General features: G+C 44.2%; 3 protein-coding genes and 1 long non-coding RNA gene across 5 annotated transcripts; 2 read left to right on the top strand and 2 right to left on the bottom strand.

The window, feature by feature from the left end:
• The first annotated feature begins 60,269 nt into the window (after positions 1 to 60,269).
• DPYSL3 (dihydropyrimidinase like 3) lies at positions 60,270 to 163,807 on the top strand. 2 transcript variants are annotated; one of them, XM_036894628.2, is made up of 14 exons: positions 60,270 to 60,722; positions 132,810 to 132,898; positions 136,599 to 136,783; positions 139,189 to 139,353; positions 141,460 to 141,521; positions 142,385 to 142,465; positions 146,183 to 146,251; positions 149,128 to 149,248; positions 152,727 to 152,883; positions 153,548 to 153,689; positions 155,052 to 155,222; positions 156,422 to 156,601; positions 159,123 to 159,285; positions 160,596 to 163,807. In XM_036894628.2, the coding sequence occupies exons 1-14, from the start codon at positions 60,342 to 60,344 to the stop codon at positions 160,682 to 160,684; spliced, it is 2,055 nt and encodes a 684-aa protein (XP_036750523.2). In that variant the 5' UTR covers positions 60,270 to 60,341; the 3' UTR covers positions 160,685 to 163,807. The 2 variants fall into 2 exon arrangements, with proteins under 2 accessions (XP_036750523.2, XP_036750532.2); XM_036894637.2 differs by lacking the exon at positions 60,270 to 60,722 and adding an exon at positions 107,433 to 107,580.
• Positions 87,172 to 93,832, top strand: LOC130680448 (uncharacterized). The gene is made up of 3 exons (XR_008993480.1): positions 87,172 to 91,240; positions 92,118 to 92,224; positions 93,364 to 93,832. It is a non-coding gene; the product is annotated as an uncharacterized LOC130680448 (long non-coding RNA).
• A 2,472-nt stretch (positions 163,808 to 166,279) lies between the features above and the next one.
• Positions 166,280 to 274,374, bottom strand: STK32A (serine/threonine kinase 32A). Its single transcript, XM_036894647.2, has 13 exons — positions 274,259 to 274,374; positions 270,411 to 270,557; positions 242,055 to 242,110; positions 240,846 to 240,997; positions 220,268 to 220,441; positions 198,850 to 198,887; positions 192,247 to 192,336; positions 184,142 to 184,239; positions 179,023 to 179,139; positions 176,467 to 176,592; positions 174,726 to 174,854; positions 170,157 to 170,221; positions 166,280 to 169,751 (listed from the first exon to the last, which is right to left on the bottom strand). The coding sequence occupies exons 2-13, from the start codon at positions 270,460 to 270,462 to the stop codon at positions 169,640 to 169,642; spliced, it is 1,209 nt and encodes a 402-aa protein (XP_036750542.1). The 5' UTR covers positions 270,463 to 270,557; positions 274,259 to 274,374; the 3' UTR covers positions 166,280 to 169,639.
• Positions 274,375 to 282,089: 7,715 nt separating this feature from the next.
• LOC118916796 (sperm-associated acrosin inhibitor-like) lies at positions 282,090 to 285,345 on the bottom strand. Its single transcript, XM_036894050.2, has 4 exons — positions 285,279 to 285,345; positions 284,291 to 284,337; positions 283,163 to 283,278; positions 282,090 to 282,276 (listed from the first exon to the last, which is right to left on the bottom strand). Exons 1-4 carry the CDS (start codon positions 285,343 to 285,345, stop codon positions 282,231 to 282,233), a joined length of 276 nt encoding a protein of 91 aa, XP_036749945.2. The 3' UTR covers positions 282,090 to 282,230.
• Positions 285,346 to 288,358: the final 3,013 nt, after the last annotated feature.

The raw sequence follows: 288,358 nt of genomic DNA, 5'->3' as shown, positions 1-288,358 counted from the left end.
CCTGCACAGTTTTGACCTCCCTTCAGTGTCACAGTGACTCTGTACAACAGACCAGGCTGACGTCTCGCCTCCATTTTATACGAGGAGTGAGCGAGGCTGACAGAAGGCCAGCAGCTTGACTACAGTCACGGGGGGTAGGTGGAAGGGCCCTGGAGTTTTGCCTTTTCTATCACACACGAAGAGAAGCTTAGTATAACTTTAGGACACTCAAAATCCCTAAATAGTAAATGTAATTTAATACAGCTTGTAATACACTCAGGAAATTGAAGCAAAAAAGGAATTGAAATTTCCCTACTCCCCCAAAAAGAAAAATATTTCGAACCTACTAAGAGGTTAGTAGTATTTTTTAATCACGTTAGCAGGTTATCCCACCTTACTGAGCAGTACCCAGGGAATAGAACACAGGACAAATATGTTTTTATTCAGAGAGGGAGAATAGTAATAATGAGTAATATTCTATATATGTTATGGTACTGTGCTATTTATTTGTATGATCTACTGTTCATAAAAATCCATTGAGGTGGACATGATTATTATCCTAATTTTGCAAAAGAAGAAACTGAAGTTTGAAGAGATCAAACAGGTAGGCAGTAAAGTAACAAAGGATCTGGGATTTGAGCCCATGTTTGTCTAATGCAAAAACCTGCATTTTTAACCAGAGTGAGGCTCTGTTATGCTCTCTGGAGAATAGAGGGAGGCCAAAAGACAAACACAACTCAAGACTAATTAAAGGTACAACTGAAAAGAAGGGAAGTTGATCTCTGGGATCACCGTGTATTCTCTGCCTCTTTCTGCCACCTCCCTTCTCTCCAGGGTATCCAAGAACATTGGACTGTATTTCCTCATGTCCGTATCTAAAGTTAGTCTCTAAAAAGTGTCTGGATCTCACAGAAGAAAAAGGGCAAGTGACCTCACAGCTTTAAAAGTTGTCACTCGAACAAGCTTTAGTTCAAGCAATAGTTAACCCTTTGGAAACTTAAATTGCTTAGTTCTCAGGAACTAAGGATTTGGGATAGGAAAAAAACTGAGAAATATAGCAAACAGTCAATTTATTTTGTATAAGAGTGCCGAGACAACTAAATGGAGATGAAGTAGTCTTTTTAACAAATGCTGCTGGAACAACTGGATATCTACTTGTGAAAGAGTAAATTTGGACTCCTACCTCACACCATATAAAATACTAACTCAAAATGTATTATAGACCTAAATGTGAGAGCTAAAACTATAAAACTATTAGAAGAAAAGTATAAATCTTCATGCTTTTGGATTACACAATAGTTCTTAGATATGACAACAAAAGCACAGCCACAAAGAAAAAATAAACTGCAGATGACCAAATTTAGAAACTTTTGTGCTTCAAATGACAGTCTCAAGAAAATGATAAGATAACCCACAGAATATGAGAAAATTTGGATAATCATATATCTGACATAGGAAATGTACCTAAAATATATAAAGAAATCTTCAAACTCAATAAGAAACAAATGACCCTATTAAAAAGTGGACAAAGGATCTAAATAGTTCACTAAATGACCAATAAGGACCTGAAAAGATGCTCACCATCATTAGACATGAGGAAGATGCAAATCACAATGAGATGCCACTTCACATCCGGTAGAGTGACTCCAATCATAAAGAAAATCATAGCTGTTGGCAAGGATGTAGAGAAATTACAATCTTTCTACACCTGGTGGGAATGTAGATTGATGCAGCCATTTTGGAAAACAGTCTACAGTTCCTCAAATGGTCACACATACAGTTGCCATATGACCACACAAAAACTTGCGTGTGAATAATCATGGCATTATTAATGGACGTGGCTCCAGGGGTAAGGGGGTTCCCTGTCCCAGGCAAGTTCCTTATGAATCCAGTGAAACCAAAGGAGAACAAGGGGAAGGGCAGGTTGGGCTAAAGGGTTTTATTTCTCACAGCCCAGTCTCGCACTTGGCTACCCCTGGTGCACCCCAAGTCCTTCCTCGCCAGTCCCCACTAGCAAACCCACTTCCTCTCTTGCCATCACCCCATGCGCTCCCCCCACCTGCCCCTCTGGCAGGAACTCCATAGGTGTTGTCTCTGGTGACTGGCAGGCAACACACCAGTTAGGTACTAGGAATGAAGGGGAGGAGGGAATGCCTGTTTTCTCTCCACCTTTTGTCCCTGATCTACTGGAGGCTCTGCCATGGTACATCCATTGGTGTGCAAATGGACTAAGGCCAGGTGGGAAATTCTGGGAATTCTGGGTGAAAACTTCCATTCACCCCACAATGGAACAACGCAACTATCCATCAACTGATGAATGGATAAATAAAACATGGTATGACCAAACATTGGGGTATATTTGGCAATAAGGAAGTAATAATACATGTTACCACATGGGTAGACCTTGAAAACATTATGCTGAGTGAAAGAAGCCAGCCAAAAATGACCACATATTGCATGATTCCATTTACATAAAAGTCCACAATAGGCAAATCTGTTCAGATGGAAAATAGAGGTTTCCTAGGGTTGGGGTGGAGTGGAAGTTTAGAGGATAATGGCTAAGGAGTGAGGAGTTTCTTTGGGGGCAATAAAAGTATTGTGGTGATGGATACAGTACTCTGTGAATAAACTAAGAGCCCTTGAATCATATACTTTAAAAGTGCATGGTATGTGAATTATATCTCAATAAGGTTACTTAAATATGGCAATTCAGCTGGTGGGAATATAAATTAAGACTCTGGTGTCACTACATACTTATTTGAACAGTTAAAGTATAGTAACAATCCAACTACTGGCAAGGATGTAGAGAAATGGGAGCTGTCATCTACTGATGAGCCACTCTGGAAAATAGTTTGGTGCTTTCTTAGAAGAAAACTATGCACTTGCCATACACCCCAGCAACCACTCTCCTGGGCATTAGGCAGAGAAATAAAAACATATCCAAATCAATCCAGTGTGTCATTGTTCATAGCAGCTTTATTGGTAATTTCCAAAACCTGAAATAACCCAAATGTCCTTTCAAAAGGACAATTTGCTTAAACAAACCATGATACAATCAAACCGTAGAATATTATTCGGCAATAAAAGGTAACGAACTATTGATATATGCGACTTGGGTGGATCTCAAGGACATTATGCTGAGTAAAAAGGGCCAATTTTAAAAGGTCACTTACTGTATGATTCCACTTACATAATATTCTCAAAATGTCTAAATTATGGACATAGAGAATGAATTAATGGCTGCCAGGGTTAGGAATGGTAGAGGGAAGGGATGGTATGACAGTAAAGGGGTGGCTTCAGGAAAATCTCTGTGATGATGGAATAGTCCTATATCTTGGGTCAGAGAGTGGCTACAGTAACCTGCATGTGTCACAAAATGACATAGAACTATGCATACCTTGTACCATTGTCATTTCCCAGATTTTGATACTGTATTATAGTTAAATAAGATGTAATCATTGGAGGAAAAATGGGTGAAGCGTACACAGGAACCTCTCTATACTATTCTGTGACACTTTCTGTGCATCTCTATTCCCAAATAAGTTAAATACATGTATGTATGTATGTATGTATGCATATGTCAATATACATGAAGACATTGCCACTGGATGGGTCACGGGCAGGCCACCCCGAGAGGTGCCACTTCGGCAGGCAGATTTTTTTGAGCTGAAAACCATCAAGACCCAAAAGACTCAGGAAGACACTTTGAACCCCCCCACCCCCATCTCCGGGAGGGGAGCTCTCACCATAGACAGCTGTATCATACTGTAAAGTAGGGGTGACAGGCAGGACAGATGTGACAAAGTCTGTTAAAAGTTCTCCCTCTGCTCCATTGTGTCTGTGTAAGCATTTTGCTTACCAAAGTTCACTCTTCCATATTCCTGTGAACTGCCACCCTTTTCCTTTGACGCCTCAGCCCTCCACCCCCTCCCCCTGGGCTCAGGGTGACAGACACACTTCACTCCCCCTGACTGTCCTTGGAATCTTTGTCTATGGGTTCCCCATACACACGCAATTAAACTTTGGTTTTTTCTCATGTCAATTTGATTCTTAGACCAGCTGTAAGAACCTCCAGGGGTAAAAGAAATGTTTTCCTCCCCCACACCATAAATATAAATATTTATACATAATAATGCAACTGGTGGGCACTCAATAACTTATACCTAAGCTATTTATTTAGGGATATGAATAAATGTACAAGAAATTCAAGGAAATTCATTAAAATTAAGCCTTGCTCCTCACTCCTCTCAGACACACCCCCTGTTACCAGAGATGGGTCCTGTTGTGCTGAAGAATTCAAGAACTGATGCAGAAAAGTCACTGAGCATTAAGAGTTTATTCGGGAGATTTAGAGTGGGAACAATAGGAAGCCTTTTTTGTAGGAAGGGAGATGAATATTTACTGAGTGAGATGAGGTTTCAAAGGGAACAGGTGGGGTCCTCCTGGAGGTCAGGTTGCTCCACTTCCCTGGTGGAGAGAGGGGGGTCCCCTTGGGAACTGTCCTGGTGCAGGGAGGTGTGATTTTCACTATCCTAAGGACAGAGGGGTGCGGTGTTTACAGTGCTAATGGATTTGGGGGTCAGCTTCTGCTCCTGTTGGAACCAGCCAGTTTCAGCCAGTCTGTTATCTGTATTCTCACTCCACATCCCAAAAGAACAGCTTACCCAGAGCGCACAGAACATAAGCCAGCTTCTAGAAGAGCCCCCGGCCCCCCACTCCCTGCGTGTGTCCAGCTGTCTACCTACTTTGCACACCCAAAGTATAAACCAAGAGAAATGAATCACCCTCTGGAGAAGTTATAATACCTCTGATGCCTTATCTACTTTTGAGAATGTGTACAAAGAAATGATAAACATGAAACGTTCCCTAAATTTTGCCAGTTTCTAAATATTCGTAATAGTGGCATTTAAGGTCTAAAGACATGCACGGTGTGGCCCCGCTCCCCTAATCTGCAGGAAATGCTGGACAGCAGGAGCCGTGACCTCATTTCCGTCCAGAGCAAGTCCCCTGCCTTCAGGTCCTCGCCCACGTGAAATCCCCGCCTCGTGCACACCACCGGCAGCTGGTTCCCAGCCCTGGAGTAAATCCAACCCTGCGGCTCACGACATGCCAGCAGCCGCCAGAAGGGTCCTAATCTGTCAGGTCCCAGGCCCCTGGGGAAAAGGGTTTTGGCCAAGGTCATCGGAGGCTGACTCCACTTCTCAGCCTAAACCAGGCGGCCAGGGGAGGCTTCCCCGCGGAGCCGGGCTCAGCCTCCCCGCCTCCCGCACGGCCTCCTCCGCGTGGGCCTCTCTCTCACGGCCACGGCCCTCCCAGCAGGCGTGGGCAAAGCTCTGAGAGCCGGGCGGCCAGACACCAGCCCGGACGGGCTCCCCAAGAGGGCCTCGCCTCGCTGGCGCAGCCCTCCCAGTGCCTTTCGCCTCTGACTACAGGCGTCAAGCCTCCCCCCCAACTCTGGACCCACCCGAACTTTCTGCTTCGCTTCACATCCTATATATATTTTTTCATTTCCTACAGAGTCTAGTACAACTCACCTCACACTCCAATTACTATTGTTGACATTATTACTGACCCCGCCATTGCACAAAAACTCCCTGTGTTCCAGGCATGTGTGCACAGTATTTATTCATAGCCATAGCCGTAAAGAGTTAGGCACGATTCTTTTCCCAATTTTCCAAACAAATTAAGAGCAACACTGGCAACAACTGAGGTCTGTGTATTTCCCAGGTCCTTGCTTTTAATGTTGCCGCCATAAGGTCCCCCAGCCCAGCGGAAGGCCTCGTATGACCGGGGTCTGCGCTCTTGTTGGGCAGAAAGACGGACGTGAGCAGCGAAGGAAAGAGATGATAAGGCCCAAGGCAGAGCCGCCCGGACTGCCCGGGCCGGGGTCCCACGTGGAGACAGCAAGGCTGTGCCGAGTGGGGGCGCGATGATGTCCTGCGATTCGGGACCAGCCCAATCGAACAAAACCAAGAGCCACCCAAACCACAGCCGCCTGATAATCTCATTAAAATAAAATTGTGGGGGTTTTTTGCTCCCCGCACCCACAAGGTTTTCTGCCTGCCTTTTGGGAAAAGACTTGTGCATCCGTTGGAATGGGTGGGTAACTAGAGCTGTCAATCAAATGACCTCACCCTGTCACTCAAAGAAGCGGTAAATAGACCCGCCCCTCAGAGTTCAGGGCCTTTGTCCGCTGAGACTGGGTGCTACCGCCTTGGGGTGCAAGCAAATGCAGCTTCCGCTCTGCTTCCTTACCGTGTCTCTGCCTCGCCGTTCTTTGTTGCAGCGGGACGAGAACTGAGGACAATAAGCTCAACCTGTACCTTTGTGACCTTTAGAGTATGAGTCGCCTGGGCTCGGACCCAGCTCGGTGGCTTCTTGGTAAGTGGCACTTGCATGGCACAAAACCGTCTGAGCCTCATTTCCTTGTTTGTGAAAACTTGAGGATGAAAATAATGCCTGCCTCACCAGACTGTCAATGTGAAATAAGATGATGGACCGCAGGGAATGTCTGTCAAGTGTATCAAGGAATGAACCCTTAGCGACTGGCATGAATAGCGGAAAGAAGAGACACAGGAAGTGTCAAACGATGGCTGACAGGAGACCAGTGATACTTGGCTTTGGGGTGTGACCAGGGACAGTGGGGATAAGAAAGTCCCAGGGCTCTCTCCCGATTCTCTTGGCTGTGGCTGCCCCAGGGGTTCCGGGCTCCCGAGGGCACACCCAGGAGACCCAGCCCCTGGGCGCAATTCCCTTCGTTTGAGTCCACACACAACAGAGACATCTCCAAGGCACCCATTCAAAACCACTGTTGTTTTCAGAGGCACTGATCCCGAAAGAGTTACATGTGAAGAGCTCGCTCTCCATGGCTGGACAGACGGTAACTACACACAGGAAACAAAATCCACAGGAACGCTGAGTCGCATCCGTCTGGAGCCCAGTGCTCTGCACCATCAGCTCACCAGTCCTCAGACTTTGAGATTTTACTACTAGTACGACAGGGTGAGACCTCAGAAAGTATTTTACTAAATAAAGGAGAGTTTAAACCAAAAGAAGAGAAAGTACTTAGCTCCATTTTTTAAATGGTCTAAATTGGATTAACGCTCACCACACTGATCTTATTTTTCTTGCTTTGTTATATACTTATGGAAACCTTGTTACAGAACTAGCCCCAATCTAGGGAAAAGGTGTTTGGGAACGACTGCAGTATATTATTTGTTTCATGTAAACCCAGAAACAGAGTTATTATTCTCAGTATACAGAGGAAGAAGCTAAGAAGTACACAGGGTGAAGAGACTTTCCAAAGACCGTCTGTTGGCAGCGCAGGTGGGCTTGACCTAGGGGCTCAGAATTAGGAAGTCGCCGTGGAGCGGTGCCAGCCATCTATGAGGGGCTAAGTAATTCATAAAGGCTTAGTTGGAGCAAATTTCAGGCCACAGGTATGTGGCTACATAATACCTAAAAGAAAATTGAAATTCCCATCAGTTTTTGTCAGGGTTTCCTCCATAAAACAAATCATGTATCTACATAATTCCAAAAACATGGTTACTGATTTGTTATAAGAATACTGGTTTTTAAATCTGTATATTCTCTCAAATGGAGAGACAATAGCTTCACCATTCTCTGTTCCTCCTTTACCCACCTTCTTTGCCAACGTCTAACATACTCCACTCCATTCTCAGTTCTACCCTATGCCCTGACCTTTCACCCGCTCTCTATACTATAGTATAAAAGGAGTTGGAGTGTGTAAAGTTTTTATATATCTTGAGCAGTAAGTTGCTAATGAAAACACCTTGGAAACTCGGCTAAAGAAAAGTCAGTCAAAGTTTTCCACAAGTTCCAACGTCATGGTAAAGTATTTCCTTTGGGATAGGCTGCCTGGTTCTACCCACTAAGACTTCTCAGCTCCTGACCGTCCAGAATCGCTGCCCTTTAGGGCCACTGCGTCAGAGCAGTACCTCATGGCACGGCAACTGTTGCAAAGAACGTTTCTTGATGGACAAGACCCCCTCGTGCAAGCACGTGCGCTGACAGCACACATCTGGGCGAGCCAGTTTACAGCCAGCTCCATTCCTGGGGATGATGGGAGGGCAGAGCTCCTACCCGCAGGTGCTGTGGGCCTCTGTTCTTCGGACGTCAGCCTGCGCGCCCCTCGGCTTCCTCGCTCCAAACAACAACAGTAGCAGTCGAAGCAACAAACACTTCATATTCAAACGTATTTGGTTAAGACCACAGTATGTTATTTTCATATAGGCCTGCTTGGAGCCTTATCCCAATGTTCATTAGGAATTTCCAAATATGCTGAGTTTCTCAAATATATTTGACCAAAGAACTCTTTTTTTACAGGGCTCAGGAAACTAACTTAAAAAAAAAAAGTCTTGGACTATTATTCTGAATCTGTGGGAATGTGGTTTAGGAAATTGTTCAAGCATCAATGTGCTAAACCAGTGTAGCTTACTTTGAGATTTGTAAATTTTTAATCACTTTGTACTGTAAAGTGGAAAGATAAATTGCAGGTGCTTTTATTCTCCAAAATCCATGAATCCCTGGACTTGGGCCTAGAACTTTCTATAATTTTTCTCCTCTCCAGGACCCCAGGCTACCTCCCTCCATAAATCTGTCCTCAGCTATAATTATATAAGCAAGTTTGAATAAAAGCTCCAAATGTGCCCATAGCATGCCATATTCAAAATTTCTTTCAATCCTCCAGTCAGTGCTATGAAATAACTGTAACTGTTTTTCCTGTGTACTGATGAAGGATCTAAGTCTTGGGAGGTTAAGGCATTTTTCAAGATCCCTTGGATAATTCCTGGAACCGAGGCACCCTGTCTGCAGAGCCAGCATCTTTCAACACCTATTCCTTCTCTGCTGTGTAAGTCCCAGTGTCCACACTGACGTCCTCCCTGACACCCGATCATACCTGATCTTGTAAAAAACCTGTGCATGACTCTCTCCACATCTGTGACCCCGGTGCCTTAGCAGTGTGTTGGGTGTCTCCTCAGCACTTTTTTATTTGCATAGAGACAGAAAATAGATCAAGACATCTGCAAAGGGGCAAAGGGACAGACTGGATGTCCCATCCCAAACAAAGGCTGTGTCCATCCGTTCCTTTGTGAGCTGCTCCACACTTGAGTGATCCTCAGGGGACACAAAAGACTTGTGAAAGGGAAGAACAGTCCAACTGACTGATGAAAAGCCTTCTCTGTGTCCTCAGTCCTCCAAGTTGGACCCTAGTGAATACCATTTGTTTAAATAATGATCAGAGCATAATAGATATGATGAGGTTGCCAGGGGCGCATCCATTCAGCTCTGCGTGGCTAACGGGAAAATGGAGAAAGAAAGAAAAACCCACCCTGATGTGGCCCTGACACGCGTCACTGGGCTCAGGTTTCTCCAAACTGAGGTTTGAACTGGAATCCCCAGCTCTATCAGTTCTAAGGAATAAAGAAGCCGGCAGATAGACAGGACCTCCTCCCCATCTCCAAAGTAAAATGTAAAACAACCTAACAAGTGCACTGGAGAGGGCTGGCAGGTAGTCAAGAGTAATTATCAGAGCAGTAGACCTTGGTGATATTCCGCCACTGTCGCCTCCCCAAGTTGGAAGTGAGGCAGGTATTGGGGAGTGTGTTACTTTGGACTGGCAGACATACTACAGGGTGAGAAGACCTTTAGTGTCACTGGATTGAGGTTTGAAGCTGAGCCCTTTCTTGCTCAAGTCGATGTTGCTTCTCTGAGACTTGGTTTCCTTACTTGAAAAAGTGGAGAAAAATACAGCCAGTTTTATGAAAACTAAATCACTTACTATTCCTAAAGGCTGTGAGAATGGAAAAATTTGCTTATCATTGGAAGCAGAAGCCCTGCCATTAAAACCACGGATGATGTATTACTTTCTTCCCATCTCGGATCTCACCCAAGAGCCCTAACCTCTCCTCCCTGTGTTAGCCAGAGGCTAAATATTCTTAAATGAGGCACATAGTGCTTAAAATCCAGGATAGCAGATAATAAGTAAAGATGTTGGTGGAGGCCGTGTGTTTTGAACGATCCATGAGAATTACAGTCATCTCCAGGGAGGAAGAGGATGAGGTGCAACTCATCACACACCCAAATGCACGACTAGCTCTGGTGCGCCGGGAAGCCTGACGTTCTGACTTGCAGAGGCACAAATGCACTTCCCTGGCCTCCAGCAGAGAGGAGCCCAGCAGAGGGAACCGGAAACTGCGCATTACGGAATGACCACCGAATACAGTTCCTACAGAGGGAGACGCTTGAGGTCTCTGGGCAGGGATGCTGTTGTAGCCCAAATGGCAAAACCTGTGTTTGGTGGTGCTGCCAATTGCATTTCCTTTCATCCAGTTCTTGCTGGGACCAAGGGGAGGTACCAGACAATGTTAATAAACTTACTTGTTGATGGGAATCCCGCACACCTGGGAAACATTACTCTCTCCATAGCAAGGGCTAAATAAATGGAAGTCACTTTACAAATGTTAGACCTGACTGGGGAGCGTGAGACGGTTCTTTCCAAGATGGGAAGGACTTCAAGCCACGTATGGATTAGTATTAAGGTGCGTCCAGATTATCCTCATGATTCCTAAAATAGTATGTATTTTCTCTCAGTTTTGCCCAGATTTCCATTTTCTTTAAACTCGACCTCCTTAAGCTGATTCCTAGTTAACTTGTTATTCTCCAAAATATATCAAAACATCTTCATTGTCAGCTTCCCTCCATTGCCCCTAGAAAAATAATTTTCCTTCTGCCCTTCTGGGTTCTTAGATGAGACACCACCTCCTTCCCCTGCCTGTGATAAAAGACAATAGGAGAAAAACAAGGAAAAGTTTAGTAACGTGCATGCCTCCTGTGTATGTGGGAGAGGCCCCGGGACATGGACGCACTCCCTGGGATGGCTCAAGCCACTGCCTTAAATGACCGTCAGGAGTCAAAAGAAAGAAATGTGTGTGTGTGTGTGTGTGTGTGTGTGTGTGTGTGTGTGGTGGAGGGTTGGTGGGGGGAGACCAGTTCTGGGGTGTTCTGAGGCAAAGCAGAGTGAGCAAGGGTATGGTTGTTATGATCTAAGTCTGTGCTTTCTCCACTTACCTGTTTCTAGATGTTTGGTTATACTCCTCTCCCTGGTTCAAATATTTCCCTTATAAATGTACATTTCTCCCACCAAAGGGTAACTTCTACTTTCTCCTGTGTCTGCAGCCTTTCAGAAATAATCAGAGCAAAATTATATGGCAAAGAGGCATGTTTTGAGGTTATCTGTTTTGCTCTTTTCACTCTGACATTAAGCTCCTTTCTGTGTAAATGGACTGCATATCAAAAGTATACCCAAACTATTCCAAAAAGGATTTGAGCAATCTCATATGGATTTACATTAACACAAATTCCCCCCACCCCCACATACACACTTATTATGTAAAATCAGAAATCTGAGATAAAAATGACCAGGTCACAGCAAAGAAACCATCCATCCTCTGCCCCTGCCCACTGCCATGGGTCTGCAGAAAAGGATTTGCAACCCTCACTGAGAAGCCCGGGAGTGTGTTAGGCTCTGCGAGTAAGCAAGAAAACAGCAACACGGTTGTTTAGACACAGCAACCTAAAAATTTCAAGTGAACAGCATTTGCTCATGAAGTATGTGGACACATAATTCTCAGAAATTTTATCTTTGCTTGATTTGGCCAAATAATAAAACTATTTGAGTTCACTCTCTTACTTTGCCTAGCTATAAACTATCCCCAAACTGAGCCCACCCAGGGTGGTATTTCAAGAGAACAGTAATCCCCTAATTTTGATCTCCGTGTGAGGCCTTCAGAACATAATCAGTCGAGTCCAAAATCAAACAGCACTTAAGAATCAGCTCTTTCGGTTTTCATACAAAGGACTTCCTGGGACGCAGGCAGGCACCAGATTTACTCAGCCTGGCATCTGCTCCCCTTGGCGACCCTTCAAGTGGCTTCCTGTGCAGGTGAAGTGAGTTGTTTCTCCCGGGACAATCCTGGCTCCCTATGTTCCAAGGGAGGCCAAGGGTCTGTCCCGGACTTGGGGGAGCAGGGGCGTTGGTGGGGAGTGTAGGTATTATCAGGGATTACAAAGTGAGGTAGCCGAGAAGTTCCCCAACAGAAAAGAGAAACACACAAGTCCAATTCTATACTTGTCTGCTTTTGAACCCCAGTGAAAAAAATTTTTAATAACAATGATCATGTCAAGAATAACACAAAGTCTCCCCAGATTCCTGGAGAGGAGCCTTTTGTTGAGCAGTGAAATGCATGTGAAGATGCAAACTAGAGAAGCCAAGAACTTTGTGCAGAGAGGGGTGTGGAGGAGGCCGGAGGTTGGCGGGAAGAGAGGTTGAAGTCAGCAAGATGGGAGGCCATGGAAAAAGAGACGTGGCGGGGGAGAAAGAACGTGTCTGGCACCGAGACAGAAACTATTAGAAAAAGAACATAAATAGGAAAAGTGGCTTTTATGAAGTTTGAATATGTTGCAGGTTGACTCTGTTCTTCCCGGTCCTTGTCCCTGCCCCAACAAAGAATTGAGAGTCAGAGACACAGCAGCAAAGCAGAAAGTTTTATTTGAATGCACTCTAGGGAGGAGAGGACCAGTCAAGGCACACAAAGGACCCCAACTTTTAGGGGCGGGTCCATTTATCACGACCTAGGGGGCAGGTACTTCTTTGATTGACAGGTTGAGGTCATTTGATTGACAGCTCTAGTTTGTACACCCATTCCTCCCGATGCACAAGTCTTTTCCCAAAATGCACACAGAAAAGCCTGTGGGGCAGGGGAACAAAACCACAATTTTATTTTAACGAGATTATGATGGTGTGTGGTTTGGGTGGTTCTTAGTTTTGTTTAATTGTGCCTGTGTTGGGACCTGGTTGGGACCGTCTGGCCTGGTCCTGATAGGCCAGAAGTCATCTCCCCGCAAAGCCTTTGTCGTCTTCACGGGGGACCCCCTCCCTGGGCAGTTTGTTTTCCCGGAACCTTATCTTCCCTTTCCCCTGGTGCTCATGTCTATTTTTCTGCCTAAGAGAGATATATTTGAGATGTTAGTATATTTGTAAAATATGAATCTACCTTTGAACTATTGGCTGATGGGAGAATGGAGACTGTGCTAGGGGATCAGGTCACATCTCAGTTCAGATCCCCTTTTTTTAATACTTTGAGATAGCAAAATGAACAATTTAGCTCAGTTCAGTACCTAGGACCTCTTTAAACACAAGCAGTCATTTAATGGACTTTTTTTCCCACCTACCCACCCTTTTTTTACTATTTTGATAACAGACTTTTTCTTTTGGGCATTGGAAGGCAAAAATAAGGGATATGAGATAAGAGAGCTCTCTCCTCACGGCTCTATTCTGTGATGATCTGAGTCCGATTCAGCTGTACTAGTATAACTACGCACATACATAAAGCCATATTTTGTGCTAAGCATTTCCAGATTGTTGTAATCCCTTCTTTATACAAGAGAACAGGAGCTAAGAGGTTTGGAAACTTACTCCGTATCTGTGAGCAGGATTGGGAGTCATTTTTGACTCCTCGGGTGGAGTTCTCTCCACCCCTTGTGTGTTTCTCCAAGCGTGGGCCACAGACAGCGACATCAGCGTCACCAGGGAAAATGTTAGAAATGCAGAATCCCAAGTCCCACCCGAGTCCTCCTGTGCTGGAATCTGCATCTTAACAAGACTCTCAGGTGGTTAATGTGCCCATTTCACTTTGCAAAGCTGGCATTCCACCACACCACCTGCGCCAACTGGAGGGCATTCATTTCTAGCTATAACGTTACTCTGGATATAAAATAGCTGAAAAAACTTCTGCATTAAATTTGAAAAGCCTGTGTCGATAAGACACTATATGAGATTTAAAAATAAGCTACAGAGCAGTGTGTATAGAATGATTTAATTGTTTTATTCCTCCTCAAATTAGTCAACTTTAAAATAATTTATATATAAATAACAATTTATATAAATAAATAAAATATTTATAAATAAATTATATATACACATACATATATATAGACAGTATATTCACAGAGAGACTAAAGACTGGAAGGATTTAGATGAAAATGTCCTCTTTGGTGAAGGGATTATGTGAAATTGTTTTTTTTCTTTTTCTTTTTTTAGTTTTAAGAAATAAGTATTAAGTTTTAAAAGTTAGTTTTTTGGTAATCTTTGCTGAATTTGACCAGCGAAGGAGTAAGAGAGTAATGCACAGATAAACCATGAATTGGATGTGTGGGTAAAATTGCAGTATTTTCAGAATCTCTTGCTGGCTTTGGTGCATCTCCACAGCAATAGGTGAGTAGAGGTGGGTGGGGAGGGAGTGTGCACCAGGACTGGAGAGGTGTGCTGGGGTCCTTTTGCAGCTGGGTCATGAGGGACACCGGGGAGCAGAGGTAGATGACTGCTTGTAAGCAATGAATGGGTTTCTCCCACTTTTTCTCCCTTTGACTGACTTTGGCTTCATAGGTTACTTTCCCTGGGCTGGGAACACATTTCCCCCCAGAGTTACAGCATGAAAGGGCCCAAAAGAACGTCACTACTGAAGTGTTCTGGGGCACCAATCAAGCACACAGGGCTCACGAGGATTCCAAGGTATCAGCCACCCAACGCCCAGCCAGGAAGGGCTCCCAGAGGGCAGCCCTGTGCGGGTTCCCAAGAGCCTGCTCCCATCCCCCACGTTGTGAAAAAGCAGGCATCTTACTGGCCATAATTCGTCTACGCCAAGGGTCTGAAAGACTCCGGGCACTTTTTCAACAACAACAACAACAAATATTATAGACACAGAGAATATTTTATAAGCAGAGGCAAAAGCCACAAATAAACAGAGAAGAAACAGAGCACAAACCGCTCACATTGTTGAGCCATCGCACCAGAGCTCCAGCTGCAGTGGTAGCCTGTTTGCGGAGGGTGGAGGAAGGTACGGGGTACGGACACAGCACAGACGCTGGACAAAGCTCGGGCTGCTTGAGGAAACGCCTAGTTCTGCTTTTAACCAGCTGTTTAACCTTGGGTGAGTCACACGACTGCTCTGTTCCTCCCTTTCATCCCCCCGTGGGCTTCCCGATCCTCTCCTCTGAGGATTTAATGAGTGCTTTGAAAACTGTCAAGTGTACGAACGTAAGAGCTCTTCTGTTGTACTGGTCTGAGGAGAAAAGCACTCCCGTGTATCTTCTCTCTTCTTCCATCTCTGCTATAGCATCTTTCACGTCTGACGTCAGATGTATGAGTTTTCCACGCATCAAGCAATTCTGTGACACCAACTGCGTGTCCTACAGTTTAATCCAATTCTGACACTATCTACCTAGAAATAGCTTCCGATATCACATATGAAGGGCTCAATCCACCAAGACAGCCCTCCTCACTTCAGATGCCAACCCCAAGTCCCGCGTTGTCACTGGTACTTCTGATCCACCAGCTGTAAGTTGGAGGTTCCTACTACGCCCTGCTCAGGTTCCATTAATTTGCTAGACTGGCCCACAGGACCCAGGAAAGCATTTAATTACTAGCTAACTGGTTTATTATAGGGATATAACCCTGGAATTATTATACAACTACAATGGGATGTATTTTCGTCAGTCCGATGGAAGAGATGCCCTGGGCAAGGGGTGTGAGAAGGGGTGCGGAGTCTCTGTGTGCTCGCGCTGGCCCATCTCACAGTGCATCTGCTTGGTCACCAAACTCAGAAGCTCATGACATCTTGCTATTCAAGAGTTTTAATTTCTTCTATTCTTCCTCTTATTTACTTGGTCTTTATGGTGACCAGCCCCCTCCTGAACCTATGCGGAACCTCATCCTAAATAGTCCATTAGCATAAATTCAGGGGTGATTAAAAGGGTTAGTTATAAATAATGAAAGATACTCCTACCTCTTGGGAAATTACACGCATTTTAAGAGCTTTGTGCTAGGAACCTGGGACAAAGACCAAAATATATTTCTTATTTTACCACAGCTGGTGTAACTCCCAGGGGAAAATCCCAGGGCAAAATACCGCTAAAACCAAAATCAGTCAAAGGGAGAAATGAAGTTAAGACACCCTTTTATTTCTTACAAGCAGTCATGTCCGTCTCTCCCTTGACCCAGTCGCAGCAGAAGAGAGCTCCACCCCCCCCTCCGGTCCAGATAAACCCTGGCAGGCCCTACCTACTGATATGGAGATGAACTACTCTCCACCCCTTGGTGCTTCCACACAGTCACCCAATTAACATAACCAAAACACCTTTATCATTCTCAACCTTAGGAAATTCCAAGGGTTTAGGAGCTGTGAGCTAGAAACCATGGAGGAAGACTGAATACATATTTTTCTTATAAATCACAATAACACATCTGGGAAGGATTTTACAGAGATAGTTGCTCAAGGGTATTAAGGACCAGTAATTCTTACATCACTGTTAACCTTAAGGAACAAAGTGGCTAGTCTTTGGTCTTTCAGAATACCAGTGGCCTTTGCAGTTACTCCTCAAATCACACCACAGGTAACAACATAATCACCAGTGAGCTTCATGCCAGACAATGAAGCCCCAACTTCCTCATCCATGAAATTACTAATGCTTCCTCTGCATGATTGCTGGGAGGTTTGAGGGAAGCAATGCATGTAACAGACATCGCAATGGCATGCACATGGCCAAGATTAAACAATCCTAACCATTGTCGTCAGTATGGATATTGTGGTGGTTGGACAAGGGCCCATGTACTCACTACCACATTCTTAGCACCTACTACAGTGTCTGGAAAATGTAAGGTGCTTACAGTTTGTATGCACAGGAATGAATAAAAATATTTAAAAATCTAGGATGCCTGAGTTCTAGAATTCAGAATGATGAAAGCTCTCTTTTTTCATTGCTCAAAAAGTCCAGTTAGAGAACACAACCTTACTGTGACATTGAAAAAAGTGAAAAATTCATGTTTTCATCCTGAACAACAACAGGAAGAATGTGTCTCTCATTATGGAATACAAATAACGTGACCACCAGCTTCCAAACGCTGACTTCCTACAAGAAAGTGAAAAGTCAACCCAAATCTAAGTAAAAATGTGCAGCTTCTCCAGGACCCATGCTCAGGGCTCACAAACATTGCTCCAGGAGGGAGTAGTTCCATCCACCAGTGAAACTAGCTTCCCTATGCAAACCCCCTTTTATAGGCAGAATGCCTTTTCCATTTCCTTGGCGTTTTATTTCACTTTGTGGGCTGCTTGCAATACTCTGGCTTGAGGGAGCCAAAAGGGAGAGAGGGGAAAATGCAGGATGAGTCCCTCCAAATGTCAGGGAGGGCAGTGCCGGGCTGCTGGGCCTGAAACCCTGCCCCGGGAGGCACCCTGGTGTGGCCGGGGAGGATATGAGCTCAGCCTCATCTGGTTTCTTTTAATGCTTGAAGCAAAGGGCCTGAGTTATTGCATTCTTTCACGATGTCTTACACAAAATCAGATTATTAAATGCAGAGACAGTCGACTGTTCTCTGTCCTCCTGGCTAGCTTTTTAGCGTCACCATAGCAACATCAATAAACAGAGAAGTAAATTAACCTCTGAAGAAGTCTGCTAGCTTTACTGTCCAAATCGCTCTCACTTTCTCTGCGTAAACACACACACACACACACACACACAGTTGTTGTGATTGTTGTCTTCCTTGTTAGATCTATGCACTATTTGACTCAATGGTGGCAAGACCTGGAATACAGCTTAGTTCTTAGCACTCTTTTGTTCTAAAAAACCTTCCATTGCTCCCTATTGCCAACAGAATTAAATGTGATTCCTTTGTCTGGTGCTCAAAATTCTTGATCTCTTCCAAAGCCACATCTCCACCATTATTTGTCAATGGCCCCTAAAGCCATTCAAGAAGAAAAAAGGTCTAATTTCCTTAGAAGACTTGTTTTTTGCCTGACCCTGGCATTTCTGTCCATGCCCCCAGCTATCATCCCAGTACAACCAAAGAAACCTTCAAGCCCAGCACCGGCACTGGGTCCCAAACTTCCTCTCTGGTGTGTTTCTACTGCCACCAGCCTGGACCAAGCCATCCCTGAGTCCAGCCTAAGTGACACCTGCAAAAGCCTCAGAAATGGGCTTGGTGTCCACCCCTGTCCTGTCCTGCATGGCCTATTTTTGACACAGAGGTCAGATTGATCTTTTAAAATATATATATAGTTATTCACTCTCCTGCTTAAATCCCTTCCATGACTTTCCTGGCACACATAGTATATTGCAGTGCCTCCCAGGTCCTGTGTGACATGGCCAGGTCCTGTGTGACATGGCCTGTGCCTGTCCACCTGACTTCATCGCATACCCTTCCTCCATCCCTGGCTTCAGCTCTCCGGAATCACTGGCCTTATTTTCATTCCTTAAACGTGTCACACCCTCCCCTGCTTCTGGCCTTTGCATTTTCTTTCATTCTAGAACAGTTTCCTCTGATTATTATGGGTCTGCCACCTTCTTATCCTCATTCAGGTCTCAGCTTAAACATTTCCTCCTTTGAGAATTTCTTGACCACCTTATAACAGTCACCCCATCCCACCTCAACACTCTATCAAATTGTCCTATTTTGTGTCTTTGAGAGCCCTTAACACTATCTGATGTTATCTTGTTTATTTATTTGAAGAACTGATGAAACATTTCCCATCCAAGGATAAGCAAGGCATCTGCTCACCACAGGAGCCCTGGCACCCAGTAAAATGCATAGCCCCTAAAAGACTAGCAATAAGTACTTCTTGAATGGATAAATGAATAAACCTCATTTTTCAAGGCCCAGTTTATGTGTGGCCCTGTGATCCATTACTAGAAACTTCTTCTGCCTCCCATACACACTCCTCCACAGCACTGCTCACTGCCCTTCCTTCAGAGGAGTGATCTGTACAGCTGCTCTGTCTTCTCTCTTTAAATATAGCGTCTTAAGGACTGTCTGACTCATTTCCATAACTCCCCATGCATATCCTGATATATCAGAGGTGCTCAGTAAAAGAATGTAAGAGTTTTGCTTCTTACTCCAGAAATCACCCTGGCCCTGTTCTAAATGTTGAAGGAGACAGTATTTATTCCTTGGTTACTAATTGCAGCAGACACTTTTGGTGGCCCGTGTCACATGCTTCGGCCCACCTCTGATGTGTGAGCTTTGAGGACTTGTCTTTGCAGGCTGAAGCATAATAGCCAGGGCCTCTGGGAGGGAAGCATCCATAAGAGCCTTATTCCCCAAGTCTGTGGGCCACTCCCCCTCACAAGCACCCTTTGCAGTTTCCATAGAGTGGTCACCTTGGGTGGTGGCTCTCAACCGGTGGAGACAGAAACTAGGGGTAGTGGACTCATTCTCCTATTCATCAGGGCAGCCATTTGGGGAGACATTCTAGATAGTTCTAGAATGTCCTGGCAGGACTGAGCCTCTGTCACCTATGGCAGTGGCCTCCTTTACACTGGGTTTTTATCCTCCGCTGTCAATCTCCCCTTTTCCTCACTCCTGCTTCCTGGGATCACCTTCAAAATAAACTATCTGTGAATAAATTCTTGCCATAGGCTCTGCTTCAGAGGAACTCTAAATAAAACATTAACTTTTCCCATAAAAACTTCCTTTGCTTTCAACAAATGTTGTTGGAAAAACTGGATATCCATATGCAGAAGAATGAAGTTAGACACTTACCTTATACCATATACAAAAACGAATTCAAAATGGATCAAAGATCTAAACATAAGAGTTAAAACTATAGAACTCTTAGAAGAAAACACAGGAGGAAGTCTTCATGACATTGGACCTGGCAATGATTTCTTGGGTATGACACCAAATGCACAATGAAAAAAAAAAAAACAGATGAATTGGACTATGTCAAGTTTATCAAGTCCTTCTGTTCGTCAAAGGACTCTAACAGCAGAGTGAAAAGGCAGCCCATGGAATGGGAGAAAATATTTGCAATCATGAATCTGATAAGGTGTTAGTATCCAGAACTCCTACAGCTGAACAACAACAGAAAACAATGCAATTCAGAAATGGGCAGAGGACTTGAATTGCCACTTCTCCAGAGAAGGTATACACATGGCCAATAAGCCCATGAAAAGATAATCAACATCACTAACCTTTAGGGAAATGCAAATCAAGAACATAATGAGATACAACTTCACACTCATTGGGATGGCTATTACCAAAAACCAGAATATAACAAGTATTAATTAGGATGTGGAGTAATCAGAACCTTTGCATGCCAAATCATGTGTGGTTTGCAGAATTATGACAAAGTAAACATACCTGGGCACCCACTTCCCAGGGTAAGAACTAGCTCCCCTCCCAATCACCATCCCTGCCTCTCCAGGTTGTTATTATACAGAAATTCAACGCTGCATATTCAGAACTCTGTATATTCACTGTATATAAATGAACCATATAGTGTCTAATCTTTTGTGTCTGGCTTTTTTCTCCCAAAGTTATTTTTGTGAGATTTGTCCATGTTTTGATATGTAGCAGGAGTTGATTTTTCTTTATTATTGCTATGTAGTATCCCATGGTATGAATTTATTTATCCATTCTACTTTTGATGGACATTGTAGTCGTATCCAGTTCGAGGATATCAAGAATAATGCAGGGGTAAACATCCTTCTAGAGAAATTTTAGCGAGCAAACACATGCATTTCTACTGAGCATATTGTCTAGGGGTGAAATTGCTGGGCCATAAGCTTTGTGTATGTCCAATATAAACATATCCTGCTAAACAATTTCCACAGTGGTTGTGCCCATTTTATTCTTACTGGTAATGTATTAGAATTCTAGTTTGAACTGAAGAATGGCAGTCTTTGTAATTTTAGCCGTAATTTGGGCAGGAAATAACCTCATTTTAATAATGTTTCTTTAGGCAATAATTTTTGCTCTGTCAATTAATTTTATGTTCATTCATGATAGTTGTACATAAACTTCCCATGTCATAAATCACCTTGTAAAGCTAACCATTCTAAAACTGTAATCTTCACCAGTTCTTAATATTACTACATTATCTTCCACATATAATAGCAGGAGTAATAATAATAATAATAGATAAAATCTATTGAAAGCTTACTATATGCCACACACTATTCATCCCTCTTAATCATGTAATTAATTTATCTATCCCCATAGCACCACTGGGAGGCAGTTGCTAGCAAGGTCCTTTTTCACAGGGCCCATAACTGAGGCCCAGAGAAATAAATCAGCTTCCCCAAAGTCACACAGTTAGTAACTGGTGACACTTGGTTTAAGTCACGAGTAGCCCATCTTCAGAGCCAACAGTAAAGAACAGTTTGCACTGCCAAGTATTCACACGTAACAGAAAGCCTTGCGTCTTCTCATTACCCCCGGAAGTTCCTGGAGGCTTGCATTTTTTCCCCCCGTTTCATTGCTTTCTTATCCTGTGGCTTCTGAGGAGTTTTTGCTGTCACTCTTTTCTATTTGTCCTATTCTCCTATAGGCTAGGTGTGACCTGTGGCCTGTTTTCCTTAAAATATGCCAATATAAGGAAATGCATTGCCTTAATTGAAGAAAGTCATGTCACACTAAACTAATGATACAACATTGGCCGTAAGGTTTTCACGTCCCTCGAATCCCGTTGCAGCCGGGCCGCTGAGCGGCTGCCCAGCCGGGGTCTCTGCGGGCCCTGTCCCCAGGGCTGTTTGTTGTTCCATTTCATCTCTCCAAATTACGTGTTCAACCCCAATATGTGCATGCTAGAGCCTCTTCACTGATCTTGGGTTGCTCTAGATAACTTTACATTTTTTTCTTGTTTTGTTACGTAGAACTATTTAGTTCTTTCGATCTGAGTTCTTGGACTTTGAGTCATTCACTTGGAGCCTGTTTTCTCAACCAAAATGGACGATTGTGACGTTTTGCTGGCATTGTAGCCTTTTTTTTTTTTTTATTAACCTGATCAAATTCTTAGCCGTGGCCTCTTCATACCAGCCTCTTTTCCGAGGAAGAAAACTTGTATATGTTAGGTGAAAACAGCCACTGTTAACAAAAAACCACGAATGTCTTAAATATAAGAGAAGCTTATTTCTTGTCCATATAAAACCCAAGCATGGTATTGGATCGGTGAGTGACTTGCTTCCCCGGAGCCGCGCGGGTGTCTGGGTCCATTCCGTCCCATGGCTCTGCCGCCTTCAACGCACAGCTTCTCAGGTTTCTGTCCTTTTTTTGGCATCAGGTCAGGGGAAGAATAGCACGGATGATGTGAAGTGGGAGACTTTTATGAGGCGACCACATCTAACCACAAGGCAAGCCGGTAAGTGCAATCCGGCTGTCCGCCCAGGAGGAGGAGGACAAAGGGCGGGTGACTGGCGGGCGTCCCTGCTCCTGAGCAGGGTGGAATTCTAGTCTCTCCCCGTATGAATCGGGCCACCTCCCCCACCCATCCTACACCAAATGATCGAAATAAAAATAGTTTCCATCTTTATTAAACATGCAATATATCTGATTAAACATAGAACAGGGAATTTGCCTACGAAATAGGTTTTGTGTGACTTCAGATGCAATGGGACCAGGAAAGGAGGAGCAAGAGGCCAAGATTCATAGGGACCAAAAAGAGGGAAAAGGGAAAAAGAACGCTCGTCTACCTGCATCACTGGCCTCGGGGTGCTATTTTCCCTTAATCCTGTCTTCTGTTTATACGTCCTTCGTGTTTAAAGCATTCCACAAAGAATCCATGCTCTGCAATTGTTTCCTGTGGGAGATGAAGCAGGAAGGGCGTGAATTCACAGACGGGGGAAATGGGGATTCCAAAGAGGTTGGAGTCGTGCAGCAAGGAAGCTGGGCGAGAACGCGAGCTTCTTGTTCAGTTGAGGTAACTGCTGAACACCATGTCTGTGTGCATGCATGTGGGCAGAGGGGCAGGCTTATCCCCGATCCACCCACCTCCCCCTCTCCCCTCCGCTGCTTAACCCCAGCTCCGTGCTCTGGGCTCGAAAACGCTGGCTGGGTCGGCCCACTGAGAGGTTTAGGAGACAGAACTGACATTTCCCCCATTGTCTTCCAAAACTGTGTGTCTTTGGAGCACGCTAGAGAACTAGCAAATTTTGTTTTGATTAAATTAGTCTTTCTGTCTTCAAGTAATTGAAAAAGTTTCCCATCTTTTTCCTTCCCATTTTTACTCTCAGGCAGTGACTTCTCTAGTTTATGAACATATCTCCAGAGATTTATCAACAGACCTTCACTCTTCTTCAAATTATTAGAAGCAGGGGCAATAAGCAGAAGCAAGTAGGGAGGGACCTATTTTTTATTTTTTTGATTTTTGGGTCGTGAAATTTTCCCCTTACTTAATTTGTTGACTAATTATAAAGGGACAGATTGTAAACTACATGTTGGTAAGAACAAATATTACTGATGGATATTAATATAATATGGACAGGTATTTCTTTGCCATTATGCTCCTATCTGGGAATTATTTCCTCATACTGGTGGAAAAATGGAAGGATCTGTGAGTGGTATCTTTGTAACGAAGAGAGAATAGCCACCTTGGAATTAGGGATCACTCTGCTGACAAGTATTTATTTTTTATTTTTATTTCACAAGCAATTAGCTAAGAAGCTAAATATTGGTTAAAGAGGGAAAATTTTGAAGTACTTTGCTGAGTCTGATACCGAGCAAATTACTTAATCTCTTTGTGCCTCACTTTTCTTATCTGTAAAATGGGAATGATCGCCATCACCATCATCTCTCAAGGTATTTGGGTGACCGTATGAGTCACTGAATGTGAAATGTCTCGCCCAGAAGCCTGGCACATACTGTCTGTTCTCTGAGGGGTAAGGGATATCCTCTCTGACGGGTTCTAACTCACTGCGTACTCCCCAGCACCCATCTGCACACATAGAAACCGCACGGCAAATCTGCAACCAGGTGTATTAGCATTTGGTCAGAACGAATGCTCTCCTACCAAGGTTTCATCACTGGACATGGACACATTCACGTTCTACCTGTTCATAAGCTTTTTCATTTAATAAAAATTAAAATCAGATTAATAATCCTGTTCTGTAACTTGATTTTTTTCCCCCACTTCATGTTTCTTGGCCTCTATCGTAAGTCTAGTGTAAAGATCAACTTTTACATTTTTCCCTAAGATTTCACTGTAGGAATGCGTCATTTACTTGACCAGTCTTCTACTGATGGACATTGGCGTTCCTTTAAAATGTTTGCTTCTTTGGGCAAAATAATGAAAGTCTCAATTCGGATTATATATAGCTTTGAAATATTCAAGGAAATGTAATGAAGCAGGAGGCACAGATGTCAGTGTTTATAAGGTCATCCTTCGTCATTTTAAGGGTGTGGACACCCCCAAGACTCTCTGTGACTTGTTCGAGGTCACAGTGGAAGTGGTGAAATGAGACGCAAACCCAAGTGCCCTGCCTGTCGATACAGTAAGTGTGTGTGGCAGTGGTGGGGTATTGGTAAAGGTACTGGCTTGGAAGAAGTCAATTCTGATTTTAGAAACTAGGGGTCAGTCAGAGATAGAAGGGTCCACCCGGGAGCACACCGCTGGTGAGTGACAGGTGACAAAGATCCTCCCCTTGACCGAACTAGTCCGGCTCCTCTCCACTAGGTCCCAGGCTTGGTCTGTAAAGGCCTGAGCAAAACACTGACCTAGTTTCTAACAGCTCAAGGCCACCTCTCTAGGATGACCCCACTCCCCCTTAAAGCCTGAGAAAACTCAAGGCTGCTGAAAAACTTTAGTTCGTCCCAGCCAGAACCTGAAGGTAGGGCTCCCGTCTCCCAGTCTGTGGGGGGCGAGGAGGGGCCCAGCTTCCAGAAGTGCCGGCCAACAAGCCGGGTGGGTTTCCCATGAACCACCCCTGTTTCCTGCTTCCCGTCATTTTCCGCTTCCCTGGCCCTCCTGAGCCCCTGCGCACCCCTTCCTAATCCCTCATTCTCCTTTTAAACACCCAGTCACTCTGTAAGCAGCAGGGCTGCGTTCACTTCGCTCTGGACCCCTTTCCTATTGCAGTGGGATTCACGTCTGTCCTTACACTTTGACAAGCGTCTGCTCTGTCGGTCTCTGACCCAGAGCCGGGCAGCTCTAGAACCCAGACGGCCCTTGTTCGTCCTGAGCTCTTCAACGAATCCCAGGGCTTTCCCTGTTGGGTGCCGAAAGCGACGTGGAGCGCCACTGGAATGCTGGCTGAGCCCGGCGACTCGGCCAGGGGGATGCTCTGCTCCGTTTTCTCTCTTTTCCCCTCTGGAGAAGGAAAGCTTAGCCCTGTGTCAGATGGTTTCTATTCCTGTTGGCAGCGGGAAGAGAGAAGATCACATCACCAGCAGCTTTTAGTGTGCTTCTGTGGCACCTGTCTAAACATAGCCCCCGTGGTCTGCCAGGTTTCCTGGACTTCCCACGTCAGTTCACTCTTCTAGGTATCAGAGGCTCTTCACCAAATGTGGATATTTGTAGGCACTCATTAGGCCTTCTCAGAAGCATGGGTGTGTATCATATTAGTTTATAGATAACAAGATGAGAAGGAAATGGAGCAGAGGATAATAAGTTTTGTTGGAGAAAAGAAAGGAATTTGGGTTTGGGGTTATGAGAAGCAAGGTCATGGACAGCCAAGATCACTGACTAATTGTCCAAGTAAAGGGATTGTCAAATGGCAAAGGGGGTTCCCTTCTTTCTTTTTTGATACAACAACCTTACTGAGATATAATGCATATACCATATAAGCCACTCATTTAAAGCATACAATTCGATGGTTCTTAATATCTCATAGAATTGTGCATCCGTCACACAATCAGTTGGAGAAACTTTGCATCACCCCAAAAAGAAACCTTTTACTCATTAGCATTTGCTCCACATCTCCCCCAACCCTCTGCAGCCTTAGGCAACCACTGGTCTACTCTCGGTCTCTGTAGATTTGCAGCAAAGGAGGCTGAATTTCTTTGTTTGTTTCACCATTTTAACCATTTTTAGGTGTGTAGTTCAGCAGAAACATGACGTACATTCATGCTGTTGTGTAATCATTGTGACCATTCATCTCCAGAACTTTGTTCATCCTCCGGAGCCAATGCTCTGTGCTCATCAACCAGTAGACCCCTTAGGCCCCAGTCCCTCATAACACCGTTCCACTTTCTGTATCTGTGAATCGGACTACTCTAAGCACAGCACAGAGGGTGAATCTTGCTCACCTTTTGTTCTTTTGTGACTGGCTTGTTTCATTGAGCATAATGTTTTCAAGGTTCATCCATGCTGTAGCATGTATCAGAATTTCTCTCCTTTTTAAGGGTAAATAATATTCCATTGTACATACACACTACATTTTGTTTAGCCATTCATCCGTCCATAGACATTTGGGTTGCTTCCATCCTTTGACTATTGGGAAAAATGCTGCTATGAACATGGGAGTACAAATATCTATTCAAGACACCTTTTGGGATAAATGGCAGAATTTCCAGAATCTTCCACTTAGCCTTAGTCCATTTACATAGCGATGGATGTTTCAGAGCCTCCAGATGATCCAGGCAAGTGGAGAGAAAACAGCCATTCCCCTCCATTCCTGATTTGTAATTGGTCTGGCATTTGCCAGTCCCCACGGACCTGGCCGTGGCGTTCCTCCTGGAAGTGGCAGGTGGGGGAGGAGCCAGAGGGCACAGGCACACAGGAGCCTGGTTAGCAACTATAAGAAATAAAGGGCTTTCTCCCAACCTGCCCTTCCCTTGACTTAACTGGATTTCACTGTATTCCTAGGGAACTCGCCCCAGGCCAGGAACACCCTTCCCCCTGGAGCTACATACTTCTTTGAATTATTTCGGGTACATATCCAGAAGCAGCATTGCTGCATTGTAAGATAATTCTATGTTTAGTTTTTACAGAACTACTGTACTGTTTTCCACAGAGTTTGCACCATTCTACGTTCCTGCCATTTCCACAAACCTGTTTGTCTTACCATTTCCAATGGTCTGCACAGCAGTTTTCTTTTTTAAAAATATTTTATATTCAATGTTGAAATGCATTTGAATAAGATTCTTGCAAAAAAATTTGTAATTCATGAGCTTTCTGTAGAAAAGATTCAAGTTCAGTCATTCAGATAATTTGGTGATGGCATTTTGCTCCCAAAATATTTAATCATAATTTAATAATCAGAAGACACAGCAGCAACAAAAAAAAATCTTAACTTCATTGCTGTTTTTGCTTATAGTTATATATTGTGTCTTTGGTTTTTTAATCTGTGTTTCATCCACAAGTCTATAAGCTTCATTAGGGCAGGAATTAAATCTCTGTTGATTCATTTGTTATATATTCAGTACCTAAGAGATATATGAATAAATGAAGGACTAAATAATTTTATGACTTACCAATGTCTAATATTTTTAGGGGAGCAACAATAAATCTTATGTAGACCCCTAATGCCTCAAGTATATGAATGTGAAATTATGGTGCAGAATTGTCTTCAGGTATCTCTGTACAATCACAAGAGTTGTCACAGCAGAATAGGGACATGCTATTAACCCCCCAGATAAATAATTATATAGTTCTAGGTTCAGGGTAGAACTATTCGTGTATTCAGCTAGCAGGAAAGTTTCCACATGCTCCTAGCAGACCTCCAAACAGAAAAGAGCAAGTGAGAGCGGAAACGGGGCCACTGTGAAGCCATCGTCAGCCTCACAAGCCCACCCAGGTCTCTTATTTTGTATGGATTCTCCCTTCACATCTTTAGCAATTTGTTTAAACCTGTGACACTGCCAAGTAGAATAGTAAACATAGATCCTATTTATTGAGCAAGTACTCTATACTTGTGCTGTGCTAAGTGTCTCATGAACATTAGTTTATATAATCCTACGTAATATCACTTTGTAGCTGAACAGTTGAAGCTAGAAGAGATTAAAAAACCGAACACCAAACATCTGCTAAATTGATTTGAATAAAACGTATTGGTTCACTCATTGATTCAACAAATTATATGTATATGTTATATCTATGTGGCTGCCTTGTTAGATCTGACTCCTCTTTACACCTGAGCAGCTTTACTGTATCCCCAAGAAATAAGTGCCTTTTGTCTACTTAATGGAAAAATACACCACTGAACCCCCATGTCCATTTATTCTTTTTCCTGCATACCACTAGTTAAAAGTTTTTAACCTACTATTTAAAAAAATTATCAGTAGTATCTCTCTCTGAGAGACACTCAGTATCAGTCAGGGAGTGGTATGTTTACCTTGTACTATGTGCATCCTAATTGCACTCTTGTGAAGGTCTATGAAGGAGTTAGCATCATTTCCCCAGGAGAGGGCAGAAATGAAGGTCACCCTGACATGGCCTTGACCCTGAAGCTTGGTGGAGCAGAGATAGGACAATGGACAGGAGCATGTAAAAGAAATCAAACACGGTGGATTCTCAGGCATCCTTCTGTGGTTAATTCTATGGGAACAAAAAAGTGATTCAGGGAGAAACATATTGACTGTTTTCCATCTTATTATCTACATTCCATTCTCATCATCTGTCTAGTCCAGATGTTTCTTTTCCCATCTCAGATCGGACTAACTTTCCTATTCAGGGCACCATTTTCATCTGAAAATCTCTAAGGCCTTTTGCCCAGAATCAGGTTTCTTCCGAAGGAAAAAGCGAGACAATGTAAAATGAAGAGGTTGTATTGTCCAGGTCTGTGAGAAACTACTTACAGCCCTTGCCCAAACCATGGTTTCCTTCTTTGTGGGGTCATATGTTAACTTAATTAGAAAATACGATGTTTCTGTTATTTTGTATGTTGACTGGGAGAATTCACAGACATATGCAGAGCTGGCTTGGATTTGGGATACATACATTGTATCACAGGGTAAAATTAGCCCAGAGGGATGTTTCCTGGCTACTGAAGAGCATAGCAGAATGGAGACCTGGAGAGGGAGATTGACTTCTCTGGGAAATGTAACTCTAATCTCAGAGAGCAACTAGGTGACTTCTGAGAGTTGAAGATATGTAAGAAATTCACATTAGGTCCCAATAAACTTCTAAGTCCACACAAAGATATCAGTGGTTGTGTGTCGCTGTGCTCCTCCTTGTGGTTTATATAAATGTGTGCATTTTCTACTTGTTGGTGATGCTTCATTTTAAGAAGCTAGTAAACTGGACATTGTAAATTACTGAGAACGACTAGAAGTGATGATGTGCTTGTAGAAGATCAATATAAATGGTATGCAAAGTGACCTCACTGTAAACGTAGTCATTTCTATCTACACTATCCTATGTGAATTCATTCATTCACTTAATAAATCCAACAAACATTTATTGGGTCTCTACACATATATTTGGCACTGTTTAAGGCACTGGGTTATAGTAATACAAATATGGGCAAAATCTCTATCCTCCTGAGGAGACAGACATAAAATCTTTCTTATCCCATCATTGAAGCTTTTAATTCACATGTGCATATCACACCGCTTGAACTGACAACATTGCATATGTGTGGATGTTATAGTCAACTGCTGCAAGTTTCTGGGATCCTAATTATATACATGAAAGCTTGTGTTGCATGCAAATGACTGAAAACCTTCTTGAGAGAGGAATGAAAAAATATGTTACATCAAAAATATCTTTAACACAGTCTTTAGGAGAAAAAAAATTGGAGATTGAATGTGAGATAAAATTGTGGTATTCAAATATATTATGAGTTCTCAGTCTCAGATTTGAAAGAATCTGTCCATAAATCTCCCGGTCCCAAGTCAATACCCTTTCAAACCACTCATAACCTCAATGCACAGACTAAGTGTTATGCTTTCTTTGTGTTGGTGGAAAATATATGCTAAAAAGAGATAAGGGAGCTCTCAGATGTTAATTTTAGAAGAATGTCAACATCAACCAGTATTGTAATTCCAACAAACCCCAACAAAGAAATACTTGGGATTCCTTGTAAATGAAGAGAATCCAACAGTTCTTTTTGCTTCTTCTTAAGATTAACCAAGAAGCATCAACCAGCATTATCCCTTGGCTTTGATCACAACAAAACATTCCAGATATCTTATGCAAAACAAGAGTAGAGGTCTAAACTTCAGTTCCTCTCACATTCCTCAAATTATTATAAAAGACAAATAAACAGTGGTTATGTTGTTTTGGTCACCTATGAGATTTCTAATCAGGTGTGTAAATGTTTTCTCCAAAATTTAGCATTCTCCCTTCACTTAGGTCAGACACTACATCTCTCCCTACTCGCGGTAGTTCAAGTGCCTCTTCACCCACTTATAAATCAATGATAAGGCTAATATATTCAAGTTTTAACAACACCTTGGGTCAAAAACAGGGAATGGTATGGGTCAATGGACGTAGCATAGTTTTAAAAACAGGCCTAGGAGTCAAAGTTCCTAGATTAAAACCTGCCTATCTTAGTAGCTAAATGACCTTAAGCAAGCAACCCCAACCTCTTTAAGACTCATGACTTCATTCGTGCAATAAGAATAATAACACCTTCCTCCAAGGAGTATTGTGTGATTTCATGAATTAATGCATGTGAAGTGCTTAGAATGGCGCCTAGTACATCCTGTGTATTTAGTAAAGTGTTGGCTGTAATTATAATTGGCAACCTTTGTGTCCAGCTCCAGGAAATTCCTTGGAGATGATCATATGGACCCTTCAAGATAATGTGTTAGGACTGATAATTAATCTCTCTAGTTCATTTAAGTGAACATCTGGTCAAGTTTTCATTCCAAACAATATCAGTTGAAATGACTGGGCCAGGCGATGACTAAATAAGGCAAACATTCTCTAATTCAACAGCGTTGCTGACCAAAACTGTTCTTTCCCTCTGCTTAGAGCCAGAAACAATGTGAAGGCAGAGTGGTGATTCATTTGATTTTACAGACAAGGGAGTGTCTAAGCTAAAGACACGGGTTCCAGCTACAAATACGTGGATAAATATCTTTCAAAAACAGGCACAACGTGTTCATATTCTCCAGGAATTTAGCCACCAAAATTTGGTTATTTTGTGTGACAATTCCCTCCCACACAGAGAAAAGATAGGGCCACTATAACTGATTTGCAAATGGCAGTCTTCACCTAAGCTGCATGCTGTTCTGTGACATGTGACACCTTGTCCACAAAACCCCGGAGCCCCCTGTGGATCCTGAAAACAGCACAGACACTTTACTCCACAAGAAAAACGGAGATAAGATCATTGAGGCCGTCTTTTGCTCAACCACCGCACTTGAGACAGGAGATAACTTAAGAGTGAAGCAGAAAACTGACTTGTGTAAGATCAGGTGGCAAGTTTAGGACAAAACTGGGACTAGAATGGGATCACCTACATCCCCAGGCAGTACTTCCCACACACGCTATTTCCATGCTTCCCCAAACTCCACTGTGGACAATGGTGAAAAGAGGCACATTAACTTCCGGAGAGATATCAATTAGATTTCCTTCTTCTATTGTCTATTTGCAAATTGAAACCAAAGTTCTTTTCCATCCTGACCATCTGGACACCACATGTAGAATATTTGGCACGTTAAAAAATAAAATAAGTTGTGGGCATGCCAAAGAAAAGCTTTCAGTAAGTGATCCATGATCCATTGTACCTGGGGTGGTTCTAACTACATACCAGCCAAGACTCAGGATGGGCCACGTCCTGGGCTAAACGCTTCACGCCTACTTCATCCACGGCTCCCAAGAACCTTATGCTCTATGCAGTATCACCACACTTGGACGGATGAGAAAATTGAGACGGCAAGTTGAATCAGCTGCCTAGCCACACAGCTGTGGTGTATCGGAGTTACACGACTTGGTGATCTTACCCCGAAGCCTGTGCAAAAGCCTTCTGATTCGGGGCGATCACTGCCACCCCCAGACCTCTCACTCACCGCTCCATTTCTTCCTTTACAGCTCCCGTGACTGTGCTCCCGGTCTGTTGGTCTGATGCTGTTTTTTTCCAGTATTTTGTTTTATTTAACAGTTATATTTATACAACAGTTAGGTGCCAGGCATTGTTCTAAGCCATCTATGTATATATTGCATATGTTTATTTAATCTTTACCCCAATGCAATGAGTCTGGTTAAATTGCTCTCCTTATTTTACAGACAGACAAGCTTCAGCATTTGTATAACTTGCCCAAGGCCACGCAGCTAGTAAATGACAGACTTTACCATAAAGGTTGCATCAATTTGTTATACTTCTTTTCTTCTTCTTTTCTCTTTTTTTTCTTTAAGAGCATATTTTCAAAAGAAAACTTAAAGAAGCATTGTTCTCATGGAAGACTGGATCATCCCAGATTTCTCCTCATTTCCTATGCCGTGGTAATCTTTAAGGTATGCTAATGATCACAGTCTGAAAATCACTGCTTGGGAATGTGCTTAAATAATTTTGTCTTCCTCAGTTATTTCACATAATAGTTACCTGTTCTCAACCCAGAGGAGCTGTGTTACCACAAGCAGTAATTTGTGGGTGATGACGGTTGTTCAAAGGGATGATTATAAGGGCTACAGAGTAACATGGCGAGGGGCTGCGATGTAATACCAGGGGGGAAAGAGGAACACAAAATTGCATGCATTGTATGATTATCGCTCTATAAAAATCTACATCCTATACATCATCTTTGAGTGGCTATATTAGAGCAGTGGAATTTCAGGTGATTTTTTTCTTTTTAAAATGTCATCTGAAGCTATTCCATTATCTAAATTAAAAACAGCACGAATAAAATACCAAAACAAAGAAATATTTCTGAGAAAGCACATATTCCTTAACCTAATGGGAAGACTTAGCTGTAGGTGAGCTCTCCGGAGAGTGATTCTTCTCTGGATTATTTTGGGAAATCTGCTTCATAATAAACTTCCAGCAATTGGGAGAGTATTTTAAGGTCATTGCTCCTGAAAGTTAGTTAAGAGCCTGATAAAGAGAATTATGCCCATCCTCTTAGCCATTAAAAGGGCTATTTATGGTAAGTATGAAGTAGGAGCATGTTTATATTACATGGAAAGCAGTATATAATGCTGCATGTATACCAGACCACAGTTATTAATATATTTTTTAAAGGCAATACATAGGAATAATGCAGAAAAGAAATATTATAAAAGAATATTAAGATTTATTGGAGAGAAGGCATTTGGATTTTTCCTCTTTTACTTTTCTATATTTGTCAAATGTTTTATAGTAAACATAAATTATGTTATAATGGAAAGCTGTAAGCTTTAATTTTAAGAAGAATTAGGAACCTAAAGTAAAAAGCAAGAGAAGTCAGCATTATATTTGAAGATCCTAGAGTAGCAGAAATTGTTCAGGGTTCCATTTGCCACATCTTCCTCTGAAGGGGATGGGAGGATGGAGGGAATGGAAGATCATTCAATTCAAATGTGGCCCTCAGATTTCTCAAAGCCACATAGGTAGCTGATATTTCAATTCTTGAGGTCTTGGACAAAAGGAAAATTTCCAAAGAATATGCACCTTATGAAATTTTAAGACTGTAGCAAGTTCTCTTCTCAAAGAGGCCATTTGTTTTTATTTTTTAAATACAGTTCAACTTTGAAGACCTTATAAAAATTGGAAAAGAAACTATTATAGTCATTGCATTTTCCATTTGAGAGCAATAGAAACAGTTCTATTAAGGAACTACCTGCACTGCACCATCTCAGAAACTCCCAAACTTGGCTGGTTATCAAAATGACCTGGGAAGCTTTTAAACAACATTAGATGCCTGGGCTTGCAGAGGATTATGACTCAGGAGGGAGAGGGGCCCTCGCTGATCTGTTTAAGCCAAGACCTTTAACTAGGCCAAAAAATTACCATGCTAGGATGACCAGCTCTTCTGATTGTCCTGGGCCTGTTCTAATTTTAAAACTGAAAGTCCTCTATCCCAGGAAAAGCCTCCGTTTTCTGGGATGTAGGAATAGTTGGACAAACAGGGATAGCTGATCATCCTAAATCCTCTTTCCAGACTCCTAGTCAGAACATATTCTTGGATCACTTTTAGTCATGGCACAAACACAGAGAAATGAAAACCAGAAAGAATGGAGTGGAATCTGAAATGCACAGTCATCTCTTTGCAGAGCATCAAAACACCAAATTGGTCACATTTGAAAAACAAAAAAACCACTTAGATTTTCAATCTTCTAACTTTCTCTTTCCCAGGGAATGTTTTGTTTAAGAGAATATGATAGGGATTCTCAGCTGCTAGGAAATCATATTGTGGAGGCAAAACCTGGCCAAATGGTTATTTTTCAATCATTGTCCCAAACAAAGCTATACTCTTTTCCCAGTAAAAACAAAACACTGTTATTTTTACCTTTGTTAACTCTGTGTTAAGGAGAAAGAAATTATATGGAAGTTCTCAAAGACAGGATTTCAAAACAAGTCTTTGGCATTCATCCCCAGTGCAGAATCTTGGGTAAAGTTGGCTTGTAAAATTTTAATAGCTTTGGCTATGCTTTCAAGTGTCTTATTTACTTTAACATCAGGCTTCCTAACCAGGATTGCAGAGCAAGTAGTCTATTGCTTAATTGGCCTGTCATCCTAGCTGCGGCCGAGGAAATTCAAGGAATGGCACTGCTTTGGAGAAGCTGAGGCAGCTAGTGTGTAGTCAGCAGGTAGTATTGTGTGGAGGCTTAGCGCCTGGCTCTGGAGGCACACTGGTTGTGTGCAAATCCAAGTTTTCTCTCTCACTAGCTCTGTAACCATAGGCAAGATATTTTAACTTTGGGCCTCAGCCGCAAGCTGTGAAGTGGAGTAATAATACTGACTCCATAGAACTTTTGGGGGCTTGAATGAAATAAGAAAGGACCTACCACAGTGTGAGAAGTGAGGCATGTGCTTTAGGAAGCATTGGTAGCTGGTGTAATTCTTCCTCCTTGTCCATGTGCCAACCGCGTGGCATATATTAGCTCCTAAGAAGAGCTGCGTGTTCGATGTGAACCATAGGCCTTCACAGACAGCATCTCACCTACAGGAAGCAGCCCCAGCCCTTCCCCTTGCTAGACCCCCATCATCCTTCCCGTCTCCGTTCTTCAGGGAAGCCTTTGCCAATGACCTGGACCCTAGGCTGGTCGTGACTTCGCGAACTCTCCTTATTTGCCAGACTAGAATATAATAAGCACTTAACAATGATAATTATTGATTTATTTATTATTGAAATATAGTTCACATATAATATTAGTGTCAAGGGCACAACACAGCTATTTGACATTTATATACATTACAAAATGCTCACCATGGTCAGTGTAGTTGCCATTTGCCACCATGCAAAGTGATTACGGTATTGTTGACTATATCCCGTATGCTGTATTTTTCATCTTGGTGACGTATTTCTTTAATAACTGTAAGTTTGTACTTCTTAATCCCCTTTGCCTACGGTGTCTACCTCCGCTCCTCCCCCAGGCAGCTACCACTTTGTTCTCTGGATTTATGAGTCTGTTTTCAGGGTTTTGTTGTTATTACTTTGTTTTGCTTTTTAGGTCCCACATGTAAGTGAAATCATAGTATTTGTCTTTCTCTGTCTGGCTTGTTTCACTTGGCATAATACCCTCTAGGTTCATCCATGTTGTCAAAAATGGCAAAATTTCTTTTTTTCCTTTTTAATGGATGAGTAATATTCCATTGTGTATATGTACCACCTCTTTCTCCATTCATCTATTGATGGACACTTAGGTTGCTTCTATATTTTGGCTATTGTAAATAGTTTTGCTATAAATATAGGCATACCTAAGTCTTTTCAAACTAGTGTTTTTGTTTTCTTTGGGTGAGCACCCAGATTTGGAATTACTATATTGTGTGGTATTTCCATTTAGTTATTAAGGAACACCCATACTGTTTTCCACAGTGACTACACTAGTTTACTATCCCAACAGTGCATGAGGATACCCTTTTCTCTACATCTCACCAATACTGATTACTTCTTGTCTTTTTGATGTTAGCCATTCTGACTGGTATGTGGTGATAATTTGTGATTTTGACTTGCATTTCTCTGATAATTAGTGATGTTGAATATCTTTTCATGTGTCTCTTCTGTGGAGAAATGTCTATTCAGGCCCTCTGCCCATTTTTTAATTGGATAATTTGGGTATTTTTCATTTTGAGTTGTATGATTCTTTAAAATATATTTTGCATATTAACCCTTTATCAGATATATTATTTGCAGCATATTCTCCCATTTAGTAAGTTGTCTTTTCATTTTGTTGATGGTTGTTCCTTTGCTGTGCAGATGCTTTTTAGTTTGATATAATCCCACTTGTTTATTTTTGGTTTTGTTTCCCTTGCCCTGGAGACATATCCAGAAAACAAATTGCTAAGTATGATGTCTAAAAGTTTACTGCCTATGTTTTCTTTCAGGAGTTTTATCATTTCAGGTCTTACATTTAGATCTTACATCCATTTTGAGTTTATTTTTGTATATGGTATAGGAAAGTACTCCCATTTCATTCCTTTGCATGTAGCTGTCCGGTTTTCCCAAAACCATTTATTGAAGAGACTCTCTTTTCCCTATCAAATATTCTTGCCTCCTTTGTGATAGATTAGTTGACCATATAAGCATGAGTTTATTTCTGGGCTCTCTACTCTGTTCCATTGATCTATATGTCTATTTGTGTATCAGTACCATGCATACTGTTTAATTATTGTAGCTTTGCAGTATAGCTTGAAATTAGGAAGTATGATACCTCCAGCTTTGTTGTTTCTTAAGATTGCTTTGGCTATTCAGGGTCCTTTGTGGTTCCATACAAATTATAAGATTATTTGTTCTAGTTCTGTGAAAAATGCCATTGGTATATTCATAGGGATTGTATTGAATCTGTAGATTGCTTTCAGTAGTATGGATATTTAAAAACATTAATTCTTCTAATCAATGGGTTGTGTATAAATAGTATGTCACTGCAAATAGTGACAATTTTACTTCTTTACCAGTTTGGATTCCTTTTATTTCTGTTTTCTTGTCTTATTGCTGTGGCTAGGACTACCAATACCATGTTGAAAAAAAGTGGTGAGAGAACAAGCCCTTGTCTTGTTCCTACTCTTGGAAAAGCTTTCAGCTTTTCAATATTGAGTATGATGTTAACTGTGAGTTTGTCATATACAGCCTTTATTATGTTAAGACATGCATCCCCTATGCCCACCTGTTGAGAGTTTTTTTCAATGGATTTTGAATTATGTAACATAGTTTTTCTGCATCTATTGAGATTATCATATGTTTTTCATCCTTCCTTTTCTTAATGGAATGTATCATGTTGATTGACTCATGGAAGTTGAACCATATGTGCATTCCTTGAATAAATCCCATTTGAACATGGTGAATGATGCTTTTAATGTGTTTTTAAATTTGGTTTGTTAATGTTTTGCTGGGGATTTTTGCATCTATATTTATCAGGGAAATTTTCTGTAATTTTATATTTTTGTAGTGTCTCTGTCTGGTTTGGTATTAGAGTAAACTGGTCTTATAGAATGAGTTTGGAAGTATTTCCTTCTCTTCTAGTTTGTGGAATAGTTTGAGAAGGATAGGGATTGACACTTCTTAAAATGTTTGGCATAATTTTCCTGTGAAGCATCTGGTCCTGGACTTTGTTGGGCTGAAGTTTTTTGATTATTGGTTCAATTTTGTTACTAGTAAAAAGTCTGTTCAGATTTTCTATTTCATCCTGATTCAGCCTTAGAATATTGTATGTTTCTAGAAATGTATCCATTTCTTCCAGGTTGTTGGCATGTAATTTTTTGTAGTAATCCCTATAGTCCTTTGAATTTCTGTGGTGTCAGTCCTAACTTCTCTTTCATGTCTGCTTTTATTGATTTGAGTCCTCTCTTTTTTTTCATGATGAGTCTGGCTAATGGCTTATCAATTTTGTTTATATTGTCAAAGAATGTTGATCTTTTCTATTTTTTTTTGTCTGTTTCATTTATTTCCACTCTGATCTTTATTTTTCCTTCCTTCTACTAACTTTAGGTTTTGTTTATTCTTCCTTTTCTAGTTCCTTTAGGTATAAGATTAGATTGTTTATTTGAGATTTTTCTTGTTTCTTGAGGTAGCCTTGTATCTCTATAAGTTCCCTCTTAGAACAACCTCTGCTATGTCCCAGATTTTGAATCATTGTATTTGTTTTCATTTTTTGTTCCTCTTTGATTTCTTCATTAACCTATTGGTTGTTTAGTAGCATGTTGTTTAGCTCCATGTATTGGTGTTTCTTCCATTTTTTTTCCTTGTAATTGATTTCTAGTTTCATACTGTTGTGATCAGAAAAGGTGCTTGATATGACTTCAGTCTTCTTAAATTTATTGAGACTTGTTTTGTGGCCTAACATGTGATCTATCCTGGAGAATATTCCATGTGCACTTGAAAAAAATGTATATTCTGCTCTTTTTGTTGTGCATATATCTATTAAGTCCTTTTGGTCTAACGTATCATTTAAAACCATTGTTTCTTTATTGATTTTCTGTCTAGATGATCTATCAATTGATGTACATGCGGTGTAAAGTTTCCTATTATTATTGTGTTATCATTAATTTCTTCCTTCATGTCTGTTAGTATTTGCTTCATATGTTTAGGTGCTTCTCTGTTGGTGCATAGATATTGACAATTGTTTTATCCCTATGATGACTTCATTCCTTTATCATTATGTAATGCCTTTCTTTGTCTCATTATAGTCTTTGTTTTAAAGTCTATTTTGTCTGATAAGGTATTGCTACTCCAGTTTTTTGTTTTTGTTTTTGTTTTGTCTCCATTTGCATGGAATACTTTTTCCATCCCTTTACTTTCAGTCTGCATGGTGTCTTAAGGTCTGAAATAAGTCTCCTGTAGGCAATGTATGATGGGTCTTGCTTTCCCATCCATTCAATAACCCTATGCTTTGCTTGGAGTATTTAGTCCATTTATGTTTAAAGTAATTAATGACAGGTATGTATATATTCTCATTTTGTTAATTGTTTTCTGGTTGTTTTTCTTATTCTCTGTTCCTTTCTCCTTCTCTTGCTCTCTTCCCTTGTGGTGTGATGACTTTCTTTAGTGTTATACTTGGACTCCTTTCTCTTTATTTTTATTTATCTATCATAGGTTTCTGGCTTGTCGTTACTGTGAGGCACATAAAAAACATCCTAGGAGAAAAACAGTCTATGTTATGTTGATGGTCACTTAAGTCTGAACACATTCTAAAAAATAATGCATTTTTTATTATTTCCCCCTCCATATTTTATGTATATGATGTCATAATTTACATCTTTATTTTGTGTATCCTTTGGCTAATTTTTGTGTATATGATTGATGTTACTACATTTATCTTTTTTAGTAGTACTACTAGCTTTATAAGTGATAGATTTACTACTTTTACTGTGTGTTTGCTTTGACCAGTGAAAATTTTTTTTCATAATTTTCTTGCTTCCACTTATGGCCTTTTCTTTTCCACTTAAAAAAGTCCCTTTAACATTCATTGTAAGGCTAGTTTGGTGGTGAATAACTCTTCTAGCTTGTGTTTGTCTGGGAAACTCTTTATCTCTCATTCAATTCTGAATAACCCTGCTAGGTAGAGCATTCTTGGTTGTAAGTCTTCCTTGAAAGGAAAATTTGAGAACTTTAAATATATCATACCTCTCTCTTCTGGCCTGCAGTTTCTGATGAAAAATCAGCTGATAGCCTGTAAGATTTCCACAAATGCTAATTATTGATTAGCATAATTTTTATTTAGAAACTTAGGGTCATAAATCAAATAAATGGGGGAAAGAAATCTTCACAAAATAATGCTGCTCATAGCCAATGTATTCTCCCACTATTTTTTTCATGAGTAACGAGAATACAGTAGAATATATCATGCAGTATTTGCCAAATTTCAGTCCTTCTTATACTAACAGTGTGGTTTTTGCCATGTCTATTAAATATCCACACTATTTGCCCAGAATTTTCTTTACATTGGTTTACTTTTTATTTAGGCTGTCTTGAGGAAATATTAAATGACCCTTAATGAGAAACAAGTCTTTGGGAACCTCTAATCTATTTCATCTCTCTCCTTTTTCATATCAGGAAACTGAGGCCTGGAGAAGGAAAGGAACTTTCCTACAGTCTTTTGCCAAGAATATGTCAGTGGCAATAATTCAGCTCTCTAACTTTTTAGCTTGCACTCTTTGTGATATTCCACACAGCCCCAGTTGAATTTCATTCCAGAAGACCCATTTTAGTTTGGTTGGCACATTTGGAAGGGAAGGACAGAGTGATTGATACTTATTTTCAATAACTTACAGAGCTAACTACAGAACCACACTGGTGGTAGTGTTTCTAACAGAAAATAATGCCCTTGTCCAAAGGAGTAATTTGTTTCAGAAACCATGATGCACTAATGACCTTCTTGCCTATCTATCAAGATCCAATGATAATAGCTTCTAACTACTTTACCAACAAGTAAAGACAATAAAGTTAATTAGAACAAGTTTCAACCCTGCAGTTGTGGTATTATAATGGAAAAGCTGCTTCTCCTTTATTTAAGGTTAATTTACATTATCATACAATAAAGTATACAATTCAATGTTTTTAGTATATTCACAAGGTTGTTCAGCCATCACCACGATATAATTTTAAAACAGATTTTCCTCCCTAAAGAAATCAGTATCCATTACCAGATATTTCCTATCCCCCCTCCTTCCCACTTGCCAGTCCCCTCTACTCTAAGAAATACTAATTTACTTAACCTACTTTCTGTTTCTGTGGATTTGTCTTTACTGGACATTTCATATAAGTGGAATCATATAGTGTGTGGTCTTTTGTGACTGGCTTCTTTCACTTAGCCTAATGTTTTCAAGGTTAATCATGTTGTAGAGTGTATCAGCACTCCATTCCCTTTTGTAGGTGAATAATATTCCATTGTATGAATATAGAGTCACGAGTTGTTGGACATTTGAGTTGTTTCTGCTTTATGGCCATTATGAATATTTCTGTACAAATTTTTGTGTGGATGTAGGTTTTCAGTTCTTTGGGGCTTATATATCTAGAGTGGAGTTGCTGGGTCATACAATAATTCTGTGTAAAGCTACTGTTTTGACTCTTTCTAGTAACAGCCTTCCTTGCTTCCCTTCCATTTTGCTGTATAATTTCTCCCACTTCTTCCACAGTCTTCATGGAATCGTCAGTCAGCTAATCAGGACCTCCCCAGGTCCAGGCGTGAGCATGTGATACGAGTCCTGCCAATCAGATGCCCTCTTCCTGAATTTGAGTCTTTGTCAGGGGATCAGTGAGTCTGAATGGAGAAGCAGCTCATTCATCACTGTCCATTTCCATTCATTTTCTTCCATCTACATCTCAGAGCTGCCCTTACACGTCAACTTTTTCTTCAAGTGTTGAGTTACACCATATCCTTCCAATAAATTCTCTTACTTTGTTTTTTTCCTTAAGCACTCCAAAGGTAACTGTTGCTTGCATCCATCTTTCACTACATCTTGAACACTTTGGAAATATAAATGCATACCTATTTATTACTGAAAATTCTTCTTTCTGTTGCTGGTTATAATTTAGTCAACTCAGATCTTCCCCCCTGTGCTAGTCCATCATCCAAAAAGGGAAGGAAAAGCACCTTACATTATATGCTCTGATCCCCCAAATGGGGATTCAAACAAGTCTCTGAATTCGCCCTGTGTCCCAAAGACAAAGATGAAAATTCCAGAGCCACCAACAGTTTTCTTGCTTGATCAAGTTATAATCTGAGGCTTTCACAGAAGCGTGGTCCTTGTTCTTTCACATTCCTAAAATTGGTGCAGTTAAGACAAATTAAGACTTTGCCTGCTTTCATCCTGTATTGACCCACAGACCCACAGAAGTGTTCTTAAGCCTAGAGACTAGGTCCTGAGATCTCTTCTTTCCAACTGTGGAAGACAAAATGCACAGGACAATTAGACAGATAATTTTATTCAGGCTATTAAAATAAGGAAAATGTTCATTAATGAAGAGCATCTCATAGAAAAGGTTAAGGACCTCAGGTTTTACAGAGGGAAGTAGACACGGAAATCATGAGGCCAGGTGGAGGGTGGATCTTAACTGACTCATGTGAAAAGAGTGGTCCTTTGTGGTTAGCTCTTTCCTGGAACTGTGAAGCCTGGGGGATTCCTTTCTGGGAACAGAGTGCTTAGATAACGTTCAATGTTCATCTTTCCTTCCTTCCTTCTGTACCTTTATTCATTCAGGAAATATATATTGAGTATTTGTTTTTATGCTGGGACCAGGACTCTGGGCTTAAGAGAGGCTCTTGCTGTCAAGGTCCTTGTGGAAGGGGACGACCTAACAGATGTCTTAACCTGCATAGGTCTGAGGCAGCGTTTGGTTTTGAGGCCCACTCTTCCCCTCCTGCCTCTCTCTAGTTCTTATTCCCGTCTCCTCCCCACTTTGACCTCTGAGCCTTGGCTCAAGTGCCCCTCTGTCTGGGTAGCACTTACACATTTTCCTACTACTTCCCAAGTCAATCTAAATGCCTTTTCCTGCAAGGAGTTTTTCTAGATTTCAAATGAAGTACAAGAGATAGCTTTGAGAGGCTTTATGGTCCCTACTAAGCCCCATATATTCTTTAACATACCTATTCTTTAATAGAGATGGTCTACTTTTTCCGAATTTTATGTTGTGACTCCGGGTAGTAGAAATCCTAGGGCAAAATACCTCTAAAACCAAAATTAGTCCAAGGGAGAAATAAAGTTTAAAACCCGTTTATTGCTTACAAACTGTGGTCTGGGGCCATTTCTCTCTCCTGCTCCAGTAGAAACAAGCAAGACCTAACCTCTCAGGCTCAGATAAGCACTTGGTTGCCCAGGTAATTACCCACTGATATGGAGATGAACTTCTCTCCACCCCTGAAGAACGCCTGTTAATATAGAGATGCACTAAAGCCAGGTGAAATATTAGCCTCTAGTCCTATCTTACAACTGGATTACTTTCCCTAAATGCCTTATATAGAAATTCTAATAGTTCTCAGAGCTGAATGAATCTCTCCTTCCCTTATTTATATTCTTTAACAACCTGCCTTATTGAAATTTTCTATAAATGTCTGCACTGGTAGTTTGTAAGACATTTTTTATTCATATGTCTATCTCCTAAAATGCCTTTTACACCTATCAGGTATAACTCTTTGTGGGTTTGAGGAACAAAGGTAAATTGTGTCATAGAAAATTTGTGCTTCTGTAGAAAACTCTGCACTGTCCATAGCTCATCCTTCCAGTGTTATCTGACTCTGATTCTATGGAAGCTACAGTTTTGTAAGCTGTAAATAACTGAAAGCAATATAAAGTCTTATCTATGGACATGCAAGTTCTGTCCAATAGAGGGGCAGCTGACTTCAGTCCCCCATGCGGAAGAGTTCTTTTCACATTCGATATTCCTGATCTATGAATGTCTCTCTCTCTCTCTCTCTCTTTTTTTTTCTTTTTGGTGATTTTGACACATCTCTAGTTTCCTCATTAATGAGTCAATAAAATCTTTGCATATGTTCATATTTCTATCTATATGAGAGTCATGATTTTACCATTTTAAAAATTATATTTTAACAAGATTAAAGTGTATTAAATTGCTCAGGTCATCAAGGAGCATGAAGGACATTTGTAATAGTCATGAGTTCAGGGGAAATACAGCAGTTAGGAAAATAAGATTTGCAGTTAGACTCCCCGGGTGCAAGACCTACCTTTGTTTTTATCTCCTAAGCTCTGTGACTTTGGGCATGCTACTCGCCCTCTCTGTGCCTCAGCAGAGATAATAGTACTAATTTTGTAAGGCTGTTGTAAGGATTACATGAGCTTATCAAACAATGTGTGACACAGTAAGAGCTTGATAAATACCCACTGTTAATATTATTATTCAATAAGGAGACATGTATGTAAATTCTGGACCCCATTAAATTTTAGCAAGTTAGAGACAAGAAAACACAATTTCATCAATCACATTGTCTCAAGTATTCACAGCCACACTTCCATTTATGGGAGGAGTTGAGATGATAGAAAGAGGTAGAATCAAGTTCGCTTGAGATATTATTCCCCAGTCTAGTCCCACTTTACAAACAAAGCATTAAAATGTCAGCCCTGAGATTTCAGACCAAGGCCCCTTCATTGTGTAAGGCCCTTCCTGTTTCTCTCTGTCTTTCAGGCACCATCCCCCACCTCCTCACTCTCCCAGGATTTCTCTCAAATCTCCCCCCTGACTTGAAATAGGCAATGGGGCTGAAGCACAATAATCAAGGTCATTTCTGTCTCAGGAGACTCATTTTCAAGGCACCAATTTAGAATCCCATTCTAGCCAATTCCGGCTAACGTATTTTCTGAGGCATTTCTGGGTCCTTCGTGATCTTACGTTTTACCATCTCCCTTTTGGCTAGATGATAACCGAGGTCCTTCCTGGGCATCTCTGACTGGCTGCCTAAAACATAAAGATAAAAGAGAGGATAAAGAACCCAGAAGTGTAGAGGCAGGAAAAGGAAGGGTCAGAATGACCTGGGAAGCCGGAGTGGGACAAGCAGCCTTTGTCTGTGCACACATGGCGATTTGTGAACTGCCCTCAGGAGGAAGAAATTACATCTCAGGGAAACAAACCCAGAGCTTGGTTTGGCTGCTTTTTTTTTAGCTGTTTTTCTTTTGCTTACATCAGAACGGATTGTTAAAAAGATTTTGATGCATAGTTTTGCTTTGAACTGTCTGGTTTTCTACTATGCACCCATCTCCGCAGGTAAAAGATGAAAATCATATTTATTTTTTCCCATAGTGTCAAGTTTTCTTAATGAATTCATGGACCTGTGAAAGGTCAAGATAGGTAAACATTTGAAGCATATGTACCTGAATTCTTCCGGGGGCCTTAACTTCTGTTAGTTACTTAGAAGAGCTCAGGATTCGCCCATACTTAAGACTCACTGCTTTAGAGGGTTTTTAAAAAATGGAATGATTTTATAATTTCTCCCAGTCAGTAGGCAATAAGGATATGCAAGTGAAGAAGGGATTTCCACTCGGCCTTTGTTGCCTCCCTCCCCCAAGGCCAGCGCTTGGCGCCAGTGAGTGTAATTCAGGGAGTGGGGGGCTCACTGGAAGGAGCCCCCTGAGCATGTGATCACTGCAGTTTCACAGAATAAGAAGAGAGCACTTTTCAAAATTCTTATCTATCCAATGCCATAAAAAAATAAAGAGAAATGGGTTCGTCTTTCATTTGATAAGTAGGCCTTCAAGGTCAGCTGGTTAACTGATGTGGACCAAGTTCATTTAAGTGTTAGATCATGTTCTGATTATTTAGAATGTTTAGAGGGATTTGTTCTGTGATGAGGCTGGAAGGTCACCACATGAAGGCTATCAGTGACTCACTGAAAAGGTCAGGGGGCAAACTATGCCCTCCCCGCAGTACAGCATAAATGGTTGAATTCATTCTCCCAGATTTCAACCTGCTTCTGAAATGCCCTGAACTGGATAAAGCAGGGAAGAGAGAGAGGGAGGAATGTCCACTTCGGTTCCTCAGTAGATAGCACAGCCGTATTTTAAAATATCTAAATCATGTATTTAGCAAGCCTTAAAAAGAAAGAAAGGAGGTTGCTTTTGACCAAGAAATTCATGTTTAGGAACTGGTTGCCTTTGAACAGCTCAACAGAATCTCCTGGAGTGGGCCCTGACCATCATTTGTTCTAAAAGTTCTGCAAGTATTTCTAATGTGCAGCCAGGACTGAGGATCATTGGTTACAGTCAGAAAAAATATCTTGATTTTTAACACCATTTCCTTATAAATCACTTCAGACTCAAAGCCTGTTTCCTTATCTGTAAAGTGGGGACATGCAACAAATATTATATCAGGCTTCCATAAAAATGGAAAAAGAAAAAAAAGGGTACTCTCTTAAAATTATGCTAATCCTTTTCCATCCTATAATAGACACTCTCCCCCACAAAGAGTCATAAAAGTGACAAGTGTCTCATTACCATATTCAGATGTAGTGAATTTAAACTAACTGGGTATTTTAAGATGATTAATTCTGACCAACCATTTTTTTCTCTTTGCTGAGTGAATAATAACGATCAGTGTACAGTAAGCAGGTGATTCACATTCTACTCACACTCGGAGACTTCCTGGCTGGAAGCAGGGTGGAGGATCAAGCCCTCAGGCTGGCTGCCTGTTTATCCCTGGGATCATTTATTCTTCTTTACAAACAGACCCAGACACAGTGAGATGAATTCATGCCCAGCTGAGAAACTGTCCCTATCACCATGCATCTTCTGGGAAGGTTCCCCAGTCCCCGACATATGTCCTACGTCTCCTTTGTGTTGATGCAAACAACCATGTTTGAGTTCTTTCTCTGTGCCCATCAATTTGTGCTCATTATTTTACATGTAGTATTGCATTTAACCCTCACAACAGCTTTGTAAATGAAGTGTATTATCTCCATTTTACAGATGAGGAAATAGGCTTAGAGAGGTTAAAAACGTGCCTATGGGCACAAAGTTAATATTTAACACCTGGATTTGAATTCAAGTCTGTCTAGCTCTTAACCATTACACTAAATTCCTTCTTGACCCACCCAGATTTGTTCCAGCTCAAACCAGAGAGCAAATAAAGTATCTATCTCAGGAAACCTACACTTAGCATTTCTATTACAATAGCAGCTAACATTTGTTGGGGGGGCTTACCAGGCACCAGATGCTTCATATGCCTTCTTTCCTTTGAACCACCTCTTCTAGATTCTCCACATATATTTTTATTTTTAAACGAATGAAATATTTTACATATTCAAAATTATGTGTATGTATTTACATATATCATGTCTACTCCCTTTATTTCTCACATTCTTCACTCCTCTCCTTTTGCTCATAGGAAATTATTTGCAGTTCTAGGAAACAGACAGCCTACCTCTTGTGTCCAGCCTTTTGCCTATGGTCTGCGCTGAGCTCATTCAGCACCACTTCCCTTCTCCCTGCTCATTCTTTACATCTAACTCAGTTTTTCCCTTACCCTCCAAAGATGGCTTTTTGTGTCCCATCACTGATCTGATCCTTTTGGTAGCATTCAGGTTATATTTTCATTTGTAGCTTATTTGTCTTCCTCCCCCATGGTGTTAGGATCCCCTATGGTGCAGTGATGGGTGCATCAGCTGTGCCTAACAAAGTGCTCACATATGGCAGACCCATAGGAAAACTTTATTAATAAGGGAATTAATTCCAGTTTCTGAAATCCACACTAAACCATGCAGGCTACACCACACGTCACTTCCTTAAAGTGGAACCAAAAGCCGCTTTGTACAGGACAGTAGGCACATGTAGAACTGCCGTATGTGATCTATGACTTTCTGTTTCCTTTGTCAATGATCAGCTTTTCCTGGACCATTGTTGTTCTGGGAGGAGGGGGTTCCCCACCTGGCGCAAGTGCCTGATGAATTTGATGAGGCCCAATAAAGACAAGAGCAAGAAGTTGGGGCATCAAAAGGGGTTCATGCCATGCTTATTCTTTTTTTTTTTTTTTTTTGAGAGGGCATCTCTCATATTTATTGATCAAATGGTTGTTAACAACAATAAAATTCTGTATAGGGGACACAATGCACAATCATTAATCAACCCCAAGCCTATTTCTCAACAGTCTCCAATCTTCTGAAGCATAACGAACAAGTTCTTACATGGTGAACAAGGTCTTACAAAGTGAATAAGTTCTTATATGGTGAACAGTACAAGGGCAGTCATCACAGAAACTTTCGGTTTTGATCACACATCATGAACTATAAACAATAAGGTCAAATATGATTGTTTGATTTTTATACTTGATTTATATGTGAATCCCACATTTCTCCCTTATTATTATTATTATTATTATTTTTAATAAAATGCTGAAGTGTGGTAGGTAGATGCAAGATAAAGGTAGAATACATAATTTAGTGCTGTAAGAGGGCAAATGTAGATGATCAGGTGTGTGCCTATAGACTAAGTATTAATCCAAGCTGGACAAGGGCAATAAAACATCCACATATGCAGAAGATTTCTCTCAGAACAGGGGGGGTGAGGTTCTAAGCCTCACCTCTGTTGATCCCCATTTTCTCACCTGATGACCCCCCTGCGACTGTGCCTGTCTTAGGTTGTTCCTCCCTTGAGGAATCTTACCCGTCTCTGGCTAACCAGTCATCTTCCGGGGCCATACAGGGAAATGTAAAGTTGGTAAGTGAGAGAGAAGCAATATTCTTTGAAAAGGTTAGCTTTTTACTTCTTTACTTCTTACTTTTTTACCTGTGGCTTCTATGCCCAGCATTTGTCTTGAGGTATCCATGCCATGCTTATTCTCACAGTGCTCACACACAAGCAGCTGGCTCCAGTGCTGCCCCCAGCGTGGGCTCAGCCCTCTCCCACCACTGGGGCTCCCTGGCTTCCCTCTGCCAGCCACTGTTCTCCCTAGTGTTCCCTCCAGGGTTCTGCTCTCCACACTGTCTGCTCTCGCTCTCCTACTGTTCTCTCCCTGCTCCCACCATTACCCCGCCCCTAGCCCTGGGAGGAACTCTGTGGGCGGGTCTGTGGTGACTGGCAGATGCCCTACCAACTATGTACCAGGAACTGAGGAGACAAGGGGTGTTTCCTCTCCACGCCTCCCATGGGCCAGTGTTCCCCGTGTCTGACAATCATCTCTGTCCCCAGTAAACATCCCATAGATGTGCAAACAGGCTCTTACATGAATACAATGGACACTATTACAGCCTGGTGGGAATCCTGGTCAGAAATTTCCATTTTCTCCACAGCCATTCTGAAACTTTATCTTTTGACAGACATAGACACATTAGCTAAAATATCAGTTTTATGGAGCAATTGGGTTAATTGCTCACCACAGTCCTGATATTTTTGTCTTTTTTAACACATGGCATATAATTTCAATTCTTTGGAATTAATATCAAAACTTAAAGCAGAATGTTCTGGCTTAACAAACAATGAAGATTTTGAGCAGAATCTTTTTTTTGCTGGTAAATATAAGTATTCGTCCTCCAGAAGAAGTCAAAGCACGCTCTTCAAAGGAAGGAAAATATCTAGAACCAGGCAGAATATTCTAGTGTGTTAGGAAAAATCCCAATGTGTTTGATTTGCAATCATTATGAAGCAATTACCATTTAAAACAAGGAATCCTGAGAGTTCTGAGGATTTGCTCTTTGAAGAGTCCGTGAGGTCACAGTCTGCACTCAGGTGTTTGAACTGCTTTTGAGAGGACCTGTGGGATGTGGTGCTGAAAGAACAGTTCCTAAAGAAGCTTTTCTACCTATGCCAGCATAGACGGGGAAGTGAGACCTGGGAATCTTCTCCACATTAGGAGGTATCAGCAACACCGAATGGAAAAAGACTTTCAATAGAGTTGGTCTCAGAGACACCAGAGACTATTTCTGAGAATGTGCCCTGACTAAGAACCACTTGCAGCCCAAATATCTGGCAGGTGCATCTTAACATGCAGATTTCTTGACTATGTCAGACTCTTGATGTCTATTGTCAAACTTTCCTCTAAAAACACTGGACTTTATAAACATTCCCAGAAGCTGTGAGAAACTACACATTCACCAACCTGAACACACTACAGGTCAAGAGTTGGCCAACTTTTGCTGTAAAGGGCTAGATAACAAATATTTTCAGTTTTATGGACCATGCAGTCTCTGTTGTAATTATCACACTCTGCTGTTGCAGTCAGTGCAAAAGCAGCCAGAGGCAATAAGTAAGCAAATGAATATGACTGGCTTCCAATAAAACTTTATTTGCAGACATTGGAAATGGCATCATATAATTTTCATGGGTCATGAAGTCTTTTCTGATGTTTTTTTCCAACTATCTAACAATACAAGAGACATTCTCAGCTTGTGTGCCACAGAAAAATAGGCACTGGGTTGGATTTTGTCCCTGGGCTGTAATTTGCTGACCCCTAGGATAGATGTCCCTAGGTTTGCTGTAGTAGTGATTACAGAAATTACTTTTAAACGAGCCCTTAACTTTCACAGCATCTATAAAAGGTAAAACTCCTGACTCTTTCCTTGTGCACTTCCACTAGTCCCTTTTAAGGAGATATTGGAAGAGAAGCAACTTTCATTTCAACTCAGTGGAAAATACCCTGCAAAGTAGCTCCCGAAGAGGAACTGGGAGACTTTCCCATGTGCACATAAATTAAGGTCTCATGTCTCCAACTCTAGACTGCTTCTGAGTCACAAGAAGTCTGAGGCCACCTAGAGTCGAAGGGGGCTGCTGCTATAGCAGAAGTGGTTGACGAAGACTGCACAGCTGGGAGACTCATCTTAACTGTGACCACATGAGGCAAGGGTCTGCCACCGTCCTGGCCCTCAGCGTTAGGGAGGTCTTGCCCAACTAATAAGTCATCAAGATTTTGCCTAAGAATTTTCCCTTAAATTTCATATACATTTCCACATTATGTACATCTCTACAACTATTATCATTTGATTCTTACAGCAGTCTTGCTCCATCCTGGTAGCACTTTTGAAAAATAGGTTAAGTCTGTTAGGTTTATTGTCCTGTTGTGCAAGCTGGATAGACTCAAAGGACTGGAATGGCCCCCTGAGAGCCTTCCACTAGTAACTAGTGACTGTCTAAACTAGGATTCAGGACCCCCAATATACTCTTCTTGCTGCTCCATGAGGACTCAAAAAAAAAGAAAATCCCACCCAACAAAAAGACAATTTTTAAAAATTCAGTACATACTTTATTGCATATTACCAGGCACAGGGCCATAGTTTTGTGCATTTGTTCTGATGCCCTTGTTATTATATAGTAAACTTCTTTTATTAAAATATAATTTTGAGTCATATGATCATATCCATAGAGTCATCCTCAAATATTATAAATGTAAATATTTTGATACTTAGTAAACTCTCAAGCACTAAGTGCCAACCAGTGGAGGGAACTGTAAAGACGGATAAGAAATACCTGGGCTGGCCCACTTTCAACCGCTTTCCCCATGGAATAAGAGCATCAGTATGGAGTCCTCACCTATTAAAGATTCTGCCATACCTAAAATTCTAAGATGGCTACCAACAGTTTCATTACCCTGTTTGTACACATCTTCCAGTTACCAGTCAAACATTAATCTGGGTGCTACTCTGAAAGGATTTTACACATACAATTAAGGCCTTTAATAAATTTTCTTTAAATTAGGGAGTTTATCCTGGTGGGCCTTACCTAATCAGGGGAGACTTGAAAATATGTCAGAGGCTGAAAGCAACAGAGATTCTCTTGCTGATCTTGTAGCGAACAGCCATGGTGTGACTTGCCTATGAAGGGGGTTACATGGCAAGGACACGTGGGTGACCTCTAGGAGGGGGGAGCAAGAATATGGCTGTCAGTCTTATAACTGCAAAGAATTGAATTCGGCCATCAGCCAATGAGCTTGAAAGAGGACCCCAAGACTGAGATGGGTTCTCGGCGTTGTCTGAAACCTTGAGTTAAGTTTGGTGAGAACTGCATGGAGGAGGCAGCTAACATGTACCCAAAATCCTGACCCGTGGGAACTGAGGCATAATAAACTTCTGTTGTTCTAAGCTGCTAAATTTGTTACACAGCAATAGAAAACGAATACACTCTCATACAGGGAGAATTAAAGCATTTTTTCAGGTGCCTGCATATCCCATTCAGTCTTATGTTTCACACCCCTCCCCTCCCCTGAGCAGGACGGAAGTCTGCTCGTCCCGTCAGTCACAGCTCTAAGCCTTCTGCTCTGCTATGAATCCCTAGCTTTCCAATAGCTGTTCTCCACCTGCAACTCTTGACAAAAAGAGATCAGCTCTTATTTTAAACATACTGCAAACTTACTCAGAAACTCTCTTTCCATGGTGAAAATTTGCCCCTCGATTCTAACCCTTTATCCAAATACTCATCACACTACACATTCAGATTTAACTCTGACATTCTCTTTACCTCCCAAACCCCCTCAGCCAGGGATGGGAAATCCCTGCACTGATCGTGGGAAGTGTTATCACTGTGAGGAGAACTTGTATCTCAGGAGCATTCATGTCTTAACTAATAGAACAGAGATCTACAACATTGTTTCAGACAGCAATATGCCAGGAGGAATCTGGGCACACTGTGACATCCGGAATCAAACCCAGGATAGACAGATGAGGTGATTACTGCAAAGCAGGTGTGTGCTTACTTCCGAATCAGAGTTTCTCCCCTCTCATTCAGGACCCCACATTCAAGCTCTGTCCAGTCTTCCTGGTCTTGCCCATGACAGCCCTATAAGCGCCGTGCTCTCCGTGGTGCACTGTTCTGCCCATTTCTCAGTCTTCTGGGAGTGATGTCACCCCCCTTTCTCTGCCAAAACCCAATGACTTGCGGTTTGCGTTTCAGATCTCTATTCATCTGTGGCTCTCTTTTCCTCCAGTGATACTGGTTATAGTCTAAGCAGCATTCTGTTTGGATACTTGTCCTGTCGTCTGTATTGTAAATCCCCAACCTTGAATATTCTCTGGCACAAAACAAGTAATCAATAAATATGTAATGAATTGAACTGATTAAACAGACTCTCCCTTTTGTTGCTCTAGCAGAGTTCTACTCTCCCCTTAGCTGAGGGACAGCAGACTTGGCTCCGATTTTCTCTTTCTTCATTTCAATTATTTTAAGACAACAAACAGAACTGGTCTTTGGATTAAAGAAAAAGAGAATAAGTAAGGTTGATTCAAAAATTCACATTTCTTTTTAACAAGGACGAATTTCAAAGTGGTTTCTTAGACAATGTCTTCAAAGGTTAAAAAAAAGCAAACTTGATTTCTGCATCATCAGATGTACTGTAATTTGGGAAGAGTACTTAAAGATTTACAGAAATATTTGTATTTCTAATAAAATTGGATCTGTCTTCCCCACAGGGAGTTTTCATTTATGTCTTGTCCTGAATTAAAGACTTCTTACAAAGCCAACGTCAAAAGTTATACCCATGACAATAAATAATCCAGCTAATAGTATTACATTCTTATTTTATTTTGCTATAAGGGCACTAGCCAAGGTCTACGTCCACCAGACTTACCACAATACCATAGATGTTTTAGAAATCCTATCCATGTCTTCAGTCACTCAAGTTTTTTAGTTTTATTACATTAAAAATGAAATACTTCACCAGATAATCAATCTATATCTTTTGCATGGTGTATTTAACCTCAGTTTTTCTTTTGAAAACCCTCTTTACTTATGTATTCAATAAATATATGGTTTTGAGAATTTTAGATTAATCCACTTATTCCTAGAACTGATCTGTCAATCTTACTGCAAAAAACTGCAATATATATTTTTGTAGGTATAAATTTTATAGTGAAAAAATATTTTCTGACACACTAATGATTTTATAATATAGTATTTGAATATATAGTCATATTGAGTATTTTTGGTAAGAAATAAACATATTAGCAAGTTAACATTGTGCCTTAAATGTTGCAATTCCTAGTAACCAGCCAACATTAAGAATTATTAAATAAGTTGTTAGACATATAGTCAAAACCATGTAGATTTAATGTGGATTCTGCTTGAAAACATTTGTATCTAATTATTTTTAGTGTATGGCTATATTGTAAGTTTTGCATATATGTTTGATTATACCTTTGGTCTAGGACTTTTAGGAGACAAATGTCAGGGAGTTTTAAGATTGGAATAGAAGGTAATCTGACTTGGTTTCCCAAAATATATTTTTCACCTTAGTCATGCCTAAGACTGATTAATAATCATTAGCTACCTACTACCTACAATTTTATCTATGATTGAAAGACAAAAATTCCAGATAACCTTAATTCAACGTGTGTTAATTGTTTACCTATTGGGTCACAGAAATTGACTCTGAAGAAAATAAAATGATAACATGTAGATAACAACTTGGTAGGTAACACCTCACTGTTTAAATGGCACAGCTTTTTATGCCCATTTTGTTGATGAGGGAACAGGAGGAGAGTGTTAGTGTGATTCCCCCGTATTCACTCAGCCAGTGGTGGACCCACAGCTGTGGTCCAGATTTTGTGACTTCAGAGTCCAGGCCTTTTTGAAACTGATCACATGCCATATAAATACTCTGATATTTATTAATAAGAAATGGAAATTAGGGTATAGTATTAAGTTGATTGTCTATTTTTTCCTCATGTTTCCAATATAAATCACTATAAAAACTTGAAACATTGAAGGGAGCCTGTTTCCTCTCCATTCATCTTAATTATGAAAGATCTGGAGAAATAAGGCGTCCCTGGGGGCTGCCTAGACAAGGAGTTATTTATTAACAGAAAAAAGAATTCAGACAAATGCACAGGGATAAGAAGTCATTAGCAATGCATTTATGTTTTCTGCATCTATACATGATTATAAAATTCTCAATGAAAGAATTATTCACCATGTTTCTGTTTTTTCCTCCCGTATCTCTTAGTATCTGTCACTCATATTCTTGCCTGTTAGCTATTTATACTGGAGCCAGGATGTGCCCTAGTCTTGTGCAGCCAGCAAATTTCTGTGTGGAATGAAAGGACTTTCTGTTTTCCGAATGCCATTTTATTTGACTACCTTTTGTTGTGTGTTACTTAGTTTATGCTCAAGGGAATGCTAAAATAAAAGCTATTTTTTAAAATGGTAAGTTCAGATTTCATGGCCCACTACTTAGAGGCACACAAGCTATGATAATAGCAAAAATGTTCCCCAGAAGAGGAAAGTGGTTGGTTTTTGAGCTTGACTCTAACAGAACTAGTACTGGCTGATTCGCAAACCCAAGAGTTCTGAGATACACACCTCCTCTTACAACTTGAATTGAGCCCTTTCAACCCTTATACATGAGCCTGATTTACCTTTATTTAAGCAGGAGAAACATTAATGCTATTGTTCCAAGCCTTAGTTTTCTAGGAGTGAAGGGCTTCTGTGTTATCAACCATATTATGATCATTCTTGAAAGCAAGTAATGAAACTATGGCAGTAATGTATTGGGTGGAAAAAAAAAAAATCTAAGAATCCCAATTAAAGGATCAGGTTCCAACAGCTAGCCAGTCTCTAGGAGAATGTAAGATACAGGTTAGTGGTTCTGTTTCAGAGGAAGGCAGGGGAATAAAACGGGAAGGGCACACTTGAATTGTTATGTTTTATTGCTTAAAATTTGTGAACAAAATATGGTGAAAGTTAACATTTATCAATTCTAGAGAGTGAGTATATTGCAGTTTGTTAAATTACCCTCTGGTTTTCTGCAGTTTTGAAATTTTCATTGAAAAGGAAGGAAGGAAGGAAGGGAAGGAGAAATAAACAAAGAACTCATTGCTGTTGTTTTTATCTTTGGAAGGCAAAAGGTTGAAGAGAATTGTTCTTATTTTAAATTATCAGAATGAGACTGTTACAACAATAATGTAAAACTAATGAGATTGTCTGGAAAATGGACAAAGAACAGGAAAAGTAACTGGAAAAACAAAACAAGCACATTTTTCAAAGCCTTAGACACATTTTATGAACCATCGTGGCTGGTAAAGAGCTTGGACAGGTCATGACTTTGTTCATTTTTGTTTTTACGGTTACATCCTGTAACTGGATTTATTGTCTGGTCCTTACCCAGAGATTTCCAGTTAGGAGATTAAGCGGTGCCGGTGAACCCGCATCAAGGAAACTAGAGCATCAGTGCATCTGAAGCAAATATGTTTTCTCACACTGGTTAGCAACTACTTAACATTTGTCTCTTTCCCACTTAAGGTAAAAGAAAATCGTGATTGGAATTGGCTTTCGAACATTTAAGAATAGTAACATCTAAGAGAGATAGTTGGCGTATGAAATTGGGAAAGAAACCCCAACAACCCCCCCCTGGGAAGGTGATTACATCGTGTCTTATTAACTAATCCTTTGGTGAAAAGGATTTGCCTCAAGGACGCGGGATAAGCCCTCGTCGAAATGACCATTTGCTCAGCTGTCCAACCGCTGATGTGCTTTGCACGAGGTGACAACTTGATGCTGATGAACACTCTAATTTTTGTTTATCTTTATTTTCTACTTTAGATAATAGATCTTCATAATAGAATAGGGAGCTAACACCTTAGCTCAGTGGTTCTCCATTAGCAATTGTCGACATGCTCAATAAATTAATTTTTATCTAAAATAACATCCTGGACACACATTTAAAACTAACATTCTTTATCATTATTAAGGTAAAAGATTTTAGGAATTATAGAAATGCATGAAAGAAGAAACTAAAAATTACTCATAATCCTTCAACCTACCCTCTGTTAATGTTTTGATACATAGTCCTGTTGATCCCCACATATATGCACACAGTCATAAAACAGCAGGGAGGTTTGTGGTGTGTGCATGAGTAGGATTATTAAAAATATGTTATGACCTGGTCTTAACATTGTGCATAGTTTTGAAAAATGACCTGTTTTTAAGTTTCTGAGGGACACTTCGGTCACCAAACGTTGAGCTGAAATTCAGCAATGGTCTGTCATGAAAATTCTTAAGGTGTGATGCAGGTACATTGAAAATAGCAGTCATTTTTAACATCTATACCAAACATTGTTATAATGTCAATTTATTTCATAAAACCCTGAAAAGCTAAAATTATGGGACAAGGTCAAGCTCATTCTTACAAACTCTGTATGATATTGATATATATAAAAAACACACTGAGGAAATGGGGACTAATTTATTGAACAACTGTGTGTCCGGCAGAGTGCTAAATATTTTGAAAGATTGACTTCATATATGGCATCTGTAGAGAAAACAAGGTTTGCAATCTCTGTACCTATAAAGTAGTGTAGAGATAATGTAGGTTCCAATTCCTGAAATTTAAGGAAGGAAAAGACAGAGGGTGGGTTTTGATCAGAAATATTTAAATTCATTGCTGAGCAAAGGTAAATGTCATACTTGTCTATTTTCTCCTTACTTTGAGTATGGAGGCATAGCTTTAGTGAGCATTAAAATTTTTATCTTCTCTTGGGTAGATTTTTGCCTAATAAGAATGCAGTGTAATTTATTTTGCATGAAAGATATTCTTTGTGCAGCTGTATCAGGATTGTTCTTTTATACACTTCTTATTGTAGAGGAGTCTCTGCCTTCTGCTGATCGAAGGTAATAGAAGACACCTCCGGAATACATTTCCCTAAAGTTATAATCAGATATGCTATGGGCTTACATTACAAGTCATCTCAATGCAAAGTGGAAAGTCATTTACTGCAGTTACAGGAAATGCAAATTTGATCTGGTGTGTGACAAGTTGAAATGTATTTCACTGCCCATGTTAAAGAACTACCTTGCTGTTTGCACATTGTTTTGGATAACCTCTCCGTTGGGAAGTCTGACTTAAGGTGGCCATAGACATATTGCTGCGCTTTAATGTTTGCAACTGTCTTAAGTAATGTATCCTCTACATCCGTAGGGAGAGGCATGACAAAATTGTCCTGTGCTCGTGGGGCTAATACCTTTGTCAGGAGGACATTGGTGCGATGTTTCTTTATGTGATTTTTGTTTTAATTAAAGTTAACCTTTGCCCAAGAACAACTGGGCACTTAGAATGTGTTTTTTTTTTCTGTTAACAGCTTACTGCTGGTCTTCCCATTTATCATCTCTGGATCCTTACACAAAACTCTATGGTGGGGTGGTTTTTAAGAGCAGGTTCTGGAACTAGCTAGTTGAGGGTTTGCATTCTAGCTTGAAGGGCTAGCTGTGATATTTAGTGCAAGGAACTTAACTAGCCTAAGCCTTGATTTCTCTGCTGGTAAAATGAGGCTAATAATCACACCAAATTTATGGGGTTGTTATGAAGGTTAATGCAATGGACATGAAATTCTTAGCACAATGTCTTACTCAAGGAGTGAGGTCTTTATGAATCCTGTTGGGTGGATGAGGCGAAAACAAAGATATCAAGAAGTTAAGTAAGACACTTGGCCTCAGGCCACATAGAACTGGAGTCAGACCCACCGTCCCATTTCAGTCTTCTCCTAAAGCTGCTTTGCTGTCTTAATTAAAAACAAATGTGTATATGTAGCTGTTGATTTTTAAATGTGATATTTTGTCAACAAAAGTAATTATGGGGCATATACATTGCAGAAGGCCTTGTGTGAGGCAACAGGGTTATGACAACGGGGCTTATCTACATCCTGGCGTCCACACACGAGCACATATAAGCATGAATCTACATTTAGATTGTGTCCCTGTCCAAGGAAGCCTTAGACTCTTTGCACATATGTTACTTCCAGTTATGATTCTGTCATAACATGGCATTTACTTAGAGCCTCAGCTTCCTCATTAATAAGAAAGAAATAATAGTCCTTGACTTGTAGTATGACGATTAATCAAGATACCATGTGGAAAGTTCTTAACACCAAGCCTGGCACAGAATAAATTCCTATGGACATTAGCAAATATCTTTATTGTTCCTTTTGCAGATGGTGCTGGTGCCTGTGGTGTTTTTAGAGAGTCAGAGGGGGAGGACTTTGCAGTCCTTCCTGACCAGTCAGTCTAAAAGTTGGCTGTCTTATTTTCTGCCCAGCTCTTATGACTATATGACTTGACTTTTCTTATTTATCATCTGTTTCCCTCCACTAGTAGTATATTCCATAGAGGGGGGAACCCAGGACAGTGCTGGACACCTGGCAAGTGTCGCCATAAAAAGTTTATGAATAAAAAGTCTGTAAATAAATAAAAGTGTGTGAGCAAATTGATGAGTAGAGAAGAGGTTGAGAGCAATGGGGAAAAGACAGGAAATCACCTGTGTGAGCAGAGGGAGGGAATGGCCTATGTTACTGATTTCTCACATGGAATTCTGGGTCCATCACCACCCAGCATTTGGTAAAAATGAGCAGCTGGCTGGAGGAGGTGGGTGTAAGTAGTCACACTGATGTAGAGTGTGGGCGTTTCTCCTCACAGGTAAGTGTGACTCGTGTCAACATACTTTTCTTTGATCCAAGTTCAGGGCAACTGTCATCCCCCAAAACTTTCATGGCTGTCGCAGGCCTGCCACAGAAACCCCGTTTTTCAATATCTTGGTTAGCCTCCAGCATTGCAGTTTGAAGTTTCAGTTCATCAGATCCTATACAGAAGCCTGTAACCACTCTGTGGGCACCAAGAGGCCGCCCCGGGCTCCTGAGCAGTAACTGAGTTCCTATATGTGAAACAATGGCGACAGTGACTGGCGTTCAGCGGCAGCTCTACCAGCAATGTTCCCTGTGGTTGCTGATGTCATTACTATGGTCATTATCCATTTATTCAAACAGGATTTATGGACGGTCTGTTATGTGCTGTAGATGTTCTAGGCTCAAGATATTCAAAGGTGAACTGAACAGACCAGATCTCCGACTTTGTGGAGCTTCTGATGTAGTGGAGGCGTTCAGAAAATAAAGTCCAGTATGTTGAGCAGAATAGTGAATGACTGTCCCATCTTAGGGGTGGCTGTGGACTGCACTCTTTGGAGAGGACAGGCCACTCTGCACCCAACCCCCCACCTCGTTTAACACTGTCGCTCAAGTTTGTTGTGAAGATGCATCCGGATGGATGAATAAACAAATGAGCCAGTGAATTTCTGAGAGGGGCCCAGTTTCATCTGGGCATTGCAGGTTCTGGGCTTAGACTGTGTGTGCACATGCGACCAAGCTCTGCTATTTGTGGATGCTACGTGGCAAAGTATGGGTTAGAGTATATGTGGGTAGGTGCAGGGAAGAAGATGAGTGTGTGAGAGCCCGGATATACATAAGTAAAATCTGTGTGTCTGAGGTAGCATGGAAGGCAAAGTCTTTGCGCATTTTTGAGGTAAATCAGAATTTATGTGTGAGCCCAGGTGTAATGTTCTGACTGAGGTAAACCTGCCCTTGAGTCAGCCTGTGAGGTATCAGCCTGGGGTTGTCATAGGAGCACAGGGTAAAAGTTTCTTGCAAGGCAAAATCTAGGGATGTTTGCATGTCTGTGATCAGTAATGTAATCGTGAGGCAAATTACCAGCCAGTAAAAAGCAAAATCAAGGGGGCTGTAGATGAGCTAAGAACAGGTTTAAGTGTAGATTGTAGTCGATTATAGGCTCTTGTGATTGTCAGTGAAGAGGGTCCCTCTCTGTCTCTCACTGTCTGTCTCTGCAAACCAATTAGAAGTTCTTTATTTGAGGGTGCAGGTTTCCAAGGCAGATTCTAGAACGGGGAGCAATTATGAGACACTTTGAAGATGAATTATGGGTGAGCAAAGTTTAAGACTGTGATGGTGAGCCTGAGTGTGAGTGTGAGTGTGTGTGTGTGTGTTCGTGAATCAGCCCTTGGCTCTTAGGTCGGCGCACCTGAGCCAAGCAGGTTTCTGTGCTTGAGGGGGGCAGAGGGGCTTGTGTTTTGCGGGGCAAGCTCGGGAGTCGGCGCGGGCCCGGCAGGGTGTGTGTGCGCGTGTGCGCGCCCCGTGGGGCCGGGCGGGCGGGCAGAGCGCGTGTGCGCGCCCCGTGGGGCTGGCGGCTCTCCGACGGGCGCAGGGGGCGCGGCGGGCTCCGGGCGCGGGGGCGCGGCGGCGCGGAGGTCCGCCCCTCGGCTCGCGGGCCCGGCGGGACCCGGGCAACGCCTCCCCCGCGCAGGCTCCGGGCCGGCGCGCGCCGCGGCAGCCGCCTTCCGCGCCTCCGGAGCCATGGCCGCGGGCCGCAGGGGCTGGGACGGCGCCCGCGAGGACGACCTGCCCGTGTACCTGGCGCGGCCGGGCACCGCGGACCAGGTCCCGCGGCAGAAGTACGGCGGCATGTTCTGCAACGTGGAGGGCGCCTTCGAGAGCAAGACGCTGGACTTCGACGCCCTGAGCGTGGGGCAGCGGGGCGCCAGGACGCCCCGGAGCAGCCAGGGCGGCGGCCGCGGCCCGGCGAGCCGAGCCGGGGCGGACGCGGACCCCCCGCGCAGGGGCCGCGGCCGGGAGGAGGGCGGGGAGCCCGCGCCCGCGCCGCCCGCGCCCGCCGGTGTGGAGATCCGCAGCGCCGCGGGCAAGGAGGTGCTGCAGAACCTCGGCCCCAAGGACGAGGTAAGGGGGCCCGGCCCCTGTCCCCCGCCCTCGTTTCCTTCCCAGCCCGGGCAGCCGTGGCCCCGAAAACTTTCTCCCGCTCACTTTGCACGGGACAGAGGGCCGGGAAGGGGAAAGGGGCACCCTCCACAGAGGGCGGCACTACCTCCTGCCCGGACCCGGATTCGCGCGTGCCCCCAATTGCAGCGTCTTAGTGCGCGTGGGACCGGGGACGCGCGGGTCCCCCCGCTCCCTGCTGCACCCCCGGGCCCTGAGATCTAGGTGGGTGTGTCAGCCCAGCCAGCCAGCAAGGCTTAGTGATTCCCAGCCCTTCTCTGGTCCGATAAACCACCAGCACAGTTGTCTCGGCCCCCCACCCTGGCCCTAGATTAAATCTCAGCCCTGTCACCAGAGCGGCGGGCACACCGGTGCTGGGGAAGCGGAGACCTGTGCATAGCTTCCGGATGCAAGTACAGGACGGGCGTTCTGCCCTCTCACTCCTCAGACAGCACATCTGTCCCTGGAACTTCTGGGTGTGGAGCCACTAGACTAAACACCCAAATCTCCATGCCTCTTTTTTGCCTTAGATTTCACATTTGTGTTTGAAAAGTGTGTTTGTGTACGTAGCTTGGCACAAGACTGGGTACCAAAGGGATCCAGCCGTCTCTGGAAGAATATCATTGTTACTTTTGAAAACAGGCGAGAGTATAAAGGGTGCCCGTTAAACAAGCGCGAGCTGCAAATTTCTGGCTGTTTTTACATGTGCCAAAGCCAATTTCTTCTGTATGTGTATTTTTGAGAAACTCGTGTCACACCTAACTGACCGAAGGCATGGCATTGAAATCCAGCTTGACCTCTTTTATCGGTTTATTTCATAGAAAATCGTAATTGTAATTCAGAAAATTCGGGGCTTGGGCAGGGGTGGAGCATTCAAAGTTCAAACTGATGCTTTTGAGTTGGGGAACGACAGTAATGAGATACATCACCCTTGTTTAGATAATAGCTGAAAAATCCATCCGCATATATTATTCTGCACTAATACTTTTATGAATAATAACCTGAAATGGAAAGGCCTGCCCCAGAGCAATTACAGGTAATGCTTACCCAAGTTTAGATGTTTCTCCCAAATGCAGTGAGCCAGTGAAAGGCTAGCACATTTCTGGAAAGTACTGTTTAATTTTTGGAGGTTTAAAAAACCAACAGAGCTTAAACTGTTGACTGCCCCAGGAAAGTTTGTACTGTTTCAAGGTGCCAGAGGGGAAACAATGTCAGTGACCCTTGGAATCATTCATTTAGTTTGTGATTTTCCCATCATCCTTAGAATACAGGATTCCCGTAGGCCCTGCTCAAATACCCCTTTAGGAAAAACTTGTGATATTTTGGATGGGCTCTGACCGTCCAAACTGAAGAGTGGCCCTATAGGAAAGTTACTGCCTTTCTTCACATTGGAGTTGACCAGTATTGAAATGTTCCTTCCCTGACTCAAGGGTGGGAGAAGTGGTGGGAAAGGTCTGTAACAATTGCCGTGAGTCAGGGCTATTCCCTTTGCTGGAGCGCTCCTGATGTAAGCCAGAAAATATGCCTGGTTTGCGAGATTTAAGAATGGTAACTGGAGAAAGGGAAAATGTTCCTCGTTCAAAACTAGTGATTCTCTCCTTTTCCTTCCTTTTGCAAACCCTATACTTTTGGCTCCTAATTGAAAAATAATGATACAACCTAAGCATCAGCAGGATTGCTAGAGCTGCATGGTTATTTCTAAGCTCAGTCTTGCTGTCGGCTTCATCCAGGCCGTATTATTATCTCTCATTCGGTTGAATCACACTGTTGGAAGAGACAACAGAGGTATCTACTTTTGTACCTGATTATTGCCTTGAGGATAGGGATTTAGGTTTGGATGTATCTTTGTGGCTGAAATGCCTGGCACATTGGAAGTACTCCATGCATGTTTGATGCCTTAAACCTTAATTAAGCCATATTTTTTGCTACTTAGATTCACAATGGTCATCTGACCTCTGTTTAAATAATGCCATTTTCAGTGAGCTAGCTATTTCATGAAACATCTTTTGGACATCTTTACTTTAAAAAAATTAGATTAAGCCCAAATCTGCCCACTTGTAGTTTCTATAAACGATTCTTAGTTCTGACCTTTGGAAATGTAAGAATAAATATGTTTATTTATACTGAGCTATTTCAATGATTTTAAGCGTGTGGGCTCATGTATCTGTCAGAAAAGGCTGGGTAGTGCCACAGTAACAAGCAATCCCTAAATCTCAATGACTTAATCAAACAAGAACAGTTGATTTCATGCTCATGCTCTTTGTCTAGCATGGGGGGCAGCTGTGTATATCATTGCCCCTCGGGGGCCTGTATGGATGGAGGTTTACACATCCGTGGTGGGAAGAGCACGTGTCAAGTTGCTCACAGACTCTTGAACTCCCACACTGCCGTCAGGAACATGACACAGATGCACATACCACTGGCCAGAGCAAATTAGTAGTCCATGACCAACTGGAAAAAAATTGGGAAAGTGCAGCCTTACTGTCATCCGTAAGACAGAGGTTAGAAATATTTGGAAAAGAGCTTTGCTGTCTCTCCCAGATCTGGGGCTAGACTATTAGGGTGAAAACTTGTTTCAACCCTTACAACGTATGCCACTGTAAGTGTGTAACTTGGCCTCTGTGCCTCAGTTTTCTCATCTGCAAAATGCAGATGACAGTGACCACTTTGCTAGTACGTACTCAGTACATATTGATTACTATTACTCTTTGATTTTGACTGCCCTTGATATGCTTGAGGGCAAATAATCACATTCTCTCTATAGTTTTTCTTAGCCTTATCATTCCTAGCTTCCTCAGCCTTCCCTTGTATGGTAGCCTTTCATCATTCTGATTTCCTTTGCAGGTTATACTATATTTTGTAAATACTTTTCTAAAAATATAGTGTCTAAAAGTGAACACGATGCGCCAGGTGGGATATGGCCACGTCAGAGTGTATTACGGTAGTTCCTTTCCTTGATTTATACACAACCTATGCTTCTGCAGTGTAAGATCACCCCTAATAACTCAGTATCCATGTCCTGCTATTGTCTTTAGAGTAAATTCCCTTCCATTCAAGCTTTCAGAAACTTTTTCACATAAGCTGCTGTTAAGCCAGGACTTCGTCTCCATTATATGGTGTTGCACCTGAACTTAAAACCAAAAGAGAAAAGAAAGTACTTTAAATGATAGGATTTTATTTTTCTTCCCTCTAGGATACTCATTGCCACCTTAATTCGTCCTTCTGTTATATCATGGTAGTTTTGAACCTTCATTTTGTGATACAACATTCCTGTGCCTGGCTTTGGGTCATCTGCGGAGTTGCTGTTCAAGTGCTTTCTGTGCGCCTAACATAAATACATATGTTTTCCTTTTTTTTTTTGTTCTCACAGGAAATGATCTTACAGATAAGGCAATTGAAACCCATAGACTCAAAAGTGGCTAAGCCCCAAATCACATAAGAAGTGGGGAACCAGAATTCAGACTGGTTTTCCTGAGTCTGTCTTCTTCCCAGACTGGGAGGCTGCCTCTCTAACGTGACTCGGTGAGCCTGACAGGTCGTGTGCTGCGGGGCAAGGGCAGGTCCTCCCACCACGCCTCTGGAGACCTCGCTCCCTCTTGCTGCAGCCATTGTTCAGGTCAGGATGCGTAGAGATGGGCTGGCTGCTCGGCCCTTGAGGACGGCTGCTGCGAACCCTCATTCTTCCAAGTTGATTGTGAAGTTACCAAAAGATATATTTTTTTAATTGTCTTGATGAGCTCAAAATACGCTTTGTCCCTAGCATACCTACTTATTACCTCCCACCTTAAGGAAGTGAGTTAATGAATAAATACACAATGAAGGAATTAAATAACCTAAGTGTTTGACAGAATAAAAGTACAAAAATGTCTCTGAGTTGTATTTCAAATGTCCAGTTTCACATTTGAGGCACGACTCGGGGTTTATACTGTTGCTCAGGGGCCACCTGTGAGCACCTTGTTGAATGACGTAGTTAGGTTTTTCCGTCATGATCACTTATCCCGCCAAATGCTCCGTGATTGGCACACTCCATTTTTTATTAATAATCTTTGATAGTAGTGAATAGAAAAGCAATTCTAAGTAAAAAGTAAATCGTTTCCACCATTTCTCAAGGTACTTCCAGGATTTTTTAGCAGTGAAGAAATTACTAAGGGAGAATTATGATATATGGTCTGCCAGGAAGAAATGATCCTGCTAAGACTGTCATCCAGTGGAAACAAAGTAATGGCATTGTGATTCCACGGGTCTACTGGTGGCCCCCTTTCAGGAGCAGTGGGTCCTTTCTAGTTCCCTGCTTCCCACATGGGCTACTTTTGTGCAAAATGTTTCCTTTGTGAAGGCAGCAGGAGTTCTGGGTATAGGAGGAGAGAATTTGAAACAAGAGATGTTTGGCTCTTAATTTTTTACCATTTGTCATTTGCCTTTTTGGCCCTGGGTAGAAAATTTTCAAAACAATTTAGAGACACTGAAGTTCGCCTGCTTACCCTGCACAAGGGAAGACAGCTGGAAATAGAATTCTAGGTTTATAAAGGCCTTGCTAGTCAGAATCCAGATACTGTAGTGTAAATACATTTTACAAGGCTGCTCTGACAAACGAAAGTTTGCACTTAGGCCATGATAAAAGGCTCCTGCTTACCTGGCCCTCGGGCCACATTTGAATCTGGGAGGGTATTTACTTACCCAAACTTGGAAGTGTTTGAAACCTTTCAGAACTTTGGCTTAGTTTGACCGTAGGCATTTGAGGAACATTAAAACAAGTGCCTTCCAAGTAATGCTGTGATTGGCAGCGTTCCCTCAGTGTAATGGTCCCTGGAGACACGGTTCTGCCGGCGGGCTCTTGTAAGTAACGTCTAAGACAGCCAGAGAGGACTGTCTGTCTGTAATGCTTCTCTGTCCGTGATCTCTGTAGCTGATTCTCTGTATGATTAATGTCCACTGGGCATTATTCCTACAAACAATGTTCCTGTGAGACGGTGGATAGAGCTTGCGGGGGATTCAAAGTCTGGCTGAGGAGCCTGCGGTCTGCAGCTGGGAGCTCAGCCTTCCATTTTGGAGAGGAGGCAGGAAGGCCCATTTCGGCGTGTAAGCACTTTTTAAAAATTAAATTTCTGTGAAAATGTAATGGTAAAGCTTATCTATATAGTCTTAATATGGATTAATGTGGCATTCGAAAAACAGTTCTACACCATGAAAAAACAATGAGATGAGGCAGGAAAGACCAAGACCAAACCACCAGGTAAAAACCTTTGTAGCCTCAGCTTAGAAGCCCAGCCTTTAGCCAGCTGCACAACTTGGGCAGTTACCTCCCTTGTCTCTCAGCTCTGGCGTCCTGCTTTCCAGAATGAAGAGGCTGGACCGCTGGTCGCTACAGTAGTGGTCTGTACACTTTTTTGGTATGTACACTTCAGTGCAACACTCTTTTAAGCTTCTTTCTATGTGTACATGTATACATACATGTGCATATGTAAAAGTTACATACACAGATAATATATCCATGTCTAATGGCCATGACGCCGTACAAAAAAGAACAAGTAAAAAAGCAGAGATATCAAAGTAAATACACATATAAATCCAGATGTTTTTTTCTCATACCCTAAGTGGCTCATCTTACCCATCCAGTTGGAGAAGTGCTTATAAATCTGTAATCCTTAGACGAAAACCACAGCAGTCAGGGATTCTAATATCATAGTGGTCAGTGAGCTCACTGTCAGTCTGAGGTCTTCAGTGATATATGCTCTTTATGGGCCAGTTTTTGAGAGAAGAATTCAAAAGGCTACAGACCGTGTGCTAGTTAGTGCCGAGTATATTTTCTTTATAAATACACATGTGGGGAGGGCCAGTGGGGTGTGGATAACAAGGGTCCCCAAATCCCCAAAACAATATATTGAGGGGTTCCCAAATCTTCCTTTACCCACTAATTTTTTCTTTACTCACTTATTATTTTCACTTATTTATTTATTATTGTTTACTCATAACATTTATTAAGCACCAGCTATGCCCAGTGCACAATAAAAAACCAGTGTTGGAGAAACAAACATAAACAATAGGAAAGCAAAAGCTGTATTTTCTCATAGTATCCCAGAAAAAACGGCCATCAGCACAACTGTGTATTTTTTTCACATCCGAGTATGTAGGGGACACATGTATTTTTCATTCCAAAAATAAAAGTGGGAACACTCGGTATTATCTGTTTTCAAATGGTTTATTTTTTTTGCCACTTTTAAAAGCATTTAATGAATGTTATTTCTGAGCAGTTTTAGATTCATAGCAAAACTGGGTGGAAAAAACAGTGATTTCCTGTATTTCTTCTGTCCCCACACATGCACCGCCTCCCCTGTTATCAACATCCCCCACCAGAGTGGTGCATTTGTTACAATGGATGAAACTGTTTGGACATATTGTCACCCAAAGTCCATAGTTTAGGTTCATTCTTGGTGTTGTACATTGTGTTGATTTTGACAAATGTATAGTGACATGTATCTGCCATTAAAGTATCATACAGAGTATTTTCATTGTCCTGAAAAGTCCTGTGCTCCTCCTGTTCAGCCCTTCCTTCCCTCTAACTGCTAGTAACTCTGATCTTTGGGCTGTTTCCATAGTTTTGCCCTTCCCAGAATGTCATGTAGTTGGAATCATACAGTGTGTAGGCTTTTCAGATTGGCCCCTTTCCCTTAGCAACACGCATTTAACACTCTTCCCTGTCTTTTCGTGGCTTGACGCCTCAAATTTCTTCTTAGCACTGAGCCTGTTCCATTGTCTGGATGGACCACACTTTATCCCTTCACCTACTGAAGGCCATTTTGGTTACTTCCAAGTTTTGAAACTTACGACTAAACTTGCTATAAATATTTGTGTGCAGCTTTTTATGTGGACATACATTTTCAATTCATTTGAGTAAATACTGAGGAGTGTGATTGCTGGATCATATGGTAATGGTATATTTAGTTTTGTAAGAGATCTCCAAGCTGTCTTCCAAAGTGGCTGCACCGTTTGCATTCCCACCGGTGGTGAATGAGAATTCCTGTTGGCTGCACACCTATGTCAGCACTTGGTGTTGCCCGTGTTTTGGATTCTCACCCTCCTAACAGATGTATACTGGTACCTTGTTGCTGCTTTAGTTCGCAATTCCCTAATGACACCTGACATTGAACATCTTTTCACGTGCTTCTCATCTGCGTATCTTCTTTCACAGGTGTCTGTTCAGGTCTCTTGCCTGTCTTTTAATTTGGTGGTTCACTTTCTTATTGTTCAGTGTTAAGAGTTCTTTGTATATTTTGTATAATAATTATTTATCAGCTGTGTCTCTTGAAAATATATTCTTCCAGTATGTGGCTTGTCTTCTCATTCTCTTAACAATGTCTTCAGCAGAGGGGAAGGTGATTTTTAATGATGTCCGGCTCACCCATTATTCCTTTCATGGATTGTGTTTTTGGTGTTGTACCTAAAAAATCACTTCCATACCCATGGTCATCTAGGTTTTCCTCTGTGTTATTTTCTAGGAGTTTTATAGTTTTGCATTTTACATTTAGGTCTGCGGTCCATTTTGAATTAATTTTTGTGAAAGGTGTAGGCCTGTGTCTGCCTTCTTTTTTTCTTATTTTTGTCCAGTTGTTCCAGCACCATTTGTTTAAAAAGACCATGTTTGCTCCATTGTATTGCCTTTGCTCTTTTGTCAAAGATCAGCTGGCTATATTTATATGGGTCTATTCCTAAGCTGTCTATGCTGATCCATTAATCTGTCTCTTCTTCTGCCAGTAGCACTGGCAAATCGCTGTCTTGATGACTATCGCTTATAGTAAAGTCTTGAAGTTGGGTAGTGCCAGTTTCTTGGAGCTTTTCACCATTAAGTGTGATGTTAGCTGTAAATTTTTAATAGATGTTCTTTCTCAAAGTGTGGGAGTTGCCATCTATTACTAATTTAATGAAAATTTTTATCATGCCTGGGTGCTAAATTCTGTCAAATGCTTTTGCTTCATTTGTTGATCTAATCATGTGGGTTTTTTTTTTTAAGCCTGTTGATGTGATAGAGTAAATGAATTTTCCTGTGTTGAACCAGCCTTGCGTACCTTGGATAAATCCCACTTGGTCATGGTGTATAATTCTTTTTATACATTGTTGGATTTGATTTGCTAATATTTTGTTGAGAATATTTTGTACCCATGTTCATGAGAGTTATTAGTGTCTAGTTTTCTTGTAATGTCTACCTGGTTTTGGTATTAGGGTAATGTTGGCCTTGTAGAATGAATTAAGGTGTATTCTCTTTGCTTCTAAATTCTGGAAGAGATTATAGAGAATTGGTATAAATCTTCCTTAAATGTTAGAGCTCACCAATGATCTTTCTGGGCCTTGTGCAATTTTGGAAGGTTATTAATTTTTGATTAAATTTCAAATAAATATAAGCCTATTCAGATTGTCTATTTCTTTCTGTGTGAGTTTAGCAGATCATATTTTTCAATTGTATTTTCAAATTTCAGATTAAATCTTTCAAATTTAAATTGCATTTAAACTTAGCACATTTTATTTCGGTTATCATATTTGTGGATATAGAGTTTTCGTAATACTCCTTAACAATTCTTTTAACATCTGTGGGCCCTATTGTGTTGCCGCTCTTTCATTTCTCATGTCAGTTATTTGTATCATCTCTCTTTTGTTTTTAGTTGTCCTGGCTAGATGCTTGTCAGTTTTATTGATCTTTTCAAAGAACCAGTTTTTGGCTTAATTTTCTTTACTGATGTCTCGTTTTCAGTTTCATTGGCTTATGTTCTAATTTTTATTCTCTCTTTTCTTCTAATTTTTATTCTCTTTTATGTTCTAATTTTTATTCTCTCTTCTGCTTACTTTGGATCTAATTTGCCTTCTTTTCCTAGTTTCCTAAGGTGGAAACTTTGACTATTGATTCTCTTTTTTAATATATGCATTCACTGTTACAAATTTCCTTCCAAGTACTGCTTTAATTGCATCCCACACATTTTGCTACGCTGTATATTCATTTTTACTTAGCTCAAAATATTTTTAAATTTCTTTTGAGATTTCTTCTTTGACCCATGTGTTATTTAAAAGTATATTGTTGAATCTCCAAGTATTTTGAGATTTTCCAGTTATCTTTCTGTTACTGGTTTCTGGTTTAACTCTTTTGTGTCTGAGAGCACACCGTACAGGATTTCTCTTAAAATGTGTTAAAGGGTGTTTTATAGCCCAGAATGTGGTGTATCTTGGTGAATGTTTTGTGTGAGCTTGAGAAGAATGTGTATCATGCTGTTGTTGGCTGAAGCAGGCTGTAGGTGTGAGTCATACTCGTTGATGAATCCCACCGTGTCCTCACTGATTTTCTGCGTGCTGGATCTGTCCATTTCTGATAGAGGGGTGTTAAAATCTCCGAGTATAATAGTAGATTCATCTATTTTTTTTCCTTATCGTTTTTGCCACATATACTCTGATGCTCTGTTTCTAGGTACAGATATGTTAAGAATCATTATGTCTTCTTGGAGAATTGACCCCTTTATCATTACGTAATGCCCTTCTTTATGCCTGATAACTTGTCTGCTTTGAAGTCTGCTGTGTCTGAAATTAATAGAGCTACTCATGCTTTGATTAGTGTTAGCATGGAATGTTTTTCTCTATCCATGTACTTTTAATGTATGTGTGTCCTTACATTTAAAGTTTGTTTCATGTTGATGAGGTATAGCTGGGTTGTGTTTTTTTATCTACTCTGACAATTTCTGTATTTTAGTCATTGCATTTAGACCATCAACACTCAAACTTGTTACTGAGATAGCTGGATTATTGTTTATTGTATTTGTGTATTTATTGTATTTATTCCTACATGTTGTTCTTATTTTTGTCTTCCATTTTTTTCTGCCTTCTGTGGTTTTAATCGAGCTGTTTATATGACTCCATTTTCCTCCTTTCTTAGCATATTGCTTATACTTCTTTCTCCCCTTTCTAGTAGTTGCCCTAGAGTTTGCAGGATAGTTTACAACCAAGCCAAGTGCACTCATGTAACTCTATACCACTTCATAAGTAATGCAAGTACCATATAATAACAATATTCCCTATTCTTCCCTGCCATCCCTTGTATCATTGCTGTTACTCATTTCTTTTGTATATGTGCATGCATAAACATGTAGCATATGTTTTATATATACAACATATATATAATTGAATCCATTATTGTTATTATCATTTTGCACAAATGTTCCATGTTAAATCAATTAAGAATAAGAAAGATAAAAGGTTTTGTTCTGTTCCTTTATTCAGTTTTTCTTTCTTTGGTTTTCTTCCTTTTTTAAATGTAGATCTGTTTCTGACATATCTCATTTTCCTTGTTTCTGAATAGCTTCTCTTAACATTTTTGGCAAGGAAGGTCTACTGCCAACAAATTCCCTCAATTTCTGTTTGTCTGAGAAGTCTCTGTCAGAAATCTAAGACTGGTGGGTTTTTCTCTCAACACTCAGGTATTTCAATCCATTCTCTGCTTGTTTGCGTCGTTTCTAAGGATAGGTCAGAGGTCACATTTGTTTCTCTTTGCTTCTCTCAGGATTTTTTCTTTATCTCTGATGATCTGAAATTTCAATGTGAAACTCCTCAGTGTGGTTCTTTTTGCCTGTCACTGAGCTTCCTGGATCTGTGGTTTGCTGTCTGACATTCATTTGGGGGAAATTCTCGGTCATTACTGCTTTAAATATTGCTTCTGTTTCTTCTTCTCTTTCTGGTATCCCCATTATGTGCATGTTACACATTTTGTGGTTGGCCCACAGTTCATTGACATTGTGTTCTGCTTTTTTCCATCTTTTTTTTCTCTTTGGTCAGTTGTGGAAATTTCAGATTAGATCTTCAATTTCAGAGATTTTTTTTTTCCCCTCAGCCATGTGTCGTCTCCCAATAAGCTCATTATAAAGTATTCTTCGTTTCTGTTAGTGTTTTTGATTTGTAGCTTTGTTTTGTATTATTTGTTAGAATGTTCATCTCTCTGCTTATAATTTATATCATGTCTTCTTGCATGTTGTCTGCTTTTTCCCTGGAGGCAGATTAATCAGGTTTTGTTTTTCCTGAGTTCCTGGTCTGGTAATTCTGACATTCCTGCCTTAATCTCATTCTGGTTCTGATGTTTGTTCAACTCATCAAACTGTGTTTTTTTGCCTTTTGGGATGTAACTTTTTGTTGAAAGATGGACACAATTTACTGGGTAAAAGGAACTCTAATAAATAGCCCTTTGGCAATGTAGTAGCTTGGTGCGGATGGAGGCGGGGCACGGTAGTCCTCCTGCAGGTCTCAGCCTTTGGTAGCCCGCGCCCCTGGACCGTGACCCTCCCCAGAGGTTGTCACCCCTCAGATGGGGCAGGCTGCTGGAGGCGTCCGGAGCTGGGCATTTCCCTTCCCCTGCAGGGCAAGCTAGATGGAGCCGGAGTTCGCTGTTTTCCTTCTCTCCCGTGGACCAGAGTGGCTGTGCTGGGAATTCCATGCTCCCCGTTGGGTAGGTTGGGCCCTGGTAAAGCAGCTTGTCCTGAGCGCAGGCCTTGTGATAAAGAGCATACTGCTCTGGTGTATTTCAAAAATGGTTCCTTTTCCCCTCCCCCTGTCAGAGCAGGAGAGGATTTTTCTCTAATGTCCATGAACTGTAAGGACCCAGTAGCGCTCTTGGAAGTCAGAGTCACAAAACTGGGGAGGCCCTCTGATTACTGGGTCCGTGCAGAGTTCTTAACTTTCATAATATTCTGCATGGAGCCTCCAGCGATTCATCAGTGCTAGTTGAGGTTTCCCTGCCCGGGCACTGCTTCCTGCAGAAGAGCTCGCCCGTGGGTTGTGATTCTCTGCGTCCACCTGTCTGTCTCTCCAAGTCTGGGGCCAGCTGTCAGCTTCCCCTGCGACGTCACCTTTATGCTGGCTCTAGGAAGAGCTGTTCAGGCGTCGGTGTGCCCAGCTCCTCGCCCGCTGCAATGGAGTGGCAGCGTCTTTGCTCTCTACGTGCTGGGCCAGAAACCATAAACCATTTTTAAACGTAAGTGATTGTGGCGTCGTTACACAGCATCAAAGGTTTTCCGAAATATACTTTACCATGGCTATCTACTACTCTGTATTTAATTACTTTTTCCATTTACTTGCACATTTATATTTTTATTTTCAGTTTTGATTTCACTTTTACTTTCTCTTCTTCGGCTTTTGCAAATAAGGGGGCAATAGACCTCATTCTAACCAAGTCTTCGTGTAAATTCATTTCATGGTCACGTGCCAGTGGAAAACCCCTAGAAATGGTCGTGTATGGTGTGGTCGCCCTCACGCTGCGAAAGTCCTGAGCATAGGTTAGTTGTGTCCCGCGTGACATTTCAGAGGCAGGACTCCGGCGTAAGCCAGGGAAAACTTCTGTGCAAATCCTACCGGGAAACTGGGTGCAGCCTGGGCCTCATCGCTCACTAGCAGGTGAACAACGGGGATAAAGTGAAAGGTGTGGGAAGATTTTAAATCTTGGCTGGAGATAAAAACATAGAAGGAGGCATAAAAGGAGATCCACTGAAAGAATTTTTCTCTACCGAAGTAGTTCTCCTTGTACTCTCTTGGAATCTTACTTTTCCTTGGGCTTGGGGGCACAAAGAAGTTCCACTTGGGGAGTGCCTCTCCATGCAAGGCAGCCCTGCCCCTGCTCCTCACAGAAACTGCAAAACAGGCGTTTGGATCTATGTCGTCTGGAAGGGAAACCGGCACTCAGAGAACTGACCTGACCTTCTGCAACCATACAACTAGAAATAGAGAAAGTCTGGATTTAACTCCACAGACTGTCTGATTGATATTTATACAGCACTTTGTTGTTCTTTTATATGGTGGCAGCTAAGCATAGGTGTAGCTCGGGGTCCAGCACCTAGATCTGGTTTAGTTAAGAGAATTATCCAAAATAAAATGTGTACTAGTAGGATTTTCTGGACAGTGAAGGATCGGGCTTACAGAATCAACATAGGAAAGCCAGATGTGGTCAGGTCCAAAAGGTGAACACAGGAGCGAATGTGGAAAACATTAGAAGCACTGAGGCCCTAGAAAAGGGCCAGGAGATAGAGAAAGGGAAGGGAGAAATGGGGAAGACTCGGCCAGTTGTGGTGGTGCCCCAAGTGCCTATGATAATTTTTACTGGGTGCTGTGGCTAAATGGTGGGTTGGCCTGATTTAAAGGCACCTGGAGGTGGCTGAGGTGGGGCCCAAATCCAGGTGTTCAGAGACTTGGAGCCTACACACCACTATTCTAGATCATCTCTATTGAGGTCAGAACCATTTGGTTTATTTCCAAGAAGCTAGCCTGTATCCAAATAGACAAGATCAATGCTTATGTTGGGTTGGAAGTAGGCTAGGGAGGGGCTTTTTTCCTCTGACTAATATTCCCACATCCTGTCACTTAGAAATAAATAAATCAGTGAAATGGAAAATTGTGTGCTAAATGGATACTTAATGAGAAGGAAAAAAAATACAGTTAATGAAGGTTAATATCTCACACAATTGGTAGGGAGGGAAAACCTTTCTAGATGTGCAAGTTTTCTCTCATATGCTGAGAGAGGGTCGGGAAGCCAGCCAGTGGCAGCCATGGGGAACTTCTCAGTGAGATCCCAGGGTGGGGAGCAGGAAGTCGGAAATGAGTGTGGGAGGTTGGATATGAAGGCAGCTTCTGGCAAAGCATGCTGTCAGCTAAGAATTTGCAAATGAAGGGTGAGATGTCCCTCAATTGTCTACAATGGGAATCTATAAACTTTTTCTGTAAAGGTCAAGATAGCAAATATTTTAGACTTCGTGGGCTACTAAGGTGTCTGCCCCAACTTCTAAACTCTGTAGAGCAAAGCCATTTACATTTTTAAATCTATGTTTATAAACGCCATTTACAGTATCTAAATGAATGGATGTGGCTGTGTGCCAAAACATCTTTATTTACAGAAATCAGGTGGTGGGTTGGATTTGGCCAAGGGCAATTGTTTGCCAATTCCTGGTCGGCAGAGTGAGTCACAGCAAGTTTTCAACATTGAAAAGATTCAGACATTTGAAGTAGTTATGGTCAAGTATGCAAGATGATCTAAAAGACTCAGAAACACTTGTCCCCCCTTCTGAGATTGGTGGAAGAAATGAAAAATAAATACATATCTGACAATGAACAGGAGGACAATGCAAGATATTTTAGGGAATGCAAAGTCCCAAAGCGGAGGCAAGGTGTCTTGGAGAACAAAGGTAGGAGAAAGGGAGGTCGAGGAGGGTGACCTGAACATGGCGGTGGGAGAGAAATAAATAGAGGAAGCTCGGGTGTTAGGAAGGGGGAGACCAGGCTTAAAAATAACACTTTGCTGAGGGCTAGAAAGGAGAGGTGCGAAGGCAGCAGACACCTGGGGCCGCCAGGAGGAGAGGTGACGCTGGGACGGCAGTCCTCTTGGGGTCGTCACCGGAACATGGCAGCTTTAGGTGCTTGGGGAGAAGGCTAGGCCCCCTCTCCCCGGAGAGCCGTCAACAGAGTCACAGTGTGGAGTTTTGGGAGCTGAAATAATGGCTTGCCCAATAAAAGTGGGATTAAGAATTTTCAGAGAGAGGGTATACCTGGGGGTGTGTGCTGCCTTTTGGAAGATGTGTGCCCAGCGCCCAGGAAAGCTGACCCGGGGTTGGAGATGCCACCGTGGGGGCCCCACCCGAGGCTCCGGGAGGGTCAGTGGCGCCCCATGGCTCGCTGGTTCCTTGGCTCCGCCGCCCACCCACGGGGCCAGGATGAGCCTCTGGAGGCCCCGGCAGTCAGAGGCCTACCAGGTACCCGACTGGGTGTGTGGGTGTGCCCATGGGCACCTGAGGACCAGCCCCCACAGGGGCCCTGTGCCCCCCTTAGGCCCGGGAGGGCGAAGGTGGGGGCGGAGGCTCACGGGAAGGTCTCCCCGATACAAGGCGGACACCCCGAGCTGGGCTGTAGAATCCCAGAGCTCGGAGCCATTTCAAAGATCATGTGTCCCCTTCACCTTGTGAATAGGAACATAGGAAAACTGAGACCCCAGGAAAGGAATAAGGATGAAGAATAAAGATTACCAAGTTCTTTTTTTTTTTTTTTTTTATTGAAGGGTAGTTGACACACAGTATTACATTACATTAGTTTCAGGTGTACAACACAGTGATAAAACATTTATATACATGATAATTCTAGGTACCAGCTATCACCATACCAAGTTGTTACACTATTTTGACTATATTCCTTATGCTATACATTACATCCCGGTTACTTATTTATTTTACCATTGGAAGTGTGTATATATATATATATATTTTTTTTTTTTGTGAGGGCATCTCTCATATTTATTGATCAAATGGTTGTTAACAACAATAAAATTCTGTATAGGGGAGTCAATGCTCAATGCACAATCATTAATCCACCCCAAGCCTAATTTTCGTCAGTCTCCAATCTTCTGAGGCATAACAAACAAGTTCTTACATGGGGAACAAATTCTTACATAATGAATAAGTTACATGGTGAACAGTACAAGGGCAGTCATCACAGAAACCTTCGGTTTTGCTCATGCATTATGAACTATAAACAGTTCAAATATGAATACTCATTTGGTTTTTATACTTGATTTATATGTGGATACCACATTTCTCTCTTTATTATTATTATTTTTAATAAAATGCTGAAGTGGTAGGTAGATACAAGATAAAGGTAGAAAACATAGTTTAGTGTTGTAAGAGAGCAAATGTAGATGATCAGGTGTGTGCCTGTAGACTATGTGTTAATCCAAGCTAGACAAGGGCAATAAAACATCCACGTATGCAGAAGATTTCTCTCAGAACGGGAGGGTGAGGTTCTAAGCCTCACCTCTGTTGATCCCCAATTTCTCACCTGATGGCCCCCCTGCGACTGTACCTGTCTTAGGTTGTTCCTCCCTTGAGGAATCTTACCCGTCTCTGGCTAACCAGTCATCTTCCGGGGCCATACAGGGAAATGTGAAGTTGGTAAGTGAGAGAGAAGCCTTATTGTTTGAAAAGGTTAGCTTTTTATTTCTTTGCATATTTATGCCCTGTGGCTTCTATGCCCAACATTTGTCTTGAGGTATCTTTACCACTTGGAAGAATTATGATACTCGGTAAATTCGATATGAGGCACGAATTCTATTTAAGGGTTGTAGTTAGGAAGGAAGAAGAAAAGCTATAGAAGTAGCAGGCGGCAGAAAACATGGGAAGATTGATTATTTCTTTGACATATCTTCTTGTAGAGTAACTTCAGCATGTATAGGTTTTAAGCTACTACTTAAATTGCGCACACACATTAACATAATAGGAGTATAGTTACATAACCAAAGCATACCTGTAATTACCAGCCATCTCCAGTGAAACCAAGAAAACCAGTTAGGCACCTTAGGCATTTGTGAAAACTTATCTATGATATGGTGGATATTGTCCAACTGAACTTGAACAGTCTGAGAGAAATCAGACAAATTAAAACAGTCCATTCCTGGGGACTGTTCACATCCCATATGTTCTTTTAACAGTAAATAGTCTTTAGTTGTAAGAGTTTGGAGCGCTACAATTTGCACTTCTCCTAATTCTTGGTTGAGTTCCAACAGTATAGATCCAGTCAAATTTGTTGTTTTACTGTATGCACAGGCCAGCTTAGATATCTCCTTCATTCCCATGGCAAGTCCAGGAACTGGTGGGATGAGTGCATCTACAGCTGTAGCAGTGCGTGGATCTTTGTTGGGGTTTTTTGATGATCATCTTCTGGCATGAGTCTTCCAGAGAGTGCTGATGTTGCAAGTTCTTTTTCATATCGTATCTTAGTTCATTTTCTGGGTAGCCCAATTAGGCTTTGATCCTCTGTATAAACACAAACAGACCCTTTGCCTACAGTTTTATATGCCCTTTATACTCTTGTGTAGAACTCATTGGAGGTCACCACACAGGAACTGCTTTTTTTTTTTTTTTTAAATCATTAATCTACACTTACATGACGAATATTTTGTTTACTAGGCTCTCCCCTATACCAGGTCCCCCCTATATACCCCTTTACAGTCACTGTCCATCAGCGTAGCAAAATGTTGTAGAATCACTACTTGTCTTCTCTGTGTTGTACAGCCCCAAGTTCTTAATATATGCCAGGCACTGTTCTTTTTTTAACTGTAATGAAATACACATAACATAGAACTCACCATGTGAACCATTTTCAAGTATGACTCACTGGCACTAAGCACATCTCCAGTGCTGTGCAGTCATCACCACAGTCCTGTTCCAGAACTTTCCATTACCCCAGAAGGAAGCCCTGTCTTCATTAAGCAGTCACCCCCCATTCCCTCCTCCCTCCAGCCCCTGGCAAACACTGATCTCCTTTCTGTCTGTAGATCTGCCTGCCCTGGACAGTCCACGTAAATGCAGTCATACAGTATGTGGCCTTTCTTGTCTGGCTTCTTCCCTTTAGCACAATGTTTTCAGGTTTTACCTGTGTTGTAGCATGCATCGGTGTTTCATGCCTTTTTGTGGCTGGGGAATATTCCATAATATTCCGTTGTATCAAGACACCACCTTTTGTGTATCTTTTCACCAGCTGATGAACATCTGGGTTGTTTCTCCTTTGGGGGCAGTTGTAAATATTGTGCCAGGTACTTTTTAAACCGTTTTACATTATTAATTTAACACATTAGAAAATATTTAACAAATGCACAAAAACCCTTGGAAGGAGATACTGTAAGTACACCTGTTTTATGAATGAGAGGAGAGATTAGGTCACTTGCCCACGTCACACAGTCAGTATAATGGGGCTGGTGGGGGAGGACAGGGCTCAGACCCAAATTTCCAGTTGCCCGGCCCGGTGCTCCTGTCACTGTCCCAGCAGCTCAGCTCCCAAGGGCAGGATGGGCTGCTGGCCCCTGACCGCTCTGCCTTGGTGCCCACCACTCCCATGGGCTCAGTGTATTTGGTGTAAATTAGTTGATTTAAACTCCTCTGCTGAGTGATATGTAGGAAACAAAGGGAAGGACTAGAGATTATTTATAAGAAGTGGCTCTATGTATTGTACCAATAAATAGATGAAACCAGCAATTCGGTAACAGGATGTTGTAGATAGTTTACGGCATCTTCACATGCTGTCATACTGTACTACAGAGCCATTAAACATGATCCCATAGAAGTGTATGGTGTGAAACTGTGTTCCTGGTTGATTGAGTTCTTCAGCTCCCTGAAGGAAGGCATTCTTAATTCTTTCATACGAAAACTGAGGTTTAGAGAGGTTAACTAACAGCTTACAAAAACAAGAATTCTGGCTCTTAGCCACAATAAAAATTACATGGCAATTTAACAGGATCTTAGCCGTGGTATGTTTCTGAGCCATGAGGTCATGGTTAACCTGTGTTCTCTTCTACTCCTTCAACAATGTGACCTTGCACTGCTTTTGAAATTGAATGATTTTTTTCCCCTTCAAAGAAGAGAATCCTGTTCAAATTAACCTCAGAACATAGTTGACTTAAAGAAAATATGGGCCACAACAAAGGTACGGCAGGTGCTGGTGAGACACCCTAAGTGGAGGTGGGGTTTTGTGGTCACTCTCTTTACCGTCTCAGCTCTGGGGAGCTATTAATGGCTGCTGGCCAGCCCTCCTCCCCACATAAGCATTTCTGTTTCCCAGCTCCTTACAGAGTTCTTGGGGAGAAGAGAGAGCAGTTAGCACTTCAGGCCCAGTTATCTGCTGCTCTAAGCCTCGTCTTGTGCGATATGGCGGAAATCTGAAGCAGTCAGTACCGTGACTTACACACGTCCCTTCTTCAGCCCCTATCTAAAAGTTCACGGTGCTCTCATTTCTGAATATGGCCAGTGAGCACTGTAGTAAAATGGGCCTGATTTTTATCTTCTCTCCACAGAGGGTTTGAGAAATAACCCTCTTCTCATTGTTAATGCAAGAACAATAGTAGTGTGTTATTGTTTGTTACTGTTGATAGGAACATTAGGAAAATGAGCCATTGTCTCTAAGGACTTAGGTTGTTGATATTTAATTCCAAATTTCCCCTTTCAAGTTCCTGTCCCCTTATTCAATTAGCAACGCCGCGGCTCCACAATAGCTATAATATTGTCATAATTGCCATAGAAACCATCTGTAAAGCTTCACACACAAGATTACACCCTCCCTGCAGGCGGAGGTAGGAAGGCCAGATGGGCTATGAAGGGGGAAAGGCCCTCAGTGAGACATAAATCACTGGTGCCAGGCTGGGGGTGGGGAGACCCCGCAGGGGAGGGCTGGGGAAGGAAGCCACTTCAGGAGGAAGCCTGTTCGGTGCACTTTTGTTACAGGGTAAAATTCCCAAACGAAGTGGCCAGTGCTGCAGGCTCCCTTCCAGGGCCAGTGTCTGTGCCTGGGTCCTTAGTGGGTCCCTGATGTTAATGAGGTTGGATGCAGAGATTCGTCCTGTGCAGGCTGCTGACTTCATGGGTCATCGGCCACAGACAGACAGACAGACGGTCCCGGTCAGCAGCTTTGTGTATGACGATAGGGACAGAAAGTAACATGAAATGCCAGGCCGGACCCTTCACATGAAACACTCTTTGGCCCTTTCCCACATCCCTGAGGGGGGTTATTATTCCTATTTTACAGATGAAGGAACTGGACTATTCTCACTCCCTCTTCCTGAGATCTCTGCCTCATCGTGAGCGTTCTCTGGGACTTTTCCTGGGGCCCTCAAAGTGGGGTGAACCTCTGTGCTCCCTAATGCACTTCTATTTGATACTTAAGTCATTTTGTATTATAAGTTCTTAGGTACCTCTTTGCCCTTAGCCTGGGGGTCCTTTGAGGGCAATGCCCTTTGTACCTGACACACAGTAGGTGCTCAAAACATTTTTTAATGAATGGATGGATGAATAAGAAAGTTTCAAGGATTTATTTAAAGTCTGTTTTTCACTGTTGTACCCCTGGGAGTTAGCACATATAATAGACCCCAATAAATAGTTGGATGCAGTAGAGGATGAGCAAACATCCACTGCCCTGTCACACAGAGAGTTGGGGTCACACAAAGCTTTTCTGACCTCAGGTGCTGTGTTGCATTAGCTGGTGGAAGAGATCATTATCATGTCTGGCCGGGCAATTCAAAGTATATGGCGTCCTGACAGTGGCTTATTACTGTCTGCTTTTCAGACGGCCATCCTGTTATATAACAGCTCACACACTTACCAGAGGCTGTCCCCAGTCTGGTGGAAAGAACATTTGTCTGAAAGCCGGGAGGTCAAGGGTGAGACAGTGTTCTTTTATTCGCTATGGAAATTTGGCCAAATCCCTGCACCTTCGAAAACAAAATTTTTTAAACAAAATTTTAGTATGTTGAATCTGACTTTGTAGGGGCATACATTCCCTTTCCTAAAGAAAAACCAAAACTAATCTTATGCATAACCCCAGTAAAAGTGGAGCTTCTTGGAGAGAGGCCTTCCCCAACCTTCCCTCTATGTGCCCACGCCACGCCACCCTTGGCAGCCTCCGAGGAAGCCCAGCAGACAGTGAGGTCTCAGGCCAACACAGGAACTCACTAGAATAGATTATATTTAGGGCCTCCCTCTGGTTCTAAAGGTCAAGAACTCTAGAAATATGGGCACTGAACCCCACAAACCATGTAGCCAGTCCTGCTTATGTTATCTACCACCTATCCTTACAAACAGGCATTCCAATGGAGAGGGATGGGATTAGGATTTGGGGTGATGATTTCTGATTTTTGGGCCCAGACCACTACTTCTCCAAAGGGTGTTACTGTCTCACTTCTCTGAGCCAGTTTCCTCTTCAGTAAGTCGGGGAAAGTATTCTTTTGTGATTGGGTTTTACGAGGCTCACAGTGATAACTCCCGTTTGCTGTGTGATTACTAAGTACCTAGTACATTTTGTTGGGAGAGGCAGTCCGCCATGAGCTCTGAGTACCTCTGCATATTCCTGCTGGGTATTCCCAAAGTGCAAGGCCCTGATGGGAACATTTCTCATGGTTGTTTTCAGTGAGCAAGCTTGAGAGATGAGGTCACGTTCCCCCAGACAAACAGCCGTTTTCCTCCAGCTTACTGTAGAAGCACTGAAACCCCCAAAAACAGCACTCTCCAGTAACACAACCCACTTACGTGCAGGCGCCTGGATGGGCCCTTCCATCATCCCTGTGAGTCTTGAGGGAAATGAGCAGTCATAGGACGTCTGCACGAGAACCTGGCTGATGCCTTTGTCATGAGTAATGAAGTCTTTTGCTGCTGACCCAGAAATCTGTCTTCTGCCACTGTCCATGAATAGTAATAAGCTAACTTGTTAGGTTATAAGTACAATACAACCTCAGGCCCTGCACAGTTCTTGATGTGTTATATAGCGTTAATTAGATGATCACAACAGCTATATGAGGTAGGTAGCTCTTGTAACCAGATTTCATAGATTACAGAACTAAGTTTCAACAGGGTTCACTAACTTGCCAAAGGTCACACAGCTGTTATGTGGCAGAGTCAAGATAAAACTAATGTCTGCCTTACTCCAAAGGTTATACCCTTAACTATAATGCATTTCTTTCCTGAATCATATGAAGTAATAGTTACGGAATCCCTTCCAAACTCCAAAGCGTTTTTTGTACACATTATTAATAGAATATAATTATGATGTGAACACTATGAAATTGGTTCATTTCAACCCATGTGTATTAATGATCTGCTGAGATCCTAGCTCCCCACAGCAGATAAAGCTGCGTATCTAAGCTTTGAGGAAAGCCTGGGTGTAGTAACGGCCACGCTGCTTTCTGGCTGTGTGACCTTGGGTGAAATATTCTGCTCCTTTGTATCCGTCCAGGTTCGGTCCTAGAAACAGACTCTGTGCTGGGTACTAAAGAGGGAGGGATTTAATACCGAGAATTGGGTGTACACGTGTTGGAAGCTAAAAGAGAAAAAAAAACCCATGAGGCAAATGTGGAAATAGGAGCTGGAAGGGGCATAACCCACCCAAGGCTGAGCCAACACAGAGAGGAAGCTTCCAGAAAGGAGGTGCTCAGCGGAGCTGCCCCGCAGGCCGGGCACTCGGCCCAACTGAGGAGAGACCCCACCTGGGCTGCTCCCGGTGGAGGAGGTGGGCGGCAGCATGGAGTGGACGTGCCGACAGAAGCTAAAGGCTGCAGACGAGGGCAGTGGCAGGGCTGGTGCTGTGGGGACGGGAGCAGGAAGGACCTTCTCTTCCCCTTTCTCTGGCTTTCTCGCCTCCATTTTCCACCTTGTATTTGCGGAAATTGATGGGCAGCTATCTGGCGTGGGGCCCTGGGTCTTGCAGTTTGCAGAGCCCCAGCCAAGTAGAGACTCGAGAGTATGTGTCAAATGCAGAAGGATGGATTTGGGGCTGAGCAACAGGGGGCAAGTAGCAGGCCCAGTAGCTGCCCCTTGGCCCCTGATCCGCAGAACGGGGATAGCGTCTGTCTCATCACCTTCCTTCGGAGGAGGAGCAGACGAAATCCTCATTCAGTTACTTGAGATTGATTGCAGGCACCTCAGAAATGTAAACTCTTATTCTGCTCACGCTCCGCTTGCTTTCTGTATCATCTGCTACCTTTGCCTGTTTTCCAGTGGGACTTGGGGGTCAGGCTCACCTGGGGGTTACGCCGCCATCTGGGAAGTTGGCTGTGCCAAGCCCCCAGTGGGTAGCGGGCCTCAGTGCTCCGCACTAGCCCCCGTGAGTCAGCCTGGGAGCCCTCCCCCTGCGGATGGTTCCTTAGCTGTCAGACTGGTGTTGCTGGAATGCCCGTCCTAGATGGGATCCGCGGCCGCTCTGATGTGGGATTCTCAGTTTACTTTATTTGTCACCTGCTTCCTCTCTTTCCCCAAATAAAGCCCCCTTAGCTTTACACTCGTCTCTGTTTTCAGCCTCTCTTCAGACAAGATAAAATGTCCTTCCCTAAACCAGCAAGATTTGCCCCACCAACAGGAGGAGGTTTACGCTGCAGCCCTTTCCCAGAGCAAACAGCCCACCGGGGGCTCAGCGGCACAGCGTGGGCATCGAGGGTTTAGACTGTGGCACAGAGACAACCAGGGTTCAAACCCCTGCTCAACATTTTATTTGCTCTGACCTTGGGCAGGTAAACTTCTCTGAGCCTCAGTTTCCTCATCTATAAAATGAGCATGGTGATTGCATGCGTTTTGTAGGATTGTTGGAAAATACTCCATGTAAAGCTCTAAGCCCAGCATGCCTCGCATTCCATAAACCCGCCATGGGTAACTGTTACTTCTGCCTCTCCTCACTATTGTTTTTTCTTGTAGGAACTCCTGAAATACTCAGAGTTGACTTTATTAATTTATTCCACAAATGTTTATTGGTCATCTTTTAGGTGCCCGATACTGTGCAAATAATTAGTGAACCAAAAATGAGCAAAATGCAAACCTGACTTGGTGAAAATAGAATAGAGTTCCTGCCTTTAAGCTGCCAACACTTTGGGAAGCGCAGGGCAGAGAGTTTGGCTGTGCTCATGGGCACACTTACTCTGCAGTGTGACAGGTGTTACACGAGGGTTATGCGCAAAGACCACAGGGGCTGAGAGAGAGATGGGGGACAGGGCAGGCTCCCCATGGCCCCAGCGCCCGTTTGAGTTGGCCTGACAGCACTTGCATGTATAATATGATGGAAACGTATGCTGGTGTGTGTGTGTGTGATGGTGATGGAGGGGGCGGGGGGGTTGAGGGGAGCTTGTTAATAGGTAGAGGATCCATAAAGGAGAAAGCATGGCATGCTTAAGAACCTGAAATCCTGTAGGTAGTGAGGGCATATGTTGAGCAGAAGTCAGGGCCAAATCATGCAGAACCTTGTAGAATGTGTGCAGGGCCACAGACCCTGGGAGCCACCTTCGACTCTGTTGGCTGCTGCTTCTTTACAAATGTGCCATCTGCATCTCAGACCACACTTCTTATCCGTATTTGTCCAGACAATAAACAGTTGTCTCCTTTCTTATTAAGACAGCCCTGATTTTGTTGAGGGTGGCAGTGTGCCCAGCTGGAAGAACTCCACCCTGCAGGCTCCCTTATACACACACAGTTTTGCAGAGCTGAGTACCAGTCCTGGCGCTGACGTATACAGCCTGGGGATGGAATGAAAGTAAAAACGTCAGAGAGTGTATTAAGATCTGTGACCCTCTTCTGACAGAGCAATAAATACAAAAGGGGATGTTTAAAGCTTTGAAGATGTGTTTCCTTATACAGTGGATAACCCAGGATAAATCCTTCATTAAAAAAATTTTTTTTAATAAGAGCAGTAATTAAAAAGAGAGCTCAAAATGCTAGGACACAAGAGACATGAATTCTAGTCACAGCTCTAAAATGTCTAGTTGTGATTCTGAATGAGCCACTAACTATGAAATGATACGATTCCCTGGGAAAATGGAACCTCTACTGCAGTGCCTTTGGGAAGACCAGATGAAATTCGGTGATAATGACACTAGCTCATGTGTGTTGAGTGTTTCCTGTCTTCTGAATACTGTTTCAAGCATTTTGCCTGTATCATTTCACTTAAAACACAGAACGTTAGGATCATCTGTGAGCTGCTACCATTTTACAGATAAGCGAAATAAGTCAGGGATGTTAAATCACTTGCCCAAGGTCAGAAAGCTTCTATTAGGAGGAGACGGGGTTGGAATCCCTTCCGTCTGACCCCAGAGTTGAGATCACATTCTGACAACCAGACTCATCATGTGGCTGAGATTTTTAAAAACTGTATTACAGGGGGTTGTTATCATATCCACACGTGAGTTACATGGATTGCTGAGAATTAGAATAATTAACGTATGCTAAATACTAACGTTGTGTTGGGTGGTGTTTGCTATTTCTTTAAAGGTGTCAGGAGTCTTTCAACATCTGATAAGAGTTTCAGAATCAAAATTCCTTTGTAGGTAATCTTTCTTTCTGCCTGCTTGCCTTTAACGTCTCTTCTTTGTCTTTGAGTTCTACAATTTTAGTAAAGATGTAGGTGTTTTGTTTTTACTTCTTAGAACTCAACATACTTTTTGAATCTGAGGATTGATGTCTCTCAACAATTCCAGAAATCTCTTAGCCATTATCAGGGGGTGTTGCCTCTCTTCATCCACTCTCCTTTCCTATCTGTAATTCCTATTTATTTATGATGCACCGTCTCTCCAATCTCCAGACCCCTTAACTTCTCTGTTGTATTTTACATTCCTTTTCATTCCTTGCCATAATTAGAGTTATTTAATCATATTTACATCCAGCTCACAAATTCTCTCTTCAGATGTATTTAATCTGCTGTTCAACTGTCCATTAAGTGTTCAATTTCATTAGCTATTTTTTTATTCCAGAAGATATATTCCCTTCCCCCTTTTTAAAAAACAATCCATACTTTCTGTTTTGATAGTGTCTCATTCTGTTCTTGTACTTAAATCTTATTTGTATTGGGAATTGTGATAATGTAAATACACTGATTTTATTTTATCTGATTGTTTTATTCTAAGAAGTTTTGAGGGATCTTAGTCTACTTACGTCTACTCAGTCTTGTTTATGGTAGATAATTTTCTTCTGTGTTCTCTAACTTCTAATTGTAATCTTATATCAGGTAGTGCTTTATTGGTAAGGAATCTAATGAACCTGGGTCCAGGGTCTCTTTTGAGTGGTTTTGAGTGATATCCCAGTGGTATCTTTGCCATGACATTTTTAAGGTTAATATCTCTACTTTAGGAATTCATAGTGACTTAAAACAAAATCCAAACCTGTGTGAGCGTTCTTCCATCATTACAGATTCTGAAGGGACTCGTTCTGTGATACCCCATAAGGGCGGGGGCTGGGGCACACCAGATCCAAGGCCTCACTCGTTATTAGTAGGATTTTCCTAGTTTATTTCTTTTACAAAAGGACTGAAATTTATATGGGGATCTCTGCTCAATCCCTCCTGCTTTGGTATGGACCAGAGGGCCTCACTTCTTGTCCTTTCTGGGGTTTTAAAACCCAAACCTTTGGTTACCAAAATGGGCAAATTCCTATAAGGCAGCCAGAATGTCAGCTCTTCTGCTTAGACTTCACTGTGAATTCCTAAAGCCGAGATATTAACCTTAAAAAAATGTAACCTTGCCCATATTTTGTGTTGGAAGGGCTAGGTTATCTAATCTACCATACTGTTATATTCATCATTATGAACATCAATTATTTTATAGTCATGAAAAACTGTCCTCTGATTGGACCCTGGATAACATAAAAGTTTATGTGAACTCCCAATCTGTTTGTTTCTTTTGCCTAGGTAATTGAGGGACTAAATGGTATTAGGGCCTCATTTTCCACGCTACAATTATAGATTAATTCATATCCTTTATTTGACTTCATCTTTCAGAAATGGGGTTCGTGACCATTAGTGACCACATCAGTCCTGGCTTCTGCTCCCCGGCTCTGTGGGCTTGGTCAAGTAACATGACACCATCGCACTGCAGTTTTCACACTGTGAAAAGGGCCATAGTACTTAGTATCAATCTTGGTAGGTTGTTATGAGAAATAAACAAATGAATACTTGTAAAACCTTGAGAAAGGCTCCTGAGTACATAGCACTTAATGATTGAATTTCTTGTCGTTATTACTGTTATTATCTGTAGAAGCAGTATAATAGTCATACATTCATTTCTGAGGGTATGTTCATTGGTGCTGCTCCGTGTTCATGCTCTTAATCCAAATAAACTCCAGATTTTTTTCACTATGATTTCGCCCTCTAAAACCTGTAAGAGTGCTTCCAAGAATTTGCCTCGTCTTCCTCATTATGATAACACACTAAGACCATCTTTGATGTGAAATCACTTCTAGAGTTTCTAATTACTCTGGTCTTTCCACCTTTCCTAAGATAGCTGTTCCTTGTTTGTAAGTTTAGCTTGTATTTATAATTAGCTTTGAGCCTCTGCTTTTATCTGTCCACTCCAGGTATCCTTTCCATTCTCTTGAATAATTTTGCATTTGAGCAGTCAGTTTGCGGTCACACCTAGCAGTGATGTTCAAGTTGGGGCGATTCTAAGAATGGTCTCAAAAACTGTAAACATGCCAGCTTTCAGGTCTCTGCGTTTTCTTCAGAACACATCTTAGTTTTCCTTTTGACATGCCACCATTTTAACTTTTTATTATAGGTTCACAGGAAGTTGGAGAAAATTGTACATAGAGTTCTTTGAACACTTCCCTCAGTTTTTGCCAATGGCCACATCTTACATAACCACAGTGCGATATGAAAACCTGGGAGGTAACACTGATACAATGATGTTAAGTAGACGGACGGGCTTGCACAGGTTTCACTGATTTTTACATGCGTGTGTGTTTCTATGCAATTTTATCCCATGTGTATTCATATGAACATTATTACAAACAAAATACAGAATTTTCCCCTCACTATAAAGGAACTCCCTCATGCTACCATGTTATTGTCATACCTGCCCCACCCCTGTCCCCTGGTGACTCCTAGTCTGTTCTCCACCTGCTTAATTTTGTCATTTTGAGGATGCTATATAAATAGAATCACACTGCATGTCACTCTGTGAAATTATTTTTGTTCATTAAACACAATGCCCTTAAGATCGATCCTAGTTCTTCATTTATCAGAAGTCTGATGCTCTTTATTGCTGAGCAGAATCCCACCGGGGGAATGCACCAGATTTTATTCATCCATTCGCTATTGGAGGACGTTGGGGTTGTTTCCCCCATTCTACTCTGCACGATCCTGTGTAAGTTCTTGTGGGAATGTGTTTTCATTTCTCTGGGATAAATGCTCAGAAGTACAGTTGCTGGGTCAAATAGGTAGTGCATGTTTGGTCTTATAGGAAACTTACACTTATTTTCAAATTATTTTCTGGAGTGACTGTACCATTTTACATTCAACCGGCAACATATGAAAGAAGTGCCATTTTTAATAACAATAGTATTTGCTCCTTGAAGAAATCTATGAAAATCCAGATTTTGAAAAATATAGGGCTTTTCTGGCGATGAAAATGCCCCACACTTAGATCATGGTGATGGTCGTACGACTCTGGGAATGCGCTGAAACCCACCGAACTGGATGCTTTAAATGGCAGATTTCATGGTGTGTGAGTTATGGCTCAGTGAAGACAGTAAAAAAGAAGGCTATTATAGGAAGGGATCTCATTATATTACAAAAAATGTTATTCCTTCACCAAACTTCTAATATTTATGAAGAATTTACCATGTGGCAGGCATTACATGCAGTGCTTTCTATACGTCAAATCCTGACTCATCTACTAAGTCACATGATCTTTTAACCATTGTTAACTTCTGCATCCTTTTCTGTAAATGGGAATAGTAAACATTACCTCACTTGGTGAGGATTAAATGAAATAATGCTTATGAAATCATTTAGAATGCTGCCTGTACAGTGTCATTATCCTTATTATCAAATTCATGAAGACATTTTCCTCTCAGCAGCTCATATCTACTTGATAACAGTGTTATGAGAGACAGAGCTGTGCGTATTAATAAAAGATGACAGGTCTTGCAATTGTGTATATAGGAGGACAAGGAAAGCAACTGACATCTATCGATCACCCCGTATGCACCAGACACTATTTACTAGCCAGCATGTTGCATATTTGGTCCAAATATTGCTCCATGACAGGAATAGTAGAATCCTCATTTTATAGAAGAGGAAACAACTCAGAAAGGTTCAGAAAATTTCCGAGTTTCGTAAAGCAAGTATTTGATGTAGCCAGGATAGAAAACCAGGTCTGTGTCCCAAGTTCATGTTTTTCTGCCTGCACAGATGAAGGGAATTGATATAAATTAGACTTTTCCTCAGACGCTGCAATTAATTGAGGGCACTGCAGTTTTTCTCTCCTTTTTTATTCAGAGTCTATAATTTAGCATTTCTAAAGTTGTTGTATTTTAAATATTTTAAACGTATTTTAAAAAGAAATCTGGAGATCCTTATGGCAGTTCAAAAAAAGCCCCAATGATTTATTCAACCCGAATTTCTAACTGTTTAAAGCTTGAATCAAAGCTGCACTGCAAAATGCAGGACTGCTGGTGGGAGAGCCCTTTGCCAGCAGTGCTCAGGAAGACACCTAGAGGTTAGAAGGCAAAGCACCCCGTGCCGAACTCCATTAGAAAACAAAACAAAAATCAAAAACTAATTTCAGGCTAAGAAAATTGTTTGTAATATTATGGCATCAAAACCATTTCTCAAGTTTTTTCACCCATGGATTAGTCTTTGTGTTCTTTCCCTTTCTTCTTCAAACTCCTTTCTCTTTAGAAACTGCCAAGTGCTGTAATGGAAGCAAAGATGGGCCTCAAATGTCAGCCAGTTGATTGAGAAAAACAACAAAGAAAAGTTGTTTCCTTTGTAGTGAGCCTCAGAGAATACGCATCATTCCTCAGGTTTATGAAGGAACTTGGCTGCAGGTTCCCACTGGAAAGAAACACAAGGATTTGGAATTCTGCTCGGAAAGCTTAGGTCTTCCTGATTTTCTGGATCAGCAGAGACAGACTCATAATAGGCGCTTACATTGATGTGAGACAGGAGACCTGTGGGTAGGAACACACTAACTTACTCCCAGAGCTTTAAGTGGCCTGCTTCATGTGATGGCATGTTATGACTTATTATTTCACTTCATCTATTTTATTATGAGCGGGAGAAACAAGGGCTAGTTCCATATGATTAACAAAACAAAACAAAAGTCTTGGGTTAGTTTAAGAGATTCTCTGGACCATGAGAAATAACCTGAAAACTGGCTGAAAAACCTAACAAGAATGAAAAACGGCACGCTGCAAGTTCCAGGAGGAGGCTGCAGAGGTCAGCTTCGGATGCATTTCATTTCACATTGTCACTGGTGGCTTGGGAAGAGGCTGTAAACCTATTATGGTGATTATAGCTGCAGATGAGGGTAGCTAGGATGGAGTTACAGACACTAGTGTACATGGTACAGAGCCACTGAGAGAGATTAGAAAAACAGGCAGGAAATGAGCAAATGAGATCAGCCTGGAGAGGTAGAAACAAGCATCTGGAAAAATACATAATTTGAAAACCAGAGAGGTACTGAAAGGGAAGATCATACTTGGAAAGCAACAATGGTAAATAGACCTTTGAGTGGATGTATCAGTCCTGGACATGTTTGTAACACGATGGAAAAAATCATCTAAGGCTTGGTGTGCATTTAGCTTTTTGGAGTGCATTTTTTTCCTGAATGGACATTTCCATTATTTCATTTGATCGTCGGCCCAAAGAGGTTGGAAGCAAGTAATTTATTCTCCATGCAAGAGATGAGGAAATGTTAAGTGAATTGCTTAAGGTCAAACCATTTGTTAATCAAATAGACATGGCTAGAATGTGGGTCGCTTGACTCCTTACTCTTTTTCTTTCACAACACCACCTTGTCTTTAAGTCTTGGATCTCAGAATAGTAATTGTTTCTGATTCAGCATTTACCCATCTCTTTCTGACACTGTGCCCAATTTTACTTCACTGGAGACTGAGCTTAGTATTACTGAGGCTTTGAACCAGACCCAAAACTCGCTTCTGCCCCCAGGCATCTAGGAGGAAGCGAGGCGCTATATGGTGGGTCTTTGGATTAGGAGTCAGAACCCGGCACTGAAGGTGTCACTAACTGTGGGGTTTGGGGTAGGCAGACCATGTGCCCCCTCTAATCTCATGTACTTGAGCTGAAGGACTGAGTCTCATGGACTTGATCTCTTTGAAGATCAAAAAAAGAGTGAACTGGTGCTGCCAGACACAGAGCCTGTGGGGGAGGCGGGGGTGGGGTGGGGGGCTGTGTACACAGGCACATGGGGACCCCTGGGCTGAGAGCGTGAGGAAGCATGTGGCGAGCAGGCAGATTTCAGCTTTCAGGGATCACTTCTGCAAAATGTATCTCAGTCTCTTCTCTCATGCTCTTGTTAGAGAGTTCCTATTTTAAAGTTGTGATTTTTTTCCCTTATACTTGGTAATGACGTGAGTTTCTGTGCGCCTTCATTGGCCCCTTTTGTGTAGACAGCAGGTGAGAATCAGTATACTAGGCATCTTTTTGCATGTCTGCCGAGATCATGATGGCTTTTTTTTCTCTGAGTAATGCCTCTACATGCACACGGTGGGCTCCTTGCAGCCACGTTTGTGTCTTGTTTCTTCCATCCCTGCTCTGTAGGTGATTAGATTGTAGGGTAGCAGATGACACAAGCCGAGCTAAGGAGACACTCATCTTATTCTCCACGGTGATCAGAACAAAGGAATACGGGCTGGCCGAATGTTTGGAGAAAAATTATAGCTAATGTAAGTAGAATTGAGTGAATAATTAGGAGGCCTCAGAAGGTAAAAAAGACTGTGGCTGACATGTACAGATTCCAGCTTGTCTGGATGCTTACGCTTGAGTCTTTTAAATACCTTACTTTTTTAGAAAAATTGTTTCACTGAGATTGTCATCTTTAACTTCTTTAACAAGGTGTGTTCACTAAGAGTCAACCTCAATGTTATCCTGTTGGCAGGCAAATGAGTCCATACAAAACTCTGCTGCCCCGATCAGCCCCTTTGTCCTTCAGGATTCTGCTCGTAAGTAGGGCTTGCATCTGGTCTGAGTTTGTTTGTGAATGTGTATGAGCGTGCATGCGTGTGCGGGTGTTTGTGTGCTGGCATGTATTCATCCAAGGCGATCTAGCAAGAGCTTCTCCTGGAGGCCCTCATCTGTAGGCTGTGCTGGCACTTCGGACACAGTGAGGAATAAACAGAGCCCCACCCTCAAGCAGCCGGAGGAAAATGGCCGACAAAACAGATAATTACATCATGCTCCGCAAGCACAGTGCTGGGGGTTGGCAGAGGCGCCGGGAAGCACCACTGGGCACCGAGAGACGTCAGGAAAAGCTTTCTGGAGGGGAAAATGCCTGAGCAAAGTGAATGGAGCTTCCCAATCATTTCAGGCAAAAGGTATAACATAGGCAAGTGCTTTGCAGGCAAGAAACAACATAATGTTTGAGGCGAACTCCTTGCTCCTAGAGAGACGAAGAAAGATGAAGCCATAGAGACGAGCGGAGGCCAAGTGTGGGGGGTTTGGTACGTCATATTGGGGACCTTAGACTTCAGCCTGACGGGTACCAGGGATGAGTGGAGATCCCCTTACAGGAGGTGAGCCCCAGTGGTAAGTGCTCAGACTGGCTGAGGTTGACCCAGGCAGAGGGAACGCAAAGACTGAGCCCAGGTCTCTAGTCAAGACGCCCAGCTTGGGCAGGTGTCACCAGCTGAGCGGGTGGAGACTGAACACTGGAGAAAGTGCAGAAGGTTCTGGAACCTATTTGAGACCTGTGTTTCCTAGGAAGCACGTTGTAAGACAAAGATTTCACCCGCAGAAAGTTTCTGCGGGGATGCTCTTGAGATGAACACCAAGAAGGGACGGGATGGGGAGGAAGGAGGGACCATTGGGTACAAGGAGAACGCAGCCCCCCTAGAGACTCCAGCTGGGTCTGCGGGGGTTCTGAAGAGAGGACAGCCTCCAGCGGTCTCAGGTTGGAAATGAAGGCCAGGCCTCCACCCCATGTTGGTACCGGGAATTCACCCCCCTCCCTGCACCCCCCAGGCGTGTCCTCCCGGTGATGTGAGTCTCCTTGGCTGAAGCAGTGTCCAAAGGTGGCTGACAACTGAGAGTGTCTGCCGGTGGCACTGGGGACAGCTGGGCTCATAAGCCTTTTTTTCCCCAGCAGGGATCTGGACAGTACACTGCAGGGGACTCTGGGGCCGGCGGCCCACCCAGGTGGAGGCTTCCCACATGCAGCTGGATGTGTGAACCTGAAGCCGACGGGAGAGGACTGGCTGGAAAGAAGGGTTGGGAGGCATTATCTTAGCAGTGGAGTGAATGCATTAATTTTGGGGGGCCATGCACACTTTTGAGAATCTGAACAAAACTGGAGACTCATCTTCCCCAGAATAACTGTGCAGAAATATATACCCACAGAATTTGTTTGACTCTCTTTTGTGGATTCACGGGGCAACATCGTGCACTATTTTAATTAATGGGATTAATCCAGTTTCTTGGGGGCATTCACAGATTATCAGGTACTTGCCATTATTTCACCGAATCCTCATGCCACGTAAATTATCTCCATTCTACAGAGGTAGAAACTGAGCTTGAAAGAACTGTCCGGGGACGCCACAGTCAGCACACGGCAGAGCTGGAATTGAAGTAGTCTGTGCGCCTAGCAGAGGTGGGCTCCGTTTCCGAGCCCCAGGGTGGGCTCCTTGTGCTCCCCCCGGGGCACCAGCAGTGGAACAGTGGAGTTTAGCCATGTAGGGAGGAAAGCAAGTGGGTGGAGGACCAGCCAGGCAGGGTTATTGATAGCACCCTCCTGGAGCCCTTGGTGGGGCAGAGAACCCCGCCCTGATGGGGACGGAGGACCCTGCCTGCTCAGGCAGACCCCTGCAGGACACTGGGGTGCGTGGGGCAGGCCAAGGGACCCAGGCCGTGGTGGTAGCTTGAGGCTGCCTCAGTGGGCCGAGGACTTTGGGCAGGGGGGGAGCGGTGGCCAGTCTCCCATCTGTCCTTGGTGGTGGCTAACTGGCCGCCTCAGATACTCTTCTCTTGTATGGACGTCATCATGGAAAATAGCTTACCTTGTGTTTTCAGTTAATTTTTATTAGTTATTTTTTATTTTACTTGAAAAAAGAATGTCATGGGAGTGTCACTGATTCTGTCCATGCTTCCAGGAGTCTTTACCATCTTTTTATGCTAGTTAATGAGAAGTCAGTTTGCAAGATCATAAAAAATTCATTATCACAAAGCTAATGCAGCCTTCTGTGGCAAACATTTTAGGACTTAGGGAGTGTCTGATGCACTGGCACAGGGTCCCTAACATCATATCTGACTGGAATCTTTCACAGCAAGCTTTGGGTAAGCTGGTTTCCTATGAGAACCTTTCACAGTCCCATGGTTTTAAGTGAAGAGACTTTGGAGTCTATTAAAATAAACTTTCAGCATTACAAAAACTTAGACTTACAGAGAAATTCTATTTTATGGTGACAAAAGAGTAAATATAGATCCATCTTAAATTTTATGGTAAATACATACATTTCTAGTAGCCTTTCCCTTGAAGTTACCCTTACAAGCAATTTGTGGGCTTCCTGCTTGGAAAAAGAAACTGGCCCCAGATTTTAACTTTAATTTTAATTAAGGCTGAGTCAAAGGTATGTGGGTGTTTATAATAATTGTTTTCCATAGTGGTGTTAGCTTAAAACCCTTATTACAACAGAACCATTGTTCTGCTTGTATTTTGTTACACGTTATTTTCCTTCATACTGGGTAGAATCCCCATGAAATGTATAAACTAGGAAAGCATCAATAACAAAACATGTTAGTCTCTGTTTCCACCAACCCTTAGGGTTTTTGGAGGTCACTGTAAATTATTTGTGGCCATGAAATAGTGAAAACAGGACTTGGTTACTTGTTAAAATAGGCATTAATTAATTATTCATTCCTTTTGGGAACATGCTCAGTATACTGTACTATCCATCCAGAAAGTCCTTACAAATTTGGAGGCAAGATTCGGATCTGAATGCAGACTCGGTCGGGTTCTCCATTTTCCATCCACTCACTGTTACTGTTCTCAGAAACCTACTCTTTTGATCTCTTTGTGCTAAAATGAGATATACCCGCAATTCCTTTTCAGGGAAGCAACTCCTCTTTCTGTTTTGTAAGACATGCCTCTCATGTTCGAATCACTCAGCTATTCTATTGACCCATTTTACAGATGAGGCAAATCAAGCTTAGGTTTTTCAGACTGTTAATTCCAAAGCCAACTGATTTGCAATGAATTTGGAAAAATCGAACAGTTTTTCTCTATTTCTGTATTTGGTTTTTGTCTCTTATATTCACTGTCTTCAATGAAAAATGAATACCTGGCCTATCAAAACTAACCAAGCACTCTGCTCGGGGCCAGGTCAGCATTTGTCACAGGATATCTTGAGGTCAGAAATCTAGGGTTTCATTTGGGGTCAGTGTGTGGAAGTGACCGGTCCAGCACAGAAGTGCTCATTTGCTGACGTATCAGTGTGGGCCGGAGCAGCCTGCTGTTCGTTCCCGGCTCCTTCAGGAATTTGCCCAGAGAAACCTGTGGCTGGACCCTCAGGCGTGTGTCGCTGCCGTTTCTACTTCTCTAAGAAGACAGGGGGCAGGGGCTGATGAGGCCCTGTGGCCCTGGGGCATTCGCTGTGGCTGAGCACAGGAAACCAGAGGGAAAACAAAAGGCGTGCAGCCAGAGTTCCTTCCTGGAGACGGATGGGGAAACCTGGAAAATATAAACTGGGGTTGTAGCCTTGCTTTTGGGGGTTGGCTTGCTATTCTGAGCCTGCCTCCATCCAAGCGTGAGTCTCACGTCCTTCATCTGCAAGTGAGCTGTTGTGCTATACAGGGAGCGATCTGAATCCAGTCACACGTGTGTCCCTTCAGCCCAAGGGTGAGACTGTGTTTAAGCAGACTCACACGCCAGCGCGTGTTCTCCAACAGGCCTTTAGCAGAGGCCCAGGGGGTGGTAGTTCCGAGATTCAGGCTTGTGGTGTAGGGCCCGGTGGATATGGGGTGCAGCAAGGCTGGGGAGGGGACGTTCCCGGGAGGTGACCTGTTGCTCTCGATTCTGCATCTTGTTTACTATTAAATAGGCCCCTTGGTCTGAAGTGATGTCAGGGATCCCGTGCCAGTGCATCAGGCACTCCTTAAGTCCTAAAATAACATTAACTGAGGCCCTAGCGGCAGAAAAGGCAAAACCAGACCCAGAGCATGTGGGTGCCATGCTGCTCTCTGTCGCTGGCAGGGTGGACATTGGACAGCACTAGTGGCTGGATCGGCTCTGGTGACGGGGCCTTGGTTCCCTGTGTAGCCTCTATCCCTGTCACCATGTCTGCTCCATTCATGTGACCTTTATGCCAACATTGGGTGACTGGTGGTGTAGGTGGCTGATGTCAACTGGGAGTCATTTGTCTACCTCATTGTGGATAAAGGGAAGGTTCCTGTGGCCAGGGTTCTCACCTGGCCCTGGTCGGCTAGCTCACTACACACGTGTGGGCAGTATGCTGTTGTTGACTCTATATAAAGAGCTCCGCCCAGTGCTCTGGGCTGCTGCACGGCTGCAGGAGAGCAGAGGCTGGAGTGGTGGCAGTGCCGAGGACAGGGACTGGGACAGCCGTGCGGGCAGAGGGGCCCAGAGGCAGGGACCGGCTTGCTGCCTGCAGACTCACTCCGAGTGGACGGGATTCTAGTGACTGACCTGCCACCGTGGGAATAAAGTTGGGTTTAACCCTTTCACCCCAAGAACGTTCCATTGTCATTTCTTCAGTCACACTGACTCCACAGTGACCTTGCCCGGGGCACTCATTGTTCAGTTTCACCTGCGATGGACTCTCCTGGGGCATTAACGTGTCGTGCGTGTGTCTTCGTTCTTCCTGCCCGCTTCCACAGGTCCAGCATTTGCTTTACTCAAGGCCGCCTTTTCCTCGATCTTTCCCCTTTCCCCTTCCTGCCTAGGCACACTTCAGTACTGTCCAGGAGTCTCCATTAAACCTTGAGCCATTTTCCTTTACCAAGTGGGTGACAAGTTGCACTGTGGGGAGCTATGGCCATTTGGGAGAGGTGTCCTCGCTGTTGTCTTGTGACGCCACCTGTGAGCGGGGCTCTGCTGTGGCTCTTGTCTCTTCACCTGCTCTAAGCAGCCAGCCCCGCTGTAAGCCAGGTTCAGGTGTTTACCTCTTCCGTCAGCTGATCGTTTGGGCCGTGTGGATGTGCTGACACCAAGGCACTGAACAGCAGTAGTGGGTGACACGGCGACTGGACCACCTGCCCAGGTGGCTTACTTATGCCCTTCCATCCTTCCTAAGCCAGCCTGATCTTAGGACTCGCTGGGTCTGATAGCACCCAGCTAATGGTGGGCATTTCTGGCTGCATGGTTACTTCATGACCTTGATCGGCACTTTCATCTATCTCTACCAGGGCCCAGTAGCACGAGAGGATCTGCTTTTCAAATAGTGCATAATTCTCTTGCTCGGAGTCCTAGGAGTGTAAGTCGTGATATTGGGACTTGCATAGCCACCCCGTGGTGACGACCCTCTAACGGAAAGCACAGTGGCTCTCCGAAACCTTTTGTAAGCCTAAATGGGTAAAGCCAATAAGCAATTACCATTAATCTATATGGAAATATTTTTGAGTGTTCCCAGACCCCAGAAATAACCTCCCATAGGCTTTTCTGATACCTTAGCATATATCTAGCTAACAGATGCACGCAGTAAATTGAGATAAAGCACAGATGCTCCCCCAGTTTAAATCTATGGTGGCTTGAATCTGAGAGGCTGAGTGCAGTTCCCCGGGAAGAAGCTTGGTGGCGCCCTGCCTCTGTGATGGCTTGTGGCCAAACAAACCCTAAATGTTATTTCAGTTGCCGCCTTTTTTTGTAATAGCAGACATCCTCTTTGGATTTTTTAATTTAGTAAAAACAGGTACTAGTGGAGGTCTTTCATAAAAGCGAAGTGGTGTGATGTGAACTTCCAAAAAGTGTGCAGGGAACGCCTGAACCCCCAGTGCCACGGCTTTCATCAGGTCACGTGGCCGTTTGCACCACACCCCGGATCTCCTGTGGAGCTCGTGCCTGCTCCAGGTGCCATTCAAAGCTGGCAGCTTTTCACGTATACGGGCTGTAAAGGTCTTTCAAGGTCTGGAATATGTTGTCTGTAAAACCTGAGGTGGCCTTCCAGGCTTTGTGCTGCCTTCCTTGCATGTGGCGCTGCCTGATGCAGTCATTAAGCATTTCGACATGTCCTAGCCTAATGGACTCCTAAACTTTTGCCAAGATGTCAGGCCCCTGAATCTTTGTAGACTTCATCTCCAGTTCTCTCAGGTTCATGTGTCTTCCCAAAGCCTTCAGTGTGTTTGTCACTTCCTGCTCATCTCATGAGATTTTCATGATGTCATCCAAAGCTTGCACCAGGGGGGTGTTCTTCAATATGTCCAGTCTAGATCTTTTGATCATTATCTGTGTTATGGTGCAGGAGAGGGTGATTAACATACCTTTGGGTCATGACTCTTCATATACACTGTCTTCTGTTCCAGGTACATGTGAACTGCTTTGATCTCCCTTCCTGATAGGGATGGAAAACAACTCATTCGTGAGCTCAGTGGGTATGCATCCTGTGCTTCAGACATGGCCGTATGCCCGTATGCAAATATCATAGCAGCTTCCATTTGGGCTGCTGGTTGACTGAGTTATGCTCTGAGATTTGTCTGGCTTCTGTCAGACTAGTTAATTAAATGGCAATATCAGGGGAACTTCAGATTTTAAGTGTTTGGGTCTTAAAGATCTTTAAGATCTAATCTTTAGTGTTGCTAACCTCTGCCATCCCTTTAAGATGCAAACGTTTTTTAATTTACTGTCTTGGGGAAGGGGTGGGTGGGCCAATTTTAGAGCCTTCTGCTTGGCATCCATACTTGATTGCTCTTAACCCACAGGCTGAGAAGCCAAGTAGAACAGAGGTGGTGCTAATTGCCATACTTGTCTATTCCAGTCAGTCAGTGGAGATCTGTGAAAATGATTGCTAGGTGGATCTATAAACCCAGTGGGCCAAATGCAAGCCAGATCTAGACCAGAGCTGCTCATTCCCTGGCATCAGCGGGCCTCCACTCTAACTGTGATGCCGCTTCCAGTCTCTGGGTATGCTGTCAGCTGGGAACTCAGATCCATTTGTCCCTCACATGTTTAAGCAGCCCCCTTTCCCAGTTCACGGCGGCATTGGCATGTGTGGCCGCAGGACCCCCTGAGGAAGGACTAGAGGGATCACCACCATATATGCCGGGCGTGGTGTCTCCTTCCTCCTGCTGACCCAACCTCTCCTTCAGTTAATGTTTCGCAAGCCTGAGAACTAGGTCAGATCCAGCAGTTGGCACAGAATTATGATTTTTTAGAGGAGTGACTACCTTTAGCTCCCTGATCATCAATCTTTGATGCACTTTGATTACGACCCATTTTTGTTTCCTATTGCTGCTGCAGAAAATTACCTTATACTTAGAGGCTTAAGACGATACGGTTATTCTCATACAGTTCTGGAAATCGTAAGTCTACAATGGGTCTTATGGGGCGACATTCAAGGTATGAGAGAGCTGCAGTGCTTCTGGAAGCTCTGATGATCTGTTCCCTGCCTTCTCTAGCTTGTAGAGGCTGCCCTGTTCCTTGGCTCATGGCCTTGGCCTCCATGCTCACGTCCACACCCAACTCTGCCTCTCTGCCTCTCTCTTATAAGGACTTGGTGATTACACTGGGCGCACCTGGATAAGGTAGAGTAATTTCCTATGTCAAGAGCCTTAAGTCTATCACAAAGTCCCATTGTCATGGACGGTGACCTCTTCACAGGTTCTAGGTGTCAGACATGGGCATTTTGGGGAGATGTTATTCTGCCAGCCACAGTACCTTCCGGGCAGCCTCCATCCATCCTGGCCATAGGAACTTTAACCATCTCTTAACCATCCATAACTCTTCAGCCAGGCCCCCCGCTGTCCCCCCTGCCCTTGGCACTTGCTGTGATGATTGCACCCACAGTTAAAGTGCTGCCAGCTGCTTCTGTTGTTTCAGAGTCTTAAGTGAGCCTAACTCTGTGATTCGTTTCCTAATATCAAGCCTGCCTAAAAAGGGATTTGCTAACTATTTACTAAGTTTATGCACACATCAATGAATCAATAAAGAAGTAAAATTTCATCGTTTGTAAATTCATATAAGTTCTAAAGTCATTCCTCTCCACTCCTCAAAAAACATCCAATTCCAGCTCCCTGGTTTTCTTTCATGGGAATTTCAACCGACCGACATGGTACAGAAGTAGATTTAGTAGGTAAGGTAGCTAGTCCTCTGGGGTATTGAATATGCATAAGCTTATGCCCACAGCTGGCCCCAGATCTCGCAAATCAAAATGACAGGCAGTGGGCTGCCTTCTTCCCCAGTCCCGCACGCACACACAGCTGCAGGAACCTGGGACCGGCTGCTGAAAAGTAATGCACAACAACAATTTGGGGAAGACAGTCCTTAAAAAGTTTCTAAAGTTTAAATAAACCAATCAGACGGTAATATCTGTCTGACCTCCAGGGCAAAACCGTGAAGACTTTTTTCCATTGGTATGAATGTAACCTTACCTGTGTGTCTAGCATGTGTCAGGCCAGAATTGGAGATGAACACACAAGAAATAATTCACCCCTGCCTCCCAACCTTACCCCATAGCCACGCCAGGGTGGGCCTGCCCGTGGCGTTGAAATGAGCTGCCAGGGGCCCTCAGAGCCGTGCTCCACTGAAGGAATGAGTGAGAAGCTCCAACCACGGAGAAGTAGGCTTGCACCCCTTGCTCAGACTGGTATAAGTATGACTTTGGAATAATTCCGTGGGAATATTTGTGTGTGTGTGTGTCCATAATATGTTTTTTTTCTTTTCTGGCTTATGTGTATCAAGGGTAAATTGTTTGTCAGGCTATTTATGTGTATTTAATATGTAAACATCGAATAAATAACGGCAGGTGAATCACCACTTTTTCATTCTCTGACACTGGAGGTACACGACTAAGACTTCCTCCATTTGAACTGTAGGTAAAATTAATGGGCCCAAATAACTTAATGGGCAGCTCTGAGATTAAATATTTATTAACATTAGAATAGCCTATGTGTTTCACAAAAGCCTGATATGTGGCTTTTATGTCTTCAAAACTTCTGTATTTGTTTTGGAACTACTTTTTCCTCCCATCTTTCACATCGGGTCTGGGTGGGTGGAAATGTTTCCCCATATTAATATAGCAAAATAAAAATTTGTTTGTAAAAAGTAGAAAATATTGTCATTGTCAGAACTGTGTATAAATAGATAAGCACTTACTTTAGATATTTCAGAGATTAAAAGGAAGACAGAGAATAGTCTTGACTTTTCCCTTCTATTTGATTAATTGTTTACCCCATTGATTCTGCTTTATTCCAAGTATTATAAAAGAGCTGGAGACTACAGAGGTAAATGAGACATAGTCCCTGACATACACAAGTTAGCAAATAATAATCAGAACATTAACATTAATGGCAGGGATAGCTGCCACCTATTTAAGTTACTTTGTGCTAAAGGGTTTACATGAATTCTTCTTTACCCTTCCGTATGTTCACTGTCCTTCCCTGTACTGGTGCTTAATCCGCTTACATCCCATGCTACATCCGCAAATCTCTTGAATTTCTTTCTGCCTTCTCAGTACTTATCTAGCAAAACCCTGGTCAAGTTCCACACTGCACCCACTCCATGCCTGCACATGTGCAGCTGTACATGGCTGGGGGAGGTCCACAACCACGCCTACAGGTCTCTTTTAATTCACGGCCACTAACTGAAGGGGACCTTAGTTCTGCTAGGTAATCACAGCATATATCCCTAGTCTCTGTACTCTGTGAGACGATTTCATACCAACCCTTCTACCCTCTGTCTTCTTCTCCCAGACTTGGCTTAGCTCATGGCAGAGAAAACAGACATCATCAGAAGAGAACTTGCGTAAACGCTGCCCCTGAGCCTTACCCAGCTGCCTGGCTGGGGGCGGGTACCCCTTCTCCAGTTACTCGCAGGAAACAACCTTGCTCCCTGCGGAGGGCGAACCCCCACCTGCACACTAGATGTCGCCCACTCAGGAAGGATGGAGCGGGGGCCCCATTTCTCACGCAGCATCCCAAGTTCCCTCTCCTTACTGAGCAGCCCCGTGGGCATACAACCATGCTATTATTTCTCTACTGGACTCCACTTTCTAGACTAGTTGCTACTCCATTTCCCTGCCCCTTTACAATGAAATCCCTTGAAAGAGTTGTTTATATTAGAAGGCTCCAATTTCTACCTTGATTTTTCTCTTGAACATGCTCCAATCAGTTTTCGCCTCCATAACCTCATTAAGACTGCTCTGGCACACACACACACATAGTAGGTACTCGGTAAATAGGACTTGAGTGAATTTATATATGCCCCCCCAAAGCACTGTGACGTGGGTATTACATGTTCCTAAGGGGCTCTCGTCGAGGTCCTCGGTGGCTCTGGGTGTTTTCATGTACTGATTCCCGCTTCTGAGCTTCCGTGACCTTGTAGCCGCATTTAACAGCGTGAAAACTTCCTCCTCTTTGAAATGATCACGTTTCTTGACCTTCAGAGCACGCAGTCTCGTGGTGTCCCCTCTCCCTCATTGACGACCCTCACCCTTCTTTTCCTGGTTGCTTACGTCCCCAGGAGATGCTTGCTTCCCTCCCATCTCTCCTCTGCCTCAGTCACCTCACCCAGCACTGTCACTGTAAATAATACCTAGAAGCTGACAACTCCCAGATTTGTGCGTCTGGCTCAGAGCTTCCCTTGAATGTGCAGTGCTTGCTCAGCATTTCACTCTGATATTTAAAAGGAATGTATACAAATGTATTTTTGCCCTTCTCCCGATCCCGTTCTGCCCACAGTTTCCCGTATCTCAGGAAAATGTACATTCATCTTTTCAGTTGCTCAGGCCAACGAATTTAATGTAATTGTTGTTTCCTCCTCTTCTCATGTCCTGGTCAAATCCATCTTCAGGTGCTGTTGGCTTAACCTTGAAATATGTCCCATATCTGACCATTCCTCACCGCCCCCCTGCCCCCCGCACCATTTGGCTCACACTACCGTCATCTCGCCTGGCTTTCTGGGGCCCCGTATGAACAATTCTGGCCCAGCCTCCAGACACCAGAGTGGCTTTGACCTCCCCGCCCCGCTCTATTTATCCTCAGTGCACTTGCTGCCATTTTAAACATAATATTTTTGTTTTTTTTTTTTTTTTTTTACTCTTGACTTGTCCCTGTCCTAGATTCTGAGCTTAAAGAGGGCAGGGATTTTGTCTGTTTTATTCAAATATTTGTATCAGTAGTGCCTGGGCACCCATAATAGGTACTCAATCAGTATTAGGTGAATGAATTAATAAGTCATCACAAATACTAATACATCGCTAATAATAAGACCATCATTTTAGAGATTAGGAAGCTAAGGCTCAGAAAGTTGAAGTGATCTGATCATGGTCAAAAGTAGGAACTGGGTGAATTGGAATATAGACTGAGGTCCCTCTACGTCCAAGTCTGCTCCTTTAACAGTGCACCTTTCCGGGTTCTAGTCCACAGCATCCCCTCTGAATGCAATTTCACTTTTTTCCAAGACGTTCTTTACGCGAACACAAGGCTCTTGCTTGTTTCCTGTGCTGCGGTGCTCTCCTCTCAGACGACGGCTCTCTAAGCAGTGCTCAGTTCCCAGAACTATTCTGCTGAGCGATTCTCTGGCCTGTGTGTTGCCCTGAAATTTTGTGACTGTGCCATATTACTGAGGTGATTCCTTACCATCTTGACTTCACCTGCTCTGAAATCTAAAATCAGGAAACCCTAAGAAGCCTAAGAGCAGCAAAAATAGATATTCTTAAATCTAGATTCTAACCACATTTCCTTAGTTAAAGGAAAGTTCTTATTTTATCTATTTACTCTTTATTCAAACACAATTTAAAACATTCTTAGATACACTTACCTAATAATTACTGAGCAGTTTCTGTGGGTGAGGCCCTGTTTCATACACTCAGGATATAGAAGTAAACAATATGGGCACATTCCCTGCCCTCAAGGAACTTAAATTCTAATGATGGGGAGAAGGACAGTGTTTACTAATAAATTAATATGTCATGTGGTGAAAAGTTGCATGAAGATCATTAATGCACAGAAGGGGCCCTGTTAGTGCCAGGCAGTACTCTCGAATAAGGGGAGGAAGTTCCATGGGACCTGGGACATTTCCTAGCACCTAGGAAATGAACAGTGGGTGGTAACCCCGAAGTAAATACTGTGTGAATATTGTGAGAATGAGTGAGTGAGGGTAGAGAGCTCAGTTAGGGGGTCACTGCAGGACTGTAGGTGAGACACAGGAGGAAGCTTTGCACACTGAAAGAGCAGATCAGACTTGTCAAATGTCAAAAAGAATACAATGTGGTAATGAGTTTGATGTCCTTTATTCAAGGGGAAAGAAAGCACAGATTGGGGGAGCACAGTGCCTCCTCCCAAGCCGGGCCACACTACTCCTAAGGGGTTTTAGGCAAGAGCGAGTTTTACAGAGAGTTGGGAGAGGCAACAGAAAACAGGGAATGACTGGCTGGGAGGCCTGGCATCTCCTTATGGGACTCGCAGGGCCTTTCTTCTAGGGTAAGGTAAGCCAGCTAAGCTGACTTGGAGAGTGATGACCGGTATGTTAGGCTTCCTGGACAGGTGTTCCTCATACGTGGGCTGACTTAGGTCAGCCAGGCACTGAGGCAGCCTCCTTTTTGTGGGTCCCATTGTATGACTTTATCAATATGGATTGATAAAAGACAGAACCACTAGCAGTTCTTGACAGATTGGATATGGAATGCAAATTGGATGGACTGAAGAAGAGAAGACAAGGATGATGCCAAGTCTTGGGCCTGAACAACTAGAATAAAATAGCTTTGACTGAGGTATGAAAGTCTACCCATGTGGTAAGTTTGGTGGCCAAAAGTTTCTTTGGGACCACAAAATAAGTGTCTCTTTATCCTTTTCCCTCTCTCATAGTTTCCTGAGATACCTAAAGCCAAGCACTGCTATGTGTCCAAGGAAAACCCATTCAGAGTCATTCTACTGTGGAAAACACCCCTGCTGGTTCCCCTCCCCACTCTCTTGGCTAGACACAGAGGCATCTTGTGTTGATGGCTGCCTTTCTTATTCCTGGAATAAAAAAGCCAAGGAAAGCTTTTTCCTTCAAACTCATCTGAGACACTTTATTTTGACTTAAGAAAGAAAAAAGATGATTGAAAGGGACAAAAGAGAGAAAAATAGTGTTTGTTGTACATTTCTGTTTATGGCAACAGCTTGAACCGATTAACTGGTTATGCAGTTACAAACATGGTTTATCACCAGTCTGATCCCAAGAAACACATCACAAGTCCTAAGCTCCGTGACCTCTTGCATGCAAACCTGACCTCAGAGTTAACCAAGTCTTGTCATTTGAAACACACACACACACACACACACACACACACACACACACACAAAATCATCAAGTGATCAAAATATGATATAAATCTATTTAGTAGAGAATGTTCTGGATGATAACGACAGTAACAGAGGAGATAACCTGGATGCAAGGAAGGCAAAGAAACCCATGAAATAAAAAAAATAAGAAGGTGCTAGTATTTCTTTGGGATTTAAATATCTCATTGCATTTCTTAAGAATTTACAAGATCCTGTCCAGCAAGGTTGGGGCAAAATCTAAAAATCTATGGGAAAGAGAGCTCTGCAGGGTTTCATGGTGTGTAGTTAATTCTCTTTTTTACCCAGTTCTAAATATAATCCTGTTCATTTGCATGCCAATCCCCAGAATGCTTTGTAGTTTCACAACTCTTGGCTAGTGGTCTCCGCATAAGAACAAAGAAAAACGGTCAGGGCGTGCCTTTGGCTTCAGTCTCCCCCCAACCGCAACCCCAACCGTGCTTTGCAAAAGAGGACGGAGCGGTGACCTTTGGCTGGCATTCATCCTCCCAGCCAAATATCACAGAAATAAAGTGGAGCCCGCCGTGAACTCGCCTGCATTCAGTCCAGTTACCCGTGAATAACCGGAAGCTGGGGTTAACTCACTGGGAGGCAGGTTTTCAGGGGGTCCTAGCGTGTGTGCCCTTTGATTATGTGACCACGCTGGTTCATTTCAGGTTTGTGGGAACCGAGGCTGGAGTTTTCCGTACCCTCTTTCTGCAGATGCTTTTATATAGCTTCTCTATTGCAAAGTAAGCCTTCAATTTAATGAAAAGATGTCCACAAGTGTGGTCAGTGTCCGCCCTTACGTAAGTGGGAACTCAAGATCCCTAACGGTCATGCTTAGTGACCGGAATCCCTGTTTAGTGGGGCCTGAGGGTCGACAGCTGAGGAGTGGGGATGGTGGGAGACTCGTCTCGAGAGGTTTTATGTTTGCATGCCAGGCCGTTTTTGTTATTCGGATGGCGTGTTGGGATAATTTGCCAGAAGACCTGAGCCCCCCACCCCACTCCCACCTGCACTCGGCCTCCTCCAGGTGGCCCCCCAGGCGTCCCCTGGCCCCTTGCTTTGGCGGGGAGCGTAAGGACAACACATCCCGGCGCCGAAAGGCCGTGTGCTTGCGCCTCGTAACACTCCGGCCTTCATCCGCCAGCCCTGCCCGAAGGGAAGCGCGGTCGCGCGGCCCGGTCCCGGCTGCGTCCCCCGCCATGCGCGGGGCCGTCCCCCCTGCTGCGCGAGCTGCCCGGCCTCCGCTCCCGGGGCGGCCGCCCGGCTCGCCCTCCGCCTCGGAGGCCGGGTGGTGTCCGAGGCCGTCTCGCGGTTGCCGTGGGCGCGGCCCTCCGAGCGCGGGCGGCCGCCTCGCGTTCCCCGGTCTCGGGCCGGGCGGCCGCCGGGCTGCGCGGAGCCCCACCGCGCCCGGCCTCCCGCGGGGCACGCCGACGGCGCACGGCAGGCGGGCGGCCGGGGCGAGGCCGGGAGGGAGGGAGGCGCGGGCGCGCCCCGGGGCTGCGGTGGCCCCGCCCCGAGCGGCCCCGCGCGCCCCCTGGCGGCCGCGGGCAGGGAACCCGCAGGGACCGGAGGGGGAGGGGCCGCGGCCGCCGTCCTGCCGCCCGGGTCCCCGCCGCGCCGCCAGGGGGAGACCCCGGGCTCGGTCGCCAGGGAGGCGGGGGCGCGGCGGCCGGGCCGGGGCCGGGAGCCCGGCTATTGTCTCGGGCGGGGTGGGCGGGGCGGGGCGGGGGGCGGCGGCCGGCGCGCGCGCTCCACCTGATCCGGGCGCCGTGCGCGCGGGCGGGAGCCGGGCCGGCGGGAGGCAGCCGCTGCAGCCGCCGCCGCCAGCATGTCCTACCAGGGCAAGAAGAACATCCCGCGCATCACGGTGAGTCGGCGCCCCGGGGCCCCCGGGACGGACGGGCACCGGGCTCTGTGCGGCGGCGGGCGGCGGTCGCCACGCGGACGGAGCGACCGGGGATGTGGGGAAAAGAAAACAAAGAGGACACCCGAACAGTGGCGCGGGGAACTTGGGATTATTTGTCCGCCCTCCCACCACCCTGTGGTTTCCAGATAACGCAGGGCTCGCGCTCTCCTGGACCCCGCGCACGGGGGGTGTCGGTGTGCGCCGCCCCCGCGAGGGGTGCTTTTTGTTTAAGGTTCCTTTTGGCGGGGCGGGGTATGGAGAGATGACACCTTCCCCCAGGGGTGCCTGGGGGCCCGACCGCGCCCCTCTCCTAGCGCCAGCCCAGTGCCTCTGTCCCCGCGCCGCGAAGGTGCTGGGGTGTCTGGACCATCTGTCCTCACCTAGTCCCCTTCTCGCCTCTTTTCACCCCGATTCATATTTGGTGCGTCATATTCGGAACTGGACATGGCTGTAGCGGGAATGACCAACTTTTTTTTTGCCCTTGATGCATTTTACAGTTTTCAGGTCTGTTTTCTCCCTTATCCCAAGAAAGGCTGTTTATAGAGCATATTTGAGTTTGCGGTCGCAGGCGCACGCTGTGTGCAGGTCGCGTCCAGCTGCCATTGTGTGCAAAACCCAGCCACCCGCCCGGAGGGTGTCAGATGCGCTTTGGCCATCGCCTAGGGCGGGGTGGAAGGGGAACGTGCCAGTGTCAGGTACGGAAGCCGCATCTTCGCCCGCGTCTAGCAAGGAGCTCTCGCTGCAAAATGCCGCGCCCTGGTCCGGTATTTCTCCGGGATGCGCTGGAATGATGCCCCCGGATGGAAGGGACAGTCTGGGATGGGCATTCAAAAAGAGCAAGGACAGAAAGCCACTGACACTGGTTTAGCACGAAGCAGTGCGGTTGTGCTTTGTAGTGAATGGGGGTGTGTGCGCGTGTGTGTAGTGGGGGAATGGGTGGCTACTCCATCTTTGCAAGGCGAACAAAGGAAGTGATCAGCTGGCCCCTGGGGGCTCGGCAGCCGCCCTAGGCTGAGCTGTACCTGATACTGTAGTGAATTTGCCGGATCCGCCAGGTGTTTCTGTGGGCCGGAGTCTCTGCACTTACCCGTTGTGCTTGGACCAAACACCCTGGTGGGCTTGCTTTTGCCATGCGGGACCTTACTCTCTGCAGGCAGGAGGTGCGGTTTACTGTGAAGTGGCTTATTTCTGTGGCAGCACCCTACCTTCTTTACGCATCTGAGCTTCACCCCACACAAGTACACTCCACCTCTGCCTGCTGCCCACCTGGTCCCAGGGAAGAAACTACCTAGGGAGAAGAGTTGGAATGGATAGGGCTTCTCGTGCCAGGTGCAGGTGTTGGGTTTAAACCCGTCCTCCTTTACCACTGCCTGACATCAACCGACCTCACGTTAATGAAGAAACGTGGGTTTTCTACAGTGCACAATGTTTTCTCAGTGCCAGTTGACTTTGCAAAGAGGTGTGGAAGAAAGTATCATTTAAAAAAAGAAGGCCGATAGCAACAAAAACTCAATTTTTATACTTATTTCCCTAACAGAGGGATGAATCCCAGGTCCCTAGCTATTAACACATGCAGCAGGTATGCAGCATTTATGCCGCTTGCTCTACATCTTGTACGCATTTGCCAATTCTCCTGTGTGGGATAAGCAGATTTTTTTTTCCCACCCTTGTTTGAAGACCGCAGTGGTTCTTCTTAAGGTTCGAGGGCCACGCCCGTTCTTCTAGGTAACGTTTAAGTCACCTTTTAGGATAGGACAGAAACAGAGATGTCGCTCTGATAACTTGCCTTAGGAGCCGCCCTGAATGTGGCTGTGCCCTACCGCCAGGGCCAGGCTTGCAGGGTCCCCTTTTGTTCCTGTTAGGATGGTCTCCCCTGGGGGGCAGCCTTCCTGCGTGTGGGGCGTGGTGCTGCATAGCAGCCTCTGCCTGGAAGCTGGGGCTGTCGTCTCCAGCGGCTGTGACGGGAATGGACCGTGGTGGTGAATTTCTCCAAGCTAGCTCGCCTTGCATTCATTGTTGAAAGGGGTCTCAGGTGGTGGGGAGAAGACGGGCACGGCAGGAGGCGGGTATTGTCTTTGGGGTCGGGGAATCCATTTGTAGATTTTTCTCATGCTTTGTATTTCTGTGAACAAGGTTCCTATTTTAGAATAGAATATTTTTGTATATTTGCCTGTCTGTAGATGTTTATGGTTACACATTACAAGGATGCAGGTACTCTTTCTAGATATAGTTAAAAACAGAAAAAATATGAACACAGATAGACATACACAGAAAATATTATTTAAAATCTTTAGTATAACAGATATTCCCTACTGTCAATTCTAACATTTTTTAAATGCTGAGATTATGGTATTCGTTTTCTATCTTCTCTGTATTCCTTTCTGTGAAGGCTGCCCCACCCAGCAGCTGAAATGTCGCTAATCTGAGAACCGATGGGGGCAGTCTTCTTGCCAGGCACCCTTTGCCTCCCCAGGCAACGCCCACTGCCACAATTTGGAGGCCACAGTAAGGTTTTGTTTGTTTTTCTTTCTACCTATTTTTTTCCTTCCCTCCTGAGACTAAAGCCTTCTTACTACCATGTGTTTATTGGTTTTCTGGAGGGAGGGTTTCTCTGTAGCTGGTAGAACTGGCTGGAGCTTCCCCTGTGAGGAGGTCAGGCCTCACATCTCGTTCCTTCTCAGGTCACTGTGTGCGTGACCTGTACGGTCTACCTCAACCCCAGCCCTGGTGTCTAAATGTCAAACACTGGCGGTTTGGGTGGTTCGGCAGGTCAGAGCCGGGACATTGTCTTGTCATTCACTTCTGTGTCCACTGTCTAGCGCACAGCTTAGCACATAGATGCCTGTGATCATCAGTTAAAAAACGAATTGGAAATTGTTCCTAATAAGAGTAACTCACACCTATTGAGTGTTTGTGTCGGTTGTTGTGCTGTGTGTCTTGCATGCATTGTCTCGTTTAATCCTAGAGTCAACTCAGTTCTTATCTGACTTCACAGCCTCAGCTTCCCTGGTACCATGTGAAGCAGAGATTTTGAAAGGTGGGGTTAAAGACCTCCAGAAGCCCCTCTAGGAGACACATCTTAGAGAACTGGCCTTGTGCAAATCCTAATTGGATTTCTGTAAACGGTATCTTGTAGGTAATGCATTTCCGCTGCATGAAGGTCGGCCTGTATGTGTGTGATGTTTGTGGGGAGACATGACCTCAGACAGGAGGACGACCAGGAGGGAGTGGTCTTAGGCTGGCAGTCAGGACGCCGTGATTTTCCTTGAAGGGCGTGATTGTGGGGGCCGTGGGAGTTGTTCGTTTCGGAGGGGAGGTGGAGGGGCCTCATGAACCAGAGGAACACCCAGACCTGGTCTGGGGGCCCCAAGCCAGGCCAGAACCTGGGGGGGGCACAAGTGCAGCGCCCCTGGATCTGTGCCTTCTTCTGTTTCAGGGTCACTTTGGGTCGGGAGGAAGTATTAGCAGACGGGGGCCTCGAGTTTGGGAGCCCAAAGGAGGAGAAGTCACCCAAAGCCAGCTCTGTCCCTGTAAGGCCCCGTGGTGGGAAGGCCCCAGTGAAACACAGAGGGGGAATGTCAGAGACCCAGGAACTCAGAGACCCAGGAACGGGGCGCGTCCTAGATACCTTATCATGGAAATCCCGGCCCAGGGGCCTGGGTGTTCATTTGCTGCTTTATATTTTGAGCAGGTGTGTGGTGATTCGCAGCCAGGTCATCCTTCTTTCTCAAACACTAACAAAAGCATCAGGTGTATAAAGAGCTCTGGCTAATAGTAGCTGTGACAGAGCCGGCTGAGCCCTTGGGCGAATTCTGGAGAAACAGATTTCCTCAGAGAATTCAAGTCTGCGTGGTAGAACTGTCAGTTTATAAATAAAAACTCCCCCCTGCTTATCTCACTGACTCTTGCAAGGCTCAAATGAGGTGAACAGGAAAGCGCTCAGTGAATCCCGCTGTGTTCATGATGGGGGACACTGATTCATTTATAAAATCCTAAGTTCTTTGGGATGTGGAAATTAATAAAGGACTGACACTTGACAACGGTCTGGGTTAGAAAGAGATGACTTAGGAAATGAGTTTTTTAATACAAGTTTTCAAAAACAAAGAAAAAGTGAAGCACGGTGTTACACAAAAACTTTTTTTCTTGCTTTAGTTATATTAGTGTTCCTCACAATTAGGCTTGTCTTTCATTTTTGACAGTCTGATAGAGGCCTTCGGATTTCGATATAGAGATTCTCCCTTAACCTAAATGAAAGATGTTTCCTTATTTAGTTGAACTGTATTGTTTTTTAGTCATGATCAGCTTCTAGCCTAGAGCGACACAGGTTATGAATACTCTTTCTAGCAATTTTCTCACCACTCCCTGTTAGTGGCATTTCTTCGGTCCTGTCTCTTCAGCTGGAAAAAATAAAGTTGAATTTGAGAAAGAACAAAAAAGCCCTTCATATCCTAAAGGCCCCTGTGTTCCTTACCTATTGACACATTTCATAGAACTGTTCATGTTTTCTTAATTACATTTACAAAATGAACAAAATGTTTACAACAGTAGGAATATCTCCTTAGGATGGGTATGTGCCTCTCCTTGATTAGATCCGTGCTCTTAACGGTAAAAGGACTGGAAATTTGAATGTGCCGTCGCCTCTCGAGGTGGGTGTTAGTCGGAGGCCGGAACCGCTCTCAGATCTGCTCCCATGTTCTGTAAGCGAACGGGGAACAAATGAGGAGAACCCAGGACAGCCCAGAGCAAGATTCCTCTATTTTCAGACGCTTCTGCAATGAAACCACTCTCTCAACAAGCTCAATATTTTTGTCTAGTTCACCATATGAAATACACCAAAAAAAATTGGTAGAATAAGTTGAGCTTCTTAACATGGCCTCTTCTTTTAGTCCTTGTATCTACGTGGAGTGCATTATATGAACTGCTTCTCTTAAGGCTTTTTAATTAGATTGTAGGGAGCTCAGGGGCTGGAAAGATGGGACCGAGCAAAGTGGAGCTGTTCTTAATAACTTCCATTTACTTTGGCGCCTTAGCACAAACTGCGTGGACCACTCACCTGACCCACAACGACTCCTCTAGCTACAGTGATTAGCCATCGTTTTGGCTTCTGGACAGAGGCTCAGAGAGGTTAAGCAACTTGACTAAAGTTACCCAGCTGGAAAAGGAAGCTCCCGAGATTGAGCCCTCCAAATGTGAGTTACATTCATAGGCAGGAAAGCAGTAATTCCATATCCACAGGTGACTGTCACTGCCCCATCACCCCCAGCTGCCCACCGCACCTATTAGTTCCCAAACGGTGGTCAGTGTTCATGGGGGGGACGGAGTGCGAACGGCGTGGCCAGACCTGTCCCGTCACCATTGGAAAATAACTGAATGCATGTCCTTCAAACGGGGATTCGGGGGTCGCTCTGCCAGCTGTCCGAGTTAGCTTCTGGCTTCGGCCCCGGAGCATGTACGAGTGTGGGGTGGAAGGACAGATGCTATTTTTCTGCGTTGCATAAGTGTAGATCTGGGTCCAAAGCCCCTTCTCGCTCTCTGTCCGTGTCCTCTTCTCAGACAGAGAAGAAGCCGGGCAGAGGAACACAGGACACACCCAGCACGCTCGCCAGCTGGGGAAGCTCCATCTGACATGGTCCAGGAGCCTCTCGGGGCATCCGGGATCAAAGGACACAGTTCTCCTGCCTTAGTCTGTCTCTCTCTCTTTTTATTTTCCCGTGGAAGTCCTGGACAATGAAATAGGAAGGATAAAATGAGATTCTATTTTTTAAAAAAGGAGTTCCTCTGACAGGTAGAGCCAAGGAGCCTCTGGCCTTATTACTCGGGATGGAAGACAAGCCTGGGGCGGCCTGCCCAGGCCTCTAATTTATGTATGACTTTGGGCAAATCCTTACTCCCCCTCTCAGATTCTGCATCTGTCAAATGAGGGCATTGGACTAGATGCTCCCCAAGGTCCCTGCCAGTGCTCGTGACCCTGAGAGCTTTTATTTATTGCCTGTTTTCTCCAGCCCTCCCCATCTTGTTCTGCACTCACAGAGAGGGGGTCCGAGCCCCTCCCACTGCCCACCAGGGAGGGGAGCCCAGTGAGGGATGGAGGAGAGCTGTAGTTGCCGGCGTACACTCGGTGCCACCAGGCAGCGTCTCTGTTGAATACAAGAGTCCTTGGTTGCTTTTTACACTTAAAATCTCAGCCTTTCTTCTCGTCCAGAGGGTGGACTTGGTTAATAGACTCTGTGCAGAAGACACGTGGGATGATGAGGACTGATGGGTCCCTGTCCTTAGCAGAGCCTTAGTACTGCTTCGAATGAGTGTTACTAAAGTGATACCATGATTCATTTGTGGGCACATAGGATCTCTCTTTTGGATAAGGGTGCCATTGATAGGGACACAAAAGGGACACTTGCCCCAAATCCAGACTGGCAAACAAACCAGCAAACCAGCGGAAAACAGCTCCCGGTCTGGAGCTGCTCACCAAGCTCCTTTCAGTTGCTCTTGCTCGTGTTATAAATGTGATGGCTGCCGTCCAATGGAAATACCCCGTCCTCAAAGGCCAGATAATGCCGCGGACACTCCATGAGGCAGGGGTGGTTTTTGTTGTGTTACCAGTGAACCTCCAGCGCTTAGTCTTTGGCTGGCACATATTAAGCCCCTTGTCAATATTTGTTGAATGAATAGATACATTTAACACTTACTTTGCAGGAATAATTTGAGGCGAGAAGACGACTGGAACAGGTTGCATACATTGGCACTTGTCCATCACCTGCCTTTCACCAACAACTTTCTAGAATATTAACATCTAAGAGATAAGGCCCGGCACTAAGTGACCAGCATAGGACCCCTGGGCCAAGAGCGACAGGACGGCCCTGGAGCAGGAGACGCAGAGTTAACTGCCAGCTGGGACCTGACGGGCAGACGTTCCAGGCAGTCCATCCATCATTTGCACTTTTTCTCCTCAGGCGTCCCTTCCTCTCCTTCATCCAAATTCTGCTTCCAGCCTGTTTCTCAGCCTGTTTCAAGGGCCTACCTGGGTACTTCTTGCTTGCAAACAGGCCCGTTATTTCTCTTACTGCAAATGATTTAAAAGAATTAGTAGAGACCCTTATGCCTTCTTTCAAATAGAGAAGATTGCCACCCTGACTTTGTGAACCAGGATCTAACATGCATCCTGACTGAGGCTTCTTTCTGCCTCTGCACGAAAGCACACGTTGCTAGAGTTACGAGCAGCAGTTAGATGGGCCAGACTGCGTTTGGGTGGCAAACTGCCTTTCAGAGAGCTTGGTTAGGGAGCAGCCCAGCTCCTGTCCCCTGTTCAGGTCAGCCGTCTAAAAGGAACGTGTGTGTTTTCTCCAAGATGTTCAGTCCCTCATCCCATTGCATCCGCCAGCTTTCTCTGGGCTTATATCTGGAGCTATTCCTGTTATTAGCTTTAATTCTGAAATTTATTCTTTGGTTTGAGGGGTGGGGACAGTTGTACTTAAAGCACATTTTACCACAGAGCTTATCTGTGGCTGTAAGCCATACAGTTACGGTCTCAGTGACCCATCTGTGATACGAACTACTAGGTCCTCTCAGAAGGAGCAGCTGTAAGGAAAAGTAAAGTGGAGCATTAAAGTATATTCATGAAACCTAAAACCTTAGGCCAACAAATATTGACAAGGGGCTTAATATGTGCCAGCCAAAGACTAAGCGCTGGAGGTTCACTGGTAACACAACAAAAACCACCCCTGCCTCATGGAGTGTCCGAAAGCACTCGAGATACTGGATGTATTATAATGTGTCTCATATAATCAGAGGTAATAAGAGCATTTTTCCATTTTTAATTGAATAAATATTTATTGATTATAGGGTCTGGGGCCTGGCACTGTGATGCTTATCACAGGAACATACAGGAAAACATCTAGGAAACATCCCGGAATGTACAGGAAAAAATGTGTTTAATAATAAGAATTAACATTTATTATATCTTGTAGTAAGTGCTTTTTAATCATCATCTCATGTAATCCTCAAAATAACTCAATCAGGTAATGGATTTCCAACTAGGTCTTCCCATTTTATAGATGATCAGGGAATTTGCCTTAAGACAACACAAGCCATAAGCGTGGTTGGAGCCAATTCAGACTTGCTCAGGAGTCCACGTTCTTAACCCCACAGGATGGTACGAACTAAAATTCTGCCTTTTGTTACCTTCTCCCACCTCCAGGGTCATGAGACATTAGTTTAAATGGGAGTTCACTTATTTCAAGTCCGAGTGTAAGTCCTTCTCTGCACCTGTTTCCTGGGAGGCAAGTTCAGGTTGTGAGAACTGCAAAGAGCGAGTCGGTCGGTGCCCTTTGTGTGGGGGGCTGGACTCAGAAGTGCTGCCCGGGTCCGGGAATTCTCCAGCCTTCTCATTACGGGCCACTTTGCCTCCAGTCATGACCAGAGCAGTGCTCCACACTATGGTATTTACACAGCAAGCTTGCCAGGGAAGTGACCACCACCCTTAGCCCCAGAGGCGATTTTAGGATATTTTGCATTGAATTAGCAGAAGTAGCAACAAGGGGTTCTACTTGGATTTGAAAGCCACCCTCTCGTTCCATACCCTATACTGCACACCCCTACTTCTTATTAAATCCCAAGCAAGACTCCACTGTGGCTCTGTGAAATTCAGAGATTATTTTAGTCAAGCCTTGCATCGTGGATGAGGAGACTGAGACCCAAGTGGGGCTGGATGAGTTAGAGCTGCTTCTGTGGTCTGGTTTACTCTAGGGCACTGAGATTTTAAAGTGGAGTAGCAGTTTTTTTCCCAGTTTCCAAAAAAATAATGCCCCATACAAATGATAGTTACAGAAAACCAAACGAACTAATTTTTAATTGTTTTTTTAATACAAATAAGCTACCATGAAATTACTCGGAGGTAGCCACTGTAACCTTGATGAGTACACCCGCCTAGAATTTTTTCTTAGGACTGTATGTGCCATTTATTAAAATGGTGCCACATACTGTTCATGCCGTTTCATGTCCTGCTTTTCATTTCTCAATATATTACGACCTGTTTCCATATTTCAAATGTTCTTCCATAATGTAATTCTAAATATCTATATATTATTATCCCAGTACTTGGGAGGCCTGGTTAAAGTAAGCCATTTTGTTTGAATTTTTTTGTTTGCTTCCGTGATCTCGGTCTTAACCGCAAAAGTGGAATGATGGATTCATTTCCGGTTGCTGCCCTGTAGTTGAGCTGTAGGATGAGAGGTTGAGTCACTGCCCAGAGGGGCTCAGCTCTTGATCGTCAGACTGTAGATGTGAATCCCAGGATCCTTAGTCATGTCATTCATCTTCACTGCAGTTGCTTGGGCGGTTGTACCGTTTTCCATGGAAAACTCTTCTTTCCCTCGGTGTTGCCTTCTCTCCAAAGAGTGCGGCTGTCTTCTCCCTGCCACCCTTACCCCCTTGTCTTGCTGAAGGTGCTGACATTTGCAAAGGTGCCCGGCATCTTAGGGCCTGAAGCTACACAGCTGGAGGGCAAACATGCCCGGTTCTCCCCCCAACAATGGCTTAACCTATAAGCTTGGAAGCTGGTTTTAATTTTACATTTTCCGTGTTTGTGTGTGTTTATTTTTAAAGCTTTAACCCCCCCTCCACCCCCCGTAATTCTATCGGGGAGACCTTTATTTGAAACCATACACTCTTTCCCTCAAAGCCAATTTGTGCCCCAAGTCTTGATGAGATTACTTTGTTTGGGGATATTGATAAATTCAGAGTGGGTTTCTGGTTTATCCAACTAAATTGGTCGAAATCACGGCCTTTCGGAGAGGGCTTTAAACAACTCAGAGAGTTTTAAAGCAATTGAATTTAAATCCTCTGTTTATAGAGTCTTCATCATAGGTTTGTTTTACAAAGAGGGTGTATTTTGTTTTGTTTTTATTTGTTACTTCATTGCAGGCTGTAGCTCAGACTTTGCTGTGAGGAATTAATGGGAAAAGCTTCCCTGTGTGTTCAGTTAAGGGCAGGAAGGGAAATGAGGGGTCCATGATTCCAACCCCTTCATTTTAATGATCAAGAAAATGTGGGTCAAAGAGAGAAAATAATTTGCTCAAGATCATATAGCAAAATAGTTATTTAAGAAAATGAGGCCTAGGATCACTTTTCCTTGCTTTAGTTCAGAGCTTTTCTCACACTTTTTTTTGTGCAAAATGGGAGTATAAGTCCAGGGAGAGGAAGTCCCAAGGCAAATTACCTCTAAAACCAAAATCAGTCAAAGGGAGTAATAAAGTTTAAAACCCGGTTATTGTTTACAAAACTGCAGTCCGGCCCATCTCTCTCTCCTGCCCCAGCAGCCGCAAAACCGGCCCTCCCCTCCCCTCTCGGGTACCGATGAGCCCTCCTGGTCCAGGTAATTGCCCACCGACATGGAGAAGACCTTCTCTCCACCCCTGAGGAATGATGCACATGCTCTAAAGCCACACTTCGTTCTGCCTCTGAACGCCTGTTGATACACAGATGTGCTAAAGCCAGGCGAGATATTCTGGAAATGTTACAATTTCACCCCGGGGAGTGTGAGGGTGTTTTATGGGCTCCATTTTGTCCCTTCGAAATTTAAGTCCTAACCCCCAGTATCTCAAAGTGTGACTGTATTTGGAGATAGGGTCTTAAAAGAGGCGATTAAATAAAATGAGGTCAGTAGGGTGGCCCTGATCCAGTGTGACTGGCTCTTGTGAGAAGAGATTAGGACACAGACACCTGTCCCCAGTGAAGCCATTTGAAGACACTGGGAGAAGACGGCCACCTGCCAGTTAAGCAGAGGCTTCAGGAGAGACCAACACTGCTGACCCCCTGGTCTCGGGTTTCTAGCCTCCAGAATTGTGAGAAGATAAATTTCTGTTATTTAAGATACCCAGTCTGTGGTCCTGTGTTATGGCAGACCTAGCGAACTAATACAGGGAAAGTTAAGAATAAAGACACTTAAAAATTCAAAACTTCGAATGTGGAAAGTATTCAATGAACAGAAAAGGGAAACCCAAATAATGAATATTTATAGGAAATTATGCCATGCCATAGCCAATACCTGCTGGCTTTCAGTCATAATTTTATATATGCCATCCCATCCCATCCTTATAATGTTCCTAGATTATAGTACTTGCCCCATTTGACAGATAAACTGAAGCTCAGCAAGTTGATTCATCACACAGTTAGTAATGAACTGGTGGAGCTGCCTCCAAATTCCTCTCCTTGTCTGACTTGAAAACCCTCACTGCATACACTGTACTTCTTCCCTGTAAGGAAGTTCATCCAAGCTGTTCGGTAAACACGGTCACCAGGTTGCTTGAAATTGGGAAGAGACAATGTTCTCCAAAGTCTCAGTACCTGGAATCCACTTGACTGGTCAGACAGGAGTTATTTGGCCCCTGATTTTAGAATAAAAACAGGCATCAAGGAAGTTTTGAAAGATAATCAAGGTATTTGAGTCTCACTACAAAGTCTTATACCTTACATATACTTTATATATATGAAGTGACTTATTACCTTCCCGTGTCAGAACGGACAGCTCGGCAGACCAATCCGATGAATTAACGCTTGTGGAGATGGACCCCGGGCCCTGAAGAAATTGGGCCCATCAAAGGGGAATCGGTCACCCTGACTGGGTCACATTTGTTAACGCAGAAAACCAGACCACGCATCTGTAACGTGAGTGGGTGTGGAAGTGGTCTGTGCCAGAGTTTTACAATGACATATTTAACAGTATTTTCCACAGTAAGACCCGATAAATATGCATTCAACCAAAAAAGTCAGATTCACTTGAGCTGCTGGTAAACCCAGGTGTTGTCATACGGGAAATAGGAGGTGTTTTAAATATTGCACATAGATGGCTCTCTCGAGCTGTGTCCTCCCTGTTTTAAAGTTATGTGCTCTGTAATGCTTTAGTGTTTAGGGTAAACTTGGACTTTATTAATAAGGAAACACAGTCAGGTTAAGAGGCGGGCGGGCTTTGCGTTCGGCGCGTGTACTGGCCTTGAGGCCCAGCCCAGCTCGCCGGCGTCTGCATCGTCTTGCTGCAGGAAACCCTGACGTGCTCTTGGTGCGCCCACTCTGCCTACCTACAGGGTCATCTCCATGCACAGCCGGCCGATCTTTAAAAAATGTAAATCAGATCAAGTCACTCTCCAGGTCAAACTTCCGTTGTACTCGGAATGGAACTCAGACCCGGGCTCTCAAGGTCCAGCGTGGCCCGGCCCTGACTGTGTCTCTGGACTCCAGTCCTGCTGCCGCCCCTCAGTGGCTCGGCCTCAGCCATCCTCCCGTCCTGCTTTCTCCTGGACCTGCCGTGCTCATCTCCAGCTCAGAGCGGCTGTAGAAGCCTCTCCCTTGGGGTGGGGAGCAGCCCTTCCTGGGAGCAGTTCTTCTCTCGGCTGGCTTCCTCAGATCATTCAGAGCCCTGTTCTGCTGACAGCTGCTCAGGCCTTCTTGGAAAATCTAATCAGGAGGAATCCTAGACTCTTTCAAGCCTCGCTGTCCCCTTACTGTCTTACTGAATTTCACTTACCACTGTCGAAATTACTCTACTTATTTAATGGCTTACTTACCCGTTGCCTTTGCAGTACAGTGGCAGGGAGTAAATTTCATTCACTCTTGTATCCCTAGTACTGTGAACGGGAGGCACGTACAAACATTACGTGAAGGAGTGAATGGATAAATAAGTGAACTAATGAAAAGGCACACCGCTCCTTTAAACTAACGTGGTTTCCCTGGGGTTCAGTGATCTGGGGAGAGCGGTGCCAAGGAAACCCTTATCAGAAGGCGACAAAACCATCTGCCCCATGGGGTGTAAACTATCTGTGGTTGCACCTCTGTGGTTCCCCACTGTATCTCACCTTCATCAGATGGAATAATGAATGAAGGATGAAAAGACCTGGATACAAGGGACAAAAGTGTCAATGTGCACATGAAAACCGCCTGTGTCTACCATGACTTGAAGAGACTTGCGAAGGGGTAACTTGTTCGCCATTTTTTGGACACAATTTAATACATGTCAAAATGTCCATCTTGCTTTGGTATGTGCAAAACAGCTGCAACTGCGAACTTCTAGTCGCCACGCTTTTTAAAACATGTTGGAGCAGAGACACAGACACCTAATAAAGACTGTTTTTGAACTACTACAAAAGATTGTTTTCCTACTGTTCTAGAATGTTTATAAATAGTGGTCCTCGGGAAGAGAAGTGTAAGTGCCCTGGCTTTGCAGGTGGGAATGGAGTCCGCTGGCCTTCAGGCATGGGGAATGTATTCCTGTAATGTCAGCGCGGTATTTGCAAATAGACAGCAGTGCTGAGTACGTTCCAGAAGGCGCCTGCTGTGCAAGGCCTTAATGGAAGGCAAAGACACCTTCTGTTAAAGGATTAACTGCCCATTAGTTCTGGTCATTTTTAAGTGAAACCTCAATTGTGTTTATTTCTTGGGTTCCTTTTACTCAGAGTCTGCCTGACCTCTTGAAATCCTTGTTCTCAGAGCATCTGCAATTTTCTTCATCAATATAACTTGGAGAAATTTGGGGCCCAAGAGTCGGAGATAGCCACTGTGTTAATAACCACCCACCTATCAAAAAGAAAGCAGAATTGTGGGTATGCAGGCTTCTGGGCAGATTGAAGGCTGAGGAAGAGAATCCGTCTGCACCACTGTCTGCTGCTTGTGTCAAAAAAAAAAGCCAGAGAGAAGAGTGAACTCCATCCCCTCAGCTCCCCATACTACTCAGGAAGTATGTTTGGGTGCTTGTAGGAGGGTAGTTAAGGCATGCATGTACATAAAAAAAAAGAATGAAAATTCAAGCTACGTTTGGGGATAGAGGAGAGAGTGGCCAGGCATCCAGGTGAAAGGCGTTGGCCTGAGATTTCAGTCCTAGCTTTTTAAAGAAACCTGCACTTACTGAGCACCTATTGTGCATCAGAATTTGGGCTCACTCCTCACCTTGGTCCCTGGGGGCAGGTACTGTTCCCCCCCCTTGTACACCCAGGACTGTGTCCCCAAGGCTGGCCCCCACTGCATACTGCCTCCGCTTCTGCGGCACCGACTCACCCCTTGGGCTCTTAGTCGCAGAGTGAATGATGAGGCCTCTGCTCTCCTGCCCAGACCCAGCCTCCCGTGTCTGGACTCCAAGGCAGAGCGAACCGAGGAACATGTCTGGTCTTTGACGTGGCCCCGTCCTTCCCGTGGCCACTGCAGGGGCCCTTCCTGCAGCAACGTGGTGGGAGCCGCCAGCATCGCTGCTGTAGGTTCTCTGAAACTCCCCGCCACGGAACAGTTTTAGGAAGCTGCATAGCCAGTGGCTGTGGGCCTGTAACCACAGTTCCCAGGCAGCCCCCACCTATTTTGAAAGTATAAGGTCAGACTTGGAGAGGAACCCCTGTGGCCTCCACAAATAGATGGGGAGCACCTGGCCGTCACTGGCAGGTGCCACTCACACTTTCCAAGGCTGGAGCCCACGTCCCTTCCCTGGGAGCTGCATATTGGCTGGTTTTCAGATTTAGTGAAAGAGTTTCTTGTTTCTGAGAAGCAGTAGGGTGGGAATTCACTAGGCCCCGCTGCCATTCTAAGGGCCCAGTCAAAGCCGACTACCAGGCAGAAATGATCAAAGAAGAGAACAGGGAAGTGGGCGCCATTCGTTGGACAGCAGCCCGGAGAGGCCAAGTGCCCTGCTCAGGGTCACAGAGCTGCGACCGGAATCCCGGGCTCCTGGCCCCCCTGCCAGGAGTCTTTCTGCTGGCCTTTGCTGCCCTCCAGTTGGTCTAGCCGTTTTCAGCATGGCATTAATTCACATCTGTTCATTAACACCTGACCATGCTCCTGAATTGCAGGCCCTCATTTCTAGCTCTCTGCTTCAGGACTTTGGGGGTGACCAGCACTTAAAGATTTTTATTCATGTGCTGGAACCTCAACTCGGCTACTCTTCTTTCTGTTCTCCATCTCTACTAACGGGCCCTCCTGGCCACCCTGCTTTGAAACCTCAGTCGACCTTGACACATCACTTTCCATTTCCCCTGCAGGTGCTAAATTGATCCCAGCTTTCCTCTGCAGTGGGCCATACATTTCTAACCCATATTCTTGCTGTCACCTGGGCCATAGCAGTCACCTTGTTTTTCTTCCTTTTTATAATTTCCTTATTAAATAACTTTTCAAAGTTATAAAATGGCATATGCGTTAATGCAGCTAGCGAAATAACTTAAAACATAAAAAGAAGAAAAAAAGAAAAAAAACTAAGTGCCCCCCGTGCTCCTTCCCTCTGCATTCCTTCCTCCTACCATGCCCAGTGTTAATAATTTGGTGTATATCCTTCCAGAATTTTCTCCTCACACAAAAGCATAATAAGCATATCTACGTATTGTACCTTTTGTTTGCAAGAATAGAATCATAATTTGCACATTAGTTTGCAACTTATTCTACATGTTTCTTCAGTTCAAGATAGGGATTTAACCTCTTTAAAACTTGGCTGCATGATCATACTGTGGCTATATGGCAATTTATTCAATCGTGTCCCATGGCTGGATACTGAGGAACTGGCCTGGATATTTTCAGCTTGCTTCTTCAGGTTCCCTCTCCCCCTTTCTCTGCCCTGCTGTGTGCCCTGGACCTGTCTGGTCTGCGCGAATAGGTCCTTTGACCTTGGGATCCTGATTGAATTCAGTTCTTGCAGCACCGCAGGAGACGGGAGGGAGAGTGAGCAATGAAGTCGGGCTATTTCTCCCCAGACCCCTTTCTGCTGCGTCGCTGTGGAGCGGCTGCATGCCCCTCCTGAAGGTCACAGACGTGGGAGGCAGCCCCTCCACACAGCTGCCCCTGACAGCCCCGGTGACCACTTCCTCCCCACGGCCACTTCACTTGCCTACAGCCTGCGCACACTTCGTTCAATCATCCTCTTGTTAAACTCTGTGAATCCAGTGGGAGTGTTCCATCTGTTCCCTGGCACAGGGACGACAAAGACTGTTTCTTTTCCGTTCTCTTTCTTTCTTTCCGCTTGCTGTTACCTTCTCACTCATTCCTTCCTTTATCTCAGCATGGCCGTTCTGTCAGTTTAATTTTTTTTTTCACTCTGAGATTATATTTCAGTCATTTTTCATAATCCTTCCAGAGCTCCCTGGGACCCACAGAATCAAGACCAAACTCCCTGGCCAGCATCTCTCACAGCCCCTGACTGTTCCGGGGTCCTAAGCATCAGGAGCCCCAGCCACCGAAATGCATCGCTTACATTGGTGCCGTGGCTTCTCCCAGTGGCTGCTTGTGTGGCATCGGACCATGAGCCCACCCATCCAGGTTCCCATGGGGATAATAACAGCATATAGTTCATAACATTTTATTGAGGCTTCATCGAACGAAATGTACGCAGAGCTTCTAAGAGTTTCTGGCACATAAGTTTTCAGTAAATACTGGTCATGAATGATCGTTCCTCCACTCTTACCACAATTGCCTTTGGCCCTGCCCGTGTGTCCAGGTGAGCCATTTTCCCCAAGACTCACCTCAGCAAGGCTTCTGTGGAGCTTCCTTGCCTTCTACCACCCAGAGGATTTTTCGCCTTTTCTCTCTTGGTGTCCTTTTAATTAATAGACTTCCTTTGTCGAGCACATTTAGGTTTATAGAATAATTGAGCAGAAAGTAGGCAGTTCCCATATCCTTTCTACCCCTCACCTCACCCCAGATTCCCGTCTCTGACGTATGGGTGTGGCACATTTGTTGTGAATGACAAACCAGTATTTAATATTATTAACAGAAGTCCAGTTTTACATTAAAATTCACTCTTGTGCAGTTCTACGGGTTTTGGCAAATGTGTAATGTCACATATCTACTGGTAAAGGACCTCATGGGATAGTGTCACTGTCCTCAAACTCCTCATCGCTCCATCTGTTCAGCTGTGCACACTCCCTGCTCACCACCCGCCTCTCCCAGCCACTGGCAGCCACTGATGATTTTACTCTTAAAATCACTTGCGCTCATAGCTTATTTTTCCTACCGTTTCTTCTTCGCCTCCCCGTACACCTGTGTCACTTCGCAGCCAGTAGTGACCCAGGTGCACGTCTCAGGAGTGAATTATTAAACCATGTATCCCAAGAATCAAGGCCTGGTTGAAATTTCAGGCTCTCCTCTCTGAAGAAGTAGGCATTTGACGTTTGCATGGGTTGTTGGGCCAATGGGACACGAGGTGCTGTTGAACAAACTTGCGGTCTGTGTATGCGAAGAGCTTTCACCCATAGTATGTAGAGTTGAGGTCTTAAGAAGGAACAATGCAAAGCAAACAGAAAACTCCCAAAAAGTAATAAACAGAACCAAACTGTAAATCCAGACCAAGGCCAGCCATGAAATGAGCTGTCTGAAAATGCTGACTTTTTTCGAGTCCATATTCTACTTTACCCTCTGGTCCTGAGCAAATTTCTTAGGCATTTTTTATATAATAGTCATAGCTACCTTATATTTGTATTGCAATTTGGATTCGCCTTTAATAGTACATCTATGTGATGAGAGCAATAAAATGAAGGTGGTAGCACACAGTCGTAGTGCTGTTTGTAGTGTCTGCCATGTATGGGTTCGTTTCCAAGTGTCCAGTCCCACGTGCTGACAGCTGATTCTCACATGGCCCTGTGAGGAAGGCGTTGTGACCTGCACTCTGTAGATGCATAACTGGGCCTTTCTAGAGAGCTGCACCTTCACTCAGCGGGGGACGCTGAGGTCCAGAGACGGTCGAGTCACTCGCCTGAAATCGCACAGTAAGTCGGTAGCAGAATGTCAATGCAGCTCTGGCCTCCAGACCCCCTTGATCGCGGTCAGAATTCTGGATAGCTCTGCATACCACTGTCCCATCTGCTTTCCTTCCCAGGGAGCAACCTTTCCATTTCCTCCCTCCTAAAAGCTCAGCTAAAGGTGTGCCACATTTCTTTTACCCAGATACAGCACGTCCTCATTTTCTGATAAGGCATGTTTGTTATTAGGCTAAACCCAGCCACCTGCCCTTCCCTCACTCCCCGACCCCCAACCTTCTGACCTGCTGATCCTTCACAGACCCCAGAAATCTCCTCTCTCGGCTGTGCTGCCCATTACCGGGCAGGTCCCTGTGACTCTGCAGGGCCCTATTCTTGCTGCCAACAAGTCCCTGTTGGCCCGTGCCCATCATGTTTCAAGAGGAGGGCTGGAGTGCCTGTGGTTACAGGTCATTTAGATGAATCCCCTGGGGAAGAGCATTGGATTACACTGAACCACATGGTGGGAAATTTTGTCTCGGTTCTAATTCTTTTTCTGACCTGACTGGGTCAAAGAGAACATCTCCGTGGAGTGCCAGTCCGCCTTGAACCCTTCCCTGACACTTGGTAATCTTCCTTTTTAACGAAGGAAGGAGATCTGAGCTCATTCTTCAGAAGCCTTTTGAAGGCAGCAGAAAGTAGCCACAATTGGGTGGTGGTTTTATTGTATTCATTCCTAGGTTTACTGTTTTGTTTTTGGTAAGTGATACTGGCATAGAATTTGTGGGAGTAAGACAGTGTGTACTTTTAAGGTGCATTTACTTAAGGATAATATAAAGTAAATAGCAGCCCAGTTCATACAGGATATGTCCAATATCATGAACGTAGTGCCAGGTCACTGAGGTCTGCACTTCCCAGGCCCAGCCGGCCTTCCTGCTTGAGAATGGATGGCTTGGTGGCTGCCCGCCCGGCTCTGGGCTGTCCGCCCTTCCCCGCCCCTCATCCCTGGCCTGGCCATCCACTTGTGCTTATCCGTGTCTGGAACCCTGTTGAAGATGGAGAGACCATTATCAGGGGCTAGGATTAAGATACCGTCCACCGAGCATTCCCCTGCTCCGTCCTGACCAGGGGCAGCCCACATAACTTGTCTGGCCCTTTGATAATTACACCTTTAAAATGTTAATGAGGTTCTGGGGAGGGAGGCATGCGCCGAGCTGGCTTTGATGTTCTAGTTGGGAGCTGCCACCCTGCCTTGGCTAATACTGCCCTGGGGCCGTTCCCTCTGCTTCCTGCTTTTCCTACTTGTATTCTGTGCCTCCGGGGCCAAACCAGACACAATAAAGACAGTGCAAACAGCGCCCCCACCTGTCAGGGTCCTGTTGTGGTTGTGTCTTGAGGGGGGCCTCAGGCCCATGTCCAGCCAGCACGCGTGGTTGTGAGGGTGTGTGGATGATGTGAGAAAGGAGGAAAGTTTTGGAGACTCGCCTGTAGCCGCTCAGAGACTTGGAAGAGCCCCGGCTGTGAAACTATGTCTGGTTTCATTAAGGGTCCAGAGCCAGTGAACCGCCTCGCTCTTCAAGATGCCTGTTTTCTCCCAGACCTTTCTCTTTCTGTCCCAGTGGCATGTTTATCACTGGGGGTCCTAGAAACAGAGCCATGCCTTGGGCAGGGAGAGTGGGTTTGGGGGCAGGTTCAAGACCTTGCTGCCCACTCTCCATTCCTGCTGGGAGGGAGCAAACAGACGGTCATCTTCTTGTGGACGCCCGTCTCCAGAGGGGGAATGGTCTGGAGGGGCCGTGGGGACCTGCCCCGTGGGGGCGGGTTTGAACGGAGACGTCTTGGCCCACCATGGCTGCTGGTGGCAGGAGCCAGAATGGGTGCTGAGGGGTCAGCCGGGCGCCGCTGGTCTCTGGAATTCCCTTGACGGCACGGTCTGTTATGTTTTGATGAACGACTTGTTAGTTCTGTTCTTGGGCATTTGTGAGAGGGGCCTTTTGCAGTGGCTGGTTACAGCTGTAAGGAATCCTAACCGTGATGGTGGCTCACATGCCTTCGGCATTTATACCGTGCCAAGTGGAACTCAGCCCTTTGCATGCGGTATCCCCGTAGTTGTAACCAGCAGCCGCAGAGAAAGGGGTCATAGGTTAACTAAAGCCCACAGCGGTGAAGTCGCTGGACCCGACACGAGTCATATTCGTGCTGGAGTTCAAACTCGTGCGTCTTACCCAGGGTTGCCTGTGCAACGGCAGAGCCAGGATGAGAAGCCTGCTCTCCCTGGGGCCTTGTCAGTGCCTTCCCTGAACACCACGTTGAGTCAGCTGGACCATCTTAGAAAGCCTTTCCTCTCTCTTCTTTAAAGGATGCTGCTTTGGAGAAGAAAAGCAGCATGAATTCATCCACATGGTCTCTCCATCCATTCTTAAGAGTGGGAGTGTTTTTAGGGAATCAGATCTAATTACCCAGATGGGGATTTATTTTAAATAACCACCTGTGCCTTCTGAACTTGTAAAGGGGTCTTGAGTGCCCACCGAAGGTCAGAGCCTGTGCCTTATGACTTGAACACAGGTAACAAAATATTTGATTTTGGAAGACTTCGTTTTTCATCTTAGACCCTCTTTTCTCTTCCTGGGATTATAGTTGTTAGTTCTGAGCTGCCGGAATATCTGCAGAGCACAGAACAGATGCGTCCTAAGTACTGTTCTCAGGCCGACTTCACTGACTGGGAAGAAATCAGCGACAGCTCTGGTCCCTCTGGGAGGCATATTCTCATCACCTCAGAGAGGCAGGTGGTGATTTTAGCCCTCAGGCTGAGGCCTGGGTGGGGAAAACTAAGGTGGGGCTGGCATCTCCAACATGCTTGAATTCAAAACTCTGTCCTTCAAGTCTTTGTTCTAGTTCAAATCACAAACTCACGGTCCAGCTTGACACCATCCCTGGTCACAGTGTACTTCTCCCCTCCTCTTCCTTCTTTCCCTTGTTTCTCACTTTTCCCTCCCTATTTCCCACAAACTCCTAATTTTTTATAGTTGATTTTTCTAACGCCTTGTTAAAGGAAAGAAAGATTGGATTTTATCAGGTCTCAAGGGCCTGGGCTACCCTGGATTGTAATTCGGTTTTGTTTATAAACCTGGTTAACACATTATAAATCAGATTAACACACAAGGGGTGGGTTTAATGTGCTGATTTTATAAGTAGAGGCTTAAAAGGGACCGTATTCCTTCCCTTAAAGGTTACCTACCGCAGAGAACTGGTCAGCAGTTACAGTGCTGAGACAGCCAGGTGCAGTAGCAAAGAAGAGAGCCTTTCAGAGCGAGCCACTCGCCCTAAGGTGTAAGGGTCCCCGGTACGGCGGCCCCAGGTGGAGTCCGTCCAGTGCCAGGAGGTAGAAGAGACCTGGCTTTGCTTCCAACTGCAACCGGTCAATTCTGCTGCTTGGAGAAAGTCACTGCCTCTCTCTATGTGTATCTCCACATGTGGAAAGGGAACAATAGCCTTTCTCCCTTATGCTTCTTAATTTAAGGCTTTAATAAAGTTAAAATACTATAAATAATATGAATGGAATCAATATGACTAAAATTTAGAAGCTCACTGTGTGCTGGTTAGTACACACATATACACACACACACAGACACACGCACACACACTTTTTCCCCTCATTTATCCTTGGCAGCCACCCTGTGAGGTGGCCAAGGCGTCGCCGTCCACTCTGACGGCTCGGAGAGGTTATTCCCAACTCAGGAGCACGCAGCTAGCCAAGTGGTCTGCCTGATGCCCCTACGAGAGCCCTGCTGGGCCCTTCCCGCCAGCTGGTATGCCTGGCACCCCTCCGGGATGTAATAAGGCATTCAGAGTCCTGGGCTTCAGACTCTGAACAGCTTCATTTGGGGTTCCAAATACACCCCAGGTTATCCCAGTTTGCTTTAGAAATACCACCGTTCTTCATGTATTCCATGACATGAGAATCACTGGTAGGCTCTGAGGCACAGCATTTTACCTCTTTGGGCGTCAGCTAATGGAGCCTGAGAGCCACAGCTGCTGGCGACAGAAGGTAGAGCCCGCAGAGCCCCAGCCAGAGTCCTTTCAACATTATCCAGGATGACTTTTAATCATAGACGTCAGATTTGTTTGTCTTGTTGGTTTTTGCCCGAACGTGTGTTCATCTAAAAGTGTGGTCCGTGAATTCACAGACAGTGTGTTCTGTGAACGGTGAGGCCTGGTTTCATGTGGCCTGGGAGTGGAGGCCCGGGACTTGCCTTTCAGAGTATTCTGTGTCGGGTGGCACTGTGCCTTCGCTGCCCTTTCTCGTGGATCCCACACACATAGCAAGAGTGAAAACTAATAAATCTAATTCTAAAAATAATTCTAATGAAATTATTTATTAAGAGTAATAAATAAGTCACCACTTGAATAAAAGTTAGGGGGGATAAGCTGAGCACCCCCCCCCCAAGGGGCAGCATTTGTTTGAGCTCTGGGTCGAGGTTTGGATGAAAACAGTATGAATACTATCGTCCATAGCGCGGTGTCTCGTTACTCCCATCCCTGAAACCTGCACCAGGCCTGTAACTTGTCTTGTGCTCTATTTGGATTCCTGATTGTTGAGTCAGAGGAGGTTTATTTAGTGGGCATTGGAAGAGTTTCCAGTGACTCCATCTCAAGGATGTTAATTTCCCTTGGATCCCCTCTCACTATCCCCCTGCTGTGCATGGGGCCTGAGCTAGCTTTTGCCCCTCTGCTGACATCTGACACGTGTTGAAGGAGGTGGTGATCAGGCCAGCGGCTCGGGGCTGCATGTCCGTCGGCAGGAGGATGGTCATATTTCATAGCTGGGCTCAGTTCAGCCAGTGACTGGCCCCTTCCCAAAAACCGGCTTGCTTCAGCTCTTTGCTAGAAAGATAAAAAACATCAGAAAGGCACGGAGCTACGAGAGGGGATTCTTATAGTCACCAAGATCATTATGATGTTCCTGCTGGAGATGCTTCCATCACCCTCATAGACACACAGAACTGTGCCTGGGCACGTGGAACGGGGTTCCTGCTGCTGGGCTGGTGATGGCTGTGTAAGAGCCGTTAATAGAGCTTATAGGATACAGATTTGCTGGCCTACAGTGGGTCCTAGGAGCCTGTATTTTTCTGTTGTGCACTGTAGTTTGGAAAGCACAGTCCTAGGACTGCATCAGATTATTTTGCAGTTGCTGTTAAAGCAGTGGATCACACAGCCTTCAATTACAAGAGAACTTTTGTTTTTCCAAATCCGATTTTGTGGCCAGACCACGTCCTGTTCTGACTCAGATGGTCTTCCCTTTGCTATGACGTATCTCTCCTACCCCACCCTTGAGGATGGGCTTCAGGAACTAAGGAGAAAATAGCAAAACACACATGGCTCGAAGACTAAAGGAGTCTTTGGTCCAGTCCAGAGATAGCCGAACAATAAACCAGCTATTGTAGAACAATATAATTGTTTGAACTAAATTGCAATGGGAGCAGGTGGAATTTGCTGGAAAGTCAGGTAATATGTCCTAAGGGAGAAACCTTCGACTGGAGGCTTATCAAAGGAGAAAGGATGGTCTCTGGATATCAGGTGAACATGTAAGAAGGCAGAGAGAACGCTTTGCCAAGCTTCGTGGCCAGAAAGCCTGACGTGGCAAGAATAACCTGTTTCTTTTTGCTCTTTATAAAGCAGTCAGTACAGGGAAGGGACGAGGGGAGGCATAGTGACCAGAGCCCGATCATGGGGGGCTTGAGGACCACGTGTAGTGGGAGCTCGTATTTGACCTCATCAGCACATCTTCCTTGCCACATACGTAGGGTTTTTACCCTAAATGCCTCATTGATCTGTATCTTTAAAAATCATCACCCCTGACATTAAGGCATGATGCAATTTCTTATTCTCGTGCAATACCCTGGAAGGAGGAGAAACTAGGTGGTAGTTTGCTGTATCCCACATGGAGCCCTGGCTTCATTTCTCCCTTTCCAGCCCTGTCCACGCTCTCTTTATTTCTGAGGCTGGAAGTCAGCCTGTGGGTGGGGCTTCCTTTCCCATACAATGGTTCTGCTGAAAGCCGGCGCCCCTCTCACTGGCTGCATCTCATGCCCCTGCCAGTCTTGATCCCTAAGCTCCCACCGCACTGATCTTTTTCAGGTTTTCAAAGAAACGAACCCTATCCCTACCTCAGGGCTTCTGCCCACACTGTTTCCTCTGCCTGCAGCCCCCCATCCCCACCCCTGTGTAAACTGATCTTCCCCAAAGGGCGTTTTCCACCCACCCCTATTAAAACAAGTCCCGTTCACAGATGTTTTGTGACACTTAATACAATTTTACCTTGTTTTGTTTTGTTGACTTTATTTCTTTATTGCCATACTCCCCTTTAAGTCCCATAAAAGCAATGATTCGGTGTGACTGACTCACAACTGCACCCTCTCCACCTGTTTGATCATAAATATTAAATAATTATTTGCTGAATGAATGGATGGATGAGTAATGGATGGATGGATGGATGGATGGATTGGTAAATGGATGGATAAAGTCGACACCTGTAAGTTGAATTCTTCACAAAATTCAGCCTACCATTCTTTTTTCGTGCTGCAGTTCCCTTCAACCAGACTCCAGAGAATTCTCTTCTCCCCCGTGAACCCGATGAAGCTGTTTCTGCCCTCACGCCATAGTCTCAGCTCCGTTCGTTCACTTGATGAAATCTGTGATGTCAGAAGCTGACACTGATATGCGCCCCCCTGACTTATACAGAAGATACATATTTATGTTTTTGTTGATGACCTTGGGGTGTGTGGGCGTCATTTCCAGCCACATCGTTCTCCCAACTTCATCTAAGTTTCAGAGTTTAAGAAGACTTTTCTCACAAGAAAAGCAATTGTTTTCATAATAAAGTTGTAAGGAAATAATTCCAAAAAAAATGTGAGAAATACTGAATCTAATGAAGCAAATGTGAATCCTGCATAATTTCTCTACCCTGAATTAAGTACTTATAAATATTTTGGCCTTTTTCAATCAAGTGGTTTTATACATTTAACAATTTTGTGTCCATGGTATGTAGAGGTGTCCTGAATTTTAAATAGAACATGATCCCATGTCATTAAAAAGACTTTTAAAGGCTGTTTCATTGTATGTTGGTCCTATGTTCTTTTTTTGAGAATCACTATTGAATGCCAACAGTGCTAGACCCTGAGGTATATGTTATCCCACTTTAAATATTTGGTGCTTACTGAACCAGAAATGATAATATAATGAGTGTCTTACCTGCAGTAGCTGTGTTTCTGAGTGGCTATGCCAGGTTACAGAAGCAAGAGGTGAAAGTGCAGACTAATTTGAATTAGGGGCAAATAAGAAAGACTGGATTGGATCTCCAATAAATAGGCCCAGTTCAAATATTGAATGCACTGAGCACACAAAGGTCTTAAGTGAGTGTGTCCCCGGACTGGGGAAACCTTGGCAGACCACTCTTCTGAAATCCTAGATGTGAGACTGACTCATGTTTCCCCTCTTTTCTAGAGTGACCGTCTTCTTATCAAGGGAGGCAGAATCGTCAACGATGATCAGTCCTTTTATGCTGATATTTACATGGAAGATGGCTTGATAAAGTATGTGCACAGAACCCTCCTCTTTATTGCTTTGTACTTTCTCTTCATCAGAGGCTCAGAGAGAAGCTTGCTTCTTTTTTTGTTTACTAGATCATTGGTTTGCTGTTTTATTTCTCCTCCTTAAAACTAGTCTTTATTTTGGCCCTTAAGTCCGGATGCACATAATCTCTTAAAAGTGGGAGCTAGTTCACTCGGATTACATGAATGAAATGAAACGTCTGGATTCAGTCAGTGAATGACGCAGAGGGCCCTTCACTCCAGCTGCACCGATGGGCACTCTGAGGGCCCCAGAGAACGTGTGACCACTTAGACATGCACAGATGGCAGTACCCTGAGAATACAGGGCCTTGTATAGCAGGTACCGAAGAAATACAGGTGAGGAGAAGCAATTTAGAAGTGCACAGAAAGAAGGAAGGAAGATTTGGGGTAGAGAGGACATTTAAAATGCCCTTTGACTTAGGTTAAGACTAAAATGGGCAGAGCACATACTTTTCAGGCAAGATTTCCAAAGAGATGCTTTAGGGATGTAGAATCATTTTACAAATGATTTGCCTGTAAGCATAGCCTAGCAGCCTTTGTGTACAGGTTCCTTACATAGTGACCTTTAAAAAAGAATCGACCTACACTTAGCCTTTCATCAATAATGTACACCTGCATGCAGATGAGGTGTTGTATGAGATCCGTGTGTCCAACCCGCCCTATTAGCCACCCCTGGCCTGTTCAGGTTTATTGTTATGTAATTCGACTTTATTGGATAGTTTAAAATTTTGGTTAGAGGTCTCTTACTTATCTTAGAGAACTTTGCTTAGATGTAACTTCTGTAGGCAGATACTCCTTACCAGTCCCCGAATCTAGGCTGGCTTCCCCTTCTCAAAACACTGTGTTTTGAGAGTTCTTGCTCTTGATCTTTTCTGAAATGTATGTCCTATCTGTGCTCTGCCCATTTTAGTCTTAACCTAAGTCAAAGGGCAGTTTAAATGTCTTCTCCACCCCAAATCTATCAGTCATAGCATTTCTGATACTGATAGGCCCCCTGAGAGCAGGGACGGTATCTTGTTCATCTCCATGTCCCCAGCTCTTAACCTGTACTGAGTACATAAAAGCTTTCATAAGAGCCATCTTTTATTGAGCATGTAGTGTGTGCTCAGGTACTTGTTCAGTGTTGTACACACCTTAATTCGTTTAATCTGCCAGCAGTCCTATTGCCTTGCCAATTTACACAAATCATTTTTCATATGAGAAGTAGGAAAAATGGAAATACTAAATAGGCTAACAAATATAAAACAATTTCTTCAAAATAGAAATCACAATTAGCTTAATTTTTTTCTCTTACTAAAAATTTGTATGTAGTCAGCTCTCTTTGGAGATGGTGAGTTCCTTCATTTAGAGACTTTTCAGACATTGGAAAAATTTAGTACCTAATCGTTCATCCTCATTTCAGAGCTCATGATATAAGCATCACTAATTGGTCACAGAACCTTTTTTGTAGTTGAGCCTGAACAGGCCCCGTGTCCACCTTCACACAGTGGTTCAGGCGTCTACTACCAGAAATGCTTAGGTAAAATGCGTCCTTTTTCACATCCCTGCTAGAGTAGACCGGAAGGCCACTTGCCAAAGGTTGTTATAGAAGGATTTGTTGTAGTTGGAGGTGGAGAGAATGGTGGACAAAGGTGATCTTCATTTGATCAAAGTTTATATAGCCCCCAAAACATCCTTAACTTGCAGAGCATAAAAACAGAAATGATTTCCTCCAGTTGTTACATAGTCTTTGCCTGCCTGTGATTATGGGAGGTCTGCTCTGTGTGAGCGGTTGTCTCAGGCACCTGCTGTGTCACATGCCGTGACCAATGTCACTGGGGCCCAAATCATCAGTGCTGTCTTGCCTCAGGGACCTTACAGTCTTCTAGGGGAAATGAGATGTTACCAGATCACGTCAACGTCAAGCATTAAATTAGTACAACAGATGAGATTCAGAGGAAGGCAAAGAGCTGTATGGGACTAGGAGGGTTATTACTTATAATAGTTGATATTTATGGAATTCTTACGTGTCTCGCAGTGTTCTGTGAGCTTAGCACATATTAGCATTTAATCTACACACCAAACCGTCTATTACATTTTATTGACGAAGGAATTGAGACACTGGGATTCGGCCGGAGTCGTAACACCAGTGACTAGCAGAGATCAGCCTGTGACTCCAGAGCCCACGTCCAGGGCGGAGCCACCCTCTTAGTTTTTAGACCTGGTCAGCAGGAGAGACTTAACCAAGGAGAAGAAACGGGAGCTGAGCCTCCAAGGGTTAACGTGACTTTGATCGGCTCAGTGGAGAGAAAGGGGGGAAGGCGTCTCTGTTTCAGACTTACTGTTACCCCAGTTGTCAAATGAGTGGAAACACACAGATGTGTACACACACGGGCCAGGCGACTCTTCGTGGCCCCGGTTCTCAGTCTCCCTTAGAGGAAACTCACTGAGGGAGGACAAGGGGACACAGCTGGCCGGTATCTGGACTAGAATGGAGTTATAGTCAGAGGCTACATTTTTTTCCACGGTGTGTTTTGAATCACGGTGGCTCTGGAGTGGCCCGGTGGTGCTGTGGTGAAGCCGATCTCGTGGAGATGTCAGGAATACTGCATTTCAGTTGTAGAACTTAGATTTTGGCCGGTCAGCGGTGGGCGTCTTCCTGCTCCAGAAAAATGTCTTTCTTGGCTGGCTGTGAACACAGGGGAAGGGATCCCTGCCCTGGCAGTGGGGTGCAAGTATCCCCGGGGCAGAGGTGTCTAGTGAGATTGTAGAGGCTTGGGCAGCATGAGTTCAGCCAGAATCAGCGGACCAATTAAGTCAAAGATGTGAAGTCACATACAAAAGCAACATCAGGTGGTCTGTGAGGACTGACTGTACCAGGAGCAGCTGCGCTCGTCACTGGCCTTGTGGAGTGGGCTTCTGAGGTACTCAGCGTCCGCCCCACCTGAGTCCCCATCTCTTCCTCCTTGGGATGCCCTGAAGCGTCCTGGGTGAAGGTGTGTCTGGTGAAGAATGTCACGGTCCCCTCCCTTGGCTTCAGGCTTCTGCTGAGCGGCTGACCACACGCGAGCGGCTCGCACTGGCCGTGCGTCTGCAGCTTCTACCTTTCACACCTGCTTCCTGCTGTGACTGACGGATACGTCCTCAGGGAAGGTGGGACTAGGGGTAGAGGCTGAGGTGCAGAATGACCCAGATGGACTCCTTTTGTTGGGAGCAGCGAGGAGCCCCCGTAGAGGATAGCCAAGTCTGCGCCCCTGTTCTCAGGTGGTCCGTCACCTCCGTCAACCTGGCCTCACAGTCCTTGATTTTACACTCTTGATTCTTTTCTGAATGTTATTCCTCACCCTCAACTATAATAAAGAACAAAAAGAAAGGAATAATAAAATCAGTGATTTTTTTTCAGAATTATTTATTATGTACCCTGTATTCTAGACACTATCAAACACTTGCAGATACAATATGAGGCCAGGACACATGGTACCACCAAACAGCATATTGGATTGTTCTGTGTCTAAAAAATTGTTTTCTGTGTGTGTACCTCTGATTCTAGATTGCTAAGCTTGTGAATCCCTGGGAAGACTACTTTGATGAATACAAGTTACAGTGTTTAAAATCCGTGCAATACTGTGTTTGTCTCAGAAGTCCCTCTTCTAAGTCGCCAGTTGTTTCACTGTCTCTCCAGGCAAATTGGAGACAATCTGATTGTCCCTGGAGGCGTGAAGACCGTGGAGGCCAATGGGAAGATGGTGATCCCTGGAGGCATCGATGTCCACACTCACTTCCAGATGCCGTACAAGGGGATGACCACAGTGGATGACTTCTTCCAAGGGACAAAGGCTGCCTTAGCAGGGGGCACCACCATGATCAGTGAGTCCCCTGCATCACGCCCTTCTGCTCCCAAGAAACAAGTGTCTCACTGACATGTGAACCACTGTGTTCTGTGGTGGGGACTCGTATGTTCCCCTTGGTTCAGTTTTTGCGCTTTCTGCCCCAGGGGACCTGAGAGAAGGAGAGGAGATCCCTGAGGCCCCTGACCATGAAAGCAGCCGTCCTGTCTCGTCTGCCTTAGAGCAGGGGCTGGGGGTGCAGTGGGTGGGGGACCCACAGTTAGCATCTCTGGGGCAGGCACTGGGAACCATGGACTTCAGAAGCTGTGGGATGTGGGCAGAGAGTTATTTCAGGACTTCCAACTGGGTTCTGAGGCAGGAGGAGTAGGAAGGGCAGGCCGAGCAGTGCAGATGGGGCCCAGGCATCCCGGAGAGAAGCGTACTGGTGACTTGTAGTTCTGGAGAAATTAGCAGCTTCAGTGGCATTTGGTGTTCCCTGGTCTGTGGTTTATTTTGACCAATGGATATCTTTTAAGATGAGGCAAGCTGTGGGGTGGTCTCTCGTGTTCTTTCTTTTCTGGTAACGATCACAATTCCAAAGAAACCTAGGGAGTCGCATGCCATTGGATTATCAGACAGATAGCATTCCAGGGCAGTCCTTCATGTTCCAAAGGAATCCCAATGGACTGCGTCCCATCCCTGCCTACACCCCACATTTGGTGAGCACGAAGCTCTGGGGGACGCTGCCAGTGTCCCACCAGGACACAGAACACCCTGAGCCCCAAGTCTTCCGTTGTCTTTTGCTCCCTTTTGATGGGAGCACCGGCAGGGCCCAACAGCCAGCTGGGTGGGATCCCAGGAAGGCCGCACCAGGACCGTCAGAGGGGCAATTCAGGGAGACCAAAGCTTTTCTCCAGCCGAGGGGAGGAAGCCAGCTGCCTGCTCAGGAAGGCCCTGGGGCGGGTCCAGGCCTCAGCGTAGCTGGCTCCGTGCACTCACTTTCCTAAGTGTGCCTGGGCTGCCTGTGATGGGAGGCTGAGGACGTGATCCATCTGAGCTTGGTGCTCTGCCATCCGGCAGGGTGTCGGGCCTGTTGGCATCCTAGAGGTGTGTGCTGGGCTGCACCTTCTGCATTAGGGAAGGGGCAGGGGGGAAAATCAGAGTTTCAGATCACAAGAGCAAAAAGCATCTCAAGAACCACAGAAGTGTTCGTGTCCTGGGGGTAATTTAAGAATCCTGGATAGGCAAAAAAGAAGACGACCCATAAATCCCATCACTCCTCCAGTTGGCTTTATTTTTTTCCTATTCAACAAAAATAGGATCATAATAGACCTACTGTGTTTTAGCCTATCATTTTCACTAAATAGTATATCTTGGGTGTTTTTCCATTCATTTATTTTATTCTCCCACAACATTTAGAATTGATGGTTAATCATCCATTTTATGAAGGCATCATGATTTAATGAATTTAACCAACTTCCTTATTGTTCAAGATTTGGATGGTTTCCAGTTTTTCACTTATAAAATATATGTAGTGTTCACAGTGGCAAGCATCTTTGCAACCCAAATTTTGTATACAGCTGTGTTGATCTTCTTAGAAATAATTGTTATGTGCAGGAATAATTATTGAGTTAAGATATGAAAAATGTCAAGGTTTTTGGTATGTACTTCAAAACGGTTGTTAAAGAAGTTATCCCAATTTTTACCTTCCCTCGACTGCCTCGGGGAACTATAAGAACATCACTTGCCTTCTCCTCACCAAATGTAGATTAGATGTTATTTGAAAGTTATCCACTGTTGCAGGTAGTGTGGCAAGAGACACGGACCTCAAAGCAACCACGGTCTGGACAAGCAGTTCATGTGGAAATAAGATCTGTGGGACTGCTGTCGTGGTCAGTTAGTGGGCACTGGCCCTTTCCTGTGCCAGTAGGCAAGAGTGTATCTCTGTCTTGTGCCCTGACATCAGTTTAGAACCTCTCTTGCTGCCCTTAGCGGGGAGTTGGACTTTTCTCATTAGCAGTCACTCCCTACTGTACTAGTAATAATGGCACATAGTAGGCACTCATTGATAGCTGGCATTTATTGAACACTTACTATATGCCAGGCATCAAGGGAAGCCCTTTGCAAGCTTAATTAATTTTCCCATTTAATCTTACAACAGACTTTTTCTAGGAAGGCATTGTGGCACCCTGTCCCCTATGCCACTTGGCATCATTTTAGGGATGAGAAAACTAAGGTTTAGAGAAGCTAGAAATTTCCCCAAGAGCCCAGAGCCAAGTGAGGTCACATCACCAGCCACCTTGAGCGCACCGGGGGACACTCCCTAAGGGTCGTTCTGTGCTCAGGAGACAGACTCTGTAGTCGTGGCCCAGCCAGCGGGAGCAGGCCCGCGCGGAGGGGAGCGGAGGCGTGGCAGGGGTCACCCACTCGGGGCCTCTTGTGCAGTTGACCACGTGGTGCCCGAGCCCGGGTCCAGCCTGACCGAGGCCTATGAGAAGTGGCGCGAGTGGGCCGATGGCAAGAGCTGCTGCGACTACGCTTTGCATGTGGACGTCACCCACTGGAGCGACAGCGTCAAGCAGGAGGTGCAGGGCCTCATCAAGGACAAAGGTGAGCCCCAGGGTGCCTCCGCCCGTCCCCTGCCTGTCCTTCCCGCACTGTCTGCTCCATGGAGCCGCTTCTGCTGGCTTAGCGCCTGGGGCCTTGGGCGTGAGTGCTGGGTGTAGGGCCACTGCTGTGTCCCAGGCACTCGGTCTGTCTTTGTGCCACCTCACCCCTTACCGGGTCCCCATGAGGCTCAGAGTCACACAGTGAGTGTGAGCTGTAGGTCTACCCGGAGTCCCTGGTGTTTACCTCCAGGCAGTACTGCCCACCTTACGGCAGAAGAATCTGAGGTCAGGGCGGTTAACATCTCACATAAGGTCACACAGCTAGTAAACAAGAGATTAGGAATTTTTCACCTTTATCACTTTTACTCCAAAGGACCATTACTGCTCTATAGCAGTGGCATCCTCAGAAAAAGGCTAAGACGTGTCTGGGAGCAAAGATGTGTTCACACCGAGGCTAGGAGCTTAGGGAGTGAAAACGCATCCGTGTGTGTATGTGTGCACACGTGTGCCCCCGCAGTGAGTGCTTGAGATAGGTTTCCATTATCTTAGGTTCTTCTGTTTTCTACTTCGTACGTTTTAATAATCAGGTATTTCACACTCACACCCACCCCCGATACCTGCACGCAGACTTGCGATGTGCATCCTAAGGTGGTCTGAGGACTTCGGGAACTGTAAGGAACGGCCTCAGCTGAGTGTCCAGGGCCAAAGGAAGCCGGCCAGTGATGCCATGAGGTGCAGAATATCGCTGTTAGAGGCATACTGCAGTCCTGATTATAATACTAGGGCTCGTGCCAAGGGTACAATACTAATCGCAGTATTAACGTAATACTGCGGTCGGTGAGCAGTCCGGCAGATGTCGGGGCGGCTGTGGGAGCGCGCCCGCGGATCGGAGGGGACAGGCCGGCCCCCTGAGGACGGGTTTTCCTTCCCATCCTCCCTCCCACCCCCCCAAAGCTCTGCCCAGGCTTTTCCTTCTGCAGAATGTACGATTACCCTCTCTCTTCTTCTGTCTGCTCGTACACTGGGCATCTCAGCTGGGGTAGAAGTTCGAAGCTTCAACACCCACTTCCCCTCCACAGTGTCTGGGCCGTTTCACGGTGACAGAGAGACTGGTGGGAAGGGTAGTGTTGGGAGAAACCGCCCTGAGCTGAGCCACCCTGGCTGGGGAAGCGCTCCGATCCCAGCCCGTCTGTGGCCCGGAACACTGTGGGCCCAGGTGGCCTGAATGGCTGGGGACCAGAATCGTCCTCCTTCCCTCAAAGTGACTGTTTTCCCGTCCCACCTGTTTCTGTAAATCACTGTATTAATAGTCTATTTGGGCTGCATAAAATTAAACACTCTTTCCTTACAACCCTTATGACTTAGGTATCTAAGCTTGGAACCTGACTTTTGCCGCTAGCCCGTTAGTGCCCCAGGGATGGGGCCTCCGTCTTAGTTCTCCTCTCAGATCTAACACCCGGTGCAGGCCTAGGTAGAGCACGCGTTTGTGAGAGGGTGAAATAAGCCAGTCCCCGGAGATCCCTTCGTAAAGACCAAGTAGTGTGAGGCCTGGTGCTAAAAGCTCCGTGTGTGTCACCTCAGTTAATATTTCCGACCACCTCATGAACCAGGGTGTTGGTATTTTTCCATTTTACAGACGAGGAAACCGGGGCTCCAGATGTTAGGTATTATAAGCTCTCTGTACTAGTTAGTGTGTGGTGCAAACTGCAGCGTGAACATGGGCAGCGTGCTACAGCGATTCCTGCTGAGATGCTGCCTTGAGCCCTGTCGGCGCACGCTGAGCCTCGGTGTTGGGGAACTGGTGGTGGCGGGGGGACAGGCCACGCTGAGCCTTGGTGCTGGGGAACTGGGGGGGTGGGGGGGGACAGGCCAGGAGGAGGCAGCGAAGACGAGACTGCTGCCGTGACATCCTGTGGGAATCGTTGCTTTTACGGGGTGAGGAGGGAATAGAAAGATGCTTTTGGAGAGTGGGAAGCATCTGTCTTCTGTTGGGCAGAAGCCCCCCGTGCACTTGGGCCGCACGGGCGGTGGAAGTGGGGGTGAAGGAGGGAGGCTGGTCGTGACAATGTCGTCTTCCCCCCATTTTCCTCCCTTCCCTCTCTCGCAGGGGTCAACTCCTTCATGGTGTACATGGCCTATAAGGATTTGTATCAAGTGTCCAACACAGAGGTAACCCACTGCTGTGAGGTTCGGGGTGTCTGGGTGGGTTTCCTCTGAACACGAGTCGCGTGGTCACCGAGGGGGACGCCGGGCCACAGGCCTCCTTAAAGCCCTCGCAGCCCAGCTCACTTCACTAAGGGAGACAGACGGCAGGGTGCCCGTGGTGAGACAGGCGGGGTGCTAGGGTTCCCACCGGCAGCGGCCTTCTCGGGAGGGCAGGAGCAGGGCATGCCTACCCTTCAGGGCATGCCGAGCGAACCCCCGGCCGCGTGAGCGTGGTGCACGTGTGCGTCCCTCGGTCGTGCAGGATTGAGGAGGCCCTTCTGCTCTTCGGGGTACCAGCCTGCCTCTGCCTCTCTCCCTGAGAAATTGGTGGGATGTGTTTGTTTTAGACAAATCTCAAGTTTTCAGAGGAAATACAGGAAATTAATTCTCATGCCTCCCGGTCAAGTGGCGAAGGGAGGGCCGTGCTGAAAGGTCATGAGGGCAGGGGTTTTAGCTTTTGGGGTCAGCCCCCGGCCAGGCTGTCCTGGCAGCAGAAGCACCCGTTGGGAAGGAGTCTAAATTAGGCTTATCTCAGCTCAGTGGGAAATAATCGGTAAAAATGTGTGCTGGGAGGGCAAGCCGAGGGGTCGGCCTCACTGCCGTACGCTGTTCCGGCCGCCTGTGTGGCAGGATAGGCTCCGTACACGGGCAGTTTACCCTGGAGTTCCTTTGGCCGGGCATGTGTCGGTCTGTATTTCTGCCCTGGGCACTTAGTTCCTCGGGTTTATCCCCTTGGCTGGGCCCTGGCCCTGGTGACCGGCCCCCGGGGGAGGCTGCTGAGAGCACCCGTGGCTTGTGGGGGGTGACAGGACTCATTTCTGTTTCAGCTCTACGAGATCTTCACCTGCCTAGGAGAGCTGGGGGCCCTTGCTCAAGTCCACGCTGAGAATGGGGACATCATCGCCCAGGTAGCAGGGGCAGCTCCAGGCGGTGCGCTTTCTCCGGGGCCTCGGGGCTGCATCCGTTTGTTTCTCCATTTCTTCAGTGTTGCTTAAGCTCTCAGTGTTTGACCCTCATAAATACTGCGCTAAAAACACGACCTGCCTTAGAGAACCTCGCAGTCTTGGAGGAAGAATAAAAGGGGAGATGTAGACAAGGGGGTTGGGGGGGAGTGGAAGATGCTGTAAAACAGGAGTGGACTGGCCATGCTGGAGAATCAGAAAAGGAAGACGTCCTGGAAGAGGAGGTTTTCAGATTGAAACATTAAGTGGGAGAGCATTGCTGATTGTCTTTTGGAAATGAGTCCAGGCTCTAACGGTTACCAAAGGGAACAGGGTGGGGAGGGAAGGAGAAGGGGATTAAGGGACATTATAATCAGCACGCGGAATATGGGCAGGTCACGGGGAAGGCAGCACAGCCCAGAGAAGACAAGTAGTGACTGTAGCATCTTCCTACGCTCGTGGGCAGTGACTGCAGTGGGGCGGGGCGGGGGACGTGATGATATGGGTGAATGTCGAAACCACGGTGTTGCTCATGTAGAACTTTCATAGGATTGTGTATCAATGATACCTTAATTAAAAAAAGGAAATGAGTTCCAAGCTACATGACCTTCTCTGTCCTAAAGAAAAACTCTAAGGCAAGTATTTCTCAGAAGCCAGAAATCCAGTCCAGCGCTGCAGAAGTCATAGCCAGAGATAGTAAAGAATTCAGGCCTTGTGGGAATCAGACACCCCCCCTGGTTCCTTAGAAATCATATTGAGAAACCTGTGGAAAGAGTGATGGAAGTCAGGGCCCCAAGGCCCAGATGGATGGTTCGTAAGGAAGCAGAAAGCCCTTCTCTCTCCATCTCCTGGCTTGCTTAATGGGCACTGTGCACAGCTGTGTCTCAGCCAGGGTTTTGTTTATCTCAGAAGCATTCAGGACAGGCCTCCACTAGGAGGAGGCAGCCAGAAAAGACTGAGAGCTCTCTGAGTTCATTTGATAACATTAACAGCAAGAAACCATTACTCATTCTTTCAAAGAGCATTTCCTGAGCTTTGTGTGCCAGGCACCAGGCCGTAGAGGGGAGCCGCAACAGGTGCATTCCACAGCATGCAGGCACCTGGACTGCGTGTTCGTCGTGCAAGTTGTCGAGGACGCAGTGCGTGCGGCTGGCAGGGGGCGGTGGGAACAGTGCTGGGCCGACCCTCTGCCCAGGCCCACTGGCTCCAATGGCAGATGCCATCTGGGAGCCCTCCCTGCGTGTGGCAGGCGCCGGTGGGTGTTCTAGTGTGTTCTCACCGAACCTTCACCCCACCTTTCAAAGGTGCCACCATCCTCTCTGTTCTGAAGATGAGAACATTGAGGCGCAGAAGGATTAGATCACTGGCCTAAAGGTCACAGCCAGTGGCTGTGCCTCCTACCCAGAGATGGTGCGTCCGGGGCCCCCTGGCTCCAGCCGCCCAGCCGCAGGTTCCCGAGGGGAGCAGGGCTCCAGCTGCTAGGATTCCAGACTCTGTGTGGAGGAAGGGAGCTAAGTGTGCCGTGTCCTCCCACCTATGACCAGAAAGGTTAATTAGGCCCCCGCCAGCCTTCTGCCGCGTCCCCCGCACAGCCAGAGATAACGAAGTCATTTTCCAAAGAGGGTCCGGTGCCTTGCTGCCATGGGAGGCTTCCCGGTGGCGGTCGAGCTGTGACTCCTGCCGTTGTTCCACGTTTCCCGTGCAGCAGCCACAGGCGCCAGCCCTCCGGCCAGTTGCCCTGGAAACCAAGCCCTCGGCTGCTTCATCCTGGGCCCCGCGAAGGTGAACGGAGTCTCATAGCTCCTCAGCACACTGGTGCCTCTGGTCGCCCCCACCTCCCCAACCTTGCCCTACCTTGGGAAGATGTGTTCTCAGTCAGGAAAAAAATAAGAGCATTTTTCCATTCGGATGAGCTTTTTGGGTGTATGTTTATTAAATTCAGCTTGAGCTACAAGATTTTATCACATTGTCTAAATGAAGGAAGCTGCCGTGCTCAGAGTTCTTGCTGCATGTTATGCAAACTGACCGAAGTGCATAAAGAAGTCTTGCCTGTGGGTACCAACAAGGGGCATTTTCAAAAGTCCAAGCTGGCAGGACAGTCAGCAGCACCTTGAGCATCTTGAGCGATTCATCCATCAAATATTTGCTGAGTGTCCACCGTGTGCGCAGGCCTTTGAGAAGGAAGGTGAAAACCGGGGTCCCTTTCCTCAGGGAGCAGATGGGTGTGATCACAGCAGCGGTCAGTGCCTCGGGGTGCCCACTGCCCCCCCCACTCGTGTGAAGTGGCATCTGTGGGTCTTTACATGCCATTCCTAACCTTCCAGCTGTAGGCACGCCAGGGCTTTTAGAACGACGTCCCAGGAGGAGCGTCTGTCCGAACGAGGCAGAAGGTGAGAGTCACGTAAGACAGGAGAGGCTTTAGTTGGACACCTCAACGCTTGTGTGACTTCAGGAGGCAGTTCAGAGGAGGGGAAATTCTATTCAGTCCCAATTTCAATAAACAGAAGAATAAGAATCAAAAGTGGAGGGAACGTCATCCTCTGATCTTTTTTCTAATCCTGAGAGCTGCAGACAGTGGCTGTTTTGCTTCTCAGGGCTGCTCGTAGAACAGGCATCTTCCTTCCTAGACCTCTTTTAAAATTTATATTGCTAATAACTAAAGAAGCAACAACGAAAAATTGTTCTTTCCCAGGGAGATGGAATCCCCTCCTTTCTCAACATCTCTGCTTCTGAGTGAACCAAGATTCTGTCCGGCCCTCTCCCTCATGTCCCGCGTCACCAGAGCAGAGGTTCTCAGGGACTGGCCTTAGCGCTTGGACAGTGCGGGCGAGCAAAACTCGGATGTGGTGGCTTAGGGTTTGTGCCAGTTCCAATTAGCCTGTGTGTGTGTTCCACTGCCCAGCCACCTGCTTCCTCCAGAAAGCTGGCCAGAAGTCTCCGAGGAATTCAGCCATCAGCCATGAGGGGCAGGCAGTTTTGCCACATGCACAACCTAATTAAGTAGAATTTAACCAAAAGACTGACTCGGGTAATGCCATTCAGAGGCATTATTTTGTCTGGTTAAATTCTGAATCCGTTTATGTAAGCCACAAGTTTAAAACATAAAAAAGCCTGAGGGGACTCACGAAAACGCAGATTTCTAGGATTTAACCTCCTAGATTCCAAGGTGGTAGGCCTGGGTAGGACCAGACATCTGCACTTCCACAAAAGTGACCAGGGATTCTGAGGTAGGTGGTGGGTGGACCAGATGTTGGGAAACAGCACGAGACTGTAGGCTTCATAAAGTCAGGGCCGCGTTGCTGTAATTCAGACACTTATCAGAGAGCCTCACATGAAGCAGATACTCAAAAGTTTTGTTGAATCAATGGGTTTTAAAATTTATGAATGAATAAACAAACAGAAATGAAGAATAAGTGAGATGGTGTGACTTCTGGTACATAATGTACGAAAAAATTGATAGCAGACCAACTTTTATCCTTTAGTAAAAAGCCATCCTTAAATGGATGACTTTTTCCTTTCAGTTAAGACTGTACTTTATTTTGCAATTTCAGATATAGAAGGAACAAATCCGTTCACCATACACATTTTATTCTTTTCTTCCCCTTAGAATACACACCAGCATACATTTCCCAAACTTCAGTCGAGCGCATCTGAAAACTATTCTCTATTCTTTTCTCATTCTAGGAGCAAGCCCGGATGTTGGAAATGGGGATAACGGGCCCAGAAGGCCACGTGCTGAGCAGACCCGAGGAGGTGGGTTGCAGGGAGTGGGGGCTGGAGGGGAGGGAGAGAGGCCCCCTTACAGCAGGCTTCCGTGACTGTGCCCCAGCGGCCTGGAGGACGGCCTGCTGCCTGTGGCATTCCGACTGTTTGTGTTGGCCTCCCTGAGGCACATGCGCGTGTATGAAAAACATCACCGATGTGGTGAGACTGGGTACCAGGCAGGAATGTTGGAGCATTTCTTCCAAAGGCCGCTTCTGACTGGCCCAGCTCAGGGGAACCTGAGAAAGTGAGCCAGCGGCGTCGAGGAAGTGCTTGCTTCTGCTCCCTAACCTCTGAAGAGGACACAAGGGCCAGTGTTCTCCCCCGTTACTCAGTAAGAGTGCTGAAGATCCAAGTCCTTCCCTGATCATTGAGTCTCTGAGGCATTTTCACATGCTCCCTTATTCCATGTCATGTTTTGAGTCCTGCAGAATACCAGCTGCGTGGATAAGAGGCTGAATGGGTTTTTCGTAAACATACTGTCTGTTGGGTTACGTAAGGTGCCTACGTCCAGGCATGGAGGTTCACCATGAGTACAGTGGATGGTGCATAGCGAGTAGCAACCGCTTAGCGGCTGAAGAGTAAAGGAGGGGTGACTGGCATGTCAGCACCTTGAGCCGGCCCAGGGCAGAGAGCTGGGAACTGGCTGCTCATCTGGCTGGGAGCCTGTTGGCTTTGGGAGACCACCTGGGTCTGGCACCTGGAGAAAATTCAAAGCCCTCCGTTACAAGACACTTTAGAGGCTTTTAGAGATTAAAATGTGACACGTATACGTGGAAAAGTATTCCTATCATAGAGGTTAGTGACCTTTCACAAACTGAATATACTCGTCAGTAGAGCCCAGCTGAAGAAACAGTGTGTTACCAGCACCCCAGAAACTGCTTTGTGTCTGATAATATTTTTGTTGCAATTTTGGTGATCAAGGCTACAGTCACAACGTTTCTGGGAAGTCTGTCTCAGTACCAGGTCCTTCCTATGGAAGCTTGGGTGTGTTCCCAGCGCTCTGCTAATTGCATTGTCTCAGGGGTCCTCAAGGGCCACTGCCCTGGGTGCTCTATATTCCTGTTAAGGAAAGAAGCCGAGGCTCAGAGAAACAAGGCCCAGACCAATTACATCTGAAGAACTGGAGAACTGTTGGCACGGTGTGAGCGGGCTGGAATGATCACTGTTTGTGAAACTCTTCCTAAAAGCCGGTAACTGTAGAGATGTGCTGGCCAGAGAGATTTCTTCAGCGGCAGCCAGGGGATTTCTGAGCAAAGTCTATTTTTGTTCTGTGGCTTGTTGTTCCAACCCCCCCGCCCCCAATCCTCCCTGTTCCCGTCTCCTTTTTAGTAAAAAGCCTCTCCGCTGCTGATCTGGACAACCCTGGAAGCCCTTTAGGGTGAGGTTGGAGGCTGATGTAACTTTCTAAAGATAGCCATGTTGTCAAGGTGTGAAAAACCTGCAGCGCTGTGAGCAGATGAGCTCAGAGGGGCCAGGACTGAGGGCGGGGAGCTGGAGGGTCGGCGTGGTGCGCGGAGGGAGGAGGGGGCGGAGGGGGGGCAGCCCCTCTCCAGTTCAGGGCACACGCAGATACCATCCGGAGTGCTGCTGTTTGGAGAGCTGAACCCGAGGCACCGCGACGGCCCTTCAGAAGCCTGGGTGCTTCAGGAAAGTGGTCAGGCGCCCCAGGGGCTTGTCCATGCGGAACAAAGTGCGACTTGGGGTGACGCCAGCTGGGCTCGCCAAGTTCTTAAGGGTCTGTTTGCTGAGCCGCAGCCACCGAGGGCGGGGACTGGTTCGTGTTATACAAACATCGGGCACCTGCAGCCTATTTTCGGTGGTAAAGTTTTGGGCTGCACAGGCTAACCAGAATGTCGTAGCCATCCAAAAAGGAACTGTTGCCGATTGAATGGAAAAATGCCAGTGTCTCTGCCTGGGGTGGAATCGGACCAAGTCAGGCTTTGGGTAGTAATGCAGGCTCTGCCCCGGTCAGGACCTCGACCAAGAGAAAGAGCAACAGCCAGCCTTCCGGGAAGTGTCGCCTCGCCCCGGGATTGGGCTGAGCGCCCCGGAAATGTAAGCGCTGTGACTCCTCACGGCAGCCTGGGGCTCGGGGGCCTGCTATCGTCCCCGCCTCACAGACAAGGCAGCCGGGCCTTTTCGATGATGCTTAACATACCCGAGGTCACCCAGCTTCCGGGTCGCAGAACCAGAGCTCAGACCCAGGCCATCTGAGAGAGCCGGACCGAGCTCTTAAGACCTTGCCTTGTTAATGAAATAAGGGAAAATGGATGGTTTCTTACTGAATAAATTAACTGGACTGGTTAGCTTATTTGGAAACCTGAATTCTCCATGAGGGCGGGATGCAGGAGACTGAAAAAAAAAAAAAAGTCTTTGTGCTGAGAAGCCTGGGGATTATTAGTAGAATTGCCTGCCGGGATGAACCCCTCGCTGACCGCTCCTGGCTGCGAGAAAGGGTCTGTGGCCCGATTGCCCTCACTGGTCATTTTGTGCGTGTCAGTGGTGGGATTGTGTTTTGCCAGAGATCCGCCCTGGGGAGATCGGGAGCCAGGCTTCCGTCACGTTTAGCTTTTGAGAGAATCACAGGGGGAGCGGAGGGGAGACTGATGGAGTGCTTGCTGTGTGGGGGGCACAGCTGCCCCCCGGCCCTCACGCCCCACCTCCGCTTCCCTGGGGAGAGGCCGCAGCACCGAGGAGCCTCGTAGGGTGACGCAGACGGGCAGCGTCACCTGAGGTTTGGATCTGGGGCGTCTTAGTCTGGACCCCCCAGGTTTTTAACACCTACATTCTCAGATTGTGGAGGCAGAGGTGTGGCACTCCGAGAGGCTTATGCTCCTCCTGCCCCCCGGGGCCTTTCTTCACAGCTGGAAGCTGAGGCTGTGTTCCGTGCCATCACCATCGCCAGCCAGACCAACTGCCCGCTGTACGTCACGAAGGTCATGAGCAAGAGTGCGGCCGACCTCATCTCACAAGCCAGGAAAAAAGGTGACCTGGGCTCCCAGGGCCTTGGGGCCCCTGCCCCGCCACGTGGCTCCTCCCCTCCCTGTCCGCCCTGGGTAAGCGGTGCCTGGTTTGCTGAAGGCCTTGCTCTCTGCAGAGCCCCTTGTCCGCATTGGTCCACTGGGTCTTCTCTTCCTCCTGGGAGGATGGCAGGATCCCGGGACTTGCCCCGCATGGCAGGTGAACAAATAGGCACAGGACGGGGAGGTGCTTGGGCACAGCGGGGACACAGTGTACGCGAGTCCTTGGGTGACGCCGTGCACCCTTCCTCCTGCCCGTGACCGTCTATGGTCAGTTCACGTATCTGAGCCGTGTAAAGGACGTAGTAGTCGAAATGATTTTGGGTACGGAAGTCAAAGATCCAACCAAACTTTCTTTAAAAAACAAAACGGAGTAAATTACTGGTTGAAGGTGTTTCAAGCATGGCTGGATCCAAGGGCTGAAATAATGACACTGGGGTTCTGTTACTCTTACTCCTTTCTTTGCCCTGCTTTCCTTTGGCTTTATTTTCAGTGTGAACAGAGGCAAACGTCGGTGTCAGAGATGCCTCTCGTCCTCGACGCGGTCAGGGGCCTGGGGCGGGAGAGCATGTGCCCCCCGGCAGCTCGAGCCGAGGCCCCGGGGGGGCTGTGATCGCTGGGCCTGGCCCGTGGGCTCACGCGTGACCGAGTGTCTGCTCCGGGGATGCCCCGCTTGACGGGCTGGGGTGGGGGGCGGAGTGCGCAGGGAGGCCCCACCGCCTGAGCTGCATAGGTCAGCACGAGGTATTTCAGAAAAGGGGTGGGGGCGCCTCCACCAGAGACCTTCATGACCTGGGGCTCTGCCCCCGCTGCTTTCTGACTGCTTCCGCCTTCTCTCCTCTGTTACTTTAACTCTGGCTTCTTTTGCTCGCCTTGTGCAAAGCCAAAGTTCATTCTCATTTCAAAGCTTTTCTGCTCCTCTGTTCTTGTCCTCAATGGCGCGCCAGCGGGTTCCGTGTGAACAGCGTGTGGTTGAGGAACGGGAGGCACAGGGCTGTGTGTGTGGGTGGGAGGGAGCGTTCACGGGGCGCCTGGTTCTGGGGGCGTACCTGCTGGGTGCCGACGGCCCTTCTGGCGGTGAGACACCCACGGCAAGTGGCTCGAACACCAGACTCAGAGCTGCTCTGTGAACCTCCACATGTAAGGGACCCCGGGGGCTAAAAAGAGCCCCCTGCCTGGTGGCTAAGTGTGCAGCTGCCTGGTGTTCTGGCAGAGGGGACCCTTTTCTTAGCGGGGAGGCTTCCCGATGGCCTGGACGGTCTTCCTAGCTGGCAGGTTCTGGGGCGCCTCCCGTCTTACTCCGCTCACAGGAAGCCTGCCGTTTTCTCTCCCAGCTTGTCTCAGCACGACAGGGTTCGGTTGCTCCACCGGCAGTGAGTCCCTGGGCAAGGACCAGGACAGCAGGCCGGTGTTCCTTGCCCGTTCTTGGAGAGGGACAAAAAAAAAGAGAGAGAGAGAGAGAAAACGAAGGGAAAGAGCAAAGTGCGTGGCCTCACCCACGTCGCCCATGGCACCTGTCATACGCCCCCTCCCTGCCCTCTGCTTCTGGTCGCAGCCGACTGGGCCCCGTTCTCAGGATGACCTGAGGGCCGCAGGGACGGGGCGTTTCTGTTATTTGCTGGGTCTTACTTTAAACGTCACGTACAAAGCTTCTCGCCCTTAGCCTCCTGGCTCGCGACTCTCTGGCAGGGAGAAGCGGGGCAGCTGTGTTGCAGGGTGGCATCGTGTCAGTGACGAACAACTGGCCACTGAGGTGGAAGCCACTAAACTCACGGACTGTCATTTGCAGGGAGAAAGTCAAGAGCATTCTGAGCAGGAGTGTGGTGGGGCCCACTTGTCCCTTCCGGCCAGAAGCCCCAGTGTATTTGATCACCAAGTGTTCTTTAGCAGCTCTTCAGGGCTGCTCAGAGACAGTGCGGGGAACCTACAGGTTCAGGAGGACCAGCTGAGTGTCTGGCACTGAGATAAATGCTTTGAATTGATTATTACGTAGAATTCTCAAAGATCTCTGGGAAATTGGCATTATCATCACCATTCACCAGATAAGGAAATCAAAGCATGACTTACACACGATCTCTTAGCCAGGAGAGCTAGTATTCAGCCCAGGTGTGGTGAAAATCTTTGCATATTCTACTCTTCCATCAAAAGATAGTCCAGAGGGGGAGCTCTTGCGCTTTGAAGGTCGTATTTCTTTTCGTACAGCCGACTGCTGGCCTTACTTTCATAGTTCCCTTTATTTGTGGTCCTATATATGCTTTAGGTCAGTAAATATTTTTGGAGAGGCCTTGGAATTCTCATCAGTCATGTGTGCATCCCGTTCATGCTCATCCCAAAGAGTGGGGTGTCCTATAGGAGTCACCACCGCGGCTTCCTTCTTTTGCCCACGGCAGACATCACAACTCAGTCATGACTCTTTTCTAGTGAGACCAGAAGCGTGTGTAGAATTCTTCCCAGCTCAGATTTCCAGGCAACCACAACCAACTGACTGGAGTCGAAGCAAAGCAAAACCTATTTATAAATCCTGGCCATAGAGCCTTCCTGAACTTTGACTTCGTGGGGAACTTGCATGTGGAAGACGGAAGGCCAAAGACAAGCCCAGGTTGCTGCAGGGCATCTTTAGCCCAAGATGCTGGCACAGGGAATTGTGAGGCCAACCAACCTTCTATGAGGCACTGTTTCCTTCTGTATCACAACCCCTTCTTTTTTGGGCAGCTCAGCTGAGATCAGTGTATTTCCTAATATCCTTCCTTCTCTCTGCTTGGTTTGGGCATGCAAGCCCCTAATTCCAGACACAGCATCTAAGAATCTAGCCTCATCTTTGATGCGCGCAGCTTACTGGGTGTCTTTGAGCAAGTCACGCCTTCCCTTAGGCCGAGGAGCGGTGGGCATGACGGGAAGCTCGCGAGAGCCCCTCATCCACGGGCATGGAGTTTACCTTGTGGGACCGAAGCACGTCCTTGTAATAGTAGGGTTCAAGTGGTTCCCAGGTGATGGGGGCCCATTTGGTGCTCTGGGCCCCTGCAGTGGGAAAGGTGTAGGAGGTGTAAAGAAATTATAGTTACTGAACTTCTGCATTCCAGGCACGTCTATATGCCAGAGCCTTCCATTTTCACAGAACTGAGAAGCAGACATTGTCTTATATCATCAATATCATCAATTCTGGGACAGATCTGTCCCATATTTTAGTAGTTCTGAAATGAGGCTGAATCCTATGATTAATATACATGTTTTTTGTTTAACCTCAAATGTTAATTTACTTCTGATTTGAGAATTAATGCTGCATCATATAACCAATGGCTCTTCGTAAACTAGGCGATACCAGATTGTTCTCATTGGGCAGATAGAAAAGCCGAAGCTTTAGAAAAGGTGGGAACATGAACTTGGGCCCAGAGCAGCACATTCATCATGCAGACGACCTGTTGATCATTTCTTACCCCTTGCAGGAAACGTGGTCTTCGGCGAGCCCATCACCGCCAGTCTCGGCACGGACGGGACCCATTACTGGAGCAGGAACTGGGCCAAGGCGGCCGCGTTTGTGACGTCCCCCCCGCTGAGCCCCGACCCGACCACTCCCGACTACATCAACTCCTTGCTGGCCAGGTGGGTGCGGGAACGGCAGGCAGCAGGCGCTGCGTGGACACATTGTGAAGGCCACTGGGACGAGGACTGGAGCGGCCTATCTGGGAGCTAGACTAGAGCCTGCACCAAGGGGAGAGCACGGAGAATCCCCCTGCAGTCCTCGGCACAGGCAGTAGGCTCTTCCCCATATTTTAAAAATTGCTACGTTAGTCGTATTAATGACAGTAATAGCAGTTAATAGATACTATGTGCCAAGCAGTATGGGGAGACTATAGGCATGATCTTGTCCCTCATGAGGGGGGACTGTCATCACCATTTTGCAGATGAGGCAACTCAGGGCCAGAGAAGCCTAATTCTGAGCAGCATGTAGCCAGAATCACAGGGACACTCGCTTGCTGCTGCCCCCATGGACGTGCAGGAACGGTTCCGTCCCTCACTCGGGTCCCTTTGCTTTGTTACCCAAGTGATGCTCTGATCCCGCCCGCTGGTGTTCCAGATGGGGTCACTGAGCCCCAGAGAGGGAAAGAACTCACATAAGCCCACACAGCTGGGTGGAGGCAGGGGCAGGACTCTAAATCAAGCTGTGGACACTGCAAATGCTTCTCACATGAGACACTCGATTCTGGGCCCCTGGGGTGTCTCTAGCCACCTCTCCGGTTCACTTAAAGCTTCTCTCCTTTGCCAGCGGGGACCTGCAGCTCTCCGGGAGTGCCCACTGCACCTTCAGCACTGCCCAGAAAGCCATCGGGAAGGACAACTTCACAGCCATTCCTGAGGGCACCAACGGGGTGGAGGAGCGGATGTCCGTCATCTGGGACAAGGCTGTGGTAAGGATCGAGGTCAAGGAAGGGCGGCCAGGGCCAGATCAGAGCCTCCTGCCGCTGTTCCTTCACGGATGAGGCCTCCTTCCTGCTGAGACGTCTCTGGAACCAGGTGGCCCAGGTGCTTGGGGAATGTAACTTCCAGAGCATGATGAATCCTGGGGTCTGGGATTCCCAGGAGGCCTCCTTATCCAGACTACTAGGGACTAGGAAGCAGACATGCAGATCCTTCATTGGATGGCATGGATGGTCTGTGCCTAAAATCATAGTGATTTAAAGTCCTTTTTGTTTGGGAAGTGTTATCACTTCCTTTGAAAGGGCTGGATATAAACCTTTGAAGTGATAAGCAAGAGATATATGCCTAAAACTAAAGTCATCTTGCTTATCAACGGTGCCCTGCACTGGTGCGTGTGGGCATTCAGGCTGCGCAAGTGATTGTCTATCTGTGTCTTCTGTCAGCATGGCCTGGTTTTATTTTCCTTCTTAATATCACAGAGGCTGGCAAAAGAAATAGCCACGCAAATGAGTTTCTCTCAAAGATTTTAGTACAATGAATAATTAACCCATTATAATAAGTTGATCACTTCCCCTGTTTTTTTAATATTAAAAACTTTTATTTAAAGCTTCTCAAGACCCTCATTTCAAAGCCAAATAGATACATATGAACCAGTGCCTCATTTATCTACAGTGTGTAATCCAGCAAGTTTCCTTTTCTTCTTGGCTTCCAGGAAGCTCAAAGGTGGATTTTAAACTCAATTCTTCTTTTCTTATCCAGCTTTTTCTTTTTGAGAAGACAAAAAGCATAAATATTTTTGTCTCTTTCACATACTTGGATTTTGCCTTTTTAAAAAACTTACATATTTACAAATGTACTATATATCTTGGCACTTATCTGGAATTGTTAAAAAATGATACATATATTTTAATTACTAACATGATACATTCTTAATAAAGAACACTTGGAAATGACAGAAAAGCCCACACCCAAAAGGAAATAAAAATCACTCCTAGTTTCACAGCCCAGGGTTAACCATTGTTACCATTTGGGTGAGGTTATTCCATATTTACACTGTGCCCATGCAAAAACACATATCTAAAAAAATGGACATATAACCACATTTGTTTTGTCCTATAATCCTTCTTGGAATTAGAAGGGGTAAATAAGTAAATGTATGTACAAATGCAGGAAAAACAATGCCTACTTGAAGAGAAGTAACTTCTGTTTTAAGCCATGTGTTTAACCATTTTGCCTGGGCAGCCATGGCAACCCAGCTGATTCTGTGGCTCGCTGGGTGGGGCTTTGTGGGTGTCCTGCTCTGAGCTCATGCCCTGCCTTGAATTTTATTTATTTTTTTGGTATCGTAATAGGCCACAGGGAAAATGGATGAAAACCAGTTTGTGGCTGTGACAAGCACTAATGCTGCCAAGATCTTCAACCTGTATCCCCGCAAGGGAAGAATATCTGTGGGTTCTGACAGCGACCTGGTGATCTGGGACCCGGACGCCGTGAAGATCATCTCTGCCAAGAGCCACCAGTCGGTGAGGCCGGAGCTGGTGGGCGGGGAGCGGGTCGGGAGAGCCGTGCATCCGTGGTGTGCCAGGGTAATCGCACTAGGGAGGACGTGTTGCAGTGACAAACCATCCCAGATTCTCGGTGACATAAAACCTCACCAGTTCGTTTCTCACTCCTGGTTTCTGAAATGGGTCAGCCGAGGGGCTGTGCCCAGCACTGTTGGCTGGGACGGAAACCGACAGGGGCGCTGCCTCCGCACTTCCAGGATTGCTGAGGCTGGGAATCAGGACCCGGGCGTTGGCGTACCAGTTCAGAAAGCTTTCTTACGTCACTTCCGCCCCCCCTGCTTTGGCCAAAGCCAGCCCTGTGGCCGCTCCCTACTCCAGGAGGGCAGGAAATGCAGTGGTACTGTGTGCCCAGAGGATAAAGGACAGGGAAAGAATGGTGAACAGCAACTGACCACTTCCTCATGGGGAGTTTCATGTGAAAAATAATTTGTGAGGCCCAGTGCCTAATGGAAAGGTGCTTAATACTTGCTAGTAAAAATAGTTAATATTTTTTAAGCACTTATGTTTCAGGCGCTATGTTTCAGTTCACTGAATCTCCGTAACAGTCTATGTGTAGGCGCTGTTGTTATCTCCACTTTATAGAAAAGGAATTGGAGGTGCAGGGAAATTAACTTAGTAGCAAGTAAATGGCGAAGCTGGAATTCAAACCCCCACAACGTGACTCCAAACCGACGTCCTTAGTCACTCTGCCACAATGGCTTATACTTGTTGAATAAAGGAAGGAGGTGGGAAGAAGTCCCAGTTTTGGCCGGGAATGGTCTTTGCTTAAACATCGTATTGTATCATTATTTATTTTCAAGCTAGTGGGGACCTACGGTCATGTAACCCACTTGCCCACCCACCTCATACGGGTCTGCCAAGCACAGTGTCTCCGATAGTTATCTTTGAACACTGCCAGTGACAAAATTTACTTCCATCTGAGAACTTTACTAAAGATGCTGCTCTTTGCTAGGAAATGCGCTCATAGCTAGCATGTGTCGCCCGGGCCGGTACGGTACCCGCTGAGAGCTGGCAGGGGCACTGTATGCATTTCCTGGCCTTACCTGGTGACTCAGTCCTGGTGAGGCGGAGGGCAGGATCCCGGGCAAGGGGCACCACGGTCCCCTCCCCCCTTCCTGCACCGTACCCATGGCTTTGCCCCTCCCCCTCGTCTCTAGGCTGCAGAGTATAACATCTTTGAAGGGATGGAGCTGCGTGGGGCCCCGCTGGTGGTCATCTGCCAGGGCAAGATCATGCTGGAAGACGGCAACCTGCACGTGACCCAGGGGGCCGGCCGCTTCATCCCCTGCAGCCCGTTCTCCGACCACGTCTACAAGCGCATTAAAGCCCGGGGGAAGGTGAGAAGCTGGCGGAGTCGGGGTGTGGGGAGGGGCAGGTGTCCCATCCAGGTCCAGCGACAGTAACCATGAGATCGGTGGGTCTGTGTGCCAGGCCCTCGCGAAGAAATTCAGACCAAAGGTCCCTTCCCAAGGGACAGTCACACAGGTATGTGTTATAAAAGGAGGCTTCGAAAAGTTTTCTGGCCAAAGAAAGCTTTTGAAAAATGATTTCCCCATTTTTATTGTGCCCCTATTTAAGATATTTTGAATTTTTGATAAATCAAGATAATGTCAATATATATATATATTTAAAAATGAATTACTCTTTAGGGCTTACAACAAGAACCAGCAGCCCACGCCCTCCCCTCCCCTCCCTGTCCCATCCTGCCCAGGGTCGCTCCCCAGGGGCAGGTGTTTGTAACTCTTCTAGCGAGTTCTATGGTTGCAGTAAGTAAGATCTTGTGTCCCTGATTTCATGGATGGATGAATAGGTGTAAGTGGGTGAATAGATAGACGTGTGGGTGACTGTGTATCTACACAGTATAAACGGCAGCTCCAGGTGACCTGAGGACAAGGCCCAGAGCTCTGTCTTCTCAGCTCCTCCTCCACGGCACACCAGCCTGCAGCCCACCTTCTTGGAAGGTTAGGTTTCCACAGAGCAGGGTTAGACCAGCCCCCGGGGTCATGGGATTTGAGCCCCGGTCTGACCTCGTCTGCAGGAAGAGAGAAAGTCAGCCATGCGCATGGGATGGAGGAGACGGTGAAGAAGGGGCGCCCACTGTAAGTCACTGGGCCCGCCCAGAGCGAACAGCCGTGCCCGTCTGTGTGCCTGGACGCAGCCCCGGGGCCCCCAGCCCCCCTGGAGGTCAAGGCAAAGGGGGCTTGGAGCAGTTTCCCTGGGAAACAGGCTCTGTGAGGGAGATGTGCCAGCACGAGCTTTGCTGGGGATTATTTTCAGGATCGCCCTGTGGCAAAAATCAGAGCAGCAGGGCAGGGCGGAGGGCGAAGTTGGGCAGCGACACAGTCAGAACAGGGGCCTCAGCAGAGCCTCTGCGGGGCTGCTCTGTGCAGGTGGTCTGAGCCTTACACTCCCTCCCTACTCCCCCAGCCCAGCCTGCCCACCAGGCAGTGGAGGCGGGCTGCCCCTGGGCGAGGAGGGGGCTGGGGACAGGCGTCGGGGCACACACCGCCGTGTCTGCCAGAGGAGGCCCACACCAGCTCACGGTCCAGGTGCCCCCTCCCCCTCCCAAGCCCCCAGGCTTCCCGGGAACTGGACATCCAGTCCCTGGATGTCAGCGGCACAGGGAGCCTCCCCGCCTTGGAAGGGAGGCAGCCGCCCAGCCCTGCTGTGGGAAGGAGCCGCTTTCTCCTGGGCTGACGTCCGCCTCCCGGAAGCCCGCCAGCCAGTATGGTTCTGCCCCGGCTCCTGCACAGAACGAGCCTCCCACACCTCTCCCAGAGTCTGTGTGTTTCCAAAAAGTCATCTGTCATTTAGTCTGAATATCCCTGTAGTCTTCCTTTATTTTAAGATACTGTTTTAAATCCCTTTCCCCCATTTTTATCTCTTTATTGGTGATCGTTTTAAAGCTAGGTATTATGGAGTAAAAGGCCCTACTCTAGTTTTGTCCTAATAGAGAAGGGATCTCAAAATTCGCCTCTGTCAGCTCTTTATTTCCCTGTATCTGAGCTTGATTCTGGACTCCAAGAATGCTGATGATGTACCGTTACTGGCAGAGGGTTTGGGGAGGTGCAGATGGGATTGTGAGCCTACCCGCATCATTCGCGTCTGCAGCTTTGATGAGCTCTGTCTCTGTGCCTGCGTCGGCGCCACGGGCAGAGGAGGAGGAGGGCTTGGTGGCGGGCTACGCTTCCTCCGAGTGCCACGAGCCATCCCGTCCCGCGGGTGCCCCTGCCAGCGTGTCCTCATTGCCTCACTGATAAGTGGTGGACGGAGGTCGTGCCCGGCCCTACCACTGCTGTGGGTGGTCTTGGGGTGTTTGTCTCCTAGGCTGTGGGCCCTTTAGGGAGGCTCCCCGTTTCATGTGCCCCTGAGACCCAGCACACGGCACCAGGCCTAGCACCGAGCATGCCCTTGCTGGTGGGTGTGCCTGGCCGGCTCCCCAGCCCAGGGCAAGCCCACAGCCGCAGCCTGAGGTCAGTGGGTCAGACGCAGGACGCCCATTCCCGGGCCGGCCGACTGAGCTGCACCGAGGGGCAGGAGGAGCCGCAGGCGCCCACCCTGCCCGCACTGAGGGTCTCGGCAGCTGCTGCCCTTGCGCCCCTCGGCTCCAGCCCCCCAGGCGGTTCCCCCTTCCCCCGCCGCTTTCTCTGCTGCGAACGCTGCCGTGCACACCACTCCCCTGCACGCCTCGTCCTCCCTCAGGCCCGGCCCCACACAGGCGCCCTGGGTCCTCCCGCTGAAGCTCACCCATTTAGGAGCTCCCCCTATACACACCTGGTCCATTAATATAATTGTGCCACTTGGAACAGACCCTTACTTGTTGGAGGAATGAATGGCGACGTGCTTTCTCTGCTGCAGATGGCGGACCTGCACGCGGTCCCGAGGGGCATGTATGACGGGCCAGTGTTTGACCTGACCACCACGCCCAAAGGGGGCACCCCCGCAGGCTCCACCCGGGGCTCCCCGACGCGGCCGAACCCCCCCGTGAGGAACCTCCATCAGTCAGGATTCAGCCTGTCGGGTGAGTCGGGCAGTTATTCCAGGGCCAGTCAGGCCAGCAGGTGGTCCTGGGAGCTGGTTACTGGCCAGCACTGCAGGTTTGCTGAATCTAAAAGGAGTTCCTGCTGAGTAGGCAAGATAAGGCTCTGTCAGGTTAAGGAGGAGGTTTAAACGACCCCTTCTGAGAGATGTCACCTGGTGGGGCGGGGCGGGCGCTTCCCATTAGGGGCTGTTAGCGATGATTATCCACGTTGGATGGCGAGGGCCGTGCGCTGGGTTGTGTTTACTGATTGTTTGCCCGAGTGGAAAGGCTGCTCAGGTGATGTTGATGCTCAGTTGCAATAGCTTCTTCTAACCTCAGATTTTTATTATATTCTCCCGTTCCTGGTCATACTAATGCTAATAGTAGCTACTGTCGCTCGAACATTTACCATAGGTTAGCCGTATCATCGATCTGTTCTTTAATAGATATTAATGGAAAACAAGTCTTCAGTTGCTCCATTGCAGGTCGTCTTAAAATGGGGGAAAAAAGCGTAGATTTGCATCTCTATAATGAACAGTTTAAACGTGAGAGGAGCAGATAACAAGGGTGCAGAGACACATAAAGAGAAAACAGCAGTGATTGGGGATAGAAAGGGAGTGAGGGACAGGAAACGGGAAAAAGGGGGTAGGAGGGACAGAGACGGGGAGGAAGACCACAGGAGGGGGCTGGAGGCTGGGGGTGACGACGCCAGAGGTCACATTGGGCCAGTCACACAGAGTTTTTGGCATTGTTTCTGCCATTTCCCATTGCTGACTGGCTGCTGTGATCCCGAAGCTCTTAGCGGCTCCTTTCTGAAGGGACATGAGTGAGTGCACACCTGTGATTCCTTCTGTGCTGAGGCTGCAGGGGCCCGACCATCACCACCTGGGGGTCGTGAGACCGGGGGCAGGTCACCTGACCCCTCACAGCCCTACTCACATACTGAGCTGTTGAGTGGGGTGTCTCCCAAAGGCTGGTGGTGAGGACTGAGTGAGACAATCTGAGAAGCACGTAAAACATTGTCACAGTGCATGTAAGCAGCGATTTTTCATGTCACTCCCGTTGTTCCTTTTATTGTCCCTATTGTGATGCTGAGGATCTGGTGGAGTGTAGGTAGGAACCTGGCTTTTCCTGTCGGGGGTGGTTTTCAGGAGGGTGGGTAAGAAAAGTTTGGAATACCTGGCAGACCAGAATGGAAGTTTCTTGGGAGATGAGGCCAGGAAGGCCCTTCATGTCTGACCTCCTTCAAGCTAACCCAGGTTCTCCCCGCTCCCCCTTTTTCTTCCTGGAAATTTCTTGCCGACTTGCAGGCACCCAGGTGGATGAGGGGGTCCGCTCGGCCAGCAAGCGCATCGTGGCGCCCCCCGGGGGCCGCTCCAACATCACATCCCTGAGCTAAGAAACCCCTTCCTAAAGGGGAGCAAGAAGAGATGTCTGAAGCCAAAACGGTACCCCAACATGTCAGAAGGAAGGAGGATCCAGTGGCGACCTAAAGAGTCGATAAGCCTGAAGCCTTATGTTTCTCTGATGTTACGCTCGCTTGCCTAGCTTTACGAATATCGCTTTGTTTTCTGTTTATGCCTAGCCTTGATTGGTTTGATGCCCTCCCTTCATCTACATGCATGCAGTCAGGCCCTGAAGGCACAGAGCCTGCTCTATAGTGTTGAGAGCGTGTGTAGTGCTGCATCTTATGACACGGGGACAAACCTGGGATGTCAGGAACATGAACAAAAGGGACGCAGATATTTGGGGTGCACGGGTGGTGGGAATCTGGAGCAAAGCAGAGGGCTCAGAGGGGCTGGGGTGGGGCGTGTGGAGGGAGGGGGGTGGGTGGGTGAGCATTAGGGGTCTCGTGTATTGTATTGATGACGCATGTTTATTTCCATGGAAGATGGCCGCTTGGGGCAGCTGTCACCTCCACACGGTCCCTTGGGGTCTGGAGCAGGCAGGCGGTCTTCAGGTTCCAGACGTTGTCATGTCCCCTCCTACATTTTATTCCTTCGAACATTTTATTAAAACATCAAAACCCAACCATAACTTCCACCTGCTTGATCGTGCTGGCATTTGGTTGGGCCTCTTTCTCAGTGTTGCTTCCAGATTCTTCTCTTTCCTGGGCTGGGCAGGAAGAGAGGAGAGAGGAAAGGGCACTTCTCTTCTCTTGCCCTACCTGCCTCTTTGGTGCTTTTACAAGGCAACAGCTGGGAGCACAGCACAGGCCCTGCGGGGAGGGGCAGCCGTGCTTACCTGACACCTGCCCCCAGCACGTGTTGGAGGTCGCCACTCAGCGCCCGTCCTTGTAAGGGGAGGGGAGTGGCATGCCTCTGGCATCCTGAGTTAGGACTGGAGCTGAGACAGACCCAATGGAAGGGCTGCCCTTGCCGGCGGTGAGTGTTTGATTCTCCATTATCTTGAGCTACAGGCACATCTACGATTGAATAGGATGTTTTGTTTTGAAAATTTATTTTCTTAGGTGTTCCCTACACTTTACTACTAACAGATAATCTCAGTTTATAAAGGAGCCAAGCAGGGATCTGGGAAAGCCAGTCTGGGGCCCTCATTCTGCTCTTCGGTCCTAAACCATCTGTTTCCCCTGCTGTTGGCATGTCCTTTTGGGGGAACTTTTTGTTTCTGTGCTGAAATCTCCCGGGGGGAGTGGGAGTGCCAGGCAGCCTTCCCATGCCACATAAAGGATGTTAGCATGGAGGGCTTGCACCTGTCTTGTCTGTCCGAACTGAACGTCCATTTCAGAACGAGTTCTGTGAGCTCCATGAGGATCTGTGGACCCCAGAGGCCCACAAAGAGGAAAAATATGTCCAACCTGGGCTCAGACTTCTGTGCTTGGGGGCTCCAGCTGGTAGAACCCATAACGCTGGGTCCTGGGTATATGTTAGAAAGAAAGAAGAAGCACATGTCAGACACCTTTCCGGTGCTTAGGAGAAGCCGTTATCTCTGGCTGCAGGTTTTTAGTAAGTTAAAGACCAGAGAAAATGGAACACGTGGCTGAGAGGAATTTGAAAATAGCCAAAGGAAGAGGGTTTCCCCTAGCAAGCTAATTTCTTTTTCTTACCAGGAAAACAATTATTTCTCATAATAAGGATCTTGCTATTTCAAGGGTTTTTCATGGTGCCTTTGTTTTAGGGGATATTTAAGTGAAGGGGGGCGTGTAGTTCTGGATTTGTGACTTGAGGACTTGGGGCCCTTATCAGACCCCAAGCGTGTATACCTCATTGGTTGGACTGGACCGTAGGATGTGTGTTGCAGTACCAGCCACAACCACCAGATGGAGGAAAAGATGCGTAAACAAACTTGTGGACGCCCCGCTGTTCCCTGGACCCCGAGTCTATCTTGGCCCCCCACGTGATCTCCCTATGCTGTGAAAATAAGTCTTTCATGGCCAAATTGGTCTTCTGCGCTATACTTGGGGCTTTCTAAGTGAAGCCTTCAACCAGAACTTCATATTCTGTGCATGCTTTCCACGCCCCTCAGTGCCTGCCGCAAGCAAGGGCAGGCAACAAGGTCTGAGAAAGACCCCCTTTCTTCACGTATTATTAGTAACTTTCCAAGCATAGAAATTTCTGAGACTGCCAAGAAAACTCCTGCTATTCTGTTGAGTTGGTACTCGTTAAAAATTAATATTCAAATGTGTCTTGTTCCACGGGACACACGGAATATTCCGATACGAAGGGTTTAGGAAGTGACCGTGCCGATGAGTCGTTGCCCTCGGGGTTCACTGGCATCTCACCCAGCTGTGGGAGGGCAGGCTGGACCTTCCGCCTCCCACCCAAGCTTTCTCTGGCCATCTCCCCTCTCGGCCTGGCCCCTCTCTAAGGATGCCCTGCCTGCCCCCGACCTTCTCACATTGTTCCTAAACCCAGATGGCAACCAACCAGGGTCCTCCCTGGGAAGGCCACCATCGTGGGTGATTGAGAAGGTGGCTATGGAATTGTTAAATCAGCCGCCCCAGTAGAGAAATTTCTGCCAAGTTTTCTAAAAGTGGCAGAGTAGTAGTCATCCCCAAAGTGGGTTTTCTTCCAAGTCCAGCCATCCTGTGTGGCCTTTGTCTTCATGTGGACACCCAGAGAATCATGCTCTGCTCCAAAGGCCTCCGTTCTAATCCTGCACTCCTGCTCACCCCGAGAAGCCCTTCCTAAATGGGTGGATGAGTCCCAACTCGTTCTTGCCACAAAGTTTCCAGGCCTCCCCCCCTGGAAAACTCCGGCTTGAGTCCCAGATGTTACCCACGGGCTGTCCCGGGCAGCCAGCATTCATTGTAAGTTCCCTCTTTGGAAAACGGTGTGTGGGTGTTCAGTTCCGTGTCTGGTGAATGTGGACAGACCGTAAACCTCCCTGTGACCTGTGGTAGCTGTGAGGCGGCTCTGGAATGTGAAGGGCTGCTTGGTTTGAACCGTGAAGAAAACTGTGTTTTGAGTTTAGCTGAGATTTAAAAAAAAAAAAAAAAAAAAATTCATCAAGTGACTGTTAATGTAAACCTGGTTATTAAAATAAATGCAAAATCACATTTGCCATCGTCCAGCCCTCTTCTGTGTGCGACGTGCCATTTCACCTAAGGTATTATAATTGCAAAATGAAACAAATGGTAAGAAAAGCAGACCTGGCAAAAATGGTTATCCTGAGAAAATTTGCAGAGTTTATGTCTTTCCAGTTGAGGCTGACTTGTGTTAGCCACAGAGTTTAATCACCATGATTGAAACATTGGAGAATGACTCAGTTTTTCCTATAGATCCTCAAACTTAGTATTTGTGCAGAAGGCACTGCCACTTGGGATAAACCTAGCTGAGTCCGGATGGTCCCGAAAGGTTTCTGTTTGTTCGGTCATCATCCCCTTAAAGCATTTTCTGCGGCTCCCTATAAGCCTAGGCTTTGAGAAACTCAAACTAAGCATTTTCCAAGATACATTCTTTAGCAAAAGTGATCCTAAGGAATCTAAAGGTGTTGGGAAGGATTATTTACTGTGTCTACTCTGTTGGGAGGTTTAAAGTGTGTATCAAGTCAAAGGCTATGAGATGAGAATTCCTGTCTTTCAAAATGTGTCCAATTCAAGGTTCTCAGACTTTTTTCACTACTGAACCCTTTATCTTATCTCATCTTTTAATGTTCTACCTACTCTGTTATACTAAACCCTTTCTGGGAAACACTCCTGGGTCCAATTCCAATTTAGGTAGGACATTTTTTACTGCAGTGGTAGACTAATGTAGGCCAAAAATTTTTTTTAGGTACGTTAAAAGTCTGGTGTAACTGAAAACTTGAGGGATGGATTGGATGGATTCGAGCACAGCTGGATCTAGAATGCTGTGACCTTCTAGCTCTTAGCCCTGCTCACCTTAGTGAGTGTCATTCTTAGGAAAGCTCTCCATGCGGGAGCGAATCTAGCCATCGGCTTCTCCAGGTTTTCATTTTACCTGCTTAGCAATTTCAGGGAAGGAGGGACTCCCTCAATAGGCCCAGCCAAAGAGACCGATCCTGACTGGTTTGGGCTGGCTCAGGTGTTCACACTGAACTGGTCACCGTGGCCAGGAGCCTCGGAGACTGATTGGCCACCTGGTGCCATGTCCAGCCCCTCAGCCACCCAAACCACGTGCACTCGGTAACTCAAAGAAAAACAATCTGTGATAGCAGAAGAGGGGGTGGGTGCTGGGCAGGCAAAAACAGCAGGTGACCGAGCGCCAGTTCTCCAGCCTGCGGGGCGTGAGTGTTTTGCTCAGCTAAGCGCCTGGGTGGTCACTGGGGCAGGTGGAGGAGGGTAATTCCTTGTGAATTGTTTTTGTGTGTGATGAACCCCTCTTGGTTGGTAGAACAGCGCTGTCAGTACAGGAGCGTGGAGTGATTGATACCTCTTAACACAGATGCTTAGAAAACATCAAAAGCTAATTTAAGCACGTAAAGAATTCTTTCAGTTTGAGGTTCACAGTCGGACCCACAGTCTCATCTTGTGTTTTGAACTCGGTATTGGTGAAACACCCCTCCTGCGCGTGACCAAGGCAGCTGTGCTCCGCCAGGGATTAGAGTGGGCGTGAAGGGCACGGCCAGTGCTTAAAATGAACCTAGGTCGCAGGGTTATAAATGAGACGAAACTTGTTTGATGTTGTGATACAGTGACTGACTCTCATGCCTCTGTGGGCTGGAGGTACGCAGGGCTGAGTCACGTTTGCCCAGGTGGGGAAGGAGAACACGGATCAGGAATAACAAGGTCCTTCTGGAACCAGGTCTGCCAGCATCAGGCCATCACAGAGGGGACACCAAACACGAGCAGGAGATGGACGAAGGGGCCAAAGCAGTCTGCAGACAGGAGATCACAGAGCTAAGGCGGGCACTCTGAAGAATCCAGAGTTCTAGATCCTTCCCTGTGTTCAGTTGGCTGCTGAGAACAAAACAGGACACTTAACATGATCTGGACAACAGGCACTTGGCATGCAGGACGTTAGAGCCCACAAGACTTAGCAAGGGACTATTTCAGGACAAACCCAGGGAACTGGCTGGCCTACCTGCTGCTAAGCTACTGTGGGTCTGAGAGGCGGTTGAAAGGTCCCTTTATTCTCTCCTAAGGCGGACGTTGCTGCAAGAGCTCAGAGCTGCCTGCTACCTTCCTGTTCCAGGTATGGGCCTTGGAGCACCTACCTGCTGCTCGGGTGTAGGGATGGGACTGGAGAAAGCTGCTGAGGGATAGGAAGGAAGAGGGCTGGACAAAGGTGCCTTGGCTGGCTGTGGGCTCAAGGTCCCAGTGAGAGGAAAATCTGCAGCTCGGGGCTGTGCTCCTTAAGGTGTGAATGAAATGCTTACAGGGTCAGTTGTTGGTTGTTATCCATGTGGGTCAATTAAACTGCTGCATTCCATGGCTCTAGAGCACCATCTCTAACACCAGCTTGTCTCTAAAGGGCTTGGTCACGGTGGGAAATGCAAACAAGAACAGTGACTTCGGGCAGCCACGACCTTGAGGCAAACAGTTCCACGAGGGGCCAGTGGCTTACAGTACACAGAAGACATTTTAATACACAGAGGCACATTTACTTTATATATATTACACTCAACAGAAGCACATGTCCCATCCAAGGGCTGCCTGCTCACAGCAGCACAGATAACAGAATTTTGAATTTTTAATGTCAGTGTTTAGTACCAGACACACCGAGCTTGTCAGAAAGGCAGTCACAGGCGGACAGTGGGAAACGGGGAGTGGTGTAGACCAAGCACAGGACGACTGGATGCTGAAGTGAAGTCACTCTCCTTTTCATTCAGCTTTCGAAGAATTAAAGCCTTAACATTGCCACACCAGCTAAAAGTAGAAAAAGGCTGGTCCCTGCTGGCTGTGTTAGCGTTCCTTCTCCCTAGTCACGTGTCCATCAGTCTGGAAGAGCTGTGATGGAATAGTCTAGGCATGTCTAGTTAGAACTTACCAGAAGATGCTTAACCACTAATTAAATCCCCCTAACCGACTGAGTGGGGCCGTGCACTGCACGCCCTGCCCTCCAGCGACTCCAGCCAGCAGCACAGCACTCCCTTCCTCCCCAAGAGGGCACCGGCTGCCCCAGGGTGGGGGCCCTCATGGCGGGTGAGAGCATTAGACCCGGGATGCTTCTGCTCCTTAAAACCTCAGGCTTATCAGATGCTCCACCCAGGTCAGCGAGGAAACTATTGGAAGAAACAGATCCTAGGAATGCCGGACGAAAGGATGCCCTAGCCACTCTGTTCTCTAAAATTCTTAGCCCTGAGCCTTGGTTGTCACAAATCTAGATGAGACGTGTTCCACTCAGTAGGACAGTCACTTTTAGCCCATCTTATGGAATAAAACTAAAGGATCTGATTTCAGCATCTCTGGTAAGGATTTAGGCATCCTTTTTAATTTTTGGACAACTTTTTAGTCCTGATGTGCGCTGGTGGGAGTTATGATCGGTTATAACCTGTAATCAGCTGTCCTGGACTGCTGGAGACGCCACGCTTTGTCTTTCCTAACTGGAAACCCATTGTGGGGTTTCCCTAGGCATGCTCACAAGCTGAGTGGATCGGAAATCCGTCTTCCTGCCCTGAGGCTGTGCCCTGCAGTCAGGCCATCGTGGCTCCTGAACACCACGGGGGTGCTTCGGGCACAGAAGCAGCTCGCTGGAGGTAAAAACCAGGGCTTCCGACTACAGAGGCTGTATTGGATTGTAATCCAGTCCCATCATAAACTGCATAGGCGCGAAGGGGCATGAATGATGAGCCCCCATCCCAGCGGACAGCCCACCGATCCACTGCCCTTTGCTAAGTGTTTCCCAAAGTCTCTCCTTCGGGATGACCCACACGGGGTCACAGCCAGAGGAGGAGCTGGGACTGGCGACGTCAGTGCAGAGCACTTCAGGGCTTGAGTCAAATGAAAGATGGGAGGTGGCCAGCAGGTGGCCCCTGACACCCCGGGGCTCCCGGCCGGCAGCAAGTGCTGCCCACCTTCTTGCTCTTTTCAGTCCATCCCCCCTCGTGAAGCCGAGTCAGGGCAAGTGCTTAAGAGTTTACAGTGTTGGGGAAAAAAACAGCACAGACAAATAATGTGTGGGAAATGCAGAAAAAGAAAACACAGAGCAAAAGAGCTGCTTTAATTCCTAACAAAATACAGCTGCTTTTAAAGGAGAGAGGCGCTACGTCACAGCTCTGCCAGAAATCCTGGGCCTATTAGCCCAGTGAGCAGAAAACCGAAGTGCCCAGTTAGAGCCCAGCGCTGGCGTTCTGCCCACGATCACTGCCCCAGCGGCACCTCGCTCCTGGAAGGTCTGGGGTGGCAGGCAGTTGCAGCTGTTGCCTCTGCCCACTTCCATGTGTCTGCTTTCCCAGATGGGTGCCAGTCTGGGCTTGCCTGCTGTCAGCTTACTGCGCCCTTGGAGAGGCCCACACTCTGCACAGTGAGGACAAGGTTTGGGGGATCTGAGTGGCCGAGAGGCTAAAGCAGCCCCCCATGAAGCCCCTTGGCTTCTCGACTCCCCATGCAGAGGCGCCCATGAATTGCCCGAGTCCCTCAGCCAAGATCCTTGTCTCAGGACGGTGCAGTTAGAGCACACGCACGTCTCACTTCGGTGAATTGTTTGAGGCAAATAAATAAATAGAATAGAAGGCAGAATAGTGAGACATCGATCACGTTTTAAATAACTAGGCAATAATGCTCGCCATTCTCGCAGCAAGTGTAGGTCAGCCTTGCTGCTGCTTTCGGCGGCCTCCTGGGCCTGAGGCCTCCCAGATGGGGGGGCAGCCCGTAGCTCTAAGTGCAGTTCTAGTTTAAAGGCTTAGGTACAATTTGTCCAACATTTTGGTTTATCTGATAGTAGCCAAAAATGAAACCAAAAGTAAAAACAAAAGACAAAATCAAAACGAACCCCAAACAGTGACCTGTTCATTGTGGAAGGTGGTTCACTCTCCTGGGCTTCACGAAGAAGAGATCCCCACCATATGTTACAGGTAATTCGAGAGACTTTTCAAGGGTAAATACTACTATCCTCCAAATTCACCTTCCGTTCTAAGACTGTAACTCCTGCGTAAGATACAACTTCACTGTACTACAAGGTGGACATGTTTTTGATGTGACAATATTCTTTCTTGTTCCTCTCTGGACATAGGTCTCTGATAGTCTTAAAAGGACAATCAGCTCTCAACATTCTTACTGAAAAAAGGTGCAAATAAATACTTAACAACTGGCTTGCTAGGAAGGGAAACAAGCATTTGTAGCATTTGCTGCGTTTGCCACTTGCCGTGGTGTAAATACTCCCATCATCACCAATCGCAATTTTGTGACCCGGGTGTTGGGACGGACAGGCAGCAGGCTCTTGCTAGCCGATACAGGCCGATAGGGTGTGCTGCCTCCAGCCCACCCCTGGGAAGCCTGCATAAACCTGGCTCCTTCTAATCTGTCCTCGTTCATTTCTTCCTGATTGAATTCCTTGTGCCTATTCAGTCAGGCTGGGAGATTCTGACCTCTGAAATTTCTGAGCTCTGAAGCGCCTCCCTCAATCACCCACCTACGTCCCTTTGTTCATTTGTCACAGTGTGATTAGAAGGAGTGGAAAATTAGATCTACATCCAAATATCCCTTTTAAAATAAAAATAAAACCTGTTTAGAATGACAGAATGGTAGCAGTAAAGAGGCAGAGTAGAGTCCTTCTAGTATAACCCTTTCGTTTTAGATGAATAAACCAAAGTAGAGAAAGTGGTTAAGTGACTTGCTCAAGATCACACAGTTAATTAGTGGGAAACTAGACCCCAAGGGCCTGGGACTCTCTTCGCTGTGTTATGCTGCCTCTTTCCAAAGGTGCTCATTCACGTTTTCTAAGGTGCGTGAGGTGTGAGGAGGCAGGGCCTGTCAGCAGTTCCGGCAGGGAAATCAGAAGTCCCGAGGACTCCCCAGGTTGGTATTCTGGCCATCCTCTTCATGTGGGTCTTTGGTTTGTTCCAAGGCTAGATTTGCTTGTCTTTTATTAAAGTCCCTCTTTACTCTTAAAAGGAAAAACAACAACAACAACAGAGGGTTTATTCATTGAAAAGAAAAAGAAAAGATTCAAGCTTCGGAGTGACAGCGTTAATCCCAACAATTTAATAAAGAGGCATGAACTAAGGGAAACTTAAAAACATCATTCATTTAAAATGTTTAAGCCCCATTTCCTCTGCCCTTCCCATTAACAAAATCTCGATGCTAAGCTAATTCACCTGTTGAAGTTTTTGGAAGCTCTTACAAGATAAAAATGGTTTCTGAATTTTTCCAGATGTTCTATTATGGGTGTAAATCATTTTTGTAATTAGAAAGAATAAAAAATGTTTCAAAATATATTAAGGCTCTGCAAATAAAGCCTGGCTGAAACACTATTATTTGTTGGGTTGCTGTTCTTCCAGGAGTTACTTACTTATCTCTGTTGAAAATTATGAATTCCTTCTGGATGGATTCAAGATGCTCTTGAAGAAGGCACATCTTCCAGGTGAACACGGAGAAAAAGACAGGGGTACAGTTAGCAGACCAGTGGGGACCCGCCAACAGCCAATAACCTGTTCTCTGTTCACTGAATGACCCAGATCATAAAAACTGCCATTGTATCTTCAAGGTGGATGCTATCTGAAAGTCTGTGGCAAGACTGAGACCCCGGCCAGAATAAGAAGGAAACAGGTAAGAAGCAGCAAGAGGTTGGTCACACGTCAGCCCTGCCCTCTACAACGAGCCAGCCAGGAAGGTAACGTTATGGTTTGTGAACATGAGGTCTGTCAGCCAACGTAGCCCACGGAGAAACCACAGCTTCGAGGAGGCTGGGGGCCAGGCTTCCCGGAGCTGGTGGCTGCTCGCCTCTCATCTCCTGGCCCTCCTGGAAGAGGCCTGGAGGCTCTACTTGGATTTGGTCAATAGTCCAGGGACGTGCCTCCACACTGAGTTCTAACAGACTGCCCCCCTCGGCAGCCGTGCTGGGGCTGATGAACTGCTTCTGTCGCAGTGAGCAGCGCCTGCTTTATTTGGGACTTTCTCACAGGTATGGCAAACATTTGCTTCGACACTGTACTGCTCCAACTTTCAAATCTGTTACTGACTTCTCCAACAGAATCAGAAGATTTTAACCCCCCAAAATTATAATCAGAGCCAGGACAGTGTCAGATCCAGATCAAATGTTTTAAAAATTTGCAACAAAATACTTCCAAAATTACTTCTCTGAGGAAAAAATATCAGTCATTCATTTTTTTTGAATCTAGGAACTAGCAAATACTAGGTCCTCAAGTACTGGAGAATTAATTTTTTCCTGAGTGAATGTTTAGATGAGAGGAGAGAAAACTATAAAAAGCAGAGGAAATTTCAGCGAAGCAGAGAGGGGAGCAAGCGTAGGGATGGAGGCTCTGGCAAACCTCATGCTTATTCTCACGCTGGGGTGTTTGTGACCCTGAGGGCTTCCAGGATCAGTCATGGGGGAGGTGACACTATGGGATAAACATAATCTGATAGGGATCCTGGGAGCAGAAGTTTTACCCCAGGATTTTAGGGAAAAAATGACTTATTACACAGCCTGCAACAGCAGTCTTAGAAACACATTTATTACAAGTGTTCCTTTTTCCCAGTTTTATTGAGCTCTGATTGACTCACAGCACTGTATGAGGTTAAGGTGCACAGCATGATGACTTGACTCCCCTGCACTGTAAAATGATCACCAGGCCACTTTAGTTAATGCCCATCATCTCATTTAGATGATGTATTTTTTCCTTATGATGAAAACTCTGAGGATTTACTCTCTCTTAACAGCTTTCAAACATACCACCGCAGTGTCAGCCATAGTCACCATGTCGCACGTCATCTCTCTGGCCCTTACTGATCTTTCAACTGGGGGTTTGTATCTTTTAATCCCCTTCATCCAATCCTCCCCTCCCCACCCCTTGCCTCTGGTGACCACAGATCTGGTATCTTTTCCTAAGAGTTTGTTTTTGGTGAAGGCTTTTGTTTGTTTTTAGATTCCACATATAAGTGAGATCATGCAGTATTTGTCTTTCTCTGACTTATTTCACTTAGCATGATGGTCTCATCAATACTGTCACAAATGGTAGGATTTCCTTCTTTTTTTAGGACTGAATAATATTCCACTGTGTATGTAAAGAAAAATAAAAACAAATTTATTGATATATTAACATTGTATATAAATAAATCCGTTGATTAAATATAATAATAAAATAGAAATAAATAGAAATTATAATGTATATAAAATAAATTGGTAAAAATAAATACATATATCTCACAACTTCTTCATCCATTCATCTGTTGATGAGCATTTAGGTTATATCCGTGTCTTGGCTACTGTAAATAATGCTGCTGAGAACATGGAGGTGCAGACATCTCTTTGACACAGTGTTTTCGTTTCTTTTGGCTATGGCCTCAGAAGTGGAATCACTGGACCATACGATAGTTCTGTTTTTGGTCTTTTGAGGAACTTTCATGCAATTTTCCAGAGCAGCTGCATCAATTTGCACTCCCACCAACACTGCACTTTTCTCTACATCCTCGCCTTGTTTCTCGTCTTCTTGATGATAGCTATTCTAATAGGCGTGAGATGATATCTCATTGTCATTTCGATTTGCGTTTCCCTGATCATTAGTGATGCTGGGCACCTTTTTGGGTACCTGTTGGCCATTCACATTCATATATCTTCTTTGGAAAAAAAATATCTATTCAGGTCCTTTGCCCATTTTTTAATTGGATTATATGTTTTTTTGCTATTCAAATGTACGAGTTCTTTATATATTTTGCATATTAATCCCTTATCAGATATATGATTTGCAATGTTTCCCGATTCCATACTTTTTTTTTTCATTTTGTTGATTATTTATTTTGCTATGCAGAGGCTTTTTAGTTTGCTGCTTGGTCTTTAGGTTTCATACCCAAAAAAATCATTACTAAAACCCACATCAAGGAGCTTTTGTTCTGTGGTTTCTTCTAGTTTTATGGTTTCTGGTCTTATATTTAAGTCTGTAATCCTTTCTGAGTTAACTTTTACATGTGGTTTATAATAGGTTCTATAGAAGTTTCATTCTTGTGCATGTGAATATATAATTTTCCCAGTACCATTTATTGAAGAGACTGCCTTTTCTCTATTGAATATTCTTGCTCCCTTATCAAATATTAGTTACTGTATATGCATGAGTTTATTTCTGGACTTTCAGTTCTCTTTCATTGGTCTATGTACCTGTTTTTATGCCAGTATCATACTATTTTGATTACTATCACTGTATAATATACCTTGAAATCAGGAAGAGTGATGCTTCTCATATTGTTCTTGTCCGTATTGATTTTGCGTTTTAGGGTTTTTGTGGTGTCCTATAAATTTTAGTATTGTTTTTTTCTATGTCTGTAAAAGAAATCCCATTTGAATTTTGATAGGGATTACACTGACTATGTAGATAGGTTGGGTAGCATGGACATTTTAGCAATGTTAATTCTTCCAATCCATGAACATGGGATTCCTTTCCGTGTATTTGTGTCTTCAATTTCTTTCATCAATGTCTTGTAGTTTTCAGTGCAGAGATCTTTCACCTCATTGGATAAATTTATTTCTAAGTATTTTATTGTTTTTGATGCTATTGTAAATGGGAACATTTTCCTTATTTATTTTTAAGATAATTCATTGTATAGAAATGCTACTGATTTTTGTATGTTAATTTTGTATTCTGCAACTTTACTGAATTTGTTGATTACATTAATCATTTTTTTGGCAGAGTCTTTAGGATTTTTTCTGTATCATTTCATCTCATAAAATCATATCATCTGCAAATAGAAACAAATATCCTTCCTCCTTTCCAGATGATGCCTCTTACATCTTTTCTTGCCTGATTGCTCCGACTAGGGCTTCGCTTCCCTCATATGTTGAATAGGAGTAGTGAGTTTCTGACTTTTCCTGTTCCCATCTTGTTCCTGACCTTTTAGCATCAAGTATGTTGGCTGTGGGCTTGTCATATATGGCCTTTATTATGTTGAGTTATGGTCCTTCTATACCTAATGTGATAAGTTTTTATCATGAATGTACAGATTTTGTCAAATGCTTTTTTGTGTCTATTGAGATCGTATGATCTTTCTCTTTCATTCAGTTGTGATGTAGCACATCTACTGATTTGCATACACTGAAACATCTTTGCATCCCAGGGATTAACCCTGTTGGGTCATGGTGAGTGATCCTTTTAGTTTGTTGCTGGATTTGGTTTGCTAATATTTTATTGAGAATTTTTGCATCTGTATTCATCAGGGACGTTGGCCTGTAGTTTTCTTTTCTTGTACTGTTCTTTACTGGCTTTGGTATCAGGGTAATGCTGGCCTCATAAATGAGTGTTCCCTCCTCTTAGATTTTTTTTTGGAAGAGCTTGAGAGAGATTGTTGTTAATTACTCTTTAACTGTTCGGTAAAATTCATCAGTGAAGCTATCTGGTCCTGGTGTTTTCTTTGCTGGGAGATTTTTAATTATTGATTCAATTGCCTTACTAATAATTGTTCTGTTCAGATTTTCTATTTCTTCTTGTATACATTTTGGGGCCTGGTAACAGAGGAGCCTGTATAAGCAAGCTCTACAGGGGCAAAGGAAGGAGTAATTCTGGAGAAACCAGTTGGTTATGACAGGAGGAACAGACCCTTAGGAGGAAGACAGTTGCAGTGAAAATCAGTAAGATGGGTTTGTGGCCCAGCTAAGCATTCCTCGGAGGACCCTTGAAAACACATAGGGTGGGAATTTGGCAAGAGGCTAGTTCTATGAACAAAGGGGATGTGCACTTTGACTAACTGACCTTTAAAGAATATAGTGCCTCTGGGGACCAGAGAGATGCAGAGCATCGAGAGCATGTCAGAGGCCTGTGTGCATTCTCAGAGCTGCACAGTCGGGCTGCTGAGGGCCCCCACCAGGAGCTCTCAGACAAACTGCAGCTGTCCCAGAGTCCCGTGCCCCTGAGTGTGGCTGGGACCTGCTCACCTGAGTGGAATCACATTTCCTCATCTCCTTCTCCTTCTTTGCCAGACGCTTCTTTTTCTTGTGAAGAGGTTTGGACTCCAAAATCATTTCTTCAAGTTCAAAGGTGGGGTCGCAGTTTAGCCTGCCTTTCTGCAAGGAAGACAGGTCGGCTCACTCCTCAGATCCCTGTCCCCTTCTCAGAACACACCAGACCGAATATGGAGAACATCGCTTGGTCCTAACTGAGCCGTCCAAGAATGATAAGCTTGGATTCCCACTTCCAAGGTTTAGATAATTTATGGTCAGCATTGTTTTTCATATTCTTTGATTTTATACTTTGTTTTTCTAAACTCCCAATGAGCCCTCACTGAGTTGGAAAGGAAATCAAACTATAATTATTTCTCTAAAGTTTAAACTTCGGGGTTATATTTCTCAAAGAGTGTTCTAACAATCACGTAGAGCAGAATTACCTGAGCTTGTTCAGATTCTCAGTTCCCCAACCAGAACTCCAGAATCAATGTTTCTGAACACGAGGCCCAGGAAACATCATTTTAAACAGGCTCCCAGATGATTCGAGTTCACAGTAAAGCTGGAGAACCATACACAGACCTTTCCTTGAGGCGGCACTGATGGCTGACTGAGGGGTGGGGTGCTGGCTGACTGCAGGGGTGGGGTGCTGGCTGACTGTAGTGTGGGGTGCTGGCTGACTGCAGGGGTGGGGTGCTGGCTGACTGTAGTGTGGGGTGCTGGCTGACTGAGGGGTGGGTGCGCCGAGGGGAGAGTGTGAACAGCAGGAGGTGATGCCTAGATCACCAGGGCATCGCGCAGCGACCTCCGTACAAGCCGCTTCTGCTGGGCCCTGCAAAGTGGCCGGGTAAGTCCTGGACCCCTCCCATCCTGCTTCTCCGTGGGGGAGCAGCTCCACACCCTGGAATCCCACCCCTGCCTTGTTGCTGCTTCTCTCACTGGGCACTTTCCCCCAACCCGCCCATCTGGGCATCTCCCTCTGCTGTTTGCACATAAAGGACCGCACTCCCCTAAGCCCACAGCAAGTGCCTTCCGTGGGCTTAAGAACAGAGAACTCTGAATTGTCTCTACAGCCCTCTTTAGGAGCTCATTGTCTGGCCAATCTGTCTACAAAAAGTACAGAATCAGGCTGTGGAAGAAAGAAGCTAAGGCCTCACTTGGGTCGCTTGGTGGAAGTTTCTGGACTCCGGATATTACTGGCAGTCTGCAGGAGGCCACTGAGGTCCGCAGGCCAGGGAGTCGTCCAGTGGGAAGTACTTCCCTTTGGCTATTAGTGCTTAGGATACAGCTCTCTGGCCTAGAACTACCAAAGGAGGAGGGTGAAAGGTAAAAATAAACACCTCACCGTGACTCCAACAGTTTTCAATGCTTTGACTCACAGAACTCCAAGGATACAAATTTCTACATCGTTGGAATTAGAGGAAACGTTGTTTTTCAATCCACAGAATCCTGGGAAGGACTCTTTGGAAGAGTAGGGCTTTCCAGTAAATGCGTGCCCCCCAAAAATGGTAACAGGCTAGGATTCCAGACACAGATAAGCCACGGTTAGAACCCGAGCTTGGCCACTCACTAGCCATGTGACCTTTGGTGGCCAATTCACCCTGTGTGTGTGCCTCCGTTTTCTTGTCTATCAAATAGGAATTTGGGCTGTCTTACAACACCAGTGTGCACACCTGGCACACGGAACAGTGTGCAACAACAACAGGTCATCATGGTTTTGTTAGGATCGACTCACATTAGGGATAAAACCCGGAACGAGCCTCTTCTGCAAAACTGCATCCCAGTTCATATCACTCATGTACGGGAAGTTCTGAACGTCAGACAAGCGAGAAAATCGTTGGTCTGGATTAGGTTCAAGTAGCTGCCAATGGAACACAAACATCAAGATCACGAGGAAGATCAAAGCAGGGAGCAAACAGGCATACAAATTCCCTCTAAAAGTTTTCAAGTGTAGGATTGGAGGACACAAGGCAGTGTGCCCCTCCCCTAACCCTGTAAACAAATAATGTAGATAATGCATACATAAATATTGTGGATACCACATGCTTAGAATGAATCGCAAATAGGTTTTTGCAATGTAGTGCATGAAAATAGCTTGTCTTACTGAGGCCCACACATCTTTGATTCCTGACTTCCCTACTTACTATGGGCAAGTTTCTTCTCCAAACCTGTTTACCCATCTGTAAAGAGGGATAAGAACCTATTTCAAAAGGCGGCTCCTAGAATTATGCAAGGCTATGCATATAAAATGCCTAAGAGAAGGTCTGCTCATATGAGGTGGTGAATTTTTAGAATTCATCTTTACAAATGGAATGTACTTCCCCATGTAAATTTTAGCTGTTTATACAACTAATCCAGATACACTGGGCATGACACAGAGATGGTGTAACTAAGGTTATGGGGTGCAGGTCTGGGATTTGCTGACTGGGATCCAAGGTTTCTGCTCCCTTCACCACTTCAGGGTCACTGTCACGCCCGTCCTGGGGCTCAGGTGGGAATGCCGGTGCCACCCGAGGTGCTCTGGGAGGCAGTGGGCCTGGACCGTCAGCTGTCACGGGGGGTGGGGGCGGAAGGGGGCTGTATGGAAACGGAGGCAAAGCTGATCATGGACAAGGACTCCCCACCTTCTTCATCGATGACATTACCGTGACAGCATCCCTATTCCAAATCAGAAACTTGGCCCCAAAGACAAGAGATGCAGGTGTGAATCCTTAGCCCTCAGAGCTCTTTTCCTTGACCAGCCACAACCTGTACAATTTTCTCTCTTCAGAAAAAGCCAAGCTCACAGCAGTTGCACCCTCTCAAAGTCCCCCAGTACCTTGTTTGCCCTGATGTCAAGGGCTGTTCCTTGGCGGACACCAGGCTACACGTTCTCTTTAACGTGATCACTCAATACATACTACTGAGCGCCTGCAAAGTTGTTCAGCCCTTCAGGCAAACACGGGCACCCTGAAGGTCTGGTGAAAGTCATGGACGTTGCTTATTCAATACCAGATTCTGCCCCCCGTCAGTCTCCTTGCAAGATGGTGAGCAAGCCCCACACAGTCCCTGCCCCGCCAGCTTAGGACACTGATCACTGACCCAGGAATCACACCCACATTTCAAACCATGAGCAATGCTGTGGAGGACAGAGAGTGCCACATAAACTTGCAACAGAGGGAGGCTCCCCAAGGATGTGGTATTTGGGCTCTGATCTACAGCTCTGCTTCTCAAATGACCTACGCAGGATGGGCGATTATTTCTGTTTGCTTGCTTTAATCTCCCATCCATTGAGACCGATATGTGGTCTTCCTGTCCATGGCCAGTATGCAGCTCCATACTGTGTGCAGCTTGCGATTTGAGCCTGACATCATCATATGGGCTTCCACCCTGTTCAATGAGATGAGGCCACTGACCAGGTGCTCATGGTCAGCACTAGTATCTAATTGCTATGTAAGTGTCTAAATGCTTCTCTCAATTTCTGTACTTGTCATGGACCTGCATAGTACAGAGCTAAAGGAGGGAGCTGGAAGAGCTAGGCAGTGCTCCAGACAGAGGGACTAACATATGCAAAGGCCCTGTGGTGAGAGAGACTATGTGAGGATGAGGAGGGAGACAGGAAAGAGGAGAGCAAATAAAGGACAAAGCAGCTTATGTGTGATCAAAAAGGGGACAACAGGCTACAATAAGGCTTGCGGGGTAATTAGAACCTTAATGCCATATGACTTATTTTACCTTTTATTTTAAGAACAATGAGATGAAAATGAACTTTGCTTTGAATGGATCCCTATGGGCTGGTGGGGAGAATGGAATGCAGTGTGTAAAAAGTATAGTGGGTAAACCAGCTATGAGGCAAGACTGGATGGCAGTAGGATTGCAGAGAGAGCAGAGAGATGGAGGCAAGTGACAGACTCCAGGGTTAATTAAGAGACCAAATCACAGAACCTGGTGATGGACTGAATCTGAACGAGTATGACTGACTGCGTATGATGAAATGACTTCTGGTTCCCGGCTTGCATAAGTGGATGGATGGGAAGGTCAGTCACTGAGACAGGGAACATTGGAGAAAGACCAGGATATACAGAGGGGAACTCCATTTTGGACACACTGAGTTTGAGACGGCTTCGGGACGTACAAGAACCCATGCATTGCCTTAACGGAGGCATTATTTGAAAGCTATCAGCTGCAATACCCCCTCTGGAAATGTATGTCACTATGACTGCCTCCAATAATGTATACTGACTTCTAACGTCAAGCCAGACAGCCTGCTTCTTTTTTATCATTTTCTTTTGTCATACATCCTTCTCCTTACCTTTTTAAGCAGTGACACCATTTCTTGTGACCAGGCAGAAGGGTAAGTCACAATAGCTGTCTCAAACATGTGCACAATTTCCTTGCTGGAAGTACTGGAGCGAATATGATATGGTCTCTTAGGGAAAGAAACAAAAGTCTTTATTTTCATGAGGTGAAAGAAAAAATTTGCGTTGCAAATGTTTCCAAGATAGATTGTCAATCAGTAGAATCTCAGTGTCATTTTACAATCCTTCCAGCTGATTGCTGTGTTGCCATATGCAAATGCGGTCCAGTCTGTTGCCAGATCTCCTACTTAAAAAAAAAAAAAAAGATACCAGAAATACATAGTTTCTTGTGAAATCTCAGAATTTTTAAAAGTTGCTAATTCCACTGGGCCAGAGGAAACATTCCAGTGGGCTAAATCCTCCTCTGAGATGTCATTTTGGTACTGTTCTGTAAGGTGTCCATTATGTAAGTATTTACATAAAATATTGGACAAGTGCTCAGTAAATGAAAGTTTTTAAAAATTGTTATTTAAGTGTTGATTATGAGGCGGTCCAGAGTTTTACCACCCCTTTCCTCACTTTTTATATCATAGTGAATTAAGTTCAGGATAGAAATTCACCTAGAAAACTTCAGTTCCAGTCCCCAGTGCTAGAAGTTCCTAGGTCTATGGAGTGGGGTGAAGACTTTTACACTGAGGCAAGACTTCCTTTACTTCTGAGATACCCAGGTCTTCTATATTTTAACTTTGGGGAAAGGAAATTGAACAAAACGCTGGCGTTGTTATGAGTTTCACAGCTGTCCACCAGAGGGTAGTCTTTACCTGCATCAATTTCTCTACTTCATAAAAACCTGCAAGGCTGGGACTTGGACTTGAATGTGAGCTGTGAGCCCGTGAAAGCCAGAGATTATACCATATCCCTACTTGTGTCCATGGCACCTAGCACCTAGTAGATGCAAGTCACATGTTTGTTGAATGAGCAAACTTTCCATGTTAGATTAACCAACAATAAGATAGTTAACATGGATATGCACATTTATCAAGTGCCTGGCCCTGTCCAGATACTCAAATACATGATTGTGGACTGATGAGCTGAATTGGGAGAAGGAGAGGAGTTTATTAAAAGGTGATGTAGCATAAGTGTTTGAGCTCAAGTGCTGAACTGAGTCATTCAGCTGGGGGTTCAGTTCCTCCGTCTGTGACAGCACCTACCTCATGAGATCGCTGGGAAAATTAAATGACATAATATATAGGAAGTTCTCAATATAGTGGCTAATACATGTTAGATACAATGCAGGAGAGATATTTTTATTATTATTGACGCAAGGGTAAAAAGGAGGGATATAAATGTGATGAGTGGACAGCAAGGTGAGTCACCCATCAAGGTGACGTGGAAAAGGCTTAACTCCGCGGATGTCAAGGTCAGTTTCCTAGGGCACCATGAAGAACGAGGAGTTGACCCCCCCCTGAAAATAAGATGGTCCAAATTTTTTTTTTTATGCAGAGTCTAAAAACACCTGCCACATATTTTCTCCCTCAGGACCAAATCAGGGACCTTAGCTAATTCATTTGGCTCAGTAATGATATAGTGGAAATAACCCCTGTAGCTCAGTATCAGAAGGTACCAAACACTCTGCTCACCACTATCAAAGTTTGCTGGCTGTTTACTAGCCAAAGAGCTGTGGTCACTACTCATGATTCATTTCATGTGCACCATTAAGAGTCTGGGTAGGTGTGGAAGACTTCAGCTTCCAGGGTTGTATGCACGTGTAAGTTTTTTTCTATTTTTCTTCTTCAATTCTGCTTCTAAACCTACTCTTTCTTAGACATATAAAAACACAAAATCATTTGATAAATGAATAAATTAACTGATGAATGCCATAAGCAACTGGTTTACGTGTGTTTTTATCATTATTTTAGAAGGCCATATGACCAAATTTAATATTTTTAAAAATCCTCATGACCTGTCAACTTAATTCAAAATAGTCAAATTGCCCTTATCTTATACAATAACTTATTTTTCCAGTTCTACATTTTAAAATTCAAGCTAATTCATCAACTACCCGAGTTATGTATGTATCATTTATCAAATATTTATTGAATGCCTACGACACTCCAGCATGTCTACTGGACACTGGGGATACAGTGAAGAACAGACAGCCAGGATTGTTACACTGATGCAGCCTGTAGTCTACTTAGGGAAACCACAGATAATTATATAGTGTACACACACACACATACACACTTAAATCAATGGAATGCATGCCATAAAGAAAAAAATCACAGTGTGCAAGGACAGGACATATCAAATTATAAGGCAGCATGTAAATTGAGAGTGAGAATGAAAAAAGGAGGAAGGTAGAACAGCTAAAACATCAGAGGAGAGAGAATGAGGTGCTGGAGTGACAGTCTTATTCTAGGAGTACAGAAGCAAAGAATTGCTGCTAAGGATGTACAATTAGCACAGAATCATACACGAACCTATCCTAAGCTAATACTTGGGAACAACACAAAACTAGAGAAGACGTGGACTTTGCCTTCACAGTGGCAATGGGTGCCGAGAGACACAGAGGTGGCAAAGCAGGTGAACAGCTAAGGGACCCATTCATCAAGACTGTGACCAAGCTCAGAAGCCACAGGGATGTTTTCAAGCACATTTCTCTTTGAGGCATATGCTTTTCTGTAAATAAGAATTTGTCAACGTGGAGGGAGTGACGGTTTAGTGCCCTCCCTCTGTGGTTTAGTTGTGTTGACTGTTGTAATTAAATGCTGGTGTTCCATTTCTTCAGATCAGCTATACTTTGAGACATAACTGCATACGGCCCACTGGCTCATTTTTCCTGGAATGTGTCAGAATTGGTCTGCAGTGACTTGTTCCTCCATCGATTCTGCAGGCATTTGTTATATTACTATTTAAAGTTAAATCCTATGGGAATTACTGAAATGTATAAAATACCTTGAACAAATTTATAGTCTAAGAATATAGAAGAGATAAACACATAAAAATTGATATACCTGGAAAAATTTACAAGGATAGTAGTTTTACAAAATAGATTTAATCCTAAAAAGCTAAATAGATTGAGGCGTTCTAATGTAGAACATTCTGTATTTTACCTCTTTAAGTGGAAAAAGGTCTCCACAAAAAGGTGAAGCACTAATTTTATTTTTGATAGAACAACAATAATGTATATACATGCGTGTGGGAAAATAGATTATCCTTATAAGAGCAGAAAAGCTTTGGAAGAGAAAACAGCAAACTGTTAATTCTAAAGGTGGATTGGAAGGTTAAAGGAGGATTTGATTTTTTAATTGGGACTTCATCTCAGAGGATATAGTTGATTTTTACCTTCATTTTTGTGCTTTTCTGTATTTTCAATAATTATAAATCCAGAAGAGTCATAAGAGAAATAAAGTAATAAATATTTGAAAGATATTCAAGTCACTTCAGCCAGAGACATCACAGCACATTTCCTCAGAGAAGGTGCCAGGTCGTCATGGGCCATAAAGAATAGGTAGGGTTTGAATAAGAAAAGACCTGGAGAAAGGCCTTCCCCAGGAAGGAAATTTGGGAGAGTCTCATAGTCCATCCTTCCTCAGAAATGATCGACATTCATTGGATGTAAAGATCCTGAAGAACTCTGCGATTAAGGCGCAGCCTTCACTTTACTCAAACTCAATTTAGCCCTTCCTAAACTGATCTGAAAAGTGATTTTTTAAGGACAGGGCTTGCTTTGGGAAATAGCTTTATGGCAAAGGAATGAGAGGTTAAAAAAGCTCAAGGGATGCTTTGGGAAAAGGAGGAGGTCCAGAGAGGCCAAAGTGAGTTCATGGCCAGCCAGGGCCATTCATACTGGGCAATATCCAAAAAGGTCACCTGCTCCTGAAGGGCAAAGAATGCCAAGCTCAGGGGTCTGAAGACTGTGTGTGTGTGTGTGTGTGTGTGTGTTAGACTGTGAAGCACTGGGAACAACAATTTTTTAAATATGAAAAGTCAGATATGTGCTTTAGGAAAATGAATCTGCACTCCTATGTTTATTGCAGCATTATTCACAATAGCCAAACAGGGAAACAACCTAAGTGTCTGACAGCAAATAAATGGATAAAGAAAGTGTGGTATGCATATAAATGGAATATTATTCAGCCATAACAAAGAACGAAGTCCTGCTCTTTGTCACAACAAGGCTGGACCGTGAAGGCATATGTTACATGGAAGAAGCCAAAGACAAACACTGCATGGCCTCGTTCACATGTGGAATCTAAAACACAAGCCAAACTGATAGAAACAGAATAGAAAAGAGGTTGTGCCAGAGGCTGGGGGTGAGGGAAGCAGGGGCTGTTGGTCAAAGGGCATAAACTTTCAGCTGTAAGACGACCAAGGTCTGAATAATGTGTAACCTGGTGACTATGGGTGACGATGCTGTGTTGTATAATTAAAATTTGTTAGACAACTTATATGTTCTTTAATATATATTTATATAAATACATAAGTTCAGCAACCTTATAGTAATTTTTGTTCCCCTTTCTGAAGGGAAAAAAAAGAAAGGAAAATAAAAGAAAAATTAGTCTGATAATGTTAATACAAGAGATCACAGGGAACTACCATAGAGGTAAAATAATATGAGGGCAAAATTCTTCCTTGGTATTTTCTTAGTTTAAGAAACATTTACTTCTACAGGAAACTACTCTAGTTCTCCACTAAACCCAGAATCCAGGAGCCAAATGACAGGAACCCAACAAGACAGGGCATGAATTGTGGTATTAATAATTCACACTCGCCACGGGCGAGCACGTCTGAGAGTCCTGGACTGTGACTGCACAATGATTTTCTTTAAACAAACAAATATATTTACACAAGATTTGTAGTGTGGTGCATTGATTTCTCCTCTCTGGATGATTATAATATCCATATTATTTAATTTTATCTGCATAATTTAATGTTAACTCACATGCTTGGCTGTGTATATAGGAGAGTGAATTAATGTGTGCAGAAACCCCAGGGGTGATTACCAGCATCACGGGGCATAGTTGCTTTCACCTCTCAAGGAGACTGCTTGGTTTTCAGCAAAAAAAAAATCCATTCTAAAAATGAAACTTGCTATAAGAGTAACCAGAAAGAAGTACAACTTTACTGTACCCGTCCTCTCAACAGCTCATATGCTGTCACTCCCAGGGACCACCAGTCAACAGCAAAGGAGTAGCCTGCTTCTCTTCTGGAGTTGAACATTTCAGGTGCTGAAAATATAGAAATGTTAGGTGAGTTTTACTCCCTGAGATATTAACAAATCTATCTGCCTAACATGTTCCTCCAAAGGCGAATTATCAGGGCAAGAATCATAAACACTTCTATGAAGCTTTATCATCCATCACCAGATTGCTCACAGCAGGCAAAAATCTCTAATTTTCTAACCTCTCTCAACAGCCTCATTCATCAACCAACACACAGTCAGGTACTGACCTCATGAACAATTGTTTTTCCTATTTAGATGGTGTGCTCATTCAAAACTGGATCCCACCAGCCTCAAGTGGGCAGGTGACCCTACAACCAAGAAGTCTGAGATCATGTTATATGTCGTCCTGGTTTGGAAAGTCTGTGTCAGAGGCCCTGAATTCATATCACTGCTGCAAGTAGCCTCGGATTCGGTGCCCTGCACACTGGACTGGCTCTCCGTCTGCATTGCCCATGAGAGGGAAGGGTGGCGTTTACAGCCTGTGTGGGGCTGAGGGAGTGGGAGTAGAGGGCCAGCATTCTGGGAGATAAAAGGGTCCACGTCAGCTGGGGAAACTTGCACGTTATGACATAGATATTTGAAAAGACTCCAGCAGAGGACAGAGCCAGTCAATTCTACCCCCAGTGGGGGCCCCCTAGTGATGCACCTGCTAAGCATTTTGATACACCAGGAAGCTCCCACATTCTCTTCCAAGAACACACCAGCCCCTGAGGGGCGGTGCAGGGAGTATGAAGCACAGAGCGGCGCCACTGCCTTCCTAGTACTGAGCCTGGCAGAGAGAATGAATGACCAGCGATGAGTCAGTTCCACAGGACCGGCTGCGGTCCCCAGCTCTGGGACTGTGTGCCTCCTGGGTTCAAAGCCTGCCCTTGCTGCACACCGAGACCTGGACCGAGTGCGTTCGCTGAGCTGGAGACTCCTCATCAGCAGAACCGGAATAATAAGAAGGCAATCTTTACAGAGGTGAGAAAGTAAATAACACATGCCAAAATCTCAGCATAGTGCCTGGCACTTGGAAAGTGCTCCAAAAAAATTAGGCACTCTCTAGACAGGTAAACACCCATAGTGATGAGAATTGTACCTGGTCAAAAGCTGTGCTCAGTTGACCCAAGTCTCTGGTAGTGAAGTGCTGGCTCTGGGCAAAAGAAATTGGTATAACGTGGGGTCTGCACTCACAGGTTTGCTCTGTTCAGCGCACTCAAGTTCTAAGTAAAATCCTGTGGCTAACATCCATTTAGAGGTAGAATGTTGATTTTCCAATTACGGGACTGGCCTGCCAGTGAGAGGCGTGCGGTAGCAGGACTGAGTAGGCTCACCGCCTGGTAAATTCCCCTTCGATGCTTCAGGGCATCCTTTCTGCAAGGTGCAGCTCCCCAGGAAGTTTGGGAGGCAATGGCCTTGACCCCTGGGTGCCACCGCACACTGGATGGACTTCATTTCCACTCTCCCTTATCCGTGTCTCACAGCCCAGGTGACAGGTGACAGACGTCTTACTAAGAGTAGCTGCAGAGAATTTTGAGGGATAAACAGACCATTGTGCCAAGAGAACACCTGAGAGAATGAACTTTATAAGAAAGCTGTGTACTCTGCCCTCCTGGACCATCCTCGGACTTTCTGTCGGTACTCTTTTTTCTCTTTTTTACTTTATTTTCTGGCATGAAAACATTTAGATATGTATTCATTCAAAAAGCACTAAGCTTTTTTTTTTCGGTAGAACATTAAAAAAAAATCATGGCAAACTGCAGAAAGATAACAGATGGGAATTCTTTGATCCCTCAGAGAACTGAGAGCCCAGAGCAGGGAAATACAGAGTTTCATCAACCCTTCTAGAAGATTCCACTGAGATGTGGAGAGAGGCCAAGTTTCCTTAAAAAAAAAACCCATCAATTAAGTTGTTTGGTTTTAAAGCATTTCGATACCTACATTCAGAGAAGTAAATAAACACAAAGGAAGAACTTACCAAGTAGTTATAAGCAAATGGCCATGTAACCATTACATGGGTGAGGCCACAGAATCTTGACCCTGCCACTATGTCCTGTCCTGCCGACAATCCTCAGAGTGACTGCTATCCTGGACTTATGTTAGGGATTTTCTTGCCTTTCTACATAGATTTACTATCTACTTATGCATTTCTACACAGTACTTGAGCTTTGCCTGTTTTAGCAATATGAATGTTATATGTACATATATGTTAAATCTTTCTCCTTGTTTTCTTTGGTGTCTTGCTTTTCTTGCTCAATGGTATTTAAGTTGCTGCACAGAGTTAGTTTGCTATATGAATATCTGTCATTCACCTACCTATCTTATTGTTGACCACATTTGGGTTATTTTAACTTGGGAGTATTATGAACACAGCTCCCAGGTATAGTCCTGAACTGTAAGAAGTAAGATGAAAGGCTCCTCTAAGTCCACACATCTGTAGGGTACCTTCCTTGGGGGGGGGGGGACACTGCTGGAGATGGGGTGTGTATCTTCACATACACTGGATAATGCAAACCATTCACCAAGGTGATAGCACCGATTAACGCTATAACCAGCCATGCACCAGAGTTGCTTTTGCTCAGTTTCCTTATCCACACTTGGTATTAACTGACCTTTTGATTTTTTGCCAATCTAGTGAGTGTGGAATAGTCTATTCCTTGTGAAAGAACATTCCTTGTGGTTTAAAGCAGCATTCTCCTAATTACTAATAAGCTTGAGCACATTTTAATGTGTTTATTAGCTCTTTGGATTTCCATCATGTGGTTTTCAGATTTTAGAACATCTGGAGAGTAGATTCTGGTCAGGACATAAAGAAAGGACCCCAGATCTAATCTACAAATTTAACACAATAGAAATAATTCATGGAATTCACAGAAATTATTCTAAATTTCATCTACACAAAAGAAGTGTGAGTAACAAAGTTTTTTCTTAAAAAGAATAGAAAGACCTTCATCCTAAGTATTAAATTACATTATAAAGCTACAGTAATAAAGACTTAAGTCTATAGGATAGAAATACTAGCACATAAAGATATTAGTTTATGATGAACATATTTCAAGTCAGCATGGAAAGGGTCTTATTTAATACATGGTCTCAAAACAATCATTTAATAATCTAGCAAAAAATAAGAACAGATCCCTTACCACGTATCTTCAGTCAAGCTGCTATATAACTGGAATGAGTAAAAAATGAAACTATAACAATAATAAAAATACCAGGTAACAATATCTAAGGTCTAACAATAAATAAGAAGGTCTTGTTAAGAATGCCACCAAAGGTAGAAACTATAAAGCAAAGACTGATGGCTTGTTGATGATAGAAAATCGTTTTTTATGTAATAATACCATAAAAACAACAGCAAACTAAAAGGTAGGAAATCATATTTATAACACATAAGATACATTATAAGTAAATATTCCTAATATATAAAGGGCAAGAATTCTTTATATAATCAACCAGAAATATCAGAATCAGATATAAGTATTAACGCCCTAATAGAAAATGGCAAAGAACATGAACAGGCAATTTACAAAAGTAGACAAAGAAATGAAATTCTAACGTCACAGTGAGGACCATTCTGAATGATCTTTTCGGGAAGACCAAAGATATTGATGTGCAGCCCTGGTGGGAATGCAAGGAAGTGAATGTCCTCAGGCATTTCCAGAGCACATGAGCAGAAATCCACACGGAGGTTCAGGGGAGAAATGCATTGGTATATATACACTACCTGTTGACCAGACATTTTTGAATGGGAATTTGTCATAAGAAAATAAGTGTCAGGACATATTGCTGCTAACAGGATTTTTATCACAGGTTTATTCATATTTCAAAATGAGAAACAGTCTAATGTTTCATAATAATGAATTGGCTAAAGAAATCTTGATGCAGCTTTCTAATTCCGTAGCATGTGGCCATTAGAAATGATAGTTATGTAGATGGACATGGAAAAATAATCAGAATGTCAGTTGTCAAGACACAGGCGCTGGAGTCGAGGAGGGGGTTCAGTTCTGGCTGCGGGGTGTTTGTCGGCTGGAAGCAGAGGAGTAGCGGAGCAGTGGTAGAAGGGGGGCTCTGATGTCAGACCCTGTGGACTGTATTCGAGCCCCACCTTAGGCAAAGGGCTTAACTTCTCAGTCTGCACAGATTACGTGGAATAACAGTAATACCCACCGCACAGAGTAGTTTTTAGTTTAAGTGACGTAATATATGCACTTAGAATAGTGAAGAGCTCAGTGAATGTCAGCCATTGTCCTTTCATTATCGTCGCCACACGTGTTCCAGGCTGGAGATATTTCCAGGCTTGGGCTTAACCTAATGCCATACCAGCCACTAGCTGTCTGATTATGACCATGTCACTACCTCCCTAGCCATGATCGTTTGTTTAATCAATGAAATCAGAATAATAGTAAAACCTATTTTATAGGGTTGCTTTGATAATCCAATGACATAATGTTAAAAACTTAGCAAAGTGCTTGGGACATAATAAATGCTCACTATAATGCCTATATTGTTGTGATTACATTATAAAGTGAATATTCAGGTCACAAAAATTCAGTATGATCCAACTTTGAAAAAAAATGTTCGTGTGTCTGTGTGTGTGTGTAGAAAAAGGTCTGGGGGGAAAACATAAATACAAGTAGTGGGATTAATTTCATTTCCCCTTTGCTTATCAGCATTACACACATTTATTTCCCTTTTGCTTATTAGCATTTTTTCACATTTATTTTGTTCTGTTTTAATTTGGAGGGGAATGCTTTAATGGGTGAACTTCGAAATAATCTGGACTGTGTTTCTTCGGACCTCACAACGGGGAGGAGGAAGGGCTGGCGGCAGAGGCTGGGGAGTGTGTGGGGGCCTTGGGGGGCGTCAGGACCCGCGGGGGCTCCACGCCTCATTCCCAGAACCGAGGGGCTGCGCGGCGCTGTGCAGAGCAGCAAGTCGGTGCATGTCACATATTCCTATGATCTTCATTCAATATTTCATCCTGGTTTTCTTTGTTTTTCAGGATTTTTTTTTTCCTCTCTGGTTAATTGCTAGTTAGTATCCCACAGGGGTGCCAAAAACGGGTGCTGGCAAGTGTCCCTTAGGCAGATTTTACCGAATTATTGAGAACATGAGTTTTAAAAAGAAAGAGCAGACTTCCACCCACGTCCCTCGTAGAAAGACTCCTATCCAAAAATCAAAGGCAAGAGGAACTTCTGGAAGGAGATAAGCAATGGCGGTCAGATATTCATTTTTTTTAAATTAAACAGGAAACATTTGTAAGTTTGGCTTGACTAAATTGACTTACAACCATTTTAAGAGACCACAAATAGTAATTTTTAAAAATGTCTCCCTTTATTTCTCTTTCAGAGAGAAGTTTGGTTTTCTAAAGGCAGACAGTGCTTGGTTTAAATCTAGGCTTTTTCAATTCATTAGCCATGTGATCTCGGGCAAATTACTTAGCCTCTTATTTTCTTCATTGTAAAACGATGATAATTACAGTCTGCCTCATAGGGTTGTTAAGAAGAAAATAAATGAGTAAATGAATGTGTAACATTTAACACATTGTCTGGTCCATAGAAAGCTTTCAATAAATATTAGTAATTGTTAATTATAAGGGTGACAGTGGAGAAGCAAAGAGAACCTTGACTCGATTCCAATTTCCTAGCTCTATGTTGTGAAAAGACTAGAAATGACAAATTTGAGTAAAATTAAATCACATAGACATTGTAGTTAAAAACCACTGGGGAGAGAAAAGAAGGGTGGCCTCCCTTTACTCCTCTCACCATGGAAACAGCCCTAGAAAACCCAGATGCGCATTTTCTGATTTGGCTCCAAGAAAATAGCCCTTATTATGGAAACCCAAGAGACCCACAGAATAAACTCCTCAGACCAGGTCTGGGCAGTCGTTGTCAGCATCTGAGTATGATGGGTTCTAGGCAGAAAAGAGGCTGAATTCCATGTGTCCATTATTTTAGAAGTGATAAGAGATTTATTCCTTCACTGGTAATCAGAAGCCAGGAAATTTGCAATTGTTCAGTTATCATATAAAATAAGACTCATTTTTTTCCCATAGAAAATGTCTTTTTCGTGGAGAGTGAGGTGGCCCTGCACGTAGGGGTTTTCTTTCCCTCTCCTGAGCTACGTGAGGAAGAGAATGAAGTATTAATAGAAAGTGGCTTTGCTGTCGCCCTTGATTTCAAGTTCAAGCAACTTGCCTGTGAATCACTGATCATATTCAGCCAGTGCGATTCATTCTAACCCACCAGTTTGACCAGTGACATCATCCGCTTTAAGCACCTCAACTAATTCGGGTGGAAGTGTGAATAACATTATTCTATCATTTGCCAATAGCTGTGTGGGGGATACCCTCCCATTGTTGCTGGATGGTGGGGGAGTAATGACAGCTCAGTCTGTTGCCTAATAAATTTTAATCCCTTTTGCTTATTAAAACATTACCTTAGATACTTTAAAATTTAGTCCTATGAATTTAAAAAATCAGCCTCATATCTTAGTCGAAGCTCCCCCACACCCCCCGGCTGGATTCAGCCACCTCGGCATGGAGACGGGCGGCCTGCCTGGCCCCCCACAGACCTCGTCCCATTTCCGAGAAAGTACCATTTGTTTTTGGGACACAGAAGAGGAACAGCAGAGGCAGAGGGGCCCGAACACAAATGCCCTGTGCCTGCCCTGGGGTGATCTCTCTTCAGCTGCTTCTAATAGCTGACATAGCTCGGGGTCTGCAGCAGAGGGTCTCAACCCTGGCTGCGCAGCAGACTTACCTAAAGAGCTTTTAAACCACCCTATGCTTGGGCGTCAACCTCCAGAGATTCTGAGATGGTTCGGTTCTGTTGGGACTGATGGTGTCTCTGGTAAGCTAATGCTGACAGCACACATGCACACACACATACACACACACACACACGCATGCATGCACACACCCCTGCATCTCTGTGTCTCCTCCTACCACGGTCCTCAGCAACACCTGACCCTAAACTCATCAACCCTCACTGGCCAGCTCGGGCTCTCTCAGCACAGGGAACGGTCGGCACGTGCAGTGAGCAATCAGACATCAGCCAAGACTGGAACACCAGGTGCGTCTTCTCACAGTCACGCAGACTTTATAGATAATTCCTGGAGATCTGACTCAGCCGCCTTAGGGAAAGGCAGGGAGAGAGGAGGAAGGCCCTCCTGAATAGTAGATGCCCCTAAAGGGTAACAATTCTTTTTTTTTTTCTGGGGATGGATGTGAAGTAGGCCTGGTTGTGTGAAGTGGCATCAACACGGAGATGGCTTTCTCCAGCCACAGAACTTAGAATTTGTTTCCATTTGTGGCTGTTCACATAATTAAATGTGAGACCTACCTGACAATTTTGGCATCTGACTTTACCCTTTATCACCCTCTGGGTAAATTCTGAATCTTTAGGCAAAACCCAGTCACTTAGCTTTAAAAGGAGAACTTATAGGACTGTGGTAAAACTGAAACTAAAATCATAATGGAAAGGCACTTGGTGAATCCTGTAGTCCTTTGCATGTAATTAAGTATTAAGTAAGTAGCAGTTACGCTAATTCTGCGTCGATTATTACCACCCTATTTATCGCTGCATCTTCTCTGTTTGATTCTATTTTTAAAACTCTCACTAGCAGGTCAGCTCTATGAGCTGCGGAACTTGTCTGTTTTGCTCACTATGAGGTCGCTAGTGCCTGATACAGTGCTGAGCACAGAGGCAACTAGGAGATATTTATTGGATTAATTAATACTCTTTGTTAGGAAGTGAGTAGAAACTGTCCTTTATGTCACTCATAAAATAGTGATTCAAAATGTAATCTAGTGGCCCTCCTGACTCAGTATCTGATTGGGTGCTTGCTCAGTGGAGAATCCTGAGGCTCACCTCCCCCAGGAAATCAGCAGCTCTTGGGGTTAAGTCAGAGGACTGGCATTCCTGGCTGCAAGTCCCTGCTGATGGAACCCATAATAAGTGGTATCTGCAGGCATGGAGAACAAAAGCCCTGCTGTTAGTCACTATGGTGCCCACGGAGCCCCTACCCATGTAAGGCTTGGTGCCGGCCATGGTGGTGATCCGCATCTCCCTGGGCAGCATCGCGGCGATGTTGAAGTCTGTGATGTGCACGTGCCCTGGAGAGAGAGAAGGACCACAGAGAACGTCAGCGCATTCAACCCAGGGGCACAGCATGCTTCCAACTGAATGCTTCTGGGAGCTTAGCCTGTAAAAAATGCTTGTATCCAGGTTGCAATTGGTCCAGGAAGTAAAAGCTGAATTATTCTGTCCTCAAGACCAATATGGTCTTCAGCCAGCAACCCTCCAACCGTCAGAAGGTGATAAGCAAATGTTAGTGTCTGGTTGTAAACTTGGAGCTCATCCTCAGAAAGTTTTAACCTTGCTGGTTAAGTGCTCATGCTGTGGTACTTTCTACCTAGCCAGTCCTTGTCAGCTGGCAACATTTTAAATTGGTGTCCTGTGAGTATCAAGAGGGAAGCAGCCAGAAGCTATTCGAAGTATCAAATTTCCAAGCACCTCTTACGGGATCTTTTTTTTTTTAGGAGACAAATATTGTTACTACAAAGCTGACACAAATACATATATTTATTCTATACCAAGAAAAAGTCATTTTTTTCCTCATTTTTCTGAAACACCATTAGTATTTTTTGTCAAATAGTTCAGGCTTTCCCTCACTGATCCTCGACAAAGTGGCTTATTAAGAGAAGGTAGGGAAAAAAGGCAAATTTTATTATAAGGAGCCCTAGACTGGAATCTAGGAGATCTGGGTCCTACTCTGAACTCAGCCCCTAATACATTGTAGACTTCATGTTCCTTTCCTGTGTCAAACCTGTTTCCCATTAGTTAAAAACAAAACAAAACAAAACCCACAACAAAACGGACTGGGTAGTGGATGATGTCTAGGGTCTCCCTCAGCTCCAATACTTGTGGCAGTAGAGTGTGGGTCCAAACATTCAAGTTCCGCAAAGAGCGCATCCTACAGTGTGTTAGGGTCCCTGCATTTACAGCTAGAAGGAGGAAGAGGGCAGTACCAGAGGCTCGGGCGGACAAGCCCATCGTGTTAGCTGCTGGCACAAAGCCCTTTGCTTGCAGAGGATCTTGAAGTGTTGGCATTTCCATTTGCACGCGGCTGTGGTTCGATGAGATGTGGCTGTAGGGAGGGATGTCATCTACTTCTCCCACATCCACAGTCCGCACACCCCCTGCTAAACTTCACCGTCTATTTGTCATGATCAGAAACTCCAGTGTCATTTGGCAAAACACACGTGCCTGGACTTCCCTCTCCGGAGACCCCAGTGCCTTGCGGCTGGGAGGAGAGCCAGCCACCCACTTTAAGAATAAGACCCTCCACAGGTGGCCGAGACGAGCAGCCAGGCATGCAGCCCTCCACTTCAGCCTGAGCAGAAGAGCTAAACCGGCTGAATCCCAGGGTTATCTAGGCGAGTGTAGAAGTAGAAGGCAGAGGATAGCTTAGAGCCACTTGGTTCTCAAAGCGTGGTCCCCGGACCAGCAAAATAGCATCATCACCTGGGAACTTGTTAGAAATGCAGATGATCGGCCCCTGCCCCCAGTGCACTGGGTCAGAAACTCTGAGGGCGGGCCCGGTGTTTACACGAACACCCCCTCCACCAGGTGGTTCCGATCCAAGGAAAGTCTGGGACGCTCTTTTGAAGGGAGACCTGGCGTGGTGGCAGATCTTCGCGCTGGTAAGTACTCATTACTTATCTTTTGAATTTGGTTGGAAGGAACTTGAAGTTTATCTTTCAAGCAGCATTTACATTCCTATGATTCACTGCCGTTTTCAAATGATTTTCACACACTTTAGCCTAGTGAGGTAGTCTTATTTTACAGAAGAGTTGTTTGTGGCTAAGTGGAACTGGAATTCAAGGACCTAGAATTTGGCCTCCAAAAACTTTTTGTGCTACATCCCGAGACCAAAGGGCTGGATTAATAGGAAACAATTACCTTTCGGTTGGCTCAGAGTTTATTTCTCCACCAGATGTAAAGGATGGGGAGGAATTATTTGAGGGTCAGGATCTGCTGGAACCTGGGAGACCCTAGTAAGTTCTCAGTTTGTATCTTTTGAATCTGGTTGAAAGGAAACCTCATGTGTTTAAGCTAAACAATGAAAGCAAGGTTTCCCAGAGCCCATGGGCAGTGGCTGGAGCCTCCATTCCAGGCCCAGGATGCCACTGTACCCCGTGTCTGCTCACCTTGGTGATCTCTCTGCTGGGTTCCCTCCTGTGCTGTGAAAATGAATCTGGGGCCGTCTCACAGGGGAGGAAGGGTCCGTCACCTGCTGGTTGAGGGAGCCGGGAGTTGTCTTGGGAGTAAGGGAATGCGCTGGCTTCTTTGTAAACTCAGGCCCTGGGGAGTCTCAGGACGGGGCTTCTCAGCCTGGGCACTACTGAGATCTTGGTCCTGCTGATTCTGTGCTGTGCAATGGCAGATGCTTACTCGTATCCCTGGCCTCTACCCACCGATGCCAATAGCATGCCCTACTCTTGGCTGGACGCCCCTGACAATCATAAATGGCTCCAGACATGGCCTGGTGGCCCCTGCATGGAGAGGTGGTAGAGCGAACTCCTCCCCAGTTAGAACCACAGCCTCAGCGTGAGGCTCTCCAGGCCCCAGGCGCAGGACTGCCTGAGGCCGCACCCTGACCCGCCCTCTTGTCTTGCCACCTCTGGGGGCACAGGATCGAACTGAGAGCCCGAGGTCTTAGTGTTGAATCGCCGAGTTCAGTCGTCTCTGTCGTTGGATGTACACTCGCCATGCCTGTGTTCAGCCCGAGGGCCTTCCTTTGCACAGCACTCCAGGACCCCATAACCAACTGGCTGGCATTGCCCCTGACTTTTAAAAATTTCCCTTGCTCGAAAATGTTGAGAGTATGTGAGCCACTTTTTTCTGAGGTTCGTGTTATAAATGCATATCCTTAGGTACTAGCTGAGACTTAATAAATCTGACTATTGGGAATATGGCACAGTAATATATATATATATATGATGATATATATATAGATTTTTTTTTCTTAAAAAATTGTTGCCTACCTGGATTTTAGGTACATTTTGGGACTCTGCAAGGGAGAAGCTGTTAAGGTAGCAGGCTTAGTTCTCCCTCACTCCCCCAGACTGGACTTTTGCCTCTCTGTTCCCTGTGATGAGGAATAATATTAAGAAACCTAAAGTATAGACGATATCTAATTGCCATTTTCTCAGATGTGCCAGGCAAACATTACTGTTCCTCTGGCTGCAGCATCTATTCCTGAATAATTTAAGAAAAACACAAGAATTTTAGACACTATGGAAGTGACCGAATTAGATGGGTACTTAAGTTGGTACAATCTAAGAATATATATCAGGACGGTTGGTTATGAGCCGTCCAAAAGTCAGACGCCACCTGCGGCTCTGAACTAGTGAGGAGACGTTTGGGGAAGAGAGTAACACGTACGCTCTAAATTAAACACATTTTTTTAAGTCAAATTGTGATGTACAAGGAATGTTCGTTTGTACGGTGAAAGATTCTCCATTTAAAAAATGATTTGGCTCCTTTAAATATCACTGTTTCCTGATGAATATGAACCGATATGAATCAATAAGAATGAGGCAAAGTTTCTTCCTGTGACTGAATGATGCTTATTGAAATGTATGTGGTGAGACACACAGCTCTCTTGGAGGGCGTGTAGGGGGCATATCCGAGATAGGCGATTATCCTTCACTAAAACCCCCCTGCGAGAGGCGCATGTGATGGCCCATCGGTGGTGAAATAATATGAATGTGGCTGGGGAAGACAGAGGAGGGTCCAAATGTGGGGCCTGGGAAGTCACACCACGAGACACTCCCCAAGGCAGGCACTGACTTGTGATTCGGTCGATCGGCCCAAGAGCCGCTCAGTGTCATGAGCTGGGAGGTGGGCGGTAGGTAAGCGGCAATTTATTCATCTGCAAGTGGTTCATTCTGATCCCTGAGTGAGCCTGAAAGCCTTAGTTTCTCAGAATCTGAATAAAGAGAAAGTAAATAACCTCAAAATATAATTTTCTCCAGAAAGGGGTCCCCAGGACAATGTCAAGACAATAGCTCTCAATCTTTTTTGTTTGCTTCCATCCCACGTACACATCCATAATCCTTTTCAAAGCTGTGTGTCTCTTATTCGCTGTAGTGACTTCAAGTTGAATTCAGGATGGGAGTATAATCTAGATAAGCCCTCACTTAATTCATTGTCTCAAACCCAAGAGTTGAGAGTTAAAGGGGTCACTGCAAAGGGGGGGACCCGCTGACAGGCACAGGCACCCCAGGATGGCGCTTCTGCTCCCTCAGCCGGAGCCCCAGCCCCACCAACAAGAAAACACCCTGAGAAGTGGCTTAGCCCCCTGTGCGTGTACGCTAAAGGCAGAATGGGCCATTGAAAGCATAGTTATCTGAAAATTAGGGTTCAACAGAACTATTTAAACACAAGACCTAACACACAGACACACAAAATCTTTGGTACATCCCTTCTGCAATCAAAATAATTCTTGGGTAAAGATACGTGAATACCCAGCTTGTACAATGACTCTATGTGATATGGGCAAGGCTACATCAAACAAGGGAAAGCCGTTTAAGGTTCCTTCCCTAGGGGAGAAAGCCACCATCTCCTCATGGAATCACACTAACATCTGACTTTCTTAAGACTAATATCCTTGTGCAGACTGTGCAATCAAGCACTCTATAAATGTATGGCACCTAGCCTGCACAGCACCCCTCAGAAGTGAGCACTCTTTTGATCCTGAAGAGACTAAGGTGCAGAGAAAGTCGAAGCGACCTGTTGACTGTCAGAGCTGGTGAGCGGGCGAACGGGGTTTTGAAATGCAGGCAAATCTGGCTCCAGAATCCATGACCTTAATTGTATCAGGCAATTAATCTTTCACAAGGGTAGTCTCCCAGGGTAGTTAAACTTGGAGGAATGATTTATTTCTGGACTGTTCTCCTAATCTACAATCACCAAGTTGACAAAAAGAAAAAAAAATGAGGGGCAAGAAGCTGAATGAGAGAGAACAGGTGACCTCAATATGGTAGAAATGAGGCCATGTTTGAGACCCAAGATTAAAGCACTGTTCTCTGAAAGGAAGGTACGTCTTTAAAAAGTTCTGACTGACAGGACCTGTGTGTCTCCGTTCAGGGCCTCAGCAGCTGGTGGAGTGGCAACTGGACACGAAGGCAACCAGCCAAGGAGGCGGGTGGGGGCGGAACCCCAAACTGGGTTCTGCTTCACCGGCCACACGCTCTCACGAGGCTGTGGTGGGCAGGCGGAGCACCTCCTTCTCAGTCGTGCACAGGTAGCCCCTCTAGACCAGGGGCTGCTCTCCGTAACCGTGAAGCCCCCTACAGCTTACCTGCACTAGGTGAGACAGGAGCCTGCTTCCTCTGTAGGGCAGGGATGGCTGGTGTTTTAATGGAAGTCGCCTTTACGCTAAATCTACTCGTGCTCACCCTGCTGAGACTCAGAGAATCTGTTCCCAAATGTCGGAAACAGAAAGGGAAGCAAGAAATAAGGCATTGGAAGAAAGTGGAAAAAAATTTTTTGATAGTCCATAAAAAAATAATGACCCTGAGCTTTGAAATTAGAGGTCATACACAAAAGTGTTTCTTAGCCCTCTGAGCACAGGTCTGGTAAATCAGGTTCAAAATGAACTAAGTAAATAAATAATGAGCAATGGCTGGTACTTGGAGTTTCAGTCCCCCTTGCAAAGCCCTTTTGTGAACGTTAGATGAATAAGGAGTTTTTCAGAGTTAGGACTCCCTCATCTAGCAGCTTCCTGAAAACATGACAGGGATCTTACTGCCACTGGAACATTTATGACATGAAGGCTGTGTGTCTCACAGGTCTGCTCTAAGGTACCCGTAAATCCAAATGTACATTAGAATAAGTATTTGGAAGAGATTATGCACATCTAATCATTGTTGGCAAGAGTTTATTCTACCAGATATTTTTAATGAGTTTCTTGAACTTGGGCATTCATTTGTCTCCTTCATGATTATTGCCATATCCCGATATCACTTTGATACTTGGGTACCAATATACTCTTATCCATTTTATATATTTCTTTAAACTGATGACATTTTTTAAGGTGAAAAATCTTTGAATAGAAAATTTGATATCTCTTCTGCAAAGGTAAAACCCACTCATCCTCATAAGAAGGAAAGCAGAAAAATAGAAGCAATGACAACAGAATAGTGTCATTAAGTTCGAGGCAGACACTACTGCCTGCTAAATGCCTGAAGCTTGAGGCCTCTCCTGTCTTTATGACAAGAGGGAGATGATTGTTATAAAGATATTAAGGGAAATTAGCACCCCAAAACTGTGATGGTTTTCCGGAAGAAATCGGTAGGTGAGGAAGAAAACTGTAAACAGTTACTTTTTCATGAAGCAAGTTCAGTGTCATGTGAGGGCGTATTGATGCACCATACCACCTGCTAAAATAAAGCTCCTTCATATTTTCCTATCCACCCACAAAGTGGAATTTGTATGGATGACCGACTCCAGCAAGACCGCTGTGCCATGCATAATACTCCTTTGCTGCGGGTAATCATTTTTGTTCCACATGCTTTTTTCTACATGTCACGTGGATTGCCAATAAATCATTTACTTACCATGTTCATCCAGCAAAATATTGTCAGGCTTCATATCCCTAGAGGAGGAAAAGAAAGAGAAAGTTGCTCATAGTAAGACAAACAGAACTGAAGCGTAAAGCTGCAGATGCTCAAGAATGCAGACTAGGATTGAAATGAGGGCACAGGCCCCACACGACTCACAATACCGTTCAATTCTCAGTGAATCTATGAGACGGTTACCATTAATTCCCCCAATTTCTAGATCAGAAAACTAAGGCTTAAAGAGGTTAAATAACTTCACCCAAGTTACAGAGCTAGTAAATGGGAGAACTGGACCCTGAACCTGGACCTCTCATGCAGAAGCTCTGACTCATAATTTCTATAGCATATGGTATCTAAGCATGGAGATAGTGCTCTTAGGGTCGGATGGGACATAAAACTTGTCAGACGATAGTAATACTAATTATTAAATATCATTTTCATCTGTGTGACTGGTATGAACTTAAAGACTCTATAAAATAAGAAGAAAACACAGTCCAAAATGTAATTATGTTTTAAACATGCAGGGATTAGAAATCTTTTTTAGGATCGTGCTGTAATGCCTGTAGTTACTTAAATATTATTCCTTGGGTAGTTATTCAAAAGATTGGGACAAGTCTCTCATGCCTTGGTGAGATCCTTAAATCCATAGGGAAAATTTCCAATAGGCAGTAGCCATGGTAAATACTTAAAGGAATGGCCTGTAGGGTTTGCAGTCTTCCTGAAGTGAGCGTCATGCTAAGCAGTGTCCTCAGCCAGAGAACCGCACTGCCGCGGGCGCCGCGCCCCTCTGCCCCTGCGTGTGGCTGCCCTTCCCTGATGTGCCATTTAAAGCCCTCGACTCAAGTTCACAGAAGCCATTAGTGAAGAGATTCTGCAACAGGTTTTGGGAACACATTTTCCGGCTTGTCAAGTGGCTTTTATGTCACTAGATTAAGATGACCTCAATCTTAGACAAATCAAGACTGTCAGGGTCCTCTTGAGAATCTGAATGAATAACAAACCCCTTACCTACAAACAGAACCAAGTATAGGCCACGGCCACATGCAGGGGAACGGACCTCCTCATGAGCTTTGGTGATTTTCTTTTAGTTTGTCGGGTTCTTACAATTTGTTCTGAATTCTTAAGTGATCAACTGTATCTGTGGCAGATGTTCCCTGGTGCAAGGTACAATTTGCTAAAAAGATACAGTGTAAGGGGATTTCTAATTGCATGTTTTTCTGGCTTAAGTCTCTCTTAATAGACTCCATTTCAAACCCTTTGATGGAGCCTATGATTTAAAAAACGACCAAGTCCAAACTCACTCATATAAAATAAAATCCCATTCATAATATGGCTCCTATGCTGTAGCCACACAGAAGTGTAAGGGGTTCCCTGAATGTTTCCCACGTCCCCTCACCTTCTGCTGTTCCTCTGCTTGAATAAGGGCCTTCTCTCCCCTGCACACGGAAAAAACAGATTCATCCCTCACCTCACAGCCTCAAGGTCACCTCCCACAGGAAGCCTTCCCTGGTTTTCTGATTCCAAGTCAATGGCCTCTTCTCTATCCTCTGCATTGTACACTTCTTCCATCATGATATTTGTCACACTTCTTAAAATCTTTTTTCCAACTGGATCATGAATTCCTTGATGTCAGGGATGGTTTCTAGGTTAATGTCTAATTCTATCACATAGGCTCACAGTGCCTGCTGGGCGGTAAATGAATGAGGAAACGATCCTGGGGGAGTTTCTCGTGCACTCAAGCAGGCTAATCCCAGCAGTACGTCCCAGAGCGTTACCGTGCACCGTCACACACTCTCCGCAGCTTAGAGCTCAGGGTGACCGGGCACCTGCTGCTTCCTCCAGACCTGCCTCCAGGGAGGGTCGGCGTTTGCCAGGCGAGGAGGAGGCTGTGAGGAGTCCTGACAGGAAGAGACTTGGGTGTGGCACCATCAGCGCGATGACTTCTTGGTCTGAATTCATGAGGGTTTGCTGCGAGGAGCGGATTGCTGCGGGCTTGACATTTTATGAGCTTTCTATAAAACCCCTGAGCAGTAGTTTTTAAATTTATTAAAGCTACATATCATTATACCCACTACTTCTCCCAGAAGCTACCTTGAAGCTTAAAGAATAGTACAGAGATCGGAGAGGTTAATGTGACACTTCTTACTTCAATCTTACATTCATTTATTCATCAAATATTTATCTGCTTTGATAAGTCACTGTGCTGGGATATGGGAACCACAGACACAGACAAGATGCAGCTTCTTGGGGGCAGAAAGGGTGGGAAAGGGTCGCAAAGAAGCACGCTGACACGGTTTGAAGTGGTGAAGCGGCATGTCTACTACTACATTCAGGGAAAGAATATGATGAAAATCTAAGACAAATACAAAAGTGGACTTCTAACGTAGAAACAAAGCATTTACGCATAAATTCTAAAGACACGGTTTCCCAAAATGGGATGATGTAACTTCGAAGTCGCCTAAGGGTAGACTGCAACATAACATTGTTTATTCATGCGCTAGGAGAAAGAAAATGGAAATAAACCCGGTGTATTCTATTAAAATTCCTGCTAGAACAAGCTGAGATCTTCTAGTCCTGAAATCCGGCGCCACTTCCTTAGGTTTCCAGTCTTGTCTTCTCAAGTAACCCTAAATATGGAATACTTTATTCCAAAGTGTTTCTTTCATTTAAGGTGATCTATAACATGGTTTAACTTGGTGCTTACCAAGCCTAGATATCTTCAGAATCACCTCGGGAGCTTTAAACCACACGAATCCCCAGACCCTGCTCGGTCCTACGGCAATCAGACTCTGTGGAAAGGCCAGGTATCCGTCCAAATACAAGCAGAATCTTCTAGGACCTTCTGATGTACAGTCATGTCATCCATGAAATACCATTGTCTAAATTCAAAATTATCAATTGGGTTTTAATATACGAAACTCTAAAAGCTTATCTATGAATGAAAAGTGTTGGAAAAGCACAGCACTTAACCACTCTTGGCAAAATTCTTTTGTTAAAGTATGTGTGGAGGTCTCTGACAACCTGCGTATCGTTAACAGGTAGCTAATGAGTTTCCTCCCACTGGGTATCTATCATTCTTGGTGATACAGTGCCTGTGAGGACCTTCCATCTACTACCTTAGCCTCCCACCGCCCGACTTAGCTCCGATCACCTTCCCACCCATGCTGCCCCAACTGTTCCCTCAGTCCCATTTCCTTGGTCATTTCTCTGTCATTACCACAGCCCCCACCCGACCAGCATGGCCTTCAGTTCACAGCAATTCCCAAGCTGGCATTTCCGACACAGTGAGGTCCCCTGTTACTGCCCCTGACACGGTTTCTTTTTACATCCAAAGCCTCATCTCCTCAGTCCTCTTCCCTAGTCCCTGGTTCACATTCCTTGTACAATCTCTCAATGTGCCCACCCCTTCCCTTGCCCTCACCCCATAAGACCCCACATAAACCCTAACCGAATAAAAACACAACTCCCCAGTTCTTCCTCCCTGCAGCCATGCACCCAAACCTTTGCTAGAAGAAAAGACAGAGGACTGTTGATGGTTCTTGTTTAAATCAATGGCTGTGTGTCTCCGGTGGCCATCAGTGCGGCAGGCGGTGCTATGGCGCTCGCCTTCCCCGGCATGACCCTTGACCCCCCTCCCCACACGGTCTCCCTCCCACTTTGTCCTGGGTGAGGGCCGAACCGCCTTACTCCACAAAGTGAGAGAACTATCATCGGAGAGCTCATCCACCACTAAGTCTCCCACCTCCTCTTCCTGTGTCCAGACTCCCTCCCCTGATGCCTGAGGGGGGTCCTCTGCCCCCACCCCCAGCAGCTCTTCCACTGGGCTCTGGATCTCTGCCCTCTGACCTTCTCCTGGAGTCCCCTCAGGTCAGGATTCCTTCCTTCCCCTACGCCATCTCCTTCCTCTTCCTTGAATAAAAATCTTATAATCGAATCTGTTGGAAATACCTTCCTTGATGCACAGCCACCCCCACTTTCACCATTTTCCTTCACACTAACACCTCTGGATCGAGTTGTTGAGAGGTGGGGAATTCTCACCCTTTCTGACCAGGCCTCCACTGCCTCTGCTCCCTGTAATGGCCCTTGTTGGGTGCACTGAGGGCCTCCAGCTCGCCAGATGCCACTGCCACACTTCTGGTCATCGTGCTCAGCTGCTTAGTGGGTTGGTCACCCTTCCCTCCTGACATATTTTATTCTTGTGACTTGCAAAAGCTACATTCCCCTGACTCTACTCACACCACAGAACCCTTCCTTGGCCTTGTTTGCTGGCATCTTCGTGGTTCAACCTCTAAATACTGAGATTCTCCAGGGTTCAGTCTTCTATATGACTACTCGCACTTCAGTGGTTTTATTTGGTTATTTTCAATATTATGTATATAACATTAGATTGTTATTATTAGGATATTATATACCCTGCTCATCCCTGAGCTGCATCTCTTATCACCCTGTCCCTGCACACCGGTCTTCTTTACCTCCTTTGTGCCGACTGTCCATCCGCCTGCAGTCTTGTTCTGCTAGAGAAGCACATGGCTGGTTCCTTCTCACTCCTACCTCGGCTCAAACATCACGTTCTCCAAGCCCCTGGCCACCTAGTCTTGAGCAGCATTCCAATCTGCCCTTACGCCTTCGTCCCCCTCTTATTCTCAGCACAGCACTAACCACTGCCTGGTTCTGATTTATTTATTAACCCCCCTCCCCCACGGAATGTAAGTTCTCAGAGAAAGGGCTTCTTTTCTGTATTGTTCAATGCTACGGCTCCCAGGCTCAGGAAAGTGCCCAGAAGGAGGTAAGTGCCTGAGTAAATATGTGTCATAAAAATGAGTAACTGTGGTCCCCTGGCTTCTCAAACTTCTGGAACAATAAGCCATGCATTTCTTTTTCCCTTAAGAACCTTAAGAAGAAAAACAAAACAAAATAAAAGAACAACAATCAAAAGAAAAAAAGAAAGAAAGAAAAAAGAACCCTCTATCTATGCCAGATGGGCTATATGTACTGTTGACCAACTGAACAACTGATCGTTTTTAATAGTGTATATTAGAGCAAGAGTAATAAAGAAGGGGTTTCTGCACAGTTGGAGCCTATGATTTCAGAGAGGCGCTACAGAAATCACTGGGAGGAACACACGTTCTGTAGAAATTCTTCATTTTTGGATCTGATCTGATGAAATAGAGGGACACGTCCCACTGAATCTGCCCATACCTACTGAGCGACTGTAAACAGCATGGAAATACAATGCTCCCTGCGGTAGCGTCCAGGGTGGGACTCATATATCTGCTGTTCTCGCTCGAATGACTTTACAAGACATTAGCAGAACTTAACAGGCTAATTACATCCCTTCACTGCGCCTCCCCTGGAATCAAGTTGCTCACCCCGCAATCCCGTACGAGGTATTGTGAGAACAGGAAGGAAGACGATCGGCGTATCCAGAGCCAAATCAACTCCTTCCATGTCCCATGGCCTCTGACAGGTCCCCGGTGTGGGGTCAGCTCTTTGTTACATAATCTGTTATACTGAGTCCTCTCCATGTTCTTGAGAAGGGGAAAAAATTATACATATGATTGTATATTGTTAAGGATGTCACACAGTCTCTTGGTCACATAAGCAGACCTATGTTAAGAATATGGTGGGTATGGAAGTGTGGGAGGGGAAACTGTGAGCAAAAACATATAGTTTGCAATGCGAGGCAGAAGTGAAAAGCTGCCAGGGTTAGATTATTATGCACCAGGTATCAACCTCTATCTGTTTCTTGCAGCTGGCTGATTCTTTTTATTTTTAATTAAATTTTATTTTTAAGAATTGAGATATAATTGACATGACACAATACTAGTTTCAGGTGTACAACTATTGATTCGATATTTGTATATATTGTGAAATGACCACCACAGTAAGTCTAGTTAACATCCATCACCACACATGCTTACAAATTTCTTCTCCTTGTGATGAGAATTTTTAAGGTTTACTCTCAGCAGCTTTCTAGCTGCTGCTTTTTGTTGTTGTTCAGCTCCAGCATTTCCCCCAGTGTTTTCAGTATGAACTGCAGAAGCCATTACAGGGAAATGCAGTAAAGGGCCTAAGGGGGCTCAGGCACTGCAGTAAATGCTGCAAGTATGGGATGTCCAACACATTTGCATATTCATTCCAGGTGTGCCTGGTTTTCAAGGACAGTCTTGCTTTCCATGGTCATCCCAACACACAGATCTAATTCCACTGCAAGTTAATAAGGTGGTGAGGGCGTGGTTTCACCATCCACGAAAATGTCCTAAGAATCCCTTCATGAACTTGTGTTTCTTTTCCCAAAGTGTCATTCAAGATACCAGCACCCCACCATGCTCCCCCTCCCAGATGTCTTCTCAGTTGTTTGCCATCATTTAGTTTACACGCTCCCTCAGCAGAACAAAAGCTAGATTACAAGACCCCATCCCATCTTCCCACTCTTCTCTAATCCCCACAACCTAAGCATCTCACCAAGGGATTCACCCAACAAAGGTCTGTCTCTTTGGCAGAGGGGAGGGGCGGTAGGGAGCAGCTGTTAAAGGACTGTCTGGTGAAAAAAGATCAGAATTCTTCAGGAGAGACCAGTTGAGGGAGTTACAAATAAATATTTCAATTAAGATCTGAGGAAAAACTTATTAATCGTCATAATTTCCAACATTGGTGTGAACTGTCATCTTAAAAAGTGACGCTGATGTTGTCACAAAGGCTGGATAAGCATGTGGCAGCAATACATGCAAGTGAGGAATGCAACAGAGACGAGGCTGGTCAGCCGGCCTTTAGAACCCCTTTGGGCTCTGAGTCTGTGGGATTCGCCCAAGCCTACTTCTAACGGAGGCCCCCACAGCCAGCTCTCTCTGCTGACTTATCACTTAAATATCCAAGGAAAGCAATATCCACATTTTACCAATAAAGAAAGGCAGACTTCGGGGCAGATTTACCCACAATCACACAGCTCGTAAGTGGCAGAGATGGAATTGAAATGTCATGCTCTTTCCACTATTAGTCATTTGCTTATTTTCAGTAGGATGGCAGCTAGGTTCCCAGCTTGGGCCACCTCTTCAGTTGGTAGCGTCTGCCTGTGTTGGAAACAATGGCCTCCATGTCCGAGGGGAAGGAGTGCCAGCCGTCCCTGATGCTGGGTGGGAACAGGCATTTGAGGGCGGGTGATTATTATTTTTTTTTCAAACTGCTGTATTTCTCATGAGTAATGATAACGGTCGTAGCTACCATGTATTGTCCATGCTGCGGCAGGCGCTTGATAGATAGCTTATCTTTTGCTCCTCACAGCAGCTCCGTAACTTAGATATCATACCCATTTTTGCAGATGAAGAAGGGGTAGGTCAGAGTTTAAATCAGTTGTCCAGGATTGCAGGACAAGTAACCGATTGAGCTGGGATTACAACCAAAGACTACGAGGTACAGTCTCAGCTTGTATCTCCCATGTTTATGTCTCACTTCCTCTAAGAGGAGAGAAGAATGTCCTCACATACACAGGGGTCTGGGATGTGGTTCAAATTGGCCTGCAGCAAGTTTAATTTTTGTCATAGTTTCATGGTATATTTGGAAATCATGTAGATTTTGCTCCCCACTCTATAATATATCCATGTCTTTTTTACTATTAAAGTTCCACATCGCTCAGTGTGGAGTAAACTCGCTGTTCTGGGGAGGTGAATCATGTTTATTCTGGGGTTACAGATCCTGGACAGCACAGACACTCCGGTCTGAGGAGTATGGCTGCATAGCACAATCCCAGGAACCTGAGATCTTTAACCCTCTTGTAAGTCTTGGGAGGCAGAATGTTCAATGACAAGGCTTCCTGCCTTGCCATTTACATTCATCAAGGCTCATGTGCCACCATTATCTCCTTTGATTTGGACTCACACCAGTGGACACCTAGGTCACACGCATGCGTTCTACAGCCAGTGATGCAAGACCACAGAGTGTCAGGGACCCGCCCCAGATCCCTCGGTCCCAGAGCTGCTCTGAGCTCAAGCCCCCTGGGTCTCTACTGAAAACCCATGTTGACGTTAAGCAAAGAAATGTACTGGTCAGAGGAAGGGGAAGACTCTCTAAAGGAAGAGGGACTGCAAAAGGGCAAGAGCAGTTGTGCTCTGGTGACTGTGACAGATAGGCTGTCATGAGAGGGGTTACCTTTTCTGTTTTTTTTTTAGTTCAATAAAGGACAGGAGTATTTAATTAGAGCTGAAAAGTAATTTATTCCATTTCAGCTCCAGCTCTGAAAGTATCCTCCCTAGCAGTAGGAAAAATAAACTTCCCACTTGAAAATAAAACAAATTTTTTCCCCATGGCCCCACGAGAATGGAAAAAAACGAAGCTGAAATAATGCCTGAATTTCTCCAGAGCCAGTTGGGAACCCGTTAGGTGCTGGGAGCCCCAGGGCTGAGATGCTTGTGTGTCAGGCGCTGTGCTGGCCAGAGAAGGGAAAGGGGGTCACAGAATAAAACTACGAGGCTGTTTGGCTCTTCCACTTTACAAGGAGTACGAACTTACAGTAACGTGATTCCATATCATGTGCCGGAAACTGTGCTAAATGTTTTACATGTATTATTTCACCTGATCTCCATCTACAAATCCTGGAGATAAGTGCCAGTTCTATCCTGATTTTACAATGAAACTGAGCTCTAGAGAGACTGGACACCTTTCTAAATCACAGCTCCTGACCGGCGGCCCCAGGATCTGAGTGTGGGCTGGGTGAACCCAGAGCCCGGCTCTGAAGCTGTCCTTGTCCACTATGGGTGAGTAGGTGGAAAGGCAATAGAGGAAGCGGCCAGACAGGGGAGACCAGCAGCCCTGTAGGGAAAAAAACAGATTGGGTACAAGGACAGTGCAAAGAAATTAAAGCCAGCAAGTAAGTTGTCCTGGCAGGCGCCGTAGCCAAAGAGGGCCTGAGGAGGGGCGTGCCAGTGTGAAGGGCTCAAATGAACAAACCTGCAGCATGGGGGCAGTTAGCTAGGGTCGGCATTCCTTAGAGGACCGGTCAGGAACGGGGCTTGCCGCAGGCCATGGGAAAGCTGCCCGCCGCCGGTGTACGCAGAGAGAGAGGGGGCCCACAGCAGCCTGGGGCAGCCGGCAGCGGGGCGCTGCTTTGTCGCAAGGAGCCAGGCTTTGCTGAATACCCACAGCCGACGGGGTTGCTCGGCAACTGTGACTGAGAGCTGAGACCCCCCCAGGTGATCATGGGGTCACGTTTGAGCACGAGTAAGAGCGCCTCAGACCAGAAAGCTGACGTCCCTGCTGTGGCTGCTCTGTTCCTCCTGCCTCCTCGATAAGAACCGTCAAGGTGCCCAGTCACGGAGCTGCCCCTGTGCGACGACACCCAGGTTGGAGGAAAACTTTGATTCCCCGAATCACCCATCACAGCCCGAATGCGGCTCCAGCCATTCCTAACACCCTTCTGTGAGCTGCCCCATAGTCCCCCATGTATGTAGTCTTACTTTTGGAACAAACACCAACAAACCTGCCTTTGTTGGACTACAGGTGTGTTCTTGGTGGTCTCTGGCTGGTGTGCCTTTGCCTAAACAGTCCATGGGAGAATCAGGCAGGCCAGGGTGTGCGCACTGGCCCCACACCATCCTCACAGCCCCAGCCTCGTTCTGTCTTCCTGGTCTGCCAACTTAGCTAGGAGGCTTGCAGTCTCATGGCCTCAGAATGGCTGCTTCAGCTCCAGACATCACATATGCCTTCAGGGCAGGAAGAGCAGCAGCAACTGGGTTTATAATCTTCCACTAGGAACACAGAAATCCTTCTGAGGGCCCTTTTAATAGAATCCCCCTGAGGGTCACTGGCCGCACTAGCTTGTAACCCACATTAAAGGAGGCTGTGAGGGGAGCAGGATTTTCATGACCGATTTAGGCCAATCATCTCCCAACCTGGATCTGGGCACATTTTTGCCAAACTGGGGTTCTACTACCAAGGAGGATGGCAAGGCGAATTCTAGCATCTCTTATAGCTAGGCAGTGTGGGAGTGTAGTGACTGGCCCAGAAGACCCGGGGCTGAATTCCAGCCAGGTCCTGTTAGACCCTGACCAGTTACTAAGTCTCTCTGTGGCTCACTTTCCTGATTTGTAAGGTGGAGATGATTATATTGGTACTTACTTCGCAGTGTTGCTGTGATTAACTATGGCAACACTTATAAACTCTTAGAGCAGTGCCTGGTGTACACTAACTACTCAGTAGTAAGTGATCTCTCTTATTAGTAAGAGTGAACTATACATATGCTAGTACATTATATCTTATTTAAGTGTTGTATCCCATCAGCATTCTATGTAAGTATATATACTTACAGAGGGTCGGATGCTATTCGGAATATATAACAACCAGAGGAGCACAGTCATCAGCTAATCAGAACGGATGCTGGTGGAGGCCAGGAGTGGACCCAGAGAGACCCTGGGTGGGCAGGGGTTAGCGCTGCAGTTGCTGCATCAAGGGAGGTGGGGTGGCTGGGGAGTGGAAGCCGGGGGTAGAGGGTGGGTGGGAGAGGCACTGGGGTAGCGGGAGGGCTCGGGCAGCAGCTCTGTCAGCCAGCACACGGACATACAAGGATTTCGATGTTTTTACAACTGGCGCAGCCACATGGGAATAGGGAGCAAATCTGAGCCATGCTGTAGTAGACTATGAGCGTGTGTGTGCGTGTGTATGATTTTTAGGTTGTATGAGCATATTAGTACCTAGAATAATGTTGGTAATAGTCTTAACCGCAAACGGTCCTCTCCAATCCCAGGGATTACTAGGTTCATGTGGGACGATGTGGACCCCAGATGTCCAGTGTGGGCTTCGAGTCAGATGACCCAGTTTCAGATCTCAGCTGAGAACTTACTAGTTCATGATGTTGGGCAGTTATAACCTTATCTAATACATTGCGATCACCTTCCAAACATCATGCTCTCTTCATTGTCTTAATAATCATTTCCATTTTAATTTGGTATTTAACCTCTCTACCACACACACACACCCACCACCCGCCCCAAGAGTGCAACCCCTTGGTTTTAAAGGAGCTGTGGTGGAGTCCTGGGCAGTGTGCAGCTTTCCTGCAGCCGCTTGGAAGAATGACCTGAGGCCAAAGTGACTGCGTGGAGGGCGGAGAGGGAATGAAGGAAAGCCACAGCTGGGGACGCCGCAAGCCTGGCACACACCTGGGTTTTCCGATACTAAGATGATAGGTCCGCTTCGGTGTCTAAGCCCGTGTGAGTTAGCTGTTCTGCTGAGACCAGAAACACAACTGGCAGTGTACTTCTGCGGTTCAGCGCCCTGAATCTGTACGTAGAGAACAGAACGGTATCCACTCTACAGAGTTGCTGCGAACCTTTCGTGAGGTGAGGCATGTAAAACCGAGTAGTATCTGGCACATAGTCCTTGTTCAACTAACTTTCAGAAAACATTGAACAAGTAATCAGGATGTGCCCAGTGCAGGAAGGGCAGATGGTGAGAGGCTGATGGTAAATGGAAGGTATTAAATGATGAATAGTTGTTTTCCGCACCACAGAACCACTGTGAGGTGCTCACGCTGACAGGTTTCCTCTGATGCAAGACAGGGGACCCAGAATGAAGCGTTCACATGCTCAATTCTGTCTTATCCTCCAACACCCTTGTGAAGAAGGCACGGTCCCTGTTTCAGAGATGGGTCCACTGGGGTGCAGAGGGCCCATGTAAGCACCCCATCGTCACCCACTGTGACAGGAGGAGTCAGGACTCCAGTTCACATTCATCGGACACCAGGGGCCATGTTCACAATACTCAGTAAGGCACAAACATCGGCTGACCAGACCAGGGCCCTGCCCAGGAAGAACCCTGGAGGCAGTGGACAGATTACCAGGAAGGCAGTACCGGTGGGTGATGACTAATTAGGGGCCCTGTGGGACTCGAGGCCGCACTTAGTCAAGCTCCACTGGGCAGCAGCCGAATCATGAGGCTGATCATGAATCAACAGAAGAAGGAACTTTCTAACTAGGCAGGTCTAAGAATGAAATGAACTACTTTATACGGTGGTGAGTGTCCCACCTCTGAAGTATTTAAATGCAAGACACTTCCTTGCTGGGGAAACCACGGAAGAATCCCACCTTTGGATGGAGGTTGGGCATGTTGACCTCTAACTTAACCTTCGCCTCTGATGTGTAATAGCCCGTAGTTATTTACAGCTGTCTGGAAGTGGCAGTCCGGCTTCCCTTTATTAGCCGTTCCTGATTTTTTAAGCTCTATAGGAGCATTTCATATTTTTCCTGCTTTATTATATATGGTGTTATGAAATCTGTATTACAAATCAGAAAAATTAATTTCAGAGTTTATTAATTTGCTTAAAATCATACAGCTAGCAAGTGGCCAAAGCCCCAAATCGAACCCCATCTGACTAGTCCAAAGCCCCTTAATCACTGCTAAGGAGAACAGTGTTTTTTGTCCCCATGGTTCTATTATATGATAAATGTATAATTTTTGTGATGCCATATCCTGAGTATGGGAAGGAACAATAAGTTTTCCCCACAGTTTATGGCAAAGGTGAGAACTAAAGGCAAATGAATATATTATTTCAATATTACTTAATGGCCATGATGTATTGAATACCTTCTACACAGGCATTGTGTATGCCTTAGCAGTCTCCTCACCACAGCCCTGCACAGCATGTGTGGTCAGCCAATGAGAGTCAGAGATGCCCAGCCACGTGCCCATGTCGGTCGGTCTCTCCAGTGAGCGGCAGAGCCCTTACACAGCTCCATGCTGCCAGTCACTGCCTGTGAGGGACACCTCGCACACAGGCTCACCGTGAGCGTGTGAATATCCCAGCAGACAACTGCATAACAAGTTTGAGTGTATAAATATCTTCATATTTTAATACATTCACAAAGAATAGGCCTAGCTATATGTGTGTATAAATATTTGTTTATTCCTATACAGATAGTGATAATTCTATGAAGGAACATCGGTGTGTATTTAGTGCCCAACCAAGTAAGACTAGAAGGAAGTAAAACAGAAGCTCCAAGACATAACAAACTTCCGCCTGGAGCTGCTTGTCCTGCCAGTCTCGGCCCCAGTGCCACCTTCTCTCTAGGTCTTCTTTGAGCACCAGACCAAGGTAGTGTCTGCCCCCGACACCTGTCCTCTTTTTCTTAGACCCTGGTTTATTTCCCGTGAAGCACTAACTGCTATCGTAACTAACGAGGTCATTTACATGTTTGGGTCCTTGCTCACTGTCTATCTCCTCAACTAAACTGTGAGCTCTAAGAGGAGAGAAACCATGGTTTTATTCTTTAAAGCTCTATTCCGGAGCTGTGTGCCTGGCATAGAAATAAGTGGTCAAAACAAGGTGTTAAATGACGGGACCTGAAAGAATGGCGCTGAAGCTTTGAACCAAAATGTATGCGAGGCAATGCAAAATTCTGTTTGGACCGAGTCACCAGTTGCATATTAACGAAACTCTTAACCTTACAGAGACGATTAAAGGCTAAGCACAGGCTAGTTAAACGTTAGCCAGGAGACAAGCAGTTCTTTCCCTTTTCCACATGGGGTCTCACCAATGGGTAGCCCTGGGTGAGAAGCACACTTTCAGAGCTCCTTTTGAAACTGCCTGATGCATAACACAAAGAAGGCAGGTATGCCTGTTTTTCCAATGTGTAATTCATGCTCATTCATTATTCAGTAGCTTGGGAGCAGGTGCTGAATGGAACGTATCAACCTAATACCCTCATTACTGCACTGCCGTTTTGTTTTTGAGGCTCAACTGGCTTTCTGCTCTGGGAATTATAAAAAGAAAACATTTGCGAGGGCTTGTGACCTATTGAAAAGAAGGTTTACCAAAACCAAAAGAAAGGGCATTTTCTGCACGATTCCACAGAAGATGGTAGTCTGAAATGAAAATCTATTAATTATCCCACTGCAATGAACAGAAAATGTTATCAGTACACTGAGAGGAAGAATGCCAGCATCAGGTGGAACGTGAGCAATACGAGTAATCACATCACCTAGAATAAATTTCAGACTTTAATTTTCTCATACTGGACATGCTGCCCTGGTAAACTGGAGAAAATTTAACTTCCCTTATAGATATTTAAAAGCAAAATAAAATGCCTTGGGTCAGAGAAACATTGTAAAAAGGTACCTGAAATATCTCACCAAATCTAAAATACAAAAGTAAGCAAAGATAGTCTCTGGGCAACATAAAATAGACTACCATATACTAAAGCTAATGGATTTGACTTACTGAATATTATCTTGGGTTGCCATAATTTTACAAACAATTCTAACAAGTTTAGTCATCTGGTTTTCCACCCCATAATATATTTGAAGCAGCATATTAGCAATAAAGAAAGGAATTGCTCTGAGCAGCATTTACTAGAGATGCAAAGATTGAAATCTTAGCTGCTAAGAAAACAATAAAAACATACTGTATTAGTTTGCTAGTGTGGCTGTACCAAACAGCACCCCAAGCTAAGTGGCTTAAAAACTAGAAATACGTTGTCTCACAGTTCTGAAGGCAAGAAGCTGAGATCAGGGTGTTTGCAGGGCTCTGCTCTCTCCGCAGCCTGCAGGGGATGGGCCGCCCTTGCTTCCCCCCAGCTACGGTCAGCCTGCTCACATCATTGGTCCTGCTTGGCCTATGGACACCTCACTTGAATCCCCCATCTTCACATGGAGCTCTCCTGGTGTCCATTCACATCTTCCTCCCTCTGTGTATGTCTATCTCTGTGTCTAAATTTCCTCTTTTGAAAAGGACACCAATTACACTGGATTAGTGCCTACCCTAACACACTCATGTTTACTAGGTCACCTCTATAAAGACCCTATTTCCTAACAGGTCACATTCTGACATACAGCGGGTTAGGACTTCAGCATATCTTTTTCAGGGAGACGGAGCTCATACCAACTAAAAGTATGGGCTTAAACTAATGTTAGTTGCTATTGGGCAAACACTAAATAGCTCATCTGATCTTGAGGGAGTCTATGATTTTCCTAAGAGTGAAACTAAGGAGGTGTATGTAAAGAGCAGGGCCTTTCAGTTAGATGGTGCTCCTCTGGAACTCGGCCTTGGTGTTCTGACTGGATGCTATTGGGCAAGTTACTGAATCCTGTCACATTTATTGCTGACTCTCAAATTAGGCTTTGTGTGCAAAATACTTATTAGCACTTGGGTATTATTACATTATACATTAGTGAATTGTACTCTGTGTATAATAAATTATAGCTCTCCTAAGTCATTAAAAAAATGATAGATATACTCTGTAGATTAAATGAAGTGGTTAAGAAATGTTGGTAAGCAGAAAGGAGTGAAGACCTTTGGGAATCAGGAAAACATCTCTGCAGGTGACTCATTCCTCCAGGCTTCAGAAAGCTGGGGTGACACTGTATCATCAGGTTCATTCATCAGAAGGTCATCTGTCACTCAGTAATCATTGATTAAACTGATTAGCTGCAGAAAGACCTTAGTTTTTCCTATGAATTATCATCTCGGGAAAACAAGATGTGACTTCCAAGATACTATACTATGTGTGAATCAGACAAGAAGGTGAAATCTCAGCCTAGAAAATCTCTGCCTCCTACAAAAGACCTTGGTTAAAACACGTACTTTTGATTCACAACTGAATTGCAAACAAGACCTTGGTTAGTACATGTGCCGATAGAGGCTCATGGCACCTCGGTTACAGCCTTGCAGAGAATCCAGCTAAGATACGCTCAGTCACCTGACTCAAAGAAATGATGAGATAATCACTGTGTGTTATTTTAAGTCACTCTGTCTGTGGCAATTTGTTACACAGCATAACAAACTAATACAGCATGGAGGAAGGGCAGCACAGAGCCCCCCACAGCATGGTCACACAGTAGGACCATGTGGAACAAATAAAAACGTTGCTGAAGATACCATCATCCATAGCAGCCCTTACCCTCTGTGTTCACCCAAGGATCACACGCCCAAGGATCACACGTACAAGGATCACACGTACATACCGAACTCATTCATTTGCTCGGGGAACTGATTTATTCAGCAGCCACTCTAGACTAGATTATATGCTGGGGATCAGAGCATGAATGAGATGCAGTCACCACCCATAATGGCTTAAATTTAGGGAGGGAAAGGCAGGATTTTGTAAAGAATATTGTGATTTAAGGGCTCCAATTAGAAGTATGATCGTAACCATTAAGAGGATACAACTGGGTGTGAGTGATGTGTGTATATCTCAGGACACCCACATAACTGCTTATTTTCTCTAATACCTGCCACAGAATATAAACACCTTTCTGATCTGAGTGCTGACGCATTTCCTTGGCCCTGTTCATGCTGTACTATCCGCGACCCCAGATGACAGGGAAGTCATCAGTCCCTTCATCCCTGGACACCAGCCCTGAGGACAATGTCTGGCAAAGAGGCGCTCAAGGAACAGTTCTGAATGAATCTGCATGATACAAGCATTGTCCCTCAGATTTTTCTGCACCATCAAAATGCTGGTTTCTAGAAGAATCACAGAAACCGCTCACAAGGAGCAATCGCAGGCCAGGAGGGGATGTGTGGAAATCAGCTCCCCGAGTGTCATACAGAAGCTCTTGGATAACCTGGGCGTCAGGTACAGGTTCCTAGGATCAACACCAAAGAAGACAAAGGTGATGGACAAAAATATCATCCGGCCTTTTTCTTTGAAAATAAAAAATTTTCTTTTATTCCTACTTGGACATACCTGTTAATCAATTAGAGATGAAACTTTTGCGACTCTCCCTGTTGTACTGCAATTATTTACACAAATTGCCTAATTAGATTTTTATCTCATTCTTCTAGGAATTAGAAGGTAGTGAGTTACAACTTCGCTAGACCAGGGAGATTCTGAGAGTCAAATATCCACTCGAATGGTGTTTTGATCCAAAATGACTATTTCACTGTCCCCTGCAATTCATCTCATTAGCTTTAATTTGTAATCTGACAAGGGAGGGAATACAAATTTGTTTTTGGACTGTAACAATTACTTTTCATTCATACTATTCACTCTGAGAATCAACAAATCAAGTAGCACTATCTCCACAGGAAGGACTGAATGAATTTCAGTTTTCTTATTTTTTTTAATAAAAGCAAATAGTCACTGTGTCCATATTTTAAAATCATCATTTGCTGATTTAATATAAGGGGAATGCTGCACTAGAAACTGGCTGTAATTTGGAAACTAATGCTTACTTTCAGTCATGTTCATAGAAAAATGTTTGACTTCTTGACTAATAAGAAAACTGTCTAAATGTACAAGTAAAAATTAATAGTTATTGTGAAATCCTGTGTCTTTCCCAACTATAGAAAAGAGAGTTTCTAAAATTGAGGACAATTAGCTAAATAGTACATATTTGTCAAAGTACAAAAACATTCAAGTCTGTGGATTAAAAAAGTCCACCAACAACATAAAACAAAGCTCCATTTATGTCTCCCTGGGAATTTATGGCACAAACAGGATTTATAATGTTTACAAAAATAACTCAGCTAGACATTGCTGGCAGGAAAGTCAGTGCAAACCACAAATTGAAAAGCGAGCCCATCCTGTGTTACCCCAGGGAGACACAGTACTTGCGCTCAGAGTGCCCTTCTCACGTGGGCCACACTCTCTCCTTTCTGCTGTGGTTATTAAAATCCTTCAGACCCTCTAAGCTCTTAAGGAACTTTGTTCCCCAAACCAGCTTCTTCTCTGAAGTTCTTCAGCCTTTCCCACCCAATGTAGTTGCCAGTTTAGGCTGTTCTCTCATCTGGTGGTTCCGTTCGCATCCTCTTCACCGGTGCAGCCAGACTGCGGGTACCTGAAGGCAGGTGGCCACGCCTCACCTGGTACCACACCTTCCCCAGGGCTACGACGTGCTGAACATCAGTGGTGTAGAAAGAGGCTAAGAGCTCCGTATCTCCTTCAACAATGCCTCACCTACTCGTTCGCCAGGTGCCATGGGCAAAGTACTCAATCTTCCTGAATAAGAGTTTCATCGGCTGCAAAACGGGGACAATAACAACACCAATCTCCTGGAGGTGTGCGCAGACTGAGCAAAATAATTCGCAAGAGCTTCGCAGAACACCTGGTGCTCAGGACGCCTTCTGCAAAGGGAGCCTGCCCACCACTCCGGCCCCACACATGACGGCTGATCGCAGTGGACAGTTCTGAACCTTCTACCATGTCCAGAGGCAAAATGTTGCTTTCAGTCTGGACTTAGGATGTCACATATGTTATATCCGCAGTTTTATGCAAATGGTCTTTCCCTGTCTGGAGGATCGCCTGTACTCTGTTGATCCTTTTTTTTAATTCACGCTTTAGTATCTTGAAACTCAGGCTGTGTCTTACAAAGCGATCTTCTAGGGAGCTGGAAGATGTTTGCTTTGTTATCAGACCCAGTCAAATCCAGCACGAATTTTGCTGATTCTTTTGAAGAAAGATTTCAAAAAGAGAATCACAGTCCTCAGAAGATGCTGTGTCTTCTGTGTTTCTCTCATGCTTTTAACTCCGCCCCTGATCCTGACTCAGGGCCACCATGATTATTCTCCTAATGCCTCAGACAGAGGAACACTGCATGTTTTACCATATACATGTTTTTTAAGCCGTTCGGCACCATTTCAAATTGATAGCTGGTACTCAAGAAGTGGAAAGGCCTCATTATTAAAGCTCTTTCACAATTACAACAGCTATTTGGTGACTACTGTTTTGAAAGGCCTTCATGATGTTGATAGATGTCCTGATTTTCCTGAAACATTTATGTTTTTTTCCCACTGTCCTAGCATAATTATTATTTTTTTAAAGTTAGATTCCCAATTTTATTTGGTATCATTAATCTACAATTACATGAGCAACATTGTGGTTACTAGACTCCCCCCATCACCAAGCCCCCCCCCAACATACCCCATTACAGTCACTGTCCATCAGCGTGGTAAGATGCTATAGAGTCACTACTTCTCTTCTCTGTGTTGTACTTTAGGATAATTATTAACAGTGACTCTTTCCAGTCTCAGGAGTTACCTTGGTTTGGATGATAAATTATAAGATCGCCCAACATGAAGGTCAAGGTGGTTCTGAAATTTTTGGCTTTACTGCCCTATATTTTAATTTTGTTTTTGTTATTTGTAAACTTGGGCTTCTAGTCAATCAGCCCTTTGTTTGGGCAGTGTTCATTCCTTCGTGTTTTTGCTGCACTGGTTATACAATGAAAAGCAAAAGGCACATGGTCCTAACTCAGGTCTAACTTAGTAGAACAGACAGACATTGATTAAATAATTACACACCAAAAAGGTCGCGACTCCTTAGGAGAGGTACAAGATGCTACAGTGGCGTGTAACATACAAGACGGCGCTGTGGGTAGGGCCTTACGAGAACAGAATCACACCTGAATTGTGTTTGACCCCAGGCGGATGTCACCTCATTTGAACAGTGTTCAGAATGTCACTGTCCTCGCCTTCCATTCATGTGCCACAGTGAGGAGGCATCTGGGGGTGAAGTGGCCCTTCTGAAGCCTGGCACAAAGTGTGTAAAGGGTGAGAAGCACAAGGCTGACCCTTGGTTTCTTATGTAAGTGATGAAGTGATGAGGAGGACAATAAAGAATGAGTGAAGCACAGAACTACAGTATTTGGTATTTGCTCCGGGAGGGTAAATAAATCTGTTGTATTTTTCTCTGAGTTCCTTTTGGAACATAGTTCTAAGCACACAGCAGAAATGCTCAGAGCATCTCAACTTATGATGACAGAGACAATGAAGCCCAGAGAAAGAAAGCCTGGAACCTGGACTGGGAAAGAAGGAAGCCAGAATGTGCCCTCAGGCAATGCTGGCTTCTCGCAGGCCTGTCCCCTTTCTGGGAGCCACCGTGGGCGGAGGGCTGGCACTGTGGCAGAAGGGGAGCCAGCAGGGGGGCTGGGAGGCCTGCCCCAGACTACAAACAGGAAGAGTTTCTCCTCAGAGAGAACTGTGGGCGACCAGAAAGCTAGTGTGCAAGAAAGACTGCTTATAAAGAGGATCCCCAGTTACTGACAAAACACCACATGTGTACATACACTTCCAAGGTCCTACGTGATTAACTGGTCTGTTTTCCATTTATCTGTTGCCTGAAGAGCACATTTCCAATACAAACAGGCTCTTCTATAGACAGGAAATTAAATCAGACCTACGTAAGTGCACCAGGCTGAAGCCCCACACATGGGAAAGGACTGGGCCACGGGGCCTGCACGGAGAATCTATAAATCATGGCGCCACATTTTCACCCACAGCCTCTATACTAATCCAGGTGAATTCTAGGGAAATATCAGCTGGTAGTGCACAAATAGATCACCTATCCAAATATTTGCTAAATGAGACATAATTGTACTTAAAAATGCAGCAAATTCTTCAAAGATTGGAGATGACAATAGTTGCAGTCTCACATGTTGATTTCCACTTAATGACGTCTAGTTAACTAAGGCGTGTCTTTCATATGTGCACCTAATGAAAGTTGGCAGGGAAGAGCTCCCTTTGGGATCAGAGAAGCCTGGGTTTAAATCCCGGCCATGCAATTCGTCAACTGTTTGTCGCCGGCAAATCTTTGAGCTGCAGTTTCCACACATGTGTGATCGGGACGCTCGGCTCCGGTGTGAAGTCCTCGCTGAGTTCTGAGAATTCAGTAAGATGATCGTGAAAGTACTCAGGAGTGCCCGGTCTGTAGTAAGTTGTCAGTGAATAGTAGCTGCTTTGATGGTTATTAGGTTCAAAATTCTTAGAAGCAACGTGAATGATATTTTTAATGTCTCCAAATCACAATTTTCTCATATGAAATACTGGGCAAACTATACCTGCTCTGATCACTATTACAAGTCATAATTGAGATATCACCAAATGAAAACCATTAAAACTGTCAATTTCTTTACAAATATATAGTACTATCATTTTCTCTCTATTGTCTGCTTGGTTTTACGGCTACTTGGGTTATTTATTTGTCGTTTTTAATACAAATGCCCCAAGCGAAGGAGACCCACTCTCTTTGTGGACCTCTGCTTGCAGCACACATGCAGGGACTCAGAACAGGGCGGGTGGCAGGCAGGTGGCAGGGCACACATGTTCTCCCCAGAAAATTTTCATCCCTTCCCATTCTTTCATTCCCTCCATGTATGTCTTCCATTTGTATTTCAATTGATTCATTTAAAATTTAAGTTCCTGTATGTCACCCTTTCTCCTCTTTATCTAGGCTTAGTTATAAGTGGTGCCAACATTCATAGAGTTTGGTCTCGTTCAGTAACTGCGACTTTGGGCAAATTAAGCTCAATGTGCTAGTTTTCTTTTTCCTTTTCTTAACCTGCCAAATGGGGACAATAAACCCACCTCAAGGGACTGCTGGCAGATTTGAATGAGGATTACGTGTCATGTTCAAAAAAGACGCGTTGAACGCGGCAGGTGGAGGATTCTCTCCGGGGCGCTCGGTCCAAGGATGTCCCCTGGGGCCTGACTAACCTGTGGACGATGTGCTGGCCCTGCAGGTAGTCCAGGGCCATGGCCAGCTCGCAGAGGAAGATCCTCACGGTGTCCTCCTGGAAGCGGACGTTCTGCTGCAGGTGGTAGCGCAGGTCCCCGCCCAGCAGCAGGTCCACCACCATGAACATGTCCTCCTCGTCCTGGAAGGAGTACCTGCAATAGAATCAGAATGAAAGAGTATTAAATACACTCACACACTGAAGAGCCCCAGAGGCACATGATGCCTTATCCATCCGAGCACATTGCTCTTGAGCTACAGAGGTCGGGTGTTGGGATCAGAGGACCGATCCCCAGCTCTCGGGCCCTGGTCCAGCAGTTTCCACATGCATAGTGACAGTCTTCTCAGGATATGTGACCACATTTGATCAGAGAGAAGAATGAATGTGATATAAGTATAATATTTAAAATTGTGACTGACATATAGTGAGCACTTATTAACTGCTATAAAGCCCGGAAAAAAAGAAAACCCTATTTATTCACATATCATTAATGATCGTATCCTAACCACACTACTGCAGGAGGTCCATAAACATGAATTACCAGGTCTCTCTGCACCATTCACATGCCCATTTTTCCATGCTGATGACTTCATTGCCCAGCAACATTGTAACACATCACGGACCACATTAATAAGAAAAAGATATGAAAAGGGCAATAAAGAAGTAAGTACATAGTACAAGGAAGTAATTCTGTCTTTGGGACGGCGAGGTAAGGGGCTGCTGCTTAGCAGAGATGACAGCCGGGTTAAATTCTGAAGGGTGGTGACACTAATAACTACAAAATAATGCTAATGTCACTGATGTTTCCACTGAGCATGAGGGATTTCTCCGGGAGCGGCTCTGAGCCCTCCACAAGTCAGTAGAGGCTGCACTTCCGCTCCCGTTTTAGAAGTGAGGAAATCAGGGCCCAGTGAGGTTTAAGTAATTTGTTCGAGGTCAAACACCTAATAAATGGCAGAGATGAAGGGTCCTCCAGGCCCAAAAGTAAGATTTGAGAGAGAAAAACAGCATGTTGCTGAAACAACAGTCGTAGTGGAGCAGCTTGAGCCCAGAGAGGCAGGCACAAGGCGGACGCGGGCGGCGGCTGACCGGCAGGTCGGGGGGCGGCAGGAGACCCTGCAGAGCTTTACGCAGGACATACCTCTTGAAGGAGCTTGGGGTGGCAGGATGGTGAGAGGCAATGAGGCCCAGAAGAGCAGAACTGGCCTCTGCTGTTTGCAAAGTCTCCTGTAAAAATGGATTCCTACCGCTATGGTTTGTTTTGTTGCCCACAAAGCACAGACATGATCTCTAGGCACAATAAAGCTGCCTGTCCCAATACTGTTTTTGACATGTTTCTCTTGACATAATGTCACGGAGATCACATTTTAAAGTTTTATTTGAATCAAAGAATTAAGTGCCTGCAAGCAGTGCCCAGGGATGCAAATCAATTCCTAGTGACAAATTCTTTGTTTAGGAAATAAATGCAGAATATCAATGACGAGCGAACTGTACTTACTACATTTTCTTCTTCATAATAATCATTGTGCTAAAGGGGGAAGGGCCTTGCAAACAAAAAGAAATTCAGTGCTGCATCATCTGAGGTGGGGACACTCTAATGAAGACTGACAGTCCCTTGTGCTTACTTGCTCAATAGATAGATCGTGTTTACCATTGAAGACTGATTCACGCAGAAGATGTCTGAAACTAAGCCCTTGGAGGGAATTTAGGTGGAAACACAGGAAGTGCTTTGTAAGAAACTGAGAACAAACACACCTTTGCTACTGTCTTTTAGGAAGTGATATGCTTCGCCTCTGTGCAATGACCGGCCCGTCTTTCCTGCCACGGGCTTAATGGTCATCAGAAAAGGGGCCTGACCTGGGCTATTTGGTTCACAAACCTCCCAGCTGCATCATTTTGAATTATATTTATGGTGCTTATAAGTCTTCCAGTAAGTGCTAAATAATATGTAATCATGCCTGAGACTCATGGTGCCTCAGGCGGCTCTGAGCTAATATAACAGAAACGATGATGGCTCCCGGCGTGTAAGCAAGGTCTTTGGGGACAGGAGGCAAAGGGGGGAGGGGTGGTGAGATGGGGGAGGCCTGGGTACAGAACGGAGAAGACAGCGTTACCGCAAACACAACTAGATGCCAGTGGAAACCACCTGGGGTCGCATACAGAGCTGCACTGACTGCGTTCAGCTCCCCCTGGAGGCAGGAGGAGGTCATGAATCTGGTGGCAGACCAGGGGACTCCTCTTCAATTACCCCACTTAACTCTAACGGGGGACAACAGTTTTATTAAATTTACCCCAAATGAACATTTTTATTGGGAATTGGGCTATTTTTATTCAAAGAAAGACCGATAAAGGTGCCAGTTGTGGCATGTTAAAAATCATTTTCAACCATGCAGGGGATTATTAATCAGAGAAATAAGCCCAGGCAAGGGGTAGCACACTGCCATTGCCCAGTATGAACATAAACGTATTTAATCATGTAGCCAGGTTTGGCTGGTAAAGATCATCTTTCTCCTTCAGCACTTCAGATCTGATGGCCTCTTGTGCAGATCTTAAAAACAATGGGATACTATTTAGCATTTAAAAAACACAACTACTAGCACACACGACAGCATGGACAAACCCCATAAGCATTATGCCGTGTGCAAGAAGCCAGACATGACAGACTGAATTTTACAATTCCATTTATATGAAATTGCCAGAAAACGCAAATCTCTAGATACAGAAAGCAGGTTAGTAGTTGCCCAAGGTTTGGGGTGGGAATGATTAACTGCAAATGGGCACAGGGGCTCTTACTGGAGGTTGAAAATGTTCTAAGACTGATTTAAGGTGATGGTTGCATCACTTAGTAAAGATTACTAAAGATCATTAAATTTTACACTGGGAATGGGTGAATTTTTTGAGGTATAAAGATACCTCAATAAAGTTATAAAAAAGAGGTCACTGAGCAGGGGGAAACAAACACTGTGTGTGAAGAGGTCAAATATTTGCTTAAGAACCACATGTAGGAAACTGTGGAGGCAGATTGTTTCTAGACCCACATACGGTTGACATACACGCTGTGCGCATGAGGGCCGATCGAGCTCGTGAGACAGAAAGCCCCCAAAGCTTGCAACAGAATCCTGCCCCGGAATCAGATAATTATTTAAGTGCCTTTCGATTCTCTCTCAGGATTCAATTTGTATGCCTCCTGCCTAGTCTCATTCGATAGTGGGACATTTCCAATCTTTAGCCAGGGATCTCCACAGAAGGGTTTTTAAGAACCAATGTTCTGTGCACTAAAAAGATAGAAGAATTAATCTGTGTTTTTCAGACTTTGAACAGGGAGTGCACACAGCAGGCTTTTACAGTTTTGGAAAACCATAAGCCCTGTGGGAAGAGATTCCTGAGGAACCGGCGCAGAGAAGGCGAGTGGACACTGTCCCATTCCCATTCGTTAAGCACAACTTTGAATTTTAGAACCTTACTTTGGAGCCGTGGCCTATCATCATATTTCTCCTCCTGTGACTCTGCAGTCATTTTCTAGAGTGTATCTAGTGTGAAATTCATAAAAAAGAAAGCCAAACTTACAGTAGTTCACCTAATTAATTTGCCATAGCAACATGGAAAATCCAAGGTTTGCGAAGATCAGATTTCAAGAGTTTATAAAAGCTCGATGCAATTGGTGTGTGTGTGTGTGTGTGTGTGTGTTTAGCAGAAATGCAACACCATGAATGACAGAGTGAGGTAAAAGGAAGGTTAATGGCCTGGATAACACTGAAACCAAGTTGAGACAACAATCTAAATTTTCCCTGCTATAAATTTAGAGGAAGGGGATTTACAAGGTAGAAAAGTGTGTATGACTGTTACCCATTAATAGTTCAGAGTGACAACACTTCCATCAAGGCCTGATGGGAGCCGGCGCTCATGAGGACATGGAGAACTGGGCACTCCCATATGCTCTGGATGGAAGATGATTTGGGGAAAGCGTCTTTGAGGACAACTTGAAAATCTTTTTAAAAAACACATGGTTTTCGACGCTGTAATTTCATTACTAGGAACTTTTACTAAAGATAAACTTGAAAAACTATACCTAAACTATACCATCTTATAAGGATACTCATTATATCATATAAAATAAAAAACAATGTGCATACCCATTAATAGGGGAGCATGTGAATAAATTATGGTAAATGCGTGCTATATATCATATAGAAAATTTTTTAAATGAGGCAGAACTACATTACGATATAAAAGGATTTCTAAGATATTATATTATGAAGACAAAGTAATATTCATACTCTTCTATGCGTTATAGTATAGAGATACTTAGTGTACATAAAAAGGACATATTAAAAAAGGATATACCCACACAACCACAAAAGGAAAATAAGCACATTACACACATATGCCAGTATATGCATACATTTTTTCTGAAAATACAATAAGCAGTTATCTAAATGATAGGATGGTAAGTCATTTTATTTTTAATTTATATTTTTATATTTAAGAGGTCTAATAAATATGACAAAAATATTTCATTCTAGGCAACCCTGATATATCTAATATATATTGGCTCCATACATTGAGAAGTAGATAAGCCCTAGAGATCTAGTGCACAGTGAAGTGAACATAGACAACAGTATTATAAGCATCAAACTTACTAAGAGGCTAGAACTTAATGATTCCAATCCCTAAAAAACAAAGGATCATGATGTAACATGATAGAGGTGCTAATTATTGTTATAGTGGCAATTGTATTACAATATATAAATATATCAAATTCACGTGTTGTACACCTTCAATTTGCACAGTGTTATATGTCAAATATATTTGAATAAAACAGGGAAAAATACACGTCTAATCAGGAAAGGAGTTCTCTTCTAATCTATATAAATTAAATTATCTAGACCAGTAGTTTTTGTCAAATGTTCACATTTTCCTAATTGTTCTATGTATGTTCCTTAAAAAAAAAAACTATAGAATATTTGGGTCCTGTAAATGGTTTCAAAGTAAGGTCTATACTCTGTCCTTGGTTTATGTGCCTTCAAAATCGTTTTTATTTTATACCTTCCCTAACTCTTTTTTTATTCCTAGTATATTTTTGTTGAAGAAAGCAAATCATATTTGTCATAGCATTTCCACAGTCTGAATTTCAGGCACTGCATTCCTATCATGTCTACATGTTCTACAACTCTCTGTTTTGTGAAAATAGGTGGTTCAGTGTCAAGTCTTGCTCAGATTCAGGTTTGACTTTTGTGGGGCAAGACTACTTTACAGACAGTGCGGTGTACTTCAATCAGGAGGTATATAGTGAATAAGTCTGTATATTCATGGTGATATCAGCCATTAAGCATCTGAATGCCTAGATCCCAAAAACTCCTTAGGGGTTATAATATTTGATTTCTCTCATTCTCCTTTACAGTTTAACTTAAGGACTTTTATAAAGAGAAATTGGCTTTCATCAATTATTTGTTTTTTACTTTGAATTACAGGTCATAGGCAGAGCAAAACAAATGCTAAGTCTTTTTTTATTTGTTGCTTTCCGAAATGATTTGTTGGTTTCCTATAATCTTCCCAAGGAGATCAATTAGATTTTTTAAAAAAAATCATAATGAATTCATGGGTTTGAGGTCATCACCCCTATGGATTTCAAGTTCACCACGTCCATTCTTTGGCAAGTAGGCATAGGAATATGAACAGAGTCACGCTGAGTGACTTATTATTTTGGCATGATCATAGTAGGTCTTGATAGCTTTATGACTTTCTCCTGGCTATCTTGCACATTCCCCCCCACCCCCCCAGACCACCTGAGTGACAGACGTGTTCGTTGCAGTTGGGTTGTCACTGTTACTAGGTCTTTTCAGTGGACTAGGGATACAGATGTAGATGGAGATATATGGTCTAGGCATAATGTATATGTGCACACACAAATGTAATATAAGATGAATGCGTCATAAATTCAAAATGATACTTGCAGTTTATATTCAGGACTAATGACAAAAAAGAATATTCCACTAACGACATTCCACTTTACCATTTAAACCACTTCAAGTGTGCAATTCAGTGGCATTAAATACATTCACAATGTTGTGCAACCCTCATCTCTATCCATTTCCAGAACTTATTCTTCATCCCAAACAGAAACTCTGTACCCATTAAGTAATAACTCCCTATTCCCCCTCTCCCCACCCCGTTTTCGGTCTTTATGGATTTTTCCATTCTAGGCACCCCATGTAAGTGGAATCACACAACATTTGTCCTTTTGTATCTGGCTTATTTCACGTAGCAAAATGTTTTCAAGGTTCATTCATGTATCAGAATTTCATTCCCTTTTAGGCTGAATAAGATTCCACTGTATACATATGCCATATTTTGCTTATTCATTCATCTGTTGATATACATCGGGGTTGTTTACATTTTTTGATTATTGTGAATAATGCTGCTGTCAACATTGGTAGACAAATATCTGTCTTAGTCCCTGCTTTCAATAATTTTAGCATATACTTTGGAGTGGAATTGCTGGATTGTATGGAAATTCTATGTTTAACTTTTTGAGGAGCAGACAAACTGCTTTCCACGGTGGCTGCATCATTTTACATTCTCACCAGTAATGCATACTGGTTCCAATCCCTCTGCATCCTTGTCAGCACTTGCTATTTTCCACTTTTTAAATATTAGCCATTCTAATTGGTATGAAGTAGAGTATCATTGTGACTTTGATTAGCATTTCATGTGCTTATTAGCCATTTGTTTATCTTCTTTGGAAAAATATCTATTTAGACATTTTGTCCATTTTAAAATTGGCTTTATTTCTCTTATTATTGAGTTGTAAGAGTCCTTTATATATTCCAAATGCAAGTCCCTTATCAAATATATGATTTACAAATAATTTCACCCATTCTGTGGGTTGTCTTTTCATTTTCTTAATGGTACCTTTGGAGGACAAAGATTTTTACATCATTTTAAGTGTCCTATATATGTGTGTGTGTGTGTGTGTGTGTGTGTGTGTTTGATTTTATTAATTGTGTTTTGGTGTAATATTCAAGAAACATTGCCTAATCCAGGGCCACAAAGAGCTACTCCTATTTTTCTTAGAAGATTTTTAGCTTTGACATGAGGTCTGTTACCCTTTTTGAGCCCATGTTGTACACAGTGCGAGGCAGGGATCCAACTTCATTCTTTTGCATTTGGATATATAGTCATCCAACACCATTTGTTGGAAAGACATATTGCCCATTGCATTGTCCTGGCACCTTGGTCAAAAGTAAATTGACTGAACTGTGGGAGTTATTGTTAGGCTCTCAATTCTGTTCCCTGTCCATCCTTATGCCAGCACCACACTGTCTTGATTACTATAGCTTTGCAGTAAGTTTTTAATTTGCAAACTGTGAGCCCCCTCACTTTGTTCTTCTTTCCCAAGACTGTTTTGGCAAGCTCCTTGAATTTCTTGGATTTCAAATCCTTTGAATTTATGTATGAATTTTAAGATCAGCTTGTCGATTTTTGCAAAGGAGCCACCTGGGATTTTGATAGGGATGGTGTAGGGTCTGTAGATGGGTGTGAGTCCACACGGCTTTTCCTGCTGGCCAGTATATTCCGGAGGGCAGACGTAACAGCAAATGGACATATTCCTCATCCCCTTCCTCAGCTGCGTAGTGCAGCACTTTGCAGTTGACACATGCTTCCTCAACCTGGTCCTTACTGATGGGCATTCAAGTTGTTTCTAGTCTTACTATTACTGATAGTTTAACAGTGAGAAACTTTATGCATTTGTTTCTCTATATTCTGGCTGGAACTACTTTGAAGTAGATTCCTAGAAATGGGTTTCCTAAGATAAAGGTTGTTTAAAAGAAAGTGTATGTGATTTTTGCTGTATATAGCCAAATTTATCTCCATAGAGGGTGTATCATTTTGAATTCCCACCAGTGATATGAGCCCTTACTTCCCCACATTCTCTCTCTAGGACATGTTGTCAAATTCCAGAGGTTTTCAACTTCAGAAAAACCTAGCAGTGGAGCAAAAAGACTTGAAACTTATAAAGTGCTTTTTTCTCTATCTCATAAGTAGCCTTATAAAGTTTCCCAAGGAAAACAACACACCTTAAATGCCCTCACCAAAACACACATACATGACCTCATTCATTCTTGTGTATCTTGTGTAAAGTGTATCTGGGTTAAACACCCATATATCTAAAATTCACAAACAAGGATCATTTAGAGTTAATGCGTATCTTTTTGGCAGTAGGTAGAATGGCTTTGAGAGAACTACCATGTAATAGTTATAATAAATGTTCATTAAATCTTCCTTTTTCGCTAGAAGAAACCTTTATGTACATGTCAGGAGACATTAAGACTCTGGGTCTGAGCTCATCGTCCCTCTGCTTTAGTCTTTCTTGACCTCTTCTTGCCAAAAATGAGTTAGATGTTCCCCTCTCTGTTTTCTTACCTGCATTTCCACAGCACTAAGCCACTTCTCTACTGCGGAACACTCCACAAACCGAGCTCTAGATGGTTGCATCGTTTGTATTGTATCGTAAGCGTTAATATTTTTTGCCTGAATTCCTCATTTGACAAAGCCATTTGAGGAACTTGTGCTGTGTACCTCTCTGTATCCATCAACAACCCCTGGCATATCAGCTTGGTCCATAATTAATAGTTGTTTTTTCAATGGACATTTTACAAATATTTATTGCATGTTTATTTACTTCTTTGAGGTGCTGAGGCTCAAAGAGGAAACCAACAGCATTGTTTCCTTCTTTTTAAAGCTAATTGTCTCTAAAAGATAAATAAATATTTACCCAAATAGGGAGCTATAAAATGTGATACGGAATGTGAGATGGACTGTGAAGGAAAAGGGCAGGGTCCCGTGCCAGACTAGCAGAAGGACGTAATTTTGACCGTAGGGGGTTGTGAAGGCCTCAGACAATGTAACGCACGTACTTGCCTGATTCAAACCATAAGCTACAGTCTCAAATAAAATGAGCAAACATGCAAAATTCACCCAATGAACAAGATCGTGAGGGATTCTTTTTTTTAAATCACACATAACAGGTTGAGATGACTTTCCTGACGTTCTGAGGCAGAAGCTGATTTTCCTCTAGTCCTGACCTTTCTCTGTACAGAGCTTTCAGTGCTATTTTGCGACCTGTCAGCTCGTCTGTACTGGCTCGGAAGATGTTATTTACAAGGCTCCTTTGGGGGAAATTTGGCCATTAAAATCTTCTTCAGAATCCCTGGAGATGGTTACCCCAGAGAACAACACAGCCAATAAAGAGGCCAAGGGGAATAATAACAACATCTTGCTGCCTGTATAGAAGTAAAGCAGGACACAAGCTCAGATGAGCTTGAAAAGTAATGATGCATATAAGTTACATCAAAATAAATATGTTAACACTGAGGGCCTTAGAGAATGTGTGGGGTGAGATTTGGACTCCAGATGTGCCATCATTTTCTGGTTTTATGGTTTTGGCAAGGAATCAAACCTCTCATCTTTAGTTACTCACCTTTAGAAAAGGGAAAATATTTGTTTCTATCTGATAAGAAGTAGTATTTGAAGATATGTGAGATAATGCAATGCATGTGATATGTTAGCATAGCACTTCAAAAGTAATAAATCCTTAAAAATATTAGCTGTCTTAATTAAACTGTGCCCTTACATGTGTGTCATTTCCTTAACATTCTCCCAAGAACCTACTTCTTGAGTGTACCGCCTAAAAATGGACCTTGCAGTTCACCAAACTTTGTCATAGTAAGGGTAAGGATGCCTCTCCCAATTAAACTCCAGTCCTGTTAAACACAAATACACTCTTTAAAACAGCAACAAAAACAAACGTTTACTTCATGTAATCTAAGGAGAAAAACACAAAATTATGCTGATTGAATTCACTTTATAACCACAAGTCTCCATCAGGTACTTAGAAATTCCTGTTCTGATTCTCTATGAATCTCACCTTTCACCTACCAGTTTCTCTCTTCAACATTCCCTGCACCAAGTCTGCTCCTCATTCTTGATTGACGACCTCATGTATCACGAGGCAATGACATAAGAACTACGTCATCTGCCCGCCAGCATATTCGCCAGCTTGCAAAAATACACACTTACACACTCTGCCTTCTCTCCTCGTACAGTGAAGGAAGTGCCCCGAGCCACGCCCATCTCACCGTCTCAGCTCACCCTGGACATCTTCCCATTTCTATCCTATATTACCTGTTCCTTCCTCTCCATTGTCTCTTACTCTCTGCACCCAAATTTGTTTATTCACATCTTAAAATATGTATGCAAGTATAAATATATATAATAAAATGCTATTTACAAATAAAAATATTTTTTAAAATATATGTATCTAGAGATGTATACAAAGGATAGCATAACATGACCAACTAGGATTTATTTTAAGATCAAGGTTTATATCTAGATTTGCAGACCAATTAATTTACTTCACCATATAATAGAAATGATCTCAATAAAAAAGAAAACACAAAACTTATAACCCATTCATGATAAAAATTGCTGGCAAACTAGGATTGAAAGAAAACTTCTTTATTGTCATAAAGGATATCTATAAAGGGCTTACAGCAAACATATTAAATCCTGAATCATATGAAATACTGAAAGCCTTCCCCATGAAATCAGGACAACAGACAAGGATGTCCACTGTATTCAACATTGTTCTTGGGAAAAGCAATAGACATGGAAATAAAGATTAAGAGGATTGGAAAGGAAGACCTAAAACTGTCATTAACTAATGACACGATTGTAAATATATATATATATATATGTGTGTGTGTGTGTGTATGTATACATATACATAAAATATAAAATATAAAATAAATATGAATATCTAAAAAATAAATTTATGAATGGGAAGATTCAATATTTTTTAAATATGTTAATTTTCCCTGAATTAATCTACAGATTCAGTGTAGTCCAATATAAGTACCGGCAACTTTAAAATACAAATTAACAAGCTGACTATTAAATTTATATGGAATAGCAAAGGGCCAACTACAATCCAGATCATCCAGAAGAAGAAGAATTATGTTACTGAATTCGTTGCCAATGTTAAGCTACAGTAAGTAGGAAGTGTGATAAATGGTAAAGATACCCAAGTAGATCAATAGAACCAAGTCGAGAGACCCACACATATATGCTGACTAGACTAATAAATGATAAATGAGTAACCGTGGTGTAGTAAGGAAAGGGTAAACTCTTCAATAAATGGTGCTGGGTTAATTAGGTATCCATATGGGGAAGAAAGTCCGTCTTGGCCTCGGATTACAGATGTAAATGTAAAAACTAAAACAGCAAAGCTTCCAGGGAGCAAGACGGAATATTTTAACCTAGGTACAGGCACAGATTTCCTCAACAGGACACAGAAGACACTTCCCGTTAAGGAAAAGACGGATAAATTAGACCACATTTCACTTCAAGCTTTTCTACTGTTAAAGAAACATCTTTAAGGAATGAAAAGATAAGTCACAGGCTGGGGAAATAATTTATATCCAAACAAGGACTTGTGTACAGAATATCTACAGAACTTCTAAGGATCAATGAAAAAAAAAAAGGGGAGCAAATAGGAAGATGGACCAAAGACTCAAGCACTACTCAAGAGAGGATTCCAAATGGCTGAGAAGCATAATATAAAAACTTGCCCAAACTCAAGGGTCACCAGAGAAATCCAAACCAAAACCACAGTGATATACCACTGCACGTTAACTGGAGCACCTATATGTACAGAAACTGACAGGTCCAAATGTGCTGAGGTCTTTGGGCAACTTGAATTCTCATACATTGTTGATGTGAGTATAAACTGGTCTAACTTCTTTTGAAAACTACCAGCTAAACCTACATAAATCGTAGGATCCAGAGATTTAACTCCTGGGTTTATACCCCAAATATGTGTCCTTTTGTTTATCAAAATTAGTACAAGTGCTATTAGTACAAGTCTCAAACTGGAAACAATCCAAATACCCATCAATAGTAAGATGTATAAATGAATCATGAGATATTCATACAATGAAATATGATAGAGAAGTGATAATAAACTATCGCATCTTGTGACGACACAGATGAATCTCAAAACAACACACGCACTTGGCACTCCGCCCTCTGAAAGCGAACTTGCCTCCCGTGTTCTCATCCGGCCGCTCTCTGTGGTCTTTGTTCCAGCCATTGGGAATTGGCTGTTACCAAGGCCTTGATTTTTTACCTCTCCGCAGCCCTTGGAATGGTTTGCACTCCTTCCTTCCCAAAATACTTCCCTTTGCAGATTGCAGGACGCCGCCTTCTCCTGATTCACCCCTAGCTTCTTGGCTAGCTTTCGGGCTGTTCCCTTGTCTAATTTTGTGAGTCTTCGTCCTCTGCAAGAGCTACTAGCCTGCTCTAGGCCCTTAGTCCTCAGCGCTTTTCTTCTTTCTATGCAATTTGTCTCCAGAGGTGTGCCCTTCAAGTCCCTGGTTTAAGCAGCATCGATAAGCCAACGATTCCCACATTTGTGTTTCGTTGGCCTTCTCCTTGGACCCTGGATTTCTATTCTGAGCTCCAGACTCAGTGCCTATTCACCCGTTGTGTCTGGATGACTCAGATGCAGCTCACAATCAACACGGCTAAGAGAGAGCTCTTGATTTTCACACTGAACCCGCTCCTCCTCAGATCTCCCCACCTTTGGGAATGACACAGTCATCTGCTAAGCTGCTCAGGCTAGGGGTCTAGGGGTCATTGCTTGTTTTCCTCTTTCTTCTGGCCAAGGAGCAGGGCCAGCTGGAGTCTCTCCCAGGACTCTGACCCTTGAGTGAAGGACACAAGGTTAGAACATTGGCTGGAGCTGGTTCATTCCAGTCGAGACAATCTTAGGAGCCTGTCCATCAGTTCAAGCTACTTAGGTTCCCAGAACTGCCTTTGTCTCTCACCTTCCTGAGACCTATTTCTTCGGCTTTACTTCTGAGCCTGTAAGCTTCCATATCCCTGCAAATTTCATTTTAGCTTAGATTTTCTAATAGCACCTGTTTTTTAAAATTTTGAAATAATTTGAGTTTTATTCCAATTGAAAAGGTAGTACATGCTAATTGCAGGCAATTTCATAAATACAGAAAAGCATAAATAAAAATAAAAATATAGAAATTATTTCCATCAAGAGTTATCACCACAGACATTTGGGAGATTATTTTCTTCTATGCTTTTTTGTTATAAGCAATGAATATGTATGTACATACATACATACATATTCATATATGTGTGTGTGTGTGTATATTATATATATGTATACATTCTCTTGTACAGAACTGGATTATAGTGCTTAAAACTTTATTTTCTTTTTTGTTTTTTTTCATAGCTCCTCTTTTTTTGCAGTAAAGGAATCCTTTGTAGTATTGATTAGTGAATGAGCAAATGGATTTCTGCATTATAAAGACTCAGTTTCCTGTTCATTAGTCCGTCAGTCAGTCAGTCAACAACTACGTTTGGCATGATCACTATGAGCCGGCCGCACAGTAACACTGTCCCTGTTAAGTCCTCCCCGGGGGCTGCCGTCCCCTCCCCACCTCTCCCAGCTCATCGCCGTCATGTGCAAGGGCAGCTTCGATGACACTGGACAATTCAGGAGAACCTCCCCTTCCCAGGATCCTTAATTCAATGGCCTATCTTCCTAAAATAACGGGGCTGGACGCTCATTGAAGTATTACGGACGGACTTGGGTCAGTGACCCGCTGCTGCAGTGGCAGGAGGGCCCGGGTGGCCGGAGTGCGGTTCCGATCTGTGCGGAGGGAGGGAGCGGGCGCGGCGGACAGAACGCGGGGGTCGCGAGCGGCAGGAGGGGGCCCGGCGGGGCCGGGGCGGGGAGACCGCGGCGCACGGGCGGCGGGCGGGCCCAGCTGGGCCTCCTCCGGGCCTGCCGGCAGGTGCCCGCCGGATGCGCGCCTCTCCCCGGGGCCAGAGGCTGGGCGGCCGGCCCGGGCCCCACGGAGGGGGCACCCTTCCCACCGGGTGGGCCTGATGCGGTCGAGGCGCCTCTAAGGGCGGAGGAGGAGGCAGAGAGTCGGGCGAGGGCGGGACCGGGGGCGGCCGCGCGGCTGGCCTGCAGACGGAGCAGGCCGCCCGGACCCCAGGACCCGGGGCGTGCAGGCCGCCCGGGCCCGGCAGAGGCGGGGGACGTTCCCCTCCAGAGCCCCCTGGGGGTGCCCAGCCCCGCTTTCCGCCCAGTGAGACCGACCGTGCACCTCTGACCTGCAGGACTGTAAGATACAAATTTGCGTTTTTAATTTTTCTCCATATTCTTTTAATGAGGTAGAATTCCTTTACAGTGAAGTGTGCAGATATTAAATGTATTAACTTCACGAAGTTTTAGAACTACATACCCTCATATAAACGACACCCCATAAAGATAACATTTCGACCAGTCCAAAAGTTTCCTACCTGCTACCGTCTAGTTAATCTCTCTATCTCATAGGTAAATCATTGTTCTGATTAGTTTTGTCTGTGAACTTTAAGTGCAAATAACAATGTGGGGCAAAAGAAAAATAATATATTATGAAAATAGCTTTCACCTCAAGGACTCCAATTTGTGTTGTTTTAGGCCACTACGTATTTGTTACAACAGCAACAGGGAACTAATAGAGCGGTTGTTTCTAGGTGATGAAATGTGGGTGTTTATTATTTTCATTAGAACTTTCTGTATTTCTCCGTTTTATACAAAAATATTCTATTTTGTTTTCTAAATGTTTTTTTTACCGAAATGTAGTTCATATGCAATTATATTGGTTTCAGATGAATTTAGTGATTCAATTATATATATTACTGAATGCTTACCAGAAGTGTAGTTACCATCTGTCATCAAAGATGTCACATTATGAGCTACATTCCCTAATCTATACTTCCATGCCTGTGTCTAACTTATTTTATAATTTGAAATTTGTACCACTTTATCCCCTTCACCTATTTCAAGCTCCCCCGACCCCCGACCCATCACCACTATCCACCCCGTGTCGGAGTCTGTCTTGTTTGTTCACTTGTTTTTCTGATTCCACATATAAGTGAGACCCTATTGTATTCCTTTCTCTGACTGATTTATTTCACTGATCATAATACCCTCCAGGTCCATCCATGTTGCAAATGGCAAGGTTTCTTTTTTTATGGCTGAATAGTATACCCCCCCCACTGTGTGTATGTTCCACATCTTCCTTATCCATTCATCTGTCAGTGGCTAGGTTGTCTCCACGTTTTGGCTGTTGTAAATAATGCGGCAGTTAACATGGGAGTGAATATATCTTTTCGGATGAGTGATTTCGCTTTCTTCAGGTAGATTCCCACAAACGGAATTGCTGGGTCATAGGGTATTTCTATTTTTCGTTTTCTGAGAAACTTCCATACTGCTTTCCATAGTGTCTGGACCTGTTTACATTTCTGCCAGCAGCCTACGAGGGCTGTCTTTCCTCCGCGTTCTCACCAGCACTTGTTACGTGTCTTGTTCATGCTAGCTGTTCTGACTGGTGTGAGGTGGAATCTCATTGTGGTTTTGATTTGCATTTCCCTGATGATTAGTGATGTTGAGCATCTTCTCACATGCCTGTTGGCCATCTATATGTCTTCTTTGGAAAAATGTCTATTCATGTCCTCTGACCATTTTTCAATCAGATTATTTGCTTTGGTGTTAAATTGTATGAGTTCTTTATATATTTTAGATATTAGTTTCCTATCAGATTTATCATTTGCAAATATATTCCCCCATACCTTTCCATTTTGTTGGTGGTTTCCTTTGCTGCACAGAATATGGTCATTTGATCTATAACAAGGGAGGCAAGAATGTACAATGGGGAGAAGAGAGTCTCTTCAATCAAGAGTGTCGGGAAAATTGGACAGCTATGAGCAGAAGGATGAACCTGGGCCACTGTTCACGCTACACAAAGATAAACTCAAAGTGGTTAAAGATCCAAATGTAAGACCTAAAGCCATAAAACTCCTAGAAGAAAAGCTAGGCGGTACACTCTTGAACATCAACCTTAGGAATTTTTTCTGCATATGTCTTCCTAGGCAAGGGAAGCAAAAGCAAAAATTAATGAGTGGGACTACATAAAAAATATGTATTTTATGTTCAAAAAATTATTTAAATTAAAAAACAATTAGAATAAGACTTCATAATGTCAGGCCAGCCCAAGCCCCGGTGTACTTGTTCATGTAAGAATCTTCGCTGGTTATGGGGGCTGAGGGGATGCTCCGTATCTGGAAGGGGCCTCACTGAGTTCTTTGCTTAAAGTCATCATTATTAAACATCTACTATGTGTAGTGTGCTGTATATATTCATAGCACTACCTTCTGTTATAGTTTTTGCTGTTACTCCCAATTATGGATGAAGAAGCTAAGTGAAATACATGATATTTGTTCACTTCAAATATAGTGACCAAGTGGTGGGGCAGGGATTCAAGCTCGAGGCCCCCTGACCTCAGGGCCTGAAGGGAACCTGGAGCAGACATGATTATATGGGGGGGTGCTTGTGTGCAAGAAGTGGCAGTGGTATGCTGGAAAAGAGTAAAAAAACAGGATCTAGAAGCCTGGTCCCACCACTAGTTCACTCATTCCACAAATAGTTACTGAGCCCTCACTGAGCAGGTGCTGGGAATAAGGCAGTGAACAAAACACACAAACACACCTGCTTGATGGAGTTTGCATGCTTGTGAAATGACAAGATGTGTCATGTATGAACGACAATAAGCAAATACCCTTTCCCTCCATATTTTGTCAGGAGTCTCACAAAGTCCCAGCGGGGGAAGGTATGTGTACAGCAGCAGGAAGGGAAGGGCTTTGAGGTCGGGATTCCTGGGTCTGAGCCCTGGCTCTGCCAGTTCCCTGCTGTGTGTAGCCCTAAAAAATTATTCAACCCTCTGAGCTTCAGTTTATTCAGGTGTAAAATGGGAATAAGAATCCCTCTCAGCCTAAACTGTTAGGATGAATAAATGAGCCAATACGTAAAACTCCACTGCCAGGGAAGCCATCATCACGGCTGCTGGGGCTCCGAAGCCCACCCTGGGGTCTCATGACCCATGATTCTGTGAGTCGCAGATGGTGAAGGCGGCTTCCAGAGAACCTGTTTATTCGGCGTGTGTTCAGCCATCCGACAGGGCCGCTCTTCACACTCGCACCCAGGGGGTCCTCTCCACTTAAAACAGACCATCTCGTCTCCTGATTTCCTGAAACCACAAGCGGACCGTTTCTGTTCCCAGGAACAGGAGACGCAGTAAGGAGGGGGCAGAGGTCTGGGGAGCCGCGTGCAGCCGCAGGCTTAATCTCAATTAACAAAAGCCACCTGGGGACCCGGCCCTGCAGGCAGGACCCGGCCGTTTGTTTGCAGGCAGTGGGTTGCCTGGGCTTTGTTGGCAGCGCAGCCTTTAGGAAATTGAATTTGCTTTTCCAGGACGCCAGCCCATCAAGCACCCTTCACTTCACAACACAGCCTACGTCTGAGGACTGTGTTCCTGAGTGGGGCAGGTCTAGGTAGGCTGGGAAGGTTGATTTTAAATCAGAATGTGTTTTTCACTCTCAACATTGCTGTCCCACCTGAACACACACACACACACACACACACACACACACACACACACACACACACACTTTCCCTCTTCTACTTCGTCCCTTCAGCCACTCACAGTTAATGGAAACGATGTCTGGCAGATCAGGGCCCTGCCCACACCTGCTGACACTGAGTCCCCAGGGTCCAGTTCTCCCGTACAGTTAAGGTTGCCGGATTTAGCAAGCAAAAATACAAGATGCCCACTTAAATTAGAAATGCAGATAATGAATACTTTTCAGTTAAAATGGTTCACACAATACTTGGGACATATACTAAAAATTATTGGTTATTTATCTGAAATTCAAATCTAATGCTGGGTAAATATGCACAGGAATGAAGGAATGAATGGTGCTAATGCCTGATCAAAACCAAAAAATCAACTACACCCATTTTACTGGAAATGACACACCAACATGTTAGAAGTGGTGCTTGGAGGTGATAGGATTACTGGATAATTTTAATTCTTCTATGTGATTTTCTGTTTTTCAGTTGATTACAATGAACAGAAAAGTTTTCAAATATCATGTGTATGTATCTACACATATACACACATACACAAGCATACCAACTTCTTAACATTGGTGTAAAACTTGTTTAAAAGAGAAACAATTTGTGTTTTCCCACAGTCTGAAAACCAGAAGTTTCTGAACACATCCCCAGAGGTTAGGAGCATTTTGAGCATTTATGAGGAAGATTACTGACAATAATATTGAGAGGCCTATGTAGCCTGTCAATAAAATAGACAACACAAAGGATACAAAGGAGTTAAAGAAGCACTGCTGTCATTTTATTAATCATACAGTGCTTCTTAAGAAAATCAGCTCTGGAGAATTTGGGGATTTAAAGGTAAGTGTAGTTAAACCCAAGACACCAAAATCGTGATTGAATCGCATATAATACATTGAGGGATCTTTGATTTTTTTCTTTGATTTGCAGAATGAGGGTGGAAAACAAAACCATCAGCCTTAGAGAGAGAGAGTTGAAGCGCCCCTCCCGCCACACACACAGCTTCCCGTGATGCACCTGGGCCAAGCACCATTCAAACTTTTCTTGAGGGCGTCCCTGGCCCATCAGTGATGGGCACGTTCAGAATGTTACACCTTCGTGGAGCAGGGAAGGACCCATTTGTGAACTGCTCACTATGTGCTGGGCACTGCGCAGAACTCTTTATCTCATGTCATTCATAAAAACAGCCCAAGGTACACACATTAACCTTCTTATAACAACGTGACTTAGGAATGACAAAGAATACTCACAATCATGCCTCCAGAAGCGTTGCAAGGTGTTCAACAGTTGTGGAAAGAGTCACTTCCCTTTACTATGCTGCATTTACTGACACAGGAATGAATTTGCTTTCTGAAGATTTTTATCCTAAGGTTTGAAAGATGAAAGGGTTTTGTGCTGTACTTTTTAGGAAGGCCCCTTCTCAATTTCCAATTCTAAAGGTGGTGCTAGAATTAAGGGTCAGGGGGAGATTTCTTCTCTCTTCTCTATCAATATTAATGGTGCCCAATGTTCTGGTGTGTGAGATGCAGTGTAAGAAACGAGAAGAAGGGAAGAATAGGATATATGTCATGTTATCAGCAAGTCAGCAGGCGTGGAGAGCAGAATGCTGTCTGGGATGACATCGAGTTAGCAAATAGCCAAATCTGTAAATGCTGGCCAGCTTTGAGTCTCACAACACCCATGTTATAAAAAAGTGGGACTAGAATGAAATTAACTTTGCCTGTCTGGGGATGGGAGACAAGCATAAAAAGGCAAAATGCTAAGTATGTCCTTCTGAAGGGTTCCTGGCCTTACAAAGAGAAAAGTGGTTGGTTGAACTTTGAGAGAAGGAAAACGTGACTTTGAACAAAGGGAGACTGTCTTGCCACTCTCAGGGTGGAGAAAGAGGGAGAAAAGGCAATTTGCTTGCTAAGGGTGGAGAAGAAAGAGCTGCATCCATTTAACTCTTCACATGGCAGCACTATGAATAGGCCACTCTAAAATACTGATTAAATACACTGAGCCTGAGCCACATTAGATTCTGAGTAGTGCATAAACTATAATAGTCCTGTTTCCAAGTCGCACAGAGCCATCTTCTTTTCAACCACAGCACAGCGTCTTTGAGCAAATTGTATGTTAAGTGCACTGTATTAATTAAAGATGTGAGGAGACAGGTTTTCTGTGCTGATTGCTCCGGAGGAATGTCCCTAAACACCCAGTGACATTTCAATTATTTTTCCATTAGTATTCTTTGAATAAAGACTTTTTTTTTGCCTTTGCTAAGTAAGAACTGCTTGGCGTGCATATTTAAATAACAGTCATACTGAATTAACTTTAAGGACTGGCTCTTAACATAATGGATGCATTAAGATAGAAGAGAGCCACAGAAAGGCCTCCATACACAAGAGAAGAACAGGAAGTGGTAGGTAATGCAAGCTCCTTTGCCATTTTCTAAGCCTGGGATCATGAGAATAGCTTTGAGAGCATATCACAGTCATTTAATGTCTTGCCACTGGTAGAAGTTAGCACCAGCTCTGTTAAAACCTACTTGGTGAGAAAGGCAGCACCTACTTTTTCCAAGTCTCAGGGATATATGTGGCTGCTCAGGAAGCACGTTGCAAGGAAACCAGTTTTATTGCCAGCCATTTTAAGTACAAAGTGCTTTGTTCAGTCTAAAGACTGACCTCACGTTAGCCAGAGATGCCATACTTTTCACCCAAAGTCCCACTCTGCAGCTGAACGGGAAGAATATCTGAGTGAGCAACCTGAACTCATTCTTTGTCAGTCCTTATTTAATTACAATGTTTAAAAAAAAATACTGACCTCCAAAACAAGGGGAGTTATGATAACTGAACCAAGCAGTATTTATTGGTGACAAAAATTTCATTATAAAGCCAAAGAAACCAAGAACAAAAGCCCTTGAAGCTCCTAATGAGGATTTTGCAAACGCACATCTAGAAATCAAAGTGGATTTATGTAACAGTACCTGGGGTGACGGCGGTGGGTCTCCATTCAGAGGTCCCGTAAAACCACTTACCACAAATTGACCAGGAAGGGATGCTCCAGACCCTGCATGATCTGGAGTTCCTTGAAGACATTCCTCACTTCGTTGCGCTCCACACACTTTTGCTTATTCATGTACTTCATCGCATACATCTTCTTGGTGTCATTCTTCTGTACAATGCAGACCTAATGGTGCAAACCAGAGTGAGGGAGTGGTTGAGCTGATGACAGATCATAGCAGTGAAGACAGAGTGAGGCCTGTTCTCCAGCATGGCTTGAAAACCTTATCACCTGTTAGGTTCTCTGATATTAAAATTGCTGCTTAGCTCTGATTTCAGAGTAAACAAATCCATTTTGCTACCCTGTACCAGGCCAATTCCTGACTCCCTTCTCTCTCAAATTTGTTTGCCTGTTTTTGCTTTCTGGGTTATTTTAGACAGCATTTTGAAGAAAATAGCTGCCTCCTTGTCTGGAATCTTGCAGTAGCAAATACACCCTTATTCTACTTTGAGTAACAGCAATTGGCATGGCTAAACTGTCAAGCCGAACAATACTGTGCAAAGAACTTCTGTTTACAACCATCATGATAGCACCAGAGAGAACTTTACGGGCTGGAAAAACACTAAAGATGATGTCCATATTTCAAAAATTCTTTTAGAGATTCATATAGTGCATGATAAAGCCAATAGCAGATGACTTTAAAATGCAAGTGCAATATGAAATGTGAACTATTCTCTCAATGGATGTCTCTAATAAACTAATAATCAGGATTTGAATCTAGAAGGTTCTTATAAAAAATTAGACTGGATAGGTACATTCTTCCTGGCAGGTTTTTTAAAATAAAAACATGGTATAACTAGGGAAAAAAAAAACACAGAAATCAGGTGGCTTCTTTCCCATAGGAAAAGATTTAACTCTTACATGAAAGATAATTGTTACTGAAGGTCCTGGTACAGTTTGAAAATGATTCTGAAATCTTAGTCTCTCCTTTAGAATAGACAGAGTCTTAAAGTCTAGTGAGAGTAAATGAACTTGACTTCGAGATAATTGTGAGAACAGTGTATGTTCGTTATGTCACATGCTCTGCTCAGACTGTAGTGAGAATTTATAAAAAAATCCATTGTAAAAACAACTCTGAAATACTACTCCCTGTGGTCTTAGTAACCCAATACTGTGAAAATTCTTAGGCTCTCTATCCCCTGAGCTAGATAACCCTGTGGAGGCTGACGAATTCGGTTCTCACCTTCCCAAAACTGCCTTTCCCGATGGCTCGCAGAATTTCAAAGTGGTCAAAGTTGACTGTAAAACAAAAAGAATATCGTCAGTGACTATCAGTTCAAAATCAATTAAAACTCCTGAATGTTATGAAGGAGAGAGTCATGGGGATCTAAAAGCATAGAACAAAGTATAGATTTTCCCAGACAGGTAGCAACCTTCTGCCTCTTGCCCTGATGATCTTTATTATTAGCTAATAAACAATAAACATTAGGCTAAACTGAAGTACCTAACTTGAAACAACATTCAAGATTACCTTACCATATCCGTTCATGCAGCCAGTAAACATTTCTTGAACACTTCTGCATTAATCACAGTGAGTAGTACTGGGGGATATAGTAATGCCAGAGTAAAAATGGAGCTTGTAGTCTAGTGAGGGCTCTATACAGGGAGAGACCTGCATGGATGAAATAGTCACAAAGTAAGTGGGCAATTAAAACTCCTGAATGTTAAGGAAGCAAGTCCTGGGGCTCGAAGAGCATGAGAGAGGACTTCAGGTATTTGGCAAGGTCAGGAGAAGCATCCGTGACCACAGAGGATCTCAGAGAAATCTGGTCTCCTATGTATATGGTTGTATTAAGGATCGGAACTTTACAACTCTTCTTTCCCTGTTTTCTCACTGCAACCACTCTCTTGTATATAAATGATTTCAGTTTTCCCAAATAGGACACTATTATATTCCTAAGTATTTAGGATGAGCTGATTCCCAAGGCACAAATATCTGATTAGCATGAATATGCATGTAGAGGTCCACTGAATGGTGCTTTGAAATGCTTTCAAGTGGGGATGGCCTTTCACATCTGCCACTGTAAAACTTCAGCTCCTAGAAGTCGGAAGCAGTAGGTGTTGGGCTCCTGGTCTCTTGGGTCGGTGCTCATGAAATGTTGGGCGATGAGAACAATGCACAGATCCTCCCAGACAGGTGGCGACCTTTGGCTTCTTGACCTGATGAGCTTGAGAAAATGTTCCACTTTGTTTCCTAATTTTTGAAATAAGGATTTAGCTAAGTAAAATTCCAAATATGGGACCTTAAGAGTTTATTCAGAAAAGACTGAAAAATCCTAGAAGATACAACTCTTCTCTTTAAAAAACCTAGTTGTCTCTTTTTCCAAGAATAATGAGATTAGCTCCTCCTGAAGGAAAGAGAGATGGGTAAGGGGACCTTTTAAGGTCTTTTTAAGCTTTCTAAGGAAAGAAACATTTTTATAACATGACGTAATCATCACTTCATCTGAACCCCAAATCACTTTATTTCCAGCCCAAAAATCATTCAGTCATATAAGGCAGCATGTATATTACACATAACCCTGGATTCAGACTCAAAATAACAATGCGATTTGTGATAAATGACACTCTCTGAGCTTCCATTTTCTCCTCTAAAAATGGACTGACCCTCCCAGAAAGGAAGAAAATGCCTTTTGCCCAGAAAGTGCTAATAAAACTGTTTACTTAACATAGTCAAGTGAATGCCTTACCATCCAAAATTTCTTGAATTCTGAGTTTCTTTCATGCACTACTTCATAAGCTCTGTGGGGACAGAGGTATGTTAATTTGTTTATCCCAGTTTCTCTGGCAACTGAGGGGAAAATTCCTGACTTCACGGAGGTGCAAGCAAAACTCTCTGCAGTTTTCAAAGAGCCTGACAGAGTGATTTACACATGGTAGGTTCTCAGCAAATAAGTCAAAGTAAACTATAGGGGTACACAAGAACCCCGAACAATTGCTTCTTGTAAATATGAGCAGTGTGGACATTTGGGTCTCCTAAGGAAGTAGTTTTCAAACTGGTTCAAGACCCATTACTGAGTAGGACATAAATTTAGTTATAATGAGAAGCATTACAATTTAAATAGAATAGAATAGATTGGACAATATCAGAGATGTCTCAAATGTAGTAAGAGTAGAATGGCCATTTTTATATGTGTGTAGATACATTTATGCTGGATCAAGACATAATTTTGTTACTTTTTTTTTTTTTTTACTATGGCTGTGGTCAAAATAACTTGAATGCATCTATGAATTTTCTCTTAAGTTTCAAACTGACATAATGAGAGCAATAATTTCTTCATGCTTGTTTCATGAGGATGATCATATATTACGTACTGTGCAAATGTTGGGGGTAAAATGACAGGGATTTATTTGCAAGTCCAAGATTTTATCTTGAGCAAATGCAGTAACTCAGTGATTTCTCTACTAGCAGCCTAGCCTAGAATGCCGTGATGACATCTTTAATATCCAGGCATTTAGTGGGTACCTAGAAAGCATGAAGTTCTGTTTTGATAGTCATCCATCGTGAACCATGTCTCTTTATAAGCCATTTTAAGCTTTAATGAGAATGATGAAGAATCAGATTCCAGGTTGCTGGTAAAATTTTTCTGGCAGAACTTCCTTAATTAATGGCAAGTCAGGTCCTGGAAAGTAACAAGCCTAAAGTTTTAGAGATAATGCATCTTATTTATGCCTTTATTTTTAGTCAGTCAAAGAAAGAGCAGCCCCCAGTCCAGTTCTGTATGGCCTAAAGTCACATCTACCTACAGTAATACCACCTGGGAAGAAAGCCAGGGACAGTGTAAAAGTGACTGGAAGAGTGGCTCTTTCTCCATCCTCACAGTCTCTTCTTAAATGTCCAATAACAGCCTCATGAATTAGGAGTATGACTGATGGAAGAGGCAATGAGACCTTATAAAAGGTCAGACATACCAAGAGAAAGAGATACAGTCAGAATCATGGAATATTTTGCCAACAGAAATCCAATTGTATTACAAACATATAGGATTTGACTAAGGGGATCATGGAATAACATGCCCACTGTGTACTTAACCCTTCGATCCACATTTGTAGTATCAACCAGCAGATGATGTGTGGTTCACAGGCCAAAATGGGCCTGCAGCCTGTTTTGAACCACCTTTGAGCTAAGATTGGTTTTCACATTTTTAAGAGTGTTAAAAAGGAAAAAAAAAATGCAATCATGACCATAGAAGAGCCTATAACACTGACTAGTTGGCCCTTTACAGAAAAGTTTGCCAGCCCCTGAGTTGGAGACCACTGTCTCTGGGGGCACTACCTGGGTTCAAACCCCAGTTCCTACTATTAACAGGTGCATGATCTTGGCAGTTTACTTCTCTGCTCTGTTTCTTCATCCATAGAATTGGGATGAAAACAGTATATGCCTCATAGGGTTTATAAAAAGGTGACATGAGTTAATATATCTAAAGTGCTTAGAATATGGAATGGTACTACCCCAACTAGTACCATTGTTACCTCCTGGGGAACAGTGCGATTCAGGGCTCCCAGGAAACACCACCTTAAGCTGCTCTCACGGCACACGGACGTGTGCCCATCCCAGAGGAAGAATCAGGGCAAGCAAGGCGTGATTTCTTCCTCTCTCCTCTCATGACCACATGAGCCAGGTCAGCTTTTCCCAGGTCTTTCCCTGAACATACACGTGCTGATGGAGGAACTCGGTGCTGATGCTGTCAATCCCTTAGTCTGACTTGTCTTACCGCCTCCCACACTCCTCGTGCTGTGCAATAAGCAGCGTTGAGGGAAGGAAAAGGGGAAACGCTTTTTAGAGTTCGTAATACCACCTTGACCCCTAGAATTTGGGAGAACAACATTCTACAAGGTAAAGAAGGAAGCCAGCTCCCTCCCCTCACTTTTGAGGTAAAAATATTTGGAAAACTTTTTTTTTCCTTAAAAAACATTCTAGTCTTAGTACCGAATATGAACATATGTGCAACTGAGATGCGCACTTCTCGATGTTTATGTAAATCTTCCTTTGATGAGGGAACCAGGATACCAGCTGTGTGACATTATATGTTAATCTTTCCAAATCACAATGTCTCTATCTATCGAATGGAGCTAATTAAACTTGACTCACAGGTGGCTTTGAAGACGAGATGCTATAAGCCAGAAGTAGAATGACTGGCTCGCTGAAAACTAAAAATTACAAATGCTAAAAAAGTACAATTATCAAAGGAAATCAAGGTGCCTTCCCATTCCAAATTTGTGGTTTCATTCCTAGACAGCAATCATGTCCACAAATTCTTGTGTATTCTTTAAGAGATTTTTTTTTCTGCATATATACATTCCCTTTTGGCAGCAACAGATAACACGCTGGTTTACCCTACCGGGATACGGATCATAAACCCTTTCCACGTAATTAGATTGTCTCTGCCCATTCACACCATCACCAACAGATCTATATCTAATTATTTTGAACAGCTCCTTTGTATTTCATTGTCTAAATATACCATAAAATATTTAGCCTCTTGATGGACTTTTGAAGATGGCTTAATTATCTGCTATTAACCTACAACACGACCACAGACATCCTTAGCCAGCTTTGTGTGAACGTTTGCAGGCTCTAACTTTATAAAAGTGGAACTGCTGGGACGAAGAACATGTGAGTTTTTCAATTTTTAATAGATATTGTAAACTAGGCCTCTAAAGCTGTTACACCAAATCTCCTTCGTGCCAATAAGGTGTAAAAATGACATTCGTCTCCCACCTTGCCAACACGATCCCATCAGTCATCCTGGATGTGACAAGCGATACCATATGGCGGTTATGAGCATGAAACTGGGTGCGGGCTGTGTCTCTACTACCGATTAGCTATGAACTTGAAGTGAATTAAAGTTACTTAACTAATTAGTTAATTTAGTTAACCTGTCGAGTTTCAATTTCCTTCTCTATAAATTTTGACCATTCAGATGATCTCCTCTAAGGTTATTACGAGGACCAGGCGAAATAAGCCATCTCAAAGGTGCTTACTGAGTATTTTTAGCTGAGAGTAAGAACTCAATCAGTGGGTCATTATCGTTGCTGGTTTTGTCACTGGTACCAGATGGGTCGCCTTGGCACTGGTCCAGAGCATTACTTTTCTTGCCAAAACCTGAGGCAGCGTGATGGTGGGCGCTCACCCAGAACACTGGTAAGCACATGACCCCGTGAAGGCAGGTGCTGGAGCCACTCTGTCTGTCACTGCATTCGCACCTCCTAGAACCACCCAGTGGTAGCAGGTGCATGATGAATACTTCCTAAGTGGAGGAACCAGGCAATGAGGTATCATCCCCTAAGTTTTACAGAATATGGATGGCTTAGGAGGAAAAACTTTGAAGTTATTTCCCTTCACGCTGATTTCCTAGCACATTGTCATTTACAGTAGGTAGCGCCTAAGAAATGTCTTAGCAGCCACCTACTGTCAAAGTCTTTATGAGCCGGGCAATGAAGAAAGTCTCCATTTGAACGCTGACAACCAGATTTCTCTGAGGACACTGGATTTACAGCTTAAAAACCTCAAGGATCGACTTACTCTCTCTTTGAGCTCAGAAGTGTCCAGAACTGCCATTCTCCACTCCACCAACTTGACAATCACCGATCATCCTGAGTGAGGGCGTGGACGTGGTGACCCCCCAACAACTGGCAGGCAGTTAAAAGCGGGAGGCAGAGAGTATTTGCTTGGTTGGAGCTGCATTATCTTTGAACAAAGTAACTGTATCTCGTTATGGCAACAGAAAGGTACCCACATTAAATTACAGTCTTCCGACTACGTTCTGAGAACAAAGCAGGAATCAGTCCCTCTTCTAAGTCCTGCTGTCACTTTGCCCATTTTTAAGAATGGGGATTTCATGATTTGCCAAGAAAGGGAGTAAAAGGACAAAAATGGAAGCTCTGCTTAAAAACCTATGTCCTCTGGTGGAATTTTACAGTTTTCCATTAATGAGATGAATCTTTAGTCATCGTGTTACATTCCCAAATGGAGGCAGTTGGAGGCAGTTACAAAGAAACTCTCCCTTCCACCCTTCAAAGACAGTTGAGGAAGGTGGGGAAAAAGCTAAGATCACTGCTAGCAAGTCCAATCAACAAAGAGTCATTGAGCATCTGTGTGTTCAGGACTCTAGAGGCACAGATGGAAGCACAAAGGAGCCCGGGACTTACGTCACATCGCCAGGACACGGAGTAAGACTCATGCAGCTGCATTCATGAGAACCTAAAACCTGGACAGTCAGACACCCCTGGCCTCATTTAAGTTTGTTTTGCTACAGTGTATGTATCTTTGGAATACAGTTTCTCATCGTTCTGGGGTTAGAGGAATACAAATATATGGATAAATAAATAGGCAAACACAGGAAAGCAATAGAGTGGTAATGTTTGGCGTAGAAAGATGCTCCATGGCCCTTCAGAGGGGGGAGAGAATATTATGGCATCACAATTTTGCTTTATGGGTTTTAACAACTATTGAATGCTTCAATGAAAGCTAAATGATTTGGGTTGGAAAGAACTTCATTGGAATTCCAGCTTCACACCTTACAAGGTAAATGAAATTAGGAAATTTACCTAACCTTTCTAAGCTTCAATTTCTTGTTTACAATAACAATAGAAACTGATATAATAGAAAATATAAAATAATAATATATTTATTATATATTTATAATAAAAATACAAAATGAATATTCCTTTGGCATAAAAAATACAGAAAATAGAAAACAATTATCTAAAAATAAGCATAATTAATATATTGACATTTTTGTTCTTAATATTTTTTATGAGTTATACATCTCCATCTACATTTACGTAAAGTTTTAAGCGTCAAATAGTTCCAAAAGTTTGTTATGAAACAGATATTAGTCTCATGAGCCACTTGTCTCACTCCCCAATCTCTCCCAGCTGAGAAAGTAACACTTTTTACCTCTTTTAGCTAATAAGTGTAGTAGTTTCACCATATTTTCTAAACAGTATAATTTTTTTAATTTTAGTTTTAGGCCTTCCTTACTGAATTTTCAAGACGGCAGGTGAGGGCTTGGCTCACTCGTCCGCTCTTCTGGTTTCATGCCAGGATGTGCCCACCTTTCCAATACAGCTGTGCCTGATAGAATCATTTCAATTATATCAATATTCAGGATTTGCATCTCGGTATGGGAAGAGGATACGCACCTAAGTCAAGTCGTAAACTATATTTTTCCTTTCTTAAACAATTTTTTCTTTTCTCTGGAGTTAATAATTGTCTTGTTTATACATGTGCTTAGTTTCTGCATCTCTTTCCTAAGTTATTCTCAAATTCTTCTCTGACCACCTACATTCCTTTTCACATGTTCAAGCGCATCACGTTGCCGCCTTCCACAAAGACGCTCCCAGAGCCTCTGACCGGCCCGGACTGTATCTTTCTTGCTTCACAGCTGTCCCCCCGGGTCTCCTCTTTAACGACGGCTTCCCCGCATGCTGCACGCACTGTCTCCCTCTGTCATGTTTTACTGCCTTGTTTTTGTGGAACACGTCCTACAACAGCTTTGTGAGGATTTTGTGGGAGACCAATTTTTGAAGCTTTGTATGTATGAAAACTATTTTTATTCTACTCATACTCAATTGAGAGTTTGCCTGAGTATTGAATTCTAGGTTGGAAGTCATTTGCCTTCAGAATTTTGAAGGCATTGCTCTACTTGATTTTTTGTGTCACTGTTGAGAAGTCTAAAGCTATTTTGATGCCATATCCTTTGATGTACCTGTTTTCTTCTCTGGAACCTTACAGGATTGTATATGTGTATTGAATGTGAAATTTCATGACAATAGGGGCTTATTTTTTTCATTGTGCTGGGCGTTGATGAGCCTGTTCAATCGGGAAACATGTGTCCTTAAGTCCTGGCCTCTCCTTTTTCCCTTAAATTACGCAGTGGCGGTTTCCTCTCTTTCCCCCTCTCCTTCCGCACTCTCCATTCTCTAGAAACTAGAACTCCTAGACTGGCCCTTCAATTTTCTATTATTTACCCTGCTGTTTTCTGTCTCTATTTTGCTCATTATTCTGGGAACTTTCCTTGAATTTACCTTCTCAACCTTCTTTGAATCTTACCATTCATGCTGTTTTTTTTCCTCTAAAGCTAATTTTTGCACTCTGAATGTTGCTTTCCTGGCATCCTATTAAAAAAAATTATTTTTTGGTTGCTGTATCTTACATCTCTCTGATAGTTTTCCTTAAGTTGTGTTTTTGTGCTCGTTTGTTTTAGACTCTGTCCGCCCTATCAGAGGTCTTTCCCACATGTCCGAAAATCCTTGGTTGTCTGCTCATGTTTGCTTGGAGACCTGAACCCTTCTGGGAGTTCTGAGCCGCTGGGCAGACGCTGCAGCCATAAGCTTCGCTCTAGAGAGCTAAGGCTAGGATGTCGAGTCTGAGAAAGTCCCATGTTCATAGCTTCAGATTTCCTTCTCAGGTTGGCCAAAGTCTGCAGAAAAAAACCTCTGCTATCCTCTTGATGGAGGGTGAGGTCCCAGCTGCCAGGGTCATCAAAACCAAGCGGGCAAGAGGGCCTGCACACCCGGAGCACACTCACGGACCTGGCACCCCGTGCCCTCACGTGCCAGCTCTTTCCAGTTAAGAGACCCTCCTTTCCAGAGGGTAAACCACAGTATGAGGTGGGGTGACCAGTTTCTTTTCCTTTTTTTTTTTTCTTTTGACAAAGTAGTCGAAGGGATGTGACCAGTTTCCACCCAGATACCCAAACAACCCTCCGTATGTGGACTGTCCTCTTCGCCTCTCCCTCTAGAGGCAAATGGGGCTGCCACTTCCTGGTGGAACCGAAGTCGAGGGATGTGTTTTGGTCACCATCTTTCTCTTGAGGTCTTGCTTCCATTTTTTCTCATCTGTAAGGTAGATATAATGATACCTTCCTCGCAGGTACATGGTGGGAATTAAATGAGGTAATGTTTATGAGGAATATATTGGGAGTGCGGTAGACACTCAATAAAAGATTTTTTTTGGAAAAAAAAAGTGGATGTCAGAGATAACTGTCTCTTTACCATTTATTGGCTTTGTGACCTCAGCTAGCTTTGTTTTAAGACCAGTTTTTGACTTACATTCTCATCCAAATAAGGGGAGGATTACAGCTTTCTTATTTCTATCTCGGGATTGCTTAAGAGTCAAGTTAGAGGAGGATGAGCAGATACTGTGCCCATGTACAGTGCCCTCCTTGGGCCTCGCAGCTTGGAGGCCTCCTTGGGAGGATACCAGCTCTGCCTCTTCCTAGCTGTGGGAACGTGGGCAGGTTTCTAACCTTGCTGAGTTCAGTTCTCTGCTCTACAAATCACCATGGCTGACACTGTCCTCGTAATTTGCAATGAGGGTAATAAGAGATGACCTAAGGAAGCACCACATCTGGAGGGGCACTCCTGTAAGGGTTGATTCTCTTCTCCCACCTGTCTCTCTGACCAGCTCTAAGGTGTCTGAACTGGGTGTTCCCTATAAACCTTCTACCCCAAAGCATCATGAATGGCTGAATATGAGTACAAGCACATTGTTTTTTAATTAAACTATTTAATTTTTAATTGAAATGTAGCTGGCATACAATATTATGTTTAAGGTGTACAACATAGTGATTCAAGTTACATACATGATGAAATGCTCACCATGCTAAGTATAGTTACCATCTGTTACCATACAAAGTTATTGTAATAGTTTTGACTGTATTTCCTTTATTGGATTTTTCAGCCCTATAATTTCTTTTATAACTAGAATTTTGTACCTCTTACCTGCCTTCGTCTACTTCACCAATTCCCTCAGCACCCTCCCCTGTGGCAATCACCAGTCTCTCCATTTATGAATCTGTTTCTGTGGTTTTTTTGTTTGCTTGTTTGTTCATTTGTTTTATCTTTTAAATTCCACATGTAAGTGAAATTATATAGCATTTGTCTTTCTGACTTATGAGTTCCTCCAGGTCCATCTATCACAAATGGCAGGATTTCATTCCTTTTTATGGCTGAGTAATATTCCATTATATATATTTACCACATCATTATCCACTCATTTATCAATGGACACCTGGGTTGCTTCCATATTTTGGCTGTTGTAAGTAATGTGGCAGTAGACATACAGGTGCATGTATCTTTTTGAATTATTGTCTTTGTTTTCTTCAGGTAGCTACTCAGAAGTGGAATTACTAAGTCATATGATATTTCTATTTTTAATTTGAGGACTTCCATACTGTTTTCTGTAGTGGCTGCACCACTTTACACTCCCACCAACAGGATATGAGGGCACCCTTTTCTCCACATCCTCAACAATACCAGTAGTCTCTTATCTGTTTGGTAGAGCCATTCTGACTGGTGTGAGGTGGTATCTCATTGTGGTTTTGATTTGCATTTCCCAAATGATTTGCAATGTTGAGCATCTTTTCATGTGTCTGTTGGCCATCTGTATGCCCTCTTTGAAAAGTGGCAGAGGACCTTAAAATATATTTTTCCAATTAGATTGTAATTTTTGGGGGGGAGGTGTTGAGTTGTATGAGGTTTTTATTAAAATATGTATTTTGGATATTAAGCCCCACTGGAAACATCATTTGCAAATATCTTCTTCCAGTCAGCAGGTTTGCTTTTTTGTTTTGTCAATGGTTTCCCTATTGTACAAAAGGTAGTCCCATTTTTTATTTTAGATTTTGTTTCCCTTGCCTGGAGTGCCATATCCAAAAAATGCTGCTAAGGCCAATGTCTAAGGTTTACTACCATGTTTTCTTTTAGGAGTTTTATTGTTTCGGGTCTTGTATTTAAGTCTTTAATCCATTTTTAATTCATTTTTGTGTGTGATGTAAGATAATGGTCTGGTTTCATTCTTTTGCATGTAGCTGTCCAGTTCTTCCACCATTTATTGAAGAGACTGTCTTTCCAGCACTGTATATTCATGCCTCCTGGGTCATAGATCAATTGACCACATATTGTTTCCTGGCTCTCCATTCTGTTCCATTGACCTGTGTTGTCTTTGGTTATGCCAGTACCAGACTGTTTTGATTATTGTAGCTTTCTAGTATAATTTGAAATCAGGGAGCATGATACTTCTAACTTTGTTCTTATTTCTCAAGACTATACTGGCTATTCAGGGTCTTTGTGGTTCTGTACAAGTTTTAAAGAATATTTGTTCTAGTTCTGTGAAAAACACCATTGGTGTTTTAATAGGGATTACACTGAATCTGTAGATTGCTTTGGGTAGTTTGGAAAAATTAGTATTGTTAAAATGTTCAGTCTATGAGCATGGTATATCTTTCCCTTTATTTCTGTCATCTTTAATTTCTTTCATCAATGTCTTAGAGTTTTCAGAGTGCAGGTCTTTCACCTTCTTGGTTAAATTTTTTCCTAGGTATTTTATTCTTTTTGATGTAATTGTAAATGGGATTGTTTTCTTAATTTCTCTTCCTACTAATTTTTTATTGGTGTATAGAAATGCAACAGATTGTTTGCATATTAATTTTGTATCCTGCACCTTTATCACTGTGTCCTACGACATTATTTTCTTATCAAATTGTTGTGGCTAGCACTTCCAGTATTATGTTGAATAAAAGTGGTAAGAGTGGGCGTACTTGTCTTGTTCCTGGTTTTGGAGGAAAAGCTTTCAACTTCTCACCATTGAGTATGATGATAGCTGTGGGTCTGTCATATGTTGCCTTTATTATGTTGAGGTATGTTCCCTCTAAACCCACTTTGTCAAGAGTTTTTATCATGAATGGATGTTGAATTTTGTCAGTGCTTCTTCTCTTTTTATCCTTCATTTTGTTAATCTGGTGTATCAAGTTGGTTGTTATGTGGATATTGAACCATCCTTATATCCCTGGAATAAATCCCAACTGATTGTGTTGAATGCTCCTTTCAATGTAACATTGAATTCAGTTTCCTAAGATTTTGTTGAGGGTTTTTGTATCCATGTTCACTAGGAATTTTGGTCTACAATTTAAATTTTTGTAATGTGTTTATTTGGTTTTTGTGTCGGGGTAATGCTGGCCTTGTAGAATGATTTTGGAAGCAAAATCTTTTTTTTTTTGTTTCTATTTTTTCTGAATAGCTTAAGATAGGTGTTATCTCATCTTTAAATATTTGACCAAACTCACCTATGAACCCTTCTGGTTCTAGAGTTTTGTTTGTTGGGAGTTCTTTGATTACTGATTCCACTTTGTTACTAGTAATCAGACCGTTCAGATTGTCTATTTCTTCCTGGGTCAGCCTAGAAGATTGCATGTTTCTAGAAATGTATCCATTTCTTCTAAGTCACCCAATTTGTTGGCAAATAATTTTTTTGTAGTAGTCTCTTAACCTTTGCATTTCCATGGTGCCAGTTGTAACTTCTCTTTCATTTCCGATTTTATTTAATTTTTCTTTACTCTTGATGAGGCTAGCTAAATGTTTATCAACTTTTGTTTATCTTTTCAAAGAAATAGCTCTTACTTTCATCAACTTTTCTATCATTTTTTAGTCTCTATTTAATTTATTTCTGCTCTGCTCTTTATTATTTCCTTCTTTTTTACTAACTGTGGGTCTTGTTCTTTCTTTTCTAGTTCCATTAGATGGAGATTTTTCTTGCTTCTTCAGGTAGGCCTGTATCACCACAAAATTCCCTCTTATAATTGCTTTTGCTGCATCCCAAAGATTTTGAACCATTGTGTTTCTGTTTTCATTAGTCTCCAGGTATTTGATTTCCTCTTTGATTCCTCATTGATCATTGATTGTTTAATAGCATGCCTCCACATTTGTTTTTTCCAGTTATTTTCTTGTAATTGATTTCAAGTTTCATGCTGTTGTGATCATAAAAGATGCTCTACAATTTCAGTCTTCTTAAATTTATGGAGACTTGTTTGTGGCCTAATGTGTGAGCTATCCTGGAGAATGTCCCATGTGTACTCGAAAAGAGTGTGTATCCTGCTGATTTGGGAAAGAATGTTCAGGATATACCTGTTAAGTCCATCTGGTTTAATGTGTTGTTCAAAGCCACTGTTTCCTTATTGATTTCCTGTCTGGATGATCTATCCATTGATGCAAATGGGGTATTACATTCCCCTGTTATTGTATTACTGTCAACTTCTCCCTTTATGTCTATTAATAATTGCTTTATATAATTAGGTAATAGATATTTAAAATTGTTATATCCTCTTGTTGGGTTAATCCATTATCCTTATATAATGCCCTTCTTTGTCTGTTAGCCTTTGTTTTAAAGTCTTTTTTGTCTGATATAAGTGTGATATAAGTGTTGCCACTCCAGCCTATTTTTTTTTTGGCATGGAGTATCTGTTTCTATCCCTTCATTTTCAGTCTGTATGTGTCTCTAGGTCTGAAGTGAGTCTTTTCTAGGCAGCATATAGATAGATGGATTTCGTACTTTTTAAAAATCCATTCACTCATTCTATGTCTTTTGATTGGAAAATTTAGTCTATTTAAAGTAATGACTGATAGGTATGTACTTATTGCCATTTTATTAATTGTTTTCTGGTGGGTTTTGTGACCCTCCTCTGTTCCTTTCTTCTTCTCTTGCTCTCTTTCCCTGTGTTTTGACTTCCTTTAGTGTTATGCTTGGATTCCTTTCTCTTTCTTTTTGTGTATCTATTACAGGGTTTTGGTTTGTGTTACCGTAAGGTTCAGATATAGCAGCCTATGAATACAGCAGTCTACATTAAGTCGATGGTCACCTAAATCTGAACACCTCCTAAAAAAGCATTACCTTTTTTACTCACCCCACCCTTGTGTTTTATGCATGACATATTTTACATCTTTTTATTTGTGAATCTTCTAACTAGTTCTTTAGATAAAGTTGAGTTTGCTACTTTTGTCTTTTACCCTTCATATTAGCTTTATAAGTGATCTACTACCTTCATTGTTTGTTTGCTCTTACCAGTGAAATAGTTCCCTTTCATAATTTTCTTCTAGTTTTGTCCTTTTCTGCTTAAAAATGTCCCTTTCCTATTTTTTGTAAGGCCAGTTTAGTGGTGATAAATTCCTGTAACTTTTATTTGTCTAGGAAATTCTTTAACTCCCCTTCAGATCTGAGTGGTGACTCCGCTAGGAGCCCTAGGGCCGAGCGAGCAGTGCTGGCAAGTAGACAAGAGTATGTCAGAGCTGGTGTCTCCACGAGGCTGGCCAGCCAGGCTGAAGACAGGCAGGAGAAATGGCACCTGCCAGCACCCCCATTCTCCTAGAAAGCCCCCACAAATCCCTCTTCCTCCCACATATGCCTTAAAATTGGTCAACAAGTCTCCTTCACATGTAACCCAGGCACTTTTCAGAACGCTGCCTCTGTGCTGGGTGTTGGACCCGATGTTACAGCGTGCTCTTCCTTTAGGAGTGGACACTCAACTTCCTGTAGCCCTCTGGGTCTCCTGGAGTTAAGCCCTGCTGATTTTCAAAGCCAGATGTTACGGGACTCATCTTCCCAGTGCAGGTCCCCAGGGCTGGTGGTCCCTGACGTGGGGATCACTCCCCTGCTCCCCAGGGAGGATCTCCACGCCTGTGATATGCCCCCCACTTGTGAGTTGCTACAGTAGGTGTTTGGTTCTTGACCGTGGCTGTGCCCCTCTTACCCTTTTTGGTGTAGCTTTTTCTTTATGTCTTCAGTGGTGGAACACCTGTCCTGCTAGTCTTCAGGTTTTTTTTGGATTGAGTTGCATTACATGTAATTGCTACTTCAGTGTGTCTGTGAGAGTAAGTGACTCATGATCCTCCTGTTTCACCATCTTCTCCTATTCTCTCCCCACTTTCTTAAATTTAAGGGGGTGGCATGACTCCTTTGGTGCATACATGGATCATTTTTCAAAGGAGAAAAAAGAATGCAAATACACAAACTAATACTGGTATAAATTGCAGGTTCCTCAGAATCCTATTTGCAGATCTTAGGTTAACAATTAGGTATCTTCTAAATGAAAGATGCTACCTCTAGACTAGAATCCTAACATAAAGCCCTAAGCGTAAGCCCCCTTCACAGACCTACTGATGATCTGCTGGTACTTTCAAACCCTTAGTATATGAAGCACCGTGCTAGTAACTTTACTTGCATTTTTTCATACAATCCTTATTAGTCCCAAACAAAAGTAAAACATGGAGACTAATAGAGAGTAGGTAACTTGCTCAGGGCCATAAAGCTAGTAAGAGCTGGAGTTGGCAATGGAATCAAGAGTGTCAGTTATGAGCTGAGCATCTCCCAAAAGGATGTTGAAGTCACGGACTTAGTACATCAACAAAGTGACCTCATTTGGGAATGGCATTGTTGCAGATGTAACTGGTTAAGATGAGATCGTACTGGAATAGGGTGGACCCCCAATCCAATAGGACTGGTGTCCTTGTAAGAAGAGAGAAATTTACACATGGAGGAAGAAGAGCTATGAGGACAGAGGCAGGTTGGGATGATGGTGCCATAAGCCAAAGAATGCCCTGGGCTCCCAGAGCACGAACTGCTGAGCAGTAACTTCCCCCGGAGGATTCTGTAGGACAGAGCCCTGCCGACACCCTGATTTCAGACTTCTGGATTCCAGAACAGTGAGAATTTCTATTGTTTCAAGCCATCCAGTTTGTGGTACTTGTTAAAATAGTTCTAGGAAACCAATAATAAGAAACCAGTTTGGAGTGTCTGACTCCCAAACCTGAGTTCATTACCACTAGACAGTAGCACCTGCTTTCCATGTCCATCTCAGAAGCAAGACTGGCTTGAGGGGCATTTGAAAAAATGTGATGAAATGTTATAAAATAAGAGGAAGATTGGTTAATTCTAATGCCAATTACTCCAAGAACTTGATGAGTAGATGGAAGGGTGTCCCTGCTGTTCAGGACATATATTTGAGAAGATTGCCAAGCAGAGCAAGCAAGAGAGCAGTTTTTAAAAATCTTTGAAGAGACAGTTCCTTAAGTCCTGATGTCTACCTGATGCCAAGTTCAGCGCTTGGAGGAGGGAGACAAAGAAATGCTTCTGCCGTGCATCAGTTCTACTCTTAACAGAACTTGCTGATTGGAATCGCCTATTGTCAGCACGTTTTGAACAAAAATAAAATTTTGCATTCTGGTCTTCTAAGCACTGATGCCTTGAATATGGATAAGCAAAAGCTCTGGCACGTCCAGCAGTGATGTATGGGCTAAGGAGAAGGGCACAGGCCTACTTCTAGGCACGAGATGACTATAGGGTTCCTTCTTGAAAGACATCCTGAAGGAAATAGCAACACCATTCTCCACCATCATGTAAGGGTAATTCAGTCCCACGTGGTAAATGCCTGAACCCCAAGAGTCATCTCTGAGCAAATCTACTCCTAGTAAAATAAACATCCAGGGATGCAAATAGATTGTTGTACATCAATGTTCATGTAGCATTATCCACAAGAACCCAAAGGTGGAAACAACCCAGTGTCCTTCAACAGATAATGGATAAATAAAATGTAGTATATATGCACCATAGAATATTACACAGCCGTAAAAAGGAATGAAGTTCTGACACGTGCCACAATGCAGATGAGCTCTTGAAGACCTTATGCTGAGAGAAATGAGCCAGACCCATAATAACAAACACTATATGATTCCACTTACACGAGGCACTTTGAAGAGTCAACATCATTAAAAACAGAAAATAGAACAGAGTTGCCAGGGGCTGGAGGGGAGGGGGATTGGAAACTTATTATTAATGGGTACATAATTTCTGTTTGAGATGATTAAAAAGTTCTGAAAATAGAGAACGGAGATGGTGGCACATATTATGCATGTACTTAATGCATGCCACTGGATTGTATACTTAAAGTTTGTCATTTGAAATGTTTTTGTATAATATATATTTTTCCACAATTAAGAAATGCTAAAAAAAGAACCAGCTTCAAGAAAATGGTGCTAAAACCCTCCACAACTGATTCAAGTAACTGTATTTATGTATCAGGATTAATATTAATGAAATATAACTTATCTAAAAAAAATCAAACTGCTTTGAATATTATTTTACTATAGTGTTGATTTAATCATCTAAAATACAGAATATTTCTCTTCCTTCCTACCACCAAAATATTTTTCAGGGTCACAGAATTATTCAATATCAAAGAAGCAATGCAATCTAAGAAAACTCCATTGTATTTTAGCAGTTAGGTATGTCTAAAACTTCTCATACATTTAAATATAGCATATTCATGTTGCAGAATTGCATAAAGAAACTGGGATAAACCACTCATTATAAAAGTGAAAATAAACATACAGAAGAATATAGTGCATCATCTCAAATATATCAAATGCCTTTGATACACATACATAGATTGAAAAAGATTATTGATGTATTTATTCAATAAGGTGGGTACTGAGGATATAAAAGTGAACAAAACAGACAAGAATCCCTGTCTTCATGGAGTTTACTTTCTAGTGAGAAGGAAACACAGCTAACAAAGCAAATAAGTAAATTAAAACAAGAAATATGAAGGAAATCAGAGTGAGCAAGAGAGATGAGGGAAGCCAGAATGGAGATGGGGTTGCAAAAGAAAACTGCCAAACAGTAATAGTTATTAGTGGGTTGAGGCATTGTGGGTAATTTTTTCCCCCTGATTTTATTTTCCAGGCTTTCTAAGACTCAGATGTACTACTTTTGTATTTATAAAAATTGCCCTTAAATGTGTATTTAAATATTCATTTCCTAAGAATAGCTGCAATAAAGCTTACCTACCTTTATACTAGATAGCGCCCAAAATGTTAACCATGGGGAATATTGGGACCATAATCTTCTGTGGAAACCTGTGGAGGGATGTGAGCCCATTCTAGTTCCCAATTAGGTACATGAGACTTAAATTCCTTCTAATGCCTCTTTCAGGCCTTGGTTTATAGCATTTTTCCTGGTGTGTTATGTCCCAGACAGGAATGAAGGATTTATCAAACTGGCAATGACTTAAGTATTTTATAATGGTAAATCAAAATCATTCCACAAGATATCATAAATAAGGTTGATATAAAAAAGGTTGAAGAGCGAGAGATGGTGATGGTGAAGAGGATTGTGAAAGACACGGATGAAGGGTCCCTGAAACTGTCTTTGGATCCAAATGAACGAGCAAAGCTCGAGAGTAGTGACGAACTCCAGGGACGACAAGCTGTTCCCTACGGAACCCCCAGCACGTCTGCAGTGACGTCTCGGGGCAACGCTACTGACTTACAGCAGACGTGACGACGACGGTCACTGTGCAATGAAATGACTCCGCTCTTTGAGGGCAGGACGCAGTGTTAGGCACATGATAGGGGTTGATGTATTCTTAATGAGCAATCCCTGCATTTGTTTATGTAACTTTATAAATTCGTTCTGGTTGGCCATCCTGGGAGGATATCTATAACTGAAGTAAATGAGATGCATTTTATATCCAGATGCAGGATCCAGCCATGTGACTGTCTGATTTCAGGTCAGTAGTTTAATCTTCCCATGCCTCAGTCCTGTCGTGTTTTAACTGCAAACTGCTTGGATAATTAAGTGCTTACGGTTGTTGGTCTCCCCTAACAAGAATGTTACTGGACAGTGAGTGCATCTTCACATCACTTGCTTCTAAACAAACTCCATGCCATTCTCAGTATCTGGAGAGAAGGTGGGTGGGTGAGATGCCAAGAACAGTCTCTAGTTGGCACCTGAGCTACAAACCGCCAGCCTAGGGCAGTGACAGCACCATGCCCCATCCGCGTGTGTCACGGTTCTCACTCGCAACCACCCCTGCAGCAGCACTTAGTCGGCCTCCACCCCACCCTAGACCCGGAGGGGTTGGGGCAGCGCCGGGAGCCATCAGCCCAGACCCTCCCTAGGGAGGGGGCCTCCGGGAGTCAGGGCTCCAGGCCCCCGGGGCGTGATCCGTGGTCCCGTCCAAATTCAAAGATAAAATCAGTTAGTTAGAATTTAGAGATGGCGACTGCCAGCCCAGAGCAACGGCGGCCAGCACGATGCCCCCTCATTCTGGCTGTGTCAGAAGGGCGGCATGGAAGGAGCCACCCTCGTTCCTGGGCACGTGATTTAATCATGTTTCCCTTTATATTAGTTCATTCCTATCTGCTTAGACTTGTATTCTAAGTCTAGTATTTCCTTTTTTTTTTTAAAAAAAGCCTCCCTTAATATCATACCCAGCTTCAGCTGTTGGCGCACCCCTCTGCTCCCCTTTAGGCCTAGACAAGCAGGCTGTACTTGCTGTGTCTGTGCTCGCGCACCCCCGACTCCCCAGCATCCGGCTCGGGCCGCCACACCCCCAGGGAACTGCTTCTGTCAGTGTCACCAGTGCCCCCCTGGCTGCCTGATCCCATCGCTGTTTCTCCCGTTCCTCAGCCACAGAGGAGCATTCTACATGCGTGACTACTCCCTCTTCTAAAGACATTCTTCCTTCTTAAATTTCAAGACAAACGGTTTTCATTCCTCGCTGGCTGCTCCTTCCCCATCCCCCTTGGCTGGATCGCTTTCCCCTGCCTGGTGTCTAAGTACCGAGCTTTCTGTCCCCTTCTTGGTTCCACACTCTCCCAAGGCAGCCTCGCCCATCCCTGGAGGACCACAGACACATCTTTATTTCTCTAGTCCAGAGTTTTCCACTCCTGTCCGGCCTCCTACTTGACAGCACCACTTCAGTGTGTCACAGTCACTTGGTGCATCCAGACAGGGACTCCCGACAGCGCCTGAACATGTCCCCAGCCCCTCAGCACCCTCTCTTCCCCATCTCAGCCAAGCGCCACAGCCGTCTCTCTGTCTACTCCAGCAAAAAAACCTAGCATTCATTCTCGAGTTCATTCTTTCCCTCTTACTTCACACACAGATCATCAGTAGCTCACAATTATTTCATCTTGAAAAAATATATATAAACTCAGCTTTTCCATGTCCACTGCTACTGTAATTAGCCAAGGCAACACCATCTTTCACTTCAATGAATACGACTGTCCTGGTTAAAATAGGTCACTTCTGTTTTTGTTTTTGTTTTTTTTTCCATCTCAGCTACTTAAGTTATCTGCATACAATTATACATTTGGAGTTTACAGATCAGGAAAACCCTATGCTCTTAAAAAAAGAAACAAACAAACAAAAAAAACAGGAGAGAAAAGAAAAATCAACATTGGGTCATTTTTATTTTTTATTTGCTAAGTCAGAGCATTAAAAACTAGGGTGACAGTAGTAGTAATAACATTTATTGAGCAATTACTATATGTCAAGCACTAGGCTACACATTTTTTTATGGATAATCTTTTTATTCCCACAGAAACTATATGAGGTAGATACTGTTATTAGCCCCTTTTTTCCATTGAGAAAACTGGAGACCAGGCGAGTCACTTCTCTAAGTTTTCAATATTAAAAAAAATTCATTTCCACAATCCTGAAATACTAAACACACACACAATAAGAAAGGATGTAGTCTTAGATTTACAAACTTTAATAGTGTTAGCTTTATGAGAAGCTTATTACAATGCCCTCATTTTTCTCTTTTCACCACAGACTAAGAAAAACATTGCCATTGGTTGGCATTTGTCCAAAAAGGGTGTTTGGGAGCCACTGATTTAACTTGTAACTCTCGGATACTAGTTAAGGTTGAAGGTTAGTTCTAAAGCATATCCCTTGTGACTCACTGATGAAAAATACTTAGCTGGTTCACTAGCCCTTTATCAATTGAAATGGTTGGCAGCAAATAGTTGCCACTAATGCATGTGGAGCTTGGCAGGTCCTTTAAGAAAGTATCTGGAACTTCCCCAGACAGGCAGCCTCCAAGGCCAACTGATGGCATCTGTTTGCATAGTCAGCACTTCCCTTTTATGAAACTCGGTGTCCCAGGGGGTCCGGGATTTACTGACGCCCATTACTGGTGCCAAGACCAAGCAGTGGGCACCAACGGCTTCTTTTCCTGCCTCCTGGACCCCAGTTCATGAGTTAGCTCAGAAGTCAGAAACACACTGGCTATTTCTTTAGAGCAAATTGTGAAGTTGAAGAGTTGGGCAGAAGGGGGGGGGATCAGTACCCACAATTGTCAGAAGCCCCTCATTTGAATGAATGCCCCTAGTAGGGAATACATTCTACCTAGAAATATTCCAGATAAATTACAGGTTGTACCTATTTTATTGAACCCAGTCTGTGGACCATCACATCATATATAACTACAAAAATAATACATTTTACCCTCTAAAACAGATTTATTGGTCCAAGTACTTCCACTGGCTCGCACTGAACAACCCGAAGAAAGACAGTGAAGTGAATTTATGAAGCATCTGCAGAGAACAGAGATCGGCCTCCTTGCCCAGTACCTCAGTTTCAGTCTCCAGGGTTACAGACGGGCATCACAGGGCCCCCAGCACATGCAGATAAATGTTTGCAGTATGCTTTAGAGCAGGGGTTAGCACAGTATGGCCCACAGGCCAAATCAAAACCCCTGTCTATTTTTACATGGCTTGTAAGCTAAGAATGGCTTCTGTATTTTTGAAGTGCTTGAGAAAAATAGGTATTTTGTGATAAGAAAAAATGAGAAATTCAAATTTCAGTGTCCATAAATAAAATATTGGAACAGAGCTATTTTCATTTGTTTCTTTGTTATCCAAGGCTTTTTCATGCTACAATGGCAGGGCTGGGTAGTTGTGACAGAGATTGTCTAAGCTGCAAAGCGTAATGTGTTTATTCTCTGGCCCATCACGGAAATAGTGTGCCAACCCTTCCTTTAAATCATTCTCAGACATAAAAAATGCAGGCTACTCAAGTATAAAACAAAGTATTGTTATTACTTATTTTACTATAAATATGCCTCCAAAAAGGAAAGATGAAATAGTTCAGGAGGAGAAAATAAAGCCTATGTCAGTATTGAATTAACAATCTGTAAGTTTTCCAGTCCTCTTAACCATATAAACTGTGCTCAATGTCCTGTTCTAACAGTATTATTCCATCACTGGCTTTTTGTGTGTGTGTGTTTCCAAATGAAATTTCCATGGATGGTCACATAGAAATGCATCGTTGAAATCCTTGTATAATTCATAGGACCCGCAGAGGTGAATTGATGGCTAACACTGGTCAGTGTTATTAAGTCTACACCTCAAGGCCACCCATCAGAAGGCGGATCCTCTGAAGGCCTTCACTCCCATTCTCACTGAAGACTGCAGGCTTGCTGTACAAATCACATAGCCTGAAAACTGAAACCAGCTTACATATTTTTCAACCTAGGTAGTTTCAAGATGAAGATGAAAAATAGCTGTGGGTAAGATAAGAAATGACTATACCATGAGTGTTACTTAAAAATAAACAATGAAAAGCCCTCACAAGTTAAAAGTGTTTGGTGCTATAAACTGTTGGACCCGAGGTTATTTATGACAAACGCCTTAATAAATATTAGACCATACAAGATGACTTAATTTTTTAAGAAGCCAACTCTTACGAGAGAATTCTTCCTTTTATGCTTTCAATCATCCTAATGCAAAATAGTAAATGATATAAGACAACATAAATCAAGTTTGAGAGGGGAAAGTCTGAAATTCATTTGCTTACTCAATTTGGTGCAAATATGCAATGCATAGATACTAAAAGAACAAATATTCTGAAAGCCCTTCATTGCTGGAATCAATTCAGGAACCTCCCCCTTCTTTTGGATTGCAAATCGGGGGCCAATTTTTTTGGCCCAGCATTTTGAAGGAGCCACTGCCTCTGTGGCCAAAGAAGATGCCAGAGAGCTGGAAGCAGTCACATGTCCTAGGAGATGAGAGCATCGCCAAATGAAAAGAGAACATTGAGTTTCAGCAAGTCCAAAGAATAATGCAATAATTGAACTCTGTCTGCAAATTCAGGGCTTTGATGAACTCTTTGTAGCAGCTTTTTAACCTGAGGCCAACTTTTCTTAGCTGTAATACTCCAGAAGAAAGTTGTCTCTTGGTTGAACTAAACCAACTTTATCAACTGTACATTTTTTTTTTTTACCGTATACTTCTTTTTTATTTTTAATTTTTTTAAAATTTTGGTATCATTAATCTACAATTACATGAAGAACATTATGTTTACTAGGCTCCCCCCTTCACCAAGTCCCCCCCACATACCCCATTACAGTCACTGTCCATCTGCGTAGTAAGATGCTGTAAAATCACTACTTGTCTTCTCTGTGTTGCACAGCCCTCCCTGTGCCCCCCACGCACTATACTATATATGCTATACTATACTATATATGCTAATCGTAATGCCCCCTTTCTTTTTCCCTGCCCTTATCCCCTCCCTTCCCACCCATCCTCCCCAGTCCCTTTCCCTTTGGTAACTGTTAGTCACTTTGTGGGTTCTGTGATTCTGCTGCTGTTTTGTTCCTTCAGTTTTCCTTTGTTCTTATACTCCACAGATGAGTGAAATCATTTGGTACTTGTCTTTCCCCGCCTGGCTTATTTCACTGAGCATAATACCCTCTAGCTCCATCCATGATCAACTGTATATTTTTTGTATACGTTTGCAGACACATGCCTCTTATAACAACTGCAAGACTCTCTTCTGTTGCCAACATTATAAGCAAGTCCACTTTCTCCTGTAATGAAATAATTTCTGAAAACCTCAATGATTGGACTTCTAACATGTTGATTTTTTAAAAATAAAGCAAAAAAAATCCCTCAAATCAAACCAACAAAAACCATGCATTCGGAGAGAGGGAATGAAGCAGATTGAAAGGAAAAGTTACAAATACTGAAAACAAGTATCACTTGCACTTCTTGTCTTTCTGAAACTTACAATGTCTCTGTATTAATTACTTCTTAGGGTATCCACATGGTAGTTGGCTATGGGGGTGATGTCACAGTACAATGTCTGTTGACTGAATTGAATTATTTAAATAGTCAGTTTTAGGCTCAAATCAGAAAAAGTAAAGTTTGATTTTTTTCAGCCCAGTGAGTTCTTGATTTTAGCTTAACTGAAAATACAAATACCCCAAGGAGGACAAAAGAGAGACCAGATGAGATTATCCCTGTTTAATTTTGTGAAGTCAGGAACTTGGCTTCTCTTTAGAGAGCTTTTACTTGGTATTTCACAGAACCCATAAAATCTGCCATTCTGTCAATTGCAATTCCACTGATAGAATTGTGAATAATCTCACATCTGTGGCATCTATGGAGTTGCACTTAATCAATGTTGTTTCTTGTAGAAGTTGAAGGACTTCAAAAAGTTCATGCTCCGAGACTCTGATGCTAGTAAATAATAGAACTAGCTTTCACTGGGTGGGTACTTCTTCAGACACCTCCCTAAGTGCTTTACTTGAATTATTTTATCTTCATAATGACCCAGTGAAGTATACCCAATCATTGCCTGCATTTTACATGAAGAAACTGAAGCTTACAGAGGTTTAATAACTTGCACAATAGAAAGGTTTTTTCTCCCAAATCAATTCATTAGTAATTGTTTAGGTTTGGAGACTTTTTGCAGTATTCTGAGTCCCTTTAGAACACCTTAAAATTAGTCAAACTGATTCTGTATTTGATAATGGTTGATCAGGCTGCATCCTCTTTGATTTTTCCCTTAGAAACACAGAGATCATTAGCCTGTGATGTGACACAGCTGAGATTTGAACCTGTGTATATCTTCCTACTAACAAAGCCTATGCTTTTAGCCCATTATGCTAGGCAGTCTCCCATTACCAAAATACAAAACATAATTAGGTGGAAGACAGTATACTGGTTCCTTGAAAGAACTGAAAGAATACCATATGTTCCAGCATTTCTAAGTATATATCTGAAGGAGCTGAAAACAGGGACTTGAAAAGACACTTGTATACCCATGTTCACATTCATAGCAGCGTTATTTACAACAATCAAAAGGTAGAAACAACCAAATGTCTATGGATGAAAGAATAAATAAAATGTGGGATATATACACAATACATATTTTTCAGTCTTAACAAGGATGAAATTGTGATACATGCAGTAACATGGACAAACCTTGAAAACATTTGTGCTAAGTGACATAAGCCAGGAACAAAGGGATAAATATTACATGACTCCACTTAGATAAGGTATCTAGAATAGTTAAATTCATAGAGACCTAAGGTAGAATGATGGCTGCAAGAGGCTGGAGAAAAGGGAATGGGGAGTAATTGTTTAATAGGTGCAGAATTCCAGTTCAGAAAGGTTCTAGAGATGGTGGTGATGGTTGCCCCAAAATGTGAATATACTTAATGCCACTGAACTGTATACTTTAAGATGTTTTAAATGGTACATTTTGTTGTGTACATTTTACTGCAATAAAGTAATTAGGACTTAGGTTTGCACTAACATATAAAAGCTAGAGCCACAAAACAAAATAGTAGTATAACTTGAGATCTACTTTGTAAAAGCTGCCTTAGTAATCAAGTAAGCATACCTGTTCAGCCACACTGTAAATCTTACTTTCTATTTTCACTACAGATCATATAAGTGACTACGTTACTCTTTCAAGATATTATCATATATGAAATGCAAAGTGTCAGGATCAATTCTAGCAAGAACAGTTTATCCCAAGGGACATCCAATAACATTTTACCTTATCCCTTAATTACCTTCCAAATGAACCGAACACTTCCAATCAGAAAGAAATCTTGAATATTACTTGGGAAAAGTGGCTCAGATTTTCTTCTCAAATCTATATATTGGGAAAAACAAACACTTTGGAGGAAATACTACAGGCTTTTTCATCACATACTGGAGTTTTTTCAGCAATATTTTAAAATTAATTAAATTGGCTCACTTAAGTGCCCTAGATTCTGGCCCAGTTTGATTATTTATATAAAACTATGGAGATAAAAAATGATGTAGGCCTTCATGTTCTTTGATTAGCCATTGCTCGTGTGCTGGTGGTTTCTTGGTAGGAAGCTTCATAGCCATCAAATAAAATTTTACCTTGTAGTCAATCCAGAGCCATGAAAGGAGACAATTACAGGATTTACTGACTAAAAAAAAAAATGTAAGTGTCCAGGTTGCCATACTTTTCCTCCCCAAACTCAATGATCTTATAAACAAGTTAATATGGCAGCTAAGCACAGTGCCTCTCTGCCCCACACAGACGTGGGTGCCTCACGATGTCACGACACGGGTGGCTCTTCATTTCCGACCTGGTCATTTGCTGGACCTCGGACTTGCTTTTTCCTGTGCTTGGATTAGTCTCTTGTCACATGAGTGGCTCCTTCCCACCTTTCAGGCCTCACCTCCGATGTCACCTCCTCGGGAAGGGCCAGCCCCAACCACGCCCTTAAGTGGCCGTCCCCCCACTGCGCTGTCACTCTCCATAGGGTCCTTCAGAGTCATTTCCTTGGTGACACCAAAGCACCGCCGGAAGTTACCCAGGTGGTTCTGTTGTTCGCTTGTTTATTGTCTGCCTTCCCCCCTTAGAACATGGTCTCCATGAGGCCAGGGCAAGGGCTGACTCGTTCCCTTCTCTTTTCCTCGTGTCCAGCAGGCGACAGGCTCCTAGTGGGGGATGTGCCCCTCAACCTCTGCCTTGCACCTGTGCGTGTAAGTGGCCCAGGACCTCGCCCCCAGGAAGCATGGACACACTGCTTTGCTCAGCTCATCTCTTTATTCGTGCTGCAGTCTTATCTCATCGGGTCAGGGGCTGGACAACAAAGAGGTGGGAACCTAGAGGGTGTCAAGAAGGACTTGCTTGCTCCTTGAACCTCACTGCTCCAACCTAGTTTTTCCAGAGTCCCTGGAAGGTACTCTTATAAAAAGTGGATCCTTATTCCCCATTTGTCACAATCCCTCAGGCCCACAACTTTCTTGGGCATTCCATGAGAAGAAAGGCTGGCTGAATGAAGGAAGAATCATGATAATGCTATCCTAATACCGTACAATGACACATATTCCTAGCAAGTTATAAGCATGAAGCTGGCTTCTCTTTTCTGAGGACCAGCCTCATGCACGACATCAGCTCCGAGTCCACAGGAGCCCCGCGAACCAAACAAAGGGAAGCCGAGCCTATTCGTCTTGGCTTTTGTCAAGGCCATTTTAGGGACAGAAAACTCCGACAGCATCACGAGTCTCTTGCCTTTACTACTTGATAGAGCAAAGCAAGGCAATAGGAGTAAGAGTGGAAAAAAGTTTTCTTCAGGCTGTTTTCTGACTATTTCGTTTCAGGATTACTTTGCAATATTTTGTATAGGTAGTAATGACGCCCTCTAAATTGATAGTGAATAGCAGGGAATAAGGCATCCTGATTGGGTATTTGTGTTCGGAAGGGTCCATTCAAAGACTCAAAAACTAAGATTGTAGCAGGCTTCTAGTTGTCCTCCAGCCTTGGCAACCAGCTAATTCTCCCCCTCTTTTGTAACAACACAGAACAGGCCACACCTGATAACAAAGGACATTTCCCAGCCTCCCTTTTAACTAGGTGTGTGCGTGTGAATGAAACTGACAAGCAGTGGCCAGATGATAGGGTTACAAGTAGTGGGCTCAGCCTCCCTGCCCTCCCCGTCCCCACTGGCTGCATTTGCAGGGGGTGGCAACCCTGCGGGATACGGGGGACAAAGCAAGCTTGTCAGAGCCCCTGAGCCTCCGGAGCCACTACTGCTTGGGTTACTCAGGCCTAGAATGTTACATGAGAAAGAAAAACCCATCTCTCACATCTAAGCCACTGTCACTTGTAGTGCTTTCTGCATTCAAGCTTATGGTCTGACAAAAGACCCTTCTCTTGATGGTTTAAATGTTGCTTCATAGTTTTTGCAAAGTGGCTTTAAGACCTCAAAAACAATAAATGTTGTAAGTTGAAAAAGAACTTGAAAGGTACCCTGTTCTCACTTTATGGATGAGGAAATTGAAGACGGTGCGGAAATATGCTTCTCGAGCCTCACAGGTCGCTGGCCGTAGGACAGGTGCTTGTGTCTCCTGAATTGCAGTTCCTCTTTCTTTTTCTTTGCTGTCCCGTTAGCAGAACTCCCTGGAAATGACTCCACGGCTCCCGCTGGGAGGCCTGGTCAACCTACTAGCTGGGACCCAGGGCTGCCTTTTGCCCCCAACAACCTCTAAACAGTTTCCACCCTGAATGCACTGACAAGGTGCCCACACTCCCACTGTAAGAGGAACAGCGGCACAGGGAGGCTCACTCCTGCTTCTGGCCTGCCTCGCTGTGGGATGACCGGAGGATCTACTTCCCTTCTTGCTGAGCCCGAACTTAAAAGTCTCCTGTTTCTCCCATAAAACATTTACTTCCTCCTATGATCTAGCCCTGCGGGATTTGCCGAGGACCTTGAAGCATGCCAGTGGGAGCTCAGAAGGCGCCTACTCGCATGACTCCACTCTGTAATACCACAAATACGGATTATCTTTCACAGGCAATTTGATAACATAACCAGCAGTAGGGGTAACTTGCACCATCAAGGGAACAGCGCAGAGAACAAACAAGTCATTTAATTTCAAGGGCTTCTATCTAGCAGGTGCCCGAGTACAGCTCCCTATGGACAAAGGGCATAGGAGCAGCTGTGATTCAGAAAGCTGCCCAAGGGCAGTGGAAAGCGGAAGGTAATCCAGCTATCAGCATCCGTGGTCCTGGGGTTTACCCTTGCAGTTCAACCTCTTTTGTTTTCCATGGTTTCACATTGCAATTTGTTCATGAAACTAAGAGCTTTGAATTCTGCACAATTCTATATTTTATGCGCAGTTATCACACATTTCTTACCATCCTCATTTTCATCAAACACTGGCGGTTTGCTTGAAGCGTTGGCCCCCATGGTCGAGTCTGCCCAGACCTGGATCTCCCAGTTACATTATCCTGGCAGCCATACTCATCTTCCCTCAGAGGGATCCAGAGGCCACAGCTGGATCTCTGGGGGAGAAAAAGAACGGAATCCTTACAATTTGGTGTCCCCTCGGTACCCTGAGTACAGACGGTGGCCCACACAGTAACCAGTTCTGTCCCCTGCAGTGGAACTGTTTGTGCTTGGCTAGGATTTCCAAAGTAACAGAGAACATCGGGCATCTGGGCGAACCCACTATCGGTAGTGCATCTGGACGTACAAACAGGAGGAAAGCCAAATATTTTTCTAACTAGCAAGGCAAGTTTTTAACCTGAGTTACATGAGAAAGAAAAACCCGTCTGTCAAGTCTAAGCCACTGTCATTTGTAGTTCTCTACAGACTTTAGTAACAACAATAAAATACAAATATTCTATTGGGACTCTCCATATTTTTTGAGAAAATAAGTTAATTTAAAACTATTTCTTGAGGTGTGCTCGACAACTTTAATATTTTTTTAGGCATAAACATGCCTTCTCTTTCCCTTCCCTCCTGCCATGGAAAGTGCTGCACCGTGAAAGGACCGAGCTCTGAGTTTGGGCTTTACTCCACCAGCAAGGCACTGAATTCTGCTAAACATCTTTTTTTCCCCTGAACTTGAAGATGGGAATTGCTCCTTACCTCAAAGGCAAATTAAATGTGATTAATGAGTCACTATTAAAGTATTTTCACAGCGCAAGTGCTCAATTATTGTTGGCCAGTCGGAAGCTCGAATTAAATAAAAGTTTTAAAAGTCCTGAAAAAAATGTACATTTTAAAACACAATCATAAGGAATTTTACTTTGCCTGAAGTTGGTAAGGAGAGGCAGCAGCCAGTTCTGGGTCTAAACTGACACTGACCATAGCTTGGGGCCAGTTAACATCTCATCTGTAACATGTGAGAATCCACAGCACCTCCCTCAGTGGTCAGTCACATGCTCAGATGCCCAGAGGGCCAGGCAGACATGCATGTGACTGAGCTGCACCAGGTGGAAGGCCTGGGCACAGGGTGGGATAACTGGTCACCTGGAAAATCTAGGTTCCACTGAAAGAGGGCATTCATTACTCTCAGATCTAGAAGACGGTTGCCAAGTGGAAATATGGGCTCACAGGTCAGATCTGGAGTCCACCAAAAAAAAAAAAAAAAAAAAAGAGAGAGAGAGAAAAGAAAAAGGATAAAGATCCAGGTTTTATACAAAACAGTATTTTGAAATTGATTTTTGTATATGGCCTGAGAAAATCCCACGCGTGGGACAAATTATTCTGCTCACACTTAATGAGACGGTGTATATAGAACAATGAGCACAAAGCCTGCCGCATACTTTGCAGAGCGTCAGTGTTACTAGTAGCACATTTCTTAATCGTATTTTGGTTTTAAAATTCGACACCTGTTGACTTCCTCTTGGACTTTTTGCCCATGAAGGAAATACAGATTAGAGGCAGAATTGAAGAAAGTGTCCCAAGCAAACCTGGGCTAAAATGTGTTACTGAAAAAAGACTTGAGAAGCACCTTTAGCAAGACTACCAAGAAAAGCTCGTTTTCCCATCAGGAAAGTCTAAGCCTTCATTTGGAAGGCAGACTCATTAAGGAAATGCTGATTTTCATACTAAAAGCTGACTGCTGGCACAGTGCCTTACGCACTTTTAAAAGAATCATTAAATACAGAGCAAAGAGTCAGCAATTAGGAAGCAACCAATTAAACGGCAGGGGAGGAGGTGGGAGGGGCAGGTGGTAACAGGTGGTGGAGGAGGCTCCTGGGAGTTATTAGGATCAGGAAGATAAAAAGAAGGCAACTGTTGCTTCAGGCTGAAGAAACAAAGGGCTTTTCATCCCAGCGGAAAAGGGGAACGAGAGCAAATGGGTGCCCTGTGTGTGTTAGTACCGCATTTAGGGCCTCTCAGAATAGGTGCGAAATAGTAAGGACTGAAGCCCCGCTGACATCAGCGAGGACTGGTCTGCAGTGACCATTGACTTTTAAGGAGCTGCAATTGTTAACACTGCAGTCTTAGGACTACATTCTTTTTTGTGTGTGAAACCTCAGTACGCATGGTTTTCACGGCACACCCCAATCCTGTCATTCTTACATTTTCTTCACCCCTCAGGCTTTTCTCAAGTAGCCATCTTCCTGCAACATAAAATGTACCAAGAGCTGACCTCGCAAGTTGTCAAATCAAAAAGAGAAAAAACGAGCAAGATCATCACAATTTGCCGCATTTTGGAGTTCCATTCTGATGTGCAATTCTGTTCACCAAAGAAATAGTGATTTTTAGCAGGAAGAAAAGATGTAAAAAAGGGCCAGCTGGATGGGACAATGCAGTGTTGGCATCTCCACCGCACGCAACACACCCAATCCATTTCCGAACCCAATCTCTTTTTCTCCCCAAGTGGTTGACCAGATTAGATAACTTGTCCTCATATCCAGAAAGAAATCAGCATTTCTCTGGCAGGAAAACACAGACGCATCTTTTCCACTGTGCTGAACGGGGCCAGGAAAAAACTATAGGACTCTCTTCTATCAGACCCTACGCCCTTCCCGGCCTTCTGGTACTAAGTCCGCAGTGTTACAGAAGCATCGTTTCAAGATGTCAAGAGACAGTCACCACCCATGGAAATGAATATCCTAAACATAGAAAATATAAGAGAAAGACGACGCGTCTTACAGGACCACAGGGAATTTTCAGATCTACCTTGACCTGGCCAAGTTATCAGATGAATAACTGCAGACTCATTCTCTAATGCCAACATTTGACCTTTGGCCTGTACTTCTGGGGACTGTGGATAGGTGAGCGTCCTAAGCAGCTCAGGCTCCCTAGGTAAAGTGGTGTCACCTTTAGCTTAGGACCCTGTGCCCTGAAGCAGGAAATTTGCAACTTCTGATGGACCTGTTTAGGTTTCACCGCCACAGCTTGTGCATAGACCTAATTTATTTTGATTGCATTTGAGAAACAAAACTTCTCAAACTGAGAAATATTTAGAAATATGGGGAAGAACGAAAATATCATGAAAAACACCCAAGTTAACACCACGCTCAGTTAGTTATATTGTTTATATTTTGTCAACTTGGCTTCATTGTATTAACAATTATAAGTAAACACTATTTGCAGGTTAACCCTGAGACCAAACGAATTCCCTTTTTATACTTCCCAAAGACAGCCACAGTCATGAATCGTGAATATTTTACAGTCTACTTTCTATGATTTTTACAACATAACATGTGTTTTAAATTAAGTCACCTAAACGTTTAACATCTTAGAGTAGGTATATGCTGCATCTTCCTGTGATCATTTACCATTCTATTCCTGGGATCTAGGCAGGCGGATCTCTGCAGCTCTGATTTAAGCTTTTTAAGAGCTGCATAGCAGTCCATTTGTGTGAACACACCACATTATACGTATGTGCAAACTGTTCAAATCTGTCTGCTTTTGGCAGAAAAATCCTTGTAGAGATGAAGCCACCCATCAAAGGCAATTCTGCTTGCTTAGAAACTGGGTACGAGTCACAAGCAGAAACACAGCCCCGCACTTATCTCCACCCTGTAAATGTTTCCTGAGGTCTGTGTCTGGTCCCGCGAGGAGCAGTGCCCTACAGCGAGGAAGCCAGGGCTGCCCCCGGCCCTCTCTGGCGGTAATGGGCCATCTTGATCGCCTGTCTTTGTCTTATTTCTCTTACCTTTTAACTTCCTAGCCTCCCAACCGTGCCCTTAGTAAGCAGGCTTTTCAAGAGACAGAGAAAACAACCTGGACCACCACTCACCTAGACCTCGGCTGTCCCCTCGCGCCTGCCAAGCAGCTCGGCTACGCCCACCGGGCAGCGGCGGCCGCAGACGGGCCCGGGCAGGGGCCGCGGGCGGGGAGGCGCCCACCGGGCCGGGCGCACGGCGGGCTGCGGGCTGCGAGCGCGGGGCCGGGTCGGGCACCTGCGGCGGCCGAGGGGTCCGAGCGCCGCCGGACTCTTTGCTCCGCCGGGAGGGCGGCTCCCGGGCGGGGCGGGGCGGGGAGCGGCCAGCAGGCGGCGTCCAGGTCCGCCCTCGCCCCAGCCTCCCGGGCCCAGCCCAGCGCCCCTGGAGGGGGCGCCGTTCCCGCAGGACCCCGGGCAGCGCGGCCGGGGAGGGCGCATTCGCGGGCGGCGGGCGCGGCGTGCAGATGTGAGGCGGGGAGACGCAAGGTGTCCTTCGGGACGTCCTCCGGGGGTGGCGGGGACCCCAGGGGGGGAGGAGTTCCCAGGCGCCGACGAGAAGGCTCTTTTAGTGGTGCTGGTCTAGCAGACTCCCTCCTTCTGTGCCGGGGAAATCGAGGCACCGAGAAGGCAAGCACTTGTCCAGCCTGACAATTAATGGAGAGAACCTTTTCTGGACCCCCAGGTCCCGTTTTTCCCGTGCATCTTGTCACCCTGGACCTCGGCGTGTGGCGGCGGGGGCCGGGGCCGGGGGCGCAGGTGAGGGCGATCCCCGGGCAGTGTCCATGTTCCCTTCCAGCTGCTCCCCGGGCTCCGGTTTGCAGTGACAGGATTGAAATGCCTTACTGCTTTCCTACCGACCCAAGAGTCACCTACCCGGAAGCCCCCGGAGAGCTGGCACCTGGGTCGCTTACTGCAATGGCGAGGCTGTGTGGCTGCAGGCAGTGGTGAGGCGGGGCAGACGGCCAGTGACCTCTGGCCTTCCGGTGGGGTCGCGACAGCTTGTTCAGCCCCAGCATCTCCCTGCCATGTGGAGACGCCAGCTCAGCTTGCCAAACATTCCGATTTGAAAAAAGGAGCTAGAAACGAGAACTTCTGTTGAAATTCCCATTATTTTAAAACATTGGTATTTTTTAAAAATGTTGACAACTGTGTTGGTTGAACAAAATCCATCTGTGGCTGAAACGTATTTTTCAGGCACCCATTTTTAAAATCTCTCCAGATGTAAAATTTCACAGCGTGCAGGAACCATACTGCTTCGCCCACCACTTCAGTGCCAGCCCCTAGGGTGGCGTCCAACGCACCTTACGTATCCGCTGATACTGCTGAACACGTCCATAGTCACTTTGAGGTCAAGAGTGCCATAATTTACTTATTAAATATTTCAGAGTAACTCTCTTGTCATATTTTATGCTCTATCCCCCTTTCCTTTTCTCTCAAGTATCTCAGCCATGGGCTATAGTCTACTCTAGTAATTTAAAACATGGACTAAACTTGAACTTCATCTCTCATTTTGCATTTGGGGTCCTTCGGAAGGGATTGTGCTGCACAGTGAACGGGTGGCACAGCCAGGTGGAAACTTAGCTTATGTTGCTAACCTTTTATGAAGAACCTGCCTGAGATGCTCTAAATGAACACTTAAGGTGGTATTTGGAAGTTCCAGAAGAGGGCAATTTAGAAAAAGGAATTTTAAAGGAATTCCTTTTTAGGAGAGGGTATTCTTTTATTTTGTTTTAAATTAAATTTTTTAATATTTTAAGTTAAATACCCTTATTGAAGTATAGTTGATATCTAATATCATATTGGCTTTTGTTATACAACATAATAGTTCAACAGTTATATACATTATTAAATGATAGCTACTGTTAACTTAAAAGATGTTAAAGAACTCTTGATTATATTCTCTGTGCTGTACTTTCATCCCTGTAACTAATTTATATCATGATTGACATTTTTGTGCCTCTTTATCCCCTTCATCAATTTTATCTCCCCCAGCCCCCCAACTTTCCCCCATGGTAACTACTAGTCATTTCTCGCTGTCTGTGACTCTACTGTTATTTTGTTCATTTTGTTTTGTTTTGTTTGTAGATTCCGCATATAAGTGAAGTCATATGGTATTTGTCTTTCTCCTCCTGACTTATTTCACTTAGCATAATACCCTCTAGGTCCACCCATATTGTCACAAATGGCAGGGTTTCTTTCTTTCATTTTTATTTTTTATATTTATTTTTTATTAAGGTATCATTGATATACAATCTCATGAAGGTTTCACATGAGCAATATTGTAGTTTCAACATTCACCCATATTTTCAAGTCCCCCCCCACCCCATTGCAGCCACTGTCCATCAGTGTAGTAAGATGCTGTAGAGTCCTTACTTACCTTCTCTGTGCTACACTGCCTTCCCCGTGATACACCTGCATGATGTGTGCTGATCATAATGCTCCTTAATCCCTCCCCTTCTCACTCCCTCCCCACCCCAACTCCCCAACCCCTTCCCTTTGGTGACCTCTAGTCTCGAGAGGGTATTCTTTTTAAGGCAGAACTCGGACCTGACTGAAAATCCAGTTTTTGTTTAACATCTGGCAGTTTGAGCAACATTTTGATTATCTTCATGGTGTTGGAGATGCCCTGTAAATGTGTGGACTTGCGTTATTATCTACCTGCCCACCCCCCAGAGATAATGGCACCCATTTTTTCACTAAGAAAACAGAAATAACAAGAAAGTGAACTGAGACTAGAACCGAAGTCCCTGTAAGTCTCTGCGTATTAGTGTCCTCGTTGGCATAAAGGGCTGTGCAGTCCAGCCGTCTCTCTTCCAAATGCCATCTCCACCATTCAAGAGCTCTGAGATGTTGGCCGAGTCACTCAATGGCCCTGAGCCTTATTTTCCAACTTTGGGAAAGGGGATAATGGACATTCCTGTCAGCCGTGATTGATGGAGCATTGAATGAGGTAATGTATAAAATAATATACTTAACACAGTGCTGGGCCAAAAGTGGTGACTGTTAAGGGTGCCATTTTTTGGGCAAGCCGCCAAGTCCTTCCCTGATACTTCTCCAGTCTGCTCTACAAATCTTTCTTCTGTTGGGCTCAGTCATTTTTGCTTAAAGGAAAACTAGTCAATCCTAATGTATTTAGTCACGTAAAGGCTGACGGATGGCGTACAATCGGTTTTACAGAAAAACTATGATTCTTATTAATATATGCAAACTGTCAAATGCAGACCTGTTTCAAAAAGCGGATTGTGTTTTAATCTTTTAGTTTTTCAGTTGTTCATACTCTCCTGTCAGTATTCCTGTCTTAACCAGAGCTTGTGGAGAAACTGAGAAGACAGCCCGTTATTTGGGAGACTAAGCAGGCTGGATACTTATGACAATCTCTGGAGCCCCCTTGTGGAAAGGAGAATGAAATGAAAATAAAGTGAGGAAATACTGTCAGAAACCCAGAATTACAAAAAAAAAATTGTCTTTAATCATGGCTTATAAACATTGATACCACACCAATTCAGTCATACCCATTCTTGGCTTAAAGTTTTCCACTAGGTCCCGTTGCATTTAGAATAAAGTGACAGTCTTTATCCGACACACAAGGCCTTACACAGTCCATTCTCTGCCAGTTTCTCCAACCTCATGTCGGATCAGGGCCCTTGGCTCTCTCCACTCCCGTCGCACCGGATTTCTGCCCTTCGCAGATCGGGCTGATCCGTGTCCACCCCAGGACATTTGAGCGGCTCTTCTTGACGGACATGGCTCTGTCCCTCTCATCATTCAGACCTCAGCTCACGCTTCTCCAGCTCAGAGACCTTCCTCCAGCCCCTCACCCAAAGCTGTTTCCTCATACCCCCTCCATTCTCCACTACACTCGTTTTTCCCATATGAATGCGCATCATGAACTGTAATTTGTTTATGTAACTTCTTTGTATGTCTTCGCCCCACCCCACCGAACGCAGGCTCCCCGAGGGCAGGAAAGCTTTTGTCTTATCCACCTTTATATATCCAGTGCTGAGCCAGTGTTTGCTACATAAAAAGTGTTACAACAAATGTTTGTCTGTTTCCATCATTCTTTTCATTTCTTAGTCCAGGTGGAAAATACAAAGAAGATGCACTGCAGCTCCAACCATTCCTGTGACCTAAATGGGCCTTTCTAGGGCTACGGTTAAAGGGTGCAAAGACGCGTAAATGACGCTGGGCATGAGGATTGTGGGTTTGGGGTTGCACCCTGACTGCAGCCTGACAGCCTTCGGTGCCCAGGTGGGAGCAGCGAAGGGTGCTGGCCAACCGGTTAGTTCCGCCTGAAGGTTCCAGAGGCTTTGGTGACATTTGATCTGGGTCTTGAGGGGTAAATGGAGGGTCTCTAGATAGAGAGCAAAGCATTTCAGATCTGGAGGCATATTTTGGGAGGAATATACGAAGTTTAGTCTAGAATATAAGGTGTTTGGTAGGACTGAGAAGATGGGAAAAAAATCTGAAAAATACACTGTGGAAAATAGCTTGAGGTTTAAACATAATGGCAATGCGGATCCCTCAATTGTGCTAAGCAGGAAAATGGACGCATTAGTGTTGAGCTTTAGTAAGATGCTCTGCGCTGTCCACATAAGACAAAGTTTTATTTCCTCTTGGTTTGTTACGCAAATTATCCACGGCTACTGAGAACATGAGTTCTCTCTTACAGCAATTAAGAAAAGTCTCCTTAGTTATAAAATAAATAATAAAATCCTAGCACATGCTTTGTATTTAGTAAATTCTCAAATATTTGTTGGTCTCAATTCAATGTTCAGTTTTACCTGATTTGTCCACTTCTCATAAGTCACTCCTAGAAACTGCATGCCATAACCTCCTAAAGATTTCTTACAGATACAATCTTTGCAAAGACCCTCCAGCATGTTTTCCAATGTCGTTGAATAATTGTTGCTTGGTTTCTAAACTGCCTTTACAAATTCTGTAACCTCAAGTTTATGGTTTCTTTAACAACCCACTCCTGCGCTGTTTACCCTTTTTCTGCAGTGGGGATGGTACCATGGCAGGAGCTGGAGACCCAGGGATAAATAAACCAATTCCCACTCCTGGGGAGCAAGCATCCTAGTGAGACCAGAGACACATCATGCTGTCTTCGCCACTCAGCCTGTGAGCCTGGCATTGTTTGAGAGGAAAGCAATCCTGAGGTCCTAAGACGTAATGGGAATATTTTATTTCTAGTGTTCCAAATAAAAGACAGACCTAGTATCAAACATATCCATGCATTAATATATATACATATATATATATACACATATATAATATATAATATAACACACACACATGTGCCCATTTATTCCACAGCATTCATTGGGTGGATAGTATAATTGCTCTCCAGAAAACTTGCACAGTGAAGCATTGTTGTTGCAAAAAAGTACTGCTAGTGTCAGATGGACCTGGGTTGGTTTCCCGAATCTGCCACCTAAAGTTTCATGCCCTTGTGCAAGTCATTTAGAATCTGAGAGTTTTTGTTGTTTGATCTGTACAATACCTACTCCTAAAGAGCGCTGGGATGATTAAATGCAATAATGCATGAATGCACTCAGTGCAATGCCTGGTACATAATAGTTGCATTATTGTTATTATACCAAATATCTCTCTTTCATACAAAAATTGTGGAAGAATGCTCATCTCACTGCACCCTCATCAGCACTGACTCTTGAAAGATTATTGCTGGGAGACATGGTTACAGCACTGAACAAGGTAGATACTTATTTTAAGGAGCTCATCATCTGCTAAAAATGCAGTGAAGTTAGCTGGCAATTTCAATATAGGGTGGCAGGGACTTGGTAACAGAAATTAGGGTGTTCTGTGAGCACATAAATAAAGTACATGATATAACCTAGAGGTGTCAGCAAAGGTGTCACAGAATTGTAGCTCAGCTCAGTCCTGAAGGTAGAGTGCAAGTTGGCTGTGCAAAGGGAAGGAAACGACAGTGTTCTAGCCAGAGGGAACAGCATGTGCAAAGCTGCACAGGCAAGAGAGGGCAGTTTGTGTTCAAGGAAAGCAAGGATCTTTAGCGTGGCCAGCTTGTGGAGGAGGAAGGCTCTACACACAAAGAAAACAGCAAGTGCGATTTCCTGGATATGACAGAGGCAACGTGCACGCCTGTCACTTTATCTAATCTGCACCAACAAACCTGTAGGTTATTCAGTTTTCAGGACAGAAAATGGAAACTCGAGTATTTAGATAAGTTCCCCAAACTCCGAGCTCTGGTTTACCATCAATATCATTGTCATCATACTATAGGCTGCCTCTCTGTATGGCATGTGTGTGTGGGAGTGTGTGGTGATGGTGATGTAATTTTACTCCCATCTTCTGTATTCTAAATATAATGATTAAAAATACAACCTTAAAGAGAGAATGACAGGTCAAAATACACAAATGACTCAACTTCTTAAAGAAGTTGTGTGTGATAAAGAAATCAGACACAGTTTGCCTTTGTTCTCTACATCATTAGTTTATGCCTCACTCTCGTGAGATGTCAAATAAAGGAGTGCGTGAGGCACAGGGTGACTATTCACTAATAAATAATTTAACATAACTCTTTAGACACCAGTTCCCTCCCCAGCCTTTACTACACAGGCATACATACATAAACACACACACACACACTACACACGTATGTATTAGCATGTCCAGGAGCAGGTAGAGGGAGCAGGCAGTAGACTTGATATTTCCCTGGAGAGCAGAGCAAACAAATAAGTGTTTACTTACCATCTCCCGTCTCCTTCCTTCCTCTTAGTGTTTTTCCAGGAAGGATGTCTCTGCAATGAGCTGGCCTTACATGTGACCCAGAAGTGAAGGGAATGACATGGAGCTGTGCTCTGACAATGGAAAATATGTCTGATGAAATTATATTTCTTTTTTTAATTGCCTAGGGAGATATTTTTAAAAATCTATAAATATGTTTTTCATGCTTAGGATGAATGTTAAGTTTCCTTGGATTAATGCATGTATTTTGTCCTGGAATGTTGTGCCTAAATCTGCAGAGTTTGGGGGATAGCATTGTCTTCCCTAACAAAGTTGCCTTGTTTAGACACAAATTGTTTCTCAGTCCAGCCTGCTCGTATTGTAGTTAGAGGTATTTTCTCCTAGGCTTTTGTGAACTTTTCTATTTTTGGAGGCTATTTTATTGAGTTTAGAAAAGGCAAATATGAAATAATCCAGGGTACCAGTCAAGCCTGGAAATTATGAAATATCTTAAAGTGTCTGGGAAATTAAAGGTAAAATCCTTTACTCAAAGCACATTTTTATTCAATACACATCCAAGTGCTGTCTTTAAATGAGCGTCTTAGAGAAGTAAGGACTGCTTCTTCTTGATTGACGGATGGAGAGGCTCACCAAATGGATAGGCTCACCAAATTGTCCCTTGAATGATTTGTGAGATGGAAGGAAAATAATATAATTTTTTCTCCCAAACCTCAGAAATCTTTAAGTAGCTCTGCAATTCACTTAATTACAGACATGACCTATGTTTTAGAATTTAAGACCATATTGCATAACATTTGTGATAATAAGATTAACCTGGAGTACATGTTAGAATTCAAGTTTCCAGATCCCTTTTCTGGAGGTTTTGATTCTTTAGGATAAAGGGAAGCCCAGGTGTCTGTATTTTTAAGAAACACACAAGTAATATATTATTTGTTCACCTTTGAAAATGTTTCCTTAATTATAGTTGCCAAAAGTATTCATGTGTTTCAACCCACTAACCAAGGGAAGAAAGGGTATTTTAATAAAGATAATATTTAACATTTTATTGATTGAAATACTTATGATTTTAAATTGCTTTACATTTTATGTTATCAAACACAATTGTTTTTTAACTGTAATTGAATAACTGGACATAGGGAATAAGAATCTTTCAATCACAGGTTCTTGAGTTGGATAAATTCTTCATCATTCTGTGTTCCATCTTGTGTAGCATAGAAGGCTTTGCTTGGTCATCTAGGACTTCAGAACCTTAATTGGCTGTAGAATCCATCACGAAATAGGATTGCAATAAAAGCCATAGGAATGTGTAGTTTAGACAGAATCAGCATGCACCATAGTGACTAAATTCAAACTTTCCACTATTTTCTCTATAAAGAAAGAAAAATAAATTAATGGAAGAACATTTAAAATTACCTGGATATTGCACTGCGTACATCCCAAAGAGGAGGATTAGACTGTGGGACAGTGTGGAGGTGCCGTGTCCCACTTCACAGACAGCTGGGCTCCGCCTGCCCCCCATCTCTGCACATGTCGCCCCTCAGCCTGTGGGCTGCTTGACTCTCCTGCATACTCAGGCCTGATTCAGTCTTGGGACCTGCCATCCCTGAGAGAGGAGAGGCTTACAGATTGTCTTGGTGGTTCTCGGGATTAATTGGAGGAAACACCTGTAAGAGGAAGTGGGGAGGCAGAGAGGCTGACCAGACTTTTAGATTACAAACTCCTTCCGAGTGAAGGATATGGGTTGGAGGGAAGTGCCCTCGAATGCCCTGCTCTCTAAGGAAGGTTTGCAGTCTATCGTGAAGCTCAGGAGACTGAGTGGACCATCAGAGGAGTCTCTTCCTGACATAAATGGGCCTGTGTAATGGACTTCAGAGTTCTGTAGTCAGTAGGGTTTCTTGCCCAGTTATGTTCCCTGTAGCCTGAAGCTACATAATGGAGATTATCATTTATCATCTGGACTTTGGAATTACATTATATTGATCATTGGACTGCCATTAGTAAGTCATAGTGATTAAAAAGTTAAATTAGTTGATTTCTATATTTGTGTAATGTCCTGCAGAGTTATATTAGAAAGAACAAATATGAAACAACTTTTAGAAATGAGAACTTCAGGAAAAGGTACAAGTGTGTTTCTGTGGGTTTTACAGAGTACAATTTCTTCCATATGTACTATCAGAAACATGGAGTCTTCTATCATTTTGTGATGGTTTCTTCATTAGTTTGGAAGAGCCAATATAACTCTTGTGTTCTTACAATTTTTCACTGCAGAACACGCATCTATTAGAATAAGTTTGGCCATTGGTTGCACAGACTGGATCCATTTCCCTTGTACAAAAATGTGGTTGGTCTGCATACACACTACAGCCTGGCTGTTAAACATAAAGAGACAACATAAAATTTATCAGACAGTGAACTTTTTGAGCAAAATGTTTTTTATTCTTAATACAAAATATCATGTATCAAAATGAAATATATTCTATACTGAGGTTTAAAAATAAACAATGTACCCACAACTCGCTTAGACATAAAATACCATTGGTATATTTTTCACAAACCCAAAATTATTTTTAAAAAAAACAAGCAAATGGCTGAGCGTATTTTTATAATTTAGCCGCTCTGCCCCACTTCTTTCATACCTGGGTCAGATTGTCCCCATTGTTTCTTACCACAAGGAATCATAAAACTGAAATTTTTTATAATTGCTTTGTCTTTCTAAATAGTTTCACTACTAGATGATAAAGTAGTGTCAAATGTCACATGATCACCACATATGTATGTATTCATATATATGTATTTGCATATGTGTATATATAACTCTAGATAAACATGGAATTTGTTTAGTGTTGGTGGTTTGGTAATTTACATAAATAAACAATATTGTGTGTATTCTTACTGAACTGCTTTTTAAACATCTTTGAAGCCTTCATCTATTCAGATGTTTAGAACTGTAGTTCATTTTCTCCACCTCTATGTCATATTTCATTTGTACATATGTATGTCTATATACATGAAAATTATTATTTTACACATCTTTAAGTGGAAAGTTGTTTTTTAAAAATCCTCATTTTGCTAGAATAAACAATTCTACATTAAACTCCCTTTAGCCCATATCATATGCTTGTATATAACAAGGTTTATGCCCAATAATAGAATTTTTAAACAGTGGAATATTTTTACCTTGTCTATAAGGTCAAATAGTTTTATATGTCTGACAAGGTTTATTTCTAGAATTAGTATACTAATAACAAGATTTTTTGTTTTGTTTTTACTTCTTAAAGGATCATTCTGTTGTACATTTTGTTTGTTGAAATTTGCTGTTCACACAATACAAAAAAATTAAGTTACTTATTTCAATTCCCAAATTAATCAATATAAACTTACCAATTCACGAATGTCACGAATGTCTAGTGCAGGTACAAAAGCCGTTTCTGCAACCAACACACAAAAGATAAATTAAAAAGAAGCAGCAGAAGAAGGGAAAATAATCAGAGGACCTGGTGGGAAGTACCTATATCCTCTAAGAGCAAAATGCTATGTCAATTGCCTATTCAGGACCCTGCACATGAGGTGAGCCTTGTAAGGGGCAGTATCAAAACAATAAATTCATGGAATAACCCAAATCTGGAAAAAAAAATTTCCAAATTTATTTCACTCTGTGAAAAATAATTTTACGTATTTTTTAATAATCACCAAACCTCCAAAAATACCACAGTTTGTTTCTCATTTTTCCAGATAAGACATCACAGAGAATACAATGCCTTGCTTAATGCAACTTAATATGCCTGGCATAAATTCACTTAATATGAAGGAATTAACTACTACTTAATTAATTAGTATGCAGGCCTAATATAAGGGATCTAACCAATACATTAAAGGTACGTTGGTCTGAAATTCATGGCCCCTCCTGCGCTAAGGAAGGTAAGTTGTCAGCAGAAGAATCAGCAAGCTGTCTCCCACAACGCCTTGACTTTAGTGGGCTCAGGACTCACCAACAACCAACCAGACTGTCAAGGAGGCCTAGATCTAGAAGACCTCATCACTGCCCACATTCTGCATTTAGCTACCACGGAATCTGACCTCCACAAAGTAAAAAAGAAAAAAACAAACAAACAAATGTCTTGAGTCACAGATGAACAGAGGTGAGTTATACTGATGGCTCTTTTCAACGCACCTCTTCATCTCCACCGCTCTAAGGTGGGAAATGAGAAAAAGCAAGCAATCCCCTGAGACAATTTCAAGAAAGGCATTTGTAACATACCCGGTTTGATTCTGCCAGTTTAAGTATCGCAGATTCGTACAAGCCCCTCCAGTCCTGTTTTCTAAGCCACGTGGAATGCCTGCCTCACCCAGGACTGATAATGTTACTCACCCGAATAAAGAGGAAATTTCAGGGCAACGAGGAAAACAGCTTTGATCCACGATGAGAAGAGATGCATCTTATCAAGTCTGTGGGAAAAACCCGTAGGAATGTTTATGCCACAAGGTGCGGGGACAAGTCGTCCATCTCTCACAAACGCGAGTCTGTCGCAGGTAAAAGGTCTCCTCCACCCGCACAGATTCCTAACCACAGCGAACTATTTCTTTTTTTCTTACCCCAAACCGCAGATCAGCAGGACATGCACGTGGACGGAAGGCCTCCGGGAGACTTGAGAAAAACCCCGGGACGAGGCCTCTCTGCTCGTTCACCCTCCCCGCGCTGGGCTCAGCCCGCCAGGAGCCTGTTCGCACCGACGGGACCCCGCCCGGAGCCCCCGTCTTCCCTCCGAAGGTGGGAGCAGCCCCTCCGGGGACGGCCGGCCCGGGGCCGGGAGGCCGTAGGGGGCGGGGGCTGCAGCTCCGGGGCCGCGCCTGCCCCGCTCGCCTCCCCTCCTCCTTCCCCGCCGGCCGAGGAGCCCCCTGCGGGTCCCCCAGGAGGCTGCCGGGGGGGGGCAGGCCCTCGGGGGACCCCCGGTGCTCGGACGGGACGCCTCCCCGGACACCCCCAACGGACGGATCTCCCCTCGGCAGGAGGAGGAGGCCGGGGCCGCGCCGGGATCCCGAGGCGGGGTGGGGGAGCCCGGGCAGGGGCGGGAGGCTGCGTGGGGACTGCGCCCCGGGGCACCGCAGCCCCTTCGTGTTCGGCGACACGGGCACGGTGCGCCCCGTCGCAGAGCTGGTTTTTATTGAGCCTTTTATGTTGCGATCGGTGGAGAATCCATGAAGTCCTGACCGCTGGTGCAGAGAGTTGTGTTCCTCGCAAACCGTTTCCCCAGGGGGAACATCCCGTCGTCACGGCCAGGAGTGTCCGCAGAGGCCCCACGTGGGTAGGGACAGAGCGTGAGTGTCAAGGACGGGAGGGAAAGAGGGTTCAGGGACGGCACAGACCGGACCACACGGGACCGGTGCTCTACGTGGAGTGTGTTGCGTGATTTGATCTTAACCTCAGTGTGAAGTGGGCCACCTGCAGGGTTCGAAGCAGGAAGAGATGTAAACAGTTACTTATCTGATCTGCTTTATATCGTCTGGTTCTCTGGAAAGAGATTTGGAGAATGAAAGTCCTGAGTGCAAATCTCATCTACTGCTGAGAAACGTGGACACGGTATTCACACTTTCTAACCCACAATTTCCTTTAAATATGTTTTAAATATGAGAAGAATAATTTCTCATAAGTATTAGGGATAAAATATTAGAACAGTCTGCTCTTGGGTTATATGTTAGACTTATATTTGTTACCCAAATCTAACCTGCACTTTTTTTTTTAAATCAGTGAAGAAAGCCAAGGTTTAAAAAGAACCTTTGAGTCTAGCACTATTCTGTGCCCATTTACTGGAAGGATGCAAAATCTAAGTAAGTGAAAAAATTTTTCCTTTATTGAAGTGACTACTATGTTTATACCAGCTCTTTGAAATATTTACATAGACACCACGAAGGACATTTGTGCAGGCAAATCCTTCTGACACATGACAGTTGAGGGAAAGTCAAACTGAAGTTTAGAGTTGAAATTATTTTGAAGCTCTTATGTTCTACCCACTGGACTTTTTCACTGACAGGTATTGATCAACAGCTACTAAGAGCAGGAGACACTGCCTATGATGCACAGAAGGCCACAGGTTTTTCAAACTAACCACTAAAAGGACTGAAAGGATTCTTAGATATGTGGATTATTTGATGCATCTGCTCTAAAAATGTTTACTATGCATAAATATTCATATATGAATATACAAATATTTAATATACAACTATACTAAAATCACATGTAAATATATACGTATGTATGTATAGATATATGCATATATGTGCATGTGCATATCCATATTTATATAGATACCAACATATGCATGTAATAACACATATAGATATATACATAGTATGTAGATATGCATATATATATATGCATATATATCTCTCTCTATATATTATCTAATTGAGCCCTGCATGTCATCGTAAGTGTCCTTATAAAAGAGAAGATTTGATGCAGACACACAGAGAAAAAGACAATAGGAAGACGGAGCTGCGAGAGAATTCAAAATTTTGGCTTAGAGAGAGAGAGAGAGAGAGAAAAAAAAATTAGGCTATATAGATAAAAAAAATAGAGACAGAAGGACATAATCAAGATATTCTCTGCAACTAGCTTTTTTCATTTAACAGTCAATGGTATATCTTCATGTAAATATATACAAATATACACAATTCTTTTTAAGGTATTCTTGTTACATACTTTTGCCAGCAGTGCTGTAATGAGCATAGTTGTGCAGATTATCATAAGCTCATTCAATTAGTTCTAGACTTTTTGAAGTTGAATTTTAAGTTAAATAATATGTGCAGCTTATATGTTATAGGTAATTCCAAATTTCCAAAACCCTTGTAATATTTTATTATGGAAAGACAGATTACAAGCATACTTGTTTCTCCAACCTGTCAAATGAGTGCCATTTTAAATACTCCTGTTTCAACACACACATTTAAATATGTACATGCATATAAAATATATGCACTTGAATGATTCTGTTCAGTTACAAAATTTCTCCATTTGGGAATCAAATTAAAATAGTTTAGTGAAGTTGTAAATTAATGAAGTCATAATTTCTATTGTTTTCTTTAAGAATTTTCATCCACAAACATGGTTTATCTCCTATTTAAGTCCTGAATGTATTAAAGAAATTATTTCTCTCTAGTATAATTTGTAGTTCAGTCCATTTCTGCAAATGAGAAATTTTGGAAACCTTTTTGTGGAATCTCTTGCTATATATGACATATACCAAGTGGAACAGCTTATATGAAGTGGTGGTGGGTGAACTTGGGACACCCAGACTTGTACATTTAGAGGTTCCAAGTATTAACTCTAGGTGGAAAGTGCTGAACTACATGCTTATGTCTTCTGCTCCCCAATATTCCACAATTTATGGTGCTTAGGAGATCCTGTTAGATACTGGAACAAAGCATCAAATATATGGAGACCAGTGTAGGCAG

This window comes from Manis pentadactyla, chromosome 13 (assembly GCF_030020395.1).
Source record: "Manis pentadactyla isolate mManPen7 chromosome 13, mManPen7.hap1, whole genome shotgun sequence".
NCBI lineage: Eukaryota > Metazoa > Chordata > Mammalia > Pholidota > Manidae > Manis > Manis pentadactyla.
Note: the sequence above shows the minus strand (reverse complement) of the source record. Positions and strands in the feature narration are given on the sequence as shown.

What these genes read in the sequence shown, in the direction of transcription:
- DPYSL3 (XM_036894628.2), top strand. Translation starts at nt 60,342, where the DNA reads ATGGCCGCGGGCCGCAGGGGCTGGGACGGCGCCCGCGAGGACGACCTG. An exon ending in TCATCTGGGACAAGGCTGTG is followed by an intron (nt 153,690 to 155,051) that starts GTAAGGATCGAG and finishes GTATCGTAATAG; the next exon opens with GCCACAGGGAAAATGGATGA. An exon ending in CTGCCAAGAGCCACCAGTCG is followed by an intron (nt 155,223 to 156,421) that starts GTGAGGCCGGAG and finishes CCTCGTCTCTAG; the next exon opens with GCTGCAGAGTATAACATCTT.
- STK32A (XM_036894647.2), bottom strand. Translation starts at nt 270,462, where the DNA reads ATGGGGGCCAACGCTTCAAGCAAACCGCCAGTGTTTGATGAAAATGAG. An exon ending in GGAAAGGCAGTTTTGGGAAG is followed by an intron (nt 240,998 to 242,054) that starts GTGAGAACCGAA and finishes TTGCACCATTAG; the next exon opens with GTCTGCATTGTACAGAAGAA. An exon ending in TATTTTGCTGGATGAACATG is followed by an intron (nt 192,337 to 198,849) that starts GTAAGTAAATGA and finishes CTCTCTCTCCAG; the next exon opens with GGCACGTGCACATCACAGAC.
- LOC118916796 (XM_036894050.2), bottom strand. Translation starts at nt 285,345, where the DNA reads ATGCATCTCTTCTCATCGTGGATCAAAGCTGTTTTCCTCGTTGCCCTG. An exon ending in GAAATTTCCTCTTTATTCGG is followed by an intron (nt 284,338 to 285,278) that starts GTGAGTAACATT and finishes TGTTGGTTGCAG; the next exon opens with AAACGGCTTTTGTACCTGCA. An exon ending in TTCGTGACATTCGTGAATTG is followed by an intron (nt 283,279 to 284,290) that starts GTAAGTTTATAT and finishes TATGTTTAACAG; the next exon opens with CCAGGCTGTAGTGTGTATGC.